Source organism: Heteronotia binoei, chromosome 2 (genome assembly GCF_032191835.1).
Source record: "Heteronotia binoei isolate CCM8104 ecotype False Entrance Well chromosome 2, APGP_CSIRO_Hbin_v1, whole genome shotgun sequence".
NCBI classification, from domain to species: domain Eukaryota; kingdom Metazoa; phylum Chordata; class Lepidosauria; order Squamata; family Gekkonidae; genus Heteronotia; species Heteronotia binoei.
The window spans coordinates 36,000,513-36,284,125 of record NC_083224.1 but is presented as its reverse complement, the minus strand read 5'-3'; the positions used below and the strand labels follow the sequence as shown (position 1 = coordinate 36,284,125).

At 43.8% G+C, this 283,613-nt stretch overlaps 2 protein-coding genes across 3 annotated transcripts; both read right to left on the bottom strand.

Moving 5' to 3' along the window:
* Positions 1-45,772: 45,772 nt before the first annotated feature.
* ATP9A (ATPase phospholipid transporting 9A (putative)) lies at positions 45,773-187,454 on the bottom strand. The gene is made up of 28 exons (XM_060230781.1): positions 187,338-187,454; positions 145,903-146,047; positions 141,589-141,702; positions 134,181-134,289; positions 131,062-131,120; positions 124,739-124,790; positions 121,550-121,644; positions 120,996-121,076; positions 118,983-119,058; positions 115,131-115,207; positions 111,185-111,345; positions 108,624-108,766; positions 107,959-108,071; positions 105,157-105,369; positions 97,576-97,737; positions 86,601-86,693; positions 84,627-84,710; positions 82,604-82,774; positions 78,829-78,927; positions 73,717-73,806; positions 73,455-73,599; positions 69,619-69,683; positions 66,413-66,568; positions 63,923-63,987; positions 61,902-62,010; positions 61,733-61,790; positions 51,573-51,776; positions 45,773-47,332 (listed from the first exon to the last, which is right to left on the bottom strand). The coding sequence occupies exons 1-28, from the start codon at positions 187,403-187,405 to the stop codon at positions 47,196-47,198; spliced, it is 3,144 nt and encodes a 1,047-aa protein (XP_060086764.1). The 5' UTR covers positions 187,406-187,454; the 3' UTR covers positions 45,773-47,195.
* A 14,788-nt stretch (positions 187,455-202,242) lies between these two features.
* SALL4 (spalt like transcription factor 4) lies at positions 202,243-236,862 on the bottom strand. Of its 2 annotated transcripts, none has more exons than XM_060230778.1 (4): positions 236,565-236,862; positions 209,464-211,977; positions 206,095-206,396; positions 202,243-204,746 (listed from the first exon to the last, which is right to left on the bottom strand). In XM_060230778.1, the coding sequence occupies exons 1-4, from the start codon at positions 236,635-236,637 to the stop codon at positions 204,312-204,314; spliced, it is 3,324 nt and encodes a 1,107-aa protein (XP_060086761.1). In that variant the 5' UTR covers positions 236,638-236,862; the 3' UTR covers positions 202,243-204,311. The 2 variants fall into 2 exon arrangements, with proteins under 2 accessions (XP_060086761.1, XP_060086763.1); XM_060230780.1 differs by lacking the exon at positions 236,565-236,862 and adding an exon at positions 235,697-235,733.
* Positions 236,863-283,613: the final 46,751 nt, after the last annotated feature.

Genomic DNA, 283,613 nt, shown 5'->3' with positions numbered 1-283,613 from the left:
GGCGGTGGCTGTGCGTGCTGGGCGGCGCGGGTTCCCCGAGAGGGAAAGGCCACTTCCTTCCCTGCGCCGAGTGTTTATAGTCGTTGAATGCTATAAAATAACGGGATTCCCTCACTGTTTCCTCCTGTTTATGCCCAGCGCCATGGAAACCCTTGGAGCGGCTCCCGGGCCCGAGCGGAGGGCTTTCCTGCAAACTTCCACTCGCACCAAGCCATGACGTCGCCCCGCGCCGCAGCCAACAGGCGGCCCGAAGGCGGCGGCGGCGGCTCTCCCTGCTCGAACTCGCTCGCTCGCTCTGCACCGCAGCACAAGCGCCGGATTGTTCAGCCGCAACCCCCGAGCCCCGGCCGCGGGGGGGGGGGCGGTTTGGAGTCGACTCCCCCCCCCCCCTTTGCTCAGAAGCCCCGCTTTGATTCCCATGGAAGGAAATCCCAGCAGCGCTCTGCAGCCAGAACCGTTGCAGATTGTACCGCAGGCTTGCTGGCTGGCTTTCAAGGACGAGCGGGGATGCATTCTGGGGGGCGGCGGCCAACCCCGCCTGGGCTGAAGTCGGCCCTGACAAGGTCCGGGGGGGGGGGGGCGCGACCCTGGGCTTGTTGACTCCGCAGTAAGGCCAGCTAAGCGATGGGTCTCCTCGGCCCCAGGGGAACGCGCAGGCGGCCCCGAGTCCATAGAGCAGGTGCTGGATAACAATAACAATAATATTAGCAATAGCAATTATTGTCATCAGTATTAATATTCAGCCCCCGAAAAGGGCAGGGCTTCAACCAAGTGTTTGCTTTCTGGCCGCTCTGCTGCGAATGCAGTTATCCCCATGTTTCTTCATTGAAAGATTTACGCCACACATTTCTCTACACTGGGAACTCCAAGCGGCTCACAGCATTGTTCTTCCCCCACCCCCGCCTTGCAACACAACAGCCTTGTGAGGTAGAGCAGGCTGAGAAAGAGACCACAGGCTTCTATTGCGGAGTGGGGCTTCGAGCCCTGCGCCAGTCCTGCCCCCGTCGTGCTGATTTGAAGGAGGGCAGGAAATTGACTGGGACCCCTTGGCCGAACTTCTTGGGGCAGGGGAGGTGGAGGGCAGAAGGCACAGCTGGTCTGCTCTCCTTGCAAGAGTGCAGCTTATCTCTGTCGGTGGTGGTGGGAAGCGCTTATCAGTCACAGCTGATTTATGGCAACCTGGTCTGGTTTTCGAGGCAAGAGCCTCTGCCGCTGCCGCTGCCGCTTCGGCTGCATGCCCCTGGAATTCCTTGGAGGTCGCCCTTTCAAACACTAGCCAGGAGTGTCCTTACTTAGCTTCCAAGATCTGATGAGATTGGGCTGGCCTGGGTTATCATGAATGTAGAACTCACGGTTCACTTTAGACGCGTGCTGACTCTGAAAGCCAAACTTCCCAGAGCCAAATTGTTACGAACTCCTATTAGCCTAACCTACCTCGCAGGGTTGTTGTGAAGATAAAATATGAAGGGGGGGGGTCACGTTCAGCACCATGAGCTCCTCCAAGAAAGGGTGGGATAGTTCAGAACAGGGGCGGCCAAACTTGCTTAATTTAAGAGCCACATAGAACAGACATCAGATGTTTGAGAGCCGCAAGACATGAATGTCAGATGTTTGAGGAATAGAAGGCTGAAGAGAAGAAGAAGAAGATATTGGATTTATATCCCGCCCTCCACTCCGAAGAGTCTCAGAGCGGCTCACAATCTCCTTTACCTTCCTCCCCCACAACAGACACCCTGTGAGGTGGGTGGGGCTGGAGAGGGCTCTCACAGCAGCTGCCCTTTCAAGGACAGCCTCTGCCAGAGCTATGGCTGACCCAAGGCCATGCTAGCAGGTGCAAGTGGAGGAGTGGGGAATCAAACCCGGTTCTCCCAGATAAGAGTCCGCACACTTAACCACTACACCAAACCGGAAGGAAAGAAAGAAAATAGATGGAGGGAGATGGAAAGAAAGCAACTTCAACTTTAAATGCCTTCTCCGAGCCACCAGCTGGCTGGGTGGTGGGGGCTTTCAGAGCCACGCAATATGTGTGAAAGAGCCACATGTGGCTCCGGAGCCACAGTTTGCCCACCCTTGGTTCAGAACAAGGGACAGTTTGCAAAGGGGCGACGGAGCATGCGCGTCTGGATGATTATGGAACAGTTCAGCAGATAGAATTTCGGCAGTTTTGCAATCCCGAGTTTAGGGGGGAGTGATCAAGAACATGCAGGCCTGCAGTGATTCCCCACGGAGGCACGCATTTGGAGCGAACGGATTTACCGTGTGAACAGGATTGCCAAAGGCCGGACACACCAGGCATTGGAAGGCTCACTTTCTCCAGCCCTGATATTTTTTTGTGCGGGGCTTTCGGGGCTCATGGAAAGGACGAGCCTCCTGAACTGGTGGCCAGAGGTGATTGTGGGCAGCGGCAGCGGTAGGTGACTCACCTCGCGCTTCCCCCGAGAAAAGCCAGGCTGCTGGCTGCTGCTGGCACCCCGCCGGCCCTTTTCCATCCCGCCTCCTCCAGTCCCCAGTTCACCTCTCCGCAGTTTCTGCTGCTGCTGCTGGCTTTGTTGTTGTGGGGGTGGGGTGGGGGTTTGTGTAGTAGCAACTGGGAGGGAAACACAGGGCCCCCTCCTCGGCTGCGTCGCTTTTGGAAGGGGGGGGGGAGCAAATGCTCCGGTGCCCCAGGAGACCAACTTATGTAACGCAACCTCTGCTGAACTCCAAAGAGCTGAAACAGCTGGGGCCTGGGGGGGGGGGGAGGGGGGGGACTCGCTGCAGTAAAGTCAAGGAAATCGGCCCTTTGCCCAATTTGCTACTTTAGTCTCTGACCCCTGCTCAGCTTCTTAAGACCTGCATAGAGGGTGTGTGTGTGGAATCACTTAATTTATTCTGGTTTATTCTACTTGAATGGTAGCCGGCCTTTTTTTTGGTAGCAGGAACTCTTTTGCATATTAGGCCACACCCCCTGATGTAGCCAATCCTCCTGGAGCTTATAGTAGGCCCTGTACTAAGAGCCCTGTAAGCTCTTGGAAGATTGGATACATCAGGGGTGTGTGGCCTAATATGCAAAGAACTCCTGCTACAAAAAAAGCCCTGAATGGTAGTAGAAAAGAGCAAGAGTCCAGTAGTACTAGTACTTTAAAGACTCACTTCTTCGGATACAGTGGCGACTCATTAAAGTTCATCCCCTGCCACAAATGTTGTTAGTCTTGAAGATGCTACTGGACTCTTGCTCTTTTCTACTGCTGCAGACAAGCCCCTCTCGATCTATCTCACTTGAATTGTACTTTGTTAGGTAATGAGGTGGACGGATGCTCCCTAATGAAAAACTCAGAGGATAAATGGGAATTCTAACCTGTTAGTAATCTGTTAGTAATATTGTGATACAGAGCCCCATGGCACAGAGTGGTAAAGCTGCAGCACTGCAGTCCAAGCTCTCTGCTCACAACCTGAGTTCGATCCTGGCGGAAGCTGGCTTCAGGTAGCTGGCTTCAGGTCGACTCAGCCTTCCATCCTTCCGAGGTCAGTAAAATTAGTACTCAGCTTGCTGTGGGGGGGGGGTGGGTGGGTAGTGTAGATGACTGGGGAAGGCAATGGCAAACCACCCTGGAAAAAGTCTGCTGTGAAAACGTCATGATGCAATGCGACATCACCCCAGAATTGGAAATGACTGATCCTTGCACAGGGGACTACCTTTATCTTTTAAATATTGTGATATGTACATGTAGAAGGAGGTGATAAAATTCTGATGTATGACTGTAGCATCATCAGGTCACACGCAATGTTCCCTCTAAGCTATGGAGCCTTGTGAGCAAAAATTCTATGTTGTGAGCGACTGGCATTAAAGTTGTGAGCTACTGCATGAATTAGTTTGCTCCGGGGCCATTTTTTCCTGAGCTAAGACAAAAACCTGTGAGCCAGAGGCTAAAAAACCGTGAGCTAGCTCACACTAACTCAGCTTAGAGGGAATGCTGGTCACATGTGTGTGTGGGGTACTATTTTTAAAATGCACCTACATGTTAAAGAAAAATTCAATGGAATTTTTTCTAATGAAAATAGTGCATCAAGTTGGAGGATCCTAGGCCAGCCTGCTTCATGATGAGCAGCACTTTTTGTAATTTTTTTTCCATTTTCAAATATGTTTGTGCGTGTTTGTGTGTGTGTGCACCTAGAAGTCATGGTGAGCTCTGGTGACTGACCCCTACTGGGGGCCTGGAGAATATTCAGGAAGGTGGCTGAATAAAACCCGCCCCTGTCTCCCAACCACTGGTATTCCAAGGAGTTCTCCATCCATGTACTTGCCAAAGTTGACCCTGCTTAGCTTCCAAGATCTGATGCGATCAGACTTGCCTGGGTTATCCAGTGCAGGGCCCAAAGAACATTTTTGTTTGGAGAGGTTCCACCCGGGTTTTGGGTGAGGTGGCGGGCATCTATCCGCTAGATCAGTTAGCCTCCAGTACTGTACTATCCTATTGCGTTGAGTTGCTGTACTGCCTGGACCATCCTGTTGTACAGAATACTGTAATTAGTTTTTATTATGTTGTTGTTGTGATTTTATTATTTATGAAGTACTCTGCTCTGAGCCCCTATGGGGGAATGGGCAGAATATAAAACAACGACAACAATGAAGTATTCCAAATATAAATCTAACAGACTGCTGCCCCCGAGAGAACCTTGGGGGCTGTAGTTATTCCAGACTAATTTAAGCACTCTAATGTTTTTGATTTAGAGGCAATTAAAATTTGACCCCCATGTTACTGTGAGCATGGCATGGGACCTCACAATGGAGAAGCTGGGCATGTGCATGCAGCAGGGCTTCTGGTTGGGGTGTATTAAAATGATTGACACAAGTCAAGTCAAGGGAACAGCCTCTTGGTAGGGCATCCACAGCAGCAAGTGGGGGCAGGAACAGGGGAAAAAAACCTGAGTTTGCACCAGTGTTCTTGCTAAACTGAGTTAGTGTGAGCTAGATCACCATTTTTTAGCCTTTGGCTCATACATTTTTGTATTAGAAGAAGATGATGATATTGGATTTATATCCCGTCCTCCACTCTGAAGAATCTCAGAGGGGCTCACAATCTCCTTTACCTTCCTCCCCCACAACAGACACCCTGTGAGGTGTGTGGGGCTGGAGAGGGCTCTCACAGCAGCTGCCCTTTCAAGGACAACCTCTGCCAGGGCTATGGCTGACCCAAAGCCATGCTAGCAGGTGCAAGTGGAGGAGTGGGGAATCAAACCCGGTTTTCCCAGATAAGAGTCCGCACACTTAACCACTACACCAAACTGGCTCTCCGGAATTAGCTCCGGAAGGATTGTCCCAGAGCAAATTAATTCATGCAGGAGCTCACAACTTTACTGTCTGTAGCTCATGAAGTAGAATTTTTGCTCACAAGACTGCACAGCGTAGAGGATTGGTCTGTACCCCCTTCTACCTTCTCCCCCTTTCCTCTAGAGAGGTGCAAAATGGCAAACTGTCATCTCAACAGGTCTTGCACAGCCCAGAATGCCCCTTTCCCCTTCCTGTTCTTTTCCCAGCCCAGCCACACTGTGAAGGTATGGTGTGGCTGGGCTAGCAAAAGGGCTAGGGGGAGGGAGAACAGACTGTGGCTGCCCTGGACCATTTTGAAATCTAAGCTTAGCTCTCCCCTCTCCATAGTGGCTGTGGGTGGGACGTCCAGGTGGGACCTCTGCCTGCAGCCACCCCGCAGTTCCCCCGTTGTATCCAACCCAAGAGGGTTTATTTTTGATCTGGTGCAATGATGAAAGCCTCAGGAAGTCCTCAAAGATGCTCAGAATGAGCGTAACCTCATGCAGATGTTCCCTTTAAATGCAAGGGCCTTCTACTCTCCCCATGGAAGGTGGGGGAAATCCCTTTCTGGAAGTATAGTCCAAAATCCTTCCTACCCTGTTTATACCATATGCGAATGTTGCTTACGTGGGCTAGAATGTAGAAAAGAAATGTACACATTCTAGACAATGCACGTTTTACATAATAGTTTGGTTGAAGTCCAAGCCAGTTTGAGCATTGCACATGAAAACAACTTTGTTTTGAATAAAAACGGTGTAGAAATAAATCTGTTAGCGAGAGGCTCTAAATACAATAGGCACAATCCAGCCAAAAGTGAAGCACTTTTTAAGAACCCTTGACTTCAAGTGTGTGCTTAATTTTCTGTTATGGAAATCAAGGTGCATGAACAGCACTGAGCTTTCCGGGGACAGTACCCGAGGAGATCAAACTTCTTTGCAAAAACGTCTTGGGTTGGATCCAAGCATTTTTTTTCCCTTGGTGGAAAAGGGGAGAGGGGAGGTCCTCTTTGACCACCAAAAAGTCTGTGCTGAGGATCATGGGAACCACATGGACAAAAGCCATGAGGGGGCAGGGGCTGTAGTAGAGGAAGACTAAGATTGAACAAGAAAACTAGCCAGATCAAGCTCTTTGGATATATCTATCTCTTCTTTACACAGGCATTTATGTGTGGCTTGTGGAATCCTGGGTAACATTCCTCCATCCACATTAAAGGCATTTAAAAAAATATTCCCATTCACTTCAAAATAAGAGATGGGGAGACAGAATACAATACTCTTCAGCAGTGCTAGAACACAGAGACCTTCCAGTGAAGTGCCAGCCTGAGCCATTCGGTTCATGGTGCTACAATATTTATCCTCTGCCCTTTTGTAGGCAGAATAGAGATGTAATGGATTGGCCTCTAAAACTGAAATGTGTACAAACCAATATACAAACCATGGCACCAGTATTGTAATATTGCAACATGGCTTGCAAGGATAACGTTTGCCTTTAGAAATGCATGATAGCTTTTTTTTTTTAAATCACATTTAAGAAACTTAAAAAGTGTTATTCAACTAAATACAACATACAGATGTTGAAGCTGAGTACATTTTAGTCAGAAAATATAAAGGTTTGGAAATGTTTTCCTGTTGGCATTTTTATTGGGGGAGGGAAAGCAGCTCAGTGGTAGATTACTTGCTTGGCACACTGAAAGGTGCAGTCTCCAAAATCTACCCCCCCCCCAAAAAAAAATAGGTGGGAGGTGATTTGAAAGACCCATACCTGAGACCCAGAGAGCTGCCTTCATTCCTAGTTGACAATACTGACTTTGATAGAACAATGCATTGACTCATTGGCAGCTTCCCGTGATTACCCTTTGAAAAGCTTCAGGGTGTGTGTGTGTGTGTGTGTGTGTGAACAGGGTCTCCTCATTTTAGGTGACTGGTCCAAGGTCCCACTAGTAAATAGCATGGTTGCATGGGGATTTGAACCCTGGTCTCTGGGATCATAACCTGACACTGCATATGCTATAATACATAGGCCTAAAATATACGTATTTTTGCATCCAGCTGCCTTGAGACCATTGTGCTGGGAGCACACAGTGCAAATAGTTTAAAGTAAATCTAAGACAATGAATTCAAATTGGGAGAGAAGAGGAAACATGGTATGTATATTGTATGTGTGTGTGTGTGAGAGAGAATGACAGTAATTGACAGGTAGAGAAATTCCTCCCTGTGGCGAGGGTGGTGGTGGTGGTGGTGGTGGGGACATTTGTGTAAAATCAACAGAAAACCAGCAGGTGGGTTACCAGGGTGATGAGTGTGAAACTGACCAGCTGATGGATGATATTGACCAGAGGGGAATGGCTAGGACTAGTATAGTAACTTCTGGCTTATGCTCACAGGAAAAAGGGGTCGGGTACACCAACATGTTTCCTGGAGTGAATGGAGAATTTTTGGTCCAGGTGGAAAGATCTGCCCCCGCATTCCTGCCTTACAGCTGGGAGAATCCCTTTTCTGTGGTCAGGACACTCAGGTTGGCTTTTCCCAGCCAGGAGTGTTTTAAAAATACATTGTCTTTCTTTAAATAGCCCAAATTTCATCTGCTCCTGCTGGTTCACTTGAGAGAGTTTTCCTAAAATATCTCTTTTCCATCACCAATATATCTCCTCTCTCTCTCTCTCCCTTTTTTTCCAAGCTTGAAAAATGCTGAATCCTGCTACCCGAATCCAACTCTAAAGAAGAGGGTTGGCTCGAGAGACGGCCTTCGTAACGCTAGCATTCCCCAACCCGGCCCAGCATCTGACAGCTTTCCAAGAGCTTCTGGAGAAGTCCAGCAAGAGAAATATGTGTCTTCCTCGGGCGGCTGCTCTGCTGCTGAGTTAAACTTTCCTGATGGAACTTTCCCCCTCCCCACCGTTGTTGGCTTGGCTACAGAAGACCTGAGAGTGACCAGGCACTGGGACTCCGTTGAGCTATTACATAACCCCCAGGAACTCCAAAGAAGAAGCAGAGCGAGTTTCCTTAGAAACCAAGAGAGTTTTCTATATAGTTATAGATCTCGATTCCTTCTCGATGGAAGGCCAGATACCTCCCCCTCTTTTTCCCCTTTCTTTTTTTGGAAACATGAAAAAATGGATTTTATTTTTGTATCAGAGAACACAACGGCTATTTATTCCTTCAGATGTTCCCTCTTGTCCCCATGGCTCAGATATTGGACTGGTTGCTTTCCATCTGAACAGGCATCCCAGAGAGCAAACCTAGGTCAATCCAGGGAAGAAATTTCCCCTTTGTTCCCCCCTCCAGGTGTCCCTTTGGTGGAAGGAAGGGGCCATGCTATAGCACAAATCTTATCAGATCTCCAAAGCTAAGCAAGATCAGTGCTTGGATGGAAGACCACCAAGGAAGACTCTGCAAACCACCTCTGCTTCTCATTTGCCTTGAAAGCCCCTTGCTGGGGGTTGACATAAGTTGCCTATGATGGCAGTTATGTTTGTATCCCTTTGGAGGTTCAGGCCACTTACGAGTCCTCAGATAGGAAAGAAATTCAGCACTGAAGACTTCATTTCATACCAACATTAGTGCCATCAAATCACAACTGGCTTATAGTGACCCTGTAGGGTTTTCAAGGCAAGGGATGTTCAGAGGTGGTTTGCCATTGCTTGCCTCTGCATCACAACCCTGGTATTCCTTGGAGGTCTCCCATCCAAACACCAGCTAGGGCCAACCCTGCTTGGGTTCCAAGATCTGATGAGATCAGGCTAGCTTGGGCTATCCAGGTCAGGGCTACCAGCATTATACAGAAAGACAAGGACCAAGGGCACAATCCTTTAGAACAGGGGTGTCAAACATGTGGCCCGGGACCCGAATGAGGCCCCCAGAGGGCTCCTGTCAGGCCCCCGAGCAACTGGCTGTCATCAGCTTCCTTCTCCTCTCTTGCTTTCTTCTGCATCGCAGCTTGCTTTGCAAGGCTTGCTCAATTGCACAGGAGCTACAGAGCAAAGGCTCTATTTTCTCCATTGGCTGAGGCTCCTCCCTTGGGAAGGGAGGGAGAGCTTGCTTTGCCAGACTCTCACAATCACACAGCAGAGCTACTGAGCCAGGCCTCTCTTCAGTCTATTGGCTGAAACCCTCCCCCTTCTAGTCTCCTGGGGAAGGAAGGAAAGAGCCTGAGCTTCCTTTGCTCAGTTTCCTGGATCCCATGGGAGAGATACAAAGCAAGCATATTTAAGACAAATGAGTGCTATTTTAAGCATATTTTATTTTAAGGTGTTTTTTTTAAAAAAATATTTAATTTTGTTTGTGTCCTTTATAAAGTTTATCTCTCTGCTACCTGGCATTACATTTTATGACACAAATGGCCCGGCCTGACAAGGTCTCATTTATGTCAGATCTGGCCCTCATGAGAAAAGAGTTTGACACCCCTGCTTTAGAATGTTCTCCTTTATAAGCCCCACTGAAACAGGCTGGAACTACACAAGAGCAACCCCACCCAATTCAGTGCCCCGCAGGTAGCAATGTTTCTCAGCTGCAGAAAACCCCCAAAGAGGAATATTGTGTTGCTATTCCAAAAGATGCCATTATAAAGCAGAGGAAGTTTGGAATGCAATTGTAAATCAAAACAGAAGTCTAGTAGCACTTTAAAGGCTAGCAACATTTATTCCAGTATGCGCTTTTGTAAGACTTACTACAGTGAAAAAAAGAAACTCATTTACCTCATTACAGAAATTACAGAAAGAGAGAATCTCATAGGCCTCAACTCCTCCCTTTCCCCTCCCTCTTCTCTTCTGTAATTTTCTGTTTCTGTAATGAGGTAAAGGCATTTCTTTCTTCCCACTGGGTCTGAAGAGGTGATGTCTGTCTCACAATAGCTCACAGTTGAATAAATTTCATTAATATTTTAAGGCATCCTCTGGACTTCTGTTTTGTTTTACTATGCTAGAGTAACATGGCTATCACACTGGCATTGTAAACCAGCCCCCCCCCCCTTTGGCCATCAAGTGGTTCAACAATGTGATAGATGTCTAAATAAAGAACATTTATGCCCATCCTCTAGACCAGGGCTTTTTAATAGCAGGAACTTATTTGCCTATTAGGCCACACCCCCGATGTAGCCAATCCTCCTGGAGTCTACAGTGGGCCCTGTACTAAGAGCCCTGTAGGCTCTTAGAGGATTGGCTACATCAGGGAGGTGTGGCCTAATATGCAAATGAGTTCCTGCTACAAAAGAAGCCCTGCAGATGTATCTTTGCCATACTCATTTCCTTTCCTCACTGCAGCAAACCAACACTGTGTGGTGAGAAAGCTCAAGCCAAAGAGGCACCAACCAGTTTAGGTGTTCGGGGCAACCATCACTCATCTCTCTGATGACACATCGTCTGCACCAACACCCACATTCTTGCACACGGATTCATGACTCCATTCCTCTACATAAACCAGTACTCACCCAGTGTTTAATTCGTAAAAATAGAAGTGCCCAGATTCGGACCTGCCTTGAACGATCTTGCTCAATTATTACGGTATGTAGGGAAGTGAATCGAGGTGACCCTATTAAACAGCAATCTGAATGTTGCTTTGTACAGTTAAGAATCCTTACTATTGTGAAGGCTTTTCTTCAAGGTTTTACTGGCTAACTGGGGAAAATAATGCTGCAGTGTGTGAACAAAGGCAGGAAGAATGAAACTGTTAAGTGATATCTAAATGGTACTGAACTATGTCCATAAAGTAAGACCAAGAATTACACTCAGAATACAGATCGGGGGACAATTCAGTCCATTCTTGTATGCACTAGTCACAATTAGATATCTTAGAGCCAGTTTGGTGTAGAGGTTAAGTGTGCGGACTTTTATCTGGGAGAACCAGGTTTGATTCCCCACTCCTCCACTTGCACCTGCTAGCATGGCCTTGGGTCAGCCATAGCTATTGCAGGAGTTGTCTTTGAAAGGGCAGTTGCTGTGAGAACCCTCTCAGCCCCACCCACCTCACAGGGTTGTGAGGGGAGAAGATATAGGAGGTTGTAAGCCGCTCTGAGTCTCTGATTCAGAGAGAAGGGCGGGGTATAAATCTGCAATTCTTCTTATATGCACAGACAATTATTAGTAAAGGTAAAAAGGTATTCCCCTGTGCAAGCACCAGTCATTTCCAACTCTGGGATGACGTCGCATCACAACATTTTCATGGCAGAGTTTTTATGGGTGGTTTACCATTGTCTTCCCCAGTCCCTACACTTTACCCCCAGCAAGCTGGGTACTCATTTTACCAACCTCAGAAGGATAGAAGGCTGAGTCAACCTTGAGTCGGCTACCTGAACCTAGCTTCCGCAAGGATCAAACTCAGGTCGTAAGCAGAGCTTGGACTGCAGCCCACCACTCTGCGCCATGGAGCTCCTTGCTTTGGAGACAATTGGAGACAATTATTACGGCCCTTCTTTTGCATAGAACAATTTGGAACCTGCTGTTTTGAACTCTTTGACCTGACAGGGTAGAACACCTAAGCCTCCAATGGCCTAACTCAGGGAATGGACAACTTCTTAATCTTTAGATAGTGGGTTGGATCTGGCCCACATAGTTTTGTCTATGCAGGTCTCATGAAAAACTCATTCAACACAGTGGGTTGTATCCTGCCACTTTGTTTGGAGAAGCATGGAACATTCTTCCATCCAAGGAGCCTACCTGCAATTGGATCATTCATAGGAAGAGCCTCATTCTCTAGGGGAAACTTTCTTGGGATGGGAGAAAATTTCACACGTTACTAAGTAAAGATATAGGATACAAGCCAGCTGTATAAGCTAACCCACTTCAGGGGTGCTCAGACACCACGATAAGATTAGTTTCAGAGGATACCCATGTCTGTCTATGTGCATGCATAGATGAATACATGAAGACCGATTTCCCACTAGCCTTATGCCGCTCTCACTCTCCTCTTCTTTGCAGGGCTTCTATCCAACTTCACACTATCTGCCCTAGGGCTGCAACTCACTCTGCCTCTTTTGCATAGCAAACAAGATCCTCTAAAAACAAGTTTCTGTTTGCTGTGCAAAAAAAGGCAAAGTTGTGCCTGAGTTGTTCTGCTCAAGACTAGTTTCTGTCTGAGCTTTCTCAGTTCCACTCATGGTGTCTGTTGTGGGGAGGGGAAGGGGAAGGGGAAGGAGATTGTAAGCCACTCTGAGACTCCAAGTGAAGGGACTCTCCTCCTCCTCTTGCTGGGAGAACAGAGAAGCAACCTGTCAGATCTGATGCAGAATATTGTGTGTGTTCTTCTGCATGCCTAAGGCCTGTCCCAGCAGCCTGCTTCCAGACCTGGATCTAGCCCCGGAGCCACCAGTTGGCATACCTTACCAAATTCATTGTGGGAAAAACCGTGTCGCCGGATGCAAACAGCTGTTATAGGAAAGCACCGCACTGGCTCCGCATAGCTACCATTTTCCCCTTGTGCTCTCGAGAAGATCAGCCTTAAGGTTTCCTGAGGATGTGCTCCCAAGCCTCCGTGGCAGCTTTTGACGGCTTATCGTAACAGACAACTCTGTTTTTCATTTGCAAAAGCATTTCAGTCTCACAGCAACAATAAGTATTTTTTTTTTACAAAAGAGGCTCCCCCTTCCAAAATAAATAATCTGCACAGATGCTGCCGTTATATGCAACTGAGAAGAGATCGCAATCTGAAGTGCTGTGAGCAGACTATACCAAAGAAAGCATATGCAGTAAGCATAGTGCTGTTTCCTGGGTATCTTTTCAACTAGTACAAGATGGGTAGCTGCGGGGGTGGAATTCTAGCAGGAGCTGCTTTGCATATTAGGCCTCACACCCTGATGTAGCCAATCCCCCAAGAGCTTACAAAAAAGAGCCTTGTAAATTCTTGGAGGATTGGCTACATCAGGGGGTGTGGCCTAATATGCAAAGGAGCTCCTGCTAGAATTTCCCCGCTGGGTAGCTATGTTAGTCTGCCTGGAGCAGTAGAAAAGAGCATGAGTCCAGCAGCACCTTAAAGACTAACAAAAATTGTGGCAGGGCTTTTGTTGAGACACCGCTCACTGAAGAAGGGAGCAGGGAGCAGCAACTCACGAAAGCTCATCCCTTGCCACAAATTCCGGTAGTCTTTAACGTGCTACTAGACTCTTGCTCTTTTCTGCTGCTTCAGACAGATATCTGAAGAAGTGAGCAGTGACACATGGAAGTTCATCCTCTGCCATAAATTTTGTTAGTATTTAAGGTGCTACTTTGCTCTTTTCTACTCTTCACCTAGCAGTAATGGTTTCCTTCAGTGCAAGGAGCTTTCTCCTAATACAAGACACTCTTGCAATAGGGGAAGTTTCCTTGCATCAGAGGAAAGCAGCTTCACTAGTGTAATGGATCTCTGGGATCCTGCCCATAATTAGTAAAAGATACTTCATATAATAAACAAGATGGTACTTCACATAGATTTCATGATGTCTGGAAGTCCTTTGCATAGCTCTATTGAAACAGAGGTGCCACATGGATTTAGAAGGCCATTTTTAAAAAATGGGGAATAACTTCTCAACTGAGGCATGGCTATGCTGAACTATGTTGTAAATACATCCACACACTTTGAAATTAATCTATTACAACACAGCAAATTGACACTGAATACCCAAGTGCAGGGCACTTGCCCAGAGCATCTTTCTAGAGCCCATAGTATTTATTTCCACAACAGACCTTATTCCTAGTAAAACAATAACATTCCATATAATCAAAAGCCCCAAATGTCATGGTAAATTTTGGAGAAGGACTCAAAGGTACACCATGCTACCTGTTCCTCAATAGTATCCCTATAAAGCATTATGTCTTGCAAAGTCTTCCTGAAGTCCCAAGGTCCTTAGTGCCTCTCAAAAGCCATCCCAGAGGATACCAATCACCACAAGAAAGCCCCTGATCAAGATGAGACAATTTTCACCAGCCCTGTGTAATGGTACCACTACCAGGAGGAATGAATTTGTAACCTAGGTGTGAAAAGTAGCCATATCTTTGTCCCCCAGAGTCACAGCCAAACAGAGCAGTAATCTGAATCAGTCAATAGAAGCAGAATACTGGAAAAGATGGGTGGGGTGGAGATTGTCAGACAGAAGTTAGCTTCAGAATGCTAGTTTAACATGTACAAGAATGAAAGGTCTGAGGAGATAGTAGATCTTTGGGTCAAGTTCTCCTCTTAGGCTAATGGAAGTGTTACAAGATACCAGCAGGTCTCATGTGTCATGCAGTTGTGGTAGAATGCTGTGTTGTTATAGACCTATCTCGGAATAGGGTTTTCTGAGGCATACACACAGTTCGGTTAAAAATATTAATATTTACATCAAGTTGTGTGCGGTTAAACTTTGTTTTTGCTCACTTTTAAAAGCAAACCATCTCATTAATGTCAGGTTACCTCTGTCAATGATCCAGGCCCAAGTTCTGTCCCCTCAGACTGTGTTCTTTTTGATTTCCCACTGGGAATGCTGGTGCAGTGACATAGGTGGCAAAGGAGGTTGTGCCAGACACAGAAATCCTGTGGGATGGTACCTAGTTCCCAGGAAAGTTGGGTATCCAGAGGTTGGGTGAGAGAAATTATGAGAAATAAATCAGACAAGATAGTCAGTTTGGTGTAGTGGTTAAGTGTATGGACTCTTATCTGGGAGAACCGGGTTTGATTCCCCACTCCTCCACTTGCAGCTGCTGGAATGGCCTTGGGTCAGCCATAGCTCTTGCAGGAGTTGTCCTTCAAAGGGCAGCTGCTGTAAGAGCTCTCTCAGCCCCATCTACCTCACAGGGTGTCTGTTGTGGGGGGGGGGGGAGAGGTAAAGGAGATTGTGACCGCTCTGAGACTCTGAGATTCAGAGTATAGGGTGGGATATAAATCCAATATCATCATCATCATCACTCAAAAAAACATAGGCAGTTGTGAATATTTGAACTTAGAAGTCCTGAATCGATACAACATGATACAATTCAGTATCTCTAGATTAAGAACCTTGAACCAATAATACAGGACCAACAATTCAGTATCTCTAGGTTAATAACTTTGAACCACATTAAAAAAGGACCAAAAGTATTTCAGCATCCGAGGCCTTCCTCAGTGCACCCTATGATGTATAAACATGTGTTAGTGCCAAGGTTGGTTGATTATGAGGCCTGGAAATGAATAATGTATATAATTATTCCATAATTTATATATGAAAAATAGTTTAACCAGGGGTCATTTTGTAGAAAAAGAGGTACCAGAGCTCATTAGCGCAACTCATTTCCACAAGTCATTTGCATATGCTACATGACATCACTGGAAGGTGCACTAAATTTGATCAGCTTAGCATCTACCTTAAAGTGATTCTTGAATTATAATTGTCATAGGAAAATCTTACCCCCATCATACTTTTTAAATTACTTTCTCCTATGTGGCCACAATGGCATGATGAGGATTTCCATCTGTCTGCTTTATATGTTTTGGTTATTTCCCCATTTTTTGTGGGGTAGGGTTTGAACAATAGAGCCCAGAAGCGAGTACTGGGGGGGGGGAGGGTAAGAAAGAAAGAGCACAGTAAAATTTAGAGATTCTGGAGCTCTGCTCCTGTGAGCTCTTGCTCAAAATGAGGCCTGAGTTTAACTACATAAAACATTTTTGATTTTTTACTCACATTCCAAATACTCTGTGGGGCAAAAGAATTTGATTGGTAAAAAGTTTTCTTAAACGTTTAAGCATACACATCCAGGGAATGCAGATTCAAAAACTCCTTCTGTAAAAAAATGTATATGACAAAGCCATTGAAATGAGAAAAATTAAGTTCAATTAGTTAAGGACACAAGAAATGGCAATGAAATAAGATAAACCTTATAACATATATACCTGACCATGGTTATCAAAACCCTTGGAGCATACATATATGCACCAACCTTTCAAGGCTCTTAATCTACAGATACTGAATTGCATCACATTACATAGATTCAGGATTTCTAAGTTCAAATGTTCCCTACTTCAAGGGTGGAATGTCCTTGTGTTTTAAAAGTAGAGTTTTAGTTCATTTTGTATTAAATACATAGCTTTTGTCTAATTTATCTCAACCAGCCTTTAGGTACCCAACTTTGTTGTTTCTTTGGGTTGGGTCCCCCCCCCCTTCTATTTTAGATAGCTCCCAGGAAATCCATCACACCATGTTTTGAAGTTTTCAGTCATGTACACCAGTTCACCATGGTTCACTCCTACACCATTACTGTAATGTATGACAGGCCTGTATCACAATCTTGCCCTCAAATGACTGCCTGAAGTCAGCGATTCAGTTTGCTTAATTGTAGAACTTGTCCTGGTTTTTTGTTACTTATTTTCAGTGAACATTCTATATTGTCACTACAAATGCATTTCTCACATGTACCTTATGCATATTAAACACGTGTATTGGGACTATTATGAAATGTGCGATGCATCCTTTTAAAAGAAGACTTTTACTAGGTGAATAAGTGAGACAATTTTTTTTTCAAGGATGGAATATGTAGACAGTCTTTTGAGTCTTCCAAGCTCTTTTAAATCTTTATAAATCAAGGGTAAGGGGAGCTTCAAAGGTAGAATCCCACCCAGTCTTTTAATCCAGCAGCAGCCCTCTCTGCTCTCTTTTTTTTTCTAGGAGAGTTTCTCAAAAGAAAGTCCTGTCCCACCAAGCCATTGGGCAGCAGGACAAATATTAATTCGTTCTGAAGAGAGAGAATCCAGATAAGACTGTTTTAAGTCCTACAAATCCAACAAAATTTGCTGTGCCTGATGCAGGAGTGTTTTTAACTGAAATTCCAGATGTTTAGTTTGGCCATCAGGGCTATAGAAGTGGGAAATGGGTGTGTTTAACTCTTTCCTCACAGTCTCCCCAGATGAAAGTGTCCTCCTGGTAGGGGGAAGAAAAAAAAAAGACAGGCTATCTATACTGAGCTCCTCTTTTTCCCTGCTGGAGCTCAAAGCAGCTATGGTTGTGATTTTTGAATCAGGGATGGAGTTAACATGGGGAGAACAGTTAATCCCCTTCATCAGCACCAATCCATATCATACTTCCCTCCTCACACAGCTGTATATTTAGGCTCAGTGTTTGCCATTCCAATCACAAAATTCCATTTATTTTGGACCGCCTTTTGCATAAAGGTGCGGTTGTTCACATGGAATGAAGAATTGCTTTTTATCTTATCAGGCTGTCTTTTCATGGGACACCTAAGCCCTCCAGACTGGATCTACAGTTCAACCCAAATGGCTTATCTATGATAAATTTTCACGTTCAAGTTTGCAGACAGGCAGATAATATTTTTGAAACCCAAAGTTTTTCTTTTAAAGCCAACTTGTTTAGGAGGAAGGGGGAAAATCAGATTCACATATCAAGCCTAGAATTTTGTCATTAAAGCTAAACAAACAAACAAAAAAACCCTCTCTCTCCCTCAAACACTGAAATGTTTCTACTAATGCTAGCTTAGTGAAACAAAATGGTCAAATACAGGAAGTGCCAGGATGGGATTACATGAGCAAGGACATCATATTGGTATGGGGGTACAGGATTCTTAATTCGGAATGAAATCTATGGAAATGATCATCAGGTTCCAAGAAATGGCTGAGACCAGTTTTAATGCTAGGGCAAACTTTTGTACATGTTTAAAATCAGGCAAAATTTCAAAATTCAAACGTTAATTGTGAACATTTTTACATTGTGCTTTGGAAAGAAAAATCTAGGAGCTACTTTTAAACAACATTGTACAGCCAATGAAAATGTAGTCATTTAATTCCTTCCCCCTGTCTTTCTTCCCACTGAGGACTCAAAGAAGCTTACAGAGTTCTCCACTCCACGTCTTCATTTTATCCTCACAACAACCCTGTCAGGTAGGTTATGCTGAGAGACTGTGACTGGCCCAAGGTCACCCAGCAAGCTTCTGTGGCATGAGTAGAACCTGGATTTCCCAAATCCTGGTTCGTTCATTCATTCATTCATTCATCATTTTATTTATATTAAACCACTAGTCTGATGCTCTTAACCACGCTGACAAACTGCTTTATGCAATTTGAATTGCAACATGGACTGATATGTGGTTATTTTAGATGAATTTGAGTTAAATGGATCAAATGAACTGTTCGCAAGTTGAAATAAATGGGAGCCATGACAACTTGCTGACAATAGCAGACATTGTGTTGGAGGTCATTGGGTGGCTTTGGCTATGGTCAGGTCATAATGTTGTACCCATGTGGATGCCTCAATAACCAGTGTGAACTACTGGCAGGATTGGCCAGAGGCATGCATTGAATGTCCCACTGAGTAGCTTGAATAGCCCAATCTCATCAGTACTTAGAAGCTACTCAGAGTTTGTCATGATTGGTACTCGGATGGGAGACCACCAAGGAAGACAGGCGTTGCTATGCAGAGGTGGGCAATGGCACACCACCTCTGTTTGTGCCTTGCCTTAAACACCCTGTGGTCCTGGGATCACCATGAACCACTTGCAGCTTAACAGCATGTTATTAAGTCCCACTGTTTTCTGGGGAGACAATAGAGACATTCAGCCCACTTATCTGCACACTCCTTTTCTTGGGTGTGCGCCCATGACTGTAGTGTGAATTATATCGCACAACTGTGGAGCAGCTCTCAAAAATGTTTATCAGAGAACTCTGCTTGAGAAGAAGAGGAGGAGGAGGAAGAAGAGGAAGAGAAGAAGGAAAAGAGTTGGATTTATACCCCCACCCTTCACTTGGAGTGCCAGAGTGGCTTAAAATCTCCTTCACTTCCTCTCCCCATAACAGACACCCTGTGAGGTAGGTGGGGCCGAGAGAACTCTTTTGAGGACTGCTCTGAGAGAACCATGACTGGCCCAAGGTCACACAACTGGTTGCATGTGGAGAAGTGGGGAATCAAACCCAGTTCTGCTGGCTGCTCTTAATCACTACACCAAACTGGCTCTAAAGTATTTGACAAGAGTGCAACTTTGCTAAGTCCTAGCACAGGGGCTTTGTGACTCCCTTTGCATGCAGAAGGTCCCACTTTCTATCCCCAGCACCTTCATTTTAAAGAATCAGACAGGAGATAATGTGAGTGTGACAGACCTCAACTGGAGATTGTGGAGAGACACTGCCAGTCAGAGGAGACAATGCTAATCTTGATAGATCAGTCATCTGATTCAGTATAAGGCAGCTTCATGTGTGTTCATGTGTGTGGCCACCTTAAAGCAGTGCAAGGCCAAAGCCACTGGTTAAAATCAGGTTTTGAAACTCAGCCTAGAAACAAGATGAGTTAAGTTTAAGTTTATTGGATTTATATCCCGTCCTCCCCACTGGAGCAGGCTCAGGGCAGCTCACAACACATGAAAACAGAACAGTTCACATTACATTATTAAAACCATTAAAACAGTTTTAAACTCATTTAAAACTGCATGAGGTCCCCATGCAGAACAGCATAACTTGCTTCCAGTTGTCTTTTATCAGGGATCACTGCTTATTTTTTTTTAAAGTGTGCTGAAAAATGTGGCAGATAGTAGCAGAATCTTTATTAGTTTACCTTAAGTTATTCAGACTGTTCTTTATTTTATTTATATCCTACCTATCTCCCCCAAACAGCTTACATACTTCTCTCTTCTGTTTTATCCCCACAACAACCCTGTGAGGTAGGTTAGGCTAAGACCATGTGTCTGACCCAAGGTCACCCAATGAGCTTCCATGGCAAAGGGGGGATCTGAGTGTAGGTTTCCCAGATATTAGTCTGGCTCTTTAAACGCTACTCCACCCTAGGAATAAAACAGGTTAATCAGCTCCTTCTGATCTAGAACAAATCTGATTTAGCCTAAATTCCCATTGTAATCAGGGGTTTTTTTGTAGCAGGAACTCCTTTGCATATTAGGCCACACACCCCTGATGTAGCTAGTCCTCCTGGAGTTTACAGTTGGTCCCCTTCTAAAAGCCCTGTAAGCTCTTGGAGGATTGGCTACATCAGAGGAGTATGGCCTAATATGAAAAGAAGTTCCTGCTACCAAAAAAGCCCTGATTGTAATTAATGAAGTAATCAATAAATTGGGTGTAATTTTAGATGCATAATTATGTACTAAATACACAGGATGTAAAATAGGGCAATCATTACTGTCCCATCCAGCATCCCTTAGGTAAACTGTATTGCAGTCAACTTAATGTCTGGCTCAGTTTTCCTCTCAGTTGGTGAGTGCTTCTTCTTGCCTCCCCCCACCACCCCATGAAGAATCTGTCACTTTAAAGTCATGGCAAGAGGGGACAGGATCCAAACTTCACTCTGAGCATAATTTGCTATTCATTATGGCCACTGACCCCGCCTTGAAGCTCATGTTGAATTTCACACACTTAATGAACACGGTAAATTTTTTTTAAAAAGAAAAGTGACCTGTAAAATCTGATTTACACTGTTGTTAAAATACCTGGCACTTGAAAGAAAACATTCAATAGTAGGTATTTGTGAAGAGAGCTTGAAGAAATGTACCCCCGGTAACCAAGTCGTTAATTGGGCTGCAAATATATCCCTCCCCCCATCAATGCAAACATTCTTTCTGGCGCTGTATTTCTTTCAGCACTTCAAATTTAGTTGCTCTCCCTTTGGACGGCCAAGCGTGCTAAAGTTATTTAAGGACGGAAAAGCCTCCACAATGTAATTGTCGATACTCGGGATGCTAAGTTAACTTGACAAGTCGGCTCATGATGTAGTCCAGGTTCTATAATTAGTATGGTACTTGCCACTGTAATAAAAACTCTCGGCATTAGGTCAGTTCTTGTCTGGACTGTTTAAGAGTTACCTTGCAAGGCGCTTTGATTCAGGCATGTTCAGCTTTTTATTGGATGTTAACACCTGATATTTCCTCCTGGCTTTCGGTGTTACAGAAGGCTTTGTTCTGTCGCTCTCTTTGCAGCCAGATCAACGGGTGCTGCCCTGAAACCAAGAAAATAGGGGGGGAGGGGGGAATGAACATAAATCACTTAGTCAACTGCACAAAGGGCAAACACAGCTGGGTCAGTCCATGCTGTCCGATGCAAACAGCTGTGGCACACAATTTTTTTTTAAAAAAAACATACAAAGTCTTCATTGTTGCTCAGCAAGAAAAAATGCTCAGCACTCTCTCCCAACCGACTGTGATCCCTGATGGGGGGACCCAGTTTGGGGGTACAGGTCTGGTTCCCATGTAATTGTGGCCCCAAGTGCAGTACTCCAGGTGAGGTAGGAGTGAGACTGAGCCTGGGCCTCACATTTAAAGTTTGGATAAAGTTTGGTTTATGGTTAAGAATGGCAGACTCTAATCTGGAGAACTGGGTTTGATTCCCCACTCCTCCATATGAAGCCAGATGGATGGCCTTGGGCCAGTCACAATTCTCTCAGAGCTCTCTCAGCCCCACCCAGAGGTCATTTTGTTGCAGGAACTCCTTTGCATATTAGGCCACACACCCCTGATGTAGCCAATCCTCCAAGAGCTTACAAAAAAGAGCCCTGTAAGCTCTTGGAGGATTGACTGCAGCAAGGGTGTGTGGCCTAATATGCAAAGGAGCTCCTGCTACAAAATGACCCCTGGCCTTACCTACCTCACAGGGTGCCTGTTGTGGGGAGAGGAAGGGAAGGTGATTGTAAGCTGCTCTGAGACTCCTTTGTGTAGTGAAGGGTGGGGTATAAAACCAACTCTCCCCCTCCTCCTTAAATTTAGACAATTTACCTAGCATTTGACATATTTCACAACTTGCTTTTATGCACTTTGTGTGTTGTCATTTTTTTATTTTCATTGTGTCTAGGGACCTTCAAGCGGTACCTTTATACTTAAATGGTACTAAGTTGCCCAGGCCGCTCTAGACAGGTGAGAAGATCTGGCAGGACTTTTTCTTCAAAAGCAAATATTCTGTTCACACGTTGGCCAATCAGCTGAATCCAGAAATTCCACCAGCAGGAAGACAGCAACAGCATCCTCTCACCCATGCTCTCCAGTAGCTGACATAGAGGCAGCCTGCCTCAGGTTCTGGAGGGATCCATCATAGGTGGTAGCCTTTGATAGCACCATCCTCCATGAATTTGTTTACTCCCCCTTTCAGGTCTTCCAAGTTGGCAGCCATGACCACACCTTGTGGCAGCAAGTTCCAGAAGCTACTTATGTGCTGTGTGAAGTACAACCTTTTGTCTGTCCTGAATCTCCCACCTTTCAGCTTCAGTGGATAACCCCAGGTTATCTGTAATGCCCTCTACTTGGGGCTACCTTTGTGCCGGACCAGGAAGTTGCAGCTGGTGCAGAACGCATCAGCCAGACTACTGTTGGGGCTCCCGAAATGGGAGCACATACGGCCAGGGCTGCGTGGACTGCACTGGCTGCCAATTACATACCGAGTCCAGTACAAAGTGTTGGTTATTACCTTTAAAGCCTGATATGGCTGAGGACCAGCCTACCTAAGGGACCGTCTCTCCCCATATGAACCCCAGAGGGCCCTGAGGTCAGTGGGAAAAAATAAAATGGCGATCCCTGGGCCGAGAGAGGTCAAGCTCCAAAACACCAGAACTCGGGCCTTTTCAGCGGCGGCCCCTGCACTGTGGAATCAGCTTCCGGAGGAAGTGCGGGCCCTGAGGAACCTTGACCAGTTCCGCAGGGCCTGCAAGACCGTCCTTTTCAAACAAGCGTATATCGACATCGACTGCTGAACTGCTGTGAATAAAGGATCCGCCATCTACATTACTATCGAACCATTTAAACTGGCAGAATCAGCGTCACAGAACTAACCATTACTACTGCCAGATAAATTTAAATTAACTTAAATTATGTATTTTAATCTACTAACTGGTTTTTATATGTTTAATTTTTAATTGTTAAATTTACAGTTTTTATCTATTAATGTAAATGTATAAAATGCTGTTAGCCGCCCTGAGGCGCCTAGGCGGGGAGGGCGGGATACAAATAAAATCTATTATTATATTATTATTATTAGTATTTATGAGAGAGGAAGAAACCCTTTTTGAATAAGGTTGCCAGGCCTACCACAGTGGTGGGAGACCTGCTGCTGATAGCCTTTGCATCTGCTGCCACTCCAAGTGGTGGTGAGAGACAGAAAAAAACAGCATTGTCACGTGCACCATGATATCACTTTCAGGGAAAACAGATAATGTTATGTCAGTCTCAGAACTTCTAGAAACTCTACAGAGTTTTCAGTGATTCCTAGGTGACATCACTTCCAGTTTTTCCTGGAAGTGACCTCACAGCATATGCCATACCAGGGCCCCCCATTTCCACAGCTACAAAGCTCCTGCCTGTTGCCAGTCATGGCCTGGCAATCCCAATCCCAAAGGGTTTTTGTCCATGCAGGTCCTATAATCTTTTTGGTGGTCAGAGGGGATCCCTCTTTCTGGATGAAATCCAGTGTCACCGGCAAACTTTTATCCCAGATTTTCCCACCTTTGCTTTGTCCAAAGAGTAAAGTTCCAGAAGTTACTTATGGTAACTAGGCTGGGCTTCTGTTTTTCTGCACCCAGAGGGGCTGGGCTTCTGCACCTGGTTTAGAAGTAAATAATTTTGACAGGTGCAGGCTTCTCACACAAGGAAAAAAGAATGCTAAATCTGTGCAAAGCACTTTTCTATAGAAAGAAGAAGAAGAAGAGGAGGAGATTGGATTTATACCCTGCCCTTCACTACCCAAAGGAGTCTCAAAGCAGCTTACAAATCTTCTTTCCCTTCCCCCCCCCCCTACAAAAGACACTTCATGATTTAGGTGGGGCTTAGAGAGCTCTCCCAGAACTGCTCTTGAGCAGAACAGCTTTAAGAGAACTTGTGGCTGACCCAAGGTCGTACCAGCAGGTGCATGTGGAGAAGTGGGGACTCAAACCAGTTCTCCATACAAGAGTCCACCCACTTAACCACTACACTAAACTGATGCAGGCATTTACCCTTCTGCAATCTGTTCACCGTAGCCCTGAAGCCTAACCTTACTGAATTCTGTGACCTAACCCCAGCCCAATGGATAACACATTCTCCTATCTCTGATGACCCTTTTAAAGTTTTAAAATCCAAATCAAACAGAGGGGCAGCTGATTCATGTTCGCTGCATCAAGAATTCCATGGGTGTCCCTGTTTGTGGAGAGATCCAAAAGTGTTAGTCATCGACCAACAGTAGATGCAGAATGCAGGGTTTCTTTCAGCGCAGCGCGATCAGAAAGGAGGCGTTGTTGGAGAGAACAGGGACTGTAAGAAATGTGGCCTTTTCATCCCCAAACTTAATTTCAAGTTTACAGATGATGTCAAGAAATTGGGCTGTTGTAGGCATGGACTACATTGCTTTATTATGCACCAAACACTGGGACGATGGCGTTTTGGTGACATCATTCACATTGAGAAAAGGTGGCATATTTTTGGAATGACTTTAGCATGCGAGATACCAATAACTCATGAAAGATGAGCTTCATATTTTGGAATTTGGAAGAGATATCTATATGCTGTACGTAGGGATTGGGGAATGATATGGCATCCTTTTAATCAAATAAATTTAAGGCAAATTTCTTGAGTAGACATTTGCTTGAAGTCCAGGGAATACTACAGGGCCTGCTGAGTGGAATTGTGCTGACATTCAATAATTCACTTTGCTGCAGTCATCACTGCCTTTTCAAATGTATTTATTTCTTTTAAAAGAAAGTGTTAATGCTGAACAGATCAACCCGCCTTATGCCAAGACAGTCCGCTGGTCCACCTAAGCCAACAGCTGCTCTCCAAGATTACAAGCAAAGAACTTTCCCCAGTGCTACACCCAACAATTCATGATTGTATCTTTCACTTTGTATTAGATCCCCTGGTGAAGCAATTAGTGAAACTTGTAGGGATCTAGAAAATCTAATAAATCTAATAAAATTAAGCTTCATTAGACTTTGAGCTTGGCATGTAATACTGGCAGAGGGGGTGGGGGGGGGAGGAGTGCTGTCAAGCTGTAGCTGACTTATGGTGACCTCAAAGGGTTTTCAAAGCAAGAGACAAACTTACAGCTGGTTTGGTGTAGCGGTTAAGAGCTGCGGACTCTAACCTCGAGAACCAGGTTTGATTGCCCACTCCTCCACATGCAGCCAGGTCAGTCTTCGGGTCAGTCACACTTCTCTCAGAGTCAGCTTTGGGTCAGTCATGCTTCTCTCAGAGCTGTACTCTCAAGAGCAGTTCTGTCAGACCTCTCTCAGCCCCACCTACCTCATAGGGTGTCAGTTGTGGGGAAATGAAAGAAAGGAGATTTTAAGCTGCTCTGAGACTCCAAGTGAAGGGTGGGGTATAAATTCAACTCTCCTCCTCGCACTTTGTTCTTTTTCCCCCCTACCCACTGGCGCATCCTTATCTTCTTCTACTCAGAACACAAGTCATCAGAAGGTAACCCATGAAAACAAATCAGCAAGCGTTTCTTAAACTGAGAAATGACAAGACCTTCAGTTTAGATGAGCTCAGTGGAGAATTTTACGAGCAATGTGGATATTTCTTTCCACATTCAACCACCACCACCTCCCCCATCATCATGCTGAATCCAAAGCAGAACCATGCAGATTTCAGCTGCCTTAATTGATCCAGCCAGCTACTTGGTTCAATGCCACCCAGTTCCCTTCTTTACTACAGCTTCAGTTGCATATGAGGCTTATCCATGCAGGTCCCATGAGCACAAGCATTGCCTTCAGAGGGGTCAAAGGGGATCCCCCTCCCCAGAGCTTTTTTGTAGCAGGAACTTCTTTGCATAATTAGGCCACACACCCTTGATGTAGCCAATCCTCCAGCACCTTACAGGGCTCTTAGTACAGGGCCTACTGTAAGCTTCAGGAAGACTGGCTATATCAGGGGGTGTAGCCTAATATACAAATTAGTTCCTGCTATAAAAAAGCCCTGCCCGTCTTCTTTTTATAGTAGAAAACATATGATCCAACCCAAGTGAATAGTGAATAAGCTCTTCTCACTCAAAGTTCTGTTTTTCTCATCTCTGTGTTTTTTTTTCTAAAAATGGATAAAGATAACAAGCCAACATCATCAACAATCTCCAGAATAATCAACCTGAGACCACCCCACTCCATACCTGAGACTGCATTTTGCAATGTGGCCGGTGTAATTTTCCTTGTCCTTTCCAATTCATTCCTTAGCCTTCTCCAACACCACACAGTGGCAGACCTTAAAATATGTGGGATTAAAACTATGGAGTGTGAATGTTAAAATTATTAAGAGGTATTAACAGTGCAGTAATTTACCACCATGATTTGATCACAGAACATGCAGGGATCATCAGTTTAATAATTTGCCCAGCGTTTTCAAAACGACATGGCAGAAGTTTGTGGTGCCATCAGCTCATCTGTTCTCTTTGTGTAAAATACTGTGGATAATTCATTCTACTTCCCCTCACAGTAAATAAGTTTCTGGCCATATTTCACTCTTATATTTAAACTAAAAATGTGTTTCACATAGAAGGACAAATAAGAATGTCTCTCTGTTACCGTTGTATTTAATGCACTGAATTCTTCTGCACAGATTGTTCTGGTTACTACAGCTTTGAAAAGATCTGAACACGACACAATCATCTCCCTTATGTACAAGTATGCCATAAGCAAAGCTCAGAGAAAGAGCTTTTGGAAACTCTGGGATATTTGATATTTAGCTTAAACTTCCTTCCCTCACTTGTCTTTGGACATATAAATCTATCTTCCCCGCTGTTGTTCCTTAGCATATGGGAGCTCCACTTCCCTATACAGAACCCCCCCTCCCCCTCACTTCTCTAAACCCACAAGCTCCCATTGAGGACAAATACATAACAGCTCCCATTCACTGATATGATTTCCACAGCAGTTGTTGGATTGTAAGAACCTAAGAACATAAGAGAAGCCACATTGGATCAGGCCAATGGGCCATCCAGTTTGACACTGTGCCACAAAGTAGTCAAAATCAAGGTGTCATCAGGAGGTCCACCAGTCGGGCCAGAACTCCAGAAGCCCTCCCACTGTTTTCCCCAAGTACCAAAAATACCGAGCATCACTGCCCCAGACATAGTTTTCCATCCATACCTTATGGCTAATAGCCACTGATGGACCTCTGCTCCATATGTTTATGCAATTCCCTCCTAAAGCTGTCTGTGCTTCTAGTCATCACTGCTTCCTGAATTTCATGTGTTAATTACTCCTTGGGTGAAGAAGTATTCCTTTTATTTGTTCTAAACCTACAGTTCATTAATTTCATTGAGGGCCCATGAGTAATTGTATTGTAAGAAAGAAAGAACAGTATGTCTTTTTCTACTTTCTCTAACCCATGCATAATTTTGTAAACTTTTACTTTGTCAACCCTCAGTATTCATTCTCCAAGCTAAAGAGCTGTAACCTCTTTAGCCTTTATTTATAGCGAATGTGTTCCATTCCTCTTAATCATTTTAGTTGCCCTTTGCTTTTTTCTGTTTTTCTGTTCGCCAAGAAGTTCACCAAGAAGCTCCAGGCAGTTTAGATGGCTCCTCCGACTCCATTTTGCCTCCATAAAAACTCTGTGAGATAGATGAGACTGAAAGAGAGTGAATGGCCCAAGCTTACTCCATTGATTTTGACAGACATTCCATGAGAAGCCTCATGTTATCAAGTATCAAACACACCACCAAATACTCCAGGAGACCAATCCTTCTCCAGGAGACCAGTCCTGTACTCAGGTACATCCAGTGGGCCTTACTTGCGCTATCAGACATTAAACAACATCACCTGTGATTTATCCAGCAGTATTGCTGAATGACCCAGCCTAACCCAACTCTGTTACATCTCGGAAGCTAAGTAAGGCTGGCCTGGTGAGTACTTGGATGGGAGACCACCAAGGAAGTCCTGGGTTGCTTTGCAGAGGAAGACAATAGCAAACCACCTCTGTTTGTCTCTTGCCTTGAAACCCCTATGGGGTCACCATAAGCTGACTAGAGTTTGACAGCGCTTTGTACTGCCACTGCCAGTATTACATGCCAAGCTTGAAGTCTAATGAAACTTAGTTAATTCTCGGAGCACAAATTTCTTGGTCTGTTGAGCTTTGGCATTAAAAGATGAAGGTCTGGATCCTATGGCCACATTCTGCACATGCTTCACTCTGCCCACAGTGGTTTCCTCTGTCACTAGTACTTCTGTCTGAGCAAGATCAATGTTTTTCAGTAAGGCTTTGTACAAATGGAAGCAGTATACTGCAGGAGAGGAAGTCAGCCATGTTACCGCCAGAGCAAAGCATATGCAGAATGCAGCAATTGGGCCCAAGCCACAGCACTGTAAGTTTGGTGTGTGTGGCAATTTTGAATATCATGATTTTCAGTATAGGAATTTCATCTAAATTAGATCATTTTTGTTCTTGTTGAGCTGGAGTTAGACTATTGAGCAATGGATTATGCAAACCCACTGAGAAATGGATTATTCAGAAAGTTACTATGTGAAGATGTGAGGTTCCCATCATAAATAGCAACACTGGTTCAGATGGAGGTCACCCCTCTCAATCTCATTTATAGTCTTGGGGCTGCTATTTGCCCACAGGAAAAACATCTATACTATGGATCTACCCCTCTTTTGGTATCACCTTCCAATCCAACATCCTTCAGTTAATGGAAGAGCCAGAGGAAAGTGCTACCATTACTGAAATAGTTCCACTGGATTCATCCCCTGATCTTTGCTCCCCAGGTGCCACCCCCCAAATATCAACTCAGAGACAGCAACCCTATCCCCTCAAGAAAAATTCAGCCCCCCCCTCCCCATTGGAGTTTGGCGTCTACAGTGAATGATGTTGCACTGTCAGCTATAAAAGTTGCATTGTTTCAAAATAATCAAGCTAGTTTGAACTAAAGCACATATTAGCAGAAATGCGGAACGATAATGTCGTAAGCCCGTCTGATATTTTGTGGGAATCTCTCTCAGCTCAGTTATGGCATACAGATGAGGAAAACTGACCACAGGCAAAGTAACACATTATTGCCGCTCATGACTGCCGCTCTAAACAGTGGCACTGTGTCCAGTTTCCCCCACTTCTCTGGTAACCTATGGCAAGGTGCAGCTATTTTGTGATGTCCTCACATTACGGCTTGATGTGGTGAAAAAAAATGCACAGCATTTTTTATGATGCATAACACTTTTATGATGACATTACAATACAAGTGTAATATAGTAAACAAGGTAGGACCACAACACAAGGGCACCAGCTTTGGGGGCTTCCCAGCTAGTCCAATGGAATGGCTTCATGTGGTGCATAGAAGAGAATTGGAGAGAAATTTATAATGCATCAGCTAGTACAAATTTAAATACAGTGGATAACCACGCCTTGGAAGGGGGAAAAGAAAAAGAAAGGCACAGGAATTTCTTGGTAAAGCTTAAATCTGGAAACTGAACCCAACATGTGTGAGCTCCGAAAAGACTGCCAACTCCTGCAGTGTTTAAAAACTTCTTGTACAACTAAAGCCACATGAAGAATGAAATTAAACCCAATGGAAATCTGTGACATTTTTAGCATTAGGCAATGTTTGTGTGAAAAAAAGGGCAAATTTTCCCCCAGCCTCTCCAGAACTATTTCTAGCTTTTAATTATATTTCAGCATAATTCAGGACAGCTTTTTATAATGATGACCCACTACACAAAACTTATGTAACTATTTTTTTTTTTTAAAAATGGGAAATTAGGACCATTTGGAGGAAAAAGGCTTTGTTGTAATAACGGTCTGTGCTTTTTTGTCTCAGCGGGCTTAAGCGTCCTCTCATCTGCTCAGTGTCAATATTTGCAATAGATACAGGTAACACAGGAGGGGAAAGAGGCAATGAAAAACTAATTTTAGAAATGTTGCTTTTTCTGGAAACTGAAGAATTTTTTTTGAAGATTCTGAACCATCTGTTATGGGGAAAGGCAGTTGTGTGGCTACCTAGATGTAGATAAAAACAAAGAGATAGTGGGTGTAACATCACATCAAGTAAAACGCTGCAGCAACAAGTATGCTATACATAGAGTAACCACCAGTGTTCCATCTAAGCTGAGTTAGTGTAAGCTAGCTCACAGATTTTTAGCCTCCAGCTCAGAGATTTTTGTCTTAGCTCAGGAAGGATGACCCCAGAGCACAATAATTTATGCAGTAGCTCACAACTTTAATACCAATAGGTCACAAAGTAACATTTTTGCTCACAAGCCTCTGCAGCTTAAAGGGAACACTGGTAACCACCAGGGCTTTTTGTGTAGAAAAAGCCCAGCAGGAACTCATTTACATATTAGGCAACTTCCCCTGATGCCAAACCATCCAGAACTGTGTTCCTGTGTGTTCCTGCTCAAAAGAAGCCCTGGTAACCACTAGTCCAAATATTGGTTATACATACATTAACCACTAGAACAAATGTGCTTCAGCCCTGAGAACCTTCTTCAGTAATTTAAATAAAAGCAACGCACACAGAAAGTATAAAATACATGTTCCAGGCAAGGCAGGCAGTATATGATTCCTAAGAATAAAAAAAAAATTAGACATGTAAAGATATTATCAAAATAAAAAATACTAACTAGCCCCCCAAAAGATGTCCTTCCCCCCAAATATTAACAAAGAGTGGTTGCTACTTACAATGGAATAGTGTAGCTCCAAATAACAGCATCAAGACCCATATCTGTGAACACATCAGCTCTATCAGAACAACCTTTCAGCTTCTCTTGTGACTTTCACTCAAGGAGCAGAATTTCTGGGCAGCAAAACCAATTTTGGCTCTGCTGCACCAACTTTATAAACAGATATGGAAAAGAGACTTTCTGGATGTTCACTTTGGGAACTTTATCACCACATGGATTGAATGAAGATATTGAATGATTGTATATGTATTGAATTGATCCATTATGTGCCCTGTATGTTTCATTGATGACATTGTGTTTTTTCCCCTTCACTCCCCCTCCCTTCTAAAATTTTCAGCTGTTTTTCACATTTATCAGTGGAACTGCATCATCTTTCCTTCCCTCTAACACCTGTATTAGATCTCAGAGGACTTCCTCCTTATCTTCTTTTCACTTTTGGTTGACACTGTGAATATAGTAACAGCCAATAGTAGGGTTCCCAATCCTCAGGTAGGGGCAGGGGATCCCCGGTTTGGAGGCCCTCCACCTGCTTCAGCAAGTGGGGAGGGGAGGGAAATGTCTGCTGGGCACTCCATTATTCCCTATGGAGACCAATTCCCATAGCGTATAATGGTGAATTGATCTGCGGGTATCTGGGGCTCCGGAGGGGCTATTTTTTGAGGTAGAGGCACCAAATGTGCAGCATGGCATCTAGTGTCTCTCTTCAGAACACCCTCCAAGTTTCAAAAAGATTGGACCAGGGGGTCCAATTCTATGGGCCCCAAAAGAAGTCATCCCTATCCATTATTTCCAATGGAGGGAAGGTATTTAAATAGTGTGTGGTCCCTCTAAATATGTTGGCCAGAACTCCCTTTAGAGTTCAATTATGCTTGTCACACCCTTGCTCATGGCTCCACCCCCAAAGTCCCCAGATAGTTCTTAAATTGGACTTGGCAACCCTAGCCAATAGTAGGTTTGTATGTGGAAATGTTGATTAAAACATTTTTAGGATTACATTTGGCTTTTAGTGGGTGCATACTCAATAACATTATAGCCTATTTAGAGCTGGATACTGAGCCATCTCTTTCACAGAATGCTTATACGAAGTTATTATCTTTTATGGGTATGGGCTCTTCAGTATATATAGGCCTGAATGACAGCAAAACTTTATTATTTTGAGCTACACTATTCCATTGTCAGTAGTACTTCCACACACTGCCATGCACTTGCCACACAATATCTGGGAATGTACAAAGCCACATTCATGTGGATTTGAACAGTTGGCCTTTACCACCTTAAAACTGTTGGATTCGAGTCCAGTAGCACCTTAGAGACCAATGAGATTTTGGGAATATAAGTTTTTCACAGTCAAAGCTCCAGGGAGCTCATACTCCAAAAATTTCATTGGTCTCTCAAGTACTACTGGCCTCAAATCTAATCACTGCAGATCGGTATGGTTACCCTCTGAAACTATTACCACCCTAAATAAAGACTTTAAAAATAACCTGAACATTAAAAACTGAGATGGAGAGTAGCCCTTTAAGTTACCAGGGAAATTCCTGCTGCCCTGAAGAACCACTAGTGACTGGGCGCAAGTACAGCTGAGTGACCCCAGTTGTGTTGGCAGTGCTACAGTGACAACTGGCCAAGCCTGTACCTTCTGGTAACATCAGCGCTTCCAGGGCTGAGCTGCTTGGCTCAACTGGTGTGGACGTTCCTATATATTCATGTATAAAACAACTGAGTTGTTAGCCTCGATGTTTATTTTATTTCCTTTATTTCTAACCCTGCCCTCTTCCTCAGGGTGGCCGCAATGAGGCTCACCTTGTTCTCCACAACTCTGTTTTAACCTCACAACAACCACCTTGTGAGAGAGGTTAGGCTGAGAGTTTGTGACTGGCCCAAGCTTCCAGGGTAGAGTGGGGATTCAAACCTGGGACCCCTGGATCCTAGTCGGACACTCTAACCACTGTACCACATTGGGCTTTGTTTTCCTCTCATCTCCAATTTCCACGTACAGTAGTTTTAAAAGGAGACATGCATAGAAGTCTTAGAAGCAGCCATATATAGAAGCAGCGGTGGAGTATGTATAGCATTACTATCCAGCAGGGGCTTTTTTTTGTATAAAAAGCCCTGCAGGAACTTATTTGCAAATTAGGCCACACCCCCTGGTGTCACTATTGATCCACATAGGGTTTTTTGTAGAAAAAGCCCAGCAGGAGATCATTTGCATGTTAGGACACACCCCCTGATGCCAAGGCAAAAAAAGCCCTGCTATCCAGAGAAAAGTCATTTTGCATGGGATCTCACCCCATGCTGGGAAAAGGAGGCGGGAAGTTATCCTGAACAGGTCTGCTCAGAGTCTTACTGAAGTGTCTTTGATTAGGCTCAGGGCTTTTTTTTGTAGCAGGAACTCCTTTGCATATTAAGACAGACATCCCTCCCGATGTAGACAATCCTTCAAGAGTTTACAGGGCTCTTATTACAGGGGCAACTGTATGCTTTTGGAGGATTGGCTGTGTCCTATTATGGAGGTGTGGCCTCATATGCAAAAGAGTTCTTGCTACCAAAAAAGCCTTGATTAGGCTCTTTCTTGGAAAGTTTTTTTTTATTGCATTATCAGGCTTTTTTTCTGGAATAAAAATGATGCTTAATTTTGAGCAGAGTGCTTAAGGACTGCTCCTTTAAAATGGAAGACTTTTAAAATACACTTGCCTGCAAATCACTTCCTGAGCCCTATACATCTTCACCTAATACCTGGTAGGTATGTAAAATGATGTTGCTATGCAGTGAGGATAAGGCCTTTAGCATAATTTTAAAATGTTTGGCCTTCAGAAAAGCAGCTTTTTTTGGCTCAGATTTATCCAAATCCTCCCAAAGACTTTATTTTTCTGTTATGAAAATTGGTGCTATTATGCCAGTTCCATCCCTTTGGCCATAATCCCAGATTGATCTCAGAATCCCCAGTTAGGAGAGGAGTTTGACATTGGTTATTTATTGGCGAGTTAAAGGCGTTCTGTACATGGTCAGAGGCATACATTCTCCCACCTGAGCATGTTGCAACAAGGTGTGCAATCAAGGATTCAAAACACCTGCAAGGCAGAGTGCTCTCCCATGTGGGAGTGCTCCCCTAAGGTTAATTCCCTGCTGCAAGAAGGACAAAACAGGATAGAACAGAGAAGATGAAAAGAACTTCAGTCAGGAAGGGGTTAGCTGGCTCTGCTCCAGCTACCTTTCAGCTTCCTTCTCAGGCAACCCTGTGGCAAACCACTTAATACACTTTCTTGTAGATCTCCACAATGAAAAGGGAGTAAAGACTATGTTTTTTAAAAAACTTGGAAATTCAGGGAGAGTATATCTTTGTGGGAGCACTGACCCTCCCCGCCCCTCAATCTGCAGCTGCAGGTTTCCTGCCAGTGCTTACCTTTCAGGTCTTTTATGTACTTGGCTCTGGACACTGGAGGGAGCACCTTTTTCATACATAACACACCCTGAGTATCTAGCTCAGGTAACTTTCTAGTTCTGTCAGGATGGCAACCAGTGCAGCAAGGGCTCTGCCACTGGGGCCCCATTATAGACAACAGCTGAAGTGTGAGGGGTATGAACAGGTACATCTAGTTCAAATGCTTCCTCTGCCATGAGTGCACTAACCAGCCTAGAGCAAGCTATGCTCTCTCTCAGGATTTTGCTTGCAATATAGTAGTGCTAATACTGCTCTGCTTTACAGGGGTGTTCTAAGGATTTCTGAGATAATATGAAGCATTCTGAAGTGCTCTGTAAAAGTTTTATTAGATACTTACACAAGAGTATTGGAAGAAAAATGTTAAAAATGCATCACACCATAAATGCTCTAAAATTTCTGTCCATTGATGTTTATGTAAGTTGTATATATTTTAACTAGTTCATTTCTTATTTCCTGCAGCAGATAAACATATGACACTATTATATTGGTCTATCTTGCTTAACATTATTTACTCAGCATCTCCATTGTGAAGGTTACAAAGAAGATATTTTCTAAGGCTTGCAGTGAAAGACTTCCTTAACTGAAGAAGATGGGGAATTGAACCGATGACAGTCTGCATGCAAGGCCTATGCTCTGCTGCAGAGCCAGTCTGGCATCAGGGCTGGATCTAGGGGGGGGGCAGAGGGGGGTGCTTGCCCTGGGTGCCAAAGGACGGGGCCCCAAATTGGGTATGGAGTCCATTATATTTTATGGGACCATAAGATAGAATGGCCCATAAGGGGGCGCCATTTTTTAATTTTGCCCCCTCTCAAAAAACATGTACATCCGATCCTGGCATAGTGATTAGAATGTTGCATTAACATCTAGGAGACCCAGGTTCAAATCCTCATTCTGCCATGAAGCTTGCTGGGTAGGGTTGCCAGTCCCCCTGCCCAGCAGTAGGGAAAGGGAGGCCCCCCGGCCAACAACAGGTCAAGTTTGGGAACTCCTAGAGATTTGGGAGGGGAGCCTTGGGAAGACAGGGACCTCAGTGGGGTACAAGTCCACTCTCCAAAGCATCCATTTTTTTTCAAAGGAAACTTATCTTTATACTCTGGAGATGAGCTGTAATTTTAGGGGGTCACCACTGGTAGGACCTGGGGACTGGCATCCCATTTTCTGGTTGATCTTGTCTCAGTTATGCATTCAACGTTGACCTACCTCACAGGGTTGGAAGGATAAGCCACTCTGGGTTCCTTGGAAGAAGGGTAGGATGAAAAAAAAAAACCGCACTAGAAAATAGCTGTACTCCTGAATTCCTCTGGTATTTTTCAGCCCAGATAAATCAATGGGATACGCATTCTTCATAGAAATATACTGGGAGCGGCCCATATTTGATGCACTAGTGCAGAATTGAAAACAAGGCACAAATTGTGGTTGATATATTCTTCGTATTCAAAACTGGCTTCGTAGCAAGAGCACTGCTGATTCTGTTGTTACTGCTCAGGGTTCAAGAATTACATCCAGATTTAAAGGGATAAAAAAACTAGACTAGAGATAGTTTTAATAAATCCTAAGAACCGAAATTAAAAAGTTTATTTTCTTTTTTTTAAATGAAATCTTGGTTCTCTTCTGTTTCTTATTCATTTCCCATGGAAACAATTCTAGGCTACACTCCCCCATTCAAACATATTTCCCCCTCAGGTGTGTGAATCTCAGCATTAAAGATTAGCCATAAATACTGCAGCCAATGAGCCAGACTGAAATTACTGGGCCTATTATGTGTGCGCAGGGGTTTTTGGGCAGAAAAAGGCCTACAGGAACTCATTTGCATATTAGGCCACACCCCCTGATGGCACCATTGCTTCACAGAGGGCTTTTTTGTAGAAAAGGTCCAGCAGGAACTCATTTGAATATTAGGCCACACCCTCCTGATGCCAAGCTAGCCATAACTGCGTTCTTATGCATTTCTGCTAAAAAAAATGTCCTATCTGTGGGAAAGACGGATATCAGTTATGAGAAGCTACCTCAAGTTGAGACAGACCATCTTAGGCATATTTCTAGAAAACTGCTCTGATTGACAGCTGCCCTTCAGGCAAGGTCCCTGGGCCGAAAGAAGCCCGCTTGAAATCCACCAGAGAAAGGGCTTTCTCTGTTATGGCCCCTACATGATGGAATCAGCTGCCGGAGGAGGTGAGGGCCCTGCGGGACCTTGTTCAGTTCCGCAGGGCTTGTAAGACGACCCTCTTCCGGCTAGCCCATACCTAGCTTGAGAACCTAATGCAACTTGCCAGATTTCCTTTATATATACTTGAATATTTATTAATTTTTAGAGTTTTATCTGTTTTAATTGTCTATTCCCTCACATGTTTAAATATTGCTTATTGTTATGTGGGATCTATTGTTGGAAGCCGCCCTGAGCCATTCGTGGGAAGGGCGGGATATAAATTCTAAATAAATAAATAAATAAGGTGTTTTCCAGCTTTGTTACCAAAAGTTCTGTTAAATGGAAGCTGCTGAAAATGGAACCTGTGTTCTTGTGCATATTTTAAAAATCATCCCCTACCAATGAGCTATAGTTGCCCTTTAGGTCAAGGCAGCTGAGTACCTATATTTCTATTGCCTGGATAAAATCTTGGGACAGTTGGGTACTCTGGGACTAACTGGTTCTAGAAAACACAAGTCTGAAAGAGTCTCTGTCAATACTAAAGTTCCACCTAGTGGGCAAAACTTACAGGATGTATTTACACTACGGCAGTTTGGCAGGAGATGACACTCATGCAAAGAGCAGAAACACATAGACAAGGTGTAGTTATAATAGCGCATGACCCTCCTAAAGTTAGTTCACACTCAAAGAACTTTTTGTTGCCAGGAAGAGGAATAGTCATTGGCAGACTGGGCAGGGCAAGACAACCAAAGAATGAGCAGTGATTGCTGGAAGCTGGGGCGATTTGAACATTATGGGGAAGAAATCATGGGTCATTTTCCAACAGTGGAGTCAAGGATGCCACAGTCATGCCCAGTGCTCCAGAGACATGTATGAAGGAATCGACTTGCAAATGTTTGCTGCTTTCACGCTTGGAGGATTTAGGACTTTACATCTAAAATTGTGATATGTGAAGTGGAAGAAACTACACACAAAAACAACTAAGCATTGCATACAAAAAAGCAATTGGGCAATGAAAACACTATCATATTCAGATGATAACATACTTTTACAGAATGTTCGTTCTCACTAAATGTTTTTCTGTTTAAGCCATCAACTTGTACATGTCTACAGATGGATTTGGACTGCTTACAGGTAGCAGGAAAAAAGCATTTTGAGAACCACATCTGCAAATATCTACTGCTTATCATCTCTTCTTATTCCCTCCAACACTAGTTTGTGTTCTGTCCCTACCTCTATATTCGATTATGCAGCTTTCAAGTGCCAGTTTGGTGTAGTGGTTAAGTGTGTGGACTCTTATGTGGGAGAACCGGGTTTGATTCCCCACTCCTCCACTTGCACCTGCTGGAATGGCCTTGGGTTAGCCATAGCTCTGGCAGAGGTTGTCCTTGAAAGGGCAGCTGCTGTGAGAGCCCTCTCAGCCCCACCCACCTCACCGGGTGTCTGTTGTGGGGGGAGAAGATATAGGAGATTGTAAGCCGCTCTGAGTCTCTGATTCAGAGAGAAGGGCAGGGTATAAATCTGCTTCTTCTTCTTCAATGGTAGGAATAACATGAACATATGAAGCTCTCTTATACTGAATCAGACCCTTGGTCCATCAAAGTCAGTATTGTCTTCTCAGACTGGCAGCGGCTCTCCAGCGTCTCAAGCTGAGGTTTTTCACACCTATTTGCCTGGACCCTTTCTTGAAGATGCCAGGGATTGAACCTGGGACCTTCTGCTTCCCAAGCAGATGCTCCACCACTGAGCCACCATCCCTCCCCTAAAAGAGAATAGGGATATTGGACATATGAAGCTGCCTTATACTGAATCAAACATTCCCATGCCCATTATGGTAAGCCATTTCCTTAAATCCTTACTTGAGGCCCACTCACACTTGTCATGAAGCTGCCTTATACTGAGTCAGACTACTGGTCTACTCAAGCCAATGCTGACTACTCTGACTAGTAGTGGCTCCATCGTATGACCTGATTTTTTTAGCTAGATGGTTGAGATTGAATGTCGGACCTTCTGCATGCAAAGCAGATACTCTACTGTTGAGCCATAGCCCCCCTCCCCCACTTCTTCAACCACCATCTTGAGTCACCTTTGAGACATCTTGATTGGTTCAATCCCCAGTACCAACTTGCCACCATCTAAATTCCCTTCACTCCACCCTTTCTTTCATATGTAGTGGAGACAGCAAACTGTGGCTCTGTGACAGAACACATGATTAGCATGCAGAAGGTCCCAGGTTCAATCCCATGCATCTCCAAATGGGTGTGCATAACAGAACTCCTGAGCAAAAATATGCAGTTTTCAATTCTGTTTTTATTTTCATTTTAAATTTATAACCATTTTCAGCCAAAAATTGTTTCAGGATGTTTTGTCAGTTTCCCAAAATGGTTTTAGGAATCTGGGATTCTTAGAAAAATAAAATTACCTTCCCCGTTAATCCACGTTGTGTTTAGCCAGTTGAAAAGTATGGTGTCTGCAATGCACATGTTCATAAATGAGCTACTTTTTTGGGGGGGGGCAATAAAGTGGAGTCACTTTGCATGTGCTTCAGATGGGGAGGTCTGGAGAAGAGAGGACTACATTCTGTGCAGTTTGGGTAGCATTTGTATTCAATGACCAGGGGTGGAATTCTAGCAGCAGCTCCTTTGCATATTAGGCCACACCCCCCTGATGTAGCCAGTCCTCCAAGAACTTACAAGGCTCTTTTTTGTAAGTTCTTGGAGGACTGGTTACATCAGGGGGTGGGGCCTAATATGCAAAGGAGCTCCTGCTAGAATTCCACCCCTGTCAATGACTGCTGTGCAGGAGAGTCTTGATTTGGCTGTGTATGAAAAAGAAAGATGTTTGAAGTGCACATGCACAGAGAATGGTCCTGAAAATTCAGAACACAAAACGCGGCATGAACTTCTAACCTGAAATGGTAATGCCTTCGAAAGAAGCAATCATGGTACAAATCCCACCCCGAAGCCCAGAGCCAAAACTAGAAAAGGTTTTCTCTAGTTCCCAATTAAGGTAGTAGGTGATGTGTCCTGACTTCAGATAAGGGCAGGGCTTTTTTTTGTAGCAGGAACTCCTTTGCTTAGCCCACACTCCCCTAATGCTTTGCTTAGGCCACACTCCCCTAATGTAGCCAATCCTCCAAGAGCTTACAGCAGGCCCTGTAAGAAGAGCCCTGTAAGCTCTTGAAGGATTGGCTACACAAGAGGGGTGTGGACTAATATACAAAGGAGTTCCTGTTACAAAAAAAGCCCTGGGTAAAAGTGTTGGGAAAGGCTTTTCTTTGGCTGAGAGCCACTGTTAGCCAAACTAGACAAACTGACAGTTTGGCTTATATCTAGGTACAACAGCTAGAATTCTTTTATCAAATAGCAGTAGCAGCAATGCAGTGTTTTTGCTCTTGGGATGCAATTTTAATCAGCTAAAATACATTTTGATAGACAGTAGAGGTACATCGGATTAACCAGCACTTATTAAAAATGACACATCATAAGAGTCTTTTCACAAAGGGAATTACTTCTGGTGCCTGCTGCAGCACATGCGCATATAATGTTTTCTCAGAGTCAAATTAATAACTCATTAACTCATTTATACACTGCTTTTTTCCCCAGTGGGGACCGAAAGCAGTTTACATCCTTCTCCTCTCCTCCATTTCATCCTCACAACAACCCTGTGAGGTAGGTTAGGTTGGAGAGTATGACTAGCCCAAGGGCACCCAGCAAGCTAACATGGCAGAGTGGGGATTTGAACCTGGGTCTCTCAGATCCCAGCCTGATGCTCTAACTGCTACACCACACCAGCTCTCAAATAATCAGTTGGCTGATTAAAACTCACTTGATCAATCAGCACTATTTTAACTGTGCGGCCATCTTATCTTTAATGAAAAACAAGTCTACAATTTGACCAAGGACACATCAAGCCCACCAAGTCAAGAATTAGATATGAAGTTGCATAAAATTTATTTTAACTGATTTTGATACTATTCCCTTTGAAAACTTGTTACACATCTGCAACACAGAACTACACAGGACAAATTGTAATTTGCATTTATATTTCTCTTGCCATCAAGAATATGGACATCTCAATTAACAAGAGGACAGGTACAAAAACATCAGCATCACAAATAAATTTTTACCAGAAGATCCACTTTTTCTATACAGGTAAACATGTTTCTCTCGGACATACCCAGAGGCATAGAAATACAGATTTTTATTAGGTGATAGTAACTGATTTGGTCGTAGTCAACGAAAGCTGTGGAACATTCAAGAGCCAATTCTAACATTTAGAAAAAAGCACGGAAATTTGTCCAAGAACTGTTCCATTCAGAAGACCAAGAGCAGGGGTGGAGATTGCTCCCTGGACATGGAACAACTAACTTCAGGGATAAGGCAGCCCCCAATCCTTCTATCTACCCTCTTAGCTTTCCATACAACAGGAGATCTTTATATCCTAAGAAACACCATGCAATTCCTCTCCCTGTATCTTACCATCCTAGGAAAGGCTAGAATCCGGGCTTTTCAGTTTAGTAAAAAGATAGCAGGGATGGTAAGAGATTTATAAAATTTTGCATGCAGATGTATGAAGTGGGCAGTGAGAACTTTTCTACCTCTTCTGTAATATTAGAACTTAGGGGCACCCAATGAAGCTGATGTGCAACACATTCAGGGTAGACAAAAGGAAGTCCTTCTTGACTCAATGAGTCATTATATGAATTCACTAACAGCGGACACAGCAATGGCCACAACTGTAGCTTTAAAAGGGGATTAGCAGATTGATAAACCAAACTAGCCCAATCTTATCAGAGCTTGGAAGCTGAGCAGGGTCAGCCACAGTTAGTGCTTGGACGGGAGACCACCAAGGAGGATGAGGCAGAAGAAGGCAATGGCAAACCACCTCTGCTCCTCTTTTGCCTTGAAACTCCCAAAGTCCTGGGGTTGCCATGTGTTGATTGGGACTTGATGGCAAATAATGGCACAGATTCATGGAGAAGAGATCCCTCAATGACAAAAAAGCACCTCTATATTCAGAAACGTAAATCACTAAACACCAGCCTTGGAAGCCCTTCTGTGGACAGAAAGGTGTAATATAAACTGTGTAAAATAAATAAATAGAAGGCCCCATCAGATTAAAGTGTTGGCCTCTATGCCCTGTTTGCTGGCACTTCTGGGTAACTGGTTAGCCACTGTACGATGCAGTATGCTGGAGTACATGGACCACTGGTCTGATCCAGCAGGGCTCTAAAGTCCTAAATGCTGCTGCTCTGATAATTGAACTGCTGGCCAGGCCAATTCTATGCATTCATCTGCTTCTGCTGGGGCATCATGTTCAATGCTCCTAGTGTAATCATGGCTACCATTGTCCTAATTCTGCCCATATTTTCCGATGGTATTACTCATCCCCCCCCCTTTTTTTTGCACTGTATCTTAAGGAGATGTGGTAGTACAAAGTGCCCTCTGATGGTGACAGGAATAGAAGGGGAGAAGCCAGAGGCTTGGTGAAATCTAAAAGCTGTTGTTTTGAGGAATAAGAACCGAGAGATGCTCTGTCTGCATATGAAAACCCCCCAGTATTTACAAGAGGAGACCCTCTACATGATTCAGTATCAAAGCAATGGAAATTTCAGAAGATCCAGATTTCAAACAAACGATGGATGGAAGAGCCCAGATGGACGTATGCAATGATCTTCTAATTAGGATCTAGCGTACTCAAAATAGTATTTGCAACACCCTACACGAAGGGCAATGTGGTAAAAATTGAGGTAATTAGCAAAACAGCATTTCTTTATAGTCCCCTCTGTCTACCTAGTTCAATAACAGCATTGTTCTCTACCTTTGTGAAATTCAGCTATATCTTTCCAGAAGGCTATCAGAATATCCATTTTCTAACACTCAAACCACAATATCTTTCTGTGAAGATCTCTACCACCTCTTTACCTACTTTGCCTAATTGAGTTAAATGCATCAAGCACCTATTGAACAGTAACTGTAACACAGTTGGTTGTTACTTGACTGCCTGCACCAATTTTTGAATTTCAATGTTCTTAAAAAGCAAATAGATGCTAAGTACTCTTCTGTTTTGCTACTCAAGTGGGGAGAAGCCATTTTGCTTGATCTTTTAAGGAAAAAATAGCTCTTTCCAGGCTCCATGACTTCTCTGTTTCCATTTTTTTTTAATTGAAAGCAACAGTTGTTCCTGTGACCTCTTCCTTTCATGGGGACAAGAGAATGCAATACTTGGTTTGGATTCCATTGTCTGAAGAGGCTGCAAAAACATGTGAAAATATAAGCTTGTAAGAATGGCCCAAATAGCCCAGCATAATCCAGTCTCTTCAGATATCAAAAGCTAAGCAGTGGTCAACATTTAGATGAGAGACCATCAAGGAACTCCAGGGTTGCCACACAGAGGCAGGGACTGGCAAAGTCTGAATATCTCTTGCCTTGGAAACCCTACGGGGTTGCTATAAATCAGTTGAGACGAGGGCAAAATAACAAAAAGCGAAGAAGAAGACTGCAGATTTACACCCCACCCTTCTCTCTGAATATGAGTCTCAGAGCGGCTCACAATCGCCTTAATCTTCCTCCCCCACAACAGACACCCTGTGAGATGGGTGGGGCTGAAAGGACTCTCACAGCAGCTACCCTTTCAAGAACAACTCCTAGGAGAGCTATGGCTGACTCAAGGCCATTCCAGCAGCTGCAAGTGGAGGAGTGGGGAATCAAACCTGGTTCTCCCAGAAAAGAGTCTGCACACTTATCCACTACACCAAACTGGCTCTCTATTAGGGTTGCCTGCATAGTCCCACAGAGGGGAATGGAAACTGCACAAGAACTCAGTTTGAAAGAATGGGAAGGGGCTTCTACTGTAGCAGAACTTCAAGACAACATTTCTATTTAAGGAAAGAGCATTGAAAAAAATTAATATTATGTTCAAAAATTAATGCTGCTATCTTGAGCTGAATTACAACCCTCTAAGCCCATTAACTTCAATAGTCTTAGAAGGTGGTAATTCAGATAGGGATAAAACTGTTTTTGCTTGCTTTTTAAAAAGGAAATCACTGCAAAAGGTAAACAGCATTTTCCCCAAAGAAATCTTTGTAAAACAAAAGATGAACTACAGGTGATTTTGCAGTTTTTTCCCATTTCAAACAAAGCCGCTCAATTGTCTTCTGTTACACAAGGTTTAAAAGCACAGACGCTTGCTGGTGCAAACTGAAAAATGAAATGAGCGGGACCTCGTTTCAAACTGAGGTCTTGTGCAATTTCCATTCCCCTCTGTGGGACTACGCAGGCATCCCCAGCAGACTGCCAAGCCTTGAAAATTAAAAAAAAAAAGTTTAAAGAGGGCATTTCATCTTCCCCACCATGACTCATAATGTGGAAAAAAGAAACAAGAACATTTGTGCCTGCAAAAAATGTCGGGCCTTTTTCTTCTTTGCATGTGAAATTTTCGTCCCCAGAAAAGAATTTGACAGACACTGCAGCCATGCTCAAATGAAGAAGATCAGTAAGTGTTAACAGCCTGTTGTACAATGGCACTATTTGGGATTATTAAAAAGACAAACACACACCCATAAAATTAGCCTCAACAAGGAACACTTTACAGAACTACAGCCTTGTGCCAAGGCATTAGCTACAAAGAACACAGGTCCAAGATGGTCCATTCCATGTCTTATACAATGGTTGTTAATGGTCATTGTTGCTGCCACTAAATCAGAGTGCCGAATCAGCATTCCAATAAACATCACTGAACCTAATTGCCATTTTTATCAGCGTTGTTAATTTGGCAAACATTATTTAGTGTAAACTTTGTTAACTCCACAAGTCAACAGTGCTGTAGTGTCCATACCACTGATTCTACCATGTTTGAGCGCAGCTCCCACTTCATTCATTTGTGTGAGAAAGCTTCTCAATTGACTGCACCTAACAGCAAACCCATTTCCATGTCTTCTTATAGACACTCCAGAATAGGGGTGGCCAAATTTGAATAACCTAAGAGCCACATAGAACAAATGTCAGATGTTGAGAGCTGTGAGACATGAATGTCAGATGGTGGAAGAAAGGCAGGCAGGGAGGGAGGCAAATAGATGGGAGAGGGAAGAGGGAGAGGTGGAAAAAAGCAGCTTTAACTTTAAATGCATTCTCCAAGCCACTATCTAGCTTGGTAAAGTGATTTAAATTGACAAATGCCTTCTCCAAGCCAGATGACAGGGCTGGAGGGGGGATGGTGGTGGTGGCTTCAAGAGCCACACAATAAAGAGTCACATGTGACTCCCGAGTCACAGTTTGGCCACTCCTGCTCTAGAAAGTGTTATGTTTCTTGAGGCAACAAAAACAATTTGCAAAATAGTTCCAAGGAAGATATATCAGCTGAATATAGATTTGGAAAGAGAAACATTAATGGCAGACAAAGGCATATCCTCATACCCATCACAATAAGTTCCAATCAACTTGTGGTGTGCTGAAATTACACTAATTTGATTGTCCCTGGCATTGTCTTAAATGCACCCAAATGTTTTGGATTAAAACATATTATTCTGCCTCTGCAACATTTGCAGGAATTTGAATAATAAAAGTCACAGAATGTAAAGTAATGTCTTATGCCTTGAAGCCAGTGGAACTTTGAGAATAAAAGTTCTCTTCCAGTGCTTGAAAATAGATGTCTGCTGATACCACTTGCAAGGAAACATGATGTCACGGTGGCCAGCAACCCACCTTTTCTGCTTCAGTGAAGAACCATTTGTCCTTTTGACAGGTCCATATCATCTTTTGCCAGTGATATCCTCAGCCCTGATCTTCCTATCAAGGGAATGCATCAGAAATTCAACACTTTTACACATCTTGGTAGACTTCCATTTTTTCTTCCAGAGGACACTTTCTAAATAGTAGTCTGGAGATGCAGGTCAAACAAGCTCTATCCAAAGGTCCATTCCTTCTAAAGTCAGGTTTAGAGCAAGTTTCATTCTTTTGCATACGACAGCTGTCGTCGTTAGTTCTGACTCTGAGCAATGCAAATCTAGTATTACACTATACATTGTCCAATTTGTACATATTTTGGTTTGAGTGAGAAATTCAAGTGTTGGAATTTATTTCCATCTCCTTTCCGTTCACTCAGACCGAGCGCCGAACTGCGTGGTCAGAATTATTGTGTGGTTCAGCCCATTAGAGACTGGAGATCTGCAGGTGCTGACCCACCTTAACTTTGCTTCTGAAAGGCCAGATTATTAGGGAAACAGATTCTCAACCGAGCACACACTTCCAATGTGCAAAAATTTGCTTTAAACGAATAGAAAGCCCAATTCCCCACCTGCACTCGGAAACAGTACAGTTCAGTGATATTTATGAACATGCAGTTCAGCTCTAACAGGAAACAGATTTTTTTTAAAAAAAGCTCAGCAGTAAATAGCAAGAATCCCATGACCTTTCCCTTTCAAGTCTTTAATGATTCATAATGCGTCCGTTACTTTTCTGCAGAACATTTCTGATACTTTTTTTTTTTTTACAAAAGGACAATTAGCAGCAAGTTTCCTTCCAAAAGGTCTCAGAAGGTTAAAAGTAGTTCTAATACACAGCAATGTTATCCATACAAACAGCTAGCCCGGAGTCATCCCTCTGACCTGCCATTCAGGGCTGGCACCAGCCCCAAAGACTCCCTGGCATCTGGTGTCTTCCTGGCCGTAGCTCTCAAGTTTTTCCTTGATAGTGCATGTATGTGTGCTTGTGGCCAACTGCCTACAGAAGCAGTTAATTGAAGGAGAGGGGGAAAGTCAGCAAGCCAGAAAGCAGGAAGATACCCTGGATTAGCCTGATGCAACCTGACTGTTTGGGCAGAAGCATGCATCACCATGGCGAATATGTATTTGATGGTGAATGGTAACACAAAGGTGGATATTTGCAGGAAAGAATCAGGTGTTAACTTTCTCCCAACCCATCAGTTCTTTTTACTCACATCCCCCGCCCCCAGCCAAAACTCAGAGTTAGCTAGAAGAAATCCAGAAGAACAGTAGCAGAGAAGAGGGATTGTATGGGACAATAAAGTTTGCCCACCATCTATTCTCCCTGCAAGTGTGTTCTCCACCCTCAAATTTAGTCCTACATAGCCTACTATGCTTGCGATGCACCTTACTGTGCTGATGCTTTAGATGTCAGAACATTCATCTTCCCCCAAACACTGCTGTTAAATAAAACAGAGATTTCCCTTTACCAGTGTTATGGCGTCCCTTTAAAAATAATGCAGCAATACCACACGAGGAAAGAATCACGGTAGGCATTTTTTTGTTCAAGGGGATTAAAGCAAACCATGTCACAGTGAGATGTTCACCTCTGGTCTGGGACACAGTATGGCACAGTAAGTGCTGCCTACTTACTAGTAAGATGAGTTACTCATTTTAAAGGATTTCTCGAGATGTTCAAACACTTATATCTACCTGACCCCCAAAAGCAGTAAGATAAAACATCATGAGGAAACCAATATATATATATATATATATATATATATATGGATGACATTGTTTTCAAATAAATAGCTTCCTTCACAGGTTCCAAGTAAGCTGATTGCACAATGGATGCCACGTTCCTTGTAGTTATCCACCTTTGACTTCACTTAAAATCAATAGAAATGGACAGAACTTGACTGACCACACAGTGCCCCTGTAAGTTGGTTTGGCCGACTCCTAGCCAACTCGCTTAATTGCCAATTATTCAGTCTTTTCCTGCAAAGGTCACCAGCCAATGCACAATCCTTACACAACTGTCAGATGCAGCTGTTACTACGATGAACACACATTGATTTTTGTCTGTGAGCACTGTGCAAAATACAAGTCTTTGCTTCTTCGGTAGAAGCATCTATGATGTCAGCTTCGAATAGCTCGGAGGAGAGAACCTTCGCCTCAGGTACTTCAGGATGTAGAGAGGGAGACAACTGACCAGAGTGATGGCTGTTACCTTCCACAAGAACGAGAGGGTGGCGATGAAATAAACATCTGGAAGGAAGGGAAGAACAATGAAAATCAGCCAGGTAGTTGGAAGGGGAAATCAAGGACACAACATATGTACAGGGGAAACCAGTGGTGTCCACATACCACAGTGAACATGGCACTTACAGAAAAGTAGCCAGATGGGCCACCAAGGCCTAACTACACATTAGACTGCCACTGATAGACCTATCCTCCAGGAATATATCAATTCCTCATTTTAAATATGTCTGCTTGTGGCCATCATGACATCCTTCAATTTAATCACTTGTTACATAAAGAAGTGTTTCCTTTTGTCCATCCTGAACCTACTGTCCATCAACTTCATTGGATGTTCTTGACTGCTAGTATTAGGGAGAAGCAGAAAGAGTTCTTTTTGTTCCCTCTCTTTAGCCCATTGAGTAGAGGTCTGTCCTGGGTCCTCCTGAGCCAGATGTGCACTGGGACTTCCATACTGAAACAATTCTCAGGCACGTGGTAGCCCCACACAGGGACAGCCTTCTACTCGCAGGCCATTTTTCCTACCTGAAATGGCCCCAGGGAGTTGTTATTCATCCCACTGGGGAAATTCATTTATACCGATGAGCTACAGAATAGGGGCAAGCAGTGGTTTCCCCAGAGTCAATTTCATGTCAGGAAAATGGTGCTAGAGGTCTTACACCCCATCTCCCAGTAGGTCACAAAAATGGGCTGCTACAAAAGCATAATTAAGATTCAGTACGGAACTCCCTGGGCACATCTGGTTTGACAGGACCCAAGGCAGACCTGGAAACAACCATATGCACCTGCAGCTTAGCTTTGAAAAAATCCTGGGAAAATCCAGTTGCTGATCCCCCAGCATCTCACCAACCTTAAGAGTAGTAATGGATCTGAAAAATTACTCACAAGAGAGGGGATGTAGCTCAATGGATCAGCCTCTGCTCTGCATGCACAAAGTCCCAAGTTCAACCCTTGACATCTCCAGTCAAAAGGACCACATGGTAGGTGACATGGTAGATCTCACCCTGAGACCCTGGAGAGCCACTACCAGTCTGAGCTGACAATAAAAGGTAAAGGTAGTCCCTTGCGCAAGCACCAGTCGTTTCCAACTCTGGGGTGATGTTTTCATGGCAGACTTTTTTATGGGGTGGTTTGCCATTGCCTTCCCCAGTCATCTATACTTCCCCCCCAGCAAGCTGGGTACTCATTTTACCAACCTCAGATGGATGGAAGGATGACTCAACCTTGAGTTGGCTACCTGAACCCAGCTTTCGCCGGGATTGAACTCAGTTCATGAGCAGAGAGCTCGGACTGCAGTACTGCAGCTTTACCACTCTGCGCCATGGCACAATACTGCCCTTTAATAGACCAATGATTTGATTCAGTATAAGGCCGCTTCATGTGGGTTCATGTGTGTCCTAAGGAAAGCTATCCATAATTTGAAGTGGCACCAGAAGAATTATTGTTGTTTCCCCTTTTACAATATAAATAGTCTTCACCCACTTGGATACTTGAAGAAGCTCAACATTTGTTCTATGAATCACCAAGCTCCATGCAGGACATATTTGTGTTAGAGCTCAAACCAAAGCAGGAACACCCAAGTGGAAAGACAGCCTTCATAAAAATGTGGCGTTTGTGATGGAGAGACTAGCAAAATCTCCTTATAGTCAATTAGCAAAGCTTGGAAATGGCATTTTCTACTTCACTGGGTGGGGAGCTATATCCCCAAAAGGATGATCCTTCAAAAAGTACTGTTTCTCTTGTTGCAACAAGTTATGCAAAAGGCAGCCATAAAAAGGCAGCCATCACTGCAGCTGTCTATATAAAAGAAGGGGAGTCAGATAATTTTGAACAATTAATCACTGAAGATTCAAAAGACTTATTAGGGAAAAAATATAAATTTATAAATTGCTACTGCAATATGACAGAAACAGAGCAAGTAAAAATTGTATGATAAAATGAATGCAAAATTTTGGAGACAGTATATGTATGAACCAGTAGGAAAACATAAGAATGTAAGAGAAGCCACTTGGTTTTTTTGGCCACTGTGTGACACAGAGTGTTGGACTGGATAGGCCATTGGCCTGATCCAACATGGCTTCTCTTATGTTCTTATGATCAGGCCAATGGCCTATCCAGTCCAACACTCTGTGTCACACGGTGGCCAAAAAACTTATGGACTAAAATCATATTTACTGAATCGTAATTATTAAGGGAGAATTGGTATAAAGTGCTTTTAGATGGTATATCCAGGGCTTTTGAGCAGGAATGCAGAGGAACTCAGTTCCTGCTGGCATGGCATCAGGGTGATGGCCTAATATACAAATAAGTTCCTGCTGGGTCTTTTTCTACAAAAAAAGCCATGGATATATCATACCCAGAGACATTGCAAAAACTAATAAAGGATATAATGGGGAGGGCTGGAAATGTCAGAGCACAAACTCTGATGTCCTATCATATGCAAGAAAGCAAGAAAATATTGGCTAGAGATACATGAAGAAATGCAAAATGTACTAAAACTTAAGTTTGTGATGGATCCTAAATGTATGCTATTAAATATTCTACCAGGCAATATCACAAGAAGAGACAGTGAATTATTTAACTACATGGTGACAGTGACAAGGATAACATCTGTGGCAAAAAGGAAAGCAGAAAAATACCCAGAACGGAAGGAAGGGAAGAATAAATTAAACAAATACGTGACAATGGCAAAGTTAACATATACATAATCTCAGAATTTCAAGGAAAATGGAAGTATTTTTTAATTATATAGCTCAAAATCAGGATTAAATTGTTAAAAAAATGATTAAAAGATAAGAGTCAGGCAACATATGTTTGTAAAAATAAATTGGCAGATATGAAGTAATTTGGAAAAGATATCACATTTAAACAGAAGTGAAAACTTAAGAGTACATATAAATAAGTCTTGATTGACAAATGTATGAAATTGATTATTGAAGTTTATGTTTTGTGTATGTAGTTTATATAGTTGTAGAATATTATAGATGACTATGTTTATGCAAGATGACTGTCTATTTCATATGTATGATTGTAGTTGATCATTGTATTATTGTATATATTAATGTCTATTTTGCGGTTTGTAAATTAACAAAAAAAAATCCTTAAAGCAGCCATAAACAATTTAAAGTTATACTAGCTGTGTTTTTAGAGACCTGTTGGGAACATGCCTTTAGCCTCTGTGGAAGTTCCTCCCACCAATATCTCTGTGCCTAAGGCTGGTATATTAGCTATAGGCCTGTTCTAGGTCTAGGAAGATTTCTACTCAGTCAAGCAGCTTACTAGGTGTCCTTGGAACAGTCAGTCATGCTCAGCCTTAATCTACCTCCTAGGCCCTCTTTGTGAAGGTAAACTAAGAGAACCATGGAGAGTGCCATGAGCTCCTTGGAAGGAGGATGGAATAAAAATCTAAAAAAACAGTTAGACTTCTGAGTGGATCCTGATAAGAACAAAACATAAGAAGAGCCCTGCTGGATCAGACCAGTGGTCCATCTAGTCCAACATCCTGTCTCACACAATGGTTGACCAGTTTATCTGGATGGCCAACAACAGAGCACAAAGGCTGAGGCCTTCCTCTGATGTTGCCCCCTGGCTCAGGGGTTCAGAGGCTTAGTGCCTCTGAATGTGGAGGTTCCCCTCAGTCATCATGGCTAGTAGCTACTGATAGACCTATCCTCCATGAAGTAACCACTGTTAGACCTATCCTCATGATGACCCTACTTAGACTTGAATTTGTCTATAATATATATAAGGGCTGGTATAATTCTCTTCTACTCCTCTTTGCAAGTGGTCTTGGAAACAGCAGTAATTTCCAATGAGAGAAAGGATTTCTGTGAGTGAAACAGGACTTCCCCTCCTCCTATTGCATTTTAAAGTTTCTAAAAGGTTCATGAATTATATATAAAAAGAAAATTCCCCAACACTCCACCCCACATAAACAACATGCAGGAAGAGTTGGAGGTTTGCAGTGAGAGGAGGAAATACATGAGAACCAACCCCCACTTTCATTCATGGAAATCCTCTGCTGGATCCAAGCTATGGATATTTTTGTTCCTGAAATGGAAAATCCAAATGTTGACCCCACACACACTTGACTAAAAACATACTAGGAGAAATGGGTAACAGTTATTTGCCGACCTTTTAAAACCATGGTCAAAATCTGCTGTCTGAGACAATCGCCTCACTAGCTGCCTGACAGAGCTAGGCCCCGACTTGAGGAAAGTTTTGAGAAAAACAAAACAATGACTGTTACCAATAAATTCATGTAAGAAGACCAGTGAGGCGATGTAGCAGGAAAGACTGAGTAATTCTGCCACTATCATGAGCCAGTGCCACGTCTGGATTGTCAGTGCCACCATCAACAATTCCGTGAGGATCAAGGATGTGAAAGAAATGGCCACAATGTGGACAAACTCCGATTCAAACAGCAGCAGTGCTCCATACATAATGATGCTACCTGTAAGAGGAAGAGAAGGAAGGTTACAGATTTTGGCTGATTTATGGTGACCTCAAAGAATTTTCAGCAGCCCCGTGGCGCAGAGGGTTAAAGCTGCAGTACTGCAGTCCTAAACTCTGCTCACGACCTGAGTTCGATCCCCAGTGGAAGCTGGGTTTATCCTTCCGAGGTTGGTAAAATGAGTACCCAGCTTGCTGGGGAAGGCAATGGCAAACCACCTCGTAAAAAGTCTGCTGTGAAAACATTGTGAAAGCAACGTCACCCCAGAGTCGGAAATGACTGGTGCTCGCACAGGTGACCTTTCCTTTTCCCATAGAATTTTCAAGACATAGAGAGGTGGTTTGCCCTTGCCTGCATCTGCATAGCTACCCTGGACTTCCTTGGTGGTCTCCCACCCAAATACTAGCCTGGGCCAATCCTGCTTAGCTTTTGAGATCTGATGAGATCAGGCTAACCTGGGCCATCCAGTCAGGCAACAGACTTTACCTTAAAAAATCAAAATAGTATCTACAAATATACATGGAGAAGCTGCCATTCTTGAAACCTGGTTATCATAGCATGTTAAAGCCATAAATGTTATCACTCTAACAGCAGAGCAGCTGACTCCAGTATCCATCATGAAAGAAGCAAACAGGTAAGATGAGGGTTCTCTCCAGGTATGCATTAATGTGGCTTTGTAAATTAGCCAAACATCCCCTCCTGCATCAGGACCAGCACATTTCAGGAATCACAGCATGCTGCAGGCAGAGATAGTTAAAGGAGAGGGGAAAGGAGAGGGAGATGTGGAAATTGGTTTAAGAGCATACAGACCTCTTCAGAGAAAGACAGGAGGAGATGGTTGGTGAAGGAGGGGAAGTTTTAAATGGTTCATCTCCCCTTCCCCATAATTCCTCACAGGCCTGTAGCTTGCTACATTTTGAGATCTTGGATCATGTGAGGTCACAAAGAAAAATGAGTTTGTTTCAATTTGCAGTATGGACAAGAACTCTTGATCTGCCATAATGAGTTTAAGAACCCTTTCATAAATGGTGGAATTTCCTGCACAGAAGCATCTTCTGTGTCTGCAAAGGCAAGAGTCCTGCAAATAATTATGCATCCATATGCAATTCACTGTGGTAGTACATGTGGCAAGAAGTCACAATCAATAGCATGTTCCTGACATCTGATCATATAAAGGGATATACAGGCATCCTAACAGAGATACTATACAAGAGGGGAATACATTTTTGTTAAGTGAATGGAAACAGAATGAATGAGACCCAATAGTTTCATTATTTTTCCAATGTGAACTAATCCAATTCCCCCTCCCAAACAATAACAACTCTCATTCATTTTGATTTTTGCTTTGGATTGGCAAAGCAGTGAAGGCATTGTTGAATGGGATATGTGGGCGACTACAGCATGCAGGGTTCACAGAAAGTTTACTCGTCAGACTGTAAAGCTCTCCCACCCACTGCAAAGAAATGCTTGAACACTGGTTGGGGCTTTTGCTGAAATCAAGGGGAAGCCTATGGCATGTCACATTTGTAATTGCCTCAAAAATGGGTACCCATTGGCCTCTGTCTCTGAAATGTGGCAGATCCAATGCCTTGGAGGTATAGTAGAACATTATGCTCTTCAGATTAAAACCACAAAAGGTCTAGGCAGGAGAAGACTGGCTGGGTCTCCTGCTGCAATCAGTGGACAGCTTCAGCAAATGTACTAACAGCTAATGCAAAATAACACAAAATGTCCTGACCTGGATAGCCTAGACAAGCCCACTCTCAGCAGACCACCAGGGTCAGCCCTGGTCAGTACTTGGATGGGAGACCACCAGGAAGTCCAGGGTTGCTACATGGAGGCAAGCAAACCACCTCTGAACATCTCTTGACTTGAAAACCCTACAGAGTTGCCATAAGTAAGCTGCAACTTGATGGTGTTCTGCATCACCATCTCCCTGAATATATCCAATCCACACAGTTCTATATGGTAGTAGCAATGTATAGACAAGAATATCTGGTGTTCAAAGGCACAAGTGGCCAATTCACACCTCTATGTTGGCCAACACAATAGTAATTAAGCACTTGGGACAAGACATTCACAGATGTAACTTTCTTATCACCTGACATCAACACAATATTCTGCAACAGGAAGTTCACACACAAGACTGAGATCCCTCCAGTACTGGATAACCAAATGACTTGAGTAGTGTAAATCAATGCCCCCCCAACCTTTTTGGCATCAGGGACCAGTTTTGTGGAAGACAATTCTTCCATGGACTGGTGGGGGTGCTGGGGTTTTTGCTGCCCCAGGCTGCCCATGCCAACACCCTGTCCCTGCCCCCCATGGGGGTCTTTAAATTAGTAGGCAAAAGTCTCTGCCTCACTCCATGGCCCGGTTGCTAACAGGCCATGGCCCAATTCTGGTCCACAGCCCGGGGGTTGGGAACCCTGGTGTAAATGCACAGCGCTTAAGCAAAGAGTGGATGACTGCATTGGAGGTTCTGGAGAGCACCAAGGGTTTTCAAACCACTTTGAAAGGGACATGGGGTGCATCTAGTTCACTTTTAATTCTTTGTTCACAGACAGGACAACAGCAATCACAGACCCAGTGCAGAGTGTACTGCAAGAGTCATGTTTTAACCCAATAACAACTCATATGGATACATGATGCTGCCTTCTACTGAATCAGTCCATCAGGGTCAGCATTATCTATTTAGACTGACAGTGGTCTCAGGTCAAGGTCTTTCACATCACCTGTTACCTGATCCTTTTAAATGGAGATGGTGGGGATGAAACCTGGGACCTTCTACATGTCAAGCAGATGCTCTACCACTAAGCCATGGCCCCTTTCCGACAAGCTCAATAGTGGGGCCTGCCTGTGGCCTTCCCCCTCCATTCTTGAGCTGGAGCATCCAACATCTCTTTTCTGCTCACTCCCCAGAAATTTTTGTACACAGCACAACAAACCATGCCCTGCCCAAAACAGGCCTTCACAGAAACAAAGTGGGAAGAAGCACTGGGTATTCAAGCTTCTGGGTGAGGGAATAAGACAGTGGCAGTAATGAAAGTAAGGTGTGAGCAAGGAGATGGTACCTGAGCCCCAACACCCTGGAATTTGCTGCCCAAAGCCTGTGGCCTCATTACAGAGCCTACCATGCTCTGACACATGAAGTCAAGAGAGTTTGTACCCCACATTTCTTGTCTTCAAGGCGATTAACACAAATCCACTAGTATAAGAGTGGCCAAACTGTGGCTCAGGAGCCACATGTGGCTATTTCACGCATATTGCGTGGCTCTTGAAGCCCCCACTGCCCTGTTGGCTGGCTTGGAGAATGTATTTAAAGTTAAAGTTGCTGGCTTCTGGGTTACGTTGCCTTGAGCTCAGGGGTGTCCGCAGATCGTCCTCCTGCAGCACCTTTGAATCAGGCGGCTGGAGGGGGGCCACAGACGTGGCTCCCCCAAAGGAAGACCCTGGAGGGGTTTTCCTTCGACATAGGACTTTTGCAGGAAGTTAGGGGCACAGCAGCGGCTGCTCCTGTCCTTGCATGTCCCGAGGCTCCACTGCCATGATAGCTGACACAGCAAAAAAATGTGATAGCCCGACTGCTTTCTTTCGCTCTTTTCAATAAGCTTTTGATGTAACACTTCCCTACCCCATGCATGGCAATTCTACTTGGCAAGTAAGTGTGCTTTCAATACCACTAGCTAATGGATTGTTTTACATAACAATAAGTGGGCAGCTCAAAGGAAGGGAAAGAGATTGACTACACACCTACTTTTCCTGTGAATGAGGCCTTGAAAAGTTAAAGAGCAACTTTAAGTATCAGTAACAATTTGAACTGGACTGAATACATGACCTGGATTATAATTGGATATATGTTAAAGAGACTATTATTTGGCTGCAATATGGTCTGAACATAAACGAGATATATTTTAGAGAGATTTGTCCCTGTCGTCCAACTGCAACTGAAATGATAACATTTAAAATCACAGCTGGAGATTTGGAATGATGGACTAACTGGATCTTTAAGCTACTTATCAACTTGGATTAAGAGACTGAGTTTGCTGTCAGAGAAAAATGGCACTGCCAAGAGAAATGTTTTACAAAAAAGATATACTATGGAGTATTACTTATCTGAAACAGGATCTTGGTTCATTAACAGAGTTGATTAGAAAGCAAATGGGAGCTTTTATGCTGAAAACTAGTGAAATCTCAAATCTATATGAGCAGAGTGCTAAAGAAATTCTGGTAATGTCTGTGGAATTAGAAGGGGAAAGTGATCTGCTGTGAAATGAACAAAAGAAATCCAAAATGGAACCTTATGGCACAGTTAAAAAACAAGACCGGAAATTGAGACTGAGTGAAGTTCTGCTGAGAGGAACAAATGGCATAGAATTCTTTCCTCCGTTACCAAGAGGGATGACTGCATCGAGAAGAGTGAAGGTGTACCTCAGCCAACAAATTAAGATGTGGAAATTTTTCAGGAAGAAGGATTTTTGAACTCTCTCTCTTTGTGGATAGTTGGATATGAAACTCTCAATAAGAACTGACATGCAATTTTAAAAGGCAAAGTGTGATGTCTGGGTTATATCAAGTTGTTTTTTCTGGAGTAATATGGATATAAAAGCTAAAGGAATGAAAAGTTTTTAAATTTTAAGAAGACAGATAACGTAATTAACTTGCAAGTTGGTAGACTTTGCGGGTAGTTGGATATGGAACTCACAGTAAAAACTTGTATGTGATTTTAAAAGGCTAGGTGGAATTTCTGGGCTATATACTTAAGAAGGTAGATAACATAATTACTTTTCAATTTGGTTTGCATTTAATAGATAAAGGTATTTGTTTCTTATGCTCACTGTAATGAAGATATTGTCAAATTAATAAGCGTTTGCATTTTTAATATGGTTAAGGAGTAAAAATCAAGATGTAAAAACTTTCCTGAGAAGAAGGGTTTTTGAGTTGTGGTTTCCTCTGTAGGTAATTAAATATGGAATTGTTATTAAGAACTAATATGTGATTTTAAAAGGTCAAGGGAGATTCTAAGGATGGAAAGGTTTTGTTAAAATGTTAGATATATATACAGTTAATTTGGATCAATGGTTAAGAGGGCAGACAATATAATTATTTTTTTATCCGGCAGATCTGCTCTTAGTATGTTTGTTTGGAGAAATTGTTCATACTGAGACAGATAAATGATCATATTTTATTTTTAGCCTGTTAAGGATAAGGATATGGGCTCCATATGTTTATTCTAGGATGATATTATTAAATTAACAAGTCTGTTTATGCCTTCACGATATTTCATATGTTTACTCTAACGTTGATATTGCAAAATTAACAGGTTAGTCTGTGCTTCCAATATGGTTTAGTTTAGCCAGCCAGCTTTCTGTTGAGACTGCTCTGATTTTTTATACTTTTATGTGCTGAAGAAGAATTGTTTAGACTTGTATTTTAAGTAATAGTTTAGTAAAAAAGGTATAATGAAAGATAAAGATGGTAAAATATATGGGTGAATTTTATACTTGCGGGTAAAAAGTATTGGGTATTTCATCTGGAGGTAGAACTGTAACTGATATATTTGTATTTTTCTTTGTTTCTGTCTTTCCCATTTTGTATCTACCCTTCCCCCTCTATACTGTATCTATGCTCATGCTTCTTTTCTTTGTAGTTGAAATCAATAAAAAATTATAAAAATCTAAAGTTAAAGTTGCTTTCTTTTCACCTCTCCCATCCTCCCCCATCTTCCTTCCTTCGATGTTCATGTCTTGTGACTCTCAAACATCTGATGTTTATTCTATGTCACTCTTACATTAAGCAAATTTGGTTACCCCTGCACACATATAATACAAAGAGAGAGCCAGGATGGTGCAGTGGGTAAAGTGTTGGACTAGGATCTGGGAAATCCAGGTTCAAATCCCCACTCATGCTCATGGAAGCTCCCTGGGTGACCTGGGACCAGTCACACACTCTCAGCCTAACCTGCCTCACAGCGTTGCTGTGAGGATAAAACAAAGGAGAGGAGAATGATGTAAGCTGCTTTGGGTCTCCACTGGGGAGAAAAGCAAGAGAGAATTAATTAATTAATTAGAAAAGCCAATTGGAATTATTTCAAAATGGCTCAAAATGAATTCAACAGAAACAGCAGTCTTGCTGCCTGCCATAATCAGCTTTATCATGAAGAGAGAACCATTGCAATGAGAAAACGTTTCACTATATTTGCAAGAGCACAACAGCAGGTCCCCTTGGGACATGCTGAGAGAGGATTCACCTGCGGCTCTGTCTTAGTGAGGAAAATGGGAGCCAGTTTGGTGTAGTGGTTAGGTGTGCGGACTCTTATATGGGAGAACCAGGTTTGATTCCCCACTCTTCCACTTACAGCTACTGGAATGGCCTTGGGTCAGCCATAGCTCTCATAGGAGTTGTTCCTGAAAGGGCAGCTGCTGTGAGAGCCCTCTCAGCCCCACCCACCTCACAGGGTGTCTGTTGTGAGGGGGAGAAGATATAGGAGATTTGAGTTTCTGATTCAGAGAGAAGGGCGGGATATAAATCTGCCATCTTCTTCTTCAAGCCTCTTGTTTGGAATTGGGATGAAAGTAGCAGGAGCAGCTCTGTGAGCAGCTGAAAGCAATATATAGAGTGCTTTAGAATCCTGGAGCCCCCTTCATGTTCCTGATCTCTGTAACCCTTATGAAAATTTGGTAGGGTAAACCAGCTGACATATTGCATGCATGAGAGGAAGACAGGCTTGCTTGTGACTACACAGTGAGCCCATGGCTGAGGTGAGAGATGAATGGAGGGGCTTTTGAATTTTCTGTCATAAGTGCTGCTGCCACCACCACCACACTAGCTGTCAATATAGTCTCTTGATAACAGAGGCACTGAGGCACATCACATCCTGTTCTTGGCTGAACTCCTCGGTGTACCTGCTAGGAAACAAATCCCAGCAAAACCAGAAGGACTCCAGGTTTGTAAGCTGGGGAGAGAGGGAGAGAAGGAGAGCTACTTTCTGCTTCTGGCTGACCTGACAACAGCCACACAGATTCCCAGATACTCAGCTGCAGACATAACTCATATCGGCAGCATGAGTAATCTGTAGGGATGAGTAATCCACAGCCTTTGCATTTTTTTTTAAAGAACAATCCTACCAGTGACTCAAGATCCAGCCATAAAACACAGACCCAGAAGTAACCTTTCCACCATCTGGGTACTGCTCAGTTTTTGGCTGTCCCCCCACCCCGCCCACCCTGCTGATCTTGGGTGATAACTTCTAGCCAAATTGCATGGTGCGATCCATTGAGAGGTGAAGTCATCTGACCCGCAGAATGTAACAGGAGAACAGCCTTGGCCAGGAACTCTTTCCCACAATGTTCCCCTCTCTTTCACCCTGACTCTCCAGAAACTGCATGTTCTCCTATAAAAGCCTGGGGGGGGGGGGGCTGCTGTACTACAGCCCCCAAAAGAGCCACTGCTGTTGCAGGGTTTGCTTCTACAGCTCTATTCCCATTCTCCACCCCTTGAATACAACATTACAATATACTATATTCTATTCCCTGTCTGGCTTTCCCAATTTAAATGACTGAATTTATTATTGGAAAGGGTAGAGCCCAACCCTTGAGCATGTGACATCAGAAAATGGAGGACCAGCAGGGTGTGGAGTGGATCTATTAGAAGCCACCAGGGCCTTTTCTTTTTGAGCAGGAACACACAGAAATGCAGTTCCAGCTGGCCTGGTGTCAGGGATGTGGTCTAATATGCAAATGAGTTCCTGCTGGGCTTTTTTTACAAAAAAGTCTTGTGCAAAACAATGGTGACCTCGGGGTGTGTGGCCTAATATGTAAATGAGTTCCTGCTGGTCTTTTTCTACAAAAAAAGCCCTGGAAGCCACTATAGCCCTCCTTCTTCCAACCCCAAGCCCTTACTATCCAGTCATCCCTGCTCTTAGCTACAACCCCAAAGCCTGGTTGTTTGCTTTAAGCTCATATTGAAATGGCTCTTTCCCAGACTCTGGCCTGAAGTATCATTGAGGTGCTGTCCCTCAGTGGCAGAGCACCTGCTTAGCATGCAGGAGGTCCCAAGTTCAATCACCAGCATCTCCAGTTGCAATGACTCGATAATAGGTGATGTGAAAGATTTCTGCTTCAGACCCTGGAGAGTTGCTGCCAGCCTGAGTAGACAATACTGACTGATGAACCAAGGATCTGATTTAGTATAAGGCAGCTTCATCACCCTTGCTTCTCCCAAGAGTAAAAATTCATGGACTGTAGCCACAACCATGTTGGAGTTAGGTTGGAGTAAAAGAGAAAGGCAGACTTTTTTTTTTTTTTTAAATAACACTTACAGCCCTGACCTGGACAGCCTAGGCAAGCCTGATCTTGTCAGATCTCAGAAGCTAAGCAGGGTCAACTCTGGCCAGTAGCTGGATGGGAGAGCTCCTTGAAATGCCAGAGCCAGGGGCAGGTTTTATTCAGCCACCTCTCTTAATATCCTCCATGTTCCCAGTAGGGGTCAGTCACCAGAGGTTGCCATGACTTCCAGGTGCATACACAAATACACCCACACTGACATAAAAATAACCCCCCCTCAAAACCCACGTACTTTTGTTATAAAAATATTTGTACTCCACATTTTCTCTGGGCTTAACAATAAAGTAAATAAAGCACCAGTGATTTCTAGAACTTAGCATTCTAACAATATGGCCCAAGCAACTTTCTGTTACCATGGCCAGCTTGCCAGAGGAGAAACAATGGTCAGGGTCCAGCCAGACCCTTCCCCCAAACTTGCCCAATTCCTCTCCGGCGGTGGTCTTAGCCACAGTACATCTATGACAGCTGGGCTGCGCTGGAGGGGGGAACCATCCATAGCCCTTCCCCCTTTGATGGGGGGAAGAGGAAAAGCTGGCAGGGGCTGCCACATGTGCCCACCTGCCACGCACAGGGCAAGGGCTGCCCCTTGTTTGAGCCTGGGGTTGGTCGGGCAGGTGGTGGCAGTGATTCTGAGGTCCCATTTTAGGCTTCTGCCCAGGGCCCCAGAATCACCCAGCTTTTGTTCATGCAGGTCCCTAAGATCTCCAGCATAGCCTTTTCCACCAAGAGAAAACCTGGCTGCATTTAAGCTATGCTTCTCTTTTGTGCTGTAGAACCATCATCACAGATGGCTACAGCACGCTATTGAAGTCTCCAGCCTGGCTGAGCTCAGTGTCCTCCAGCCATTGGTGTAGAATCTGTTTGTTTGGGTTTTTTTTTTCAATTTTAAATAAATTTATTAATATTAACAATAACAATCCAACACATACAACTATTACAATATCTATAACTTTAGCCATCCCATTATGATTACAATATTATGTAGAGAGACTTAATAGAATACAAAGTCTATATATTTTTCTGGCAGTTGATATGAAACATTTTGTTGTTCTTGTACAAACTTAAAGAAATGATACCATTTTTCCACAAACGTGTTATTGTCTTTTCCGCTTTCTAAAACTTCTGATTGCCGAATTGTGTTTGCTATCTTATCCATTGCTATTATGTCCCAGACCTTCAGGAACCATTGTCTTTTTGTAGGCATTACCTTTGACTTCCAGTGATGCGCTATTAAAATTTTAGCTGCTAATATAAGGAGAGACGTCAAGTCTGCTTTATGTCTTGGCATCTCTTCCTTTCTCCATAAATTTAATAGAATTGATTCTGGGGAGAAAGGAATCTTGTGATTAATAATTAATTCAATAGTTGGTATGATTTTACTCCAAAAATTTAAAACTGTTGGACATTCCCACCAACAGTGAATAAAGGAGCCTACCAAATCACATCCTTTCCAACAATTGGGATCTTTTAGTTTCTTGGCATGGAAAATCTGCTGAGGTGTCAGGTACCATCGTGAAGTTCAAAGAGTTCATTTCTCAGCATAACACCCCATTTGATTATACAGTATTAAGCAATTTAGAAGCAACTTGACAAACAGGTAAAGCTTCATACCTTGATAGATACTTATCAAAACCCATATCAAAAATGTTTTGTAGGATAACGGCCTCCCCTAAAAATGAAACAACAGGAAAATGTTTACGTAAGTCAAGTGTAGGTTATGCCAAAACAGCACATGCAGGAATCCAAAGGCAGGGGGAAACAAAAAGGAAATCTGTTGAACCTTCAGAAGATCTTTATAGAGCTCTGGATACAGCATGGCAACTTCTGATTTGACATCCTTGTCCAGGACCAGAGAGAACACCGGGAACATGGTGTAGATTGTAGAATACCTGAAGGCAGCAATAGGGAAAAGACTCGCTGATTTCTTCATTGTTTTAAGGGATTTCCTATTGCATGCTGGTCAAATAAATTTACTGCATGAGGAATGGTAAACTTGTGGAACAGATAACCCATTTTGCCACTTTCTATGCTTTCTGCTGAGAGGGAAGGCAGTATGGCATAGCTCAATCTTGTCTGCTCCGAGAAGCTAAGCAGAATCAGTCTTTGGAGATCACCCAAGAAGATTCTAGAGTGGCAAACCATATCTGCTTCTCACTTGCCTTGAAAGCCCTTTGCTGGGGTCTCCAAAGTTGCTGGGGTCTCCATAGTTGGTTGGAACTTGACAGCACATACATACATGCATACATACATTTCCTCCTTATGCTTCCTGCCAATTGAGTGGTAGAGTCTGGAGAACAGACTTCGTAAGTATATTCTGGAGTAAAAATAGCCTCTGGGATTCTAGCTCCAGGAGCTGGACACATAGATTTCAAATTAGTGAAGGACTCAAGTGAAGTGTTGGGTGTATAAGAGAACATAATAATAATTAGAATCCAACAACAAATGATTAAAAAACATTTTAATATGTGGTGTAGAGGCTAGAGTGTATGGGATCTGGGAGATCCAGGTTAAAATCTCCATTCTTCCCATGAATGGGTCATGTTGGGCTAGCCACACATACTTGTCCTAACTTACCTCACTTGGTTATTTTGAGAATAAAATGGTGAAGAGGAGCATGATTTAAGTGGCTTTGGATCCTCATTTGGAAGAAAGGTGGAAGATAAATGGAGTAACCAAATAAATAAGAAACGAGGTCTGTGGCTCAGATATTAGGTGCTGTACATCTAAAAATTATATAGAACAAAATTAGAGTCCAATGGCACCATAAAGACAAACAAGGTTTTATTCAGGGTGTGAGCTTCCATGTGCATGCACACTTCATCAGATGGGATGGAATGAGACTTGCCAGCTCGTATATATAAGGCCCAGGCTGAACCGCAAATTGGGATGCATATGAAAGCCCACACCCCCTGACTACAACTTCATTGGTTTTTAAGGTACCATTGGACTCCAACTTTGTTCTATTGCTTCAGACCAACGTGGCTATTCTCCTGGATCTACAAATTATATAGTTTTATATTTTGTACATTTTACATGCAACCAACAATTGTAAACTGTAAATGTAACAGACACATGCATTAGTGTGCATGTAACCCAACACAGGCATATTTTAAGAAACTGGAACTGGCTATGCTGTGCCACAGAATAAGATAGCTTTGCCACAGAGTAAGGCACAGAACTTATAACTGAAGTCCAGAATGGACAATACCACTTCAGACAACAGATGATGAATTCCGGCCCTTCTAGCCAAACCATTCTGCATGTGCAAACCAGGCCTTATGGTTTACAGAGCTCAACCTCAAACCCAGTTTACAATACCAGATGCAGCCCCAAACACACACACACACACACACACACACACACAAACCCTGCAAAGGAGATGTCTTCATTGCATTTTCTTCCACAAAAGAACCGCTTGCAAAAACTGTCCTCATTATTTTATTTTTTAAAATGTGTATGTGTGATTCTTCCAAAAGACATATTCCAAGCAAAACTAAACTGCTCCTGTCATTTAAATGAAACATATTTCAACCAGTCTAACAACAGCAGCCAAGATTTGGCTTAACGGGACCCACGTGCTTATCACTGTTGCTGGATAAAAGCAGGGGGGTTTTTTTTTGGGGGGGGGGGTGTCTTCATAGTCTCATCTTTCCTTTTGATAACCACAGCAACAGAAGATTGGACAACAGTTTGTGGCTTGTTTAGTGTCACACGTCGCTGTGAACACTTCCAAGCATCTGAAAAGTATCAAACGTTTTGAACTCTCTGAGCTTATATTTTGAGAAAGTGTTTGGTTCTTACCCAATAATGAGGAAACCCTGGTAGAGGGAAACAGAGGCAAAGTAGAACACTGAAGAGAAAACAGCCTGCAGGAAAAAAGGGAAGGGTTTTGGTTACCCCAGGTTCAAGGACAGTGATCCACCCTTAATGGCAGCAGGCACAGCAGCCTGCTGTTTGAATGCTTAGATATCTCACAGACATGAGGTAAAACAAGAATGGGTGAGGACCATGTTTCTTCCCCACCTCCAGCCTTCAGAGGGTTGAAGACAGTTTGAAAGAAGGATGGCTGCTTGCGGGATATCCCTGCATCTGACTTTAGCATCTGGTAGATGAGTTGGCTAGAAGCAACACTGGAGCTGTTGCTGCCTGTATATATACGACAATTTCTGTTCGGCTCTTGCTGCTGCTGTAAATGCAGAGGCATTTGTAGAGGTAACAGAGTAATCACCATTGGGCAATTCCCTGTTCCTTCCCCTTGCCCTTGCCCCTGACATGCTTTTTGCCTTTTTTAAAAAAATGATATAATGTTACAGTACTAATGTTACAAAATGCAGGGGAAGTGACCCTGGATGCAAGTGGGAAGGTGCAGAACTGAATATGTTCCCATAATGCACTTCTCTCAATCTACTTTAAGCACTGCCCTTCAAGAAAGCGCACCAAAGCAAGTCGGGAAAAACCCACAGCAGAGCTGGCAAAAATCCAGAAGGTGGGTGGAGGCACAGCAATGTTGCAGAGAAGCCCAGCTACAATCTGCTGCAGTTTGACTAGCAAGAGTTCCATGTGGAAGCAGCCAAATTCTCTCCAACCATTTCAGCTTTGAAAAACTAGTGGCCTGCTTCCACCCATGCAGGAGTCATACTGAACAGCTACATTCAAGTCCAGCAGCATCTTAGAGACCAGGGGTGGACAAACTTGCTTAATGTAAGAGCTGCAGAAAATAAATGTCATATGTTTGAGAGCTGTAAGACATGAACATCAGATGTTTGAGAACCACAAGACAGACGGACGGACGGACGGAAGGAAGGAAGGAAGGAAGGAAGGCAGGAAGGCAGAAAGGAAGGCAGGCAGGAAGGAAGGAAATAGATGGGGAGGAAGGGAGGGAGAAGTAGAAAGAAAGCAGCTTTAAATGCATTGTCCAAGCTGCCAGATGACTTGGCTTGGAGAAGTGATTTAAAGGAGAAATGTCTTCTCCAAGCTGGTCAACAGGGTAGTGGAGCTTTGAGAGCCACACAATATGTCTGAAAAAGCCACATGTGGCTCCTGAACCACAGTTTGGTCACTCCTGTTAGAGATCAACAAGATTTTTGGGGATAGATCAAGATGGGTAGTCGTGCTAATCTGTCTGAAGCAGTAGAAAATACTTTAAAGACTAAAAAAAATTGTGGCAGAGGATGAGCTTTTGGGAGTCACTGCTCACTTCTTCAGATACAGCTGATCTGAAGACGTGAGTAGTGACTCACTCATGCTCATTCCCTGCCAAAGATTTTGGGAGTATGAGCTTCCAAGAATCAAAACTCCTTTTGTCAGATACTTTGACTCTCAAAAGCTCATCCTCCGAAAATCTTGTTGGCATCTAAGAGGCTACCAGATTTGAATCAAGCTGTTGTTCTACAGCACACCAATGTGGCCTTTGAAAAATAACACGAGTTTGAACTGGAGATGGTGGGAGATGAAGGGAGGAGGGGCCCAGCTGCGTTCTTCTCTATCTGTTCCACCAAGTCTCCCTCTTCCTATTATTCCTATGCTTCAAATCCTCCCACACTTAGGAAGGGCAGCACTCTTGTTGAAACAGTGTTTAGTCCTTTCCACCATGCCATTTTTTCCCCTACTGAAATTGCCCCACCCCAAAGCTTTTTCTCCTGTGGGGGAGACAAATTGGGACTCAGGGCCAGTTTCAGGTTTTGGGAGGCCCTGGGCAAACAGCACCCGGGGTCTCCCTCCCCATGTGCCACTGGCATGTGCCAATCTTTTTGCATGTCCCTCTGTCTGCCCCTTGGTTTGCATGTCCCTCTGTCACTGACCAGCTTATTTGCTTGCTCTCCCACCACCTGTGCCTTTCACCCAGTGACACTGCACAGAATGTGTGGCCAGAATCACAGGTGATGGGAAGGCTTGCAAGCAAGCAAGCAGGTGAGTAGGAGATAGGCATGCAGGTGGGAGGGCGGTGGCATTGGGCCCTGGCAGCTGCTCCCCTTTGGGGTATGTTGGCACTGGCCCCGCCCATGCTAGAAGTTGTTACATGTGATCAGGCACTCCCTGACTGCTGACAAAACAGATCAAAGCTTGCAACACCCATCAAAATAAACCTTAGTTTTAGTGCCAAGAGAAACAAAAGTCTAACCTGGAATGTTTTGCAGAGAATGCATTCAGTCAATGTCAGTCTTGCGATATACAAGATGCAATGTGAAAATATTTTTCATTTCTGATTTTTCACTTCTCTGTGTTGATCCTCCTGTCTCTCTAAGTACAAAAGGCCAAGACCTGAGAGGAGATACAGATGGGATTGTTTACCTGCATGGTACTGATGCACAAGCTTCTGTGGATCACAAACTGGCTGAGAGCTGCCGATCTTTTGTAGCTGTTCCGCCCATGCACCATCAGTAACCGGCCCAGATGTTTGAACTGAGTGACAGAGAAGTCTGCAGCGAGAGAAGCCTGCTTACCTTCCTAGGGATATCAGAAGAAAGAAAAGCTCATCAGACCAAAAACGAGCAGCAAAGCCTCTTGTGTAATAGAAATAAAGGCGAGAAATGCTAGAAAATCACCACAACAAAGAGCCTTTCTAAGCAACATAATTAATGGGCCACATGATTCACGAAAGTTTGATAAATACCTTGCATTTGCTACATGCTTAGGAATGCACAGGGAGTTGTTACGAATTTGACATGCTATAATATCCTATAGTAGCATGCATTTATTTAGATACTGATGCCTCATTTTTCTCCCCCACAGGGACCCAAAGCGGTCGACATCATTTTCCCTCCTCCTTTTATCCCCACAACAGCCCTGTGAGGTAAGATTGGCTGAGAGTGCACGGCTGGCCCAAGGTCACCCAGCGAGCTTCCATGGCAGTGAAGATTCGAACCTGGGTCTCCTGGATCCTAGTCTGATGCTCTGAACACTACACCCCTCTGGTTCTCATTGGGCTTGGTGGGAAGCTTGTCCATGTAAAAACACTGGCCATAGCATCTCTCTTTGAACTTTATCATCAATGTTTGTGAAGCTGTAGCTTACTATGATGAACACACAGCCGTGTCTGGGGAGGAGGATTTCACCGTGCCCCTGCTCCCACTTCTTACTATGATCAAAGGTGGGGTCCTCCGCATGCAGAATGGAATGAGCAAGTCTCCCCTACTACGTGGAAAAACTCCACGCAAGTAGAAAACCAGCGCAGCAGAGCAGGCTGGGCTACAACACTTCCTGTTCCTGTGCAACCATCAAGGTCACCTGCTACCCACAGTAGGAAGTCCATTCCATCTTCTTGGAACTCTAGCAATTTGTTCTGCTGCACTTGGAAGCTGGCAAAATTTTCTTTAATGTATGGATGATCACTACAGGAGAGCCATTTTTTCCACAGGGAAGTTGCATAGCCCCAGGAAGTTATACCAAAATAATATGGCCAGCTGTGTATATTTAAATGCAAACTACTCTAAAAAGAAAAAAACAAACAAGATTCTTATGGAGCCTTAAAAACGATCATGTTTATATTATATTATTCTAGCTTGGGCCTAAGGAGGCCAAACTTAAAACAACTAGGGAGCTGGCCTTCTCTATAAAAGCGCCCCAATGGTGGAATCAGCTGCTGGAGGAGGTGCGGGCCCTATGGGATCTCAACCAGTTCCGTAGGGCCTGTAAAACTGCCCTCTTCCAAGAAGCCTTTAAGATGTAACCAGAATGAATATTATGCGGCCTGGATAAATAGAGACTGTAGCACCACTGTATTGTTTTAGCTTATTCTTAACATTAATTTATATTTTGTATTTATATTGTTGATTGATTTTATCTATTATTGTAATACCATGATACTGTATCATGCTCTGTAAGCCACCCTGAGCCTGCCTTGGTGGGGAGGGCGGGGTCTAAATAAAAACTTATTATTATTATTATTATTATTAGCTTGTGCCAGAATAATGCCTCAACAATACCCACATGTAGGCTTATGAAAACCATGGCTTCAGGAGGATAGACATGTCAGTCTGCAGTTGAAGAACTAGATTTGAATCCAATAGCACCTTAAAGAACAACTAGATTTCCAAGGTATGAGCTTTTGAGAGTCAAGGGTAGGGACCAGTTTGGTGAGAGTCGGTTTGGTGTAGTGGTTAAGTGTGCAGACTCTTATCTGGGAGAACTGGGTTTGATTCCCCACTCCTCCACATGCAACTGCTGGAGTGACCAGGGGTCTGTCATGACTCTCTCTGAGCTGTTCTGCTCAAGAGCAGTTCTTTCAGAGCTCTCTCAGCCCCACCTACCTCACAGGGTGCCTGTTGTGGGGAGGGGAAGGGAAAGGAGATTGTAAACTGCTCTGAGACTCCTTCGGGTAGTGAAGGGCAGGGTACAAATCCAATGTCTTCTTCTTGTTCTTCTCTGGAAAGCCTATAGCCTGAAAACCTAGTTGGTCTTTAAGGTGCTACTGGACTCAAATTTTGCTTATAAAAACCTTCTGGTCTTTAATGCAATTCAAGAATCCTGATTTATTTTCACTGCAACAGACTTAATATGGCTATGTATTTGGAAATGAATGTTCCTCATGTCTGAGAGTCAGGATACACGTGTGGTTCTGTCTGTCTATTCCTCTGAAGGTTCCCTCCCTGTCTACACAGAAAGTGGGAATGGCTTGGAGCAACTAGTTCTCCCGCCCCCAACTGCTGAGGAGGCTGAGCTGAGTCAGAGCTTATGTTGGAAGGAAAGAATCCAGCATGACTCAGCTGGGACTTTCTCTTTCTTGGGGTTGCAGGGGGAAAGGCAAAGACTTCAGTCCTGATCAAGGAAGCCTTCAAGCCCTGCATAAGCAGAATTGGACTACTTCCGCCACAGTAACTATGATATCCAGAAGAAGACACAGCAATGTTTGAGACAGCAAATCATCAATAGGGTTAAAACTAGGGGTACCATATTTAGAAAAACAAAAACATCTAATTAATTACCAATTAATTAGATTTCTGCCTTGCCCTCCTCTGCACACAGTAACAACAAATTATAAAAACATCTATAATTATTCAAAAATTAAAAATAATAATACACTAATCATAATAGACAGATGGTGCTTATGGTGCCATTTCATCAGAGAAAGGAATAACAATCAGCACTGGGGAGAGGCCAAAACGGGAAACAGAAGGGAGGCCCACCAAGGAAGTGATCATTCTCCTCAGTCAGGAGTCTTGACCACAGGCCTGGTGGGTGAGCTCTGTTTTACAGGCCCCACAGATCTCACAGGGCCCGGATCCCAGCTGACACAGGGCTCCACCAGAGCAACTACTTCAAACAAGTGATCACTATGATAAATCTAATTTTAAATGCCCCTACTATTTAAGCTGTGATAATTGCTACTCACTAGGAATATTCCTAACCTAACAACCCCAAAAGAGGACATTTTCATCAGTTTTTTTTTAAAAGAGCCCAAAAGAGGATGGATGCCAAAAAAAAGAGGACATGTCCTCTACAAACAGGACTTCTTGTAACCCTAGTTAAAACTCAAAGCTGGCGCTCAACAGACTCACCTTTCCTTCCACTCCAACGCCACAATCAGCTTCCTGAATCATACTGACATCATTTCCACCGTCACCTGCAGGAAACAGAAAAAGGCCACAGAGAGCTGAAGAACCAGCAAACGGCTTAACAACCCTCATGTTCTGCATCTGGATTGCATATGTTCCAAAGTAAACACTTCCATATGAATGCACCCTTGCACTACAGGTGGGATTCATCCCCAGCACCTGCGTTTGCTCTCTGTGACCATGCAAAACTTTGACACCATACTTTCGTAAAACACAGGAGACAGTTGGTGCAGCAGAAGCATTCATTTTAATTCACTCTGAGACCCCTGCACATTTTGTATTGGCTTCATCAGGGGAATCTATAAAATATTGTCATCTCAATGGCTTCACCAGTCAGGCCTATCTGTACCACAGAGTGCAATACATGTTTGCTTTGGTCAACTTTTGTTTTAAGGATGGAACTGAGAGACTGCTTGGCAAATGAAACAGAAGTTATTCATGCTTATGTGCTTCTTCTAGCTACCATGTAAAATGAGAAATTGCCCATGCCCCTCGTGGGGAGATGCATGAGTTACAAATGCGTGCAAGAGGAAGACACACAAATTCATGTATGACCTGGAAGATACATGTGGCAAAAAAAAAAATCCAGTCACACAAAGATCTGTTTTCTGCTGTTTTTCATACTACCAATTTGCCAGCCACAGTCTGTCCTGCTCGCCAAGACTAAGTCTATATTTAACTGCAGCAGTGCAGGTAAACTTCAACAGAAGGAGACACAAGTTCACTTGGGATTTTGTATTTGTTTCATGGTTTGCCACGTGGCATTTTTCCATCTCCACAGCAATCAGTTCCAGAGCTTAATTATATATGCAACAAAATAAAAGACACAAAACCAAAAGTCAAATGTGAATCTGCAATTTTGTTCTTGGACACTGCACACATCACTTCCATGATTGCTTCCTGGGGAAAATGTTTCAGGGCTTCTTCATACACATTTAATTCCTCCTTGACATTCTTTAGCTACTCTCTCTTGCTCACAATCCAAGTGAAGTCAGAGTAAGAGGGGCTAAATATTAAACTGATAAGTACCTGGAATATTCGCACTTTGAAAGCAAAGGGAGGACCATAATGCTTGTTAGTGACTACCAAGTAAGGAACATGATTAGGAGGGAAAAAAATGTAATCTTGCTATCTACTGTTGCAGGAATTTTAAAGTTTGGAATTTGATGCACATGTCAGATTCATATCCCATGGTACCTACGTCTTCCACTGGTGAAAATCCATTAAAAATAATGATATTCCCTAACTATGGAAGCGGGAGGGCCTTCTCAAAGACATGGGGCCTTTGGTCCATCATGGTCAGCCTTGTCAACTCTGACTGCCAGCAGCTCACCAGAATCTCTGGTAAGGGACTTTCATATCATCTACTATCCCATTCAGTCAGCTATGCTTGCCTTCTGTAACACATTACCTACAGCACAGATGAAATAGTGTTTAAATGGAATTCCCTCAGAACAATGTTTTTGCGATTCCTCCTTGTCAATGGTGGATTCTTTGCCACATGTCTTTTTTAAATATTGTTCTAAACACACTGCTGTCAGAGAAATTTCTTGCGAAAAAGTCGTTAAAATATTCAGAAACGTTTGACACCCATAAACTAAGACTGTTTCTGAGTGGCTTCTGTAAAGTTTGTACAACTTATGTGACTCACATTTTCTTTGCTGTTATTTTTAATTCCTAAGTGCTTTCCTTGGTGTATGACTTATGGGCTGTTAAGCCTGAATAAAGACAAAGCCTACCCAATTCCTTTTAATTGGAGATTAGGGGTGTGCAGAAAAAAATCATTTCCCCCCCAGATTCAGGTCTACTGGGCTAAAAAAGAAAAAAAGGTATTTCCCAATATTCCCAAATTCCAGTATTGGTATGGTGTTGAGATTCGGGTAAATATTTGGAAAATCTGAATCTATTTGGCCCCATTATATCCTATGGGAACCATTTTCATAGGGTATAATGGAGAATCAATCTGGGACTGGGGGGCTGTTTTTTCAGGTAGAGACACCAGATTTACAGCATAGTGCTGGTGCCTCTTCTTAAGCCCCCCCCCCCAGTTTTAAAAAGATTGGGCCAGAGGGGTCAATTCCATGGGCCCCTTGAAGAAGCTGCCCCCCCCCTCCATTGCTTTCAAGGCTGCAGACTCTTTAAAAGTCTTCTGAGTTCACTCACCAAATGCACTGCTGACACTGTAGTGGCACAGACCAGCTTGGAGAAGGCATTTAAAGAGGTCTCTTTAAATGCCTTCTCCAAGCCGGCCTGTGCTGCCACGACATGACTCAGAAGTGAACTCAGAAGACATTTGAAGAGACCACAGTCTCTTTAAATGCCTTCTCCAAGCTCTGCCTGAATTCCAAATATTGGCTTTTATTCAGGCTCAGCTCTATTGGTAGCCAAATCAGATTAGAGAATCTGTATTTGGCTGAATAAATATCTGAAAAGTACTGATAAATGACATACAACTTCTCAGTTTTCTACTCCCTGAAACTGGAACCCCAGCCCAATCTGATGAGTGAAAATCCAGTGAAAAGCAACAGTGTTCTTAAGGTTGTGTATGTCTGTGAGGAAGGGCTAAGAATGTTAAAGAATCAGGGAAATCAGTTTCTTTTTCTCATTTTTACATGTAGACAAACTGTGAAGATTTCCTAGATTGTCTGGAAATGTACTAAAAACTTAGGCATGTGGTATAAAGAAGCAGAGATTTAACACAGGGCTGGCAACAGAGATTCACGAACTCAGAATGCCCTTGGTAGCCAGTCCAAATTTGTGCTTGGCAGAGGCTAGCCTTTGACATGGACCTCTGGAGGCACTTGAAGCACCCATGAGGCTCAGATCCCAGTTGTGGAGTTGGGCAGCAGACTTGGCCTCTTTGCCTTAGCTTTAAGGATAATTTGGCTCTCTGATGGTAAACCTGCAGTCTGCCCTGGGGACTTCAGCCCAAAGAATCAAAACCTGTCTTTCTCAGATATGCTAGAGAGTGTAATGGAATACTGCAAGAAGGAGAACATTGAGAACTGCTTTTTATTATGTAGGTAGGTATTGTGTAGCCAGGGTGGAAGGCAGAATAGTATATCCCAATCAGTGTTTCATCTAAGCTAATAGAACAAAGTAGGAGTCCAGTAGCACCTTTAAGACCAACAAAGTTTTATTCAGAATGTAAGATTTGTGTGCATGTACACTTCTTCAGATGAGGCCTCTAAGCTGAGTTAGTGTAAGCTAGTTCACAGATTTTTACCCTCCAGCTCACGCATTAGCTCAGGAAGGATGACCTTAGAGCATACTAATTTATGCAGTAGCTCACAACTTTAATGCCAGTAACTCACAAAGTAGAATTTTTGCTCACAAAACTCTGCAGCTTAGAGAGAACATTGATCCCAATCTCATCAAATCTCAGAAGCTATGCAAGTTTGGTACTGGGATGGAAGACCCCCAAGAAAGGCTCTGAAGAGAAAGGCAATGACAAACCACCCCTGCTTCTCAACTGCCTTGAAAGCCCCTTACTGGGGCTTGCTATAATTCGGCACTTATCTATTGGTGCGACCAAGATCCAAAGAGGCCTGTCTGTGAAGAGCTTCTATACTCTCAGGGAAGAAGGGTTGGCCAATCCTTCCATCTGATGGTAGCCCCTCACACCTCCCTAGAGGACTCCGAACCCATATGGGGCTTTTGTGGAAGAAAGGCTCCCAGTGATGTGAAAAGTCTCATGCATGTGGTACTTGGAATCACAGCTTGTATTTCAAATGTTAAAAAGGGGGATGGAGGTGGAGAATACAACCAATGCTTCCTACCTACTGCACAGGTCAGCTTCCCAGTTCTCTCTTGGAGCAAGCGCACAATCTGAGCCTTCTGTGTTGGTGCACACCTGCAGCAGACCACTGCCGGACACTGGCACGCCAGTTCCATAAATTCATACTCATAGTATTTCAGGCAGACCTGTTTCATGGAACAAATAGGCATGGTTATGAGGCATGTGGACTGTCTATGACCCTCTCCACCCTTTCTTGGGGATGCCAGGAGACTCTTGCAACAGCTGCCGGGACCTCCTCTCACCTCCAATGAATCGCCTGAGATCACAAGGGCACAGTCATGCTTACGGCGGAAGGCATTCAGTTCCAAGTGAGCTTCTCCACGGTTGGTCACCTAGCAAAGAGCAAAGAGGACACATCATAAAATCTTGGGAGGCAGGGAAAGGGGCAATCAGAACAAAAAAACCAAAATATAGACCAAAATATATGAACTTGAAGACTAATGTCAAGAATGTGTTTCTTGCCGTGGGTTTTATGTTATTTGGTTGTAATGGCTTCGCATTGACTTCACATCATATATATTATGCGTTCCCATAGCATTGCAGGGAGATTGTTTAACAGTGCACAGAGGCTTCATAAGAGAGGCACTGCATCTCTTCTTTCTGACCTTGAAGACTAGACACTTATCAGGGCTGTGGGAGAAACAGTTCTAGGTTTTGTTTTCAGTGGAAAGATAACTAGCAGCTAGGTGTGTGTGTGTGTGTGTGTGTGTGTGTTATAGGAATATGTTTCAAATGCTTTTTACACTTCATCATGTGTGCCTAGAATTGCTTACATATAATAATGGCCATGCATAGCATATATGTACCTGACCCCACCTTAGCTGGACAGTTCTAACAAAGCATCTTTTGCTGTGAACATGTATCTCCTTCAATAAACTCCTTATTTGAGTTACATCAAAGAGGCTGAGTTGATGAGAACTTCACAGAAGCTGACAACTAATGGCCAACTAGATGAGACTTTTTTAAAAACGAGTTTGGCATGTGTTCCCCTGAGCCAGTTCTCATGCTGTCAGTCACACATCAGGGAGCTGTGAACTCATCTCCCAAGTGTATGGGTTCTGGATTGGTATCAGGGTTTGAGCATTGGTCAAGGAGTTTCAACCTCCTCTCTATACTGTTTCCTTAACCCAAAATGACCCAGATAACAGAGTGAAGCCACTTTTTTTTCACACACTACAGTGTTGATTAGAATCTGGGCTTTGAACTCTTGGAAAAAATAGTACCCAGTAGAATGAGATGTGGCTGATAGTACACAAATTGGGCCACAAGGACCACCAGACCTGACTATAAAGAATCTAGTTCTCAATCAAGTTCTACTGAAAAGTGCAACTGCACTGGGGGAAAAAGAGGAACAATCAGGTTCATAACAGATCCATCAGCCACAATTATATTGCAGCGTAGCACAGACCAGGATTTATGACTAGTGTGGGAAAATACTTGCAAATACTTATCTGTGCTACTACCAGTATCAGTTCTGTGGCACACGAACAGCCAGTTTTCACCAAAGAAACAAATTAGGATGAAATGTCAAAAGTGCTCCAATTCATAGCTTTCCTCAGAACTATAGTTCCCTAGTTTCTGTGGGAAGCAGGAATGGAAAATAAGCTGGTATAAGACTCTAGCTCTGAGACGTCATGTCTTTATGTTTTTTAGCCAGGCTAGGAATCCTTAACTGAGCCACTGTAGTGTGCTGACTAGATGCCTGAGTGGGAATTTGAACCTAGGTTTCTACAGTCCACAGTGAAGTTTTCTTGGGACCGTTTCTCCCAGCCTGATATGATGCACAGGTTGTTGTTGTTGTTCAGTCGCACAGTCGAGTCTGAATATTTGCGACCCCATGGACAAAGTCATGCCAGGCCCTCCTGTCTTCCACCATCCTCCGAAGTCTGCTCAAATTCGTGTTAGTTACATCAATAACACTGTCCAGCCATCTCATCTTTTGCCGTCCCCTTCTTCTTTTGCCTTCTGTCTTTCTCAGCATCAGGATCTTCTCCAGTGAGTGCTCCCTTCTCATTTGATGGCCAAAGTATTTGAGCTTCAGCTTCAGCATCTGACCTTCCAGGGAACAGTCAGGGTTCATTTCCCTTAGGACTGACTGATTTGATCTTCTTGCACTCCAAGGGACTCTCAAGATTCTTCTCCAGCACCACATCTCAAAAGCATCTATTCTTCTGCGCTTGGCCTTCCTTATGGTCCAGCTCTCACAGCCATACATTACTACTGGGAATACCATCACTTTGACTATACGGACTTTTGACTATCTGGACTTTAGTTGGCAGGCTGATGTCTCTACTTTTTATTATACTGCCCATGTTCACCATAGCTGTCCTCCCAAGGCGCAAACGTCTTTTAATTTCATGGCTACAGTCACCATCTGCAGTGATCTTGGATCCCAGAAATGTGAAGTCTGTCACTACTTCCATGTCTTCCCTTTCTATTTGCCAAGGTGTGATGGGGCCGGATGCCATGATCTTAGTTTTTTTGATGTTGAGTTTCAAGCCTACTTTTGTGCTCTCCTCTTTCACCCTCAACAAGAAGTTCTTTAGGTCCTCTTCACTTTCTGCCATTAGAATGGTATCATCTGCATATCTGAGGTTGTTGTTTTTCCCAGCAATTTTAATTCCGGTTTCTGCTTCATCCAGGCCAGCATTCCGCATGATGTACTCTGCATATAAATTAAATAAGCATGGTGACAATATACATCCTTGTTGAACTCTTTTTCATATTCTAATCCAATCAGTTGTTCCATATCCCTGTTCTGACAGTTGCTTCTTGACCCTTATACAGGTTTCTCAGGAGACATATGAGGTGGTCTGGTACGCCCATCTCTTTAAGGACTTGCCACAGTTTGTTGTGATCTACACATTCAAAGGCTTTAGCGTAGTCAATGAAACAGAAATAGACGTTTTTCTGATGCTCCCATGCTTTCTCCATAATCCAGCGAATGTTGGCAATTTGGTCTCTAGTTCCTCTACCTCTCTGAAACCCAGCTTGAACTTCTGGCAGTTCCTGATCGACATACTGCTGAAGCCTAGCTTGTAGGATCTTTAACATGACCTTGCTGGCATGTAAAATGAGTGCAATGGTGCGATAGTTTGAACATTCTTTGGCTTTACCCTTCTTTGGGATTGGGATATAAACTGATCTTTTCCAATCCTGTGGCCACTGTTGTGTTTTCCAAATTTGTTGACATAATGTGTGCATCACTTTAACAGCATCATCTTTTAGGACTTTGAATTGCTCAACTGGGATACTGTCATCTCCACTCGCTTTGTTGTTAGTAATGCTTTCTAAGGTGCATTTGACCACACTCAAGGAAGTCTGGCTCGAGGTCAGTGATTTCACTGTCATGGTTGTCAAGGACATTGAAATCCTTCTTGTATAATTCTTCTGTGTATTCTTGCCACCTCCTCCTAATCTCTTCTGCTTCTGTTAGGTCCCTACTATTTTTTGTCCTTTATCATGGCCATCTTTGCACAAAACGTTCCCTTGATTTCTCCAATTTTCTTGAATAGATCTCTTGTCCTTCCCATTGTTATTTTCCTCTATTGCTTTGCATTGCTCCTTCAGGAAGGCCTCCTTATCTCTCCTTGCTGTTCTCTGGAAATCTGCATTCAGTTGGGTGAATTTTTCCTTTTCACCTTTGCCTTTTGCTTTCCTTCTTTCCTCAGCTATTTGTAAAGCCTCATCAGACAGCCACTTTGCTTTATTGCATTTATTTTTCTTTGGGATGGTGCTGATTGATGCCTTCTGTACAATGTCACGAACCTCCATCTCAATTGCACAGGTATTTGAGAATAAAAGGGGGTGGGGAGCATATCATCCTCAGCTCTTTGGAGGAATGGATATAAATGTAATACTTCAAAATAGAAAGATTCACTGCATAATACAGATTGATATTATTGGCTTCTCCCAACCCTGTGGGATAGGTTAGGCTGACAGTGCACAACTGGCCCAAGGTCACTCAGCAAGCTTCTATGGCAGAGTCAGGATTTGAATCTGGGTCCTCCAGATACTAATCTGATACTCTAACCATTATACCACACAAGCTCTCCATATTTCTGCCTGTCTTTTGCCTGAACACCCTGTCACCATGAGTCAATTGTGACTTGATGGCACTTTCTTATTCTTTTCCACCAACGAAGAGTGGCTTGTGACATTCTTCCTAAATCAATTTTATCCTCTCAGCAACTCTGCAAGATAGGTTCGGCTTAGAGCATGTCCCTGGCCCAATATAACCAAGCAAGCTTTCATGACAGAGTGGGGATCCGAACTTGGGTCTCCCAGGTCCTACTCTGACACAAGCCCTGTTCACATGTTACATGTAATGGTATGCATGTGTGTACATTTGTAAGGAACAGCCAACAAGTGGTCACTTGATAAATGAAACTGGGGACCAATATCTGGTTAAACATGGGGCTTGAATCGCTCCTTCAGCTGTGAAAGGATTAAACACAACACAACGATTACTCAACAACACATGTATAACCCCCCCCCCCTCCAAGTGTACACTGTACATGGATTATATGCCTGCTCACTATGGCTGCAAGCTGCAGTTTGGGAAATTCCTGGATATTTGGGTGGTAGAGCCTGGTAAAGGTGGATTTGGAGAGGGGAGGAATCTCAGCAGGGTATGATGCCATACAGTCCACTGTCCAAAGCTACCATTTTCTCCAGCAAAACCAATCTCTGGAGATCAGCTGTAATTCGAGAAGATCTCCAGGCCCTACCTGGAATTTGGCTACCCTACATTCATTCTAACTTGTGAGCAGAGCATTCTTTCTGGGAGTGCCAAGTGTTCTCTAGAAAGAGGTTCCTGGTCCCCTCCCAAAACAACAATACCCAGCAGTGTCTTTCCAAACCAAAGGGCAGGGAAGAGAGAAGCCATGACATTTAAACTGCTTTAAGCAGAGTTTTAGAAAACAATCAGAGAAGCGGAATAGGACAAGGCCCTGGCCCACAGATGCAGCCTTTTGCGCTCATGTTTATCACATTTGTTAGCAAAGAGTTTGTTCTGCGTTTTGCCATCTTTAAGAAGATGCTTCAGACATGATTGCAAGTGATTGTGCCTGCAGGAAAGAAGTCCACTGATGCCAAGAAACTTGGAAGGAAAGAAGGGCTATGTTTTCAGAGTGTCTCTTTCCCTCTACATATTTCCAAGTTCTGCGCACTCATCAGATGGCCATAAGTGTGGTGGAAATGCAAGAGCTGATCTGAGAAAGATGAGGTTTGTGCAGTATACTGCAATCTGATTCTAACTGTACATTGAAGCTGGTGTCAAGTTATCCCCCTTGATTCATAAGGCAGCTTCCAGGACAAGTGCTAAGTAAACTAGTTTTGTTCATATTACTCACCAATCTAAATATATGAATGTCCTGGGTCCTGGTGACCAGATGTGCATTCTTCGCCGTACATGTGGCTGTTTCCAATTTATCCCCTGTGAGCATCCATACCTACAAGAGAACCATATTTAAAATGTCTCAGCCTCAAGAACAGCAATCAGAAACCATTTGGCTAAATGAAAAACAAAATGGCAAACTTGCACTCAAAATATACACCCAGATCCTGCAAGGTGTGCTGTCTTCCAAACCTATAAAAGCATGTCAAGCCATAAAGGATGGATCCAGTACTGTTGAGGCACACTAGTGGGGTAGTGGATTTTCCTTGCCTCCTAGCAGCTGCCTGAAAGCACTGAAAAGGTGTAGCCAGGTAAGGGGAACTGCCTTGGAGAAAAAGCTCTGCAGGGTGGACCACTGCAATGAGAATGGGGAAAGTGTGTGCAACCCCTTCTTGCCCCTTTCACCAGTGATACTTCCACTAGACCAAGCAGGGCCATTTCACCCGGTTTCTTATCCTCACTGGAAATGTCAGGGTTTCGTGGCTTTTATGTCCCATTAAATTTCCTCAGTCCAGCACTCCGACTGCCACTGCTACAGTGACTAAGAACAGGCAGAGAACAGATGTAGCCAAGCTGTTCTGAGTAAAACGAACAGGGCCTTGAGGGCAGTTCTGAACTGGATCCTAAATTTCTAGCTATTACAAAGCTAGGCACACAGAGTCTATATAATCTCATGCTTTCTAAAAGGCTAATTTAAACTGGCAAACAACAAGCATTAAAACTTGCCTTCCCTACCATATCACAGCCAAAACCAGCTCAAATAAAATAATTTTCAAACTCTGGGCTTGGTATGGGAATCAAGAACTTCAACACACGATTCCTTTATATGATGCACCATCTGGTGGCCATTTCAAGACAGGGATCCAAAACCTCATGTTTGTAAACTGGATCATACAAAAGGCCTCAGACCAGCTGAAGGGAACAATTTTTGTCCCATTTGCATTCAGTTAATGCACACTAACTTGATAAAAGGCTTGGAACACCATCAAGTTTGGTTGGCAAGGCTAAAGAGAGGACGACTCATTTACAGCTGACCCATTTACTCTTAACGAGGTATAATTTTCTAATGCTGCCCTTTGTAAAAAGCTTCCTGCATGCTGTTAGCTAGCACCAGTTTAGCACAGCTGTCTCTGCAATGTGCTGGGTCATTTTTTTTTACATGTGAGACACTGTCTACTGCCAACTGGAGTAGTGCAATCAAAAAGTGTATTACTTCTTGCTGTGGATTGGTTCTGAGTTAATACATTACCTTTCTTTTCACTGAATGTAAAAAAATCCCTGTAAAAATCTTTGCAAAATTGTTCACCAAGGTCGGATGTATGCAAACAACTCTGCAATATGCAAACTGGAAGCCAGTAACACCCTGTTTGGTGTAGTGAAGTGGGCGGACTCTTATCTAGCAGGACTGAGTTTGATTCCCCACTCCTCCACTTGCACCTGCTGGAATGGCCTTGGGTCAGCCAGAGCTCTCACAGAATTGTCCTTGAAAGCGCAGCTTCTGGGAGAACTCTCTCAGCCCCACCCACTTCACAGGGTATCTGTTGTGGGGGGAGAAGATATAGGAGATTGTAAGCCGCTCTGAGTCTCTGATTCAGGAAGAAGGGCAGGGTATAAGTCTTCTTCTTTGGACATTTTCAGGGAACTGTTTCTATGTATTAAATTTAATAGTTATTTACTTACTTCATTTACACCCCATCTTTCCCACCCTGGGGGGGGGGGCCCAAACAGTTCCCATCCTCCTCTCCTCCATTTTATCCTCAGAACACCTCTGCAAGGTAGAGTAGACTGCAAGTGTGAACCTGACTCAAGATCATACAGTGAACTTCCACAGCAAAGTGGGAAATCTGAACCCAGGACTCCAAGATCCTAGTTTGACACGCTAACGACTGTACACACATTCTCTGTTGTGAACATAGCACTTTTTGACAGCCTTGAAACTACAACATTTTAATAGCTGGGGAAGAAATACAGTTCTTCTATGCTACTATGTCATATGAGACTGGTGTGTTGCTCACGGTCTTTCAAATGTCCCAGCATGTATTGGATAGTTCCTGTAACAAGATCAACAACATCCTTTTCCCATTGGCTCTCTCAATCATGCTACATTGTGACAATTCAACAGTATTTTTCTTAGCATGGACCTAATGAGTTCTCACAAAACTAAGAAGACAGGAAATCTGCTCTGAAAAAAAATGAACCTAGTGTCTTGGGAAAAGCACTACATATGTAAGAGGAGGAGATTGGATTGATACCTTCCCACTTCACTTGGAGTCTCAGAATGGCTTACAATCTCCTTTCCCTTTCTCTACCCACGATAGACACTCTGTGAGGAAGATGGGGCTGAGAGAGCTCTCTAAGATCTGACCCAAGGTCACACCAGCAGCTGCCTGTGGAGGAAAGGGGAATCAAACCCGGCTCTCCCAGATTAGAGTCCATGCTCTTAACCACGACACCAAACTCACTTAAAGTGGTCAAAAGCAGGGCTTTTTTTGTAGCAGGAGCTCCTTTGCCTATTAGACTACACCTCTCCCCCGATATAGCCAATCCTCCTGGAGCTTACAAGGCTCTTAGTACAGGGCCTATTGTAAGCTCCAGGAGGATTGGCTACATCGGGGTGTGTGGCCTAATATGCAAAGGAGTTCCTGCTACAAAAAGCCCTGGTCAAAAGGATTTTGAGGAATTAGATCTATGTAATGAATATCATGCTAAAACCAGTTATCTGTCGATTCGAAGCTTCAGGTGGGTAGCTGTGTTGGTCTGCAGCAGAAGAACAAGTTTTGAGTCCAGTAGCACTTTAGAGATTTTCGGGGTATGAGCTTTCATCTTGCCAAAGCTTACAGCCTGGAACTCTTGTCAGTCTTAAGGTGCTACTGGACTTGAATCTTCCTCTTCTTGTGAATCCAAACTGTGCCTAAGGATGTGGAATCCTCCTTTTTCCTTCCTAGAATTTCTTCAGCACTGTCTCCAGAGGGGGATTTATTTATTTTTATTTTATTTTATTTCTATCCCGCCCTCCCTGCCAAGGCAGGCTCAGGGTGGCTCACAACATAAAATCATAATAACAATTAAAACAATTATATTATAAAATCACAAATTCTACAGTTTAAAACAATTCAAATAGGTTTGGTGCTAATCTCATCAGATGTTGCATATTTCCGGTGGCAACGGCATTTCTCGAGGTTCCTACGATGTAGACTGCACGTCAATTAAAAGCCAGCCGGAAGAGTGCAGTCTTGCAGGCCTTGCAGAAATGAGCAAGATCCCGCAAAGCCCTCACTTCCTCTGGCAGTTGGTTCCACCGGTGGGGGGCTGCAACCGAGAAGGCCTTCTCTCTGGTGGTCTTTAGTTTGGCCTCCTTCGTCCCAGGGATTACCAATAGATTTTGCGATCCAGATCGAAGTACCTTCTGGGGAACATGTGGGGAGAGACGGTCCCTAAGGTTGGCAGGTCCTAGGCCATATAGGGCTTTAAAGGTAATAACCAGCACCTTGTAACGAATTCGATACACTATTGGCAGCCAGTGCAGTTCCCGCAGCCCCGGTTGTATGTGCTCCCACCTGTGAATACTCAAGCAACCTGGCTGCCGCGTTCTGCACTAGCTGTAGTTTCCGGGTTCGGCACAGGGGCAGCCCCAAGTAGAGGGCATTACAGTAATCTAACCCCGAGGTAATCGTAGCATGGACCGTATCGAAAGCAGGATGGGAACTGTTCTGTTCCTTGTTTTGCCACACCTTGATGCCAGCATTCCTCAGTGTCTCCAGTGTAGGCCTGACATCCGTCTGCAGCTGATCCTCTACTCCAGTCAGACACAGCAGCTCCATCTCCATCTCTAGGCTCTCTATCACGGTTGCTACCTTCAGGGACCGGTCGTGGACACTGAGCTTGGCCTGGATGTAACGTGCCTGAGAGGCCACAAGAAAGAGATATCCATTCGCTAGCTCAAAAACCACTCTCACGTGGGTGCAAAGTACATACAAGAAAAAGCAGGCATGATTCCAATGGCCAACTGCTACAGTTAGGGGTGGAATTCTAGCAGGAGCTCCTTTGCATATTAGGCCACACACCCCTGATGTAGCCAAACCTCCAAGAGCTTACAAGGCTCTTTTTTTTTTTTTGTAAACTCTTGGAGGATTGGCTACATCAGGGGTGTGTGGCCTAATATCCAAAACAGCTCCTGCGAGAATTCCACCCCTGGCTACACTGATTGGCCAACGCAAAACAAAGAAGACAGAGAGAGAATGCTCAAAGTTGGGCCTTATTCCCCATTCTGTTGCCATTATATTTGTATGTAGTAACCAAAAGAGTAACGTGGAAAAGTGAAGCAGGAACAAAGCCCAAAGGCATCCACGAAAAACCAGCCTCAATTATGAAAAAATTAACAAATTTATGCAAGTTACTTCCTACATAAGCAGACGATACTTCTTATAAATACAAATACAATATAGCCCGAACCCAAAGTCCTTTCATTCAATGCCAAAGTTCATTTCTTTGTGATGGAAGTCCGGGGAAGACCTTAAGCTGTGAAGTAGGAGTGCGATGCTTAGACAGTCCTTTTCAGCAAAGACAGGTGTAAAGACGATAAGCAGTACAGCAGCGCAATATCGCAACAGGGAAGCGCATATTCAAGAATTATTCAAGATTGGTGAAGGTTTGTATGTTTGCTTATATGTTTAATCCAATTCTGTTTTTAGCTTGCTGGTGGTTTCTTGACATTCTCTTTTGTGCAGCTTGTTAAAGCCTCATGTGAAACAGGGCAATATGCGCTTCCCTGTTGCGATATTGCGCTGTGCTGCTTATCGTCTTTACAACTGTCTTTGCTGAAAAGGACTGTCCAAGCATTGGACTCCTACTTCACGGCTTGTTTAAGGTCTTCCCTGGACTTCCATCACAAAGAAATGAACTTTGGCATTGAATGAAAGGACTTTGGGTTTGGGCTATATTGTATTTGTATTTATAAGAAGTATCGTCTGCTTATGTAGGAAGTAACTTGTATAAATTTGTTAATTTTTTCATAATTGAGGCTGGTTTTTCATGGATGCCTTCGGGCTTTGTTCCTGCTTCATTATATTTGTATGTGGCAGAGACACACACACAAGAAATCCTCCACCAACATGCTTCTAGTGCCGGTAAGAAAAGAAGCACAGCAGGAAACACATTTGTGGAGCAGCCCATGTGGCTTTTTTAAAACATTCTCTCCTTCCTCCTGAATCCAGCTGTGTGGGGAGAAGCCGTGGCTCAGTGGTAAGAGCCTCTGTTTGGCATGCAGAAGTCCCCACTCATCTCCTGTAGCCATGTCTAATTTAGCCACTTTGTCCCTAGGACTAAATTGTCAATAGATAAGCTGTATAGTCGTTGCGCTAAGTAATGGGCCTCTTAGATGTGGCACGATAGCTATGCATGTCCCCATCTTTAATTTGTACATGGACTTCTGCACATCTGGACAGATAAATATCACCACTGTAACTATCCCTGAAAGTCTCTATTCCTCACCACTATTTTCCTAGTCTCTTGATTGTGTGGTTGCATATGTGTGACTGTATTCCTACATATTTTTCTAAGTAAACATTTTAAACTATTTAAAATCTGGAGTCTTCTTTCAGGTATTGGACCTCCGTATTATTGGTGAGAGAACCCTGCTCCAAAATAGCTCTACCTAAGTCTACCTCTTGCTAATTCCCCCAGCAAAAAGAGGAGACCCCAAGCAATTCTGGTAACAGATTGAGCATTGGATCAAATATACTCTATAGCCCTTACCTCAAAGTCTTGATACTGTTCTTCGGTCAGGGATTTCTTGGCTACTACAAGGACCCTGAGCCCTTCTCTTGCCATGTTGCCACACTGCCAAGGGACAAAAGATATTGCAAACAAGGTCAGGTGCTTTTTAGCAAGCTCCCCCAAAGTCATATTTATAATCAAGAATAATTAAAAGAAAGAGGGAAACTTATTAGAACAGAAAGGGAACACATGCTTTCTGAAGCTTTCAGATAAAGCACATGGCGCAGGAAGAGGAGGCAATTTACATTTCAAGATTTTGCTGTTGTACTGAACCGACTGCCCCAATATTGTTTTTATACTCATGCAAACATGATTTGTCAGAGATAAGAGGCAGATGTCACAAGCAATAGACCCAATGGTCACTTTCCACAGGAAGAGTTGCTAGGTTCTACATAGCATGTGAGCCAGTTCTCACATTATGGCTTCCACAAGGGAGGTCATAAATGTGTCATCTTGTGACACAGTGGTGGTTACCGCTGTGATGAGGGCTACCAGACATTACAGCTTCCGTGTGGAGTTACCAACATGCAGAAATGCATCCACCAGCTTCCCATGGGACCGCAGCATTTGATCCCAAAAGAGAAGGATAAAGAAGTACTTTTCTCCCTTTCTCACAATACTAGAAGTTGTGGGCACTCAATGGAATTAAGGATTGGTAGGCTTAAAACAGATAAAAAAAAGTACTTCATCCAAATCAACATGTGAATTCACTGCCGCAGGGAATGGAGGTGGCATAGACAGCTTCAAAAGGGAATTGAATAAACATATAGAGCAAAGGTGGCCAACGGTAGCTCTCCAGATATTTTTTGCCTACAACTCCCATCAGCCCCAGCCATTGGCCATGCTGGCTGGGGCTGATGGGAGTTGTAGACAAAAAAATCTGGAGAGCTACCATTGGCCACCCCTGATATAGAGTAGAGATCCATCAGTGGATATGAGCCAATAGATACAGATGGAACACTCTGTCTGGGGCAATGATGCTCCATATTCTTGGTGCTTAGGGAGCAACAGTGGGATGGCTTCTAGAGTTCTTGCCCCACTGGTGAACCTCCTGACAACTCTGGGTTTGGGCTATTGTGTGACACAATGAGTGTTGGACTGGATGGGCCACTGGCCTGATCCAGCATGGCTTCTCTTATATTCTTATGTGACACAGAGTGTTGGACTGGATGGGCCACTGGCCTGATCCAGCATGGCTTCTCTTATGTTCATAAAGTCAAATGATGAAATAAACAAAGCATGCCTGATGTACCAAAATTCAGTGGGTCTACCCAAATTATACCTGCAGAACATCTTGATATCTATGAGCTCCAATTCTGATGCAGAAACTTGCAGGCAATAGCATTCCCAGAACAAAAAAAAACAATATGCAAGTCTTAAGACTCTTCACTTCTTAAGTCTAAAGTCTTTATTTATGCTCTTTATAGTCTGCTTTTGTACAGGGACTCAAGGTGGATTATATGCAGTGAGTGAGTATAATCAACAAAATGGGACTTTCAATAACCATTGCGTTAGGATTGTAGACGTCTGGAAGCACCAGAAAGAACTGAAGCGAAGTATTAACATAAGTGTACAGAGATTATCTAATAGGATCCTACTATAATAAGCTGTACAAAGCAGTTTAGACCACAGACCCAGTCATTTATCCAGTTTGTGAACCGATCTGTACAGTACAAAAAGCAACATCCAGATGTTCCACAAATGGCTGTACATAAGAATACCATTGTTTTAAAAATACGTTTATATTCAGCAGTTCCTCGGAAAGCTAAAAGTCCTTACAAGGGCAGGCTCAGTGGCCTTCCACCTAGGCACAACGGGCCACACTTGCTTCATTTCAACAATGCTACACTGATAGCCACTCCTAGACTATTCCATAGACTGAAGACACTTGGATAGCCACTCACTGGCCTAATGCAGATTTCATAATGAATAATCTATTGGACCATGCCTTACCTCTTCTTCCAGCCAGTCATTGTATTGAACAATGCCAGCCATCACCACATCAGCCCCTTTCATGTAGAAAGTTATCTCTCCTGTGGACTCATCCTGAAAAAGGCAGAGGGACGAGACAAAAATATAAATGTTCCTTAAGTTACCTATTTGTACACAGATTGGTAGCGTGATCTGTCACAACAGTGCTGAAAACATGAACGGCACTCTGGGAAACACCCTCATTTGGCCTGAAGGCCTAGTTCTCACAAACCACAGATAAGGTGGTAAGGCTGCTTCTGGACTACTCCACTTCAGGCTGTAGGTGAGGTACTTTAACTTGTTTCTCCAGGCAAAAGCTCTCCCTCCACAAAGAGAACAAGATGGTAGGGAGAAGAGTCGTAGACTCCCCCGTGTCCTGAGATGGCATTTTCATATACGGCAGGAAGAGTTTTGTATGGAGAAGCACTGATTTGTACAAAGCTTTGTCCAAAGTGGTGCCATCAAGGAACAGGTTCACCAGTTTGCCTGCTGTTTGCCAGGCCTGCGTCACAACTACATGTGATGTTTTCTAAAGCCCAAGGCTAACGTCAGATTTCCATCAGTCCGCATGGGAAACAGTCCCTCCTTTTCCTCATTCCAGGCATTTTTATGACCTGCAGAGAGCATTACACTTCCTCATACTTAACCCTTAAAAAGCTATGCATGTATGTGGTGTTGGATCCAGTGATTCTCTGTTAAGCAAGAAATCTCAGGAGAAAAGAACACCTGGGGAAGGTTCCTTCAGTGAGAGGAATCCAGTCAGTAGCTCAAATGTTCAGAACTGTTTTAAAACATTGCCCTTGATTTCAGATCACATTATGAAGAGGCTGAAATCCCAAGCTAAATAGTACCACAGACACAACTGGGTGTTAGAGGTCAGCCGAGGCAGTCACCACAGGCAGTGAGGAGGGGGTAAAGAGCTGCTGTCTCTGCCTCCCGTTCTACCTTCTGCCTCTATTCAGGAGGCAGGGAGAGAAGGACTTTACCTTCTTCTCCATGTCTCCCAGCCCTTTCTAAAAACAAAGAGGCAGTGCACATATGGCTTGTAGGACTTCCTGAAATCTCGTGAGGTCTTTTCCTGTTGCAAGACCTTGGCTATCATTCTGATGTCCTGTATAGGGCCTATGTAGCCTGCTGCAGTGTTTTAGAGATAGCTGGGAAGAGACAACGAGAAAGATTAACTGCTTTAGTTATCAGGGAGAAGCAAGAGCAGCCTCGGGTAGCAAGCTGCTTTAACCTGGCAGGAAGAGCTGTAGTAATGTCTTTCTGAGTGATGCTTGTCCAAGTGTTCGGGAATTCTGAAGAGGAAACATCACCTCTGGGGGTGGGGGTGGGGTAACCAAATACGCTTTTGCAGATTCAGTGCCAATGATCGCCTCTTTCATTACCCCAGTGTGAATTTTGGTGGAATTTCATTTTTAAAAGTCCCGATAAATACTAGAAATGAAACCTCAAGATTTCAGAAAGTCTAAGGTCCCCAATCTTTTTGCACTTACAGACACCCTTGAGATTTTAACACAGGATAGTGGGCGCAGCTGCAAAATGGCTGTCACAGGAAGTGGAGTTGGCCACAAAATGGCTGCCATAGCTCATCCTCCCCTCTCTTAAGGAAGCATAAACTATTTCTCAAACCCAGTCAGCCCCCCTTCCCCAAGATAAGAACATAAGATGAGCCCTGCTGGATCAGACCAATGGTTCATCTAGTCCAGCATTCTGTCTCATAGTGGCCAACCAATTCCTCTGCAAGATCAACAACAAGACATTGAAGTCGAGGCCTTCCCTTGAGGATGCCTCCTGGCTTAGTAGCTCTGAATGTGGGGATTCCCCTCAAACACTACGGCTAATAGACACTGATAGATCTATCCTCCAGGAATCTAGTTAACATCCTTTTAAAGCTGTTTATTCCTGTGGCCATCACTACATCCTCTAGTAGTGAATTCCACATTTTAATCACTCTCTGTGTACAGTAAATAGTATTTCCTTTTAGTCCCTCCTAAACCTACTGCCCTTCAGCTACATTGGATGCCCTGGAGTTCTTCCGTTTTGAAAGAGGGAGAAAAATTTTGCTTTGTCAACTCTCACCACCTCAAGCATAATTTTGCAAACCTCTATCACACACACACCCTTAATTGTTTCTTTTCTAAACTGAAAAGTCTCAGACTCTTCACCCTTTCCTCATAGGGAAGGTGCTCTAGCATTCTAATACAAGGGTCATACAAGCAGGTAGTAGGCCTCAGACTTCCAAAGATCCTGTCCGCATCCTCAGACTGAATAAATGGAAAAGTATCCCAAACAATTGGGCAAATTGGAACTCTGGTACCCTCTGACCCATCAACCATAGCAACACCAGACCTATCCTGACAGATCGCCAAGTACCCTGGGTAATTAAGAGAGGTTAATCCCTCCTCTAGCCAAGTCTCAGTGATACCTGCCAGGTCAGCTGTCTCCTCTAGGATTAAATGGCTGCTCTTCTTCCTGTGACTCACCTGGCACTGAGCGGCAGGACTTTATGAGTTGTTGATATGATCATCAACATCATTTTGTCTGAAAGAAGAACCAGAAGAAGCAACAAGCATGCTGTTATCTGCTGTCACTTTCCCTTATTTGACCTATTCTTCTCCTAGGTAATTAGAGTTAAGTTTGCTTTGCCATTGAAAACAATGAGCTTATGTATCCATAGCTCTGCACTGGATTATGACCAAAGACTTTGGTGCCCACTGCATAAACCAGGGGTGTCAAACATGTGGCTCAGGGGCTGAATCAGACCTCCAGAGGGTTCCTATCAGGCCCCCGAGCAACTGGCTGTTGTCTGCTTCCCTCTCCCTCTCTCTTGCTTCCTTCTGCATCACAGCTTGCATTGCCAGGCTTGCTCAATCATGCAGGAGCTGCAGAGCAAAGTCTCTATTTTCTTCATTGGCTGAGGTTCCTCCCTTGAAGAGGAAGGAGGAAGGGAGAGTTTGCTTTGTCAATCTCTCTCAATCGCACAGCAGAGCTACTGAGCCAAGCCTCTCTTCCTTCTATTGGCTGAAGCTCCTCTCCCTCCTGGTCCTCTGGGGAAGGAAGGAAAGAGCCAGAGCTTCCTTTGCCCAGTTCCCTGGATCCCATGAGAGAAATACAAAGAATGCACCTTTAAGACAAATGAGTGCTAACATTTTAAGTTTAAAAAAAAAAAAAATCTTTGTGTTTGTCTATGTCCTTTATAAAGTTTATATGTTTGCTACCTTATCTTAAACAGGTACACACATGGCCGGGCCTGACTATCTCAGATTCAGCCTTCATAACAAATGAGTTCGACACCCCTGGCATAAACATTGAAAGTCTTTAACTATATGCTGTACTTCCTCCTCAGGAACAGTGCTGGGTGAAGTGGAGAGGCATCTTTTGAAGTTCTGCTCTTCCTACATGTGTTTGGGCCTGATTTGGATGAGGGCCACAAAGAGACTTTGCTTAGACCTTACTCTCCCCCAACCTGTGCCATTTTCTCATTCTGAAATGGCCCTCAGGAGAGCTATTTATCCCGTTATGGAAATGTAATAAGTAGATCAGTAGTACATGTGGCTTCTGGTGGGGCAAACAACACCCCCTGGTTCTGTTACAGGTCAAGAAAACAGGATGGGAGGGAAGGTCTAAGCCCTGGGAAGCTCAGAACTTCAGAACTTGTCTCTGTACCTAGCTTGGAGATGTATCTGCTGTAACAGGAAGCTAGGTCCCAGGTGACAGCAGTGCATAACCTATTTCTGCAAAGAGGTTTCTTGAAGGTCTATGATGGTATACAGACTAGCAACAGAGGCTGGAAAACAAACACACATTCTTAAAATAAAAAAAGACCTCTGGCATCAGTTAAGGTAGATGTTTGCGTATTAAATGATTTAAACAGTTAAGAAGTGTTTAACAGCTTTTCAGTAGGAAACTGAACAGCGGCTCCTCTTCCTGTGGTATAGAGCTAAGCTTTAAGATAGTTTAGATCTTTTGTCCAATATAAATACCATATCAACTATCTCTTTGCATTAGTCATTTCCCCTCAACAAGTTCAGTAGGAGGTTAGCACATTCCCATGTTATGGTAAGATTACTACTATAAATCTGCAGAAGGATTTGCCACTTGCATTGTTTCTCAACCACCACTTTTTCCACCATGGTCTGATTTTGGCCAGAGTTCAAAGGCCTTTCGCTCATGCCTTCTACACATGACAATAGCGCTCTCTGAATTGCAAAGAAAATAATTGCAGAGAAAATGGAAATTTTTGTGGTTGAGCAGATAGCTCCTTACTAAGGGCAGACAACAGCAACAGTTTGGCCCTCTGACTACAACAGGACTTCTTAGAATTAGAGAAGGAGTTAAGGAATCTTTAGAATTCGAGGGGATTTTTTAGGAAGTTGCAGGGGTGGAATTCTAGCAGGAGCTCGTTTGCATATTAGGCCACACACCCCTGATGTAGCCAATCCTCCAAGAGCTTACAAGGCTCCTTTTTTGTAAGTTCTTGGAGGATTGGCTACATCAGAGGGTGTGGCCTAATATGCAAAGGAGCTCCTACTAGAATTCCACCCCTGGGAAGCTGATATTGCAAAACCAAAAAGGGAGACAAAAGTCTTGCACTTATTTCTCTAAATCTTTTTAAACTAAATCTTGGGGGAAAGCCGACAGGAGATGAAATGTCTCTGGTTTGGGAGGACTCATCTCAAAGAGATGAAGGGTTAGCCATTACTTTTCTGCTGGGTAATGGATCAGAGTTGTCCACCGAGATGGTGACAAACAGAATGGACTGCCTGCCAGAGTCTCGAGGCGGCAGGAGGAAGATGGCGGGCCTAGCTTGCCTGGGAAGTTACAGATGTTTGTACACAAATGCTAGAAGTGTTCAAAGTAAAATTGGTGAGTTGGAATGTTTAGTGTTGGGAAAAACATAGACATTGTGGGAATTTCAGAAACTTGGTGGAATGAGGAGAATCAGTGGGACACGGTGATTCCTGGATATAAGTTATATCAGAAGGATAGGGAGGGAAGGGTTGGAGGTGGGGTGGCTCTGTATGTCAGAGAGGGCATACAGTCCAGTAAGACTGAGGTCAGAGAATTAGATTCCCTTCTATAAATGCTTTGGGTTGAAATAGAGGGCCCAAAAGGAAATTTAACTATGGGAGTTTGTTATCGCCCACCAAATCAAAAGATAGAGGTTGATTATAATATGATGGAAGGCTTAAAGATAGTGGCTAGACGTAAAAACTGTGTCATCATAGGTGATTTTAACTACCTGCAGATTGATTGGGTCAATATGTGTTCTGGTCGAGAGAAAGAGATTGAGTTTCTAGATGCTCTTAATGACTGTGCTATGGAGCAGATGGTCTCTGAACCTACCAGGGGTGGGGTGATCCTGGATTTGGTCCTAAGTAATGCCCAAGACTTGGTGAGAGATGTAAAAGTGATCGCACCGCTTGGGAGCAGTGACCATAACGTTATTGATTTCACCGTTTGTATAAATAGAGAGTTGCCCCAAAAGACCAGCACAACCACGTTTAACTTTAAAAGGGGTAAATTCTCTGAGATGAGGAGGCATGTGAAGAGGAAACTGAAAGGAAAGGTAAATACAGTCAAAACCCTTGGGGAAGCTTGGAGGCTATTTAAAACTACAATCCTAGACACTCAGATAAAATATATGCCACAAGTTAGGAAAGGCACAAACAGGTATAAGAAAAGGCCTGCATGGTTAACAAACAAAGCGATGGAAGCTGTAAAAGGTAAGAAGGACTCCTTTAAGCGGTTGAAAGCTAGTCCAAATAAGATTAATAAAAGGGAACACAGGATGTAGCAAATCAAATGCAAGACTGTGGTCAGGCAGGCAAAAAGGGACTATGAGGAGCATATTGCCAAAAACATAAAGACCAACAATAAAAATTTCTTCAAATATATTAGAAGCAGGAAACTAGCCAGGGAGGCAGTGGGGCCCTTGGATGTCCAAGGGGTCAAAGGATTACTGAAGGAGGATAGGGAAATGGCTGAGAAGCTGAGTGCATTTTTTGCCTCCGTCTTCACTGTGGAAGATGAGAAGTGTTTGTCTGCTCCAGAACCACTTATTTTGGAAGGGGTGTTGAAAGACCTGAGTCAGATTGAGGTGACAAGAGAGGAGGTCCTACAACTGATAGACGAATTAAAAACTAATAAGGTCCAGATGGCATACATCCAAGAGTTCTGAAAGAACTCCAAGTTGAACTTGTGGATCTTCTGACAAAAATATGTAATCTTTCATTGAAATCTGCCTCTGTTCCTGAGGACTGGAAGGTAGCAAATGTCACCCCTATTTTTAAAAAGGGTTCTAGAGGAGATCCAGGAAACTACAGGCCAGTCAGTCTGACTTCAATACTGGGAAAGTTGGTAGAAACCATTATCAAGGACAGAATGAGTAGGCACATTGATGAACACGAGTTATTGAGGAAGACTCAGCATGGGTTCTGTAAGGGAAGATCTTGCCTCACTAACCTGTTACATTTCTTTGAGGGGATGAACAAACATGTGGACAAAGGAGACGCGATAGATATTGTTCACCTTGAATTCCAGAAAGCTTTTGATAAAGTTCTTCATCAAAAGCTCCTTAGTAAGCTCGAGAGTCATGGAGTAAAAGGACAGGTCCTCTTGTGGATCAAAAACTGGCTAATTAATAGGAAGCAGAGAGTGAGTATAAATGGGCAGTCTTCGCAGTGGAGGACGGTAAGCAGTGGAGTGCCGCAGGGCTCTGTACTGGGTCCCATGCTCTTTAACTTGTTCATTAATGATTTGGAGTTGAGAGTGAGCAGTGAAGTGGCCAAGTTTGCAGATGACACTAAATTGTTCAGAGTGGTGAGAACCAGAGAGGATTGTGAGGAACTTCAAAGGGATCTGTTGAGGCTGGGTGAGTGGGCGTCAACGTGGCAGATGAGGTTCAATGTGGCCAAGTGCAAAGTAATGCACATTGGGGCCAAGAATCCCAGCTACAAATACAAGTTGATGGGGTGTGAACTGGCAGAGACTGACCAAGAGAGAGATCTTGGGGTAGTGGTAGATAACTCACTGAAAATGTCAAGACAGTGTGCGATTGCAATAAAAAAGGCCAACGCCATGCTGGGAATTATTAGGAAGGGAATTGAAAACAAATCAGCCAGTATCATAATGCCCCTGTATAAATCGATGGTGCGGTCTCATTTGGAATACTGCGTGCAATTCTGGTCACCGCACCTCAAAAAGGATATTATAGCATTGGAAAAAGTGCAGAAAAGGGCAACTAGAATGATTAAAAGTTTGGAACACTTTCCCTGATCCAACATGGCTTCTCTTATGTTCTTCCTGAATGTAACCAAAGTCTAGAGCCGAACCTGAAAAATGAAAAATCACATGACTTGCTCTGCTCCATGGGGTCCCCAAGTCTCCTGGAATTCCATATCCCTAGCCCCCTCCACGGGCTCTTAGATGCATACAGCTTGTGAATCCCATCCCTTAGGGCTTCTCCATAATGCATGAAATGGAATGTTTCTCTATCATCCTGCACTCACATCCAGAAGATGCATTGCCCACCCAAAACACATCGGGAGGATGTGTATCTCCACTGCTCATGGGAACTGTTCTGTCTTCTACAAAGGTATGGAGCTTCTCGTTGCTAGGAAATATTCAAAAAGGAAATGTTCCTATGTCCTGCACGTCTACATACCCAGAGTAACAACTGATCTTCTCCTTTCACAACTATGATGCAGCCTGCTGAAATTCTCCCAGACACGTAACACCCCCCCCCACCAAAAAAAAGAAAGAAAAGCCTTCCCAGCTCAACAGATCCAGCAACATTCTGGTCCTCTCTCTGTATTAACTAGCAGGAAGCTCCTGAAATCCACAAATATCCAATTGTATAAGCAACTTCACTCTGGAAATTCTGGTACCCAGGTGGCCACGTCTGTGGTGAGATACAGAGCCTGACATTTTAGAACAGATTCACCAGTGTATACAGGCCACAAATCTATAACAGAAGGAGAAAGTTAGGGGCTGATGTAGATGATGCAGCCCCATGGCTGGTTGAAGGAGACTCACAGCTCAGAGAAAACGGTTTGCATTTGGCAACTAAGGCAGCTGGGTCCATCCTCCTGAATCCACCAGGGGCTTTGCAAAATAGCTTGGTGACAGTCATGGCAACTGAAAGGGTTGCCAGGTGCCGCAAACAACATTCATTAGCGGGATGTAAAATTGGCCACCTGACCCTGGAATTCTTCTAGCTGGAGATAAAAGTAGCCAGGCAGAACAGTCTGTTGAGAACTGCTTCTGAAATAATGTTAACGAGACCTAGTGGTGATAGCCAAGTCTCTGATCCAAAGCTGGATACTGCTTGGAATTCATTCTCTCTCAGTCTCCCATATTAGCTTACCATTCATTCATTCATTCATACATTCATTCACTCACCACTTATAACCTGATCCAAAGCTGGATACTGCCTGGAATTCATTCTCTCTCTGTCTCCCATATTAGCTTACCGTTCGTTCGTTCGTTCGTTCATTCATTCATTCATTCATTCATTCATTCATTCATTCATTCACCACTTATAACCTGATCCAAAGCTGGATACTACCTGGAATTCATTCTCGCTCAGTCTCCCATATTAGCTTACCATTCATTCATTCATTCATTCACCACTTATAACCTGCCCTTCCCTTAATGGGCTCAGGACTGGTAACAACAATCAATAAATAGCCTGCTTCAGCAGGAAGGGCGGGATATAAACGGAACTATTTTTTAAAAAAAATACAGAGTTAAATTAATTCATATAGTAAAACAACCAAACATTCTAAAAACCAAATGCAGATTCTGCAGATGGCAATCTCAAATTATATCCACTCCTCCCATGCATTCCCCAGGTGGTATAAGACCAGATGACGTAGTCCTAAGGTAGTGGGTCAACTTTACAGAATGATTTCAGGAGGGCCGCTGAAGCAGGGAGGCCACAGGTTAATAAAAATGTCCACTGCCTCAGTTGAAAGCCTGGTGGAACAGCTCTGTCTTACAGGCACTGCAGAACTGCAACAGTCTCTGCAGGGCCCTAATCTCCACTGGGAGCTTGTTCCACCAGGAAGGGGCCAGGACAGAGAATGCTCTGGCCCGGATTGAGGCTAAGTGGACTTCTTTTGGACCAAGGATTACCAGCATATGTTGATCCATGGAGCGTAAAGCTCTGGGGGGGGGGGTATACCACTCCAATTATCTTCAGAGGCCTTGTTTCAGGTGCCCCCCCAACCAATGCTAGACAGGTGGTATCATTATAAAGGCCTTTTTGGTCATGGGGCCAGAACTCTGGAACTCCCCTCAGCCTGGGAAATTAGTCTGTTTTTTTGCAATGTTTTGATGTCTGCTGCCTAGTGTAACCTATTGGGATGGAAAGGTAGCACTGAAATGTTTTGAATAAATGAAATATGTAAGAAAAGGATTATAATGCTGACCCAAATTGGCACGGTTATTGTAAAGCTCAAAACCAGTGGTCTTCAGTCCATGGGCTGAGACTTGCAAGACCCTAAAGAGCAAGCATTTTTTTTCCTTGCTGCCTTCCAGAAGGACCTGCCCAAATACCAAGGGTTCTACCACATTTCTCAACTCTCGTTGCATAACTGCAGAGAAGACTGGCAGGCCAGCAAGGTGAGGACACTCAGAGATGGACAAGATTCCACCAGAGCTCTCACTACATCTGCATCTCTGGGTACTTGTGTTTCATGCCCCCAGCCCTTTCTGCTCATAGCCCTTGCTTTGTCACCTGGCTCCTCTTCTTCTTGTTATGAGATACTGCCATGACTTTCTGTCACCTGAAAGCAGCTCAGTGGGTTGGGTCTGGAAACGCTGGATGCCACTGCGCAAATGGCGTCATTCATGAAGTTAGATTCAGAGGGTCGCTGAGTTGATCTTCAGTAGAACAGCTAGATTTGGGTCCAGCAGCACCTTAGGGACCAAAAAGGGGTTTTTGGGGTGGGTGGGTGGAATGAGCTCCTTTTGACCCTGTAATGAATCTGGTGAAGAGAGCTCTCAAAAACCTATACCCCCAAAATGTTGTTGGTCTCCAAGGTGCTACTGAACTTGAGTCTGGGTCAGGGGTGGCCAAACTGTGGCTTAGGAGCCACATGTGGCTCTTTCACACATATTGTGTGGCTCTGGAAGCCTTCATTGTTTTGTCAGCCAGCTTGGGGAAGGCATTTGTCTTTTTAAAACACTTCTCCAAGCCAAGCCAGCCGGTGGCTCGGTAGAATGCATTTAAAGTCAAAGTTGCTTTCTTTCCACTTCTCCCTCCCCCGATCTATTTTCCTTCCTTCCTTCCCTCCCTCCCCCAAACATCTGACATTCATGTCTTGCAGCTCTCAAAAATCTGATGTTTATTCTAAGTGGCTTTAGGTTAAGCAAGTTTGGCCACCCCTGGTCTAGGTGTATTCTTTATAATACAAATGCTGAGATTTCTTATTCTAAAACAAAAAGTAAACTAGGGTTGTACCAAATAATCAGACTGCCACACAAATCAACTTGTGTGCAATTGCAATTTTTTTTTTAAAAAAGCACTGCACCTCATCATCTGAAATCAGATTATTACATTCACCCAAGTCCAAAATTATGTTCTATTGTATACATGAGTGGTCCTTCTTTCGCTATCAAGATGAAACATCTGTCAATTCATTCTTTTCATTGTATTTGAACATTACAAAAACAATACCCAAAGCCATTGTGTTTCATTGATTGGTTACAAACTGCTGAAAATACAAAAGCCACAATATTCCCACAATTCTTTGTATACAGTTGCTAACGAGAACCTTTCTCTGGGGTTGCAGTTTATAGGGCACAAACACGAGCGGCTAAACAGTGCTGACCGTGGTTCCATAGTTTTATTGGCTGAAAGATCTCAGTAAAAACTGGCCCTAAATCTAGAGACCGCTTGTCATATTTGCATTTTAAGACTGTTATTGTGAAGCTGAATGCAACTCACCCGGACAATGATCCCCATACGTTTACTTTCGTAGGTGAATGGGAAGATCTGCAGAATGGTGTAATTTAAGATGTGGCCACCAGGCGTCCTCAGCTGCACAGAAGACTGATCTCTGCCGACGAGAGTCAAGCCAACGCTCTCTGTCCACTGTACCAGGGCCACCTAAACAGAAGAGAGGTCACAGGTCAGATAGACTGCTGAGCTCTGAAGTTCAAAGGTCATGCAAATGAAACAGGAGGGAAGGGGGGGAGAGGCAGAGGCAGAGAACAAAGTTGCTCAGTTCTTAATGGAACATTTTTTTACCCAGCAGATTTCATCTCCTGCAGCCCTGCTGCTGTCAGAAGTGTGTTTACCCCTTCACTGCCAGCATTTCACCCAAGGTGCTTTGGTGTTAAATCTGGATTTTGTTGCTGCTGGTAGCTCCGAGCATTGAATTCACAGTGCAAACAACTTGAATTTTTTTTTTCTACAACTCAATATGATTCTGAGTTGGAATATTCTTACAGAAACAGAATATGCTTTAGTGCTTCCTTATATATTGCAAAGGTGTATGGGATAAGGTGACCAGCATGGCTTGTGTTAAGGGCATTTACTGGGGAAAGATCACATAGTGGTCAGCAAGACAACACGTGTGTCTATGTACATGCATGTTGGCTCATTTTGTAGCTCGTGGGCACGAAGTGGTGGTGGGCTCCATGTAGCCCCATTTGCCTCTAAAAAACATGAGCAAGCCCTTCTGCATACAAAAAAGGAGGTTACATTTCTAGAGTTGCCGAGTCCACACTGGGAAATTCCTGGAGATGTGAGTGTGAAACCTGGGGAGGGACCTCTGCAAGGTATAATGCCAGGGAGTCCACCTTCCAAGGCTATAATCCAGTCATAATTCTGGAGGATCTCCAGGCTCCACCTGAAAGTTGGCAACCCTAATACATCTGTCCCACAAAGCAGACATTAAACTGATACTGCACATGAAGCCAGCTTGTTGCTGGATTTGGACATGTCTTCATCCCAGTCTCTTCCCTTCCTATACAACAAAGAAATCTTAATTTAAATCCAGCTCCACTTACTTGGAGTGCACAAATGCAAACTCCAAGGTTAACTCAAGTTGCTTCCTTTCTTTCCCACAAACTAGGATTCTGGACTTGGATTCAGCCACATTCTAGAATCCTAGTTTGCTGGGAGAAAGCCAATGCTGGTGAACACTGGTGAACACTGAAATTAGGGGTGTCTACAAAACAATACTTCCCTCCCCACTGTTTTTTGTTTGGGTATACTGAACCCAAACAACATTGTAATTTCCTAATATTCCTGAATACCAATATTGGTATGGTATTGGAATTTGGGAGATAATCAGGACTGCCAATTTTTTCGGCTCCTTGGATACCTTCTTCAGGTAGCAGTTCATACATTGCTTGGAGAAGGTGTTTAAAAGAACCCTGTACTAACAGCCCTGTAAGCTCTTGGAGGATTGGCTACATCAGGGGTGTGTGGCCTAATATGCAAAGGAGTTCCTGCTACAGAAAAAGCCCTGTCCCTGGGTAATGCTAAAGAGCCAGACCATCATAAGATTTCTTGGCTAGCCTGGAATCAAGATACGTTCATCTGCACTGTTGGCTTAATGTTGGATTAACATGATGACTGTCTGCAGCCAGAGGTTTGGATCCTGTTAAGAGTTTCTGCAGACGAAAGGGCTTCTACCTATGAAGCCTTGCCCCTCCCGCTGCATCCCCCTCCCAAATGAGGTATTTCAAGCTGCCAGTAGGAGGTAAGAACTGAGAAAGTCTCACTTTGTGGGCAGAAATGTTCTGCCTGTGGACACATTCAACAGGATCCATTTCAGCAAGTTTTCTACACACATCTGTAGCCAGCCTCCGAACATATGAAAGTAGCGGAACAAGGTTTCTGTGGTGGAACTTGTAAGCCTGAGCACATTCCTGTAGCTCTAGCACAGGCTAGCAACACCTTGATTTCCACCCCAACTACATAACAAAAAAGAAAATCTGTCGATCACACCATGAGTGTGCAAGAGAATATAGTACATTTGTGCTTTAAAACTGAAGTTAATGCCAAGGTATTGTAATACATCTCTGAGCAGTTCCTGGTGACAGCAGATGTCTGAATCTTCCTGCCTTCCTGCCTTATGGGCTATAGAAAACTACCATTGACACTGCTCCAGGAATCCCAACCAAGTGTTAAATATTAACTCCAAACATCATCAAAAGGACAGCCAATCAGCAGCTTTTCTACCACAGACATGCAACATGAAGCAAGGCCCCTTAGTGATGTTTCCGGTCCATTGATAATAATTAATTATCTCTAATTCTGAGGGGTGTTAGCGGCTTCCTGCCAAAACAGCACAGCTTGAACTATGCTATATTGTTCAGCCCTGGACTCACAGAGGAAGTAAAGTAGCTGAAATGGAAAGTGTGAGGAGGGAAATGGAACAGTAGTGATTTACTATCAAATAGCTGAATTTAAAAGGTATGAACATAATAGTTGTGCAGGAATGCAGTTTGTAGGTTCCTTATTGCCTCCCAGCCTCTATGTGGTGGTGGTGGTGGTGGTGGAAAACATTGGCACATTGCAGCAGACTTAGGGAGACTAGGGATGGGGAAAAGGAAAGGTCCCCTGTGCAAGCACCAGTTGCTTCCGACTCTGGGGTTACATTGCTTTCACGTTTTCACCACAGACTTTTTACGGGGTGGTTTGCCATTGCCTTCCCCAGTCATCTACGCTTTGGGAATGAACCACAAAAATGCCGTTTGCTTGGGTTTGTGAATCATGGGCAAACCAGGAACCCCACAAACCCATTCAGCTTGCATATGAACAGAGCCGGCCCTAGGCAGCCTGGCACCCTAGGCAAGGCTAACTTCTGGTGCCCCCCCCCCAAAAAAATACATTTCTCAAATGTATTTTATGTCTATTTTACTCTATGTTTTATGGTTTTAATGTTGTACTATTACGTTCAATCATGCACATGCATGTCTGTGTGAGCTGCCCTGAGCCCGCCTCGGTGGGGAGGGCGGGATAAAAGTGGAATTAAATAAATAAATAATGTCACTGAGTCACATGGGGAGCACCCAATTCGTGACCCCCAGAAGGCCGGTGCCCTAGGCAGTCACCTAGTCTGCCTAGTGGCAGGGCCAGTCCTGCATATGAACCAAATCAGGGTTGTGAGGTTCATGCCTAAAACAGTTGAGCCACAGGGGCAGCCCGCTTCTGTGGCTCCGTAGTTTCGGACTCTAAACAGCCACGGAAGCAAGCTGTCCCCATAGCTCATCTGTGAGCCCCAGCGGGCTCAGCTGTTTAAAATGGAAACAGTTGAGATGGGGGGGGGCAGCATGCTCCCACAGCTCAGCTATTTAAGCAGGTTTTCTTGGATAGCCAGCTGCAGCCAGGAAGCCACTTACACTAAACAGCTGAGTGGCAGGGAGCTGTTTTTCATGAAGAGCTCTTCACAGTCACAATTGCATGAAAATTCATGGAAGTTTGTGGCGGTTCTTCCATTCATAAACTGGCCAACAGCCATACTGAACTTCAGTTCATCAGTCAGTTCTTGCCCATCCCTAATGGTAGGATTTCCAAGGCAAGAGACGTTCAGAGGTGGTTTGCCATTGCCTGCCTACTGATCCAGACTTCCCGGGTAGTCTCTCATCCAAGTATTAATAGGGCTGGTCCTGTTTAGCTTCTGAAATCTGAGGAGATCAGGCTAGCTGGGCCTTCCAACGTAGGACCAACCTCCACAGCAACATCAAAGTCTAGGAGGCCAGCATGATAGAGAGCCAGTTTGGTGTAGTGGTTAAGTGTGTGGACTCTTATCTGGGAGAACCAGGTTTGATTCCCCACTCCTCCACTTGCAGCTGCTGGAATGGCTTTGGGTCAGCCATAGCTCTCATAGAGTTGTCCTTGAAAGGGCAGCTCCCGTGAGAGCTCTCTCAGCCTCACCCACCTCACAGGGTGTCTGTTGTGAGGGAGGAAGAACAAGATTGTGAGACTCTGATTCAGAGAGAAGGGTGGGGTATAAATCTACAGTCTTCTTCTTCTAGAGTGGTTACAGCGTTGGATTAGGATCTGGGAGACCCAGGTTCGAATCCCCACTCCACCATGGAAGCTTGCTGGGTGACCTTGGGCCAGACACACACTCTCAGCCTGACGTACTTAACAGGGTTGTTGTAAGGATAAAATAGAAAAATCAGGGAATGTTGTAAGCCACACTTTGGGTGACCACATGAAATAAATAAAAACAATTTTTTTAAAAAAAAAACTGTATGGGAAGCAAATACAATGGAGCCCATGAAATGCACTACAAAACAATAAGGGAATGTAGTGCAAGAGAGATCATTGGAAAAGGATGGGATATAGCAGCTCACCCCATTAAAGATCTCTTACAGGGGAGGGCCCTTCATAAGAGAAAACTAATGGTCCACCCTGCCTTCATGCAGGATTAAAGAGCCTAAGTTTTCTCTTATTTCACTATTGTTCCACACAATAAAGAGATCCTAGTCTTTTGCTGTGATGGTTCAATCTAGCCAAAGCCATCTAAAAGTAAGGCGAGAGGTGAAAGCAGAAAATTCAGGGAGTAAATTGTTATATCACTATAAAACGACAGCAGCTACTTAAAAAAAAAAATCAAAACAGGGCTTTAGTGGCATGGGGGGTGTGTGTGGAAGCCCAGGGGGCTGGGGCACAGAACGTGGTGGCGATGTGGGTGAGACTTTCAAAAATCCACCCTTTCCCAGCCACATGGTTTGCAAAAGCCACTTTGTGATTTTTCCAAAAACGATATATTAAAACAGGCTAGGAAAGATCAGAGCAAAGAAGGGGATAACTTGGCAAGTGGATGATTAGGGCACAACATCATGTGGATACCCCACTCCAGTTTGTATACCAAAACAGAGCAAAACCTCTATGTTGGAGCATCCATACAAGAATGTATACATTGTCCCTATTGAGGCATTTAGGACCCTGTTTACTAAGAAAATGGTGCAAGAGGAAACAGTGAACCCCCTCCCTCATCTCACTCTATGGTCCCTATTGATTCAACCCATGCACAACTGTGACAGCCAGCGTGGTTAGGTTCAAATCCTCACTCCACCTCAAAACCCACTGGGTGACCTCGGATCAGTCTCTGTTACAGGGTTGTTGTTTGGGGGAACAAAACAGGATATGAGCCATGGATGTCACTTTGGCCTGCTTAAAGAAAGGGTGGGATAAAAATGCATAGATATTTAAGGAAGTATAGAGAGAAGAATAGAGCCTATATAAATCCTTGCTGGTCTATCCAATCGACCTGTAGGACTGAACACAGATGTTAGAGGAGGAGTGAGAGAGAGCCACAACTGACACTCTGACCTCCTTGGAATAAAGGTGAGGTTAAAAGGTGAGATTTAGGGTGACCAACTGTGGATTGAGAAATTCCTGGAGATTTGGGGCAGAGCCTTAGGAGGGGAGGATTTAAGGAGGGGAAGGCCTTCAACGGGGTATAATGCCATAAACTCCACCCTCCAAGGCAACCATTTTCTCCAGGGGAACTGATGTGTTGTCTGGAGTTCAGATATAAATCCAGAAGATCTCCAGGCCTCACCTGGAAATTGGCAATCTAGTTGAGAGAGAGAGGTTTGGTAAACAAACTATAAGGAAAATGCCAGTATCCCCCTCCTTACAAGGAGGACTTCCCCTCAGGGAAGAGAAGAACACAGAACAGTGCCCCAAACCACAGTAGCAGAAGCATCACCAACTGTTTCAGTCAACTTCCTCATTTACCTGCATAAAAGTTTACCCTTTCAGCTCACTAAATTGCATCAAGCTACTGGCAGAACAGCTATTATTGGTAAAGCTCTGGTATTGGAGCAAGTCAAAGAGATCCCTGTTTATGTTTAGCTGCAGCTCCGAAGCCTCAAGTCGGTCACACAGACATGAGGAATGCGGCCTGTGAGCCATTGATCAGGACATTCTTTCACATCCGGCAAAGCGGTGAAGTGTTGTCAGGGTTAAAGGCCAGGCTGCCGACAGTCCTCTCCGGCTGTTTATCTCTGATCGGATCCTACCTATTACATTTCCCTTCTCGGTTACTGTATGGCCTCAGCCTGACAGGACCAGGGAGCCCCCTAAAGGCTGTAACTGATCTCTCAATAAAGATGCTTTTCAAGGAGTCCCTGCCCAGGAATGCGCACAGGAAACAAATTTAGGAAATCCTGCTTTGTGTTTCAGGAAATGAATCCTGTACCAACTGGTAAAAATTACCCTTGTTGCTCAGAAGTGGAAGGGGGGGAAACCTCCACAAAACATCCCAACCACAAGGTTTTGTTCTGGTTTTGACACAAGCTGACCTTCCTGCTTTAATAATATTTTATTGCTATAGGATTTCAAAGGTAGAGATCTGGAAGGAACTTTGAAAGAGTTGCCCACAGGGAATGGCCGCTGAGCACCATCTTTCTTCTGTGAAGGTTTTTCAACTGACATTCTGCTCTAATTTAACAGTCATCTGCAGTAAGGATGCACACAAACATCTCATGTGCACAGAGAAAGCCTGGCGTACTCTGTGCTCCTCCTCCCCCAATCAGTTTTTTAATACTCTTGGTTCAGCATTTGATTGGGAATGATTTTAGCACATTCTTCTTTTTTTTAAGTGCCCTGACTCTTACAGATGATGGGGCTTTAAATTTAGATGGATCTTTTCCATGAATGCCACTTCTATTTTTAGGGTTGCTGGGAAATACCTAGAGATTTTGGGGGTGGAGCCTAGAAATAGCAGGGTTTGGGGAGAGGAGGGACCTCAGTGGGGGTGTAAAAGCCAGAGAATCCACCCTCCGAAGCAGCCATTATCGCCAGGGGAACTGATTTCTGTTGTCTGGAGATCAGTGGTAAATTGAGGAGATCTGCAAGCCCCACCCCCTGGCAACCAACAGGGGTGGGTGGGTGGGACTTACCACCATCAAACTGAGGACTAGGCCTCTGTTGCCAGTGATGTGGTGACTTCACTTCCTGTGCCTACTGGAAGTGATGTTACCATGTGGCTGGTGACATGGTGACACCCAGGTATTTGGGCAGAAACTTTATGGGAGAAGCTGTTTTTGCCATAGAGCTTTTGCCCAAATAACACAGAGCCCTAGAGCACCAGGATAATATCACTTCTGGGTGCACACTGGAAGTGATATTGCCATGTCACTGGAGACAGAGACCTAGTCCTCAGTTTGCTGCTGTTTTCCCCTGTCAGCTGGCTGATTGGCCACTAGGGTCTGGAAATGCTGCTCACCTCAAGGTAGGCAGCTCTAACAAATCTCCCCATATATGATGCTGACAGGAATTCAATAATGGGGTGGGGGCAACAGTGGGTGGGCTTCTAGTGTCCTGGCCTCACTGATGGACCTCCTGATGGCACCTGGTTTTTTTAGCCACTGTGTGACACAGAGTGTTGGACTGGATGGGCCACTGGCTTGATCCAACATGGCTTCTCTTATGTTCTAATGAGCTGTGCACATTGATTTCTTTTAACAGATTTAGATTCCCCCCACTGTACTATTAAAAAAAATTACACAATCAAAATCAAGAAACCCAACCATGTTAGCTCAAGTTTTTTACCTCATCAGGACTGGAAGCTTGGTAGACCCTGCACGAATCTTCGTAGTGCCTCTCCGCTTCAGCTTGATCCGTCACACCATTGGATTCATAGACAGGAGTCACATTGTGGCAGAGAGCTATTGCTTTTACCGCCTCGTGGACCCGACTGCTCAAGGTTTTCCGGACTTTGGTAGCCAAGGCAGGGCCTTTGGAAGCAGGTGGCTCCTGGGACTGCTAAGAAAAAGGACAAAGCCCAGATTGTGTCAACTGGAAGGAAAGTCCCACAGGTAGATGCCTGCCTCGCCCCTGCTGGGAGGCTGTTCCACAGCAGTAAGGCACCAAAAGAAAAGGCCCAGGCAGTAATGGATTTTTTATTGGAAGCAAGAAGACTGCAAGGGGGAGTGCATTCATATAGCATTTCATAGTATTCACGCGCCATTTTCAAACAAAAATGGGTCCGAGCTTTGTCAGTTTTGCTAATGGATTTAATCCTTCTGGGGGGAGAAACACAGCCATAAGTTTGCCTTAAACTGACCAAACTTTGTAAAAGAAACTCCCAATTTTGAATCTAGCAGCTGTGGAATTCAGGAATAGCCTTATCCTTGCAAGTTAAATTTTATTCCCCTTTAGAGATGGATAACTGATGCAGAGAGACGGTGGGTTGGATCCAGCAGTCAATTTCCACTAAGAGAAGTTGGGTTTTTTGGGGTTTTTTGCTGAATCCCTCTTTCTGCTGCAGATTCACTCTTCAGGCTGATCCGGAAAAGGGGGGGGGGGATTCCCTGTTCTCACAGAAGCAGCATTTCACAAAGCCTTTTGGGCTGCAGCAAAATAGAGGGAACATGAGAAAGTCCCATTCTGCTAACGGAACTCTCTCGCACTGGAACCAAATTGGTGATAAGATCCCAGTAACTCAAGTCTGTTTAGAGCTGAGTAGAGATATTTTAATTCAGATTCCAGTTAAATTTTAATCTCTATTCAAAGACAGTCCATTAGATGATGCAGGCATCCTTAGTGCAAAGAGAATATTCATGGATCTTCTACATGCTTATGAAACTTTCACTTTCTCACTCTAACAGGGCATCAAGACTTCATAGCTGTTTAGAAAAACTGTGAAGAGAAAATAAAACTTTATAAAAATGCTAAACTGTGTCTTTTGTGGAACTAACTTAGCTAAGCAAAAAAACCTGAACGAACAAACAAATTTATGCATTCATTAACAGGATCACTGAAAACAGATGGGCTGACAGAGGCAGAAAGCAGATCATTTAATTTTTAATACTATTTTTAGACTCCACATCAGACCTTTCAGGTAATTTTACAATTACTAAATTATGCCAGTCACAAGGGGAACATATAGGCATCCCGTTTCCTGCTCTGTTAACCTCTTGTGTCAAGAGGACAAAAGTTTCACTTCCAGGTCAAAGGGCATAGCATGGTAACAATAATTAGAGCAATGAATCAGAACTACAGTTTAAATGAATCATGGCTAGCAAATGCTTCCAATTACCAAAGAATCTAACCTTTTAATTATATTTAAACATATACTTCCCAGGGAGCTCCCTTTGACCACTGTTCAGTGCTACTAAATGAAAACTGTATCAGTTAAATTTTAATAAAGATCTGTACCAAAACCCAAGATAGCCTCATTGATCGCTACAGAAGAACTGACAGTGAACAAGACATGAAAACAGACTTGCAATGAAGGTGTAAGTCATAACTTTCTCAGAGAGTGAAAAAGTATTGAATGTACTTCCCCTTCTCCATATTCTCTCCATCCCACATTACTCAGGAGTGCAAACCCTTTTCAGACACTATGACCATTTGTCCCAGGAGCCCACAAATGGGAACATGTGCTATCCATAATCATCAGATTGGGCAGCTGAATTTTAGTGACTCCTCCACTGTACAAATGAAGCTGCCTTAGACTTAATCAGACTATTGGTTCATCGCAGTCATTACTGTTTACTCAGATTATCAGCGGGTCTCCAAGGTCTCAGGGTGAGGTCTTTCACATCACTTCTTTCCTGATCCTCTTAACTGGAGATACCAGGGACAGAACCTGGGACCTTCTGCAAACTAAGGAGATGCTCTAGCACTGAGCAATGACCCCTCCCCTGTTTGATTGTTGCTACATGGAAGACATAGGAGGGAAAAATCTCAGTCCTTGCTATAATACAAGTGTGTTTTCCCCCATATGTGAATATATCCACATAGTGAGCTATGTTTACTGTATTAGTTACATTTTTGTATACAATATGCTTTTTATGAAGTAACAACTCCCTATTGTACATTTCCTGTCCCAAACCTCCAACCTATGAGCTTGGATCTATTGACCAATCAACATAGCCTCATAAGCTGCTGGAAACTCCGTTCAGTTTCAAAAACTAAACATTGTGCCCCATAGAATAAGATTTTGGGCTGGAGAAAACACACATAGATAAAATTTGAAGGTCAATTAAGCTTATATAAGTATCTTCCCAGTTTTTTGGCACCAGAAGAAGAAGAAGAGGACTGCAGATTTATACCTTGCCCTTCTCTCTGAATCAGAGACTCAGAGTGGTTTACAATCTCCTATATCTTCTCCCCCCACAACACCCTGTGAGGTGGGTGGGGCTGAGAGGGCTCTCACAGCAGCTGCCCTTTCAAGGACAACTCCTGCAAGAGCTAACCCAAGGCCATTCCAGCAACTGTAAGTGGAGGAATGGGGAATCAAACCCGGTTCTCCCAGATAAGAGTTCACACACTTAACCACTACACCAAACTGGTTCTCTGGAACATGAAGTCCATCATGTAACTTTACAACAATGTTGCTTTGCTTACCTGAGTGTATATACTGAATATGTGGCTCTGAACTTCATCCATGGAGTCCAGTCCATAAGCCACAGTTCCAAGGTGTAGGCGTTTGAAAACCATCTCATTTTGTGTTAGAGTCCCTTGAACAGGAACAAAATTCTAAGTCAAGTATAGTCAAATCAGGGCTTCTCATAATTATCCCTGCTCTTTTATCCACAGTGAAGAAAAGGGGTACAATATATCTGCCATATTTCCCCCCTGGATCAGCTGAGATAGCTTAATAAAATGAAAAGACTGACTAAATTACTAGAGTAACCTGTAGGAAGACAATGAGTTGGATCCCATGGGAAAAGCTCTCCAATCCCCCAGGATGGGGACAGTGGCAATTTGAGCTTTAGTGTGAGAGAGGACTGGGGAGGCAGGCAAGTCATACTTCCTTGCATGGAATTTAGATGGGATCCAACCCCACTGAGACCAGTTGCATCTTGATATGTATCAAATTCCAACTTTCTGACTGAAGAGGAAATTCCGTAATGTTGGCAGTATGCTTTGAATTCAAGTTGGCTTGCTGTGCAAAGGGAGGAAGGTGGGAATGTAAACCCATCAATCAAAAGGTTTGTGCCTATCATGAATTACGAGCAAACTTCTCTTACTTGTACATCAGAACACAACTCCTTCACCTGCAAAGATACCTGTTTTATCTGTAAGCAAATAGGATATTCTTCCTAGTTGTTCTGGGATGGTACTGGATCGAACCACAGTGCCAGGAATTTTGGAATCCCTCCGGATCATCCAGCTGTAGACTATTTTCCCCATGTCAAGGTTCACCCGTAAACTATAAAGGGGGAGGGGGAGAAAGCAAGGAAAATAATCAAGTCTTTATATCTTAAGTATATTTCTATATGCCAGCACTAAATGAGATACAAGAAGCTGTGTGGGAAATACTATGCAATGTTATATTAAATATTAAAGTACAGTTAGCTATTAAATATTCGATCACTCACCAAAGTTTGCTCAGAGGTATGGGTTGGTTTGTCACCAGTACGCTGATGACACCCAGCTCTATCTACTGATGGACGGCCGGCCTGGCGCTACAAGCCATGGCCTGATGGCTTAGACTGAGTAGATTGAAGCTCAGTCCAGCGAAGACAGAGGTCCTTTGCCTGAATCGCAGCAGTCTGGGTAGGGAAATTCCCACTGACAATGGCGCACAAGGTCAAAAGCTTGGGGGTGCTACTGGAGCCTGCCTTGACAATGGAGGCCCAGATAGCAGCCAGTGCTATAGCCGCTTTTTTCCATCTTAGGCGAGCAAGGCAGTTGGTCCCCTTCCTAGAGTGCAGCGACCTGGCAACAGTGATCCATGCAATGGTCACCTTGAGGCTGGACTACTGTAATGCCCTCTACATGGGGCTGCGCTTGTGCCGAACCCGGAAGCTGCAGCTAGTGCAGAACGTGGCTGCCAGACTGTTATTGGGGCTCCCCAGATGGGAGCACATTCAGCTGGGACTGCAGGAACTGCACTGGCTACCAATAGTATACTGGATTCGTTACAAGGTGCTGGTTATCACCTTTAAAGCCCTATATAGCCTAGAACCTGCCTACCTTAGGGACTGTCTCTCCCCACATGTTCCCCACAGGGTACTCAAATTGGGATCACAAAATCTACTAGTAATCCCCGGGCCAAAGGAGGCCAAATTAAAAACCACCAGAGACAGGGCCTTCTTGATTGCAGCCCCCTGCTGGTGGAATCAACTGCCAGAGGAAGTAAGGGCCTTGCGGAACCTTGCGCAGTTCCGCAGGGCCTGCAAGACTGTTCTCTTCCGGCTGGCATTTAACTGACACAGCGCCTGTATTTCAGGGAAGTGGAAGAAATGCCGTCGCCACTGATATAGCACCAAACTAATATTCTGTTCTTAACTGTTTTAACTATTGAATATTTTGTTTTATTGTTGAATGTGTAATTTTAATATTAATTTTAACTGTCTGTTGGGATTTTATGCTGTGAGCAGCCCTGAGCCTGCTTCGGCAAGGAGGGCGGGATATAAATCAAATAAATAAATAAACATGTAGGCAACAAAAAGTAAAATAAGAATTTAAAACACAGTCATTAATAACTTCTTGCTCTCTGAAAACCTGGATGAATATGAAAACTCACTTGCTCCCCAGAAATCACTGAAGAGGCAGGTTGAGGGATGAACTTAAAAGGAACCAAGTAAAAAACAAATTCCCACGGTGCCCAATTTGTGTGGAAAGCTGCTCAGCTTTCTGTGGGCAAAGAAGTTCAACCACAAAGAAAAAAATCCACACACACTGTATTGTGTCAGACATTGTACCATCTCAGAGGAACTGAATATTTCAACTAATGCTCTACATAAAGTCAGGAGCAGCTCAGGATTTCATAGTCTCCATGACAACTGTGGGCCTGTCTCAGGTAATAAAAGGCCACGCACATGGTGCAGAGCTAGTTTTTTGTGTTTTATTCTGAGCAGGAAGAAGGTGATCTAAAAGAGGGGGAACTGAAGATGGTCCCTTTGTTATGGGGAGTTCACTACTTGCTGGGGTAAGACTCATTGCTACCAAGACTCCTCAAGGGTGGGAGATCAGTTTAAAAAGGTAGCCTAATGGATCTGATAGGTATTCAGATGGTACTGAGAGATTTTTCTGCTGATATGGCTGTCTTCTGGTGTCTTTTGCCAGCTGGTAAACCCTTTTTGTTTCATCTGGTGTACTCTCAATGATATTGCCTTTCCTTCTAGTGCTGTGTGTTTATGTGTTTTTCTTAATTTTATAATTTTAACTGTATTTTTAATTGTTTAAATGTTTTAATGATTGCTGTTTGGGTAGAAAGGCAGCATAAAGTGGTTTTAAATAAATAAAGTACTCTTTGTATGTACACAATTAGGTAAGAAAAGACACTGTAGGTGAGTTTCATACATACCAAGAGTATTTTATGTGTGGGGGATCATGCAGACCTTTAAAAAGGTACCCAACCATCTGAAATGATACAACCCAGCAACTAATGCATCACCTGAGATTTCTGTTCACTTATTTCATTTGTCATTAAGAAATCTGGAGCAAAGCTACAATCCATGACTGGACTCAGGATGAGGGTCTGGAATCTAGCTCCTGTTTATTGTATGTTCACGTTTGTCATTCCCCTCTCCATACCTCTGTAGACATATCTTAACTGAGATTAACATATCTTAATGTTACTGCTTTAAAAAGAAAAAAAAGTACCTCAGACACCTCATACCTGATTGGAATGATATTTGAGAAAAGAAGAAGAAATCTGAGGATCTGAAGATACCAGCGGCCAGCGAAGTGTTGAAGAGCTACCATGACAAGAGAAACCACTACTAAAGCGCCAAAGAGAATCTTGGTGAGGCAGTTCACTTCCAGGTCAAAGAGGCCAATCTAGAAGGACAAAAGAAATGGTGGAGATTTGAGTCCAGTAGCACCTTAAAGAGCAACAAGTTTTCTAAGGGTATAAGTTTTCAAAAGTTCCCTTCATCAGATACGAAGACTGATTGTAACATGTCATAATTGTTGCTGCTCCATAGCCACAGAACCCAACTAGTGTATAGAAAAAGAGAAAAAATTACTCTTCACTCACCTCGAGTGAGAGTCTGACAGAGTAGATGAAACATGTAAAGGAGTAACTGCTACATACTAAATTATTGTGACCAGGGCCTTCTTTTCACCAAGGTGGCAAACTTGTGTCTCCGGTCCATCTGGACTGTATCATTTCAGTGTGGAGGTGGGCTTACAGAATGTAATGGATCTCTTCATGAAAAAAAAATTCTTACACAATTAGAAAATGAAAATACCAAGAAAAAGGCTGGGCTAGATCCTTGTTGAAAGACATGGGGTGGTGGTGTATGGATTAGCATTTGATCATGTGAGGGGGCCCCCACATTCCGAGTTAGTACTGTCCAGACACACATACTTTCTTACTGTCTCAGAGAGAACTATGCTTAATTGTCCCAAGCGTTCCAAGGTATGATCTAGGGTGGCCATAATGTCTGAAGGCCAGCCAGGGACACCTTGGGGAGGGGGAAGGTAGGGGTGCGCGCGCGAAGCGCGTGCGCCGCCGGAAACAGGAAGTGACGTCACTTCCGGTGACGTCATGCCACCGCCGGGAAAAGGAAGTGGCATCACTTCCTGTGACATCATTCTCCCCCGCGCCACCTGCCGGAAACAGGAAGTGACATCACTTCCTGTGACATCATTTCCCCCCCTGCGCCACCTGCCGGAAGCAGGAAGTGACATCACTTCCTGTGACATCACTTCCCCCAAATGACATCATTTCCCCCAAATGCCACTGCCGGAAACAGGAAGTGACTTCACAGCACTTCCTGTGACGTCCCTAAAAATCCCCCAAATATCACCGCCGGAAACAATTTTGCTCTCAAATCCTGTATATACTTCATCAGTATATGGGATAAGGCACTTTCTCAACTGTGCTGCATAATGCAGCCTATTTATTTTGTCCTGTTTGCTCTGTTGGCTCTATCTGCGCCACCTTCATCACTTTCGGGGTGTGGATCCACCAGTGGGGTGGGCTCCCGACTCCCTCCGCCGGCTGTTTCTGATAGCCCTGCGCCCCTCTTTCATTTGATATGTGTCCCGTGCGGGTGCCACCCTCCCGCCGGGAGATGCCGCAAAATGAGCCCCCTTGAGGCTTATGGCGGCAGGGCTCGGGGGAAGCGAGCTAGACTGCTGTTCTTTTGAGGGGTCATAGAGTGTTTCGAGCCCATCCCTGTGGCATCGGTCCCATCGTTGTGGGACCCAGGGGGCCGGCGCAGCAGCACGCCGAAGCAGCCTGTCACTAATAACACAGGTCGAGATGCAGGACAGGAACCCGGAAGTGACCGACAGGCTGCTTCAGCGTGCCGCTGCGCCGGCCCCCTGGGCCCCACAACGATGGGACCGATGCCACAGGGACGGGCTCGAAACACTCTATGACCCCTCAAAAGAACAGCAGTCTAGCTCGCTTCCCCCAAGCCCTGCCGCCATAAGCCTCAAGGGGGCTCATTTTGCGGCATCTCCCGGCGGGAGGGTGGCATCCGCACGGGACACATATCAAATGAAAGAGGGGGCGCAGGGCTATCAGAAACAGCCGGCGGAGGGAGTCGGGAGCCCACCCCACTGGGGGATCCACACCCCGAAAGTGATGAAGGTGGCGCAGATAGAGCCAACAGAGCAAACAGGACAAAATAAATAGGCTGCATTATGCAGCACAGTTGAGAAAGTGCCTTATCCCATATACTGATGAAGTAAATACAGGATTTGAGAACAAAATTGCACTGCAGGCAAACACTGCCCATAACTCCTATCTGGCCTTTGCTGAAAGGATTTGGGTGGTATGTCTGAAAGCACCAGAAGACACAAACACAAAGCTCCCTTACACTGAATCAGTGCTTGGGTCCACCAAAGTCAGTATTGTCTACTCCAGGGGTGGCCAGAGTTGCTTAACAAAAGAGCAACACAGAATAAAGGTCAGATGTTTGAGAGCCGCAAGACATGAACATCGGATATTTGAGAGCCACGGAAGGAAGGAAGGAAGGAAGGAAGGAAGGAAGGAAGGAAGGAAGGAAGGAAGGAAGGAAGGAAGGAAGGAAGGAAGGAAGGAAGGAAGAAAGGAAGGAAGGAAGGATCCTGGGGATAGCTTCTCCAGGAGAAGCACTCCCAGCCAAGTCAGTGTGCAGCAAGGAGTGATCTCCTTCCTTGCCACAAGCAGATCCTGGGGCCAGTTTTTCTTTAAGCACAATTTAAACCATGCTGCAAGGAGAAGCCCCAGAGTCAGGGCGGGTTTTTTTAAAACTACAGATATTTTTCTTCTTGGGTCTATTGGACCCAGAAAAAATTGGGATTTCTGAAGAATCCAGGATCCAAATACCATACCGATACTGGGATCTGGGATTTTTCAGAAATACTATGATCCTTTAGTGTGGTGCTTTGCGGAGACAGTGTGAGAAGGGAAAGGCAGGACAAAGAATTTCTTTGGACCCCCAAATGTTGTTTTACACTGGGTTTTTTTAAATGCCCTGTCTTATTTTTATGGTTTGTTTCACTATCAGTTGTCCTATGTTGCTTATACTTATTTCAATGTATTGTTTCTGCACTGTGATCCACTGTGAGCAGATCTCTGTAGGGACAGTGCAGAAATCCCCTAAATCAGGGCTGTCAAACTCCTGGCCCTCCCAAGGCTTCAATCAGGCCCACAGTAATTTTCTCTCCCCCCCCCCTTCCTGTCCTCATCCTTCAAAGCTCTGAGGCTGCTGACCAGGTTCTTAGCTCTTTCTGCCTTGTCTTTGCCTGCTTCAGCTGGAAGTTCTTCTGGATCTGCAAAGCTGCAAAGAAAATACAGAATGGATTTTCCATTAAGGTCTCTGCCCCCCAGATACACTGGTCTGTCTGGGCCCAGAGACCTTAATGGAAAACCCATTCCATGTTTTCCTTGCAACTTTGTCTGTGCTGCAGTGTATTTCAATGGAGTGGATATCAAGCATTTACACCTTTGCAGTGTTTATGGCCAGCTGATGTTCCTTGCAAATAAAGGGCTGTTGCTTTGAGCCAGCTTGTCTCCGCTGAATGGACCTGAAAACCGGTGCCTAATGAGTACTCTAACCTGGGAACCCATAGCCAAAGGGGGATATTACACTGGAGAGCCATTGTCCATCTGAGTAGAGCCAGGGCAGGAAGAAAATTGCAATGCCCAGCCATTTTGTGTTTTCCTAGGCTCAGAGCATTTTATATTTTTAGTTTCTGCTATGATCCTTGTGCTTTTTCTTGATGTTTTATTTTTAAAATTGCATTGCCAAATCCCACTATTCCCCCCACCTTTCCATTCTAAACAGAATATCGTGAGAGTTTTAAGCATATTTGTATTTTAAGTTAAAAAATAATATCGTCAATTGTGTTTATCTGTGTCCTTTATAAAGTTTATATCTCTGCTCCTTGGCATTACATTTTATGACATGCATGGCTCAGTCCCACAAAGTCCCATTTGTGTCAAATCCAGCCCTCATAACAAATGATTTCGACACACCTGCCCTAAATAAATAATGGAGCTTTCAAGATATCAGCAAGGATCCCAAACTGGCTGGAACTCCTTATCAAATGAAAAATGCAGTCACAACTCTGGATGCAGTACAGCATGACTGTAAAAATGGCCTGTGCAGAACCTCATTCCTTACCTTACTCCGTGGATTTGATGTGTTCATGACACTGCGCAGTTCTCGGCCTGTATATAGAACAACGCCCACAATAGTTCCTGAGACAAAATGAAAAGACGAAGTTTAAAGACAGAAACGTTGTTATAAAAGAGAGGGTTGTTTTAAAAAACAAAACAAAAACCTAATGCATGGAAATCATTTTGATTATTTGTAGCACAGACCCGTGGGAAGTTTGACTCAGAAAGAAAACTGGTATGCCCACATGTGGGTTTAGGAAATCGATTCTGCTTTCCACTTGATACACCCAAGGTGCTTTTTTAGTACACACGATTTATACCCACAGAAACCATCAACGCTCATATTGATATGCAACAGAATATGCTGTCAAGTACTAACACCACAGCAACATAAATTACAGCTGAGTCCTAACCTGGATAGCCCAGGCAAGCCTGATTTCATCAGATCTCGGAAGCTAAGCAGGGTCAACTGTGGTTAGTACTTGGATGGGAGACTGTCCTTGAAATACTCTGCTGGGATAGGTTTATTCAGCCACTTCTCTGAATATCTTCCAGGCCCCCAGTAAGGGTCAGTTACCAGAGGCTGACATGACTTCCAGGTGCAAACACACACAAATATATAAAAAACCCAAAATAAATAAATAAATTACAGCTAAAGCCTTATTGCTGAGGCTCATTATTGCTGCCTAGCAATAACATGAAATACAAGACAACTGTTCAGTTTGGATGAAATAACAAACCATAGTTTACTGTGTGAATAAGCTTGAGTGACCTAGGCTTATGCACTCCCTCCTCTTCTCTTCCCTCATATACAGCCAGCCAATGAAATAATTCTGTTTTCAGAATACTGGTGTTTTCCAGACAGTAAATTATGATTTGTGCTGACCCTGAAAACCAGGTTTGCCAATGGAAACTTGTTGCCAGTTTAGAACTGCTAGCTAAAAAACACGTCCAGTGTCCACCAGTTCAAACACAAACTGTGGTTTGCCATTAAAGTAGAAACCATTTATTAGGCAGTTGCACATATATAGAGAGGGGACCCAGCCTTATTCATGCAGAGGCAAATTCACAGTCTGCAGTTACATCTGAAGTGAGCCAATATATGATCTTCACCCTTGAAGCAAAAACTTTGACTGAGATGGATCAGGGGAGGGACGGTGGCTCAGTGGTAGAGCATCTGCTTGGTAAGCAGAAGGTCCCAGGTTCAATCCCCAGCATCTCCAAAAAAGGGTCCAGGCAAAAAGGTGTGAAAAAACTCAGCTTGAGACCCTGGAGAGCCACTGCCAGTCTGAGTAGACAATACTGACTTTGATGGACCGGCGGTCTGATTCAGTATAAGGCAGCTTCATACGTTCACCTAACAGTGTTTTAAATTACTTGCAAGGCAAAACATGAACTATAAATCGGGATGACTAATCTTTTTCCCAAGTCTGATGCAAATTAAAAGGATGCAATACCGCCTCAGACCATTGGTTTACTAAGGTCAGTATTTTCTATTCTGACCATTAGCAGCTCTCCAGGGTCTTTGATAGAGGGGTCCTTCATGTCACCTGCTACTGGACCCTTTTAACTGGAGATGACAGGGACTGAAACTGGGACCTTCTGTATGTCAAGCAGATGCTCCACTACAAAGCCACAGTCACTCCTACATACAGAGACCAGAAGGCCTTGGTGTTCTTCTCATCCAATGGACCAGGGAGCAGACAGATGAAATAATCTGAGGTGCACTTTTTGTTTTGTGCACACAGGAACTTTAAAGTGACTCGTGCTTCAGGGAAGGATATGAAGCCTTTATGACCTGCAAACAACTGGTCCATGGCCTGCGGATCCTCCCGTTCCTGTGCAAGAGTGCCACAAAACCCCATTGCTTGTATCACAATGGGCATTTAGGCCACAGTTTGGCTATCCAGGAAAGATGGGTGCCACGACACAGGGGACCATTGACTGATCATGGGCCTAAGTTAGCTAGCAAGCTAGGTTAGCAGTCTCTCTTTGACTACAAGCAGCATCCTTAAGACTCACTTAAGACTGAAGTCTCTGGTAACTATGGTGACTATTGAAACCTGCGTGTAAAGGAGGGTGGGGGTAGAATCTTGCTCACTAGAACAGCTGCCTTTACTCATGAATGCATGCTGATCAGCAGCAAGACTAAATTATTAGGATCTATGTAGATGAATTTCTTTCCTCTTCCCATTTTTACAACCACCTCAGGTTGTGGGGGGGTGGGAAGGAAAATAAGGTATTAAGACACTTGCATGACTAGTGGCATTTCACCAAGTCCACAGGAAAATTATTTCTAAATGTTACATATTGTTAAACATTTGTGTTATGATACCCTCTAGAGGTTCCCAGAAGTCATGACTGTACTATAGCACTCACAGCTACGTATCTGCTATCCTGGAGCACTTTTCAAAGTCTATGCAGCAAGTAGTCCAATTTAAACATTAAAATAATACAGAGAAATGGCTCTGATTAACAAGCAGAGCCACAATACCTAACTGAGATTCAGTAGCACAAAGGCAGTAGATGGTTCAATATGTTAACTGCATTTTTATATACCTAGCTCAATTTCTGGTTAGCGTACCACAGCTCAAAGTCTAACGTCCAATGCTTCCTTGGATTAATTAAAGATAGATAGATAGATAGATAGATAGATAGATAGATAGATAGATAGATAGATAGATAGATAGATAGATAGATAGATGATAGATAGATAGATAGATAGATGATAGATAGATGATAGATAGATAGATTGATAGATAGATAGATAGATACTTACATACATACATACATACATTTTATTTTTATCCCGCCCTCCCCGACCAAGCGGCTCAGGGCGGCTAACAGCATAAAATTCGATACATACATTGTATAATAAATAACATTTAAAAACAGTTAATTAAATCCATAAAATTCTAAAAACATCAATACATTTAGTGCTACCTTGGATTTTCTCCACCCCCAACCACTCCTTCCACCTAAACACATAAGTGGCCACCACTGTACCATAGGATTGCTGGTTTCACACAGTAAGTGATATCATGCCAGCAATACCTGGGCGACACTTTGGTATTTGGGCAAAAACTCTATGGTAGAAGCTGGTTTTACCACAGAATTTTTGCCCAGACACCAGAGTGTCTCCTGGATGTCACTGGCATGATGATGTTACTTCCTGTGTGACTCTGATGACAAGGCCTAGGCCTTTCTCTTTCTCTTCGTAAGTTCCCCACATTCCCTGCCAGTTGTCAGGAGGGACCTGGCAACACTGGGACAGCAAGACCACAGGAAGCATCTATCTGGTGTATCTTCTAATTCTCCCACAGAAAGAGGGAAGGGAAGGAAATCAAGTTTACACAAAAAGCAGACAGATACACTGATTGCATGGATAAAAAAAAAAATCTTTCTTTAAGAAGTACTTATTAGGGACCTTGTCCACTTTCCCCTAATTTCTATATGATACATGTGGTGTTACTTTTACAAGATGTCTTTCTATGGAACTATAAATGGGGTGGTGATGGTGAAATGACTTGGAGATCTTTTATCCCACTTCCATCTATAATCCGTTGATACCCTTTCTGTTACAGATTTAAAACATCAATATTGAGAGCAATTAAGTGCTGTTCTGGCAGGGGATGCTTTGCCCAAAGGTTATTAGAATTCCAAGGCCTTCTCATCTATAAATGTCCAAGGGGGTAATTAGATGTCAACTCAAACTCCCCTGTGGTGTTAGGACAAGTGGGAAACTTCATTCCAACCACTAATTTTCATTGACAAGAGATGATTATTTCAATTACAAAGAGATTTTTTAAAAATTGCTAACATACTCCCTCAGAAACACATACATTTTAGGCCTTACCTGAAGCAATCACTGTGCTGGCCCACAGGGTATTTTCGATACTTAAGCTCTCATTCACTGCAGGGTCGCTGTCTTCCTAAAAGACGGATTTATTTATTTTTTTAAAAAGGGAACACTCATGAGTGCCTTGTACAAACATTTCAACAAATACAGAGTCTCTCATGGGTGGGTTTGAGGCCTGGGAATCAAAGTCTTCTCAAAGTGACAAGCTTCTGACAGCCAAGAACTTCCAGTCAGCTTCATTTACAGAAGCACAGGAGTCAAAGTGACATGAAATTTCCACAAATATCTTAGTATTCGAATTTGAAGTGGATGAGCCCCAATATTTTATGAGACAACTGTCTGAACACTTGGGTTCAAATGCACTGTTGAAAGATTCAGGACAGAAAATTTCAAGGGCTTCTCTCTCTATCAATTCTCATTATGAAACTTTCAGAGGGTGCATTGTTTGGAGATTCTGAAAGGGACTGGGCCCATATGGAATTGATGGGTACTTTCTCAGAGCATAAAGCCATGTTCCTTGCTTGAAAAAAGACAGAGCATAAAAGAAACCTATTTTGTGGCAAACTGAATGAAAGAGAACAAATCAAAATATTGATATGCTGGACATTCATTCCCCATGACCACAATAAGCTATGCTCAAACAGATTACAAAAAGGGGACCATGATACACACAGTTTGTACAAGTGTGATAAGCCATCCCATCAGATTGAGTAGGAGAAGCAAGCTCTAGGCAGATCCTGTAAATGGTGACCAGTGTTCCCTCTAAGCTGAGTTAGTGTGAGCTAGCTCAGGTTTTTTAGCTTCTGACTCACACATTTTTGTCGTAGCTCAGGACAAATTGCCCCAGAGCAAACTATTTATTATTTATTTATTTATTACGTTCAATTTATATCCTGCTGTCTCCGCAAGCGGACTCAGGGCGGCTCACAACATTATACAATACAATCAGTCCAATAAAACATATAAAACCATAAAACCATAATTTACTTATTTCAGTTTTAAAACCATTCTATGGCGCTTCTTCAGTACAGTATAAGCGGTATTGAATTCTCGACTGTGATCACCAGCATTCTATATGATGTCCGGTGGTAGCCCTTTTTCAATTAAACAGCAAAAGCCTGCTTAAACAATTCGGTCTTACAGGCCCTGCGGAATGCAGACAAATCCCGCAGGGCCCTTATGGCTTCTGGAAGGGTGTTCCAAAGTTCTGGACAAACTAGTTGTGAGCTACTGCATAAACTAATTTATGCAGTAGCTCACAACTTTAATGCCAGTAGCTCATGAAGCAGAATTTTTGCTCACAAGGCTCCACAGCTTAGAGGGAGTGTTGATGGTGACATAGACAAATTGTGACCCACTTAACAAGAGATATTCTAGAAAAGAAGTCCCCAACACGGTGGCTGAGTTAGGGCATGGCACCTGCCAACGCATTTCCTAATGTCTGCCCAGTGTTTTGAGAAAGTGGGTGGGGCCAGTTGGAATTCTGCCCAGTGGGGCTTTTGATTGTTCATTTGAGGTCTGATCAGCTGTGCAGGTTAAAATAACATTTCAGCAACAGTATACTGCCACTACAGTATTGTTTTTGTTCTCAGTCTGACTCCTTTTTCCCAGTGTATTTTAAAAATTTACATCTCTTATTCCCAGCACTAGAGCTTCTTCTCTGTGTGCTTGGCTTCATCTCCCATTTATTGCTCATTGCCCTGCTTCAAAATTCTCAAGGTGCCCACAGGCTCCAAAAGATTCAGGTCCCCACTGGACCAGTCATCCTTAGCTTGAAAAGGATGTTGAGAGGATAAAATGAGGAACAGAGAATATTGGATTGCTTTGTGGAAGAAGAGGAGTATAAAAATGACTAGAAAGAATATGAAGGCACTTGTCCTGGGAAATGTTTGAGACCTCCTGGAAATATGACCATCATATTTCTTGAAAGAAGTAGCCTTCCAAGCTCAACACTCTCTTAGAAACGTACTAGACACCACTGTGCAACTTACTGAACAACCAATCGCTTACTCTAGTAAATGTCCCAACGAAGTTGTGGATGTCAATATTAGGCTCCTCTGCATACACATAGGATCGGATTTGAAGAAGATCCTATAGATAGGGTTTTAAACACAATGTTATTAAGATCTTTGCAAGATCCTGTTCTAATTTACTTCCACCCCCCAAAAATTAAATGATACATGGTAAAAAAAAATTATAAGGAATCATATTCTGATTCTGTTTCTTTTAATGGAGTAGATACAGAAAAGATTCCAAATGAATGGTACTATCATCCAATTCAATCCAGTCCTGAAGTTTGGAAGACCAAACAGTGCTTAAATTTTCTTCAGTGGGACTGGCAGTATCCATTCCCCTCCCATGGAAATTTTGTTACTAGGGGATCACAGGCCCTCAGGAACAGCACAGGGAAGGGCAAAGTATATGTGTATGGGATCACCCTTTTAAGAATTAAGGGCACTTGAGTTTCTATTGGAACTGCAAAACTGTGTATAGGCCACAACTTTTTTATTTTTGATTATATTTTTTAAGGGAAACAAAAAATATCAGAAAGCTTTTACACATACTGAAGCGGTGGGTAATCTCTGAGTGCAGCTGACAGGCAGACGCAGCTTCCAGTCTGTTTCACCATCCAGCTGATCCGTTCGCAGAAAGCAGGACCCTGGGGATTTAAAATCTGTGTTAATCAGGATTTGGGGAGGCGGCTGCATTACACCCCAAAGGCACCTACTAAAGACAGACTTTTGATATGTTGTGCAAATGGTTCATTGTACCTGCTCACTTGTGCTTATCTGAACAAATCAACACGAAGATTCTACCCATCATGGCACCAATGATAAGCATATAACCACATGGGGGTCAATTCCAGAAATGTGTACTACTGAATTATTTCTTCTGGAAGAAGTTTGCATATTTCTAAATTCTTTCTTTTGGAAGAAGTTTGAATACATGGCACTGGATCCTACCATCTACAAGCACAAGAAATTCCAAAGGCAGTTCTTCCCTGCTTTTCCTTTCCTCTTGCAGCCCACTGGGACCCCTGAAAAAATGATGCTGAGGATCAGGGAATCTTCATGTCATACATTGTGTGTGTGTGGCAGTAAGGAGAAAGATGCTGGGTGAAACTGTCCCCTTCAGTTCTGCGCTCTTCAAAGGAAATACTCCTTCACACAGAGAGTGATCAACTTGTGGAATTCACTGTCAGAGGATGTAGTGATGGCCATAGGCATAGACAGCTTTAAAAGGACAAGACTAACAAAATCTGTGGCAGGGTATGAGCTTTCACAAGTCACTGCTCTCTTCTTCAGATACTTTGAAGAAGTGAACAGTGATTCATGAAACCTCATACCCTCCCATACATTTTGTTAGTCTTGAAGGTGCTACTGGACTCTTGCTCTTTTCTACTGCTACAAACAGACTAACATGGCTACCCATCTTGATTTAGCTTTAAAAGGGGTTAGACAGATTCATGGATGACAGGTTAATCAGTAGCTACTAGCCATGGTGACTAAAGGGGACCTCCACGATCAGAGGTAGTAAATCCCTGAATACCAGTGCTAGGAGGCAACATCAGGGGAAGGCCTCAGCTTCTAGGTCTTGTTGTTGGAGCCAGCATGATGCAGTAGTTAAGAATGGAGAACCAGATCTTGATTCCCCACTCCTCCACATGAAGCCAGCTGTGTGACCTTAGGTCAGTCACAGTCCTCTCAGAGCTCTCTTAGCACCTCACAGGATGTTTGTGGTAGGGAGAGAAAGGTAATTTTAAGCCACTTAGGGACTCCTTCAGGTAGAAAAAAGCAAGGTATAAAGACAAACCCCAACCAACAATTTTCTCTTTACCAATTCAAAACTCACAAGGGAAATCGGTTATGTTAGAACACAGGTTAGGGAAATGTGTTGCATGAGATTTCAACAGTCAAATGAGAGTCTGGGGGTTATTTTGAAAAAAGTTCCCAGGATTTTTTCCTGCAGTTTTTGCGCTCACATCAAGCTTTCCCCATCAATAAGATTTAAGTCTGGCCATTCATTTTCTGTGAAATAAATGCAAATGTTCCATCACAGTTCTGAATTTGTTCATTTTCAAGGAACAGTGCAACACTAAGTTTTAAAAAGAGTGATGTGCAGCATTCTACAATTATGTCATGTAAAGCCCAGAATTCTGTATGCCGTATTCCATAATGCAAAAATCTCATTCTTCATTTTTTAAAAGAAAGTTTCTAGTCTGTATGGTTTGAAAGCTAAGCATCATGACAAGATTTGTGCTATTGACTATGTAAAAAATGGATACAGAGAGGGCATTCTCCATCTATTAATTATGGCCAGCCGCACAAACACAGGAAGCTACCTTATACTAAATTAGACCGCTGTTCTACCAAAGTTAGCACTGCCTACTCTAGGGGTGTCAGATCCAACATAAATGAGACCTTGTTGGGCTGGGCCATGTGTGTAATAAATGCAATGCCAGGTAGCAGAGATATAAACTTTATAAAGGACACAAAAAAACACAACGATTTTTTAAAAGCTTAAAATAAAATATGCTTTAAACATGAGGAACTCATTGGTCTTAAGGGTGCTTTCTTTGTATCTCAGCCAATGGAGAAAATAGAGGCTTTGCTCTGTAGCTCCTGTGCAATTGAGCAAGCCTGGCAAAGCAAGCTATGATGCAGAAGGAATCAAGAGAGTGGGAGAAGGAAGCAGATGACAGCCAGTTGCTCGGGGCCTGATAGGAGCCCTCCAGCGGCCTGATTCGGCACCCCTGGCCTACTCAGACTGGCAGTGGCTTTCCAGGGTCTCAGGCGGAGGCCCTTCATATCACCTAGTGCCAGATCCTTTTAATTGGAGATGCTGGGGATTGAACCTGGGACCTTCTGCATGCCAAGCACATGCTCTATTGCTGGCCCACAGCCTCTCTCCATTCACAGTGATTTCCTTCAACATTAAGCAGAAGCAAAATTGTTCTGAGCATATCTGACCAACCCAGGGTGCCCTGGGGGTCTCCCAAGAGCAGGGGCTGTATCGTTTGGTTTATCATCAGTCTTCTTTTGTTTGTCTTGGCCATAAGCCTCACAACTCATTTATTTCAGCATTGGGGACAGCTCCATGTGTGCTTCCCAATTGCACTTTCGATTTGGGTCATCTTCTCTCTATGACCCACAACCCGTTTGACGGCGGCCACCAAGACTGTAATATGACTGCACTTGAATAAACAGTGCCATGAGCAGCTGTTTGCTTGATAAATATTATCACACTCAGGCAGGGTCCCGCAGTCTGGACACAATGGGGGTATTTTTGCATATATTTTAAAGACATCCTTGCTTTTCCTAGTAGTTGTACATACGGCTAGGTACATAAACACACTGTGGAATTCCAAAAAATCAAGGCTAGTTTTAAAAGCTTTTTTTTCTAGTTTTAAAAGCTTTTGTGGCTTCTGAATAATTGCAGAGATATGCAAAACAGGTCAGATAGGTTCAGCAACAGCCCATAGCAACAAGACAGAGACGGACACTGTATGTCCTTTTTTCTTTCTGGGCATAAAGAAACACAACCTAGAATAAACGATCTCTGTGTTTTTATGGGAACAAACAAGGATATCCAAGCCATCAAAAAGAGGGTGGGTGGGTGTTAGAACTGGTTGGATCACCCAGACAAAATTTTTGTGTTTACTTGGGTTACATTTTCCAGCTGATTATTTTTGTCCTTAATAATCAGGTAAAAGGTTTTAACGGTTATTTTCACAATCGGTTCCAGATGTTTACCATTCTTTTCTGATGTCCTCAGGAAGATCATGTCTGCGGGGACCCGCTGGTTCTGCATTACAAACAGAGAGGTGGTTATGGAGCCTTCAGTTCACCATCCCAGTTGGCAGTGAGATATGAAGTTTTTATTTTTAAATTTCACAATATAAGAATATGACCTACTGCAACTTCCCCCTTCAACCTCCCCCCAACTCCTCCCTGTTGTGTGGATTAAGACATATACTAATTCTGGCAGGGATGGGGGCGGGGAAATAAAGAATTAAGCTGGAAATCCGAAGATGAATGGAAGGAGTCAGGGCTTTTTTTGTAGCAGGAACTCCTTTGCATATTAGGCCATACCCTCCTGATGTAGCCAGTCCTCCAAGAGCTTACAGTAGGCCCTGTACTAAGAGCCCTGTAAGCTTCAGGGGGATTGGCTACATCAGGGGTGTGTGGTCTGATATGCAAAGGAGCTCCAGCTACAAAAAAAAAGGCCCTTGTTAACCTCATCTTCCTTGGTGATCTACCCTCCAAGTACTGACCATGGCCAACCCTGCTTAGAAGAAGATTGAAGAAGATATTGGATTTATATCCCACTCTGTACTCTGAATCTTAGAGTCTCTGGGTGGTCACAATTTCCTTTACCTTCCCCCCACAACAGACACCCTGTGAGAAAGCTCTGACAGCAGCTGCCCTTTCAAGGACAATTCCTGCGAGAGCTATGGCTAACCCAAGGCCATTCCAGCAGCTGCAAGTGGAGGAGTGGGGAATCAAATTCAGTTCTCCCAGATAAGAGTTCATGCACTTAACCACTACACCTAACTGGCTCTCTATCATGCTGGCCACCTAGACTTTGATGTTGCTGTGGAGGTTGGTCCTAAGTTGGAAGGCCTGATCTCCTCAGATTTCAGAAGCTAAACAGGATCAGCCCTATAAATACTTGGCTCTCCAGTAGCTTCCAAGCTTGAGCTACTGTGGGCTATTCAGGCTGCTACAATCCATCTTTAAACCAGAGAAGTTCATTTCCTTTGTGTGTTAAAAGAAAAGGCCCCAGAAACAGCCTCAATCATGCAAAGAATCAATATGATGTCACTGGCTGTTCCCCTTCAATCAGAGGGTTTCCTACTTTCAATACAGGGGAACATCTCCATGTGAAACCAGCTTAAGTCCCAACAAAACCAGTGGAAACAAGTTACCTATGTTCAATGTAGGCACCTCTGCTTTTCAGCTGGACTGAACTCAAACTGACATTAGTTGAACAGGCATGTATAAATTCAGTATTCAGGGCTACCAATCTCTAGATAGTGACTAGACATCTCTTGGAATTACAACTGATCTCCAGACTACAGAGATTGGTTCCCCTGGAGAAAACAGTCACTTTGCAAGGTGCACTCTATGGCATAATATCCTGCCCAGGTCGCTCGCCTCCTCAAACCCCAACCTGCCTAGGCTCTAAAGGTAAAGGTAGTCCCCTGTGCAAGTACCAGTCATTTCCAACTCTGGGGTGACATCACATCACAATGTTTTCATGGCAAACTTTTTACAGGGTGGTTTGCCATTGCCTTCCCCTCAGCAAGGTGGGTACTAATTTACCGACCTTGGAAGGATGGAAGGCTGAATCATCCTTGAGCCGGCTACCTGAACCCAGCTTCTGCTGGGATCGAACTAAGGTCATGAGCAGAGAGCTTGGACTGCAGTACTGCAGCTTTATCACTCTGCGCCATGGGGCTGCTATACCTAGGCTCTACCCCCCCACCCCCCCAAAAATAAAAAATCTCCAGGTGCTTTCCAGTCCAGAGCTGGCAACCCTAACTGTGGAGCTGAGAGAGAGAGAGAGAGAGAAGGTTCTCCTATTATTCAAAATAAGCTCCTGTTTTCACACTTTTTTGTCCTACACAGTATGAATTCTCCTTATAATTTCCTATCCTGACTTTTTGAAATTGTAGCCCCTGCCTGCAGTTACTATGGAATTATGTAGCTACATATTGATTTTCAAACACTTTAAACAGATGATTAGACAAAATGTACACTATACTTTTTCAGGAGGTAATAATCACGAACATCCTCCGCATTGCTGGCAATCTTCTTTTGTGTTCTTTCCACAGTACATTAGTTTAGCCAAAGCAGCACATTCCTACACCTCATTTTCCTATTGGTCTACTCTAGCTATTCATTTTCCTGATTGCCACGGCTTTTTTTGTAGAAAAAGCCCAGCAGGAACTTATTTTCATATTAGGTTACACTCCCTGACATCACCATTGTTTCACTGTCGCTAGTAACTGACACACGATACTCACTGCTGTAAACACACAGGTTAATAGCATGTCAACACTATTGAAGGTTAAGAACATAAGAACATAAGAGAAGCCATGTTGGATCAGGCCAATGGCCCATCCAGTCCAACACTCTGTGTCACACAGTGGCCAATATATGTTGAAAGCCACCAACATTCTATGTGACTTTAGAATGCAACAGCTCTACCACAAACAGTCATAGATCCACTAGATCCAACTTCAGTAGCACCTTAAGGACCAACATGCAGAGCCAGCCCAGCCACTAGGCAAACTAGGCGATTGTCGAGGGTGCTGGCCTTCTGGGGTCACCAAACAGGGCACCTCCCATGTGATTCGGTGACATTATTAGTGTGGGGGGAGGCACCAGAAGTGAGCCTTGCCTAGGGTGCCAGACAGTCTAGGGTCAGCCCTGCCAACACGTTTTTCAGGGTATAAACTTTCAAGAGTCAAAGCTCCCCTTGTCAAAGCTTTAACCCTTGAAAGGTCATACCCCGAAAATCTTTTGGGTCTAAGGTGCTACTGGACTTGAATCTAGCTCTTCTACTGTGGACCAATACAGCTACCATCTGAAACCATAGGCATTGATCCCTTCCCTATCTTTTATCCTGCCAACAGTGTATTCAGATGTGATAGTTAATTTTAAACCAGGGATGGCCAAACTGTAGCTCAAGAGCTACATGTGGCTCTTTCACACATATTGTGTTGCTCTCAGAGCCCCTGCAACCCATCAGCCAGCTTGGAGAAGGCATTTATCTCTTTAAATCACTTCTTCAAACCAAGCCAGCTGGCAGCTTGAAGAATGCATTTAAAGTTCAAATGGCTACTGCCTTTCTCTCCCCCCCCCCACCCCCATCTATTTGTATTCCTTCCTTCCGGCTGTCAAACATCTGATGTTCGTGTCCCTTCTCTTCTCTACCCTTTCTTTCCCTTGCCTTATCAGTGCCTTCCCCTTCTGTTTCTCTCTTCCCATCCCATCATTAATTGAAATTTTTTTTTAAATGTCTATGAAATATTTCAATTTACTTGGTTTTATAATTAGAAATGAAATTGAAATGTATACTATTTTATACTGTGCCCAAGCTGAATTGTTTACCTTCGGGTTTTTTAATGCAACTTATTATTTTTCTTTCTTTTTTGGATGGGTCTCTGACCATATTAAACCTGAAGTGAAGAAGTGATGTTCATATCTTGTAGCTCTCAAACATGATGTGGCTCTTACATTAAGCAAGTTTGGCCACCCCTGTTTTAAACAATTTTGAGGTTAAAAACGTTCCTCCTGGCCAGCCTCTAATAAAATATATATTTTTAAATTTTATATATATAAGCATACATCTTCTCAGATCTCAAGAGTTGTTAAATGATCATATTGTCCATGTTTTCAATTTCAAGGAAATATTCTAACACGTATACAATCTGACACCCTGGGGATCCGTTTTTGTTGATTATTTCTCAAAATTTGGTTAAAACCCCCTTGATAGAAAATGTTGCTTGTGTCATCTTTTTCTGTGACTTAATTTAAGATATTTAATCACCAATTAGGACCTTGATTATTAAAAATTATTCTTAGCATTGTCACATGTTATCCACTAACCATTTCCATTTTAACAGCTTCTACTTCAAAATCATAAACCAGTGCTGTAAGTGAGGATTAGCAAGTTTAATCCATCATTTTTCCTCTGTATATTTAATAAATCACCTATTAACAAGACAATTCTGAATCCTCAATTTATCTGCAACAAATGCTGCAGTTTGCTTGGGCATCTTAGAATGCTGGACCCAGTTACGTTAGAAGGCTGGATCCAGGTTCAAATCTCCACTCTATCATGGTGGCTCACTGAATAACCCTGGATCAATTACTATCTCAGCCTGACAAACCTTACAAAGTGGTGGTTGTGAGGATAAAATGTAGGAAAAGAGAATGTTGTAAGCATCTTGGGATCCCCACCGGGAGAAGAAACATGGGGTATAAGTGAAGCAGATAAATAAATGCTGCAATACTGATCCTCTTTGAAGTACTTACACAACATTCATATTATGGGGGGAAAGGTTAAAGTGAATCATCTGAGTCCCACCAAACCGCTCCCCCTTTGTGGTTGCCTAAGAACAGTAGCTAAAGAAAACGCTGGAAAAGGTAAGGGCCAGGCCCCACTGCTCTCCTCAATTTGAAACCTAGTCAATTCCATTCTTAATTGAACACTACTAGTACAATATTAAAAACATAAGATCTGGCACAGCCAAGATCCCTATTTTCCCTGCACTTGTCAAGATTTCTATAATCCCTGAGAAATTTCAAATGGATGATCTAAATAAAACACACAAATGTTGATAATTTGTATAATTTATTCTGACCGTATCATTTGGCTCAGTTTGCCAAAACCTTTGGCATAGAGTCTGTGTGTGTAGGTTTGTTTAGTGGATGGGTGCTGAAGAATCACAAGCTTGGATATACACAGATTCCTCTCTGTCATTGAATCTGGGCCAACAAACTTGACATTTGTGTGATGTGAGTGGTGCCAAAGTGGTGACAGATCACAAGAAAAAGCTCACTTAAAATGAACATATGCCTCCCCTTCAACTTCCAATACATACTGCCTGCACTTTTAGAGACAAAGTACACATGGCAACATCTTTGTGCCCACCACAGGGATGCCACTGAAACTTTAGGCAATATGCCAGGCTAAGAGAACAAGACTATGGTTAATCTTTTCAAAATGGCAGCAGTGTCCCCATAGCAGACATGAGGACACCATCAGGTTTAATTTGGTCATTAGGACACCAATTTAGGGAAAAACACCTTAAGAGTGATTGGCACCTGTGGGATAAAGTGAGGAAAGATCTCCCTCACCTGTTGGGCTGCTGTCATACACACATGTATCAGAGCTACATTTTTAGCCATGCATTTGGGGGATTAATCTAAAGAAAATTGCAAGTTTTTAGTGCATTGCTTGCAGCTGCAAACACAGAGGTGTTTGAATTGGCCACAGAGTGTTCACACAGGAGTTTCTGTGAACTTTCTCCCACCAGTCCTCATTTCCCCCATTCTGCCACTGGATGGTTTTTGAGGGCTTTTAAAATAATCGGGAACAGTTGCACTCTTATAGCTCTGTAGCAATTCCTGATTTTTTTTTAAAGCGCTCTATTGGTATAGAAGGGAAAATGGCAGCATGCTGGTCAATGCAAAATGGTGCTGATGTGGGTGGGGCCTTCAAAAATGCAAATTCTCCAATTCTCTTTTCCTCCATTTGCGTAATTTAAAAATGCAAATTCTCCTGTCCTAATGGTATGCTATCATTCTTTCCAAAAAGATTGTAGAAAAACAGACTTGAGGAAGAAGAAGAAGAAGAAGAAGAAGAAGAAGAAGAAGAAGAAGAAGAAGAAGAAGAAGAAGAAGAAGAAGAAGAAGAAGATAGAAGAAGATATTGGATTTATATCCCACACTCCACTCCGAAGAGTCTCAGAGCGGCTCACAATCTCCTTTACCTTCCTTCCCCACAACAGACACCCTGTGAGGTGGGTGGGGCTGGAGAGGGCTCTCACAGCAGCTGCCCTTTCAAGGACAACCTCTGCCAGAGCTATGGCTGACCCAAGGCCATTCCAGCAGGTGCAAGTGGAGGAGTGGGGAATCAAACCCGGTTCTCCCAGATAAGAGTCCACACACTTAACCACTACACCAAACTGGATGAATGTCAAGAACAGTGAATTGCAAGATTAGTGGACAACATCAGGTAAATTGTCCCCCAAACGGCCTTTGAGCTTGGAAGCAATAACAGAGGAAAAACATGTATGTAGACAGAGCTGAAGATATTCAGACAATAATCAGCTGATGTAAAGATGAATAGCAAAGCTGTCAATTCTAAGAGCATTCACACATATCAAATAATTATTAAACTTTTTATATTATTGGTTGTTTATTCAGAGTGCGGGGGGACAAATTGGTACATCAGAGAGTGTTTCAGAAAGGCAAAGCACATTTTACTTTCACTGAAGGACAATGCTGACTGGCTCCTGTTTTGGCAAGAAGCATAAACACATTTGCAAATCCAGACATACCTTTTCCACAATGATAAGGTCTCCCACTTGAATACTTGAACTCTTCACCTTGACTGTGCCTATAGAAGAGATTAGATATGATTAATTAAAGCCTTTTCTCCCTCTTCCACACAACACACACACTTTGGCAGCATGTTTTGAATCAAGTTTTTTACATTTGATCACACTTCAGGTTCCATTCAAACATCTGAACTGTGGGTTGTACAACCAATTCAGCTTAGATGTGAGTAACAAAAAACGGTTTGGACATAAATTCTGGTTTTTCTGTTCCTTGCCCTTTCACTGCTTATGACATTCTCCTCACGCTGCTGCCTTTGTATCTAGGTGGTTACCAAGAGGCTGCTACTCTTTTTTCCTGCTGGAAAAATATCCCAGCATTTGAGCAAAAGGGTTATCGTGACATCTGAATGTGTTCTTACCTAAACAGCAGTCTATGTAAACACAGTGAGACTCCACTGGCCCACTCACCTCTCTGAACTCTCCAGAGCTCTTCAGCTTTGCCGTTCTACCTGCCAAATACTATGTAAGTGGCAAGGGAACACCCTCACAGACTGTGCGTGACAGAGCCATCTGCAGCTTGTCATGTCTTGTCTACTCTCCACCAACTTTACTGTTTCTTCTTTTATGTCAGCAACAAGGCTTGACACTTTGGTGGCTCAAGGGATAGGCCTACCTGGGTTGGATCCAGACTAAAGTGGTAATTTTTGCCAATGTCCTGTCATTGCTACAGATTCCCCCTTGTAATTCCTCAGGGCCCCCTATTCCTAGGTTTGCCATGCCTCCTGCTATAGCTTACATCACTGCATCACTTCCAGATACAACCCAGAAGTGACAAAGAGTAGCTCTAGGGATTGTTAAAAATTCTATGGCAAAACAATATAGTTCCTGGTGACTCCTAGAGATACCCTTTGCCATTTCCAGGTTGTTTCCCAGCAGTGATGTATTGATGCCAGCAATGTTATGTTCATCTCCTCTTGTCCCCATCCCTGGCCCTCCTGTCAGCAGTAGTTTGGTGCAGTGGTTAATAGCATGAACTCTAATCTGGGGGAACTGGGTTTGATTCCTCACTCCTCCACATGTAGCTGCTGGGTGACCTTGGGCAAGTCACAGTTCTCTCAGAGCTGTTCTCTCAGAGCTCTTTCAGCCCAACCTACCTCACAGGCAGTGTTCCCTCTAGGCTGAGTTAGTGTGAGCTAGCTCACAATGTTTTAGCCTCCAGCTCACACATTTTTGTCTCAGCTCAGGAAAAATGGCTCTAGAGCAAACTAATTTTTGCAGTAGCTCACAACATTAATACCAGTAGCTCACAAAGTAGAATTTTTGCTCACAAGACTCCACAGCTTAGAGGGAACATTGCTCACAGGGTGTCTGCTGTAGGGAGGGCAAGGGAAAGGAGATTGTAAGCTGCTTCAAGACTCTTAAGTGAACAGTGAGGTATAAATCCTATCTCTTTTTTCTCTTCTCCTTCTACCTGTCCAGTAGGAGCAACATTTTGTGGAGATCAGTGGACCACAGTGGAAGGATGGAGGCTAGAAAGTTCATTCCACTGGAATTATTTAGCCTGATTCAATCCACTGTCTGTACTATCTCAAAAGGATGCAGTAGAACACAGCATCAGACCCTACCAGTAATCCCATTCACTTTTAGATACTCTCATATCAAACTATGCTTTGCCATGCGTGCTTCAACAATTAACAATGGAGGTCATTCTATGCTTGGGGCAGTTTACTGCTTTGGTGACAACACTGCACATTGAATAACTTGCCTCATTCCTGCCACTCATAGAGATACCACACAGATTTCCATTCATGTTGCTTCAAATGGTAAAAATAAATCACAGGACATATTTGCAATGACACTCTAACAAGTGCTCTCATAACTACTGACAAACTTGCAGAAGAAAAAAGATGATGATATTGGATTTATACCCTGCCCTTCACTCAGAGTCTCAGAATGGCTCACAATCTCCCTCCCCCACAACAGACTCCCTGTGAGATAGGTGGGGCTAAGAGAGCTCTCACACAGAAACTGCCTTTTCAAGGACAGCTCTGCGAGAGCCATGGCTGACCCAAGGCCATTCCAGCAACTGCAAGTGGAGGAGTGGGGAATCAAACCTGGTTCTCCCAAATAAGAGTCTGTGACTTAACCACTACGCCAAACTGGCAGAGCATCAGAACATTGGTTCTAAGTCAAAGAGTCTTTTCAAGTCTTTCCACATACGCACTTACCTTCCATGCCCACTCCATGCAATTAGCAACAACTGCATTAGACACCAGTTTCAGTGATTTCCTAAGATTTAAGTGTGGTTGCCTTGCATCTGAGCAGAGGGAATCTCCAAAGACCGACTGTAAATGTGCTGTTTGTCATGCAATTCTTCAAAATGTGGCCCTTGAACCCAGCTCTCCTGCATGTCAGGCAGACTCCCAAGGAGTAGGGGCCCGTGGGAGAATCAAATTTCCAATCTAATCTGGTTTCAACCCAATTAATTCAGTCTGGCACCTCTTACATCCCCGTGTGCCAAATGGCCTGGCAATTAGGGTTACCAACTCTGGGTTGGGAAATTACGGGAGGGGAAGCCTGGGGAGAATGGGGTTTGGGGAGAGACCTCAATAGGGTTAACACCATGCTGTTGACCCTCCTTTGGGCCACGTTCTCCAAGGGGGCTGATCTCTGTAGTCTGGGGATCAGCTATAATTCATGCAGCTTTCCAGCTCCCATAGGTTGGCAACCCTATGACACCACCCCAACTCAAGAATTCCTTCACATGCTTATTTAGACTTTCTCAAAAGACAAACATAGTAGGATGGAACTATTTCAAATCATTCATGCATCACATTTCTACTACATTTCACCGATGAATTTCAGCTATGGGAAGGCAAAGAAGCCATGTGCTCTTCTGCTAATGTTCCACCTGGACCAGGAGCAACAGAAAGCGCCACCAAGCCATGCACTCGTGTACAAAGCAACACACACATTCCCGCTGCCACCTAACCCTCCTTCCTAAAATTTGCTTCTCCAGCTGTCAGTAACAGTCTGATTGAACTGCAACTCCTGCTGCTCTGGCGGTCAGCTGCAGGGCACAGCAAGCAGATGTTGAAAGTCGGAGCCAAACAGCTGACCTCTTGCTGTGAGTTTGCTGTAGATCTGGGAGTTTACTTCCTTATCGCGCATGTAGCATCGTATCTCTTCTACTGCCTCGCGGATGATGGTCACGGCGAGCACAAAACCCTAAAAAGAGCAAGAGGAATAGTCAAAAAAAGCAGATCAGGATCGCATAATACTACTCTGCATAAGGAAAGGTGCAAATCTCACTTCCCAATCTCTAGGTAATGCTTCCCATTTCAGCTGCTACTGTATGTGTGTACCTAGTGCACTAGTTACCACTAAACCTCTATCTTACATAAAAAAATTAGAATCTAGTATTATTTCCCCCTGAATCTTTTATTTCATTCATTCAACAAAAACAATGGACATTTCCCTTATGGCAGCAAAAACATGCCTCATTACTTTTAAATTGTTATTTATTATTACCATTTGTATCTCATCCATCCTCCAGGGAACTCAGAGCAACTCACATTGCCCCCTCTCACCCCCATCTTCTGCATTCCCATCCTGTACTCCAAAATCTGGCCTGTCATTCGAGCTGATGTTTTCTGTCTTGTGTTGGGGTTCAAGACTCTGTTACGATGTGATTTCCTTAGTTTGGAAACTAATGTTTTCCATTTGACGGTAGGGTTGCAAAGTCCAATTCAAGAAATATCTGGGGACTTTGGGGATGGAGCCAGGAGACTTTGCGGTGGAGCCAGGAACAAGGGTGTGACAAGCATAATTGAACTCCAAAGGGAGTTCTGGCCATCACATTTAAAGGGACCACACACCTTTTAAATGCCTTCCTTCCATAGGAAATAATGAAGGATGAGGCACCTCCTTTTGGGGCTCATAGAACTGGACTCCCTGGTCCAATTTTTTTGAAACGTGGGGGGTATTTTGGGGAGAGGCACTGGATACTATACTGAAACTTTGGTGCATCTACCCCAAAAAACAGCCCCCGTAGAGCCCCAGATACCTGTGGATCAATTCTCCATTATTTCCTATGGGAGTAAGTATTTTGGGGAGAGGCACTGGATACTATACTGAAACTTTGGTGCAACTACCCCAAAAAACAGCCCCCGTAGAGCCCCAGATACCTGTGGATCAATTCTCCATTATTTCCTATGGGAGTAAGTTTCCATAGGGAATAACAGAGTTCCCAGCAGACATTTCCCTCCCCTCCCCCCACTTTCTGATGACCCTGAGGTGGGGGGAGGGCCTCCAAACTGGGGGATCCCCTGCCACCACCTGGGGACTGGCAGCCCTATTTGACTGTCTCAACTCACTTAAAAACTTTAGTCCTTATTACAATATACCCGTGCTTTCATTTTAGGATGTGTCCACAACTTAATTTCAAAGTGTCCTCCATCTACTTTATATCCAGTCTAAAAGAAAAATATCAACATGCTATACTGATTGTAAGGTGTTTCAGATTTATAAGCAGCAGTACACCACAATTGCATTTCCTGGATCAAGTTAGGGTTGCCAAGCCATGCTTGGAAAATACCTGGAGAGTCAGGGGGTAGTAGGGTTGCCAATCCCCAGGTGGGGGCAGAGGATCCCCCAGTTTGGAGGCCCTCCCCCCACTTCAGGGCCATCAGAAAGCGGGGGCAGGGAAATGTCTGCAAGATTATGCATGGGATGGAGAAAGTAGAGAAAGAAGTACAGTATTTTTTGCACCATAAGACTCACTTTCCCCCCCAAAAAAAGTGGAGGGAAAAGTGTGTGCGTCTTAAGGAGCGAATACTGCAAAAAATTCCTCTAAATTCCTCTAAATTCACACAAACAGCTCTAAAAACTAGGTGCGTCTTATGCTCAGGTGCGTCTTATGGAGCGAAAAATACGGTACTTTTCTCCCTTTCTCACAATACAAGAACTCGTGGGCATTCGATGAAATTGCTGAGCAGTCGGGTTAGAACAGATAAAAGGAAGTACTTCTTCACCCAAAGGGTGATTAACATGTGGAATTCACTGCCACAGGAGGTGGTGGCGGCCACAAGCATAGCCAGCTTTAAGAGGGGATCAGATAAAAATATGGAGCAGAGGTCCATCAGTGGCTATTAGCCACAGTATATATATATGTGTGTGTGTATATGTATGTATGTATATGTGTGTGCAGGTGTGTGTGTATATATGTATGTACACACACATATATTGGCCACTGTGTGACACAGAGTGTTGGACTGGATGGGCCAGTCCTGATCCAACATGGCTTCTTTTATGTTCTTATGCTGGGTACTCCATTATTACCTATGGAAACCGATTCTCATAGGGTATAATGGAGAATTGATCCACAGGTATCTGGGGCTCTGGGGCTGTTTTTTGAGGTAAAGGCACCAAATTTTCAGTATAGCATCCAGTGCCTCTTCCCAAAATACCCCCCAAGTTTCAAAAATATTGGACCAGGGGGTTCAATTCTACCAGCGGGTCCAAAAGAAGGTGTCCCATCCTTCATTATTTCCATGGAAAGAAGGTATTTAAAAAGGTGTGCCGCCCCTTTAAATGTGATGGCCAGAACTCCCTTTGGAGTTCAATTATGCTTGTCACACCCTTGCTCCTGGCTCCACACCAGTGTCTCCTGGCTTCACCCCCAAATTCCCAGATATTTCTTGAATTGGTCTTGGCAACCCTAGGGGTTAGAGCCTGGGGAGGACAAAGTTTGGGGAATTACAGCTCCTCTCCAGTCCACAGAGATCAGTTCCCCTGGGGAAAATCAGTACTTTGGAGGGTGGACTCTATGGTACTGTACTCCACTGGGGTCCCTGAACTCCCCTTAAATCTTCAGGAGTTTTCCATCCTGGATCTAGAACACTACCTCCCTATCCTTTGTTGGTGGTCGGGGGCACCTGGCAACCCTATTAAGTACATACAAAACCTGTAGATCTCCTTTTAAAAATGACTTTCACAGCCTTTATAGTGCAAAGGGAAAGAATTCATTACTTAAATGCTATAAACAAACCCCAAAGGAAGTTATAGCCCACCCCACCCTGCTCATTTCAAGGCATTTTCAGTTGTATGCACATAACACTCATTCAAAATCATATTGGTTACTTGCCCTTCAGGCTAGGAACCGCTTTACAAAGAGATGCAAATGTTGCACAGGAATATGTTCAACCCACAAAAAAGTTTGGAAGTCATTAGTACACAAAAGGAAGCAAAGTTTCTCAATCCAAAGGGACCAGAGATGTTCCCATTGCTCATTTAAGGGCACTGAAGTATCATCTGCTTATGTGACAAGCAAAAAAAAAAAGACTAAAAGTCTTTTTTAAGCTTTGCAGTTGGGGATTTCAGAAAATCTTTGCTGCATTTTGAACTGCTCCTTAAAAAGCAATTATTACACATTTGTTCCAAGAGGAATCGGAAAAACCTGGCTCATCACCACTATAGCTTTGTAGCTCCTTCCTAATCTTAGTTCTCGACCTGTCCCTAAACATTTTTCCTCTGTCCTCAAGATGGAGTGATGAGGGCTGTTGTGTAACAGTTTTGTGGACTGATTTAAACTGCTATCCTCTGAGTTAGCTGTTATGTCCAAATCTGAAATTGTATCTATATTAATGTCAAAAAGGGCTTTTTTTGTAGAAAAAGCCCAGCAGGAACTCATTTGCATAATAGACCACATCCCCTGGTGTCACCATTGTTTTACACAGGGCTTTTTTGGTAGAAAAGGCCCAGCAGGAACTCATTTGCCTATTAGGCCACACCCCCTGACACCAAGCCAGCCGGAACTGCATTCCTGTGTGTTCCTGCTAAAAAGAAAAAGCCCTGGTGTCAAATGACACAGACATTGTTACCTGTCCTTTTGTATGGTGCCCAATTATAAACTTTATCATTTTCATAATCTTTTTTATCTCTCTGAAATTTCTTATATTTAATATCCCTCAATTCTGTGAGTTGTTTCTGGATCTCCTTGTCCTATTGATTCATTTTGGCTGAAAATTTCTCCATATTAAGAGAGGTCTGAATGTTATCTTTCAGTTGTTTAGTGTCCTTTTCCAATTTAGAGCTTTCAGTCAAAGCTGTCTCTATTAATAAAATCATCAAATCCATTGAACACTTGTTTAAAATTGCAAGCCATCTTGCTCTAAACTTATCACCATGAGGGAACATTCCAGGCTTTTTAAAAATTCTAAATCCCCTGGATATGCTTTTATTTTTACAATAATCTCTTCAGGCACCAGCATGAGCTTCCATTCTCATTTCCCTCAGCATTGCCCTTTTCCATTTTTACCACTCATTATTATCTTTTGCAACTTTATTAGTTCCAAAAAAAATCTACTGATTCAATCAGTGGCAATATATTCATCAGAATAACTATGAACATTAAAGTTCTTATGTGTCATGTTATCTCAATAAAGCCCCAAACAATGCTAAACCAAACAAACCACTCTATGACAATTAAAAATGTGAGAAATACATAGAAAACGAAATACAATTGTTAAATAGGAATATCAATCTGTCAAGACCAAAAGGATAATATATATAAAACCAACAAGCCAAACACATTTTGGCTTAATGTGCCTTCTTCAGTGGCCTGTAGCCATAATACAAGAGCACACACTAACAGACCTTTTAAACATATCAACATCTATAAAGGGCGAAAGGCTGGTTTATAATCTTCCAAATAGAGGCTGACTTCTCATAAGAAGACCTATTGTATGTACTTGAGTCAACTCTCAAAAAGTGCAGTTTCTCTCAACAACTGTTTTGCCTTTAGCCCAGTGTTTAGCATCTCTGAGTGTGCTCCAATGTGAAAAGAGTGGGGAACAGCTGATAGTCACCACTATAGCCAGCATGCAAAAATTAAGTCAGAGGCATTTGTGGGATCAGTATTTCAAATCATTCCCCCCCCCCCCCGTAAAAGCCCCAATGCATTCCCATCTGCCAAGCCACCGTAGCTCAAATTGTCATTCTATATTGAAAACAGGCATGCTTGCAGGCAGTAATGAACAAAGGCCTTTTATGTACAACTCCAGGCAGCTCGCATGATGAATTTGAATGGTTCACGTGACCTGGAGAAATCACAATGGCCTGAGAGGGTTGGGTGTGTTGCCTGTAAAAACTAGTCTGAAATATGCACACTCTTTCTGCAGCTGCAAGCAAGTGCCTGGATGTTAATTTCATGTTGCATAGAATGCAGCCTACAAAGGTTTTGTTTGTTTGTTTGTTTTTAAAGTTATAGCTCTTATGCCTGCAATGATAGGCTAGAACGTCCTCGGCCAATCCCTAGTGAAATCTTAGAGGCATTTCCTTCATTAGAAAAGGAAAAGGGATGCCTCTGAACTAGAGTTGCCAAGTCCCCCACGGTGTCTGGCATACCATAGTTTTCCTCCCAAACCGCTAGAGCATCCAGGAAAACTACAGAGTTTTCCTGGAAGTTTCTAGAGTGGCCAGCATGCGACGTCACCAGTGCAACGATGTTACTTACAAGTGACTTCATCACACTGGCGACGTCAGGAGGGGATCCCCCTGCCAGCCCACTGCGGGCCGAAGTGGGAGAACCCCTGCCCCACCTGGGAGCTTGGCAGCCCTGCTCTGAAATCATAGTTCCCTGTAAACACAGGCAGGGAGCTCTAATCCACATGAACCTAGAATCCTATTATTATGCAATAGGACACAGTGGTACCTTGTGTTGATACAGTGATGGCATTCAACATACAGCTAGTGAATCAAGTGTGGAGTAACCTGCCCACCAGCCGAAGTTGTCTTCAGAGGCCCTGCTAGGCCTTCCTCTCTTGAGATTTCGGGAGTGGAGCCTGAGGAGCATGGGGTTTGGGGAGGGGAGGAACTTCAGGGGGGGTATTGCCATAGACCCTACCATCCAAAGTAGCCATGTTCTCCAGGTGAACTGATTTCTGTCACCTTATTTTCACAGATCTTTTTGACAATTCTGCTTGTTCCCTTCCCACCTTTTGGAGTTGTTTATCTCTCCATCTGCCTTCCATGAATGTGCACATTTATTTGGTTTTATTTTCTGCTTTCTACAGTAATAATTTTGTTAAATGCACAGCATTTTAAAAGAAATTTTTAAAAATACTTTTCAATCTAGTTACTTTTAGGTTGTTGTTGTGGGGGGTGTTTTAAGTGTTTTATTGGCGTATATTGTCTTGTAACACACCCCTAGAAGTTATCTGGCAAACAACTGGGCAAGAAATGTTTCAGGTAAATGAACTATATTAATTTGCTTTCTGATTACAAAACCTTGTTAGGTATGACATGGGCAGGACAAGGGGTGGAATTCTAGCAGGAGCTCCTTCGCATACCTGATGTAGCCAATTCTCCAAGAATTTATGAAAAAGAGCCTTGTAAGCTCTTGAAGGATTGGCTGCATCAGGGGTATGTGGCCTAATATGCAAAGGAGCTCCTGCTAGAATTCCATCCCTGGACAGGACTGTGATGATGCGATGCCCATTGCAGTGACTGACATGCCTGTCCATCTGTCTGAGAAATTCCTTCTTCACCCTCCTACCCCAGACCACTTCTATTGAATCTTTCCATTCCTGTTTGATTTTGCTAATAAAAACTGAGTTTCCTGCGCTGTTATTAATTATGGGAAAAGACAGGTTTCAAGAGGACACATCTTTTTTTCCTACTTTAAAATGGCTAAAAGCAGTTTGGGCAGCTGAGTTATAATTAGTAAAACCAAGCAGGACATGAAGTGCTAAACTCCATTTTCAGGAGCAAGCATGGTACGGCGGTTAAAGGCAGTGGATTCTAATCTGGAGAACCAGGTTTAGTTCCCCACTCCTCCTCCACCTGAAGCCTGCCGGATGACCTTGGGCCAGTCACTGTTCTCTCAGAACTCTCTGAGCCCCTCCTACCTCACAAGGTGCCTGTTGTGGAGAGGGGAAAGGGAAGGCCATTGTAAGCCTCTTTGAGACTCCTTAAGCTAGAGAAAAGTGGGTTATAAAAACCAACTCTTCTCCTTCCTCTTTCCTTGATCCATGAATAATATCTGTTAACTTCCTTGCATGATTTTTGGTCTTTTGGTAAAATTTGAACCCAGGCCTCCAAGATACATGCACTGGATTACATAGGCTCAATGGATGGAGAATTATTATTTTTTACAGGAATTACTGCCACAATGTTCACATGATTATCAATTTTTCCTGAAGTTAGCCTCAAGAAATTTCCTTCAACTGTACTTTAAGAGTAACTAAGCTATGGAATAAATTACCTTTTGGATCAAGTATCCCTGTTCATTCTTTGCATGGCTCAAGGTCCTGTTTCTGAATGGCAAACCTTTATTAAATCAATTTAAGAAGTCAGACCAAGCATCTACAATTCCCAGACTCGTGATGGGCAGACTTCATAAAATAAGCTAACAAAAACCATTTTAGGTTACAGCATTCCCCCGGATCTTGGAGATAAGGTAACAAAAGACATCTTGTACTCAAACACTGGAACGTTTCTTGAATAAATAAACCCAATATTACCTACCAGTGGAACCCAATACGTGTACAGGGCACCAAGCCTCATTTCAGGAACAAATTGAGAACAGGCCAGAAATAAGAAGTAGAGGTTGAAAAAGTATTTAAATTGGTTGAACAGCACCTTTAAAAAAAGGAAGAGAGAGGCAGAGTGAATGGGTGAAAGACAGAATTCAAAAGACAAAAGCCATGTGGCACCTTTTCTAGGATCAAAACAATGCAACACATCAGACTCAATTAAATAAAAGAAACAAGGGGAGGGGAGGGAAGATAAAGATTCAACTTTGAAGTAATATGTTTGCATCCTGTATTCAATGTCAGGCAGTCTTAGAGATGCTTGCACCTCAAGTTGTCAGGTTTCCCCCTGGCTACCTGCAGGAGATAGGGGGAGTAGGGTTGCCAGATCCAGATAGGGAAACTTTTGGAGGTTTGGGGATGGAGCCTGGGGAGGACAGAGATCTCAGTGGTATACGACAATACAGTCCACTCTCCAAAGCATCGATTTTCTCCAGGGGACCTGATCTCTTGTAATCTGGAAAAGAGCTGTAATTCCAGGGGATTCCCAGGTCCCACCTGGAGGATGGCATCCCTACACACTAGATAATTTATATTTAACATGGTAGACAATGGAAATATAAGGATTCTAGAAGGATCCTTATAAGGTGAGAAGGATCCTTATAAGGTGAGACAAGCCAATTTGGCTCTTATAAGAGCTGTTATAAGCTCTTAAAAGGTGAAATGTCAATTTAGATGAGCCACAATGCAAAAAAAAAAAAAATTCAGCTGCAGAAACAGGGATGGGTAATTGTCACCAATTACATTACAGAACCCCATTTTGTCCTTCCATTAATGTTGCCAGGTGTGGACTGGGAAATTCCTGGAGATTTAGTAGGTGGAGCCTGGGGAGGGAAAGCACCTCATTGGTGTATAACGTCATAGAGTCCACCTTCCAAAGGAGCCATTTTCTCCAGGGCAATTGATCTCTACAACCTGGATGCCAGTTATAATTCCAGGAGATCTCACGCCACTACCTGGAGACTAGCAACACTAGCTTCCATGCTTTATAAGAAGTTTTACATATAGGTTTGCCAGCCCCCAGGTGGGACCTGGAGATCTCCCACTTTTACAATTGATCTCCAGCTGGCAGAAATCAGCTCCCCTGGAGAAAATGGCTGCTTTGAAGGGTGGACTCTATGGCATTGCACCATGCTGAAGCCCCTCCCCAAATCCCACCCTCTCCCAGCTCCATCCCCAAAGTCTCCAAGTATTTTCCGAAACAGACCTTGCAACCCTATTTACTTCACATGCAGAGCCAACTGCATTCCTTCTAAGTTAAACATGAGTTTATATGCAAACTGGGAGGGGCAAGTTTATACAAGCAAACACTGTAGGCTTTCTCAGGCAACAGTATTAAATGGATGCATGGTATTGCCTGAAAAAACAGAAGCAGACACACACCCATAAACACAGATGGAGGCAGGGATGCAGAATAGGGTAACAGAAATCGATACCATAAGATCTAACCCCTCCCCTCCAAGAAACTGGAAGCGGTTGCACCTTTTGAAAACCTGTTCATCAGTTTGCGTTTTTAAACAAGCCATGAAAACTTAGGGACCAGTGACATGTAATAACAGGAAACAAAGAAAACACACTTTTTGTATTACAGTTTTAAAAGAAAAGATTACTCTTTTACTATTTATTTATATTTTTATTCTTATTTTGCGAATGTATAGTCCGCCTTTCCCAAAATGGGCTCAGGGTGGATTACAACACAGTAAAACAGTTAAAACTGCACAATAAAACAGTTAAAAATTAGTTAAAACCATTAAATCAAAATGAAATAAGGCAGTTAGCGGTATAAACATCATTCACAGATTGAGACACAGGATGCAGTCAATGCAGGGAGGCAGATTAGATGGTGTGAGGACGCCTGCCCGCCTCAGCCAAAAGCCTGGCAGAATAGCTCCATTTTGCAGGCCCTCCGGAATGGTAATAGATCCAGTAGGGCCTGGATCTCCTTGGGGAGCTGATTCCACCAGGTTGGGGCCAGGACTGAAAAGGCTCTGGTCGAGGCGAGCTGGACGTCCTTTGGGCCAGGGTTAGTCAGAACTAAAGCTAGTTCTGTATAATTTCTCTCCATTGTAACGCTGTGGATTTTTAAAAAAGAGCAAGTAGTTGGGAAAATGGGGTGCAGAACTTGGATGGAGGCTGTGAGGCTTGAGGTTCATATTCTCCGTAAGTGGGAGCAATTTTAACTAGGGGTGCCAATCCCCAGGTGGGGGCAGGGGATCCCCCGGTTTGGAGGCCCTCCCCCTGCTTCAGGGTCATCAGAAAGCGGGGGGAGGGGAGGGAAATGTCTGCTGGGAACTCTATTATTCCCTATGGAGATTTATTCCCATAGAAAATCATGGTGAATTAATCCGCGGGTATCTGGGGCTCTGGGGGGGCTGTTTTTTGGGGTAGAGGCACCAAATTTTCAGTACAGCATCTAGTGCCTCCCCCTAAAATACCCCCCAAGTTTCAAAAAGATTGGACCAGGGGGAGGGCTTTTTCCAGCGCCGCTTAAAGAGGCTGTGGTCCGTCCCCTCCTAAAAAAACCATCTTTAGACCCGGCCCAATTGGCACATTATAGGCCGGTCTCAAATTTGCCTTTTCTAGGCAAACTTATTGAGAGGGCAGTGGCGAGGCAGCTACAGACTTTCCTGGAGGACGCTTCCATCCTTGACCCACTCCAGTCCAGCTTCCGCCCAGGTCATGGGACGGAGACGGTGTTGGTTGCCCTAGTGGATGACCTTCAACGGCATCTGGATCGGGGTGGCTCGGCAGTGCTGATGCTGTTGGACCTATCGGCGGCGTTCGATACGGTCGACCATCGGTTACTGACTTGCCGCCTCGCCGACGCGGGGATTCAGGGGCTGGCCTTGCAGTGGCTTTCCTCTTTCCTTGAAGGTCGGGGACAAAGGGTCGCGATTGGGGGGGAGCTATCCCGGAGGCACACACTTAATTGTGGAGTGCCCCAGGGAGCGGTTCTCTCCCCGATGTTATTTAACATCTATATGCGACCTCTTGCCCAGATTGCCCGAAGGTATGGGCTGGGGTGTCACCAGTATGCTGATGACACCCAGCTCTATCTACTTATGGACGACCGACCTGTCTCCGCCCCAGAAAATCTAGATCGGGCATTGCAGGCCGTGGCTGAGTGGCTCAGACTGAGTGGACTGAGACTGAATCCTGCGAAGACAGAGGTACTCTGTTTGGGCCGTCGTGGACCGGAGGGGGAAATCCCCCTGCCGACTTTTGACGGTGCGCCGCTGATGGCGGCGGACAGGGTCAAGAGCCTGGGGGTGCTGTTGGAGCCATCCCTAAAGATGGAGGCTCAGATAGCAACCACTGCCAAGTCCGCGTTCTTTCATCTTAGACGGGCAAGGCAGTTGGCCCCCTTCCTGGACCGCGACAACCTAGCAACAGTGATCCATGCTATGGTCACCTTGAGATTGGATTACTGCAATGCCCTCTACATGGGGCTGCCCCTGTGTCGGACCCGGAAATTGCAGCTGGTGCAGAATGCCGCGGCCCGGCTGTTATTGGGCCTCCCAAGGTGGGGGCACATCCGGCCGGGCCTTTGGGCTCTGCACTGGCTTCCAATAACATACCGAGTCCGGTACAAGGTGCTGGTCATTACCTTTAAAGCCCTATATGGCCTGGGACCTGCCTACCTGAAGGACCGTCTCTCCCCACACGTTCCCCAGAGAGTACTGAGGTCTGGGACTCAAAACCTTCTCACCATCCCCGGTGAGTCCGTCTCAAGACAACCAGAGACAGGGCCTTTTCTACAGTGGCCCCCACATGGTGGAACCAGCTGCCGGAAGAGGAGAGGGCCCTGCGGGATCTTACTCAGTTCCGCAGGGCCTGTAAGACAACCCTCTTCCGGTTAGCTTATGCCGACTAGATAAATGTAGCTTATCAGATTTTAGTGAAATATACTGGATAGTTTTAATGTTAAGATTTTAAGGTTTTTAGGTTTTTTAAATGTTTTGACTTTTAAATGTATTAACTTTGTACCTTGTTTATTGTTTTGTCGTTGTTGTGAGCCGCCCTGAGCCACTTTGTGGGAAGGGCGGGATATAAATTATAGAATAAATAAAAATAAAAATAAATAAATAAATAAATAAATAAATTGGACTTGGCAACCCTAATTATAACCCCCCCAGCCCATTTATCCTCAGCTGTAGCTCCTTTCCTTTGCATGATGAGAATTGATGCATAGTGTTTAACAGGAGAGCAAAGAAAATGGGTTCGCCAAGAGGTTTCCAAGATGACGTACCCCTGGTAAAAAAGTAAAGAAGTTGTATTTTTGGTTGTTGATCACATTGCGTGGGTATCGCTGCTCTCTCTTCTCCGGGTGGCCAAGCCAAACGGTTCGAGGCCTTGGGTCTCCTCTTCCACAACATCTTAAGCACTCGCAACATCTGTAGAAATGCCAGAGTTTTTAAATGTTTTATTAAAGCATTGAACAGCTTCATTTCCCCCCCTGCCCATCTAAGGTTTTTATCCTTTCATATGAAGCAAGAGGAAGTTTTCCATTTGACCACAGCTCAATACCGAAAACTTGAAACACAAACCACAAAAACAATGACTTGATCTGCCACACACTTTCATTATTTAAATGGCCTACTGTTCAAGAAACAAGGAAGTATTACACAGTATCTTCTGGAAGGCATTCCTCACATACTGGCATTGCCAAACCAGGAAGAGGGTGGAAAATATCAAGCCTCATACAAATTATGAGCTATTTACAAGCTTTTGTTAAATGAGTAACTTTTTTTTTAAGGCAAAGCATGCTTCCAGTCCAGACAGAAGTCTGACAACAAGATTAGGAGCTATAAAACCACAAATAACTAACACTAACACCCCTCTAAGTTGCAGTCTTGTGAGCGAAAATTCTACTTTGTGAGCTACTGGCATTAAAGTTGTGAACTACTACATAAATCAGTGTGCTCTGGGGTCATCCTTCCTGAGCTAAGACAAAAATGTGTGAGCTAGAGGCTAAAAATCTGTGAGCTAGCTCACGCTAACTCAGCTTAGAGGGAACACTGATCCCCACTAGTGTTGGCCAGTGCCAGGTTTGGAAATACCTGGAGATTTGAGGGGTGGAGCCTGAGGAGGGCGTGGTTTGGGAAGGGGAGAGACTTCCTTCCAAAGAGGCAGTTTTCTTCAGGTGAACAGATCTCTGTAGCCTCGAGATCAGTTGTAATAGCAGATCTCCACCCACCGCCTGGAGGTTGGTAACATTAAACGCCACCCATTTTTCAACCCTCCAATGGCTAGCCTCCAATGAGTAAATTTCAGTAAAATGTTTTTTTAAAATATATTTATTTACATTATGCCTTTCCTCTTGTCTACTAACTAGGGGGGTCCAAAATGGCTCACACCATTCTCCTCTCCTCTGTTTTATCCTCACAACAACCCTGAGAGGTGGGTGAGGCTGAGAGCAGATGACTGTCTGGCTCAAGGTCACCCAACAAGTTTCCAGGGCAGGGTGGGGATTCAAACATGGGCCTCCCAAATCCTAGTCTGACAGTATAAACACAACAGCACATTATACCATTAAAAGACCATACAAGGTCCACATCTATCTAATCCACAAGATTTGTATGCTGCCTTTCCACCCAATTGGGGTAAAGAAAGTATACAACCACCAGTCTGCATATGAAAGAAACAACATGAAACCTAGGATGAGATGCCTATACCTTTTGCTGTACAGCAAAGAGAATTTTGACAAACACAGCTCCTCCCATTTCTGTAGCACTGAGTCATGTCTAGTTGCACACGCCAGAATTCCTTCTCTTACACATCTTTTAAAGGAACTGAAGCCTGTCACCATTCGCACCTGGCTACCTTTAATGAACATTATGCATCTACCTTAAATGAACATTATGCATTATGCCAACTCCCAGGTGGGGCAGGGGATCCCCCAGTTTGCAGGAAAATGTCTGCTGGGCACTCCATTATTCCCTACGGAGATCAATTCCTATAGGGTATAATGGAAAATTGATCCACAGATATCTGGGGCTCTGAGGGGGGCTGGGGTTTTTTTAGATAGAGGCAACAAATTTGTATCATACCATGATGCCTCTCCTCAAAACACTCTCAAAGTTTCAAAAGGATTGGGCCAGGGGGTCCAATTCTATGAGCCCCAAAAGAAGGTGTCCCTATCCTTCATTATTTATAACAGAGGGAAGGTGTTTAAAAGGTGTGCGGTCTCTTTAAATGTGATAGCCAGAACTCCCTTTGGAGTTCAACTGTGCTTGTCACAACCTGGCTCCACCCCAAGGTCTTCTGGCTCCACCCCCAAAATCCCCAAATATATCTTGAATTGAATCTGGTAATCCTATATGTATCACATACATCTGCATGTGTCAGTGCACCACTCCCTTCCAGTTCTCAATAGATTTGTGATGAGACCCAGATGTCTGTGGTATTCCCTCCTAAGCCTACAAACAGTGCCAGGCATTCTCCGTGATGCCGAGTTCCCTGACCCCCACAGCCCTGGTTCTCAGGTAGGAAGGCCTGATTCAAAAGAAAGAACCAGAGCATCTATCTTTCCTTAATTTCCCTCACACACTTGAAAACATAACCTTTAATGAACTCTGCCCTACACATACATCTTATAGTTGTGAAGTTCAGGTTGGGAAATTCCTGGAGATTTTAGAGTAGGGTTGCCAACCTCCTGGGATTACAACTGATCTCCAGGCAATAGAGATCAGTTCACCTTAAGAAAATGGCCTCTTTGGAAGGCAGAGGGCATTTTCGCACAGGGCTTACCCCGCAGCGACATCCCTCTTCACCGCGCAGTGTCTGCGCGGATTTCGCACCAACTGCTCCGCAGAACCTGGAAGAGCTGCAAAGTCCCGCGGCTTTTGCGTTGCAAATGTAAACCGCCAAAACCCAGTTTATATTTGCAACGCAAAAGCCGCAGGGCTTTGCGACTCTTCCGGGTTCTGCGGAGCAGTTGGTGCGAAATCCACGCAGACGCTGCACGGTGAAGAGGGCCGTCGCTCCGGGGTAAGCCCTGTGCAAAAACGCCCAGACTCCGTGGCATTATAACCCACTGAACTCCCTCCACTTCTCAAACACTGCCTTCTCCAGGCTCCACCCCCAAAATCTCCAGGTATTTTCCAAACCTGGAGCTGGCAATCCTATTTGGGATTGATGTTGGGGGAGGGAACTAAGCCGAAATGTAATGCCATGTAGTCCACCCTCAAAGGCTGCCATTTTCTCATAGTGAGCATATCTCTGTAGTCTGGAGATCAGTTGTAATTCCAGGCCCCACCTGGAGGCTGGCAACCTTCTTTTAATGGCACAGAAGGTCCCAATTTGGATTTGGGCTACAGCGCTAAGGAAAAGTGGGCGGCAAGAGGCTGTTCCCATGCCATTTACCTGACATCAAGCATGCCCTCCAAAATTTGCCCCAATGGGGCAAACATATAGACAGCCGACTTGGTCAATTTGTAGGTTTCCCACAAATGGGGTAAATAGCACCAAAGGAAGGTCCTTTGAACACAGAGAACTGGTACAGGGGAACAATGCAACCCCTTGTCCCACTGTGGCCTGGCCACAATCTGAAAGGTTAAATGTGCAGGAATTTATGGACCAAAAAGCTGTGCTGGATCTTCTATTGATTCAGCTGATTTGGATAGGGTTGCCAGGTCCTACCTGGCCACTGGGAGAGGGTAGGGGGCATAGGATTGCCAGCTCCAGGTTGGAAAACTCCTCAAAATCTGGGGTGCAGGCTGGACCTCAGTGGGATACAATGTCATAGAGTCTACCCTCCAAAGCATCCGTTTTCTCCAGGGGATCCCCAGGTCACAGCTAGTTTGGCCAATAAGTCCTAAGAAACTTGTTTTTAAAGATTTCATATATTCGTTTTCTGAAGACATTTAACGCTTCATCTAGTTTTCACTTGCACAGCCTGAACAGAGTTTGATTTATTTAAAACATCTTTATGCCATCTTTCCAGCCAATTTTGGGCCCCTAGGTGGCAAACAAAGACATTAAAACCAGCTTGAAAAACACAGCTATAAAAATAGTTAAAAGGCACAATTAAACAAAATTCACAAACAGGAAAGTAAGGTCAGTGCAGGAACAGCAAGCAAAACAGAAGCGACTTCACCTGCCAGAAGAAGCCAATGATAGGGGGACAGATGAATCTCCCTGGCAAGAGAAATTCCACATTTTGGGTGCCATGACAAAAAAGGCCCTTTCTAGGGTTGCTACCTATCTAGTCACACAGATGAGGGGGCACCTGAAGTTGACCATGACAATTGGATAGGTTCCTATCAGAGCAGCTGGTCAATACCAGCTCCATGACTTGGGTCCAGAAATAGTTTGTGGGCTAGTATTGGTTGAGCAAGTGGTATGACAAGGTCCTTAAAATACACTTCAGACAGCACTCCATACCATTTGTAGCTTTTGGATACTCTTCAAGTATGGAAATATCTTTTTTTACTCAGGAAAAGCCACAGCTGTATCACTAGCCAAAGTTGGTGAAAGATGCTTCTGAGTACCACCACCAGTGTTCCCTCTAAGCTGAGTTAGCATGAGCTAGCTCACAGATTTTTAGCCTCCGGCTCACACATTTTTTGTCTTAGCTCAATAATTTATGCAGTAGCTCACAAAGTAGAATTTTTGCTCACAAGACTCTGCAGCTTAAGGGAACACTGACCACCACCACCTGTTTATCTGGGCCTCCTAATGGATTAGCCAGTGGCAGCAGTGGACAGGAACTTTGGCTGATGATCCAGCTGCAGCCATTACTGGGCATGAGAGATTCTGCTGCTAGTCCTGACTTGGATAGCCCAGGCAAGCCCAATCTCATTAGATCTTGGAAGCTAAGCAGGGTCAACTCTTGCAAGTACTTGGGTGGGAGACCTCTTTGAAATACCAGCAGTGGGGAGGACAGCAGCAGGTTTTATTCAGCCCCCTCCGTGAATATCCTCCATGCCCCCAGTAGGGGTCATTCACCTGTGGTTGCCATGACTTCCAGGTGCCCACACACACTCTCTCTCACACACAACAAATACAAAGAAGAAGAAGAAGCATTTGGATACTTTTAAAGAGGAGGAGGAGGAGGAGGAGGAGGAGGAGGAGAAGGAGAAGGAGAAGGAGAAGGAGAAGAAGAAGATTCTGCTGCTGTGGTGCATGCCCTGGTAACATCTAAATTGTTACTCGCACTCTTCTCATCATGAAAAAACAACAGTTGCTCTCTGGCATCTAACAATGAAGCCTATTATTACAAGCATTTAATAAAATTATCATGTGTCACTTTTCTAGCTTTGTTATTTCAAGTTGCTCACATTCAAATGCACAACAAATATAAAAAGACTAATTAGAAAAACATAAATAGCAGCAAAGTTGCCAACCTTCAAATGGAACCCTGGAGATCTCCCAGAATGCCATCTGGTCTCCAGAGATCAGTTCCCCTGGAGTAAACAGCTGCATTGGAAGATGGACTCCAAAGGGACTAAGTAAATGTGTATAAGTGTAAACATGTTATATGATAGATCAAATGGCCAAAATAAAGAGTGAACAGTCCCTGCCCCCAAATCTCCAGGAATTTCCCAACCCAGAGTCAGCAGCCCTAATTACCAGGGCCACTTGAAAGTTCTAGCTCAAATATATTAATGCAGTCTGGAAGACTGCCCTCATAGGAAGCGTAAGACCCCGGCTGGATCAGATCATCTAGTCCAGCAGCCTCCAGTTTTCCACTGTGTCCAAAAGACACCCCAGAAGGGCCCATCAACAGAGCAACAGTGGCCAAAGAGCCCTGCTGCTGCCACCTCCTAGCAGCTGATCATCAAACTCATACTGCTTCTAACCACGGAGGTCCCATTCAGCCACTTAAAGGACCCATCCTCTGTTATTCTGTCTAATCTCCTTCTCATAAGTAAAACAGTCTGTCCCCTTTCTGCTGTCCCAGAAAAAGAAATCTTGATAATGCGCTAGAGTTATCAATATCAGGTGGGCAGGACTGCTGAGAGCCACCAGGGGCCCCCAAAGATTCCATCTGCCCCCCTCCCATATGACCCTGACCCCAGCCAAATATCGTAACAAAACAAACCACTTGGCTGCCTGTTACCACACACATCTACTATAATGAAAGGATCTGCATGTCCATCTGTCTGTCCATTTGTGGTGGGCATAACTCATCAGAAAATAAAACTAGGAATCTCAAAACTGGCCACCAGTTTCAGGATGATCATGAGAGCCTCAGGGCCAAAACTGAAAGGAACTGGAAGATCTTGGCCCAGGTTATCGCCAGACCTCCCACATGACATTTGCAATGGAAGCTAAAGTTGTGTAGTGGTTAAAGCATCAGACAAGGATCTGAGCGACTCAGGTTCAAATGCCTACTCATGCCATGGAAGCTTGCTGGGTGACTTTGGCCCTATCGCATACTCTCTCAAGCCTACTTTGCAGGGTTGTGGTGATGATAAAACAGAAAAGAGGAAAAAGATGTAAAAGCTGCTCTGGAGGGGGAGGCAAATCTTGATAGGACGAGAGCAAAACAAAGGAGGAGATTGGACTACTGTAACTCACTCTATGCTGGCTTGTCCTTGAAACTGATTTGGAAACTGCAGCGGGTGCAGAATGTGGCAGCTCGCCTGCTGACTGCATCACCTGTACAGGTGAGCATATGGCCAGCACTCCGCGGCCTGCACTGGCTGCCTATAGAGTACCAGGTCCAATTCAAGGTGTTAGGTTTTACTTTCAAAGCCTTGCGTGACCTGGGACCAACATACCTATGGGACCGTCTCTTCCCATATATGCCCCAGAGGTCACTTTGTTTGGCCTCCCAAGATCTTTTGACAGTCCCCGGCCCAAGAGATGCCTGTCTTGCCTTTACCAGGGCCAGGACCTTTTCAGTCCTGGACCTGACCTGGTGGAATCAGCTCCCTATGGAGATTCGGGCTCTACCTGGCTTGTTAGTCTTTCACAGGGCCTGTAAAACGGAGCTGTTCTGCCAGGTTTTTGGATGAGGTGGTGGGCATCTAACTATTAGATCGGTTGGCCTCCCCCTACTGTACTATGGTACTATTTTTCTGTGCTATTCTGTAGTACCATTCTGCCATTCTGTAGTAACATTCTGCCATACTATTCTGTTATGTCATCTTGCTGGACCATCCTGTTGCACTTTACTAAATGTTGTAATTGGTTTTTTATTATGATGTTACTGTAACTTTACTGTGATTTTATTACTATTATTATGTACTCCGCTCTGAGCCCCCAAACGGGGGAATGGACGGAATATAAATAAACTCATAATAATAAAATGAAAAAGTGTGGAAAAGTTAGAGAAACGTAGGAAAAGGAAAGGAATTGCTACCACACAGAGACAGCTCTGCCTCTTTGATATGCTGTGTCTTGGCTTTGCAGAAGCCTCTTTAGATGCTTTAGAAAAATGATCTGGAAAGGCTTTTAATGAATAATAAAGATATCAATGGGACTCCTCTCAAGCAGCTTAGCATGGCTGTAAATAACTCACAGTCACTGTTTGGTTGGCTTCTGTTGTTAAATACTGATCTCTATCCAGTCCAGGAACAGGAGAATGAAGTTGTACTTTGTCACTGTGGTGCTACAGATAAGGATGACACAGCCCACTTGGAGCACAGCCTTCAGTCAACACCACCCCACAACACCCTTAGAGTACCAATCATTTGATGAGTGACAGCTAACCTCTTCTGTAATGGTTTGATTCTACAAAGGTTCATTTGTGGAGCAACAAAGAAAAACTCTTCCTGATTAAGTTTAATTGCATCTTCCCCAGTATTTGGACATTCAAACAAAGACAGATTTAGACATTCAGTCCTCGATGGTGTTTTGCAATCTCTTGCCAATCTTATTTGTACCAGAAGTAAAAAACAAACAAAATTTGGACTACAATCTTGCGTGCATTGCATGGAAATAAATTCCACTGCACTCAACGGAACTCACTTGTGAGAAAACATTTTATTTACAAAATGTATACCTTGCCTTTCTACCCTTATCAGTGCCTCCAAGGCTGCCACAGTTGCCAGGCTCCAAGTAGGAGGCTGTCTCAGAATTACAACTGGTCTCCAGATGACATTGATCAGATCCCTTGGATAAAATGGCTGGACTCTATGGATAAGGTGGACTCTATGGCATTGTACCCCACTGCGCTCCCTCCCCTCCACAAACCCTCCCTTCTTCAGGCTCTATTCCCAAATCTTCAGGAATTTGCCAATCTGGAGTTGGCAAACCTGAAGGCGGCCAGCAGTTTAAAAACCACATCCAATAAACACATCTTTAAAAAACAATAAAACAAAACAAAACACAGGCTAAAATGCACATATGAAAACGTCAAAACAAGTATTAAAACTTAGGGCAGAAAAGAGTGGAGGGAACACTAGACAAAACAAAACAAATCTTCGCCCACGGATGGAAGACAGCAACTTAAGAAGAGAGATTAATCTCTTTGGAGAGAGAAGCTGCCTGGGTTGTAGCCCAACCTAATCTCAGAAGGCAGGGACACCTGGAGCAGGGCATCAAAAGATGACTGCTAGGAGCCCTGACCTGGATTGCCCAGGGAAGCCCAAACTCCTCAGATCTCAGTTAACTCTGCAAGTACTTGGATGGGAGACCTCCTTGGAATATCAGCAGTCAGGAGGCAAGGGCAGGCTTTATTCTGCCACCTCTCTGAATATCCTCTCAGCCACCAGAGATGTCATGACTTCCAGGTGCACACAGTCACACACACACACACACACAAATACAAAACTACCAAAACAAAAGACTGCAGTGCTTGGGTAGGTTCAAAAGAGAGCGTGAGGTGGTCCTTCAGATATGCTGGCCCCAAGCCATACGGGCTTTCAAAGGTCAGCACCAACACTTTGAACTGTGCCCAGAAACAAATTGGCTTGAATCCTGTGGTAATAGACAATAGAAAGCAATTCTGTTAACACATGAAGCTGCCTTCTGCTAACTGGGTTCGCTTGTTACAGTGAACAAATGTACACAAAGGATCTGTTTGTAAGAAAGAAGGAACATGCAGTCATTTTAAACACTAAACTGGGGACTGATACCTGATGACAGAAAACCTCTTGGTGGGTGCCATGCTGGGGAGCTCTGCTCTAAAGCATTATGCAGCACACAGGCCACCATTTAATAGAATCATTCAGTAGGAAGGGACCGCCAGGGTCACCCTCATACAATACAGGGAATTCACAAATACCTCCCCAACACACACACCCAGTGGCCCCTGCTGCATGCCCAGATGATGGCAAAAATCTCCAGGATCTCTTGCCAACTGCTGACTGACCCTGAAGTGGCAATCAGCATTTCCCTGGCTGTGTAAGAAAGGGCCATGAGAACTAAGCACTGATGCCTCCATCTCATGATCTGCCTAAATGCACAGAGTCAGCACTGCTGTCAGATGGCCATCTAGCCTCTGCTTAAAAGGTTCACATTTCACACCCTGCCACTGCTTGCTGGGGCATATTTTGGATTGGTCCAAAGAAAAATCCAAAAAAGAAAGCCACATAAACACCATCATGTATTAATTTATTTATTTTAGGAGGTTTTTATGCCAGCTCCCCAGAGTTCTGCTTGAGGACCAACCATTTATTTATTTACCTACCTACTGCAAGGCCTCTTTCAACTCTGCCGTTTTATGATTATAGGGCAATGGTGTTTTCCTAACCCTTTTTTTTAAAACAAACATGGTAACTTCTTGATTTTTTAATCAGTATAGGGCAAGTTTTTACATAGTAAATGAAAGACTTGACCCTTCCGTACAAGTTGATGGGGTGTGAACTGGCAGAGACTGACCAAGAGAGAGATCTTGGGGTCATGATAGATAACTCACTGAAAGTGTCAAGACAGTGTGCGTTTGCAATAAAAAAGGCCAACGCCATGCTGGGAATTATTAGGAAGGGAATTGAAAACAAATCAGCCAGTATCATAATGCCCCTGTATAAATCGATGGTGCGGTCTCATTTGGAGTACTGTGTGCAGTTCTGGTCGCCGCACCTCAAAAAGGATATTATAGCATTAGAGAAGGTGCAGAGAAGGGCAACTAGAATGATTAAAGGGCTGGAGCACTTTCCCTATGAAGAAAGGTTGAAACGCTTGGGACTCTTTAGCTTGGAGAAACGTCGACTGCGGGGTGACATGATAGAGGTTTACAAGATAATGCATGGAATGGAGAAAGTAGAGAAAGAAGTACTTTTCTCCCTTTCTCACAATACAAGAACTCGTGGGCATTCGATGAAATTGCTGAGCAGACAGGTTAAAACGGATAAAAGGAAGTACTTCTTCACCCAAAGGGTGATTAACATGTGGAATTCACTGCCATAGGAGGTGGTGGCGGCCACAAGTATAGCCACCTTCAAGAGGGGTTTAGATAAAAATATGGAGCACAGGTCCATCAGTGGCTATTAGCCACAGTGTATGTGTGTATATAACATTTTTTGCCACTGTGTGACACAGAGGGTTGGACTTGATGGGCCGTTGGCCTGATCCAACATGGCTTCTCTTATGTTCTTATGTTCTTGTGACTATTCAGGGAGGGTTCAAGCAGGGGTTGTTGGAAAGAGGAGGATGTTACAAGTGCTAGGTTCGAGTCCAGCCGCACTTTAGAGACAAAACATTTTTTTCAGGACATAAGCTTTTTGAGAGTCAAAACTTCCTTCAATCTCTCTTTGGCTCTTGAAAGATTATAACTCAAAAATTTTATTGGTGCTACTGGACTCAAATCTAGCTCTTCTACAGCAGCTGCCCTCATGATGATGTTTTATTTATTTATTTGATTCACTTATATTCCGCCTTTTCCCAGATGGGCTCAGGATGGATCACGTACAGATAAAAACCAGTCACATATAATAAAACCAATAAAAGCCCACCTGCCTCATTGTTACACATGTATCCTTGTTTTCTTTATATGAACGTTGAGGCTGTTCAGACGCTGGATGCTAATCAAGCATGCAGCACAACTAGACTTGTGGCACTGAAATAGGAGCAGTAATCCCCAAAATCACAGCTGTTTTGAAAAGCCCTTAGAGAGATTTCTGTTGAGCAGCACTGCAAGCTTGGAATCCATCCCAAACTGAACTATTAGGGTCAGGACCTCGGTAAAAATAGCATTTCACCTGTCTTGACTTTCAGCAAATACTTCCTACTGAAATACTACAGTGCTGAGAGATTTGACATAAAAACCATATTGCCGGCATTCTCCTAGGACTGCCAGAAAAGTACTTCTTCTGAAAGTTAATATTTCTGTTGCCTGTGGTGTTTTCTGATTTAAGCTAAAGTAACATTGCAGCCAACAGGATTTTCTGTGACTGCTTGCCTCCCCCCCCCCCCCCCACCCTGCTGCTGACCCCTCTTTTTGGCCTTCTGAAGGCATTTCCTAAATGGATAAGATTACTCCTATGCCCATTTGCAGGCAGTGGGGTGGAAAGTGAGATATTTGATATTCTTTTTGAAAAAAATAAAACTAGCTTCCTTCCTCATTGTTGCCGTTCCCCAAAGAGTATCCTGTTTTGCAGTCTACAAAATAGGGATGATTCTACCTGTTGAAAGAGGCAAGCCCCTCCTGAAATGGGAGTTTTTTTGTTTCTAATCAACATGTTATTTGCTCACTCACAAACAATGCATCACTGCTTAAGACAGGCGGGTGATTACTTTACCTATAAGAACTGCATCTGATTTCTTCCAGACTTGTACCTCTTGATAGTAACCCATGTTTCAAAATGTCAGCAGAAACCATGGATACTTTAACTTTTTAGTCTTCAAACACTTGCAAATAATAATCTGAGGTCCTATAGATGCTGATTAAATCATAGTGTTTCGTTTTTTAAAAAGTAATGAAAATGGCTTGCAAATGGCACAATAAATTGCAACTGGACTAAATTAGGGTATGAGTGCATGCTTGTATGATGTGCCTCCTCCCTCTCCCCTTCTTTTTTGACTGAAAATTCTGACTGAAATAGGATTGCCAAATCCAATTCAATAAATACTTTGGGGGTGGAGCCAGGAGCAAGGGTGTGACTAGTCTTGGTCCACTGGAGCACAACTGGAATAGCGGGAGGTCACCAGGTCCCACCTGGAGGTGGGCAACAACTGCATCTACAGGTGCTTTCTTTGTTGCGGCTCTCGTTTTGTGGACTGGCCTGCCTGAGGTAGAGGGGAAAACTCCTGCTCTCCTGGCTCTCCTCAAACTGTGCAAGACTGAAGTATTCAAGAGGGCTTTTCTGCACAGGTAACAGAGTTGTACTGCCCAAAATGGTTCACACATTCACTTCGATAAATTATTGGGACTGTGGTCTATACTGCTGTGTATAGCTTATATACAGCCCCGTGGGGCAGAGTGGTAAAGCTGCAGTACTGCAGTCTGAACTCTCTGCTCACAACCTGAGTTCGATCCCGGAGGAAGTTGGGTTCAGGTAGCCAGCTCAGGTTGACTCAGCCTTCCATCCTTCCGAGGTCAGCAAAATGAGTACTCAGCTTGCTGGGGGCGGGGGGAAGTGTAGATGATTGGAGAAGACAATGACAAACCACCCCATAAAAAGTCTGCTGTGAAAACGTTGTGAAAGCAAAGCCACCCCAGAGTCGGAAATGACTGATGCTTGCACAGGGGACCTTTTTTTAATATAGCTTATAAGTAGAATCCTACTATGTAACTTTTGTACCATTTAAAGTGTCACGGGAATATTTATGCTATGCTTCAGATCTTTCTAGTTGCTTCCAGACTTCTGCAATCCTAACACATGGGTTATTGAATGCCCTGTTTCGTTGCGCTTTGGGTACTCGGCCTTTAGGCCCTGTGAGAAAAGTAGACTATAAATAATGTAAATAAATATGCCCAAAGCCACTTTGAACACAAGAAAAACATAGGTTAGGAATAATTTTTTAGCATTTGTATAACACTCTCAGTGTTCAAAGCATACCCCATAGATTATGGTATAATATCCTTACAGCCTTCCAATAAAATGGGTCAGTGTTAGGGAGGGAGGGAGGCTTTGTATTTCCAGATTAAAGAGAACAGGGGCAAAGCATATGAATATGTGCACACTTAAATTCCCACAGACTGTTCCAAAAACAAGCTATCCAGAACCAGGAAGAGGGTTCAGCTGCAATAAAAAGAGCAAAACCTGAAGCACAAGTATGTCATGGAACTTAAAGTAACCAGTCAGCTTTGGGTGACTGAGCAACAAGTCAGCAAACAAACAAAAAAGGAAGGGCTTATCTATGTGATTGATGAATGGATGCCACCACACACACATTTTAGTATTTGCAGGACGGTTCCTCAAGTCCCCATTCAGAAAAATAAAAAGACAATATTAAACCTCAAGCCCTGCTGAAGTCTTGCACAGTCATTCTACTGCTGGAGAAGGAAGTATGTGCACTACATCAAATAAAAGACATCTTAAAATAAAATGAACAAAATCTTATTGTGTGTGTAATGCTAATCATTATCATCCAACTTTCCTTATTTATTGGGGATAACTTCTGTTTTCTGGTCTTTGCCCCCGCCCACCAAAAAACAAACAAACCCCACTGTCCCTATTTTGACTTGGCAAGATGGCCGGGGGTGAGTGCTTTGAAAAAAAAATGTGAATGCATAATAGTGATCAATAATTATCCAGGTAGTAAATCCTGCTGAATGACTTTAAAGTATTGCTCTTCGCTAATAAGTACATCAAGATCCACTGTGAGATTGAACACTCCATGATCTATTCTCAAGTTTCTAAAAAGGGAACTGTTTCAGTTATTTGTTAACATAGCCTGCTGTAGAAGCCAGCAAAAACAGGTACATGTTAAATAAATAGTCTCCTGAGGATGGGAAAGGGCAGTTTGGAGCATTATGTTGGAGAGAGGAGCTAACCGGGGCTCAAGAAGCAATTCTTAATATGCAAGTATGGGAATTACAAATACACGTGGCAGATCTACAAGGAATTATGAGGGGCATCATTTTCCCTTCCTTTGCTATTTCTTTGTTCCCTTCCCTCTATAGTTTTGCCCAAAATACCAGAGTGTCACCACCTACATCCTCAGTGTAATGACAGCACTTCTGCCTGACATCATCATGTTGGGGACATCATGCCTGATGACATCACCCAGCCCTCCCTCCACTCCCAAAGAGCTCCCTCCCTTTCCCTGCCAGTGCCAGGAAAGGACTTTGCAACTTTATACCAGGTAGCGCTCATATACCAGGTAGAGCTCTCCCCTTTTCCTGCTTCCTTCTCTCCTTTCCACCCACCATCCAACCTACCTTTATCTACCCCTCCTCTTCAGTTTTCTCTCATTCCCTCCCCTTGTAGCCTCTTTATATGATTACCAATCCTCAGTTGGGGGAAGGGATCCCCCAGTTTGGAGTCCCTCCTCCCCCCACTTTGGGGTTATCAGAAAGCAGGGGGAGGGGAATGTCTGCTGAGCACTCCATTATTACCTATGGAGACCAGTCTCCCTAGGGTATAATGGAGAATTGATCTGTGGTTATCTGAGGCTCTGGAGGGGCTGTTTTTTTAGTTAGATATACCAAATTTTCAACATAGCATCTTGTGCCTCTCCTCAAAAGGCCCTCTAAGTTCCAAAAAGATTGGACTAATAATAATAAATTTATTCTTATATCCCAGCCTCCCCAGCCAAAGCGAGGTCCAATTCCATGAGCCCCCAAAGAAAATGCCCCCATCCTCCATTATTTACAATGGAAGGAAGGCATTGAAAAAGAGTGTGGTCCCTTTGAATGTGATGCGCAGAACTCCTTTAGAAGTTCAATCATGCTTGTCACAACCTTGCTCCTGGCTTCACCCCAAAGTCTCCTGAGTCAGACCTGGCAGCCCTAAGCCTCTAGCCATGAAACAGTGGCACCTACTGGGCCCAGTTGCAGGGTAAGTGACAGATATTCCAAATACTAATCAGAGCAAACCCTACTTAGCTTCTGAGATGTGAGAAAATGGGGCTATCCTAGGCTATCTAGGTCAAGGCTTTCGAAATGCTTATTACAATGAAAAACCCACTGCATGAACTTGAGCCGGTCATTCTGATTAACCCATCTTGTAGGGATGTTGTGAAAGTAAAATGTTGGGGGGAGGGGAGAAACAATGTCCTCTGAGCTCTTACAAGGAAGGGATGGATAAAAATATGACAGGCAGAACAATTAAGCAATCAAACCAGAATATATAAGACACAGCAATATAGTCATTCTGCAAATTTGCAAAGTCCAACTCAAGAAGCATCAGGGAACTTCGGGGGTGGAGCCAGTAGACTTTGGGAGTGGAGCCAGGAGCAATGGTGTGACAAGCATAATTGAACTCCGAGGGAATTCTGGCCATCACATTAAAGGGACCATGCTCCTTTTAAATGCCTTCCCTCCATTTGGAATAATGAAGGATAGGGGCACCTTCTTTGGGGGCTCATAGAATTGGACCCCTTAGTCTAATCTTTTTTGAAACCGGGGGAATTTTTTGAGGAGAGGCACCAGATGCTATGCTGAAAATCTGGTGCCTCTACCTAAAAAAACAGCCCCTCCCAGAGCCCCAGATACCCACAGATCAACTTCCATTATACCTTATTCACAGGGAATAATGGAGTGTCCGCAGACATCCCCCCCCCCGGCTTTCTGATGACCCTGAAACAGGGGGAGGACCTCCAAACCAGGGGATTCCCTGCCCCCACCTGGGGATCAGAAGTCCTATCATTCAGTTACATAATTTTTTTTAAAAAATGGGGCCTTTCAACATGTGCTTTTGAGGGCTTCAGCAACAGGATGCTGAAGTTGCACCACTTGGCCACAAATTTGGAAAATGAGAAGAATTTCTTCTCCACTCTGCAATTTCCTGAAGCCTTTGCTAACCACCCAATGTCAGTATCTCACCTGGCATGAAGAAAGAATGCTGAATGCACACTTAGATGCTAGGCAGAACTTCTTGCCCAACTGGTTTCTTTTTTAAAAATGACGCATGCAAGAATTATGACTCGAGCTTCTGTACAGAATAACTTCCGCCTTCTGCCAACAGGCCTGGGAGAACATGCCCTTTCCCTTTACTAAAGGCCTAATGCATGGAAATGAGCAGCTGAAGTTTTTCATGGCATGGAGGTAAATAACATCACCTGGTGAATAAGAATCTGTTACAAGGACAAGCCATTATTCTCCAGACTTTTTGGCAACCCAATTCGGCCTTTGCACATGGTTGCCAATTATTTGCTGAGTTTTTATGCTGTACATGGAATTGCTTGGTTTTTTTCCCAATGAAAGCAGAAGTCTTCCTTTCTTCAGAAGGACTTTAAGCATTAAAACCTGTCATTCTAGTTAGGATTAGTAATGTGTTCTATCCTGCACAGCTATACTGCTCTGAAACCTTGTCTTCAGTTCTTAAAGTCCTGAAGGTTAAACAGTACATTACAGGTAGCTGTGTGTTTTGATGCAAAACCTGAATTTTGGAAAAGAGGTCACTGTTAGGACAGAATATGGAGAAGCAGAATGGTTTCTTATTGGCAAACAGGTAGACAAGGATGTATTTTATCTCCCAGTCTGTCCAATCAGTATGCAGAACATATCATAAGGAAAACTGATTTAGTTTTTGAGGAAGGTGGAATGAAAATCAGTGGAAGGAATATTAACAATCTGAGATATATTCACTGCATTATTGGGAGAAAATAGTGAAGACATAAAATGACCACTGATCAAAGCAAGTTAAATGACCACTGATCAAAGCAGGTTAAAGCAAGAAGTGCCAAAGCAGGATTTCAACTGAGCATCAAGAAGACAGGACAGGGTATAAATCCAAACCTCCTCTTCCTCCTCCTCTTTTGCCAGCCATTTGTCTGCTCAGAAATGCCTTTCCATGGAAACTGTTACAGACCATCTCCTCTACCCTCACCCAAGATGCAAAAGCCCAGCTGGCTGCAGGAGACAAGAGTAATGGAACACTCTGTTTCCCAGAATGCTCTGCTGGCTGCTCAAAGTCACCATGCATGTGCAAATTGCTGTCAAATCACAGCTGATTTATACCTACCCCATAGGGTTTTCAAGGCAACAGACAATCCAGGGGTGGTTTGCCACTGCCTTTCTCTGCACAGTAACCCTGAGCTTCCTTCATGGCCTCCCATCCAGGTACTAACCAGGGTTGACCCTGCTTGGCTTCTGAGACCCGACAAGACTGGGCTAGCCTGGGCCATCCACATCAGGACTCAAAGTCGCCATACTTACAATCAGTATTCCCTCTAAGCTGTGGAGTCTTGTGAGCAAAAATTCTACTTTGTGAGCTACTGGCATTAAAGTTGTGAGCTACTGCATAAATTAGTTTGTTCTGGGGCCATTTTTCCTGAGCGAAGTCAAAAATGTGTGAGCTGGAGGCTAAAAAACTGCGAGCTAACTCACACTAACTCAGCTTAGAGGGAACACTGCTTACAACAAAGTGTCTTTATAGACAGGCTCCAGTCTGAAGGTGTTGAATTTTATCAGCAAATCTGATTCACATTCATTTGGACTGAATTGGGCATTTCCCCACTTCTTTTGTTAAACAGGGTGGCTAATAGGCCCTGTAATTTTAACAGAAGTGTAATATACGGAAATGAAAAGCTGAAGCTTTTCATTGACAGGGTGGTAATTAACACCCTCATGTAAATAAACATCTTATAAAGGGATGGGACTTTTTTTTTCTTGGCAACTCTACTGAATTAGTTGAGATAGGATGGTACTAGTATCTCCAATGATTGCTATTGTGGGTGGGTCCTCCTTTTCTTACTGTGATGTATTTAAGGTGTCACTGAACTATGGCTATTCTCTGTGTTTCATTGGGTTGTAGTCCCACGGTTTACCACATCCACTCCCCTCCTTGAACTATGATTGCCAACAGCCTAAAGAAAAAGCATCCTGTCCCTTTAACAGAATGTTCCTGGGATATTGTTTAGCATGCGATGTTATTCACCTCCATGCCACAGAAGGCTTCAGCTGCCCATTTCCACACATTAAGCTTCTGTTAAAGGGGCAGCAGGCTGTTTTTCTTCAGACCCCTCAGCAGCTCATCCTGAACTCAAGAGCACATAACTGACAAACTCTTGTTCACAAAAGGTTATCACCAATTGTTTTCCTACAACACAGGGCTGTTCTATAGGAACTGTACTCTAGTACTAATAAAATCAGTGCTACGGCCAGATCTGTTTCACCTGTTCACTGCTGAGACACCATTTCACACATTGCATGACAGCCAACATAACATTTCCACCAAGAGTACAGTCAACAGGAAGCCACTCCCAATTCTGTATGTAAACATCTATGATTCATATAGAACAAAGTTTGAGTCCAGTGGCACTATTAGGACCAATAAAGTTAAATTCTGGGTATAAGCTTTTGTCAGTATTTGAAGAAGTGCGCATGCATGTGAAAGTTTATATCCTGACAGTCTTATCATAAAGGTGCCACTGGACTTAAACTTTGTTCTAATTCATCAGACCAACATAGCTACCCACCTAGAGTTGCCAGGTGCAACTCAAGAAATATCTGGGGACTTTGGGGGTGGAGTCAGGAGCAAGGGTGTGACAAGCACAATTGAACTCCAAAGAGAGTTTTGGCAAGCACCTTTTAAATGCCTTTCCTCCAGGGGATCCTCTGTCCCTAACTGGGGATTGGCAACCCTACCTGAATCTATGATACAACACATTCTCTGTTTCCAGATTATATCATTAGACAGTTATACAGTGACAAAAATCTTAAGTGTACTCCTATCAAACAAAACTTATGAAATGACCTCTAGGTCTGAGCTGGAAAACACATTTTCCTGGTTGCAGAGCTGCTGCTATATTACAGCACTGGAGTAGACTGGTTCTAGTTACCTTTTACTTTTGAATAGGAAACAATGTACAAAAGCCAACTGCACAATTCAGGAATGTTAAGTAGTAACTGTTTAAGCCACACATTTCATTTTTGTGGATACAATATGTCCACCCACTTTGATAAATCAGTGACGGAACTAGCTGCAGAAGCATCAAATACCCCTTTGCTTTAGGGAGATTATAAATAGGCACCAGAAGAACATAATGGATTTGTGCATTCACATTGTTCATTCAAATAGGAATGGGAGCACAGAGTATTCCAGTAGCAGCCACACTCTTATTTTAAGACCAAGTGACTCAGTAGTTGGTTTACAGACAACTGGTTCCTAGCAGGGTCCAAATTGTGAGCTATGTTAAAGGTCCAACAAGACTGGTTTTCTCCTTTTGTTTAACTCACTCCTTTTGTTCAACAACTGATCTCTCCTTTGTTTTGAAATTTGAATAGAACTTTGCATTCAGGGTTGCCAACTCTGGGTCGGGAAATACGTGGAGACGGGGGGCGGAGTCCAAGGAGGGCAAGGGTCAGGGAGGAGGCAGACTTCCATAGGATATAATGTATTGAGCTCACCTTTCAACTGATCACTGTCACCTGGAGAGCAGTTGAAATTCCTGCACATTTCCAGTTACCACCCAGTGATTGGCAACCCACCTGAATTATGTTTCCAGCCAAAATGTTTTCCCCAGTTTCTTGGATCTTTACACAGTCAAAGCTGTCTCCTGCGTATAATCCCTGGTCCAATCTTTTTGAAACTTGGGGGGTATTTGGGGGAGAGGCACTAGATGCTATACTGAAAATTTGGTGCCTCTACCCCCCAAACAGCCCCCCCAGAGCCCCAGATACCCATGGATCAATTCTCCATGATTTTCTATGGGAATAAATCTCCATAGGGAATAATAGAGTTCCCAGAAGACATTTCCCTCCCCTCCCCCCGCTTTCTGACGACCCTGAAGCGGGGGAGGGGCCTCCAAACCGGGGGATCCCCTGCCCCCACCTGGGGATTGGCAACCCTAATCTTAGGCAGGGGTCGCTTTGAAGAAAAATAGGTGGTGGAGCTCATCCAGGGATTGTTATGCAGCTGTACCTACTCTTCAATGGACAAGGTGGGGAGAAGGAGGGGGAACCCTCAGAAAGGTTCAGGAGCTGTGCTCCTGTGAGCTCCCGCTGAATCTGAGGCCTGATCCTGGGTAAAAAAGCAAAGGGAACTTGCAGACAACTTCTAGCTACTTTAAATTGCTATTAAGAATGTTACTGCAGTTTGCAGTCCTGCTTTGACTTCAAAATCACAGTTTTGTTTTACTGAAGAATATCAGAAGAACCCTTCTGTATTAGAGTTGCCAGGCACTGAGGCAGATGCAGGAGGTTGGGTTGCCAAATCCAGGTTGAAAAATTCCTGGAGTTTTAGGGATGGAGCCTGGGGGAGACAGGGCTGATGCTATGTTCCAATGCCATAGAGTCCACCTTCCAAAGCATCCATTTTCTCCAGGGGAACTGATACCTGTTGTCCCGAGATGAATTGTAATTCCAGGGGCTCCCCATGTCCTGCCTGGAGGCTGGCATCCCTACCTGCTTATCCAGGAGATTTTTTTGGGGAAACTAAAATATATGCAATACTTTCTTATCAAATTTACTTTCCAATCAAACCTAAACTCATTTTGCTACTTTAGCAACATACAATGCACTATGTGTAACTTAGTAAAATTGTATTAATTGGCTTATTTATAGGATTTAAAGGTATGGGTACCTTAGTTTTATACAAGCAAAATTGAAAACAATATGAAAGTGCAAACATACCCAAACTGCTGCATCCTATGCTACTTTAACTCATTTCAAATGAAGGAGTAAATCTTTATCTTAGAAGGCATTTTACTCATTTCAAATGGGGAAAAAAGTTCTTTCAGTGTTCCCACAAATTTCCCATTTTTCCAATGGAAAAACTGAAATCAAAGTCCTCAAACTCTTTCATGCTAGCCATTCTGAATTAATAAAACCTGTTTAATCATTTAATGTTTTCCCAAAATGACAGACAGACAGATGGATAGTTTTTTTTCAGTGTCCTCTCAGATTTCCTGATTTTCCCCTGGACTTCTGTTTGTCTTGATTAGAGGCTTTCCTGATAAGAGCTCCCATTTTTTTTTTTAAAGGCAAAATGCGGTTTCCTGCCTAATCCCTAAAGAAATGAATAGATGTGGCACAGCAACAAAGAGTATCTGGAACATTGCAGCCAAAATATTCAAAGCTTTGGATATATCCCACAGTTATGAAATCAAGCTTTAACAAATGATCCATGGGAGGAGAAACGACACTCCTAGAAGTGCGTTCACGCTTAACAGATTTTTCTCCTCCTTGGGGCAATACTTTTTGCTGCTTGCTTGCTGTATTTTATGTCATGCTAAGTTAAAAAGAAGTAACTGGGAGGGATTTGTTTCATTTTGCTTGACTGTGATATAGAGATGCTAGTCTCCAGGTGGGGATCCCTTGCCATCTCCAGACTAGAGATCAGTTCCCCCTGGAGAAAATGAATGCTTTGGAGGTTGGATTCTGCAGCATTATACCCCAATTCAGGTCCCTGTCCTCTCAAGGCTCCATCCCCAGATCTCCAGGAGTTTCCCAACCTGGATCTGGCAACTGCATGCCTCCCTCCCATACCCCACTAGTGGCCAGGGGGGCTGGCAGCCCTACTGTGATATTAATATTATCTTAGAAGGAAAATGTATTTTGACAGCATATGCCAGCTTTGCTCCCAACTCCCCTTGGTCCTGTTTTTCACAGCAGCAAGATGCAGAAACTCAGCAAATAAAGTTTTTCTGAGCAAGGAACTAAAGCCAGAAGAAAAGCTGGGCCTTCTTGATTTCTAAATATTAGGCTGCTTTGAGGACCAGGAAAGCAGCCAGTCAAATTAACTGGCAACACTAAGATCCAATTCTTGAATAGTTTATCTAGGAGAACTTTGCAAATAAAGGGGCAATTTCTTGGGGAAGAACTACATTACAAATACACATTGGTTTTATACGTATCCATCTTTCATAGCTTGCCATGAAGAATCAAGGGACTTGCAAGTTTGTAAAGGCGTTGGAAATTCTCTGCTAGAGATTCATAGCCATTCCTTATAAAACTAAACCAGTCTGGATTTCCTGGGGAGATGGAATATTTCTGTGAACACACCACACCCTTTTCATTTGAACTCTGGCTTCAGGCACATTCTCAGTATTCTTACTGAGAGACCAGATGTACTCATGTACTTCTTTCTACGTGCAGAATGTCCCAGTTTCGGTCCCCAGCATCTCCAATGAAAATTATCAGGTAAGAGGTGATATGTAAGACTTCCACCTGAGAAGAGTTGGCAGTCAGAATAGACAATATTGATATTGATAGACAAATACTCTGGCTCAATATAAGGCAGGTTTATGTGTGGATATTCCCACCCTTGGCCCTGCAGCTCCTGCTGCTATTTATTGAAACAATGGGGACAAAACTGGGGTGGGGGGGTGGGGAGCTGGCATCATGGAACTGCCATTATGTCCCTTCCAGTGCAACCCCAGAAGTGATGTCACTGCATTGGCTCAATCCAGGCTTTGCCCAAAATTCTATGGTAAAATTGTAGATTTTCCAGTGAATCCTACAACATTGCTTCCAGATTTGTGTTGGAAGAGATATCACAGCTTTGGCCAGCATGGATTCGTGCTGGGACACCCAGGTTTAAATTGCCACATGCCATGGAAGCTTGCTGGGTAACATTGGACCAGTCACACTCTCTCAGCCTAGCCTACCTTACAAGGTTGTTGAGAGGATAAAATGGAGGGGAGGAGAATGATGTAAGCCACTTTAGGCTCCCATTGAGGAGAAAGGCAAGGTACAAAAGAATTAAAGAAAGAATGCTCTTGATAGGACTCCACCCTCTTGCATCTCCTGGTGGACAGAAAGCACTGAGTTGACAGGACTGTCTCAGGGCCTTTGACTGGTACTAGATCTTTGCACATCCACACAGTGGGGAAGGGATAATTTTGCAGGCTATGCTCTCTGCACAGCATGCTTTCCCACTGCCTTTCTCACTAAATTTGCCCCATAAAAAGCATGAGCACTTGTGCTGGATTGGCCCAATATTTCATCTAGGTCTAGCATCCTGCTCCATACAGTAAGCAACCAGATGGCCCTGAAAACCATAGAACCATAGGGCTGGAAGGGACCTCCAGGGTCATCTAATCCAACCCCCTGCACAGTTGCAGGAAACTCACAAACACCTCCCCCTAAATTCACAGAATCCGCATCACTGTCAGGTGGCCATCTAGCCTCTGTTTTAAAACCTCCAAGGAAGGAGAGCCCACCACCTCCCAAGGAAGCCTGTTCCATTGAGGAACCGCTCTTTCAGGAAGTTCTTCCTAATGTTGAGCCAGAAACTCTTTTAATTTAATTTCAACCCATTGGTTCTGGTCCTACCTTCTGGGGCAACAGAAAACAATTCTGCACCATCCTCCATATGACAGCCCTTCAATTACTTGAAGATGGTGATGATATCATCTCTCAGCCGCCTCTTCTCCAGGCTAAATCGTTTAAACAGTTTAAATTGTTTATTTTAATGTTTAATTTAACTGTTTTTATTGTTATTCTATTATGTTTGTGAGCCACCCTGAGCCTGCTTCAAAGGGGAGGGCGGGATATAAATAAACTAAACTAAACTAAACATGCCGAGATCCTTCAACCTTTCTTCATAGGACTTTGGTCTCCAGACCCTTCACCATCTTTGTCGCCCTCCTCTGGACCCATTCCAGCTTGTCTATATCCTTCTTAAAAGCAGTGCCTAGAGACCAGTTCCTCTCCCTGAAGCTGGCCACCAGCACTGTGGTTCACAGGTTTGCTTACATGATCCATGCACTACATTTCCATTTATCTTAGGGAAGTTTCCATCCAAATACTTAATATCTATAAGAGAACAAGCAAGCTACCATTTTAGAAGTGATAGGAGGAGATAAAATCGGCAGATAGTGGTATTTCCTTGTTTGCAGAATTACTCCACATCCTACTGGTAGGAGCAAAGTGACAGTGCTCATCTCTTGCCATAAGTGTGTGAAGTACCATCAAGTTGCAGCCAATTTATGGTGACCCCATAGGATTTTCAAGGCAAGCAATTAAGCAGAAGTGGTTTGCAGTTGCCTCTCTTTGCAAAGTCTTCTTTGTTCCTCTCCCATCCAAGTAATGACCCCACTTGGCTTCCAAGCCATTACTATACCGTTCCACATTCCCATTTCTTGTAATACCAGGAGATATTAGTAGGTCAATGCTTAGGGAAAGCTAATTCAAAAGGAAATACTACTTTACACAGAGAGTGATTAAAATGTGGAATTCATTGCCAGAGGATGTAGGGGTAGCCACAAGAATAAACAGCTTTAAAAGGGATTAGACAGATTCATGGAGGATAGGTCTGTTGACGGCTACTAGCCATGGCGACTGAGGGGAATCTCCACATTCAGAGGCACTAAGTCTCTGAATCCCAGAGCCAAGAGGCAGCATCGGGGAAAGACCTTGGCTTCTATGCCCTGTTGTTGGTCCTCCAGAGGAACTGCTGTGAGACAGGATGCTGGACTAGATGGATGACTGGTCTTAGCACCAAATTGTTTTAAATGGCTATATTATTGGATATTGTATTATTTTAAAATGTATAACTAATATTATTGTGATTTTATTCTCCGTGAGCCACCCTGAGCCTGCTCCGGTGGGGAGGATGGGATATAAATCTAATAAATCAAATCAAATCCAACAAGGCTTTTCTTATTTTCTTATTCCACAACAAATTACCCTTCTCTCTATTGGCACCCTTCTCTCTATTGGTACCCAGTTTAAAGACTGTGTTAAGATTAGGAAAGTGAATGACGTTATAGGATGAATACAGATGATTTTTTTTTTAAAAAGGATTTTTAAATGTAAGTTTCAGTGTTATTTGTTGGAATATGCAATGTCCAGTATACAAAAACAGAAGCTCCTACCATGGTGGTGGTGGGGAATAGAGATGTGTAACTATGTACTTCCCTCTGCTAAATGTCTTTTCCTTGTTTGTTCAGAAAATGCAGTTCTCAAGTTGTTTCAGGCTTCTTCTCAGAGTTCTTTCTCTCTCCTGTCTTCTGACTAGTATGTTGTTATGATGCTAGGTATCTCTCTTTTCCCAGGCAACTATGTTAGTCCCTAAAATAAATTGCTTTGTTTTCCTTTAATTGGCTCCACTTCTCTGTGCCACTCTGTTAGGAGCCCCGTACTGCAGTACTGCAGTCCGAGCTCTCTGCTCACGATCTGAGTTCGATCCCAGTGGAAGCTGGGTTCAGGTAGCCGGCTTAAGGTTGACTCAGCCTTCCATCCTTCCGAAGTTGGTAAAACAAGTAGCCAGCTTGCTGGGAGGAAAGTGTAGATGACTGGGGAAGGCAATGGCAAACCACCCCGTAAAAAGTCTGCTGTGAAAATGTCATGATGCAACGTCAAGCCAGAGTCGGAAATGACTGGTGCTTGCACAGGGTGCCTTTACCTTTACTGCTGACAATATTAAAAGTATCTTTTAAAAAACCGGCCTTGTTAAAAAGAAAGTTAAAGTCTGCAGAGTCATGCCTTTCTGAGTGGAGCTGGAAGGGTATAATTCCACTTCATTGCATTGTTTGCATAAGCATCTTCATGGAGTTGCCCATCACGGGGCTTTAGGGTGGGGACATGAGATGCATAACATAAGACGCTTTTCCAACTGCCTTTGTATTCTGTTTTAGGAACTAGTTGCTAATGGATTTTTACTGTCATTTCAGGCACACCCGTTTTAGTAACTGGCTCTTAGTGGAATTTATTTATTTGTTCATACAAACTCACTTGGGTCAGGTTAGCAAAGTGTGGTTCAGTCGCTTTTGAGGGAAACTGCTTTTTACTGTTTTCAATCCCTCCGCTGCTCTTATGAATCACTGTGGTGTGTTGTTAAAAACGGGGCTCTTTAGCTTGGAGAAACGTCTACTGCGGGGTGACATGATAGAGGTTTACAAGATTATGCATGGGATGGAGAAAGTAGAGAAAGAAGTACTTTTCTCCCTTTCTCACAATACAAGAACTCTTGGGCATTCGATGAAATTGCTGAGCAGTCAGGTTAAAATGGATAAAAGGAAGTACTTCGTCACCCAAAGGGTGATTAACATGTGGAATTCACTGCCACGGGAGGTGGTGGCGGCTACAAGCATAGCCAGCTTCAAGAGGGGGTTAGATAAAAATATGGGACAGAGGTCCATCAGTGGCTATTAGCCACAGTGTGTATATCTATATAATTTTTTTTTTGCCACTGTGTGACACAGAGTGTTGGACTGGATGGGCCATTGGCCTGATCCAACATGGCTTCTCTTATGTTCATAGCGCTTCCCACAATGCTGCTTCCCCCTGCCCTTTTTTGCCATGCAATCTTCCTCCAACCTTTTTCTAACATTCTAAGGTGAGCTCTATAGCTATAGTTGAATCAATGTGTCACAATGGCGCTACTATAGCACTTCATCATATAGTGCTCACTTCAGCTATAGCGCTCACCTTAGCTGTAATTTACCTTCAGCTCACTTTAGCTATAGCACTCACCTTCAGCACTTCAGCTATAGCGCTCACCTTAGAACATTTTTAAAAGTCTGAGGAAGTTCACATGGCGAAAAGGGGTGGGAAAGAAGTGGCACTGTTTGAAATTATTGTAGTGCTTCTGGGATGGCTCATTAATGGAAGTAAATTCATTGTATTAAACCCCTGTCCCTTTATCACTTTACTCAAAATTGAGCAAACAATGGATAACATCTGGTTTTGAACAGTAATGTGAAAGGGGGATAGGGTATCTCAAAGAATTCCTGGACACTATGGCAAAATCAGAGCTTCTGGAAGTTCCTCAAGCTACTCTATGACACAGCAGCATAGCCAACACTGTCACAGCTCAGAGGTATGGCAGGCAACTAATTTCAAAGGGTATCCATGTTGGTCTGCAATAGAACAGTGAGATTTGAATCTATTACCACCCTGGTAGAGATCAACATGATTTTCTAGACTGTGAGCTTTCGGGTCAAAACTCCCTTCATCAAGGAACTGGGCTCCCAGCAAAAGGCCTCCCACATAGCCCAGCAGTCTTTCATTCTCATGACAATGGAGGCTGTGAAATGGATGAAGGAGGAGAAAGGAAGATAGTGCCTCACCCATCCCTGAAAGGAAAAGGTGAGGGCCAGAAGTCTAGGCAAAGATAGGAAGCCCCCACCTCCTTTGTAAGACACTCCTATGTAAGGTGGCCAACACTGTAGGGGGAGACTTCACAGCTCCCACCACAGCACAACTGGCTGACTTGGGTCCAGCGTGCGAAGAGAGAAGGCCCAAATCCTTCATGTTTCCTGCTGCAGTGGCATCAGGACAACAAAAGCTCATGCTGGAGTTAAAAAGTTCCTCCCCTTCTTTAAGTGAGCCGGTGAGTGCTTTTGCAGAGCACTGCCCTTGTAAGTCATGCCCAAAGTGCACTTCTCTTTGGCTAAGAAGTTGGGGGTTTCCTTACCATTCAAATTAATGACTGCATGATGCACCCATCCAACATATCCATCAGCTCATCTCCTTTTATGATTAAAAGTATTATGTCTCTAGAACGGTGGCCAGCTGAACAATATCACCCTCATCCATTTTCAGTAGCTCCACCTTATCTGCCCTTTCAATTTGTTTCTGTGTTCCAGAGTGCAAGGCCCAAATGACTAACCCATTTCCCAGTCATGATTTAGCATTGTCATCTGATTGCTTTATTTCTATGGTGTTTTACGGGATGCTAGGCCCTGGCAGGACAACCCGAAGTTGTCTCCAGCAGTATCCAAATGGGCACTTCCGCATAGCAGACTCTCAAGGCACTTTGCTCCAGTTCATCTCTTGCTGAGACAAGGCATGTCTGCACATGGCTGTCTTTGGGAACCAAATGTCCAGCGCACCCAGTCCTACCACTTCCAACTCCTTGTGTTATTAGTCTGCCAGGGCTGACATCCTGACACCCTCGCTACTGCTAAGGCCAATCATTGGTCTATCATACAGCAGCTCTCCAGGGTCTCAGGCAGAGGCCTTTCATATCACTTACAGAGAGCCAGCATGGTACTAAGTGTTGGGCTAGTTTCCGGGAGGCCTGGGTTCAAATCCCCATTTGTGCCAAAGAAGCTCGCTGGTTGATCTTGGACCAGTCATACTGTCTCAAACTGAGCTATCTCACAGGGTTGTTGTGAGGATAAAATTGGGAAGAGCAGAACAGTGTGAGCCACCTTGGGGAGTAAGGTGGGGGTACAAATAAATTTAATAAATAAATACTACTTGGTCCAGTCTGGTACAGTAGTTGTGCATGGATTCTTATCTGGGAGAACCGGGTTTGATTCCCCACTCCTCCACTTGCAGTTGTTAGAATGGCCTTGGGTCAACCATAGCTCTCACAGAGCTATCCTTAAAAGGGCAGCTTCTGTGAGAACTCTCTCAGCCCCACCTACTTCACAGGGTGTCTGCTGTGGGGGAGGAAAGTAAAGGAGATTGTAAGCTGCTCTGAGACTCTGAGGTTCAGAGTGAAGGCAAGGGTATAAATCTAATATCATCATCATCTTCTTAACTGGAGATGCCAAGGATTGAACCTGGGACCTTCTTTCTCCAAAGCAGATGCTCTATCACAGAGCCGTAGCCCGCTACAGAAAATCCCAGAGTAAGATACCCAACTAGGCCTGGTTAATTGATTCTGGAAGCTTCTTTCAAGGCTTGGTCCCAGTTCCAGGTTAAGCTATCCAAAGCTGCCCCATGCTGCCAGAAGGATGCCATTCCAATGGCCTAAAGGCTAGGGTTTGCCATTCCATTTTGTGAAAGATATTAAAAACATTGTGGGAGCATTTAGCAGGACTCTAGCAACAGCATTTCTATCAGCTCCGGAGGTAAGGGAAAGCAGCTGAAAGGGAAAGCAACTGAAAATGGATGCAAGTTTGAAATAATGCATTTGCAACTAGATGAGGATGAGGGGCTCCAATAAGGTGGCCCCGCACCCCCAAATCCCAGTCATGTCCCTATTCATCTCCTGCCAATTCACTTCTTCTCATTATATGAGTCAGAATCATTTCCAGATCACTGTATGAAGAGATGAAACTGCCTTATACTGAATCCAGCCACTGGTCCATCAAGATCTGTATTGACTACTCAGTTGGGTGTCAAGTCTCCAGTGTCACAGGCTGAGGTCTTTTCATATCATCTATTACCTGATCCTTTTCAATGGTGATGCCGGGTATTGAACCTGGACCCTTCTGCATGCCAAGCAAGAAGCTCTACCACTAAGCCACAGCCATTCTATGTGCTTCTATGGAACTGTGAAGTTCATAGGATTCCTAGCCCAGGACTGGCAACTGGGGGGAACTTTGGAGGAAGTGGGGACATAAAAACCACCAATGGCACAACATCACTTCAAGTGCAAACCTGGAAGTGATATCATCACATAGGGTAATACTGTTTGACTCACTCAATGCTACTCAGGGCAGAAGCCTCCAGTTTCCTTATAGTTTTGCATAACGTTAACAACAACAACAACAACACATTTCTCCTCCTCTCTGCAACAACAACAAAAGAATCAGGTTCCACTGGGGTCAAGTCTGTTCAGGGCTGTCTCACCCTCCAGGGTTGCTTTAACTGGGCAAGTGTCCAAGGATAAAGCCTCAGAACAGAGCAAGAGGTTTCTCTTCACCCAATTTCCACCTTCTCCTCTGCCAATTACCTATTCCAATCCACCAGTGAATAGCTCTTCTTCCCTGGCTGCTCCTGGGCATACTTCCCTCCCATATTTTTGTATTTTTGTGTGAGAGTGTGCACACACACCTGGAAGTCATGGTGACCTCAGGTGACTGACCCCTGCTGGAGGCCTGGAGGATATTCAGGGAGGTAGCTGAATAAAGCCTGCCCTTGTCCTCCCAACTGCTGGTATTCCAAGAAGGTCTCCCATCCAAGAACTTGCCAGAATCAGCCCTGCTTAGCTTCTGATGAAATCAGGCTTGCCTGGCCTATTCAGGTCAGGGCAGCACTACCTGGGTTCAGCCAACCCTTCTCCCCCAACCCAGCCTTGAGAAGTGACAAGCCCCTGGATCCTTGCCTTGGATTGGTGAGCTCAGTGGCTCTTCCCCCTTGACTTCTTTAAAGAACTGGCAGTCCCATCTGACTTTCTCTAAGAAGGCCACTGCTGCCTGCTCTCTCTGTCCGTTTGTAAGAGCTCACCTGAGTCTTGGTGCCAGGGTCATCTCTGGTAGGAACACGCTAAATGAACGTGCTGCTGAGAGCCAGCTGGGCTCTTTCAAGATGGTTGATTCCTGAGTAGACTCCAGCACAGCCACGCCCTGCTGTGGCCAGTCAGACGACTTCCCCAGCTGTGGCATAGTATGCCTTTGGTGGGGTTTGCAGTCCCCTGGAGTAAGTGCGGGGACAGGGGTATCAACCCTAGGTCAAGAAGTTAAATAGACAAGGATTTCCCTCCCATAGTACAAAGAAAATTTGGCAAAACTGTTTCACAGTAGGGAGACTTTAACATTTTATACTTTCCTTTTCCATCTCTGAAATAGCCTCTCTCTCAGGTCAAGAGGAAATCCAAGAAAAAAATGAGGACATACAAGAAAAGACATATTTTTATTTTTGAAGTGAAAAGAATCCCACAAGCAACCTTATATAGATTCAGACCATTGGCCCATGTAGCACGTAACAATCTGCTTCAGTATCTGTGTAGCACATCAGCTAAATAAGACTGAGTCCTAAATGAACTTTTCATTTGCACGAACTTATTAGAAGGCTCACTCCCTCAACTCCAATAAGGAGTTGTTAATAAATGCCAGGCCTAGCTGAGTTGTAATTTCTGACATAAGCCAGGGACTGCCAAAAAAAAAAAAAGGGGGGGGGGAGGTGTCCAGGATCTGGAAAATCACAAAACCAGAATACATGGCTCTTGGTTCCTTTCTGGCTTGGAATTCACACAGGCTGAATACTGATCTACCTCACAATGCTGTTGTAATGCTACTTAAGAAAATGTGTGCAAGGTAATTGGAACATTTTAAACAATTCATACATGCCCACTTTTATTATTGTATTTGGCAATGGTACTCTTGGATCACATTATTTTACCCAGGGAGTAATTTTTCTCCATATGTCTTTCTCCTTTGGGAAAACTATAGCTGGCATTGATTGCCTGTTTTTTTTACATTGGGTTCTAGAGACAGATTGAACATTCTATTATTTACCAGTCGCTTACCTCACTAGTGGGCACCCTGTTTGACTTGCTGGTGGAAATCTTGGTCTTTGGTGCTAGAGATACCCAGATAGATAGTTCTGTGCAATTTTAAAATTCATGCCAATAACACCTTAACTGAGCTGGCTCAGGATTTCATAACTCCACTGGCTCCTATAGTTCCGTCTCAAGTTGTGATGAGCCATATGCATAACAAAGGACATAGCTTAGATTTAACATTTTGCACTAAATCTTGGGAGAATGCCTCATTTGGGGCTGGAGGTGCAGCCTGTGCCACAGCCCACAGGCCAATCTGGGGGTGACCAAACTCCAGCTTGAGAAGCACATGTGGCTTTTTCATATATGTTGTGTGGCTCTCAAAACCCCCACTGTCCTATTGGCCAGCTTGAAGAAGGCATTTCTCTCTTTAAATCACTTCTCCAAGCCAAGCCAAGCCAGTTGGTGGCTTGGAGAATGCATTTAAAGTTAAAGTTTCTTTCTTTCTACCTTTCCCTCACTTCTTCCTCCACATCTATTTTCCTTCCTTCCTCTCACTTCTTCCTCCTCATCTATTTTCCTCCCTCCCTCCCTTCCTTCCTTCCATCCTTCCTTCCTGCAGCTCTCAAACATCTGACACACATGTCTTGTGGCTCTCAAACATCTGACATTTATTCTATGTGGCTCCTATGTTAAGCAAGTTTGGTCACCACAGTGTTCCCTCTAAGCTGTTAGTGTGAGGTAGCTCACAGATTTTTAGCCTCCAGCTCACACATTTTTGTCTTAGCTCAGGAAGGATAACCCCAGAGCACGTTAATTTATGCAGTAGCTCACAACTTTAATGTCAGTAGCACAAAAAGTAGAATTTTTGCTCACAAGACTCTGCAGCTTAGAGGGAACATTGGCCACCACTGGTCCGATCACTGGAAAAAAAAACAATGGAGCACCAATACTGTGCAGGAATGAGGGGACAATTAAAATAGTCTACCTGCAGAGATAGGTAGGTTTTATAGGAACCCATGGAGGATGTTAAGATCTCACCAGACCAAGGCATCAACAGGCTCTGTTGATGCCATAGTGGGAATCTGGAATGAGAAGCTCCTGCAAACTTTCAACACAGTTGCCCCCTTTTGTTCTCTCCCACCATCAAGTCACAATCTGGCAACTTTGTTTGGCGTGGAGCTAGATGACTTGAAGAAGACTGGGAGACATCTAGAGCAGCTTTGGCAGAAATGCCTTACTGAATCTGGCAAGAGTGTGCTACAGACCTCCCTGGTAAAACTACGAGGTGGCAGTGAGAGCGGCAAAGAAATCGTTCTCCTCTGCTCCCACTATATCAGCTAATTTGTGGCCAGCTGAGTATCTTAAGATTTGTTGACTCCAAAGTTTGAGGCTTTAAATTCCCCAGAACTAATGACTGATTATGCCACTTTTGCAAAGTTCCCCCCCTTAGGACAATCCCTCATACATACCCTTATTTGAATACTGACTGAGACATAGCTGAGACACCAGGACTGCAGTGACACACACTAAATAATGCACTTTCAATCCACTTTCCAACTGGATTTTACTGTGTGAACTGACAAAATCCAGCTGGAAAGTACACTGAAAGTGGATTGAAAGTGCATTATTTAGTGTGTGATTGTAGCCTAGAAATTCACAGCTAGATCCCTTTGAACTTTGACTCTTAAAAGGTTATACCCCCAAAACCTTGTTGGTCTCTAAGGTGCTACTGGATTTGAATCTAGCTGTTCTAATGCACACCAACATGGCTACTTTCACGGAAATTCACAGTACACCATCTGGTCTATTTATGGATCATTTTGATCCTGTTACCACAGTGGAGGCTGACAGGACCCTGGGATGTGTGAAGCCCACAACTTGTACACTGGATTCATATCCATTCAGGCTGCTGAAAGAATGTAAGGATCATATCAATGAGTCCCTAAAGCTCATACCATTCAACATCCTGGCTCTTCTGAAGATGCCACCCTGCAAGTGGATAAGATTGGCAACTCTGTCATGTCTCCTACCTTGTGAAATGACCTACCTGAAGAGCCCAGGGAGGCAGCACATTCCGCAGAATGTACAAAACAGAAATGCCCATGGAACCATGGTATAATGGAACAGCTCACGAGGTTACTTTTATAAGAGAAGGGATTGTATTTTGCTGCATTGAGCCCTACCTTTGTAACCCACTATCCGCAATAGGGTATGTAATGCCTTACATAAGTTTTTTGTGTTAGTTGGTGTTTATTTGCATTGTTTTCCAAGGTTGTTTTCATCCCAAAGATTTGCAATGTTTCAGCCACTGGACTGGAGTGAGGTTTAGGGGTCCCCCCCCCATGTACCCATATGACATCTTCCTCTTTGTACACATACTGCTAACAGCACACACGCACGCGTGCGCACACACAATCTGCTTTATATTAAATTTGTAAAAATCACCCCCCCCCCCCCCCCGATGTTCTCAGCACTAGCAGATTCTTGTATTTGAAGGGGAAACAGCAAAATCAGCTAAGTGCTAGTCAGTTACTCTATTCATTTGTTGATGACTGCAAGGGGCCCCGGTCCTCAGCAGAAATTAACATAACAGAAGAGTATCACCTGCCTTTTAGACAGAGGGGAGGGGATCTTTGTAGAAGGATTCTTATTTTTTTTTTTAAGTTGTCAAGGTATTGCACTGTTCCTAACCAGTATTACCAGCACTGGTATCTGAATAATAATAATAATAATAATAATAATAATAATAATAATAATGATGATGATGATGATGATGATGATGATGATGATGATGATGATGATGATGATGATGATGATGATGATGATGATGATGATGATGATGATGATGATGATGATGATGATAATATTTTATTTGTATCCCGCCCTCCCCGCCTAGGCAGGCTCAGGGCGGCTAACAGCATTTCATAAAACATACAATGATAAATATAAACTTTAAATTTAACAAATATAAAACTTTAAGTCTGAAGCAGTGTGCATGCGAACAAAAGTTTATACCCAGAAAAAAAAATACTTTGTTCGTCTTAAAGGTGCCACTGGACTCAGACTTTGTTCTACAGCACTACTCATGGTTTAGGAAAGGAAAGGTCTCCTGTGCAAGCACCAGTTGTTTCCGACTCTGGCGTGACGTTGCTTTCACGTTTTCACGGCAGACTTTTTACGAGGTGGCTTGCCATTGCCTTCCCCAGACATCTGCACTTTCCCCCCAGCAAGCTGGGTACTCATTTTACCGACCTCGGATGGATGGAAGGCTGAGTCAACCTCAAGCCGGCTACCTGAAAACCCAGCTCCCGCCAGGAATTGAACTCAGGTCGTGAGCAGAGCTCAGGACTGCAGTACTGCAGCTTTGACACCTTGTGCCACAGGGCTCTTATTCATGGTTTAGAAACAAACATAAACCAAATAAGAATAGAATTGCCTTTTAGGGAGGGGGGATCATCTTCAGATATGTGGAGGGTTTTTAAAAATTTTGTTAAAGCATCCTGTTATTCCTATTCGCTGTTGCTCATGCTGGCGATTTTTTAAAAAAATAATAGAAGAGACTCATGCATAGCTCTTTTAGGGAGGGAGGAAGGGGCTATTGTAGGTGTCTACAAATATGTGGACTTAAAAAAAAAAAGGTATTGTGTTATTTCTATATAGCCTACCCATGCTTCTCAAAATTAAAAAAAAATTAAAACAGGGTAAGTGATTAATCCTGAGGTCAACATGAAGAATATAGCAGGAGATGGGTTTCAATATCCATAAGGTATGAAAGGGAAATCATGGCTAAAAATGGAGAGAAAAGGGATTACTCTAGGCTAGGGGTGATCACATTGTGTGGCTCTTGAAGCCGACACTGACTCTTCAGCCAGCCTGGAGAAGGCATTTCTCTATTTTAAATCACTTCTCCAAGCCAAGCCAGCTGACGGCTTGGAGAATGCATTTAATAATATAATAATAATAATAATAATAAACTTTTATTTATAGAGCCAGTTTGGTGTAGTGGTTAAGTGTGCGGACTCTTATCTGGGAGAACCGGGTTTGATTCCCCACTCCTCCACTTGCACCTGCTAGCATGGCCTTGGGTCAGCCATAGCTCTGGCAGAGGTTGTCCTTGAAAGGGCAGCTGCTGTGAGAGCCCTCTCCAGCCCCACCCACCTCACAGGGTGTCTGTTGTGGGGGGGGGGAAGGTAAAGGAGATTGTGAGCCGCTCTGAGACTCTTCGGCGTGGAGGGCGGGATATAAATCCAATATTTTCTTATATCCCACCCTCCCCGCCAGAGTAGGCTCAGGGCGGCTCACAGGACATGGTGCATACCATGATTTCAATAAAATACAATTAATACAATAAAATACAGTTAAAATGCAGTTAGATAAATAAATTTAAAGTTAAAGTTGCTTTCTCCCTCCCTCCTCCCATCTGTTTGCTTGCCTGCCTCCCTTTTCCTTCAAAAATCTGATGCTCGTGTCTTGCGGCTGTCAAACATCTGACATTTATTCTTTGTGGCTCTTATGTTAAGCAAGTTTGGCCACCCCTGCTCTAAGCTGTATGGAATTTTCCTTGCAATGCAATTTCGCACAGAATCACATCATTCAACAGATACTCATGGGGAAATTATCCTGATGTTAGAAGCAGCCCAGGTCATCATTTCAGTCCTACTAACATTTTTTATTCAATGTCTCATGCTTTCTGAGTGAATTGTTTTCCTCTGTTTTAAGTTCAGTATTGAGTCTCAGCAAGAAAGGTAGGCTGTATAACAGGGGTGGCCAAACTTGCCTAAAAGAGCCATACAGAAAAAACATCAGATGTTAAAGACCCACAAGACATGAATGTCAGATGTTTGAAAGCTGCAAGGAAGGCAGTCAGACTGGCAAATAGATTGGGGGGATAGAAAGGTGGAAAGAAAGCAACTTGGAATGCATTCTCCAAGCTGCCAGCTGGCTTGGTTTGGAGAAGTGATTTAAAGAGACAAATGCCTTCTCCAAGCCAGCTGATGGGGCAGTGGGGGCTTCGAGAGCCACACAGCATGTATGAAAGAGCCACATGTGGCTCCTGAGCCACAGTTTGGCCAGCCCTGCTATATATCAAGTAAATAAAACAATTGTAGGACCTGTCAAAAATACCATGTATTAAGTGTGGAGCCGTTGTTATGCAACGTAGGTCTTCTAGTATTAGGAGAGGATGGACTTGGGGGAGGCCAGTCTATCCACATTACTGGAAAGGTTCTTGGGCTGCAATTCAAAAAATACTTTGTTGGGAGAAAGCCCGACTGAATAAAATGGGACCTATTTTTGAGTAGACCTGCTTAAGCGTGCTGGCTTGGGGCATGCATTCAGACTTTCATATTGAATGCAGAGGGGCGGGGGGGAGCCATGTCACATTGACACCAGCCTTGGAAATCATAACAAGCCTGAGGTTTTGAACTCCAGCTTGCCAAAAATAAACTCTTAAAAGACTAGAAATGAGTGTAGTTAAAGAGGAGAGAAAGCCACTATGGAATGCGCTGCTGCTGCAACCAGCCTAACAACTTAGTTCTGTGCTGTCAACCACTCCGGATAGTTATAGGAATGCCACTTCTGTGACCCAGTTGAGCAAAGTGACTCTCTTGTCTCTAATAGAGCTCTGGAGCGAAGGTTAGAGCAGAGTAATTGCTGCAAGCATGACTAACAAGGCAAGCCATGTAACAGTGTCAACAAAACTCCACTCGTAATTGTAGAATGCCTTAAAAAGAAAGCAAGAACAGCCAAGGAATGTGAATCGGTTTAGAGACAGTATTCCTCATCTTATGGATTGTGCTGACATATTATGTAATCAGCCTTGAATTGCAATGAGAATCGTGGATGAGAAATAAATACATACATATTCCACACCCATGAAGTTGTGTTCACAATTGTCTTGAAGTTGGGGCCACCATAATGATGACAGCCAGAGTTTTACATCTTCTAAGGGCTGTTTAGGACTCTCATGAGGGACAGGATTTGATGCTGTTTGAGCTGCCCAACAAGTCTATACAACTTGTATGGTAACACCTGGCCCCACTAATTGCATACGCTGGCCAGCCAGGAAGCTCCTATGTCTGCAGGTTTGCAGAACTACAAAAACAGAACTACAACACTTGTCAGGGATGCTCTAGGCCAGGGATGTTGAACATGTGGCCCGGAGGCCGAATCAGACTTTCAGAGGGTTCCTATCAAGCCCCCGAACAACTGGCTGTCATCTGCTCCTTCTTCCTCTCTCTTGCTTCCTTCTACATCACAGCTTGCTTTGCAAGGCTTGCACAGGAGCTACAGAGCAAAACCTTTATTTTCTCCATTGGCTGAGGCGCTTCCCTTGGGGAGGAAGGCAGAGCTTGCTTTGCCAGCCTCTCTCAATTGCAAACTAGAGCTACTGAGCCAAGCCTCTCTTCCTTCTGTTGACTGAGGCTCCTCCCCCTCCTGGTCCCCTGGGGAAGGAAGGAAAGAGCCAGAGCTTCCTTTGCTCAGTTCCCTGGATCCCGTGGAAGAAATACAAAGAAAGCACATTTAAAACCAAGTGCTACTGTTTTAAGCATATTTTAAGGGTTTTTTTTTTTAAAAAAATCTTTAATTGTGTTTGTCTGTGTCCTTTATAAAGTTTATATCTCTGCTACCTAATCTTAAATAGGTTCACACATGGCCCAGCCTGACATGGCCCAGCACAAAAAGGTCTCATTTATGTCAGATTCGGCCCTCATAACAAATGAGTTCAACGCCCCTGCTGTAGGCTGATCTTGCATTGGGCTGGGGGTTGGACTAGATGGCCTGTATGGCCCCTTTCAGCTCTGTGATTCTTTGATTCTTTAAGACTGTTAAGCTCTCTGCAGGCTATGGATATTGGTGGGTCAGATGAACAGGTGAAGCTGTCCTACACTGAGTTAGACCATCAGTCCATCTAGTCGATGACTGTCTGCTCTGACAGGCAGATGTTGAGGATTGAACCTAGGACCTTCAGTATGCAAAAAGAGATGCCCTACCACTGAGCTACAACCCCACCCAAATGAGCATACAAACATGTGAAGCTGCAGTATGTTGAGTCAGTCCACCGGTCTTTCAATGTCAGTACTGAACAATGGCTCTGCAGTCTCTCTGCTGTTTCACATCACTTACTACCCAAACCTTTCGGTTGGAGATGGCTGGGATTGAACCTTTGACCTGCATGCAAAGCAGATGTTGTGCTACTGAGCCATAGTCCCTCCCAAAGTTGTTGTATAGGCCTGCTCTAACAAACATCACATCGTATTGAGCCATCTCACCCAGCACTGTCCACTTTAAGGTCTCCGGCAGAGCTCTTTCAGTCCAGCTGCCAGGGAAGCGAAGAAGAGCTCAACCTGCTCTCAAAATTGCTCTAAAACTAGACTATTTCTCTCCCTTTCTGAAAACAAATGTGGCTATCATCTTACAATTTGCCCCTCAACAAACAGTTGCTTTATGCATGCGTTATTCATTTAGCATCTCCACCAATAAAACCAATACTGAATCCATGGCTTGGGTCCCAGAAACCTAAAGGAAATCATTAAGCTTCTGGCAGCCTGACCTGAAAACAGCCTGTACAAGCCATATAGCAAAATGCTGAAAACATGGCAGCGCAAATGCTCATAAAGGGATGTGTGATTTCTGCATTAGGGCCTGTAACCAATAGTTGGGTTCAACAGCCACTGCTAGTGACGTTCGTAGTAAGCTGGGGCCGTTTGTAGTAAGCTGGCTTTTAAACTGCACAAAGCCAAACGCAGCTCAGCAGGAGGATGAGAAGATCATTATGCCTACTGCCTTCTCCAGGCTGATACAGAGGCAGCAAAGCATCTGGCAAGACACCATATCTATTGAGATAATTAGTTTGGCATAGTAGGTTACAAGCTGAAGGGCTGCCTCCTCTCACACACAATTGTGTTCAAGGAGTAAGTTTTCGTGCGCATGAACTCTTTGCTTACTCCCAGGGTCGACCCTGCCACTAGGCAAACTAGGTGGTTGTCTAGGGTGCTGGCCTTCTGGGGGTGCTAAATTGGGTGCCCCCCACGTGACTCAATGACCTGAGCTATCCAGGTCTCTGAACAGTTTCAAGTTCTGTGATTTTCATTTTTCCCACAATTCATTTGTTTTTGAAAATTGGTTATCAGTGCAGGGAGGTGTGTGCCAGATAGTCCTAATTTGGCTACTATTTCTACCCTTTCATCTTTCTTTCTTTTCTTTTTTGCTGACTTATGGCGACTCTTGTGGGATTTTCAAGGCAAGAGACATTCAGAGGTGGCCCTACATCCCCACCCTGGTATTTCTTGATGGTTTCCTTTCCGAATACTGACCAAGGCTGACCCTACTTAGCATCTGAGACCTGACAAGATCAGGCTTCCCCCACTCCCTTTAATATTTCTTGGGCACAAAGAATATGAGATTTGACCCTGGAGGTCCCTTCCAACTCTATGATTCTATAGATGCATAGATCCCAGCAACCTGTCCAGTCAAAATTAAGCCCTACGTTGTCTTAAAAAAAAAAATGACAGGCCAAATTCCATTAGGATACTTTTAACACATATAATGCAAACTAGCCACCATATATTTAAGGTTGTTTGGGGTTTTTTTGCTACAGTGCGTGATGGAGCATTTCCAAGACAAAATCCACAGGCATGGGAAGGGTTAAGGCCTTTTCCTGACCAGGAATCCTCCCATCTTTTGCTTTGGCAAACAAACTCACTTCACAAGGCAACATAAAGAAAGGTGTGCCTCGTAGGAGATACAATGTGTATTGCATTCATTACTCCTTACGTACGGCTTCTACCCACGTGAGACGGAAACAAACAGGAATCTCTGGGCACCTTAGAGAATAACAGCCATTTTGACAGATTACTGTTTTATTGCTTTCACGTGCTCATGCTGCCTAGATCAAAGGTTTGCTCAATTTGTTAATTTTACTATTCTGTCATTGGATCTTAAATTTGTACCATTTTGCATTCTATACCACAGCCTACCAGCTATATATAGCCTTGCTCACTGTACCTGATTCCTTGTCTGATGAAGTGTGCTTGGAGCACACAAAAGCTTACGTTCTGAATAAAACTTTGTTGGTCTTAAAGGTACACTTGACTCCTACTTTGTTCTACTGCTTCAGACCAACACGGCTGCCCACTTGGGTCCAGCCAGCATAAGTATTTATGGACTACAGCCCACTACTTCAGAGGCACTGAGTGGACCATTTTATGCACAAGGTATGAAAGACAAAACAAACCATGGGGTCAAGAAGCCACAGAATGCAAATTGCAACCATGCAAAATACAGATCTAATCAACTAAAACACGCAGACCAATCACTAGCTACACAACTGTGTGAGAAAAGTTGCATCAAGTCCCAGCTCACTCATGGCAACCTCGAAGGGTTTTCAAGGCAAAAAACGAAACAGCTGCCATCACCTGCTTCTGTGTAGCTATGCTGGACATTCCAGATGGCCTCCCATCCACATATTAACCTCTCTGGGCTTAGCTTCCAGCATCTGACTAGTGCTAACCTGGGCCATTAGCTGCTTATTTGTGCTGAATCAGAATTATTAAGGTGCCAGAATAGGCAGGGTCGCAGCTGTACTACATCAGGGGGGCAAGCGCAAGAGGCTGCCCAAAGGCTCCGGAAATCGTCGGGCTGCAGAAGCCACTGACCTTTCAGACATCTGGCTTTATTAGACATGTTAAAGGGGGTGGCCAAATCTCCAGGTCGGGGCCTGGCACCTCTAGGGACGGGGCTTGCTAGGCCATGGCCTTCCAGAGAGGGGTTGTCTTGTCTCTGCACTGCCCCTCCATTAGGCCCTGACAAATGTCCAATTCAGATGCAACGGCAAAAAGCCCAGGCGTGCCTTCTGGATCTGCTTCCCAGATGGGCACCGCGATTGCTTCACCATCCAAGGGCATCGATGGAGGAAACAGGCTGTTTCCAGCCTAGCTGAGGAGGGCAGGTTCTTGCTCTCCCTGCCGGGTGCCTGCTCGAATCGGTTCCCGCAGAGGCTGCTGCTGCTGCTCCCGGGAAGGCGAGGGCTCCCCGCCCTGTCCTTCCCCCCCTTCCTGGGCGATCCCCCTCAGCCTGGCTTTCCTTTCCCCCAGACTGGAACAGCGGCAGCCCTCCCGGGTGCCTGGGCTGGGCGGGCCCCTGAACAATGGCGTCAGGAGGAGCAACCTGTCAGCTTCCCCCGCCCCGCCCGAGCAGCCTTGGCCAAGGAAGGGGGCCAGCCAGGCGCCCGCCCTCACACCCCGACTGGAGCCGAGGGATCCCTTGCCCAACGCCGATCCCCCCCCCTTACCCCAGCCCCAAGCCCCGCGGGGAAGAAGGGGACGTCGCCATAGCCGCTTCCTCCTCCACCCCCCCCCCCCCGGCTGAGCAGCCCCAGACTGAAAAGCAGCAGCAAGGCAGACAGGGTCAGCGCGCGAAGGGTCCCACGCGGGAGGGGGCGCTGTTGGGGGGGGGCTTTGGGGGATGGAGCAAGCTGGCCGCCTCTCTCCCTCCCTCCCTCCTTCCTGGCCCCGCCGCCCTTGCTTGCCGATGGCCCGGCCGGGCTCAGCTTTCCAGCCGGGGCGAGGGGAAGAGGCCAGGGGCGCGCACGCAGCCGGCCAGCCAGAGCCCCGGGAGGGAGGGAGGGAGAGACGCAGGCGAGGAGGAGGAGGAAGGACCGGGGGGGGCGGCTTACCCGCCGCGGTGCTTGCTGTCCATGCGCTTCTTCTGCCTGACCGGCTGCAGGGGGATGTTGTCGCTCATGGCCGGCAGAGCCAGGCTGGGCGCAGCCGCGGGCGGGGAGGAGCGCCGGGGATGGGTTCGGCTTCTGCTCAGCTCGGCCTCGCCTGCACCGCCGCCGCCGCCGCCGCCGCCGTGCTCTGACAGCGGCGCTCGCGCCCGACGACCGGGCGGGCTGGACGGCGGCGCGCGCAGGTAACGTGGACGCTTACGCGCCCCCTCCCCCGCGAGTCTTCTCGCGCTCTCCCCCTCCCCTCGCCCACCGTTGGGTGGCGTTGCTGCCCCCCCTCACCCTTAGGCGACGCTGCCCCTCCCGGCTCCCCCTCCTCCCCCGTCGTGCATGCCAACTCCCGGGCGATGCCTTCTCTCGCCGCACCCTCTTGCTGCTGCCCGGACACGTTTCTCTTCCGAAGCCCTTTAGCTTTCAGAGCCACGCTGAGTCTAGACTACATCCCTTCTCTCCCCCCCCCCCCCCGCTTCGATCCAATTCGACTCATCTGTCCTATCATGCCCTCCCTTATCTACTTTGGCCATTCTTTAAACACCCACCCTCGCCCTGTATGGAACCCAGCGCACGCAGCATCTGACTCTTCTGCTCCATTTTGTTCTGGCAACAACCCCGTGAGGCAGGTTAGGCTGAGAAGGGCCTGGGGGTGAGTGAACAGGCACATGAAAACATTTAGCTGCCTTATATCCTCTGCCCACATGGGCAGCAGCTATCCATAAGAACATAGCATAAGACAAGCCATGTTGGATCTGGCCAATGGCGCATCCAGTGCAACACTCTGTGTCATGCAATGGCAACCCCCCCCCCCCCAGGTGCCATCAGGTCCATCAGTGGAGCCAAGACGCTAGAAGCCTTTCCATTCCCCACCCCCCTTCCCAGCTCCAAGAATACAGAGCATCACTGCCCCAGACAGAGAGTTCCAACAATACATTGTGGCTAAGAGCCACTGATGGACCTCTGCTCCATATATGTTTATCCAATCCCCTCTTGAAGCTGTCTAGCATCCCAACTTTCCTGTCACATCTGATCCTTTTAGCTGGATGTGCTGGGAATTGTCACTGGGACTTTCTGCATGCAAAGCAGGTGATCTTCTAGTGACCCACAGTCCCTGCCCTAGTAGGACTGGGGAGTGGAAACTGGGTTTCTGAGGCCCTAGTCAAACTAAGATACCAACTTGCATTGTCTCCCAGACTTCGTTTCAGCGGCCAAATCTCAGCCCTGGGACCAGGCTGTAGGATCCTACAGTGCAACAACTAACCACTTGCTAGATCCTCTGGAGTGTCCCTCATTTTTGAGGAACACCGTTCTTTGCCAAAGACACACCTGATGCTCAACTACAGTAAGATTGACAGTGGCAGACCAGCCACTTATCAGAGAGGAGTAATAGCTGGTTGGCCACTGGCCTGGAGGCTGCTGGTAGTCAGGAACAAACAGGGCGGAGCTCCAAAGCCAGTTTGGTGTAGTGGGAGAACCGGGTTCTGCACTCCTGCACATGCAACTGCTGGAGTGACCTTGGGTCAGTCAAACTCTCTCAGAGCTGTTCTGCTCAAAGAGCAGGTCTTGGGAGAACCCTCTCAGCTCCACCTACCTCACAGGGTGACTTGTGGGAAGGGGAAGGGAGAGGAGATTGTAAACCACTCTGAGATGTCTTTGAGTAGTGAAGGGTGGGGGATAAATCCAATCTCTTCCTTTTCTCTGCCAGGTCTGAGATGCCCCTGTGGCATTATCTCTCTCCCCCCCACACCCCGCCTCACAGGGTTGTTGTTCAAATAAAATGTAAGCATGTGTGCCCTGAACTCCTTGAAAGGACAGTGGGATAAAAATTTATTAGTTGGCTACTTCTCTCATTTTCTGCTCATTGGATGGCTCCTAAATTTCTTTTGCTGCCTTCAGTTTTCCTTAAGTATGAGATACAAAGTTTTTGCAATGGTCAAGTTTTCCTTAAGTATGAGATACAAAGCTGCTAAACTGATTTTTTCCCCCTGATTAATATTTGTTTGGCTCCCATAATGTAGACAGTGAGGCTTTTATCAGGCCCATTTGTCTATGGCCTGCCCTGCTGTGTGCTTAATGTAATACATTAGTCTACAGTTGCCAGCTTCCCAGTGGAACCTGGAGATCTTCCAGAATTACAGTACATCTCCAGGTGACAGAGATCAGTTGCCCTGGAGAAAATGGCTGCTTTGGAGGGTAGACTGTATGATATTATATATTATATCCAAGACCCTCCCCAAACCTAAGGTCCTTTCCCTCTCTACCCACAAATCCAGGAATTTCCCACCCAAGGCAGGTGACCCTAATTCAGCCCTGTCCTTAATTCTGTATCCTCCACTTTCTTTTATAGTCCCAGATGCGTGCGGATAAGATAAATACACCATTCTTGAGTTGCTATGAAGAAGGGAGAAGACCCATGAGGTGAGGTAAAGCAGTTTTCTCACTGAGACCATACAGCTTCAAGAAGAATTCGGGGCTGGGGTGATGAAGAGAGGGAAAAATTACCAAGATAAATACAAGCACCTGGTTTCTGGTGTCAATTACAGCAATCCAATCCCATAGGCAAACTCTGACACATGACCCCATTTAACACAGTCACACCCACTCAGAGCAGGAATTGAAGAGACCTTCCTACTTTCCCTGAGATCAAAGAATATTACTGGTGAAGGTTTTTTGGCCTGGTTGGGGCAAAGGACATAATCAAAGGGCAGCCACTGTGCAATCTAGCAGAGCTGCAGTGCAATAGAGTTAGGTCACTTAAATCTTATTGAAGTCAACAAGATTTCATTATTATTGTATGGCACCCATTAGCTAGCAGCTGGGAGTAGGTTGCCAACACCCCCCTACACACACACACACACAAGTGGAGTTTGGAGATCTCCCAAAATTACAGCTGATTTCTAGACTACACAGATCAGTTCCCCTGGAGGAAATGGTTGTTTTGGAAGGGGGCCTCTATGGCATTGTACTCCACTGAGGTCCCTCCTGTCTCCCAAACCCATCCTCCCCACCCCAACCTCCTGGAATTTCCCAGCCTTAAACTAGCAACCCTAGGTCATGGTGAAGTCTGTCCTGTGCAACATTTTCTTTCTCAGAATAAGGAATTAAAGGCTTTTAAAAATAAGCTTTTGAAGACAAGCTTTATAATAATAATATAATAATAATAAATTTTATTTATATCCCGCCCTCCCCGCCTAGGCAGGCTCAGGGCGGCTAACAACATATTCATACAAAAGTTATACAATAATTTTAAAATCAGCATTATCTTAAAAACCATTCTAAATTACATTCGACATAATTTAACAGTAACAGTGGTGTTCCTGGTGCTATTCTGTCTGTTTGCATGATGGTGAAGATCACTGAGACAAAAGTCACTTTGGCAGATCCATCAGTTCGGCGATCCTTAATCAGCAGTCTGCAAAGGCCAACCTAAAAAGGATGGTCTTGCAGGCCCTGCGGAATTGGTCAAGACTCCGCAGGGCCCGCACCTCTTCCGGGAGCTGGTTCCACAGGCATGGAGCTGCAATGGAGAAGGCCCATGTGCGGGTGTTCTGCAATTTCACCTCCTTTGGCCCAGGGATAGTCAGCTTGTTCTTTCCTGCTGACCTCAGTGCTCTCTGGGGCTCGTATGGGGAAAGACGGTCCCTCAGGTAGGCAGGTCCTCGACCATATAGGGCTTTAAAGGTAATAACCAGCACTTTGTAGCGAACCCGGTATGTAACTGGCAGCCAGTGCAGTTCGCGCAGCCCTGGCTGTATATGCTCCCACTTCGGGAGTCCTAGTAACAGCCTAGCCACCACGTTCTGCACCAGCTGCAGCTTCCGGGTTCGACACAAAGGCAGACCCATGTAGAGGGCATTACAGTAGTCCAATCTTGAGGTGATCGTCGCATGAATCACTGTTGCTGCCCTTTAGTCCCTAAGAATGTTTTATAACAACTATGCCTGTAATAACCTCTGCATTTATTAATATTAAAACATGGCACATCTCACTTTTCTGCAAAGTGTACACTCTTTTCTATGGGGTTTTTCATAATTATACAAGATAGTGGCTTGGTTCAGAAATCACCCCAAAACCCCTATGGATTTGTTTATTTAAAGACTTACATCCTACTTTTCTCCACATTGGAACCCAAAGTGGCTCACAAAATTGCTTTCCTTGCCTTCATTTTAACTTCCCAACAAACCTGATAAGCCTGAGATTGAGTGCCTGGCTCAAGGTCACCTAGCGAGCTCCCATGGCAAATCTGGGGTTAGAACATAGGTCTTAGTTCAGCACTTGAATCACCACACCATGCTGGCTCTGTATCACTTTACAATATTGTCTCAGTTCAGGTGTAATGGAAACTCTGGTTTGTTTGAACAAATGATTAATTTCTGAAATCAGGATTTGCCTAACTGATGATGATTCGATTCCTGGTTTGCTTGCACAAATGCTAGCTTTAGAACAAAGTAGAAGTCCAGTAGCACCTTTAAGAGCAACAAAGTTTTATTCAGAATGTGAGCTTTCAGATGCATGTATACTTCATCAGGCAACGGAATGGAGTACAGTGAGCAGAGCTACTTATAGCTGGTGGGCACTTTTGCTCTTCCCCTCTCTCCCACTGTGAAGTCTCCCTGCTGGCCCAGCTGCAGGCTCTGTTGTGCAGCCCCTTTAAATGGGGCTGTGCAAGGGAGCCCAACATAGCTGAGACAGTGGAGAGACGTCTCCCCACCAGCTAAGCTTCAGGCTCTCCTGTGCAGTCCTGTTTAAAGTGGCTGTGCAAGGGAGCCCAATACATTTGATCCTGCAAGAAGAAGTCTCCTTGCCAACCAGCTTCGGACTGTGGTCCCTTTCAATGGGATTTTGCAGTGCCATGAACCAGTTATGTGCATAAACTGGCCTCCTGTTTCAGTTCATGGTTTGGAGAGCCAGTTTGGTGTAGTGGTTAAGTGTGAGGATTCTTATCTGGGAGAACCAGGTTTGATTCCCCACTCCTCCACTTACAGCTGCTGGAATGGCCTTGGGTTAGCCATAGCTCTCACAGGAGTTGTCCTTGAAAGGGCAGCTGCTGTGAGAGCCCTCTCAGCCCCACCCACCTCACAGGGTGTCTGCTGTTGGGGGAGAAGATATAGGAAATTGTAAGCTGCTCTGAGACTCTGATTCAGAGAGAAGGGCGGGGTATAAATCTTCTTCCTCTTCTTCGGTTTGACCATAAACCAAACTGCATTTTCCCAGCGCACACACAAACATGACAAGGGGCATGGGAGAACCAGACCAGAATCAGATCCTTGCTTAGTTACAAAGCACACTAGTTAGTCTCAAGTACAAGTCATTCTGACTCAGTGTAACCTGTTTCACGGGCTTGTTGTGTTGTTTCTGCTCTGGGATATCTTGAAGGTTAAACTGGAAACAGAAAAACCTGTCAGAGGATAAGTAACCTTTAAAAAAAGAAAGAAAAGGAATGTGTGCCTTTGACATGCATGTCTAATAAATAGTTCCGTTTAACTGTGTCACTCACTCTCCAGGATAATTGGTTCCACACCATTCCAAGGGAGCCCTGGGGTTCTCTGTGATCAGCAGGGCTTTTTTTGAGCAGGAAGGCACAGGAACGCAGTTTCGGCTGGCTTAGTGTCAGGGGGTGTGGCCAAATATGCAAATGAATTCTTTCTGGGCCTTTTCTATTAAAAAGCCCTATGTGAAACAATGGTGGCATCAGAGGGTGTGGCCTAATATGCAAATGTGTTCCTGCTGGGCTTTTTCTACCAAAAAAGCCCTGGTGATCAGTAATGCCCAACACTTCTCTGAAAGAGCCCTTGCCCACGATGAAACAGGAGGCCAGTGGCACCATAAAGACTAACAAAATTTATTCTGGCATAGGCTTTTGTGAGTTGTCTGATAAAGTGAGCTTAGACTTCAGGGTGTTGTGTGTGTTTCTTAGCAGGTACGCAGTTCTGGCTGATTTGGCGTCAGGAGTGTAGCCTAATATACAAATGAGTTCCTACTGAACTAATGGTGATGTCAGGGGTGAACTAATGGTGATGTGAAATAATGGTGATGTCAGGGGTGTGGCCTAATATGTAAATGAACTGCTGGGCTTTTTCTACCAAAAAAAAAAGTCCTGTTAGTATTTAAGGTGTTCGTGGACTCCGGTTTAATTGGTTGATCAAAGACAGTCATAGTTACATGCAGGGCTTTTTTTTGTAGAAAAAGCCCAGCAGGAATCATTTGCATATTAGGCCACACCCCCTGATGCCAAGCCAGCCAGAACGGCATTCCTGCTCAAAAAAAGCACTGGTTACATGTAACAAACAACATTTCTCTGGAGCCATGTCAGGCAAGGAATACTGGGGGGGGGGGCATCGGCATCTGAAGACCCTTCTCCACATATGATGTTGTGGCAATTTGAAAAATTATTTCTATTCTGCCTTTCTCCCCAATGGAGACCCAAAACAGCTTACATCATTCTCTCCTCCATTTTATCCTCACAACAGCCCTGTGAGGTAGGTTAGGCTGAGAGTCCGTGACTGGCCTAAGGTCACCCAGTGAGCTTCCATGGCACAAGTGGGGATTTGAACCTGGGTCTCCCAGATCCTAGTCAAACCTCTACACCATATTGGGTCTGTGGGCCTATAACAGAACTCCCAGTGCTTGTATGATCCAAAGTTCTGGTAGAACAAAGTTTGAGTCCAGTGGCACCTTCAAGCCCAACAAAGTTTAATTCTGGGTGTAAACTTTTGTGTACAAGCACACTTCTTTAAAGTAGTTGTGGCAGTCACAAGGACTTTGTCATGGGTGAATTCTCCTGTGAGAGGCTAGGGAGAAATCTTTTCCACCATCTATTACATGACCCTTTTTTGAAACTAGAAATGCTAGGTAGTGGGCCTTGGAAGTTCTGAATGTAAAGCAGATCCTCCACCACTGGCCCAGAAGGCTTGGCCAGTCCTTGAACTGACTGACTACATAGTCCTGGACAAGATCCAAAGGATTCATAGTCCTGGACAAGATCCAAAGGATTCCTTCACAGAAAGGTGAATAAGATAAGGTTTCCCTGCAGGTAGAAGGTGTGAATACCAGGGAACTGCCTGGCCAGAGAGATCTTGAAGAATGATGGGGAGGGGAGCAAGTCTTAGTGACCGAGACTGCCAACAAATTCCAGTGTCGCTATGTAGAGGAAGGCAATGGCAAAGGCAAGCCATCTCTGTTGGTCTCTTGCTTCAAAAACCCTATGGAGTCGTCATGAGTCAGCTGAAACTTAATGGCACTTTACACACACACAGCTTGGGGCTGCCTGATCAGATGATGGTTGTCAGGGAGGGACTGTGGCTCAGTGGTAGAGCATCTGCTTGGGAAGCAGAAGGTCCCAGGTTCAATCCCCGGCATCTCCAAAAAAAGGGTCCAAGCAAAGAGGCGTGAAAAACCTCAGCTTGAGACCCTGGAGAGCCACTGCCAGTCTGAGAAGACAATACTGACTTTGATGGACCAAAAGGTCTGATTCAGTATAAGGCAGCTTCATATGTTCATATGTTCCATCACAAATAAGGCAATTTGAGTGTCACCAATGGACCTCCTACTGAGGATTATTACAGCATACCAGCCTGTGATGAGCTTGTGGGTAACCAGAAATGAGATTGTTGTTGAGGGCTACAACATTGGGACAGCATTTCAAGAGCAGTTTGCTGCTCAGACGTGATCTGGATCTCATTCATATTGCTTTTTCTAAAGAGGATGGAGGAGGAAAGGTGATACTTGGAGTAAGTAACCACAACCAGAAGCTTTGAGAGCAATCATAAGCAGGTCTACTCAGAAGCAGTGTTCCCTCTAAACTGAGTTAGTGTGAGCTAGCTCACAGTTTTTTAGCCTCTGGCTCATACATTTTTGTCTTAGCTCAGGAAAAATGGCCCCAGAGCAAACTAATTTATGCAGCAACTCACAACTTTAATGCCAGTAGCTCACGACGTGGAATTTTTGTTCACCTGACTCCACAGGTTAGAGGGAGTATTACTTAGAAGTTAGTCCCATTTTATTAAATGGGGCTTACTCCAAGGAAAAGTGAGGTTTTTTTTGGGGGGGGGGATTGCAGCCTGTCTCCCCCCTCCTTAAAGTAGTTCTCATTCTCTTTGCTCAAACAGGAGACAGGACCTAGAGCCAACAGCATTGTTGCCAACTGGGTGTTAATTTTCTACAGTGGGTGTCATTTTGGTTGGCCACTTACATTATTGCCCTGCCAAGTGACAAAAAGAATCTTACTGTTCCGCAGCTTCTGTGAATTCCTGATCAAGTGCAAAAATGCAATAAGATTTTCTGCATCGCTTAGCAAGATGATAAGTGACCAACTTTACTAAGGAACTGTACACATAGTGTATGAAGTTTAACAGCTGGAAAACACCCATCTGTGTTGTTCACCCTTCGTTTCTAAGGAATTAAAGACTTCCAGGTATGCATTTACTGCCCTTGCAGTAGACAGTTTTCATGAAAGGCATTCGATTCCTACTCAGTTTCTCAGAGTGATGAAAGGAATGCTTCCCCCTCATTTCTCTTTAATCAGCACATACAACCTATCCTGTTTGCTTCCGAAGGAGCAGAAATAAAAGAGCAGCTTCCAACAGACAAAAAATAGGTTTGCTCCAATAGATTAATAGACCCTCACCAAAGACACTGAAGATTTGTGCACAACAAAACAGTTTCTGCGACTGAAACGCAACAGTGATCTTGGATGCCAAGGCAGGAATTATTAGCAGTATTGCATTGTTCTGCTTGCCCTAAATCTGCATATGATACATTTATCTTTTCTCTGTTTTTCAGCCCCCACAAAGCTACTGCAATTAATGGGCCACTTAATCACTACCAGACGATTATAAGCTGTTAGCACCTGCACCTCAGATCTTCGAGGATGGCTTTGAATTTTCCCCCTTCTCCCCCCTTTTGACAAGCGGGTGACAGCGGATATCCTTTAAACATACATTTAATGAAGACCTTCATAAATCCATCAGCACTTGCTAAGGGAAGCGACAATAAAGCTCACACTGCCAGAGGCCATTTGGCATCTTCATAATGATGTGTCAGGGGTGTGATGCAGGCTTGGGAAAATATATGGCCATACAGAGTTTGGGGAGGGAGGATATAGTCAAGTTTGGGGTGCCATTACTTTTAACTATGGCCTGAACAAAATACAGCACCATTTTGTCTCTGTTCCAGCATTATACTAAGTTATATGAATTAAGTTGCTTCTATAAAATGGAGCTCTGTCAAAAAAGGGTAGAGACTATCCTAAAAGGTAATGGCTAGAAACAGAGACAGAGAGTGCTGAGAGCTAGACTCCCCCTACCCATTTTAATTACACCAGAAGTCATAACTACTATTTTAGACAGTCACTGCAATTCTAAGCAAACTTAAGAACATCAAAAGAGCCCTGTTGGTCAGACCAAAGGTCCACCTAGTCCATCATACTGTCTCAAACAGTGGCCAACCAGTTCCTGTGGACAGCCAGCAACAGGACATAGAGGCTGAGGCCTTTCCTGATGTTGCCTCCTGGCTCTTAGATTCAGAGGTTTAGTGCCTCTGAATGTGTTAGTTCCCCTCAGCCACCAGGCTGGTAGCCACTGACAGACTGATCCCTCCATGAATCTATCCAATCCTCTTTTTAAAGATGTCCATTCCTATAGCTATAACACCCCCTGGCAGTGAATTCTACATTTTAATCATGCCCTGTGTAAAGCAGTATCTCCTTTTGCCTGTCCTGAATCTACTGCTCATCAGCTTCACTGGATGCCCTCGAGTTCTAGTATTTTGGGAGGGAGAAAAATTTGTCAACTCTCTCTACCCATGCATAATTTTACAAAGCTCTATCACGCCTCATTCTAAAGTCCACAACTAGCGCTGTAAGTGCAGTGACTCAAAATCTGTTATTATGGTACAGTGGACAGAAGTGAAGCTGCAGGCAGAGGCTGACTGAAAGCTTGAGGGGAAGTCTCTGGCTCAGTGGCAGAGCTGCTGCTTGGCTTGCAGAAAGTCCCAGGTTCAATCCCTGGCATCTCCAGTTAAAAAGAATCAGGTGACAGAAAATTTGAAATGGCCTTTGCTTGAGAGCTGCTGCCAGTCTGAGTAGACAAGACTGACCTTGATGGACCAATGGTCTGATTTAGTCTAAGGCAGCTCCATGTGTTCATGTATACTAGGATCTGGGTTCAAATCCTTGCATGGTCCTCAATCACTGTTACCTTTTAGCCTAACCTTGGAAACCAAGCAGGGAGATTTCTGGGGGCCTGTGTCTGCCCACGTGCTTTGCTCATTTCATGACTAGCATGTTGGTAATATAGTATGTAATGCAACTGATGGAACTTCATGGCTCACATCAAGTATGATTAGGTGGTTTTAAGGACTTCAGGTTGCCCTACACACAAAGTGATGGTGGAGAGGGCTGTCAAGTTGCTGTTGACTTATGGTGACATGGTATAAGTTTCTAGATAAAAGATATTCAGAGTTGGTTTGCCATTGCCTGGCTCTGCCCAGGACTTCCATGGTGGCCTCCCATCCAAATACTAAACAGTTCTTGTAGCAGACATGTTGCAGTCTTTTTTTAAAAACCCCCCATCAAAATCACATTGTGACCAAGGTTTACACATTAAGCAGATGTGTGTAATAATTAATTTTCAGTGTACAAAACACTTCACGTTAGGGTTGCCAACTCTGGCTTGGGAAAATCCTGGAGATCTGGGGGTGATGCCGGGCGGGGGCAGATTTGCGGAGGGAGCTCAGTGGAGCTGCAACGTCACATGAACCCGTGAAACCACAAGAGTCCAGTAGCAGCTGAAGAAGAGAGCGGTGACTCGTGAAAGCTCATCCCCTGCCACAAATGTTACATCTTTAAGGTGCTACTAGACTCTTGGTCTTTTCTACTGCTATAAACAGACTAACATGGCTACTTAATTTACTACAGGGATGGCCAAACTGTGGTTCAGGAGCCACATGTGGCTCTTTCACACATATTGTGTGGCTCTCAAATCCCTACTGCCCCTGCAGCTGACTTGGAGAAGGCATTCATTGTTTTAAAGCTCTTCTCAAAGACAAGCCTGCCAGAGGCTTGGACAATGCATTTAAAGTTACTTTTTTCCACCTCCTCCCTCCCCTATTTGCCTTTTTTCCTTGTCTTGTGGCTTTCAAACATCTGAAATTCATGTCTTGCAGCTTTCAAACATCTGATGTTTATTCTATGTGGCTCTTACATTAAGCAAGTTTGGCTACCCGATTTACCACAAAACTGCCTTAGAGCTATGCAGCAGTAATAATCCAATTATGATTGCCTATGCTTCTACCATTGCATAAATTCTGAATCAAGTTTCCCTCCAGACTAGCTTTTCTTTTATGTACTAAAGTGTCCTCCCACACATAACTATAACTATATGGGTAAAACATTCTCATAATACAGCAGGTCATACATAGAGAGTTAAGACAGCTGTTCCAAGGTTCACTCTGTACATCCACATTCTAACTTTAGATTTGCAACTGGCTGCCGTTCTTTAATTTCCAATCACTGAGAGCTAAATGTCAAACTTCACATAAATCCCTCTACATAACTTATATTGTATTAATTTTGACAGGACAATCTGCTTTGCTGAGAAGGTGTGAGTTATTAAATCTTCCATTCCTGCCCAGGCTTTTTTTTTTTGCATTACTTTCCTCAGGTAAATATCTGTTTCTGGGAGTATTTTATTGTTGTAGTTAACATTTTGTAGGTAAATGCGTATGTATTTCAATGGATTTCTTTGTTATATTTAGTGCTATTTAACCTTTAGTCTTACCTGCGATCAGACGAGCTGTTTGATCTGATGTCATTGCTGTTGTCCTGCAGATTTAAAATGCAGGTTCAGACAGCAACATCTGCTTCCTGTCCCCCAGGTGTCGGCACCCCATTCTCATCCATCTTTGAGTTGGAGTTATTTGACACTGGGGACAGTCCAGTCTTTACTGATATTAGCGGTTTTGTAGAATGTAAATTCAGATTTGCATTAGAGCACGGACAGAGTGCCAAATAGAATTACACTAATCCTGATTATAGAACTCATTTGCACTAATCTGCCTTCACAGTTGTAACAAAATCATTACATTCAGAGTATTATATTTGCTGAACTTGCCTTAAAAATATATAGGGCCTTTACTATGATTTGGTTCCAAGGTCCTAACAATGGACAATAGGCTTCTATTAGAGTGCCTGCATATCATAAAGCACATTTCTCTAGCACTAGAGTGGGGAACTGTGGCTCTCCAGATGTTTTTTGCCTACAACTCCCATCAGCCCCAGCCAGCATGGCCAATGGCTGGGGCTGGTGGGAGTTGTAGGCAAAAAAACACCTGAAGAGCCACTGTTCCCCACCCCTGCTCTAGCAAGAGAACATTATCAAAGTTGTTAGCATCCTTTGATAAGGAAAGCTTTTCTCCCTGCCTCAAGGAAGAACCTCCTAGTCTGAAAGGAGTCATCTCGCCCACGCAGTAGAGATTGTATTTACTGACACATTCTCTGGAACAAAACCAGAAACCAGGAGGATGCTAGATGACAGGAAGACGGGCTATTGGGAGTAGAGAACAAAGAAATCCTCAAGGAATTACCTCACCTTGGTAGAGACGGGTTTCTTTAAGCCAATGAGATACCACAAAAGGCTAAGAGTGAGGATTTGTAACTAATCGAGACCTGCTTTATCAGAAATTGTATAAATATGCTATGTTTTGTAAAGATGGGTTTGAGGAAAAACGCAGGACGAGTTTTTCCTCCTGCCACTGGTGGTACTAAAGGAATCTCTGGATCAATTCACTTGGAACTCTGGCTGTTGAGTCTCTTCAATTGGGCTAGAGGGACTCAACATTTGGCACAAATGGCGTGTGCAACAGTTTCACCCTGCATTTCTGGATCTCTGATCAAGCCATTGTTCTCACAAGCCATTTGGGACATCTGAATATTCTGTTCTGGACTACTGCATGCATTCTTTACTACAGTTCAACAACTAAGCACACCTCTATTGTAGGGGCTGTGGCTCAGTGGAAGAGCATCTGCCTGGTATGCAGAAGGTCCCAGGTTCAATCAATAAGGTTTCCAGTTAAAGGGATCTGGTAGCAAGTGATGTGAAAGATCTCCACCCAAGTCCTTGGAGAGAAGCTGCCAGTCTAAGTAGACAATGAGGATCCTGATAGGACCAAAAGGTCTGATGCAGTACAGGAAGCATCATGTTCAAACATGGAATGAGAAAACAGGAGTATATTTTTGAACTTAACGACTCAGAACACATTGTGTAGCCATGAGAGTGTCCTTCATAAGTTATGGTGAAAGAACAAATGGCTTTGTTAGGAAGCTGGGATGCAGCTGAAAATGAGAAATTTTAGAAGCAGGAAATGTCTGGGAGCAAATTGTGAGATGCCATATTAGTTTGGTCACTAAAAAGACAGCTGTAAAACCCTGTGTTAAGGATGGGAAAGACAGAAGCGTGCACTTTCTAAAGGTCTAGATCTCACATCAAGCAGAATAACAAGCCATCAACAGTCATATTGGGCTCATGCAAAATTCAGAACAACCCAAATCCTTTTATTAGGGCCAATCAAAACGACACAAAACTCTTCCATTGAGCTTAGGTCCTTCAAAAATTCAGAGAAATGGAGTAGGGGGGGAGTTGATTTTTCAACATCTTAAGACCCTGCATTGTCAGCAATAATACAGTAATATATTAGATACTGCCAGGCTCACAGTTTAATTGCCGTGGCTCTTGCAGCAAACAATGGAGGGTCATGTCATACATTCATGTCAGGTAGCCCAGCAAGGTCCAAATGTCACTCAGTTCACCCATTAACTGTACAGGTCCTTCAAAAAAAAAAATCCAAACCAAGATCAAGGAGCAAAGAAAACACAATAGTGACAGACAGTGCTGTCAAGGCACAGACAATTTAGCACGGGTGCCTAACATGTGGCCCAGGAGACTGCAACTGGCCCATCCAGGGGTCTTATCCAGCCCATGAGCAAATGGTACAAGAGAGGAAAGGCAGGAGGCTGCTCAAAGGGGAGCGAGCAGGCACACACGGTGAGGTGTTGGGGTCAAAGCTGTCGAGAAACGAAAGGAAATGACTAGGGGGCAGGTATGGTATTCCCTGGAGGAAAAAACTTATCTTGCATAAGATTAAATACATTTATTGGGGGTTTTGTGGATTCCCCAGTAAACCGATTGCTTTCACTCCTAAGAATCAATTGTTTTTGTTTGTATTTTGAGTGGGAAAAATTATTAATTGGATTTGCCTGTTTCATTTATAAAGTTTGTATCTCCAGTAGCTGGCATCTCATTTTGTGGCAGGCCTGGCTTGGCTCGACAAAGTAACTTTTATGTCAGATCTAGCCCTCATGACAAACGAGTTTGACACCTCTGGCTTATGGCAACCCTGTAGGGTTTTCATGGCAAGAGATGGTCAGAAGTGGTTTGCGATGCAAGCAGACTTGGTGAAGACATTTATTTAGTTCAGCAAAGCCACAGTAATGGTTATTGGTCCTCCTCCTTTATTTTAGCTGCTTGTGTTTCTATTGAACTATTTTATAATTGTATAATTATTGCATTATTTTATGTTGTTGTTTTTAATTACTCTAATGTTTTGTGTGTGCTGTCTTGGGGATCTTGATCAAGTGGGAAAGTGGTATATACCTTCCGAGCTCAGCTAACCTGGGCCATCAAATTCAGGGCACAGTACATAACAGGAGGTGAAAAACTCAGTTCTTCTTGGTGCAAAATTTGAATAGCCCACATGCAGAGTTTGTAAGCCATGCCTACTAGGGTATAAAACCTAGTCCTCATCACAGGGTACTCACTATGCTGAAAGTTAAATAACAAAAAAAGGAAGCTTGGATGCAGCGTGTGAAAAAGTCATCCCAGATTTATTCTTGCATCAACAGAAATGCATCAGTAGATATTTGTAAAAAAAAAAAAAGGAAGAAAAACTACGCAGAATTTCATTAAAAGTCCATACATTCACAATGCAGAAGAGACACAATGTTTGGGATGCAACTTTGGCATATTCCATTGTAACAAGATCCATTTTACAGTGTAAACAGGTTGTGTTCTTACTTACAAAGTCTAGTAGGAAAGGCACACCTTGGCAAAAAAATAAAACAAAAACCAAAACTGATCCTAAGCAAGAAGAGAGATTCCTCTCCCCCCCCTCACCCCTGAAAATACACAGAAAGCAATTCAGGTGCAACCACATTACAATTGCAACATCTTAAATTAAATTCGCACTCTGGGCCTTCCACGTGAGCAAAGCTGGACTGATGCCTGAGGTGGGGTGGGAAAAGCCACATTTCTGTTCAAGTCCTTTAGCTGAGTTTTCCAATGTAGCTTAACATCAACACACAGAGGGCACCTGCAAACCCAATGAGAATAACTGAGGGTTGGGTGAGGGGGTAAAAGAAAGACAAACAAAAAAAGCCACAACACAAGTTTACAACAGCTGCAGACCACTGCCACCAGTACATCACGTTTTGGTTCAAAATAGTGCATGGGAGCCTCTGCTTGGATCTCAAGTTCAATACAGTGGTTATTTTTTTAAAACAGAAAAATAGATACTTAGCACTACAAAAAAAAAAAGAACAACAAAAATCATGAGGTAGATAACTTAGAATCCAGAGGGCCATCCCAATAACCTTCATACAATACAATTACAGACGCCATCAGGGTTTTATGTCAATGCAAACACACACAAAATATCAAGAGAAAAAAAATACTTAGGGACCTGGGGAAGTGTTCCTGTACAAGCCATGTTGAAAAACTGCACAGGACAGCACAGAGTTTATGCAAGAAGAGTCTTCTTGTAGACTGCGTCCTAGATGCCCCAAATAGAAATGTCGTCAAGAGAAGAACACGCCACCCACCAAAGCATATGAAACCTAAGCGCATACTTCATTTTTAAATACAGATTTAGACAAAGATTCATCTCCACTTAAAAAAAAAAGCCTACAAAGATGCATGAATGAGGAAGGGTTTCCTCTTGCCAAGGGAACCACAACACAAGTCACCTGAGATTCCTAGCAGAACATTCAAAACCTAACCTTTGAAAGACCAGATTCCCTTTCAACAGTATATACACAACGTTTCTAATCCATTGCTTGTTCTGGTTTTCCGGTGCAAGCTCTCTCCCAGCACATCTTCTCTACCTATGTGAGGGGGGGAAAAAGCAACAACAACGAAAGACCCTGCACCAAGTCAGAATTTTGGCACTATCATTCAAGCCACATGTGCGTGTCCAAGTAGTATTTAAATAAGCAGCAGTCATTAATACAGGATATTTGAGATGTCACAAGAGAGCCAGTTTTAAAAGCATACATTTGTCTTTGAACAGCAGTCTTCTGCAATAAATGGAACCGGCACGTATGACAAGTAATATTACATTCAAAAACCACCACAAGGGAGGGGGGGAGGTACTATTCAAAAAGGATGGTGTTCTAGAATATTTACCCGCATAATTAAATTTCCGTGTATCATATGTGAATTACAGGACCTCCAAAGCCCCTGGTTTTACTTGATGACCAATAGATTGGATTCTACTCCACTCAAGAGTAACCCATGGTTTCTACCTAAGCAACCACAGCAACGGAGGAGGTAAATGTTATCACCTTTGGAATTTCATGTTGTAAAACTTGTAAGGCTTTACACATTAAAGTCACAAGTGTAAAAACTACTTTGCAAGACCCGCATCTTTCCAATACAGAAAAGAATTCTAAACTGGTTTCACCTTTTTTTTGCGCAAAACAATGACATGATTGTACTCTGGGCAACTCTTGACAAAGACAACCACAGAATCATTTGCACATTGATAGGAAAATAAGGATACTTGAGGTGTAATCTCTTAAAAATATATAGATTTATATATACTTGTACAGTTATATCTTTTTGTAAATCCATTTTGCCTCCTATCTGTTATCTGGTTTTAATTGACAGCGATTTTGTTCTCCTCCATAAAATGAGGAAATTGGTGTTTTGGCACACTGCCTGCAGCCGCACTGTTAGGCTTCTCCATCTCTGAGCCAATGGCAGACTGAGAAACATCTATCTTGGAGACTGTGGCAGAATTCATGGCAATATTGATTGTTGGACCTCCTCCAATTGTAGTTGGAAGAGGAGGTATTCCGCCACTCTGAATCACAGAGATCTCATTGGTCTTCATGGCTAAGCCGTTGCTCAGTACTGCTGCATACTGGTTCCATGCTGCAGGATCAAGGTTGACCGACTGGGGCACAACATCCTTAGGAAAGATCTCTGATGCCTTCTTTGGGTCACTGCCGAGCAAAGCCATGGGATTATCAATGGAAAGTCTTCTTCCACGCCTGGCTGAGTTGTTCCACATATGAGTTCCAACGTGGACCTTATGGACATTAAGGATAAGAAAAAAAATTAACTTTCCACTTGTACTGATTTTGCAAGACATGGACAAAAACACCAAAGTATTTGAAAGAACAAAAAACTCCAGTTTGTTTCTGTACAAGGATAAGCCTGGGTTATTCTTGGACTTGGGTGCTGATTTAAGAAGCCTTCACAAACAGGCTGAGTTTAGCCTGATGTTCAAATGTGGGTGGATTGACAAATTAGCTTTTATTTCTTGGCCACAAGCCAAGACTAAGCCATGGTTTAGAATCCCAATTCGAAATACCGGGATCTGGCCATGGCAACAAAATGGGTCTAGAGTCTATCTCTGTACCTAATGGGAGAAGGTGGTGAGCACAAGCACAAACAAGGCCTGTTCTAATCACAAACAGGCTCTAATTAATTTACGATGGATTAATATAACCTAGCCTCCATCTTGCAGCTTACCCTACAGGACTGTTATAAAAACAATAACTTCTTGAATGCTACCTTGTGGTCCTTGGGATACAGATGTGATCAGTTATGAAGACAACTGATGAGGTAAACAATTGCCTCCCCCCCCCCAAGATCTCGGGCACCCAGAAGGGTACACTGAAGACTGGGGCTATACAGATGGGCAACTACTGCAAACCATTTTCTGGGGAGGGGTCTGCCTTCATCTGTGGTAGTCATTGCTCACACCCACTAAAAAGAAACAAGGACATCAAACATTTTTCCTTGTTAAGTTAGGCCTCCACTGCTCCCAGTTTTGGGGAATTTGTGATGGTTTTCTACAATATTTCAGAACATTCATCAGAGTGATACAGCCTCAAGATTTCTCTGCACTTGGGTTTAATATCTGACAACCTGAAACCCTACCAAAAATAAGTATATTTCAACAAGTCTCAGGTAATTTAGGTTCTGAGGTAAAACTTCCATCATGCAACATCTAAATGGCAAAACTGGGGGAACGGATCTTACAAATTATCACTTTTTGTGGTATAATGGATATTTATATACTTCATTAATACCCCACCTTTCTCTCTGATGGGGACCAAGGGTGGCTTACACAAATCTCCTCTGGGAGGCAGCTTCAACTGAGAGTATGTGACTGGCCCAAGGTCACCCAGCAAGCTTCCATGGTCAGAGTGGGGAGTCTAACCTGATTCTCTCTGACCCTAGTTTGATACCCAAACCACTACAGTGCACTGCCTCTCACCACATTCCATGTAACAATGATGGGACAAAAATGCACCACTTATAAATAAATCCACTTAATTCATTTCCAGTGATAGAAGAGGGAAAAAGAAGGGAGACAAACATCTCAAACCATATACCTAAATACCCATTAAAGCCTTTTACTTGCTCACCTTCAAGTTCCCTTTCGTGGTGAAAGCTCTTCCACAGATGGAGCATGCAAATGGCTTTTCACCTGTATGAGTCCGTTCGTGAATCTGAAGAGCACTTGCTGAAGAAAAATTCTTGCCACAAGTAGTGCAGATATGCTGTTTAGCAGTACGGCGAGGGGTTGGCACCAGAAGAGGAGGGACACCAGGAGACAATGTAGGGGGGCCAATAAAATGGCTTCCACCGATAGGGCGATCAAGGGGAATTTCCATTTTGATGAGAGCTGGTGGCGCTCGGATAAAAGCCGCATGGACACTGTTTCGGCCTGAGGAATGAGAACAGGAAAATGCTATGGATCAGCACACAGCTGGAAGCTTTGTGGGCAAAAAGGCTCTCCAGTTCTCCTATGGTGGAAATGCCCCAATATCAAACTCTTTTGGTTGGCTGTTTCAAAGGCAATTTTCCAAATTACTAAAATTGATCTCCCCTTTTCCCTGAAGTCATTTATATCTGATATCAGGAATGATATTCAAATCCCTAAAAAGATAAGAAATTTTATTTTCAAATTATTAGCAATGGGTTGTTTGACAATCGTTGCTTTCTAGTCAGACCCAGCTGGACCATCCTTAGATAAACATAAGAACAAACTGGAGAGCCAGTTTGGTGTAGTGGTTAAGTGTGTGGACTCTTATCTGGGAGAACCGGGTTTGATTCCCCACTCCTCCACTTGCAACTGCTGGAATGGCCTTGGGTCAGCCATAGCTCTGGCAGAAGTTGTCCTTGAAAGGGCAGCTGCTGTGAGAGCCCTCTCCAGCCCCACCCACCTCACAGGGTGTTTGTTGTGGGGGAGGAAGGTAAAGGAGATTGTGAGCCGCTCTGAGACTCTTCGGAGTGGAGGGTGGGATATAAATCCAATATCTTCTAATCTTCTTCTTCTAAAAAGAAGCCATGTTGGATCAGGCCAATGGCCCATCCATTCCAACACTCTGTGTCACACAGTGGCCAATATATATGTGTGTGTGTATACACACACACATATATATGTATACACACATACTGTGGCTAATAGCCACTGATGGACCTCTGTTCCATATTTTTATCCAATCCCCTCTTAAAGCTGGCTATGCTTCTAGCCGCCACCACCTCCTGTGGCAGTGAATTACACATGTTAATCACCCTTTGGGTGGCATAGATGGCATGAGAGACTGTGGGAGATCTGTATTTTGGAAAAAATTGTACATAATCCCTCTTTTTTGTAGCTCACAACATAGTATGTAATGGAGCATCTATGAAGATGCCTAGAATCCTGTTTTTGACTAGTTGGAAGCCTGAGGCATCCTAGCACAAAAGGCTGCAGACTAGTTTTCTCTTTGACTATATATATATTTTGTGTATGTGTGTGTGAAGTGGGTATACTTTCCAACATTTTGGAGGGATTGAAATGTGTTTATAAGTGTGCACCCCACTTAAGGTGATCCCTAATACTTAATATTTTGGCTCCTATTACTGATAACGTTAAAGTTGTTCCATTATATAGTCATAATTCAACTTCTACCCTTTACATTTCTTGTATATCCTTGATTGTCACATGTTGTAGGTTGATTTCTGTGTTTTTGTTTACTTTCACAAAATTTAAATAAACAAATTAAAAAAGAAAATTCAGGCAAAAGCTGTGCTGGACCATGTAGCTAACTGCTCTAATTCATTGTAGTTTTAAAAGCTGTACAGTTCTTTTAATATGCATTTTTAGCGTCTTTGGATCTGCTTGGCGCTTGTATTTTTAAATTCTGCATAGTCTTTTGTATTTTTCCCTCTTTTGACTTCTGTTATTTTTTATGTTACAATTGCAACAGCCTTTGGTTATCAATAAACCAACCTGGAATTGTATTTCTGCAAGAACCCTCATATTGATTTTCAATTGTAATATACAGCTATGTGTATAAAGTTTGTGCCTCCCCACAGGTTGCAATTAATATACTGCTGCCTGCCACCAGATTTCCACCCCCCCCTACACACAAACAATTAGTTCCCTCTTAATAGATCTCCATGTCACCCAAGTAAAACTGCTTGGCAGTAAGTTCATTTACACCCGCCTTTCTCCCCAATGGGGACCCAAAGCAGATGACATCATTCCCTTCCTCTCCATTTTATCCTCACAACAACTCCGTGAGGTACCTTAGGCTGAGTGTGTGTGAATGGCCCAGAGTTATCCAGCACACTTCCATGGCAGAGAAGAGACTCAAACCCAGGACCAGCTTCAACAGATGCAAAACAAATTACAGCATACCAAATTCTCCACACCAAGCTGTGGTGACTGCTGCTAAATTACATGGCTTCAGAATGGATTAGAAAAGTTAGCCCCTGGCCTGGATAGCCAAGCAAGTCCAATCCTGTCAGGTTTTGGAAGCTAAGCAGAGCTGACTTTGGCAAATACTTGAATGGGAGACCTTGGAAGACCAGAAGTGGGAGGCAGGAGGCAGGCTGTATTGAGTCACTTATCTAAATGTCTTCCATGCCCCAGTAGGGGGGTCACCAGATTCCACCATGACTTCCAGGCTTGCACACGCCCACAGTCACAAAATACAAAAAATATCCCCCCAAAAGAATGGATTTGAAAAGTTTATGGAGGATAGGCCTATATGTGCAGATTAGAATTGGCAGCAAAAAATGGAACCTCCATATCTAGAAGCAGTATACAGCTGAATGTCAGATGGGGGGGGGGGAGAGGCAGGGAAGAGGAGTTGCCTACATTGCCACAGTCTGAACAGAATACTGGACTGAGTAACGTAAGCTTTTTAACTGCCCTTTAGAATCCAGTGTTCTGTTTGCAGCCCACCAAGAGTGCCTAAATGTGATGCTTGCATCATATTCCTATTGAAGAAGAAGAATTGCAGATTTATACCCCGCCCTTCTCTCTGAATCAGAGAGGCCTACAATCTCCTATATCTTCTCCCCCCACAACAGACACCCTGTGAGGTGGGTGGGGCGGAGAGGGCTCTCACAGCAGCTGCCCTTTCAAGGACAACTCCTGTGATAGCTATGGCTAACCCAAGGTCATTCCAGCAGCTGCAAGTGGAGGAGTGGGGAATCAAACCCGGTTCTCCCAGATAAGAGTCCACGCACTTAACCACTACACCAAACTGGCTCTCTGGCTTTATTGTGCTGCAGGACATTGGGTATGAATATTTCCTGCATTGTGCAGGGGGTTGGACTAGATGACCCTGGAGGTTCCTTCCAACACTATGATTCTATGATTGTGGGTTTTGCCCAACCATCTAAAGGCTGCACAGCATCAACACAAGCTTTTAACCAGTCAATATACTCACTACCAAGCTACATATTTCTATTAGGATCTATAACAACTAGGGCTCTTATGACTTTAAGGAACTCACCATACTCTCCATTTTGGAAGTGTAGGCCAGGCTCTTCTTTAATAACCTTTCGACCAATATTGCCATACGTTAGATCCAAAGCACTATCTCTTTCTACAGGATGGATTTCAGGACCGTCAGACTTGCTTCCTGAAACGCCGTTTTCTGGGATGTTAAAACCCGGAGACTTGGATCTGGTGCTCTCTGCTTGACTGTTGGCTGGAGATAATGCCAGGAATGAAGCTGATTCAGAAGCAACGGGGCTCCGGCTGCCATTTTGATAGTCTGGGTCACCCACTACCGAGGAAGAATCATTAGTTGTGCCATCACTCTCCGCTGAGCCGTTGTCACTGGACTTCAGGCTGCTTTGACGCTGTAAGGTCAGGGCTGAGTTGACAATCTTCATCTGGTTTTCCAGCACTGAGAGGCTTGAAAAAACCGAGCTGGAAGGATCAGGATGGGTATCGCAAGGAGTGGGTGGCTTAGAAGAGTGGCTTGGACCATCCCGCGATTCCAGGTCTCCTGTTGTCTCCATGCTTTCTACATTCTCATCTGTACAGCATGGCTCTCCATTCTTCTCAGCTGCAGCACCTTCCACGTCAATACTGTCACATGTGTTTTCTGGGACTGGCGTGTTAGGAATTTGTCCCCCCATGTGCATACGGATATGCTGCTGCAGCACCACCGCATTTGTAAACTTCTTCTGGCAGATGGGGCAGGAGTGCTGCATCTTCAACGGAGTGTTTGCTCGGTGGACGCCATAATGCGTCTTGAGGTTGCCTTTGGTAGAGAACGCACGGCCGCAGATCTTGCACTTAAAGGGCCTCTCACCAGTGTGGGTCCGGTAATGCATTTTGAGGGAGCTCTGGCAGCTGAGGACTCGGTGGCATATCAGGCACTCATTGGGGTCGGCCGTGGACTTGTCAATGTTCTCCACCAGCTGCTGCAGTTTGGTTGTTTCTGAACCTTGTTCGCCAGCTCTGCCCGGTTGGAAGGCACTCGTGCTGCAGCCGGCTTGTGGGGAACTCTGGCTCGGTTCCATTCCTGACTCCTGACTGGCCGTCCCTGATGAAGAACCACCTTCGCTTTCTGGAGAAGGCCTAGGCTGCATGTGTACATCACTCGCAAGCATGCCTGCGAGAGAATCCTTGATGTTTGGTAGATGAGGAGGCAAGCCAATACCTATGGAAGCAGGCAGGGAGGTCAAAATAGGCTTGGTATCCACAATCAAGTTTGACTCATCCAGTGGGACAGACATCCCGTAGGGTATGCCACTGCTGGTGGGCACATTGTCTAGGTGTTCAGGAACTGGATAGGGATTCATCTTGATGTGAGGGTACTTGTCTTTATGCCGCTGGAAATGCACTTTCAGGTTCCCTTTGGTTGTAAAGCGGTTGCCACAAATGTTACACTTGTACGGCCTTTCGCCAGTGTGGGACCGCAGATGGATCTGCAGGGCACTGTCATTGCCGAAGACCTTGCCGCAAAATTTGCACTTGTGTTTGAAGAAGGCTTCTTCCGTATTCAGTTTGTTTTCAGACGCATTTGCTGCCGGCAGCTTCCCTTTCCCTTTCTTTGCGGTGTCAACCACTGGGGAAACAGCAGGAAGCGGGTTTTGGAAGATGACCGGGCTGGACGATTGAGGTAGCAAAGGGCTTGGGAAGCGGGACATGGAGCTTGGCAGGCCCCGGTTTGCCTCAGGCTTCAAGGAAATGGAAGGCGCAAGACCAGCAGCCATGGAGATGGCTGCTGGAATGCCAACGTTCGAGTGAGGTAGTTTGCCTTGTTTCAAGGATTCCAGTGATAGGCTTTGGTTCCCAGCTTTCTGTCCAATTAAAGCAACAGCAGCCGAGAGTTGCTGGGACATGTGAGCACCCAAAGCTTTGAGAGGGTCTGCAGCAGCAGCTATGGAAGGGTGAAGAATGTGGGGAGCCATCATGGCTATCTGGATGCGGATTTGCTCTGTTAGTTGGATCTGCTGGAGCTGCTGTTGCTGGAGGCACACAAGTTGCTCGAGGATCATTGGGATAGCGTGGAGGCTGGCTGCTGATGGAGAAAGACTCTCAGAGGTACACTGGTTGACGGCCACTTTAGTGCCACGGATAGTTTGCAAAGTTACATTAGTGTTGGGTACTTTAGGTTTGGGTAAGTAGCTTAAACCATGAGCCGCAGGGGCAACAGAGGGCTCCGTTTTTAGGTACATCCCTCCCACTGGCTCGGCGCCAGCTTTCTCTCCTCTCTCTTCCACAGAACCAGAGCAGCTTTTGGCATGACTGTCCTTGATGGTCCTGTCCATCCGATTGTTCGGGAAACGCTCTGAGGAGCTGTTGGGGAAGTCCTCCAAGGGCATCGCTCCCTCCCCTTCATTCATGATTAGGACAGGCGGCGTTTTAGTGCAATTTTTCTTATGCGCAAGGAATTCGGAGAGGTTGAAGAACTCCGCACAGCATTTCTCACACACATTGGTTTCATCTGTTCGGCACCTTTTGGAACTCATTTCACCTTCTCGGTCACCTGGGTCGTCTTGTAGACTCCCTACGAGAGGTATTAAAGAGAGAGATACTTTCTCAGAGCAAGTTCGAATTATGGTCAGGATAAAAAATTCTCAGTTGGAAGAAACAGTAGGCTGAGAATGCACTAAACTACCAAATAAAATCCAGAGTATACGTGGTCCAATATAGAAGACTTCTATTTTCAAAACCCAGCTTTCATTTTTGCTATAGGCTCAGAAAGTTTTATGTTTTACACCTAGGGGAAAAAACCTCATCTTCTATATAATGTTCAGAGAAGTGTATGAAGTGTTATTTCTATGCCTAATTCAAAGATTTGCAATGGACAGGTTACCTGATCCAAATGCAATAACAACAACATAAAAATAAAAATTACATTTCTTTTGGTAGCCATGAACAAGAAAACACATGAATTTACTGCAAGTCAGGGAGGCTACTGAAACCTACAACTAGGGTTGCCAACCTCCAGGTGGTGGCTGGAAATCTCCTGGGATTACAACTGATCTCCAGATGACAGATCTGTTCACCTGGAGAAAATGGTCTCTTTGAAAAGTTGACTCTATGGCAGGGATGGCCAATGGTAACTCTCCATATTTTTTTTTTGCCTACAACTCCTATCAGCCCCAGCCATTGGCCATGCTGGCTGGGGCTGATGGGAGTTGTAGGCAAAATACCTGGAGAGCTACCGTTGGCCATCCCTGCTCTATGACATCATGCCCCACTGAAGTTCCTCTCCTCCTCTCCCTTTGATTTCATTCCCAAAATCTCCAGGTACTTCCCAACCTGGAGCTAGAAACCCTACCCATAGCCTTCATACTTTCAGAGAAATTAGTCATGCTGCACTAAGACATCAGGGTGCTCTCCAGTTTGACTCAAGAAATGAGCAAGAGTCCAGAAAGAAAGCTCATACTCTTGCACAAATTTTGTTAGTCTTTAAGGTGCTACTGGACTCTTGCTCTTTTCCAGTTTGACTGGATTCCCTTGACTTTGACTGGTGCCATTATGTGGAACTTGCTACCAAGTTCTATACTCAAGAGAAGGTGCAAGAGAGACTGTTGTTCTCATTTTGAAATCATGCCACTTAGAGGAACTTTTAAGAACTTGGAAGAACTTTCAGTCTTGCCTCCAGGTTGAAAAATTCCTGGAGAGTTTTATCTGTGGAGCCTGGTAAAGTAGGATTTTGGATGGGGAAGATCTCAGGGGGTTATAATGCCATAAAATCCACCCTCCAAAGCAGGTATGTTTTCTCAAGGACATCTGATCTCTGTAGTCTGGAGCCTAGTTGTAATTTTGGGACATCTCTAGGCCCCACCTGCAGGATGGCACTTAATCATGCCAAAGCTACTCAAATAGGGATTTGTACAAGCTCAGATAATGTCTTCTACTATGGTATATTGGACAGCTGCAAGGGAAGGTGCCCAGACAGCAATATAAAATATCAGAGCCACAGGAGAAAAATACGTATCTTTTCCTGATTTCCCACCCGAAAAATCCCACAAAATTGAAGGAAAAATGCATACGCACATCCACATTTTTCCTTCAATTTTCCTTCAGTTTTCCTTAACAACTTTGAAATTATTTTCCTAAATATAAAATGCATCAAGTACAACTTAGCAAATAAGATGCACCACATACAATTTGCACTAGTTGGCATGCTTATGAAAAGTATAAATAGCTTCATTTTCTACAAGCATAGTTGTCTAGTCAACACTAAAATGAGAGCTGTAAATGGCTGTACCGTGCCATCTTAGCACATGCATTTGAAAAAAACAAAACAAGCAAAGCTGGAAACAGACAAAAGAAAGTATATTATTTGGACAAACAGTCTCATGGAGTCACAGCAAGACTACCAGCATATTTGGATACGGAGAAAAGTTACAACACTGAGCTATTCAACAGTCTATTTATACGCAAGGCAGCATATTGGGAACAAAATCAGCCACTGATGAGTTCCTTTAACATTAAAAAAATATGAGGAACCATTATTTTGTAATGCTGATTGTTTAGCATTTAAACAAATCCTATTCTCTTATGGCGCATCTTGAGTGAGTTAAACATTGTCTCAAAAAGCATTAAACTAATTCATAAGAAAAATACTTTTGCAGTGACCCCCAAATCTCTTATTCCCTGCCCCCCATTTTCCCACAGGGAACAAAAATTAAAAGACATCTAAAACACAAAGAATCCCCCAAACATTTTGTTTTCTTCAGACCTTTGCATCTCTGTGCTCAAATGTACAATAGTACAGCCAGTGTTGTTGTGCCGCAATGAACAGTAAACTCAGGATGGCTGTGTGAAAATGGACACATTACCTATTAGCTACCTATTAGCTCTCCTCTGATACCTGAAGGGATACCAATGTGGCAGATGCTCTGGACTGCTGCAGTCATTAGCTTGGATCAATGAACGCCTTGAAACACCAGGTGATGCAACGTTATGATGCCTTCAGCCAAGCAAGCCCATTGGCCCATCACCGCTTAATAATACCCATTAGTAACACAGGTTCCTGCTGAGGTTCACTTATTTACAGCCAGGGCTTTTTTTAAAAAAGAAAAGGCCCAGCAGGAACTCATTTGCATATTAGGCTATGCCCCCTGACACCGAGCCAGCTGGAACTGCATTCCTGCTTTAAAAAAAAGGGTCTGTTTACAGCACTTATAGTTTCTTTTTCACAAAAAAAAGACTCAAGGGCGTGGACAGTGATTAGTTTCCTGTGTCAATGGACTTTCTCAGGAGAAAAAGATCTCAGCAGTGTTATGGGGTGGTGACAAACTCTGCTTTCTCAGCTGCAATGTGATGTTCAATATATTTTGAAGAGAAAGGGTGGAAAGTGTGATGGATTTATACACTTCACTTCAGTTTGTTAAACTGGCATATTAGGGCAAGCAGGTCTATATCATCCTGAAACACGATTTTGTTACGTTGAGAGAAAACTGGCTTTATCTTTGGAACTTGCTTATTCAGGGGGCATTTTTGCAAGTTGGTTCTGTAGATTCAGGTGGGGTTGCCAGTTGCCCACTGACGCTAGGAGAGCTCCTACCCACTACTGCTCAGTCGGGTGATAGGAGAAAAATGGTGGGTGAAATGGGGGCAAACGATCATTGTCCCAGTATGATGCCACTTCTGATGTGACCTAGAAGTGACATCATTACTGTAGCAACCGCCTGAAACTCCATAGTTAGCCGAGCTTTTTTTTGTAGCTGAAACTCCTTTGCATATTAGGTCACACACCCCTGATGCAGCCAATCCTCCAAGAGCTTACAGGGCTCTTAATACAGGACCTACTGTAAGCTCTCGGAGGATTGGCTACATCAGGGGTGTGTGGCCTAATAAGCAAAGGAGTTCCTGATACAAAAAAAGCCTTGATAGTTGGGCAAGAGAGTTTTGGGTGAATACTTCTACATCACACTAAGGATGCGAATACCCCCCCACACCCAGTAAGTCCCTGTCTTTCTTATCTCCTGTCCTAGTTCAGGAAGAAATCCTCAATTCAGGATGTAGCTGCTGGGGGTGGGAAGAACCACACACATAAGAACATTAGTTTTTTTTAAAATGTGGTAATTGTAATGTTATTACAAAATAAACTGAGTTTGGCACAAACATACATGAACACTTTAATTATTAAAATGTTTCTATTCTGTCTTTCTTCACATGGGCAAAATCCAGAAGACAGGACACCCAACAAAAACTCTCCTGATATAAAAACTTGCCAGTCAATAATCCTCTCACCATAAAACCACAGCTACAATTAAAAGCTGACTTAAATAAAATAATTCTGAACAGCCAAAGAGAAATAAGAAGAGGGCACTGCTCGAACCTCTGCTGGCAGTCTGCCCCACACTCACTACTGAAAAAGCTCTGGAACACTTGAAAATACTTCCTGTGCACGAATCCAGCCACACCTATGCTGTTTGCAGCTCTATTAAAAGGTAGCTGGCCAGTTTACATTCCCTAACCATTGCATCAGAGGAATACAGTTCTTTCCTACAGCAAACTCTTTATCTTCAGCAGGACTGAATGGTAATGGCTCAATTACATGCGACACTAGGACCTGCAGACAAAACTTCCAGTATTTTTAATTTAATTTTCAGGTATGTGGGGGTACGATTACAAATCTGGACAGGACCAAACTGTAACTGGAGGAGGAAACTGAGTCTGCCCCCCGCCCCATTTTCCTGATCTAAAATGCTCCCATAGCAGCTCCCTGGAGTCATTTCTGTATCAGGAAAATTGTCAGTGGGTAGGGAAGTCTTAACCGCCAATCTACCACTCAGGCAGCAGTCCTGATCTGAAAGCAAACTAGCACCAGCCCTTAGGTGAACTTTTAAGATTCCTACCCAACAGAGTAGCAAGTCACTTGTGCTTCCACTTATTATTTCTCTGCACTATCTAAAGTAGCTCCAATACCATATGATAATTAAAGCTAAGACTCACAGGACAACACAGGTGGGAAAATGTAGTTGTATTCAGGGCTTTTCTTGAGCAGGAATGCACAGGAATGCAGTTCCGGATGGCTTGGTATCGGGTTGTGGCCTAATATGCAAATGAGTTCCTTCTGAGCTTTTTCTGGGAAAAAAGCCCTGTGTGAAAAATGGTGCCATCAGGGGGTGTGGTCTAATAAACAAATGAGTCCCTGCTGGGCTTTTGCTACCAAAAAAGCCCTGGTTGTATTTCATGAAATGCTATTTAGGAGAAGAAAAGTTTGAGTTCAGTGGCACCTTTAAGACCAACAAAGTTCTATTACATCCAGAATAAAACTTAGTTGGTCTTAAAGGTGCCAATGAACTAAAACTTAAGCTTTGCTGCTTCAGAACAACACCGCTACCCACCTGATGCTATTGTAGCAGCTATTATCTACATCCTGCCATGGCAGAGGTGTGCTGCATCTCCACACTGGACACAGCAAAGGTGGACATTCACTCGCTCATGCCATACCATAAAGAAGGATATTTTATTACTGAAATGACAGGCAGATTGCTAAAATAAAAGTGACTTTTTTCTGGATTGATTTTCGTATTAATACTCCCCCATGTGGTAGCAGTTCATATTGTCACCACACAATGAAAGCTTCCCCCCCCCCATCAAGTCACAGCTGTTTTATGGTGACCCTGTTGGTTTTTCAAGGTAATTCCAAATTGGTTTGCCATTGCCTGCCTCCACACCCCAACCCTGTTTAGCTTCTGATATCAGGCTAGACTGGGCTATCCAGGTCCACATATGGCAAGCTTATAAATGTGTTAAAAACATACTATCACCCCAGAGGAAAGAATTTCAGAGCATGAAAGTTATGACATAAATATACAGAAATTCTGTGAATGTTTCAAACCCAAGACAATTTTTCTGGGCCCAGTATGAAGTTCCATGAAGCTCCACCTCATTCCATACTAATCTCATGAAAAGAAAGTCTTACACTCATAGAAGCAGTCCACAGCATGGGAGTGGGGAAGTATACATTCACTTCTCCCCTGGTGCCTAGGCTCCATTTTTTATCCCATTTAACAACTAAATAAAACCAACAGACCTTAAGCTTAGTCCCCAAGCTGTAACATAAGCCTCTGCAAAGAGGATTTTGCCATTTCATGCAGTAAAATCCAGTCTCGAAGTGAATGGAAAGTCTATTTTTCAGAGCTGCCAGATCTGGGTTGGGGAATACCTGGAGATCTTGGAGGTGGAGCTTTGGGAGGGTGGGAATTTGAGGAGGGGAGGGACCTCAGGATGGTACAATGCCATACAGTCTACTCTCCAAAGCAACCATCTGCTCCAGAGGAACTTATTGTCTGGAGATCAATTGCAATAGCAGGAGATCTCTGGGTACCATCCTGAAAGTTGGCAAACCTAGTTATTTGTGTGTGTGGAGCTGCAAATTTATGTTCCTAGGATTCCAAAGGGTCTGAAAAGCCACTGCCCATCAGCTGAGGGCTTTTTCTCCACTTGCCCCAACCAGCACACAAATATGGATGAACTTTGATCATTTCTGATGACAACATTGTACACAGATGCAAAACATTTCCCAGGAGGCATTTCCACTGTAGTTTCAGCAGAACTCCCTTTTAGAGATGAACTCTTATTCTGGTCACCTCATTTCTATTAACTTGCACATATGAATAAGACACCAGAGAGCTAGTGGCAGCTGGCCTCAACCTGTGGCCAGATGGTTTGTATTAAAGCAAGAATCAAGAAGAGCTTTGGGACACAAAGACACTTCTCTTCAGCACAATACCATTCTGAGATAGTTGCCAACTCTAGGTTGAAAAATTCCTGGAGATTTGGGGGTGGAGCCCAGGGGTTTAATGCCATAGAGCAGGGGTGGCCAACAGTAGCTCTCCAGATGTTTTTTGCCTACAACTCCCATCAGCACCAGCCATTGGCCATGCTGGCTGAGGCTGATGGGAGTTGTAGGCAAAAAACATCTGGAGAGCTACCGTTGGCCACCCCTGCCATAGAGTCCAAAATAAGCCAGTTTTTTTCCAGGGGAACTGGAGATCAGTTGCAATTCAGGGAGATCTGAAGGGCTCATCAGCAGGTCAACAACTCTATTGTCTGATCAACTCTCAACTTCATTGGACATTCAATGAAATTGCTGAGTAGTCGGGTTAGAGCTGATAAAAGGAAGTACTTCTTCAAAGGGTGATTAACACATGGAATTCACTGCCACAGGAGGTGGTGGCGGCTACAAGCATACACAAGAGGGGACTGAATAAGCATATAGAGCAGAGGTCCATCAGTGGCTATTAGCCACAGCGTATTGTTGGAACTCTGTCTGGGGCAGTGATGCTCTGTCTTCTTGCTGCTTTTGGGGGGAAGCACAGTGGGAGGGCTTATAGCCCCACTGATGGACCTCCTGATATCAGTTTTGGCCACTGTGTGATACAGAGTGTTGGACTGGATAGGTCATTGGCCTGATCCAACATGGATTCTCTTATGTTCTTATGTTCCACCACTGATTTCTTCCCATTTTTCCCCTTACCTCCCTGTCTCCACTGCCCTTCTCTCATATTAAGAACTTTTGTGTTGAAATTTTCCTGCATCCTAAATTGGAGGAAACAGAAGAAGATATTGGATTTATATCCCACCCTCCACTCCGAAGAGTCTCAGAGTGGCTCACAATCTCCTTTACCTTCCTCCCCCACAACAGACACGCTGCAGGGTGGGTGGGGCTGAGAGGGCTCTCACAGCAGCTGCCCTTTCAAGGACAACCTCTGCCAGAGCTATGGCTGACCCAAGGCCATTCCAGCAGCTGCAAGTGGAGGATTGGGGAATCAAACCCGGTTCTCCCAGATAAGTGTCCGCACGCTTAACCACTACACCAAACTGGAAGGGATTTTTTGGGGCTGCGGTATTTTCTGTAGCCTTGGGAAATGGCACCTGGCAACATATATGTAGTCAGAGATCAATCTACCAGCTTTTAAGATAACCCAAGCCCTGACTAAATGTGATAAACTTTTGCCTATTGAAAAACAGGTATTCATTCACACAACTAACTAGGGTTGTCAGCCTCCAGGTGGGGCCTAGATTTCTCTCAGACTTACAACTGATCTCCAGATGACAAGAGATCAGTTCCCCTGGAGAAAACTGTGGTGAACTCTATACTATAGCACTGTATCAGGCTGAGGTCACATCCTCTACCCTTTCCAGGCTCCACTGCCAAATCTCCAGATTTCCTAATGTGGAAATGGCAACCCTATTTGCCATTTTTTAAAAAATGAAATGCTATTTTCAATATTGAAGGGAGGGGAGTCAGCTTTCTCGACAATTGCAGGTAGTGAAGACACAAACAGTTCTACACACTCACAATTCATGGCAACCACTGAATGATTCATTTATGCCAATAAAACTTTTACAGAGGATGAAGAGGCAAGTGTCATAGTTCTGCAAAAGCCACCCCCGCCTCCCTCACCATCAAAAAAGCAGTTGCTAGCCCTGACCTGGATAATCAAGGCAAGCCCGATCATGTCAGATCTTGAAAACAAAGCAGGGTTAACTGTGATTAGTGCTTGGATGGGAGACTTCCTTGAAATACCCAATTGAGAGACAGGGGCAGGCTCTATTTAGTCACCTCTCTGAATATCATCCAGGCCCCTGGTAGGAGTCAGTCACCAGAGGTAGACAGGATTTCCAGGTGCAAACACATATACGCACACACACAACAGTATACAAAATACCATTTTTTAAAAAAGGCAGATGCTAAATGCCAAAAGAACTCGCAACCCATATAGCTTCCCATGTAGGAGTGATTTTGAAAATATGTTATATATGCTATAAAATGGAATAATATCTGCCATCTCTATGAGATAACATCTTATGATGTGAGACAGCCAGGCTGGGCAATATGTGATGATATAGAAAATTTTCTGAGTGCTGTTGAGTGTCTGTTTACAAAATGTTTTTATTGTATTTTATTGTTTTATCATATGTCGTACTCCACCCTGAGCCCTACAGGGAATGGGTGAAATAGAAATACACTTAAATAAATAAATGCTCTCAAATTAGAGCCCAGCTACCCGCCCCCCAGAGGAACATCACACAGGTTCTTGGCCCAGTCTGCCATTTCACCTACCTAAAGTTTTGTCTTCTCAAAAAAGTAACTCAAAATTATTATTTTTTAATGTCACCACACCAGATACAACGAAAATGTGTGCACAACTATTAACAATGACAATTATACAGAACTTAGGAGCAGTACACACAGGAAGACAAAGAAACCACACGAACATCAGTAAGTAAATAACTGGGTGGGGGACTCAGCATCAGAGAAGTTATTTTAAGCAGGCTGCTTTGCCAACCCCTTTCCTTGAAATCCTAGACACAGATTCTCTAGTCTTACACTAGTGGAGTAATTCTGCACTGAACTGCATCATTACTTGGAAATTTCTGGAATTGACTGCACCCTTCTATTTATTAAAGGTTTTAATAAAGAAATACACCTTGTGCCTCAAGGCAGCTTACAATTTCATTTAAAAAAAAACTGACACAAAACACAGCAAAATCCTACACGATAGTACCTTAACCACCAACAAGATTTTCTGGGTAGAAGCTTTCAAGAGTCAAAGTCCATTATGGCTCCAGACAACTTAAATTCCAATTTTAAAAAAGTACCAAAAAATGCCTGCAGTTCAACCACCCTCCCCCTTTAAAATTCCTCAGACATAAATGGCTTTACAGTGCCCTGTAAACGCTTGTAGAGACCATGCCTCCTTTGGAGAATTTGAGCCACAATGCAGACACCCCTACAGGAATGGACTCCAGTAGATGCCAGGTGAACTATCTTAAGCAAGGTAACAACTTGCAAGGTAGTAACTCTAAGATTGCACTTGCAAGCATAGACAGCTTCAAGAGGGTATTGGATAAACATATGGAGCAGAGGTCCATCAGTGCTTATTAGCCACAGAGTATTGCTGGAACTCTCTGTCTGGGGCAAGTGATGCTCTGTATTCTTGGTCCTTGCGGGGGGCACAGTGGAAGGGCTTATAGTGTCCTGGCCCCACTGATGGACTTCCTGATGGCACCTGTTTTGGCCACTGTGTGACACAGAGTGTTTGACTGGATGGGCCATTGGTCTGATCCAACATGTCTTCTCTTATGTTCTTATAATGTATGGGAAGAAATGGGCCAGAGAATTGCTGAATGCAGCATATTTATTGGGTATGTGTTAACAATCAGGGCTTTTTTCATAGCACGAACTCCTTTGCATATTAGGCTACACACCCCTGATGTAGCCAATCCTCCTGGAGCTTACAGTAGGCCCTGTACTAAGAGCCCTGTAAGCTCTTGGAGGGTTGTGGTGTGTGATCTAATATACGTCAGGGGTGTGTGGCCTAATATGCTAAGGAGTTCCTGCAATGAAAAAAGCTTGGTAACAATCATCTAGACTTGTATAGTTCTTGAAAACATTTATTGATGTAAAGCTATGTTAGTTAGCATTACTGTCCCCATATTGCAAACAGAGAATGACAGATAGCAGCTTATTCAGTGACACAGCAAAGCTATGATTTGAGCCGGTTACGTTCTGGCTCACAGTTTAGGTCTCTCAGTCTAAACAGTGCAGTGCTATATAACAGAAGATCTGATTTGTCAGGTTGCTGTACAGATGCTCTTACCTGGCCAAAAGCCAAAGTTGTAATTCATACATGAAAGACACCAGTATTGCTTTGATACCCCCCCCCCCACTTTACTACAACATCCCCCCACTTCAGAAGAGGCAAGCTGGGCTTCACAGTAAATGGAGCAGGTTGCCACTTTAGCCATGAGAAATCCTCTGGTGAAGATGTTAAAGGAAGCTCCAGCTACACGGAAGACGATGATCTTAAGTGACTTACACAGGAATGTTTTCATTATGGGGGGAAGGGGTTTCAGGAAAAGGTAGTTCATGCATGGATGGCTCCCTATATACCCGCTGCACAGACACCAGAATAACAGAAGAGTCAGTTAAGTAGCCGCCTCCAGCCATAAGATCAGATGAGTTCTGCCAGATATCTGCAGCTCTGGGAAATATGGACTTGCAAAGATGAGACCAGCAGCCGTACAGGATAATGCTCCCTAATCAAATGTTGGAGCAGTCCAGAAGAATAACTCCAATTCAAACACCTCAGGAAAGCTACGGTAATTTATTTATTATTTACCTTCGATTTATATCCCGCCCGTCCCAAAAGCGAACTCAGGGTGGCTAACAGTCATAGTAAAACCAACAATCTCAGTTACAAGTTTAAAATAATAAAACATAAACAAAGCTTACAAAATGCTAATCAGGAAAGTGAGTAAAGATTTAAATTTCTACAGATTTGGAAGCCATGGGAACCATGAAAATGTTGAAAACAATTGAAATATATGCAATACTTTATTATCAAGCCTATCTTGCTAAGACAATTTGAAAAGCATCATTTATAACTTATGAAAAAGAAAAATGCTCAGGCATATTTATGTAACATAACAGCATAAAATTCTTAGCTTTCTATAAACAAATTTGCAGATATTCAAAAGAGTTTGCAAACTGTTCACCATATATGACTTTGCACATGCATGCAAACATGAATATCTTTTTTTCAACAGCCAAAAGTTTAGCACATTTGATCAGGGCATAACAATCCTAAAAAATTGGAAGATGTTCTCAGTGGTGATCTCAGAAATCAGAAGTGAAATGGGGGGGGGGGGGAGGGGGAAGAGTTGAAAAAGACGACAACTTCTACAGTAAATAAAAGCCGTGTTATTTGGTCAGGAAAAATGTCTCAAATCACAACTGGACTAGCGAAGTATTTAGACGCTTTATAATAGCAAACTATTAAAAGAGTTTATGATCATCATGCATGCTAGCTGCAGACAAAAACAGTCACATTTAAGCAGCAACAACTATATCCTTGAAAATATAGTATATCTTTAAAGAACATAAAAGAGCTAGGGTGTGTTCACGCTACACTAAATAATGCATTTTGCAACTGGATTTTTGCTATTCTGACACAGTAAAAATCCAGTTGCAAAACGCATTATTTAGCGTACTGTGAACACATACCCCTAATGTGGTATAAAGTGTTATTCCAGCATACTGAGGGTGCAGCTTTAATAACAGCCTGACATACTCCGTGTGCACTGAAGTTAACAAAGCATCCCATACAAGATGCAAACAGAGAAGTCTCATGTCCACAACAAGCACTGTGTGAGGTAGGTGGGCTGAGAGTTTCGAGAGAACTGTAACTAGCCCAAAGTCATCCAAGTGGGGGGGGGGGGAGTGTCACTGCCCTTGGCTCATTTTCTGACAGTGGCACAGATACTCCATGTATAGAGGATCCACGTAGAATAAACACTACATGGAAACTTCTGGCAGCAGTTTCCAAACTAGGATCCATTGAAGCCAATGGAGTTAGAAAAGTCTAACTCTGCTTAGGGTGGCAGAATTGTAGAGACCCATTTTCCTTAGGGCTGCCTCCAACAGAGCACCGCATCATACTCTACTAGTTTTAGCATGGTTATAGATGATAACCTTCGTCTGCTGCTTCAGGAATTTTGGCCAACGATGGCCTGTCAACTCTTTCGTAAGATAAGTAGCCACATTGACCAAGACAAAATATATCTTCTTGCACATTCACGCTTCAGCTCAAAGGCTCGCGTTCCCATCTGTACTACATTTTTTTGTAGCTGTTGATCTGGTAAATAACTAAACATGCATACACTGTATCTCTCAAGTTTCCCTCCCCCCTCTTTTGAAGGTTAACAAGTGGGTGGCTGGGAGTAAGAGTTCTATCAATATTTCCTTCATACGCCTTAAACCATTTGTGCGTTTTACCACAGTGCTTACCAAAGTCATGTTAAGATGAGAAAATAAGTCAAAAGTATCCATAATGTATAACCTGGCCCATCAGTTTAGCCTGAAGAAACTAGCCTAGTACAGCAACATGGAGGGAGACTGACATCATATCCCTGCCAAGTTCCTTTCCCAAGAACCTCCCCCAAATCTCCAGGAATTTCACAAGCCAGAGTTGGCAGCCATAGCACAGGTCATGTACGTTTTCCAGTTTATGTGTATCAGACTTAGTATTCCTTCTTTCTAAGCTGAGTGTGAGCTAGTTGAGTTTTTTAGCTCACACATTTTTGTCTTAGCTCAGGAAAAATCACCCCAGAGCAAACAAATTTATGCAGCAGTTCACAACTTTAATGCTAGTAGCTCATGAGGTAGAAGTTTTGCTCACAAGACTCCTCAGCTTAGAGGGAGCAGAGGTGATGCAGAGATAATGCATTTGCTTATCCCCTTCCCCCTAATAACAACGGAGGAAGGGCTGCCGTCCTATAGCAATGGGCTGGTTTGCCACTTCTGGATGTCTCTTGCCTTAAAAACCCTTCTACATTCAGCTGCAACTTGATGGCACTTTCCACTGCCAGCACACACGGACTCATCTTCTCTGTATCTGGGGCAGGAACTCATCTTCTCTGTATCCTTTAAATCCTCTGCAACCCACCCATCCAATGCACACTGACAGCACTATCATAAAATCCCAATTAAGACAAATAGCAAGTTCAGCTTTCTGTCATGAGACCACAGCCATCGACTATAAAAACTCTCAAACATCAAGCTGGAGTAATCTTATGTGAATTTTGAAGTAGCCAAATCTACCTCTCCAACAGTTTTCCTGCACGCCGTTGCTTATTTTGGCAAGCTGCAAATTCCTACAAGACATCAACCTTTCCCCCAGTGTTCTTAGACAAAGAAAGTAAGGAATGTATATTAGGATCAAAGCTGAAAGCTACATCACTGACCACTCCACGTTCACTGGAAGACCTGTATAGTACCTGTGCTGTGACTGCCAGCTCTGGCTGGTGAAATTCCTCAAGATTTGGAGGAGGTGCTTGAGGAGGGAACTCAACAGGGACACTCCCCCAGCCTCTATGGCATACGATAAGAGTCTGCGCACCAAAGCTGCCATTTCCTCCAGGGAAACTGATCTCTATAGTCTGGAGATAAGCTGTAACTGGGAGAGAGCCAAACTTTGCCTTGATACAAAAATACAAAATATTGTGCAAAAACAAACACTCTTGATGGGTGTATACAAAATTCTATTGTCATGAAATGAACAGCCTACAACAGTGGGCATGCATTCATACAGTATAAATAGACAACAAACAAAAGTCTCAAAACAATATTCCAAGGAGGACCCCACACAGTCTCTGAGTTTTCCAAACTGAGTACTAAGACTCAATAATAAAGTTCCACTGGAGTCCCTCCATTGCTTGTTGACTTCTGAAGGAAAAATTCTAGCCTTCACGCAAACCCCGGCTTTGATTGAGTTCCGCTGCTCCTGCAGCTTCCTCATAAGTCAACTGAAACCTCCAGCCAAGTTCTCTCTCAAACGCCCATTTTGGTATCTTAATTTGCCCCAAAACTATAAGCTCAGTGTTAACCAGTTACTGTATGTTACATTGGGAAGAGAGGAAATAGCACAGAGGTGTTTTGCAAGTGGGTCGCACAAAACTACAGCAAGTTCAGAAGTGAGCCCCGCCACTTTATAAAATCTGATAATGACTGATCTTGGAAATAGAGCAGTGTGCCACAAAGCATGCATCTTACAAAAAGGCACCTACCGAGCAAACTGGTCCCAATGACTTCCACTAGTTTCCAGCAAATGAAAGATGAAGCACCAGTTATGGAACCAAACCAAAGAGTCTCTCTTTAGGTGGGTGTCTAAGACTATTAGTTCTAATTGTGTATCTTATGAGGACTCAGAGGGAAGGGAAGAATGAATTCATGTAGGGAGGGAGAGGGGGAGCAGCCTATCACTAGAATTTAGTTAGAGCCAGGGACTCAATCCTAGAGTGTTCTTGATTCTGAGACTTAACCTTGACACACAAGCAAGGAAGATGTCTATAAACAAGCAAGAAACACAAAGGCAGTATGGTGCAGTGGTTAAAGTGCTGGAAACCCAGGTATGAATCATGCCATCAAAGCTTGCTAGGTGACCCAGGGCCAGTCACACATTCTCAGCCTATTCCACCTTCCAGGTGTTGTAAGGATAAAATGAAAAGGATAAGAGAATGATGTAAGCTGCTTTGGGTCCCCATTGGGGTGAAAGGCAGGATATAAAAGTGAAACAAATCAAAAACAAGATCAGGTAATATTTTGGTTGGTCCTAATAAAAAGTTAACACAAAACAGTGTGCAACCTCCAAATGGATCAGACTAAATGGAAACAGGGAAGGAAGAAACTGTTGGAGACCCTAATTTTGTCTCAATTAGTAGAACACTCTGCAGTTTGGTGTAGTGGATAAGTGTGTGGACTCTTATCTGGGATAACCAGGTTTGATTCCCCACTCCTCCACTTACAGCTGCTGGAATGGCCTTGGGTTAGCCATAGGAGTTGTCCTTGAAAGGGCAGCTTCCGGGAAAGACCTCTAAGGCCCACCTACCTCACAGGGTGTCTGTTGTGGGGGGAAGAGATAACGAGATTGTAAACCGCTCTGAGACTCCAATTCAGAGAGAAGGGTGGAATATAAATCTGTGGTCTTCTTCATTTCCAGATAGGCTAGGTGCCTCTGGGTGGCTGGCATCAGTCTTCCAGGAAGAAGAAATGGCAGCCTCCAGTTGAAAATACAGAAACCAATAGCTGATCGCTTCTTTTAAATTTTGCAATAGCTGATCAGTAAAATTATTGGTATCAAGAGAACAAACTTCCAGGTCAGAGTTGGTGACTTCTCAGAAGATTGAAGACACTACAGAAGTTCACAGACTTTTTATAACAAGGACCTTATAACCAGAGAGTGGGATCATGTTTTGCATGGGCATCATTCAGACTCGAAAGTGACTTCTTCCAGAACGACCATGTGCACGTAGTGGTGGTGGGAGATGACTCCTTCCAGAACTACTGTGCATACATTGTGGTCTAATTTCAATATTCCCTTCTAAAGAAAAAGGCAGCCCCACCAAATCCCATACACCATGTCACCAATGCATCTATTGATAGGCAGAGTTAGAGCCTTTGCCAATAGAAAGTGCTGTCAAGTTGCAGTGACTTATGCCAACCTTATAGGGTTTTCAAGGCAAGAGAAGTTTAGAGGTGATTCGCCACTGCTTGACTCTGTGTAGTACCCGGGTCTTCCTTGTTGGTGTCCCATCCAAACACTCATGGACATAGTTTCGAAGACCAGAGGAGACTGGGCTAGTCTGGGCTACCCCCAGGTCAGGCAACTAGCAACTAGCCACCTTAAAATAAATCCAAACACAAGTGCTCTAAGACATAAGAGAAGCCATGTTGGATCAGGCCAATAGCCCATCAAGTCCAACACTCTGTATCACACAGTGGCCAAATTTTTATTTATTTATTTATATATATATATATATATATATATATATATATATATATATATATATATATATATATATATATATATATATATATATATATATATATATATATATATATATGTGTGTGTGTGTGTGTGTGTGTGTGTATAATATATCAGTGGCTAATAGCCACTGATGGACCTCTGTTCCATATTTTTATCTAATCCCCTCTTGAAGCTGGCTGTGCTTGTAGCCGCCACCACCTCCTGTGGCAGTGAATTCCACATGTTAAACACCCTTTGGGTGAAGAAGTACCTCCTTTTATCCATTCTAACCCGACTGCTCAGCAATTTCATTGAATGCCCACAAGTTCTTGTATTGTGAGAAAGGGAGAAAAGTACTTCTTTCTCTACCTTCTCCATCGCATGCATAATCTTGTAAACCTCTATCATGTCACCCCGCAGTCGACGTTTCTCCAAGCTAAAGAGCCCCAAGTATTTTAACCTTTCTTCATAGGGAAAGTGTTCCAAACCTGTAATCATTCTAGTTGCCCTTTTCTGCATTTTTTCCAATGCTATAATATCCTTTTTGAGGTGCGGTGACCAGAATTGCACACAGTACTCCAAATGAGACCGCACCATCGATTTATACAGGGGCATTATGATACTGGCTGATTTGTTTTAAGTTCCCTTCCTAATAATACCCAGCATGGCGTTGGCCTTTTTTATTGCAATCGCACACTGTCTTGACATTTTCAGTGAGTTATCTACCATGACCCCAAGATCTCTCTCTTCGTCAGTCTCTGCCAGTTCACACTCCATCAACTTGTATTTGCAGCTGGGATTCTTGGCCCCAATGTGCATTACTTTGCACTTGGCCACATTGAACCTCATCTGCCACGTTGAAGCCCACTCACCCAGCCTCAACAGATCCCTTTGGAGTTCCTCACAATCCTCTCTGGTTCTTACCACCCTGAACAATTTAGTGTCATCCACAAACTTGGCCACTTCACTGCTTACTCTCAACTCCAAATCATTTATGAACAAGTTAAAGAGCATGGGACCCAGTACAGAGCCCTGCGGCACTCCACTGCTTACCGTCCTCCACTGCGAAGACTGCCCATTTATACTCACTCTCTGCTCCCTATTAATTAGCCAGTTTTTGATCCACAAGAGGACCTGTCCTTTTACTCCATGACTCTTGAGCTTACTAAGGAGCCTTTGATGAGGAACTTTATCAAAAGCTTTCTGGAAGTCAAGGTAAACAATATCTATCGGGTCTCCTTTGTCCACATGTTTATTCACCCCCTCAAAGAAATGTAACAGGTTAGTGAGGCAAGATCTTCCCTTACAGAACCCATGCTGAGTCTTCCTCAATAACTTGTGTTCATCAATGCGCCTACTCATTCTGTCCTTGTTAATGGTTTCTACCAACTTTCCTGGTATTGAAGTCAGACTGACTGGCCTGTAGTTTCTCAGATCTCCTCTGGAACCTTTTTTAAAGATGGGGGTGACATTTGCTACCTTCCAGTCCTCAGGAACGGAGGCAGATTTCAATTAAAGATTACATATTTTTGTCAGGAGATCCACAAGTTCAATTTTGAGTTCTTTCAGAACTCTTGGATGTATGCCATCCGGACCTGGTGACTTATTAGTTTTTAATTTGTCCATCAGTTGTAGGACCTCCTCTCTTGTCACCTCAATCTGGCTCAGGTCTTTCAACACCCCTTCCAATATAAGTGGTTCCGGAGCAGGCAAACACTTCTCATCTTTCATAGTGAAGACGGAGGCAAAAAATTCATTTAGCTTCTCAGCCATTTCCCTATCCTCCTTCAGTAATCCTTTGACCCCTTGGTCATCCATGGGCTCCACTGCCTCCCTGGCTGGTTTCCTGCTTCTAATATATTTTAAGAAATTTTTAGACAGCAACAGTGCAAGAAGCTTCCGCAATCATATCTAACTGTGCTGTAACTGACCCCATTTTACAGTCAGCGCACAGATCGAGAAAGTGGGATGGAGCAGCCCCACATCCAGCTAGAGATCCTGTACAAATGAAGCTGCTTCATACCAAGTTACACCATTGGTCTATCAGGCTTAGTACTGTCTATTCAGACTGGCAGTGGGTCTCTAGGTGAGGTCTTTATTCAATTGCCTCCAAACCATGCCTAAATGAGCAAGTTTGGGCCCACAGATTCATGGTTCAGTTTCATCACCATGACAGAGATTTCCAAACAGGTCACCTCATTTTTTTTTTCCAAAAGGGATGATCCTGACACAGTGAACACTTTAAATCTCATTTAGTTCAACAGGATATATTGAAACCCCACTGAAGTAAACCAAATTCTGCTGGGTGGTGCCTATTCTCCCCCCCCCCGCACACCTTGTCTGAAGTATATAAGTCAGCCCCACATAAACTCATCATGCTCATTAGAAGCGTCAGCACTGTTCAAAAGTCCTGAATGGCTTCTAATTTTTAGGCCTCCATTTGATACTAAAATGTTCCCCCCCTCAGCCATTTAGATCAAAACCTCAGCATTTCTCCTTCATTAGGCAAAAATGGCCGCACAAAACCAAAAAGCATTCCAATCACTCCACAAAAGACCCAGATGAACTTCTTGCAACTGTTTTGAATAATGGTTAGATTGGGTTAGATATTTCACTGTGTATCGCTTTACACATGAAAAAAAATATATGATCTTTTTGGTTAAACATTTCCAGTTTCCAACCATGACTGTAGATAATACCACTAAATAGCCCCAGAGTTGGATCAATACCAATTAGTTACACATGTAGGCCAGGAAACACCTTTGGATCAAATCAGATGCATGAGGCTTTTGATTTTCAAATCAATGATTAGTGAAGACACAATTCAGGCTTCCAGAACGGTCTGTGACTAGCACACACCACATGTGAAAGGAATTATACCATCACCCTTTAAGTGTACTAAGAGGAAAGACAAAATAACTTTTTGCTTAGCATTGCAGGCTTACTTGAAATTTCACAGAATTCAACAAGCCTTTATTCCTCAGTTAAGAGTTTTAAATTCTGTCTTTCTTACAATGAACTCTTTGAAACTATTTTAGAAGTGCTTTAGAAATATGGTGGATAATGTTAACACCATTTTAAAAAGTCTCATAGTTTTCTACCAAGGCTCAAAACCAAAAGCTTTAGTTAACATCCATTTCAACCAGCAGCCAAACAGAGGAGGACAGTATACTACTAAAAACAGCCATCTCCAAAGAACTGCAAGAGTAATTTTTCTGACTCGGGAGTGATAAATTCTTCATACTTTCTATTTTCTACATGAACTGCACAACATTAAACAAAAGACAGAGTCACGTAAAGTATTATTTTGTACACAAGACAGCCAATCCCAACCCAGCGCAGCTTAATGGCTCCAAAAGAGCAGCTGTGCTACACTGAAGCAGAAAAAACTGAACAAGAATCTTATGACCTCTTAAAGAAGACAACATTTTTATCTACACATTCGTTTGTGGGTTCTGATCTACAAAAACAGATTTTTTTAAAAAGCTAAATCTTTAAACTTCTAGACTCCTGCTTATTAATAATGCCTCCCCAAACTATGCAAAAGATACTAGAAGATCCCATAAAAAGAATTCTTTTTTGCAATCCAACATGAGTCTAATTTAAGAAGCCAAAAGGACAGATCCAAACACACAAGCTGTGTTTTATTAAGACCCGCCAAACTGACACAAAACAGTGCACAAGCCAGAACTCCTCATCAAGCTAGGCATTTACAGGTGGAGAGGGAAGAAGCAAATGCATTTATTCAAACACACACACACACCCAGTTCTGCATTCAAGATCCAGCTTGATGAAGAATTCTGTAAAACTCAAACACTTGCCCACAGTTTTGTGTCATTTTGTCTGGTCTTTAAAACTTTTATTTTGGACCACCTTGAATCTAAAAAGAAGTGGCAGAGATGCAGATTAGCTACTGAATTAATAATCCCATTACTGATCACATCCTCTAGCTTCATGAGTAAACAGGAGGAGCAGAGACACTCACATATTATGAATGCCCACTTACAGTTGCAAGAGTCTATACCCTAGAAGAGAGTGGGGAGAAGAGCAGGAGGGGAGAGAGCCCCCTGGCTTCTACCTTACTCCAGGACCCATTTCTTCTTCCACGCTCAATTACCTCCACCAGCGAGTCCCTTGCCTATCAACAAGGCAGCCGCAGACCACACTGAACACTAGTCCAGTGTTTAAGACCAGGCTAAACAGTGCAAAACCCCGCTGCCAAGGTCAATTGCATGAGAGTCCTAATTGTAAGCTTGACATCAACTTACCACCCACCGCAGGCAGGAGGAGGCAGAGGTTAAAGCAGCAGCTCTGTCAAAACGTCACCCGCTGCCTGGCTGAGCAGACAAGGCCCGGTCCCTACAGGCAATATAGTGTTTCACTGGCATAGAGCGAGAGCGCGCAAGGGGGGAGGAAGAGAGGAACACATCCCACCCTCCTCAAATGGTTCATCCTATTGCCAGTTACTCTGAACACAGGTGGGATCAGTGCTGGCTTCAGATTTAAGGTCAGTGCCAAATTTGTTCTAGTGTTTGCAGGAACTCTGAACTTTTCTTCTTTGGTACCAGATCTACAGCCTCAACCTATTTCTAGAAGAGCAAGACTGGAGTCCAGCAGCACCTTAAGGAGAAGGCCCAACAAGATTTCTAGCGCACAAGGTTTTGAGAATCAAAGTTACCTTTGTCAGATACCATGTGGCTCTAGAGCTGATACACCCTTGAAATCTTCTTGGTCCTTAAAGTGTTCCTGGACTCGCTTTTCTTTTGCAGACCAACACAGCTGCCCACCTGAAAAAATTTCTAAACAGTTCTCTGAAAACAAAAATTGATTTTACTTATTTTTGTCACCCCCACAAGCTGATTCTCTTTAAAACAGCAATTCTGGGGAGAGCGAAATTTCCCAATGTTGAAGTCATGTTAGACCATTATGCCTAGCCTAACCATTACGCTATTTATCGCCAACACCTTATAAGTTTTCTGTTACTCTAATTCTCAAGTTGAAGCTGTAGCTACAGGCTTAAGGGGAAAAAATTGCAGGCTTTTCAAGTTTTAAAACTGCCTTTTGGAGGGGAAAAAAGAAGAATGTAGGTTAATGGCTATTACACAAGTACAATGGGCAGTTAAATCCTTTGCAGTGGAAAATGCTAATTTTCAGTATGCAATTATTGTTCTCAAGAGAGCACCTGCTATTTTTTAATCTGTTAATTAATCACTCAGTCAGAAGCAACATTTCCCCCCCTCCAAAAAACCCCCCCACCTCCACATGATATTGTGTTCTTGGGGGAGGGGGCAATTCACAGGTGGCTTTGCAAATTTTAATTTTGCATGTAAGTTTCCTTCCCTAAAGCCAAGAGATAAAATGCCTTCTTGGCATGCATAGTTAAGTCTATACAATAACAGATGTGGGGTGGCTTCTTAAAGACCAGCACTGATCAAGAGTTCAAAAGTTTACACACCATTTTCTTACAACTAACCCAATTAAAACAAAAATGGTGGCTTTAGGTTTTGGGTATTTTGCTTTGGGCCAAGGCTTGCAACTTGCTTTACAGTCATGAACAATAAACACATTACTCTTTCATGTGCCATAAGATTCCACGCATACACATATGCAAATTCTCATGGTACTTTTCTCATTAAAAGCCATCAACTTGATATCTGAAAATGCATCACTAGAGAATATAATCTCTAGAGTCTAACTGAAACAGTGAACAAAGAGTGAGGAAACTTGATTTGAGATTCACCCACCCTTATGATTTGTATCATAAAGCAGAAGATAAAGTTTCTGCTACGGGTTTGAATTTTTGTGCCCAATCAGATCTCAGAGCTCATCTGGGTGGTTTTCAGCAAGGTACTCCCTACCTTCCTACCTGACAGGGCTGTTGTGAAGATAACTGTACAAAACAAGATACAATGCTAGACAGAATAAAGAGTCTGATAGTGCCTTGTAAGAAAGAGCCTTTATTGGGTACTCAGTGCTGTATCTGATGAAATTGGCACCTGCTTTTAAGGAACTTACTGTGCAACCCTATGTAAGGTTACTCCACTCTAGTTTCATGAATTTCAGTGCATTTGGAGTAACTTTGCATAGAACTGTGCCGTAAACAGCTCTTCTTTATTTTGTGCTATAAACACAATAATTTAGTGGTTTACCCAAGGCAAGAAGTCAGACGTTTCTCATCTAGGCACTGAACAGACTCAAAAGCTTAAACATTATGCTCTCCCGCTCTTCTAAAGTTTAGTCACAGAGCCATGAGCTCCCATCCCGACAGAGTTTAAGAGTCCACGTCCATTTAACCCAGCTCTGCGACACCAGGAAGAACAAGACCTAAACCATGAAAGGGTTCGATCTCCAAAGACAACGGGTAGGAAATGCCTTTTTCTTCCACTCGGCAGCTCAATGCAGTGTCCTCCGAGTGGCGCCAGAGAGCAACCGAAATGTTCCTTTCTACTCGCGAAAAAAAGTTGCCTTCCAAACAATTGACTAGGATTGAAGAGCGTCATGTTGTTACCGGGTGATAAGAAGCTGGAACAGAATAAACCGGAGGGGTGGGGGGAGGATCGTCCGTCTTTTACTTTACTGGTAATTAAAAGAGCTCCCCACCACTGAAAGAGAAGTGGGAGAGGGAAAGCAGTTGTTCTGCTGCAAATCAGCGTGTGAAAAACGTGAAATTGACGCATTAAGCAATATATCTGGAAACGAGGTGGCTCCGGCAGGACTTCGAGCGCACGTAGGCACCCATCGAAGCACTTCGCCTATTTTCTTTCCCCCTCCTCCCCTCCCGAGCACGGAAACTCCGGCGAAGTTATTAACCCTTTTGTTTCAAGACAGCCCCCAGGAGGTGGCTCGCTTGCTTTCCAAGCAGCGGGCGAAGATTTACATGTGGAAACATCACCCCCCCACCGACCCCCCCTCCTCCCCATGCGCCATCCTAACCATATGCACAAAGGGAAAACAGTCATGCATTAAACATGGGATTTATGGCCCTCTGGCCAGATTGCCGTTTTCTTAAATCACCATTAACCGGACTCAACAATTGCACTTTCGGACTCAAAAGAAAAGGGAAGCGAGCGAGGGGGAGGGGGAAGCCTACAAACCTCCCGCGGGTTTGCAAAAGAGAAGCACCCCCACCCACTCCCTAATGTACATTGTTACCGTCCATTTTCATCTATTGTGGTGATGGGGAGAGGATTTTGGAAAGCTGAATCTTAAAAGTTCAACCTAACTTAAAAATAAAAAACCCCTTGTTTTATTATTCTATCCCATTTTCCAAGCACTCATCATTGGGAAGAAGCAAAGTGCACTTAAAAGTATCTGCAAAAAAAGTTATCTGCCAAGCGTCACTGACGCCCTCAAGGAATACCCAAACGGCTTTCCCCGATCGCTGATCGAATTAATAATGAAATCCCAATTTCCCGTTTTACTCAGCCAATCGATCACTTCCCCTCCCCGTAACTGCATCAGTTAAGGATCGCATGGACTAAATAGCCAAAGCTCCAAGCTTTTTAAAAACCTTCTCTCTCCCCCACCCGGGATTTACTCCGAACCACCCTTTGAAAATCAACTAAAATCTGAAATTTAAGCACAGACTACAATCCAGTTTTCCGATTTCCCCCCTCCCCGACGCAACGCATCGCATTCAATGCATCACTTCCCCCCTCCAAAAACCAGGCATTTAAAAGTCTCCGAGTTAACCTTCTAGCGAGTTCTGCAATAGCAACGGCTCATCCACCCCCCATCATCATAGCTAGTAAAATTCTACGAAGAAAAGCCCGAAATTTCTCGCTTCTATAGAAAGAGGGGGGGGGAGCAAACCCCCCCCCCCCAAAAAAAGAGCCATGCAGCAGCAGCTGGAAAGAGAGAAAAGCCAGCGGCGTGTTTGGGAAATATTTTAAGGCGATCGCCTCTCCCCTCCCCACCCCCCAGCACACCATATTAGCTCACCGGAGTTATTTTAGGAAGTCGGAAATCAAAGATGGCTGGAGGTCAAGCCACAAAAGGTCCCGGGTTGGTTGCCATCTCTCGTGCTCCCTCGCCAGAAAAGAGAGCCCCAAGTTTGAAGGTACTTTTTGGGGGACCAAAACAGCGAGGACCCCCCCCCTTTGCAAATAAAGGGAGGAGACCCCCACCCCCACCCAGGCACCCTCCTTACATTACAAAAGGTGACTCGCGGTGTTTCTTTCGCCTGCCTCCCCAAAGATTTCCCCCAGCGAGGAAAAAAAGTTCGGGGAGTTTGCCCTCCTTTGGAATCGCGGGAGAAATTGACCCACCGCAAAGGATGCTAAAAGAGATCGCGGAGCCGCGTATAATACGAAAAGTTTTTTTCCCCCCACCGGGTGGGGAGAACGAAAAGGGGACAGAAGACAAGATAGGTAAAGAGAGTGGAGTTAAAAAAAAAGTTTTTAAATTGTTTAAAAATTAGAAAGGGGGGGGGGGGCTCCCTTTTATTAAAAAAAAAAAGTGATCAAAATCCGGATCCAGTACGGATTGGCTATAGACGGAAAGGGGGGGAAGGAAGAACCCTTGAAAATTAAAATGATAATAATACGCACATTTTCTGCTCCGCTCCGGGGGGGGGGGAGAACCACAAGAAAGCGCTTAGGGGAATGAAAAAGTGGTCCAGGTCCCGAAGAGATCCCTTTGGTCAAAGATCGCAAAAAAGGGAGCCCCAACGCGCTAAGGAAGTGGGTGGGAGAAAGAACCCACTCGCACACACAAAAAACAACTAAGCCCCCCCCCCCCCGGTTGATTTCTTTTGCCCATCAATTAAAGTTGGTAAATTGACCCGGGGGCTCCCTCGGCCGTGCTTTACCATTTGCTACATCCGGGGGCGGCTGCTCGTCTGAATGGATGTGCTGCGGCTTCGCCTGCTTGCGCCTCGACATGGTGCACCCGCATCGGGAGCGAAATAGTAGCAATTATTTTCTGCTTCTTCACAACAAATTCCTAGAGTTGGGAAATTACTCCCGGGACTGGAATGCGCATGTCAGAGTAATTATGATTATCAATAATGCATTGCGATTTATCATGGGTCCCTGACAGCTGATTGGCTTGAGGCCAAGAGCTCACAGATTATTCAAATAAGGTCCATTGATCAGGGAGCAGAAGGGCACGCTGGGCATTGTAGTCTCCTCTTGGACCGGGCTGCTGGGCGCTCGTCCATGTGATCGAAGCCTGGACAATTGCAATGTAAACTCACACGCAAGGGAGTGAAACTCGAGATTGGCTACTGCCTGATTGGATTATATTTCCCTTAAAACAAGCGGGTGGAGTGGGGGAGGGAAGTCAAGCAAAAATATCCTGGATCCATCTTTGAAAGTAAACAAGCAACCGGGCAGCCTGGGCTATCAGGAGAGAACAATACTTCTGTTATCTCTTACCTGATAATATATTTGAGGGGGAAAATTGTCTCCTGCCTTTTAAAAGCAATTAACTTGTGTAAAAGGCAGTTCTGGAAAAGAGTGTAAAACTGGAAGAAACTTAATTCTTCCATTTGCAATCAAACAAATACCTTTCCTCAGCCCAATTCTGTGCATTTTTACTCAAAAGAAAGACCCATTGGGTTCAATAGCAATTATTCCTATAGGACTGCAGCTATATTTAGTGTCCTTTGCTTGGATTGAGGCTAGCTTTTGCACAGGGAGTGAAATTCTTTTTTAAAAAATTAACAGCATATTTAATCAGCCACAGATCAGTGTATCTATATAGACTGTAATGTTCTAGTTTAGGGGGCCATTTATATCTAAGTTTTTGAGTGCCAAAGATTCTTCATGTTCCTATTTGTGTTTTATTTTACTTTATTCATTTGTACTCCACCTTTGTCCCCAATGGGGTCCCAAAGCAGCTTATATTCTCCTTGCCTCTGTTTTATCCTTACAACAGCCCTATCAGGTAGGTTAGGCTGAGAGCGTGTGTCACCCAGCAAGCTTCTATGGCACATTTGAACCTGGGTCTCCCAGATAATGATCCAGCACTCTTAATCACTAGACCACAGCAATTCTCAATCCAAGTAATATCCCAGCAGTCCTTACAAACAGCCCTTTAAGGTAGGTCCTTAAAATTATTACTTTCACACTGAAAACATGGGAGATAGTGAGAGAAGTGGCTAAACCTAAAACCACCTGAAGAGTTCCGAGCGTTGGGCCTGAAGGGGCTTTGTGAATCACACTATAGCATATCTTGTTTCTTTAATGAATTTCTGAGTCCAGAGACACCTTTAAGACCAATAAATTTTTATTCTTTGTATAAGCTTCCATGTGTATGCACACAAAAGCTTATACCCAGAATAAAACTGTTGATCTTAAAGGTGTCACTAAACTCAAACTTTGTTCTGCCAATTCTAACCAACCCACCTGAACTGATCTGTAATGAATGAATGCTTGCTCCTTTCTGGATACATATGCCTTAGGTTATGTGTTTGTTCTTTAGCAGGGCCTCTGTGCCTTTATCAGTTTTATTGCAGAGACAAAGAGGTTCATCTTTTTTTCCTCCTTTTGGCACCACTGGAGAAAACTTCTCCCCCACAGTGCAACTGTTAGAGAGGCACAGGAGTTGTGTCAGTGATAACCCAACAAGTTCCACTTTGAACATAATGCGGTACAAAGTTTGATAAGCAAATTAATATGCTGCCTTTTATGTTTGAGAGAATAAAGCAGTTGGTATTGGGGTATGAGTTCAAATGCTTCTTCTGCCATGGACTAGGCATTCTGTTGCACAAGACATTGTCTATTATCTACTCTGTTAAATAGATATTTATACCCTGCTTTCCTCATCAATGGGGACTTAAAGCAGTAGATGACCTCATTCTCCTATATTCCATTTTATCTTCACAACAATATCTGTGAGGTAGATTAGGCTGGGAGAACATGACTGGCCCAAGGTCACCCAGCAAACTTCCATGGCAGAGGGGGAATTTGAACCTGGGTCTCCCAGGTCTTACTCTGATACATAAACCACTGCACCATATTGGAGTGGGAAAAGCAATAAAGTACTCTTTTTAAAAATGAAACGTTATAGGCGCATGTACATTTCACTTATAGAGAATCATGCCAATAAAGGATTTATCTTGCAAAGCTCAAAAAGTGGTTTCTGGGTTTAAATCTCCAGCAAGTTATTTACACACACCCCCAGTTGATTCACACTTCATTTGTACACTTGGGTATACAAACTACCCAACATTTCAGTGGAAAATCTTATGCAGAGCGGCACCAGTTGGAAATAAAGGGTGACACAAATGCATTTTAAAGGGGTGACATTTCGTTATAATAAACATCGAAATCAAGAAAGGATTGACCCATTGATGGTGGGGAAAGACAGTTAGTACATTTGCTATTTAAACTCTTACATACTTAGGCTCGTGATCTATTATGCTGGCTAGATTATACATAAACCAATTACTCCACAATGTTCTAACAGATTATTTTAAAATGACTTAATCATACTCGGTTCTTCTTAATGAATGCATTCCACATACATTTTGCCCTGATACTTTAAAAACTATAATACTTTTTTTAAAAAAATGTTAAATGCTTCTCAGGAATGAGTATACTTTCCCCTCCCAATAAGGCTCAGATAAAGTGAGTGATTTAAGAGTTATAACATAGGCATGCAGTCTTGGAAATTGGTTTAGCTGGGGTTAGCAATACCACACAAGATGGCAGCAGGAAAGTGGACTCAAATTGGCAGCTTCAGTGAGTTTGGTATCATAAATCTGTTTGAAACCATAAAAGATCTGAGATAATAAGCATGTCCAAACTCATAAACTACACCTTTTTATGTTTTTAAAGAAGAAAACACACCATTCCCCCTTTGCACTGATATAATCAAGACAGACAGTCTTGCAAAAAGTGTTTCTGTGAGTGACGGCATTAGATCTGTACAAAACAGAAATGTTCTACAGAGCATTCATATAGAGGGATTAGAACTGGAGTACAATGCAATAGCTCCGGAGGTGGCTTTTATAAGTCCATTGCACATAGGGTTGCCAAGTCCAATTCAAGAAATATCTGGGGACTTTGGGGATGGAGCCAGGAGAGTTTGGGGGTGGAGCCAGGAGACATTAGGGGTGGAGCCAAGATCAAGGCTGTGACAAGCATAATTGAACTCCAAAGAGAGTTCTGGCCATCATATTTAAAGGGACGGCACACCTTTCAATTCCTTCCTTCCATAGGAAATAATGAAGTATAGGAGCACTTTCTTTTGGGGCTCATAGAATTGGACCCCCTGATCCAATCTTTTTGAAACTTGGGGGGTATTTTGGGAAGAGGCACTAAATGCTATACTGAAAATTTGGTGCCTCTACCCCAAAAAACAGCCCCTCCGGAGCCCCAGATACCCACAGATCAATTCTACATGATTTTCTATGGGAATAAATCTCCATAGGGAATAATAGAGTTCCCAGCAGACATTTCCCTCCCCTCCCCCCGCTTTCTGACGACCTTGAAGCGGGGGGAGGGTCTCCAAACTGGGGGATCCCCTGCCCCCACCTGGGGATTGGCAACCCTAATTGCACAGTTTATTGTATTGTATCATTTTCCTCTGACTGCCTTGTCTTCTGTCTCTGTAACCCCCTTCCTGTATGTCATCCCTTACACAGTTTTTTTTTTAGTTCCTGTCTAATTTCACAATCCATATGCTATTTGCATTGTCTGTGGATGTCTTAGGCTGTTGGCCTGAATTGCTTTTCAAAAAATATTTTGTAGTCCTCCACAAATCTCAGTCAGAAAGGGGAGCTACAGATGAAGTCAATAAATGATAAATGAACAAATGAGAGTTCTCACAAACAGAGCTTTGTGCAAAATCATACAGAATGTGGCTGGTTTGGCTGAGGTAGCTTAAGAGCCAGTGTGGTGTGGTGGTTAAAGTGTCAAACTGGAATCTGGGAAATCCAGATTTGAGTCTCCAGTCACGCCATGGAAACTTGCTGGGTGACCTTGGGCCAGTCACACACTCTCATTCTAACCAACCTCACAGGGTTGTTGTGTAGGTAAAATGGAGGAGAGAAGAATAATGTTAGCCACTTTGGGTTCTTATGGGGGAGAAAGAGGGATATCGATAAAGTCGCTAGCTAAATAAAGAATTCTGCAAAATGTTGCAGTTCTTAAGCCCTGTTAAAATCACAATATGAAGATGCACACTGTGCTTTTGATTTATTTAAGGGTTCCTTTTGAAAATCACCTTTCTTGATCTTATAAATTTCCACATATGTTGAAGTCTCTCAGAAAATGCTAGCTCTTTATGATATTGGATTGTAAGGTTGCCAATTCTGGTTTGGTAAATTCCTGGAGATTTTGGGGGTGGAGTCTGAGGAGGTGAGGCTTAAGGAGGGGAGGGGCTTTAGTGGGATATAATATTGACAAGGAGTCCACCCTCCAAAGCAGCCATTTTCTCCATAAAGTGGTTCCAGAACTCTGTTCCACGGCATTCCCCCAGCCCTGCCCAGACCCCACCTGCAGAACGACAACCCTAGGTGGTTGCTTATAATGAGGTTTTCAACAGAAGTCTTTGGGGCAGAAACACTAACTTTCAGCTACAGATTTCAGCATGGTGTGCTTTCTTTTATGGCAGTGGGGAACTAAGAATGCCAGTGTGATAGGAAGAGTAAGAAAAAAAAAAAAGGGGGCAGCTTTTTCCCGATGCATCAAGCATACAAATCCATTTGAAAGTGTGCTAGTCAAATATCAGCCATTTTCGCACACAGCTCACCTCATGGATTTTGGAATTTGCCACCTATTCATTTTCTGCTTTAGAAATATCAGTTAGATGTTTGCTGAGCAATTACTTTAGCCATTGTGCATTCAAACCACTTACTGTCAGGGAAACGTTGATGGTCAGAGATTCTTGGAAGGCTGCAGCAGAAGGGTGAAAACACATAAAGATGACCATTTTCACACACAGCTTACCTCGCAGTCACAATCCTGTTCCCTCCGCAGCGTCTGGTCGGATTTCCCACCATCTGCGCCGAAGCTACAGGAAGTGCCGCAGCTTTTGCATAGCAAACGTAAACCGCTAAAACCCAGTTTACGTTTGCTACGCAAAATCCGCGGCACTTCCTGTAACTCCAGCGCAGATGGTGAGAAATCCGACAGACGCTGCGGAGGGAACAGTATTGTGACTGCGAGGTAAGCTGTGTGCGAAAACGGTCGTCTTTATGTGTTTTCACCCTTCTGCTGCAGCCTTCCAAGAATCTCTGACCGTCAACGTTTCCCTGACAGTAAGTGGTTTGAATGCACAACGGCTAAAGTAATTGCTCAGCAAAGATCTAACTGATATTTCTAAAGCAGAAAACGAATAGGTGGCAAATTCCAAAATCCATGTTATACCTATTATGCAGATCAACCAAAATAACACGACACTTTGTAATTCTACTTACGTGATACCATGCTCTGCATTGTTGAACATGACATGTTGAATGCTTAAACTTTGTTTCATGCTTCTGTAATTGTAGTCCTATTTCATTGCTTATCAGATGATCCATTTTACTGATTGCATTGATTTACATGATGTAACCTGCCTTTGAGCCCCATTGATAAAGGTTGACTGTAAATAATGTCAATAATAAATCATGCAAGCCTCTAAGGTCTCCAGATCTCTTCATCAGATTGGATTTTTTTTTTAAAAAGGTCCCAGTGGATGAATCATTCTTCAGAATGCAGATGCTTGTGCAATGCATTGTGCCATTTTTATTTGTCTTTGTTTTCTTTACTTCATTTATCACCAGCCTTTCTCAATGAGACTCAAGGCAGATTACAATACCTATGAAAATCCAGGAAAAAAAAGAAGAAAAGTCCAGTAGCACCTTAAAGACAAACATGATTTGTGGCAGGGGATGAGGTTTCCTGAGTCTGTGCTCATTTCTTCAAGGACGAAGTATACAGTAGAAGTATACAATAGAAGTATCTGAAGAAGGGAGCAGTGACTCACAAAAGCTTATCCCCTGCCACAAATTTTGTCATTCTTTAACGTGCTACTGGACTCTTGCTCTTTTCTGCTGCTACAAACAGATGAGCATGACTACCCATCTTGATCTGTAAAAAACCAATCATGCAATATAAGGCATCCACTCAACAAGGCAAAAGTCAGGAGAGGGCGGGATATAAATCTGATAAATAAAAAGATAAATAAGTAATTAGGTTTAGAGAAATTAGGAAACCATGCAACCAAATACTGTCTGAGGCTTGACATAGCATAAACAATGCAGAACGTGGATGACAAGGGTAGAAGACGGTGCAGTGAAAACAAGGCGGCGCATACAGTAAACACTGCAGTGGACTGCAGTCCTCTTCAGCTATGAAGGTGGCTCATGGAGTCCTTCCATAATACTAGTTCTAATCCTTTTATGCAACTATTCCCCTGAACATTTCTGTTATGCACAGTCTGCAAGATGGTAGACGGATGGGGGCCTAAAAGGTATCACATGGATTTTGTTTCTGGGATTCTGCAACTGGTGATTTGAAGCCACATTCCTCCAAAAATAATAATAATCTGGTTTCTCTGAAGGGACCTTGGGATGAAAACACCAGTTGTACAAATCCTGGGAGTAGAAAACCTTGCTGATTATTGTTATAAAGTTTCGCTAGTGCTTCTCCCGTGGCTTGTTTCTCAACTACCTTTTATGACCTACTACCACAGTGTCATGGCACCACTGGTGTGTAATTGGAAAACAGCTAAAACTCTGGAAATGGATGGCACAGGCTAGTCTGATCTTGTCAGATCTCACAAGCTAAATGGTTTGTATATGGATTGTATATATTGTTTGTATATGGATAGGAAACCACCAGGGAAATTCAAGGATGCTATGCAGAAAAAACCCACAGCAAGAGTCCCCATCCTTTTCAAACCTGCGGGCACCTTTGGAATTCTGATACATTGTGCCAGGCATAGCTTCAAAATGGCTGCCACAGGAGGTGCAGCCAGCCACAAAATGGCTGCTACAGATTACCTTCAGTCACACAGTGAAGATCTTTGTCCTGTGGTGGCAGCTGCTGCTAGGGTTGCCAAGTCCAATTCAAGAAATATCTGGGGACTTTGGGGGTGGAGCCAGGAGACATCAGGGCGGAACCAGGAGCAAGGGTGTGACAAGCATAATTGAACTCCAAGGGAGTTCTGGCCATCACATTTAAAGGGACTGCACACCTTTTTAAATGTCTTCCTTCCATAGGAAATAATGAAGGATAGGGGCACCTTCTTTTGGGGCTCATAGAATTGGACCCCATGGTCCAATCGTTTTGAAACTTGGTGGATACTTTGGAGAGAGTCACTAGATACTATACTGAAAATTTGGTGCCTCTATCTCAAAAAACAGTGCCCCTAGAGCCCTCAAAACCTCCAGATCAATTCCCCATTATACCCTATGAGAATTGATCTCCACATAGAGAATAATGAAGTACTCAGCAGACTCCCCCCCCCCCCCCCGCCATTTCTGGCAACACTGAAGGGGGATCGGCCTCTCTACTCTATTTTTCAAAGTAACACAGACACCCCATCCCAAGAGGAAGTGTTTTCATCAGTGACTGAAGCCTCCAGAGGTAGAAATGCACATGGTCCTCTGGGGGCGGAGCTCCCCCCCCCTCCGCCGGCCAGACTCTCCGAGGAGACGCCTGTAGCAGCCGGAGAGGATGCAAGGACTACGAGTCGCAGCATGCACCTCGTGAAGGGAGGCTGCGCCGTTTCCCCCCCCCCCCTACCACTTCCACGTTCTTGGAGATCGGGGGGAAAGGCTCCTAATCCAGGGGTCCCCCGGCAGGGCGGGGGGGTTGGGAACCCTAGCTGCTGCCTAAGTAACATAGTTAGAAGTCAGCACTGCCAATCAAATCTCCAGTGCCCAAACAGAAGCAAAAGACCCACCTAGCCCTGCCCACATTCTAAAAGCACTTGGCAGATACCAGAAGAGGTGTTGGCAGGTGCCATGGTTCCCCACTCCTCCAAACACACCGGCTGATGTGATCTTGAGTCAGTCAGAAGCTCTTGCAGAGCTGTTCCACTTCTTGAAAGAGCTCTCTCAGCTCCACCTACCTCACAGGTCATCTGTTGTAAAGAGGGGAAGGGAAAGGAGATTGTAAGCTGCTCTGAAACTCTTTCAGGTAGTGAAGGGTGGGGTATAGATCCAATCTCCTCTTCTTTGGGCACCATATTGTTTTTAGGAGGTCACCACCACCACCAGTCAGTTGTGACTTGACAGCACTTTCCACCACCTTAGGGCACAGGAAGGTGGAGTAGGGAATATGGCCGGTCCACACCCTTTTCTCCCTTTCCTGCTGCTGGGAAAAGGAGGGCCCTGAGTCTTCTCTCCCAGCTCAAGTTTAAGCCTTGCAACCCCAGCAGGAGAATTTTGACTATTGTTGGGGTCAGGGTAATCTACAGATTGAGAATCCCTGGTGCACCTGAGAACAGGTGTGGTGTAGTGGATTTAAGTGTTGGACTAGGACCCTGAGCAACCCAAGTTTGAATCCCCACCTCTACCATAGAAGCTCATTGTGTGCCTTTGGGCTCTTTACAAACTTTCAGCCCTGTTAGGCTTGCCAATCTCCATGTGGTCAATACAATAAAGAAATTCCAACTGTGTAGTAGTATAATAAAATGGGTTTTTTTTTATCACTTTCATGTACGATATCATAATTACTACAGGGAACAGGGGGTGGCTGAAGATCTCCCAGAATTACAAGTGATCTCCAGAGATCAGCTGGTCTAAAGAAAATTGCTGCTTTGGATGGTAAACTCTATGGAAGAAGAAGAAGAGGAGAAGGTGATTGGATTTATACCCCACCTTCACTATCCAGAGCGCTTTACAATCTCCTTTCCTTTCTCTTCCCCACAACAGACAACATGTGAAGTAAGTGGAGCTGAGAGCTCTGACAGAAATTGCTCTTGAGAGGAACAACTCTGTGACAACATGTGATTAACTCAAGGTTACATCAGCAGGTGCATGTGAAGAAGTGGGGAATCAAACCCGATTCTCCCAGATAAGAGTCCAAGCACTTAACTACTACACCATATTGGTGAGAGAGAGGAGGAGGGGAGAATGATGATCGAAGCCTCTTTGAGTCCCACGTGTGGTAAGAAAAGCATAACAGAAATAAATAAATGCATCAAATGCATTCTCAGAAATAAATAAAAGCATCAAACAAATGCAAATACATTTTCTGTGTGGTGAGATGGTATTGCATGTTGCAGCTGCCATGGAGGTCAATGATGACCTGTAAGCTGCTTCTGGAGGTCTCCAGGTGAAAAACACAAGCCTGGCGACACTGTTATCTATTTAAATAGCATTATCAGTTTGCATGATAAAGCACAGAGTAAACATAGGCAGAGAGTTTTATATATATTTACAGTTGTGAATAGGAGAAAATATCCACATACTCTCAAAATACATTCCCACCCAAACTGACAGAGCACACTTTTAAGATGAACAAAAGAACCTCTGCAAATTCCAAAAATAAAAGTCATGGAATACCTTTATTTGGACCAACCAAAATAACTCAAAAAAGTGTGTATTATGTTAAAAAGTGTCATCTAAGATAAATCAATCAATCTAGAGGCGCCAATGGCTCCACTCAGGATCTCAATTCTAGGCAATGCTTCATAGTGCTAAGAGCACCTCCAGAGATGGGCAGCATTACATGCACATTTTGGAGATCTCAGCGTAGGGTCATAGGTCACCCAGCCTGCTCTGAAGCATGGAATCAGCCAGTGTTGACATTAGGAAGTATAATGGTCTATGTGGTCTAATCCTCACCACTTGTGTTCTGGGACTCAGTGAATGATTGCTAACTGTCCACTCACAAATACACACATGCTTAGAGATAGAACAGAATCCCCACAAAGTCTAATGTAGTATTTAAGGTGTTGGACTGAGATCTGGGAGAGTCAGGTTCAAATCCCCACTCTGCTAAGGAGGCTTGGGCCAGCCACTCTTTCTAAACCCAACCTACTTCACAGGGATGTTGTGAGGACAAAATGGAGGAGAGGAGAATAACATAGTAAACCACTTTGGGCCCCCATGGAGGAGAAAAGAGGGATAGAAATAAAAACAGCTTGATGGAAATTAGCTGAAATGGCACTCCATGCAAAGGAATAGCCTTCTCACCTCTTATTTATATTCACCTCTTAGGTTGCCAGGAGTTCACCAAGAGACTCTGCCTCTCACTGTTAGCAGCAGCATTTCATAAACATTTGTGTGGTGGAAAATGCAACTACCACCTTTCCAGCAAACTCTTTAGGTCACCGGCACTGTTTTGGGGGAGTAGCTGTCAACTGTGTTGTGAGTCATGACAAACAAAGGCAAATGAATGGCACCAAATACTGCTGTATGTCATTCAGGACAGTTGTTGCATCTGCTCTGTTCACACATTTCTTGTGTGTGTGTGTGTGTGTGAAGTGCTGTCAAGTTGCAGCCAACTTTTGGTGACCTCAGCAAGGGGCTTTGAAGACATGAGAAGCATTGGTAGTTTGCCACTGCCTTCCTCTGTTTCTTTGTATAACACTTTTGCCATCTACCCCACAAACGAAGAATGGATGTGGATTTTATGAAAGTCACATGACATCATCTGAGACTTCCCTCTGTTCTTCCCTCTAGGCAGGAAGTAACGATCTATGGTGGATTAGGCTGTCAAAGGAGGGAATGGAATGGGATCTTAATTTAATAATATTTTAATAAGCAAACAGATGAGAGGTAGAGGATCTTTTAAATGAGAAGTCTGTATTCCTTCTCCCTTTTTGCCTTATCTCCAGAGAATCTTAGCACTGAAGATAATGCATGCCTCCATGTTATTTGTGTTGAATATTTATTCCTTGTTGGGAACTAATTTTGGCTGAAAAGCAAGATACACAATCAATAATTTTTTTTTTTGTCCTGTCATTTAATCTTTAGGGGAGGACAATTCCTCCATAGCACGGGCATAAGTATGACCACCCTGCTACGATGGACAGAAGAGCAGCAGCAAACAAAGAAGTTGGCAGTCCTGTTGTGAATACAACAAAGGTTGTAGAGATGAACTAAGGATGCTCAAATGAAGGATGAGAGCTGGGGTGGTACAGTGGTTAGGGTCAGGGGTGGAATTCTAGCAGAAGCTGCTTTGCATATTAGGCCACACACCCCTGATGTCGCCAATCCTCCAAGAGCTTACAAAGCTCTTTTTTGTGAGCTCTTGGAGGATTGGCTACATCAAGGGGGTGTGACCTAATATGCAAAGGAGCTTCTGCTAGAATTCCACCCCTGGTTAGGGTGTTGGTCTAGGGCCTGGGAGGTCCAGGTTGGAAGCTTGTTGGGCAATCTTGGGCCAGTCACACACTTTCTGTCTAACCTAGCTCACAGACTTAATATGAGGATAAAATGGAGGATTGGAGAAAGCCGTGAGCTGCTTTGGGTGTCCACTGAGGAGAAAAGTGGGGCATAAATAAATAAAAAATATTTTCCCCAGTTTTATTTGAAGTTTAAACATGGTACAGCTATGATGTAAACATATTTGCAAATAAGAGAGAACAGTACATACGAGGAATGTTGTAGCATTTTACAATACACACAATTCTGTACGCTATCAGATATTGCGTGAAGTAATGTCATAAGCAAGATATGAGGTTTATCTACAACATATACAAGTCAAAGGCTTGAATAATTTTCTGTATAATAAGAACACTAAATATAAAGTATAAAGAATGATGCTATGTTATTCAGTGTTGTAGAGTATTTCATTGTCCCACAGTAGGGAGAGTTATCTGGTGTAGTGTATGAGTAATATAAGGATCTTAGATGTGGATTAAAAATAAAGTAATTTGAGATTACATGGATCATGAGGAAGATAATAAATAAATATTTTTCATCAGATACATGCACCAGGATGTGCTCGGAAAGGAGAAGAGGGTCAAACTCACCCCTATGAATATAGGTGTTTGAATCAGAAAAAATAGAATGAGAAAAACAGATTTGTTTCTGAAGATTCTGAATTCAAGATTGAGGTCATCCACCCCACCCCCCAGCTCCCTTGTCCCTTCTTTGCATATCCCATTTTCCCCCTGTACACAAGAGATCATGGGTTGGATCCAACCAGCTTTTTCATTCAGTCTTTCTCAGTTCCCCTACTTACCACAACCCCCGTCCCATACAGCTCCTTTAATGCAGGGCTCATGATCCCTAGCATAGACTTTGGATATTCAAAGGTACCCCTTTGGTCTTCATCATGGGGCCTTTTAGGGTTGCCAGTTCCCTGCTGGGAATGAACGCAGGTTGGGGGCAGGGAACCCCCTGGCTTGGAGGCCCTACTCCTGCTTCAGGGTTAGCAGAAGGGGGGGAAATGTCCACTGGGCATTCCATTATACCCTATGGAGACTGATCCCCATAGAGTATAATGGAGAATCGATTTGTGGGTATCTGTGCGGGGGTGGTGGATTTTTTGAGGTAGCCAAATTTTCAGAATAGCACCTGGTGCCTTTTTTCCAAACTCCACCCTAAATTTCAAAAAGATTGGACCAGGGGGTTCAATTCTATGAGCCCCCAAAGAAGGTGCCCCTATCTTCCATTATTTCCAGTGGAGGGAAGGCATTGAAAAGGAGTGTGGTCCCTTTAAATGCAATGGCCAGAACTCCCTCTAGAGTTCAATCATGCTTGTCACACACTTGCTTCTGGCTCCACCTTAAAATCTCCAGATATTTCCTGGGTTGAACCTGGCAACACTACTGGTCCACCAGTAGCCCCTTGGTATCCACCAGGGCAAGGGACTTCTTGGTAGCTGCCCCTGTCCACTAGAGCCAGCTCCTCAAGGACATTCATGCCCTGTGGGATCTATTAGGGTTGCTCTCTCTCTCTCTCTCGGCTTGGCTTCGCGAACGAAGATTTAAGAAGGGTGCAATAGTCCACGTTTGCTGCAGGCTCGCTGGTGGCTGACAAGACCAATGTGGGACAGGCAGGTCCGGCCACAGCGGCTGCAGGGAAAAGTCTGATTTAGGGTTGGTCCTGTAGCAGTGCGATTCTTCCTCAATCTCCTTTTGTCCTCAAGACCAGCTATGCGTGTGTTCTCAAAGGAAGAGACAGCCTGGTGGATGGTGTGCCTCCATGCTTTGCGATCTGAGGCTAGGTCAGACCACTGGTGATGGTTGATGTGACAGGTGCTAAGGGATTTCTTCAAGGAGTCCTTGTACCTCTTCTTTGGTGCCCCTCTGTTTCGATGGCCGGTGGAGAGTTCGCCATACAGGGCAATCTTGGGAAGGCGGTGGTTTTCCATCCTAGAAATATGCCCTGCCCAGCGCAGCTGCGTCTTCAACAGCAGTGCCTCGATGCTGGTAACCTCTGCCTGCTTGAGGACTTCAGTGTTGGTGTTGTTATTTTTCGACCGCAAGTAAGGATGCCCGTTGACCGCGGCTAGCCAACTGGGGTGGGGGAGACGAGCTTTGTTTAGGCCACCTTTTCTAGGCCCCTCTCCGTGTGGAGCAAGCAGTGCTGTCCCTAGATAAGGCTGCTTGGTCGTTCAGGGTGCTGCCGAAAGATGCTTTCGTCTCCGGGTTAGCATCAGGCGACCAATATCCTGAACCGCCTACATGCAGGATCGGGACTGCGGCTTCCAGTGGCACCTTCCACCTGCCGTTTCGCCCCTTGCATATCGCTGCAGGACTTGATGCGTTGTGAGTTGTGTGTGTGGATATGCCCTTCAGGCCTGCGCAGAGGAATTTTTTAGGTGAAGCGCAGTGTGCGCGGTACTGGCTCCACCCTTTCACCTGGGGGTCATCTGCCATGGCCCAGTAAGCCGGGACGCCGGCAGTGAGTCCTCCAGGTGGTAGGTGTTACATTAACGAGCTCTATCTGCCCGGGTTTGATGTTAGAGTTTTCCTTCTCTTAGGCTGACGAGGTTGGTGGGCCCAGCCTGCCCATCCGGTTATACCGCCGGACAATTCGGTCGCACCATGACGTAGCAAACTCTGTGAAAACGGGGGGGACCAGCGAGAAGGTGTTGCTACGGATGCAGTAATGCAGGAGAGGCCATTGCAGTGACCATCTGCCAGGCATAGCCAGACAGTGACCACGCGGCGTTCACTACACCGGGAGAGGAGAGGCTATGTATTGCGCATGCACTTTCCCTGGGGGGGTAGGATTCCCAGAGGGAGCCCACCCCCCACCACCCCCCATTAGGGTTGCATGGGGTACACAAAGCTGCCTTGTTTTATGCGGCATTTAATTAACCAAGAGAATGGGTGAATTGGCTATCTGTTCAGATTTGTTCCAGAGCTGAGAACAAGTTGAATTTTGATTAGAATTGGTTTTATTGTGCTTATTTGTATTTATAGGTCTTATTATCTATTTTAAGTTTTAATTTTATGTTGTGCATGCTATGAACTGCCGTGAGACCTCTGTTGAGATGTTGCTGCTTGTAAATCAAATAAATAAATAGGGATCCAACCTATCATTTTCCTTAAAGTTGGTGGATTTCCATTTCATGAGACTAAAACTAGTGCCTCTGGTAAATCTGGTCCCTGAATGCTGAAACTGGGTTAACATTTAAAGGGCTGTTTTTGATACAATAGAGTTTGTTGTCTAGAATTTGCTGAATGGAAGATAATCCTTCCCTGTGATAGATATCCCAGGATACGCTGCTATGGGTTTCTTTTGCTTTCTCTCTTTTACTTTGACATGGTGATCTCTTATATAATTTCACAATCCCGCATATTGTCTTGAATGCAGTTTGTTCTTACTGGAAGAAAGCAACAAAAAATGTATTGGGAACTGAACCAAGGTCTGAAAAAAAGAGAAATCTGGGAAGCCCAAGTTAGTATCAAAGACGGATTAGGAAGCCTATAGAATCCGTAATATTTTGAAAGGCACATTAACTGGCTCCACTGCCTGAAAGAATGACAAGTATGTGGGATCGGCAGGTAAACAAACAACCGGCTGGGATGTTTGTGAAAATGCCCAAGCCGTTTCATCTCATCCAAAGTAAACATTATCAGATCTATTTTTTCACAGTATGAAGCAACAGCCTCTGGGATCAGTGGAGGAGGGGAACTGGCCCCATCCCTAAAGTTTAGACAATCACTTTTAAAAAAACATACATTAGCTTGATCTTCTAACTTGTGCAATGTAGTTTTATCACCAGGTCAGCATGTACACGCGAAGAAGAATGGGGGAAAGGCCCACACTCCTTCCCTCCCACTGCTGCATGTATTTATTCTTTGAGTACATTTTTATTTCCCCTTCCTCCGCTAATGAGTTCAGGGTGTCCTGCAGGACTCTCCTCCATCTTATGTTCACAACAACCCTGTAAAGTAGGTTAAGCTGAGAAAAAGAGTGGCTGACCACAGGTCACCCTGCGAGCTTCACAGCAAAGTAGGGATCTGAACCTGAGTGCCTCTATTCAAATCCCCACCTATTACACCATGCTGGTAGGATAACACTGGATGTGTGATGATCTGGCATGGCACATCCAGAGATCTACCTGTGAGTTCTTTGCACCCAGTTTTTGTGAGGGTCACATGTGAAGACAGAAACTATGCACCCAACTATATTGCAGGGTACGTAAATGCAGGAACTTCATAGCGCAAGCCTATGCAGAAGTCCTCCAGTCTACACCCATGTGTAATTGCAGGGTGCGCCCTAACTCTGCATAGGATTGCATTGTGAGATTTACTGCTGTATCCCCCTCCCCGCTCCTCCCCTCTCTATGCAGCAGCACTGTTGTCCTTGTTCGAGTAATGTGGTTGAGTCTATTACATATATACTCTTACACTGTGAATATTATCAAGAAGAAAGACTCCAGATACTTACCCCATTACTCTGCAGATTTAGGCTATTTCAATATTACAGGGGTGGCCAACGGTAGCTCTCCAGATGTTTTTTGCCTATAACTCCCATCAGCCCCAGCCAGCATGGCCGATGGCTAGGGCTGATGGGAGTTGTAGACAAAAAACATCTGGAGAACTACCGTTGGCCACCCCTGCAGTATTATATTGACTTCAACCCTGAAATTCTTTGGATATACCTTTTAGAAGGCAGTCATAAAAGTGTACCTTATGTGGTAGCAAAATTTTGTGTATTAGCTCTCAGAAAGCAAAATTGTCTGATTAAAGAAAAATGTTAAATGCTGAAATATGAATTTCCTTTTATTTGTGATCCTACATTTATGTATTGATTTTAAAAACTGTCTTTTTATCTGTTTTTAACCTTGCTGGTGTTTTGACCGTAATGAACCTGATTTGATTTGTGTGTGTTGGATGCGCGCCAAAGGGATACAAATACCCTATGAGCTTGGACACTATCTGGATGGGAGGGTTTCTAAGTCTTGGATAGGAAATTTCTGGAGATCTGGAAGGGGTGTGTGTAGAACCTGAGGAGGTCAGGGACCTCAGTGGACTATTATGCCATAGAGTCCACCCTCCAAAGCAGCCATCTTCTCCATGGGAACTGATCTATGTAGCCTGGATATCAGTTGTAATTTCAAGAGATCTACCTGGAGGCTGGCAACCCCACCGGGCGACCTTTGGACAGCTTACATACTTTACAACTGACGTACAGCCATGAAGTTTAAAATGAGATAACTTTTTATAGACCTCCTTGAGCTCCCTTTGAGGAAAGGCAAGATTTAAATGTGTAAAAACTGTTTATGTGAATTCGATCCCATCTCTTTTCATTCAGGGTTTCTTAAGATCCAGCCATACCTTTGAGTTCTGGGAAGCTTTATTCTCTTGTGACAATATATTACATAAACCAGCACCCTAAGTGAATAGAGAAGGAAAATGACCCCAAGAGCCCTTGAAGATATCATCAGGATTGTTCTTTTGTTTACCCAATGCAATATTATACAGAATGAGAAACAAATTCTGGGTGACTTTATTTTCTTTCCATCTTAGCAAAAATAGTATTTCTTTAAAGGTCAATTTTATCTCTATTGTTTGGGGCTAGTGTCAAGTCAGACTTTTAAAAAGTCGGTTTCACTTGAATTGAGTGCCTGTGGATGTGGGGAGTGAGAGGGATCTTCCAACAAATTTGCTTGGCTTGTTGGCAAAAATTCAAAATAGAGTTTACTGAATAGATTGTTCCCCTACCCCTCACCAGTGTGACCAATAAAGATACTGCTAGGTTTGTGTACTTTGGGGGGGGGGGCGGGAATCAAAATATTTAGTTTAGCAAATTAATAATTATTTATTCAGCAACTGCTAGGATTCTTTTTGTTATGTATGTTGAATTGTATCAAGAATCTGGGTATTCCTACTTAGCTTATTGGAGCCTGAAGAACGGAGCTTGGGGAACTTGAAACAATGGGCCGCAGGATTCTGATACCTGCTGCCCTGCACCAATCATAGGGCCTTGGCCAGTTTGAATGGGCCAATAACCTGCTAGTGCGGGAATCCAGAGTTGTATATAGTTATGGCCCCGTCGGCCGGTTGACCAGTCTCGTTAGTGCAGCCATCTACCATGCTGCCTTTAATAAAGAGCTGTTATCACTGTTACCTTGTCTCCTTGATGCTTTGAACCCACTATATTATACTTTTCCAGGTCCAAAAGTTGCAACGTAACAAGAATTCTTCCATGACAATTCTACTCATATGGAAGACTGGGTTAGAATGCCAACATGGAGGTGATTCCTTCCTTGACTGCCACCACAAGAGATGGGCAAGCAAGGCTAAAATTCAGAGTGATATTGTGTACAAGACATGTCCTGAATGTGACACCACCCAAATGGTGACCCAGATTTGCAGCCTGAGGGGAAAGTTTTCAGCTGCATCCTTTGGGACAGGGGAGAGGAAGTCTTGCTTTGGCCGCAGATTGTCTGGTTCAGGTTGGGAAATACCTGGAGATTGGAATCTGAGGAGGGAAGGAACTTCAGTGGAGTGTAACGCCATAGAGTCCATCTTCCAAAGTGGCCATTTTGTCCAGGAGAACTGATCAGTAGTAATCCCAGGACATGTCCTGTAGCCACCTGGAGGTTGGCAAACCTACATTGGAGAAGCAACCTTTGTAAAAATATGCTCTCCCAATTACAACTTACCATCACATCAAGTGTCAAAACAGACAGAACAAACTCAATACGAGGTCTAGAGACCTTATATTACTACAGCTTGCAAAATCCAAACTGGAATTCTTGTTATAAGAAAACCTATGAAAAGCTGCAGGCTTCAAACTTCTTGCACCCTGCTTGCAAAATCCTTAAAAAGAAGCAGCAGCAAAAGTCAGAATTCCCATCTAATTTGATTTCCTGCTATTAGAAGGGGGGAAGCTGTAGGCCTCAGACTTCTGACACATCCCTTTCAATCATTTGCTTCTTATTGTTACCTGCATTTCAATGTAACCTGACCTCCCAAAACAGACTGGCTTTCTGAATGAATTTATTTGTTTTAAATCATTCTTTGCTGGAATTACAACTGGAAGGCATCGACCCAAGTATCTTTCCTTGTGACCCAGGAGAAAAACAGAAAAGAAAAAGGGATTTGCAGCAGTAATTTGAGGCAGCCATTATGAATAACAAACTGATATAGATATCATATACTCCCATTGTTTAAACCTTCCTTTTATGTATGCTTGAAAGCCCATGGGCTGATGATAACACTTCACAAGAGCTGATTAGTTATTATACTCAATGGTCACATGGCAGATTAAGTATGATATGGTAGGTATACCAGCTTCCAGGTGGGACCTGGGGTTCCCCCAGAATTATAGCTCATCTCCAGACTACAGAAATCAGTTCCTCTGGAGAAAGTGGCTGCTTTGGAGGGTGAACTCTGTGGATTGTTCCCCACTGAGATCCCAGTCCCCCCCCCCCAAGCTCCATCACCAAATCTCCAGGAGTTTTCCAACCTAGATCTGGCCACCCTACCCTACACATCCCCTGCCATATGTCAAGGAGGGATCTGTCAACCTTAGATGCAGGGGTACATCTAGACTGGCTGTACCAAATTTACAGAGCAATCCTAAACAGGTCTATCCTGAATTCTACTAAATTATATCCCAGGTAGGCTTCTCAAATCCCCCGCCTAGCCAGGGGACCCCCGATTTGGAGCCTTCTCCCCCCACTCACCAAAAATCTGGAAAGCGGGGAGGAATGGCAGCCCTTCCCACCCAGCCCCGATCCCAGCAGCCTTTCCTTGCCCTTCCCTTCCCACCCAGCCCTGATCGCAGCAGCCTTTCTTCAATTTTCCCAGGCTGCTTCCCGCCCCCAATCAGCTGGCTGGTGGGGGGGGGAGGGAGCCCTGCCCGCAAAGGACCATGTGCCTTTGCACCTCTGGAGGCTTGACTTGAAAGGCTTCAATTTAGGATGGTGTGTCTGTGTTTCTGTGAAGAAGCTGGCAGCAAATGGTGAGTAGAGAGGGCGATCCGCTGCTTCAGACTCGCCAGAAAGGAGGAGGGAGAGAGAGGGAAACGTCTTCATTATTCCCTATGTGATCAATTCTCATAGGGTATAATGGGGAATTGTTCTGGAGGTTTCGGGGGCTCTGGGAGAGCTGTTTTTTGAGGTAGAGGCACAAAATTTTCAATATAGTATCTAGTGCCTCTCCCCAAAGTACCTCCCAAGTTTCAAAATGTTTGGACCAGGGGGTCCAATTCTATGAGCCCCAAAAGAAGGTGCCCCTGTCCATTATTTTTTATGGAAGGAAGACATTTAAAAAGGTGTGCTGTCCCTTTAAATGTGATGGCCAGAACTCTTTTGGAGTTCAGTTATGCTTGTCACACCCTTGTTCCTGGCTCCGTCCCCAAAGTCCCCAGATATTTCTTGAATTGGACTTGGCAACCCTAATCCCAGGGGTGGCCAAAGTGTGGCTCAGGAGCCACATGTGGCTCTTTCACGCATATTGTGTGGCTCTCGAAGCCCCCACTGCCCCATCAGTCAATTTGGAGAAGCCATTTCTATCTTTAAATCACTCCTGCAAGCCAAGCCAGGCAGTGGCTCGGAGCATGCATTTAAAGTTCCTTTCTTTCCAACTCTCCCTCCCTCCCCCATCTATTCACCTCCCTCCCTCCCTCCCTTCCAGCTCTCAAACATCGATGGGGCTTACTCCCAGGAAAGTGCTCCTAGGATTGCACTGTTAGTTGCCAACTTCTTGGGAAAACAAAAAAATGTATTGTCCTTTCATAGAGCCTTAATAGGATGCTATTTACCTGGTGATATGTCTTACCTCCAGGTCATGAAAAGCTTTTGCTGCCTGTTTCCACACATTAAGCCTCAATTAAAGGGGCAGGGCATTTTTCTTCAGGCATGTTTGACAACCCTAACTATACAACTGTGAAGTGCTCTTGTTTGCTTATGATCACCTTCAGGGTTTATCTGATGGGCTCAATCCAAAGGCTAAGGATATACATGTGAATAGAGGTTTATCACAAACTCATCCATTAAAGCCATTATTATAACATATGCACAATGTATACTGCCCCTCGCCTAGACAAATAGCAGGTACAGTGAGCACAAGGAAGGAACAGGTAGAAATTAACACTGAGTGCATTTATATGGGGCACATAAATTCACTACAGCAGCAGTAACTAAGGATGGGCACAAATTAGGAAAATCCAGTTTGGTTCAGTTCATGGTTCATGGACTGCCCAGTTTGCAAACCATGAATCGTCACAAAATTTTAAGAGTTTGGCTCATGAGATTTGTGAATTGGTAGAAACCCTCCACAGACATAATAGAGACTCACAGGGGATCTCCAGGTGACTCCTCTCTACTCACTCTCCAAGTTTGGTGAGGATTGGATTTACAGGGTCCAAGTTATGCCCCCCCCCCAAAGAGAGTGCCCCCAGAAAAGTGCTTTCTGGGGAAATGACAGGCACAATTCTGGAGGTTCAGGAGTGTATAAAACAGGCCCTGTGTGAGCTAGAGATACCAAATTTGCAGGAGGTCTCTGGCTGATTCTCCTCCACTGGCCCTTCAGATATGGTATCCAAGCTAGAGACACCAAGGTCACAGGGGATCTCCCACAGATAATCCTTTACATGCCCTTCAAGTTCCACCTTTCCCATTGCTTTGAAGTTTGGTAAACGTTTCGATTGAGCAGACAGTCTGTCCGGAAATGTATCCATTCACGAACAGCCATGAACCGCTTGAAAGTCTGTGGACAGCTTGTACCAGCTGACCCGCCACTAATTTCAGTTTGCGAACCACAAACTGGCCAAAATTCATCTCGAGCTTTAGTCTATGAACCAGTTTGTGTCCATCCCTAGCAGTAACAAGCGGAGGGGAAATAGTTGAGGACAGAGTCTGTGCAAACCTGTTCTCACTCTGCTTGTTGCTGCTGTTGCTGACCCCACCCTTGCTCCTCCCTTTTTATTCTCTCATTTGTGCACAACCGCAGCCTGATGTTGAGAGTAAAGGTGATGAATGATCATAGGGGTCCACTTGGGCCAAGAAGAGGTGATCAATAAAGGTGCATTATGACTTGGATGTGAAAGGAAGATTGCCCTCTAAAAAGCCAGAAGGTGACGGTTGGCAGTGAGGTGCCCTGTTTTATTGTGAAAGCAAAATGCAGCTCTGCCCTCCCCCATAGAGATTGTGGGTGGAGCCAGGGCCGGCCCTAGGCTGTCTGGCACCCTAGGCAAAACTAACTTCTTGTGCCATTCCCTGCACTGATAATGTCACTGACATCACATGGAGAGCGCCCAATTCAGCATCCTTGGAAAACCAGCACCCCAGACAATCACCTAGTTTGCCTACTGGCAGGGGTAGCCCTGAGTGGAGTATCCCTGTGGATTTTCCCTTCCACAGTTTAAAGGAGGAAGCATTGAGCTTTGAATGACCACAGTGTCACGTGGACATTCTCTTTAAATGTACATATGAAGCTGCCTTATACTGAATCAGACCCTTGGTCCATCAAAGTCAGTATTGTCTTCTCAGACTGGCAGCGGCTCTCCAGGGTCTCAAGCTGAGGTTTTTCACACCTATTTGCCTGGACCCTTTTTTGGAGATGCCGGGGATTGAACCTGGGACCTTCTGCTTCCCAAGTAGATGCTCTGCCACTGAGCCACCATCCCTCCCCTTGTAGGAACTTCCTGCTCTCCATGTGCAGGAAAATCTCTGAATGGAAGCAGTCTCCCTCTTTTGCTTTCAGGCAAAAGGGCTGATGGGTGCACAGTGGGTACAAGGCAAAAGGCAGGGCTTTTTGAGGTGAGGGGTTTGTGGGGGAGAAATTAAATTAACATGGAGAACCCTTGTACTGCAATAAGAACTGCTGCTCTAGAGCAATGGCCTTCAACTTTTTTGGTTTTGTGACCCACAAATACAAATTTATTTCAGGCTGGTCCAAGCTGTTTTGGCATTCTATGACCATCTGGATCAGCATTCCATTTCCTGCAGTGGCAAAACAGACATTTCTGAGAAACCAATAAACATCACACAAAGGGTGCAGTTGCTTCCATTATGAACTGCAAACTAGTGGCATTCCAACACACACAGCTTTTGCATATGAAGGTTGCACCACCCTTTGACCACCCTCTTCTTCTCCATTTCTCCCTTTAACACCCCCTCCGCCAAGATTCTAAGAAACTCACTATAGTAGCCATCAGGACACATTTTACTTGATCAACATGTATTTGCAGTGAATGGAAAAAATGCCAGCTAATGTATGAAAGATACTGTTTCCAGGCAGGGCATTTGCCTAGGGCATTAGGAGGGGGTGGTGTGCAGAATTGGGCTCTCCCCCTCCCAGTACCCCAGACAAATGCCTAATTTGCTGCTGTCCCCGGTGCGCTGAAGGGAGCAATGCCAGCCTTCCCTTACCTCAATCAATCAATCAATCAATCAATCAATCAATCACCTTTTATTTATATCCCGCCCTCCCCGCTGAAGCGGGCTCAGGGCGGCTAACAACAAAATTCAATAAACATTGTACAAACAACATTTTAAACTACAATTAATTAAAATCTATTAAAATTTTAAAACAGTAAAATTAGTATTTTGTGCTATTACCTAGATGGCGAATTTACTTAGCAGTTCTAATCAGTGAAGGCCATTTGGAACAAGATGGTCTTGCAGGCCCTGCGGAATTGTTCAAAGTCCCGCAGGGCCCGCATTTCTTCTGGAAGTTGGTTCCATACCTGCTTCAATGCAGGCATCTCCGTAAAGCGTTGTCTTAAGACAGTGCAGGATGCAATGAAGCTTTGCTCCCCACTTGGAGCGTGGCACAATAACACAATTTGAGAGGCAGGGGGAGGGAGGGGGCATGGAGTAGGTAGGCGGGCAGAGGGGAGGGCCAGTGGAGGGGGTGCAGCGGGGCAGCTTTGCCTGGGGTGTGGGGCACCCTAGGGCCAGCCCTGTTTTTAGGGTCAGATCTTGGTTTCCAAATCACAAAAGCGAGCAGCAGAAAGGATGGAGGTGACCATTAGGGTGGCATTGCAACCCACTGCTCGATCCTGAAGCAAAGGCTGAGAAACACTGCTCTGAAGCATTTGCTGGTGCCATGATATTCTTGCCGTCACCTTGTGTTGCCAATAGCACACGACCAACTTAATAGCATTATTCATTATGATGTCATGCTGGCAGTGTGGTGAACACAGTGCCCACATCATAGCTCGTGTGCCAGCCTGTAGGCATTGTCTCGAAGTTCAATGTTTGTATTACTCAGAATCACCAGAAAACTGGACAAGATTAGTAATCACCTTGAGTATACCATAGACAGACCAGAGGAGGGGGGAAATTGCAGTTTCCTGTATTTACTAAGCTTTCTTCATTCCCCATTTTTGTACAGCTTGGCAATGATCTATTGATTTTTGTAGGGTTTCTTTTTACAATTACAAAAAGAAAAAACTAAATTACTCATTGCAGAAGTGGGGAGGGGAGTTTTCATTGTGCCTCTTTTTGAAGAGAAACAACCTTTTTGTGTGTGTGTCGGTTGAAGAAGTACAAATGTATTTTTTAAAAGAAAGTAAAGAAAAATAATAATAAGAAGAAAATGGGATGATACAGGAATCGATAGAGATAATTCAGGGAGAAACAATGTTTTGTATGGTTTCCTTTTAAAAGAGAAAAACAAGTAATTTTTCATGTACTAAACACATTTGGACACTTTCTAGCTTGGTTATCTTTTCAGGTAGGAGTTTGACCCCAAGTAGTGTATGTATTTTAAACAGCTGAGAAACCATATTCTAAAAAGCATTTGTAGAGTACAGAGATTGCCAGCCTTTCAGTGAGAATTTGCATTGTGGCATCTGCTCTTTCCCAATTGCTCTTGCAACTAGTACAGCCCAGGGAACAGACAGGAAAAATCTGCTGGGAAGATTCATGTACAGTCTCCACTGAAATGAACAAAGATGTACAAAAAGCTCCCTGTTAATTCCAGTGGGTTTGGTTGAAACCCAAACCCACCACTGCACAAGGATCTTCACTGTGTGACTGAAGTAAAGTTGTGGCAATCATTTTGTGGCTGGCTCCGCTTCTTGCAGCAGCCATTTTGTGGCAGCCATTTTGTCATGGCACCCACCATGCTGGGTCAGGATTCCAACTGTGCCCACAGACTCAAAAAGGTTGAGGGCCCCTGTGCTATTGTTTGTAGCATTTTAGCTGAGAATATATTCAGTGGGATTCTTGCAGCCAGATTGTAATGGTTTTATCCTGCCCCAGTCTCTCCCATTTTATCATTTATTTTGATTTATTTTATATTTCTAAAACGTATTTTCTATTTTTTTAAAGTTTGGAACTACCTTGAATTTAGAGTGGTATGCAAATATACATTGAATAAATAAAACAATCCACATCTACAGAAAATAGACCTCATATGAACAAGCTAAACTGTGTCCTATGATAATTCTACCAGCTGAGAAGGATTTTGTTTCAAATGGCAGATTGTAGGTCCCACTTGCCTTTTCACACAACACAACAGGCAATCAATCAATCAATCAATCAATTTTTATTGCATTAGCAACAAAATGCCCTAGCACCTAACAAATAGACTTAAAACGAGAAAAAAAAATCTCAATACAACTTTCAATACAACAATAAAATTATATAAATCATGATAAAATTTACGCTAAATTATCAATAATAAATTATAAGGGTTTAAAATTTATCCAATAACATCCCAAGAAAACAAATAACCCAAGTGGTAAAAAAGGAGACACAACAGGCTAAGATACTTTCTCATGAACAGATCCAACTTTTCTCATTATATCTGTTCAGACATTGTAGGGAACATCTTATAGAACTTAGTTCCTCTGCTATGAGGACATCATGTGACTGCAGCCAAACCCAGAAGTGAAGTGCTAACTCCCTGAGATTTTATGTGAACCAATGCGGTACATTGCTTAGAGTGCCTGACTAGGATCTGAGAGACCCAGGTTCAAATCTCCACTTTGTCATTAGAGCCTGATGGAATACCTTGAGCCAATCAGTCTGTTTCACCCTGACATACCTCACAGGGTTGTTGTCCAGGATAAATGGAGAAGGGGAAAATGATGTTGTAAGCTACTTGGGGATAAATAAGATGTATAAATATATCCAGGCCTTGAATTCAGCAGGAGCTCACAGGAGCACAGTTCCTGAACCTTTCTGAGGGTTCTCCCTCTTTCTCCCACCTACCTATGTTCTCCATTAAATAGTAGGTGCAGCTGCATAACTATCCCTGGATGAGCTCCACTACCTATTTTTCTACAAAATTACCCCTGAATATATCTAATATAAATAATGCATGGCATAGTTTGGCCTAGGGTTGCCAGGTTCCCCAGGCCACTGGTGGAGAATGGGGGACATAGGGATACCAGCTTCAGTTCCTGGACATTTGGGGTTGGAACCTGGGGAGCTTCCATTTGCTCCAGGGGAACAGATCTCTATACTCTCAAGATGAGCTGTAATTCTGGGGCCTCTCTTGGCCCCACCTGAAGGCTGGCATCCCTAGATTTTTGTATAAAGTAACTTATTTTCTGCAAAAGGTCCCAGTTTTTTGCAGGATGTAATCCAAGGAAAGAGTTTTCCAGGAGACTCATACTTTCTAGAGCCCCTTGCATGAGCCCTATAAGGATTCAGGAAGGCTTTTGTCAGAGGGCTGCAATAATCGGTTCCGTGTTTTCACATCATCACTTGGTTTAACAGAGGTCCTCTTTTTTAGAGGACATGTCCTCTCATATTTTGGTGCCCACCTTCTTTTTGGCTTTCTTTTAAAAAGAAATGAAAATGTCCTTTTTTGGGGTTGGAAGATTAAGCATATTCCTAAAAAGGTAAAGGTAGTCCCCTGTGCAAGCACCAGTCGTTTCCAACTCTGGGGTGACATCACACCACAACGTTTTCATGGCAGAGGTTTTTTTACGGGGTGGTTTGCCATTGCCTTTCCCAGTCATCTACACTTCCTACCCAGCAAGCTGGGTACTCATTTTACCAACCTTAGAAGGATGAAAGGCTGAGTCAACCTCGAACTGGCTACCTGAAGAAGAAGAAGAAGAAGATATTGGATTTATATCCCGCTCTCCACTCCGAAGAGTCTCAGAGCGGCTCACAATCTCCTTTACCTTCCTCCCCCACAACAGACACCCTGTGAGGTGGGTGGGGCTGGAGAGGGCTCTCACAGCAGCTGCCCTTTCAAGGACAACCTCTGCCAGAGCTATGGCTGACCCAAGGCCATTTCAGCAGGTGCAAGTGGAGGAGTGGGGAATCAAACCCGGTTCTCCCAGATAAGAGTCTGCACACTTAACCACTACACCAAACTGGCTCTGAACCCAACTACCACCGGGATTGAACTCAGATTGTGAGTAGAGAGTTTGGACTGCAGTACTGCAGCTTTACCACTCTGCACCATGGGGCTCCTTTTAGAATATTCCTAGTGAGTAGCAATTATAAAAGCTTAAATAGTAGAGGTATTTCAAATGAGATTTGCCATAGTGATCACTTGTTTGAAGTAGTCAGTCGGGCAATACGCCCTCTTTTTTGCTTTTCAAAATAGGGTAACCCTAATAATCGCACATGGTATTCCCAGTAGTAATGTATGACTGTGAGAGCTGGACCATAAGGAAGGCTGAGCACAGAAGAATAGATGCTTTTGAGATATCGTGCTGGAGAAGACTCTTGAGAGTCCCTTGGACTGCAAGAAGATCCAATCAGTCAGTCCTAAGGGAAATCAACCCAGACTGTTCCCTGGAAGGTCAGATGAGAAGCTGAAGCTCAAATACTTTGGCCACCAAATGAGAAAGGAGCACTCCCTGGAGAAGATCCTGATGCTGTGAAAGACAGAAGGCAAAAGAAGAAGGGGATGGCAAAAGATGAGATGGCTGGACAGCGTTACTGATGTAACAAACACGAATTTGAGCAGGCTTTGGAGGATGGTGGAAGACAGGAGGGCCTGGCATGACTTTGTCCATGGGGTCGCAAAGAGTCGGACTTGACTGTGCAACTGAACAACAACAAAATATTCGCACAACACCTCGCCCTGAGAGAATGAAAGCACCTAAGTGGCCCCTCTGCCTCCTCACTGTACGCAGACTTTTGCATCCTGATTTTGCAAGACCGGCTCCGCCACAGAGTGTTTTGTCTGGGCTGATTATGAAGTCATGCCGAAAGTTCAGTTCGATGACTTGGAATTTTTGTGAACATTAACTCTTAATACCAGTTGAGCCATCAACAGCAATCAGTCCGGTGACTAACCTGAGTACGTTGATCATTCATTTATTATTTCTGGGCTCTGATCCCTGTTCAAACAGAGTACAAAACTTTACCTAAATTGCATGACCTTATATGGTAACCCTCATTCATATTTTCAACCTGCGTGGGTTTGCCACAGTATGGGTGTCAGATTCCTTGTACTGTTTGCTTAAAACAACCACTACCACCAGATTTGTTAAGTTTTCAATAGGAAAAAGAGCAGCTAAAATAATTAGATTTTAAGAGGAATCATATAGATCACACTAGCACAGATTAATAAGACTAACAACAAAATAAACCATCGGTCTCCTTTTAATCCATCCAGTTGTTAGCAATTGGTTAACTCTGAACTGGTGCAATCTTGTTCTCTCGCAGAGCACAGAGCATGAATAAGGAGAGAGGGCAAGAGATAGATACAGGCTGAAAAGCAAAGGACAGATAAAAAGAAGGGGAAAGGAGAGAGAGCAATAGTTTGAATCTCCCCTGATCACCAAGGGTGGTGCATGAAATGCCATTATTGATCCTGTTCAGATATAATAACCACACTTATCATGAGCTCCCCCAAACTGTACCCCAGAACACTTGGGAATGTTTGTTCATTGACTTTACATGCGACTGCAAATTGGGCTGAAGGTAGGGATGCACCAGGTGGGACTGGGGATCCCCTGGAATTACAGTTAATCTCCAGATTAAAGATATCAGTTCTCCTGGAGAAAATGGATGCTTTGCAGGGTGGCATTGTACTCCACTGAAGTCCCTATCCTCCCCAGGCTCTATCTCAAAATTTCTCAGTAGGAGCAAGGCTAAGTGGGGGCAGGGTGAACCAGCAGTGAGTCTATGAAGCAGTGAGAAAGGAAGAGAGCCCAATCCCTCCATTTGTTTTACATTCATTTCAGAAGGTGTTTACATAGTAAAGAGTAAACTAGAACCTTTTCTTTCCTGTGTTAGTCTGAAGAAGTTGGTGGAAATACAGCAGATGGTTACATTTAGCAACTCCTGTGAGTAAATTGCCCCAGTGAGATCATAAACATGGGTGTTTGCAAACTGAATTTGTTTTGGCTGCTTTGTGAGTATATGTGGGTGTGTTCACTTTCAGTTATTGGAGGTGCAGCCAGCTGCTGCTGCGGGACAAGGAAATGAAGATTATATTCAGGGGAACTGCACTGCTATATTTTTTTTAATTTATTTTAGGGAATGGGAAAGTCCCCTGGCTCCACCCCCAAAGTCCCCAGATATTTTCTGTGTTGGACCTGGCAGCCCTAATATCTGTTGAGGCACAAACTGCTGTGTTGAACTCTGGAGGAACTATTCATGGTTACTGAAATGTTTTAGATGCTAATTTGTAATTTTAGAGTGCTGTGGTTTTAATTGAACAAAGCAGTAGACAAGTGCACCTTTAAGACCAACTAAGTTTTATTCAGAATGTAAGCTTTCGTATGCTCTTAAGCAGCCTTCATCAGTCTGATGAAGTCTGCTTAAGAGCATACGAAAGCTTACATTCTGAATAAAACTTAGTTGGTCTTAAATGTGCACTTGTCTCCTGCTTTGTGGTTTTAATTGTTATAGATATCTGATAGAACCTGCCCTGAGCCTGCTTGCAGGAAGGGTGGGATAGAAATTAAATAAAACAAATAAGTAAATATTTTCAAAATCTTATTTTTTCCAGTTCCTAGCATTTTAAAATATCTTTGCCCACAAGTTCCCCTACAAGGAGGACAGAGCCATTCTACAAACTAATTTCCCCCATGTATTGTAAAATATGTAGTTATTTTGTCAGTGATTTAGGATTGCTCTTAATTGCACGAGTACCAGTGGTTCTGATCTACCTACAGTTGGTGGTGATTATTGTTCCCTCTAAGCTGCAGAGTCTTGTGAGCAAAAATTCAACTTTGTTAGCTACTGGCATTAAAGTTGTGAGCTACTGCATAAATTGGTTTTCTCTGGGGCCATTTTTCCTGAGCTAAGACAAAAATGTGTGATCTGGAGGCTAAAGAACTGTGAGCTAGCTCAAACTAACTCAGCTTAGAGGAATCACTGCTTACAAGTAAGAGTGCATAGGACTAGGGTTGCCAAGTCCAATTCACGAAATATCTGGGGACTTTGGGGGTGGAGCCAGGAGACATTGGGGGTGGAGCCAAGATCAAGGCTGTGACAAGCATAATTGAACGCCAAAGGGAGTTCTGGCCATCACATTTAAAGGGACGGCACACCTTTTCAATGCCTTCCTTCCGTAGGAAATAATGAAAGATAAGGACACCTTCTTTTGGGGCTCATAGAATTGGACCCCCTGGTCCAATATTTTTGAAACTTGGTGGGTATTTTGGGGAGAGACACTAGATGCTATACTGAAAATTTGATGTCTCTACCCCAAAAAACAGCCCCCCCAGAGCCCCAGATACCCACGGATCAATTCTCCATGATTTTCTATGGGAATAAATCTCCATAGGGAATAACAGAGTTCCCAGCAGACATTTCCCTCCCCTCCCCCCGCTTTCTGACAACCCTGAAGCGGGGGGAGGGCCTCCAAACTGGGGGATCCCCTGCTCCCACCTGGGGATTGGCAACCCTACTTAGGACTGCAAATTCAGTCTCAACTAACTCCTGATTCACATGCGATAGGGAGGCCAACATTTACAGAAAGAGTTTGCAAGAGCAAATTTAAAAACATGCAGAAAAAGTACATAAATCTTAGAAGAGGAAGTGAAGTAATGGCTGACCGTATAGTTAAAAATGCATTTTATTCTAACACCTAAGGACGATGGTATTTCAACATGATGTATTGATCCCAAGAAAATGACAGATTCTTTGGTGAGCAGAGAGATGTTTCAGCAAAACTGAGTTTAACTAAATGGGCAGATTGGGGCTGGGCCTCCCACCATTGCAGAGCCTTGCCAAATTGCCTTTGATTTATTGGACTTATGAGTTTAAAAAGCATGTAAAGTTATTTTCACATGATTTTCTTGTGGCGGGGGGAGAGCCTATATAAATAATAATGGTGAAGGGCTTTTTTGTTCTTCAAGGCTGCTTCGAGGTGATTTCATCAGAAATTTTGATTTCTAAGATTTTGAGCTCCTTCAGATGGGCCTAAATGACAAGAGGCTTAGGACAGGAGGCAAAAAACCAGAAGGGCTTTGGCCCTCCTGCCTGCTCAGGGAAGATCATCCCATCTCTGTATTTGGACAAGAAACTCAGCTGGGGTAGTGACATTTTGGAAGACTCATAATCAGAAAACAAACAAACAGAAATTCCATAAGTGATAAAAGGGGTTTCAATTGCCTTCAAATGGATAACAGGAAAGGAACCCAATAGGGAGGGCCTTCTACAATTCTGGGGCTGTTGAAGAAAAGGCCCTGCTGTTGGGGAGGCTGATGCTGCCTTCATGTAAAAGGCTTAGGATCCACATGTCTGCAAGGTCTCCAGATATGCTTCAATGTAGCAGCTTTGTTCACTTGCACAGTCTTCCAAAAGTACTTTCTTGCAAATGGAGAAGATCAACAGCTGCCTGTGCCCAAGGTGCCTTCTGTTGTGCCTCTTACTTGGTGGAAAAGCCTACCAGAAGAACTCAGGAAGCTTTGATCTCACACACTTTGATCAATCTATAGAAGGTGTAAAATGGCACTGAATTTCAGGAAGGCGGTTTTATAAAGGCTTTAATGTCTAGGAGAAATGTTAGTGTTTTTACTGCATTGCTTATTGTAGATGTTGTTCTTGTATTGCAGTTTTTTCTAATTTTTGTCATCTTGCTTCACTGCACTGCTGTGTATCCTACTTTTTTTGCATGGTTTTCTAATTCTGTAATCCAGTTTCACACCCATGATCCAGTTTCAAGCCTATGAGTTTAGAAGGGTATGACTCTTTTAGGATTGCACTGTGCTTTGCATGTACTGTGCTTTGCATGCTTTTATTGCATTATACAATTATGGTCTCATAGAGAAAGAAAGAAAGAAAGAAAGAAAGAAAGAAAGAAAGAAAGAAAGAAAGAAAGAAAGAAAGAAAGAAAGAAAGAAAGAAAGAAAGAAAGAAGAATTAGGACCTCATTTGGTAGATCATAGAGGTCAGAGAAGTTCACATGAGAAAGATGGACAGGAAGGAAGGAAGGAAGGAAGGAAGGAAGGAAGGAAGGAAGGAAGGAAGGAAGGAAGGAAGGAAGGTGGGTAGGTAGGTGGATGAATCAGGACCTCATTTGCTAGATCATAAAGGTCAAAGAAGTTCATATTGGGGAGGCCCTACCAAAGGAATCTGGCTAATTAGGCATGTAACAGAAAGTACAAAAAAGTTATGAAGAAAGTAAAGAAGGGCAAAAGGGTGATGATGGTGAAGATAATAAAGGAAAAAATTGTGGAGAACCCACCCCCCACTGAAAATGGCCAATCTTCCACGCTACTCACATCAAAGGAGGAGAATTTTTTGTTTGCTCACAAGTGCCAGTCACAGGGTTTTGTTTTGTTTTGTTGTCTAGGTGCAGGGGCTTCAGGGGGTGCCAGAATTTTTTCCCCACTGCCATTATATTATGGATTTATACTAGGGTTGTCAGACCCTCCTCGTGGAGGCAAGAGTCCCCTACTGCCAAGCCCTGCCCAATAGCTGCCAATCAGCTGGCTGGCAGGGGAACTTACTTGGAGAAAGAAAAATCTCAGGCTTTTCCCCAGCATTGTCCAGGAGATGCACACAAGTCCCACAAGGATTGGTATTGGGGCCGGCACTATTTCATTTATTTATAAATGATCTGGAACGAGGGGTGAGTAGTGATACCAAATTATTCAGGATGGTGAAAACTGATGCTGACTGCACAGAGCTCCAAGAGGACTTCCACAAACTGGGTGAGTGGGTGACAATATATTGATAAGTGTAAGGTGATGGATATTGAGACAAAAAAAATCTCAACTTCAAGTATAGGCTAATGAAGTCTGAACTTGCTGAGACTGAGTGGGGAAAGGACTAATCCTCTGACCCCCAAGCTAGGAGGCAACATCAGGGGAAGACCTCAGCCTCTGTGTCTTGTTGTTGGCCATCCAGAGGAATTGGATTCTGGACTAGAGGGACTAATGGTCTTATCCAGCAGGGCTTTTCTTATGTTCTTAAGTGATGTCATAACACCAGTGATGTCCAGGTATGGTGGAAGCAAGTTTTACATAGAACTTTGCCCAAATACCAGAGCATTGCCTGGATGTCATTGGTGTGATGATGTCACTTCCTGTGTGACTCCAGTGACAAGACCTGGGCCTTTCTCTTTCTTCAGGTAAGTCTTCCCCTCTATCCCCCACCAGTTGCCAGTGTGACCTGACAACCCTAGTCCAGACACTGAAAATTGTTCCGGTAAAGAAGCACTAGTTGTGCAGGCCAAACCATTTGAGACAATGCCTGATGACTGAAAGAAAATGAACCATATTATAAAAACCTAAGGCCATATGTGCAGGACAGATTCCCTCCCTGCCTCCTTTTAAAATGCGCACCCAGAGGGCAGTGACTGCTCTGTATGTGAACTTTCTTCAAGAAAAGTAAAATACTTTGCTTATATGGAATTTTCATAAACATTTCTTGGAATGTATAAGGGGGTGCATGACAAAGGATGTGCATTAGGAGTAAACTAAACAGGATGGTATAAACAGAAGAATAGCTTGTAATAGGAGAATAAATTATCTGGCCTCGGAGCTTCTAGAAATTACTATTTAGCTTTCAGAGATACAGCCTGGCAGGCACTTTGAGAGCCAGTGTGGTCCATCCTCAAGATTCATTTGTTTCAAAAAGTTAGCAGCTGCCACCTCCTTTGAGGGAGGCAAGGAAACTTATGAGAAAGACTGAAACAACCCAGGCTTCTCTGGTTTCTCCAATCACTTATTCCCTCTGGACTCCTTCTGCAGAGAGGTCACAGCAAATAACATCCTTCTACAAATAGCATCCTTTGGACTCTTAGGTAGTTTTGGCAACCGCTCACTATGGCATCTACGTAGTAATCTTTGGTCAGAAGTGTGGGCCCAAATCCAGGTTGGGGGGAGGGCATGTATTCTTCAGATTAGGGTACCTAAACTACAGCCATCAACACTGGAACCTGCAGCAGGCAGATGTTAGTGCTCTTTTAAGGAAGGAAAATGTAGGTGGCTCAAGTTTCTTGTATTATCAGTGATCCCCAATGTGTTGCTCACAGGCACCCTGTCACCTGCCAACATGTTTCTTGGTGTGCATTGCCTTCTTCCTGAAAGGAAAGAACCCATTCTGGCTTTCTGCTTCCTCACTGGAACAGGAGGTGCTTCAGAAGAGCCCTTTGTGTCTACTGAGAGCACACATTTGGAAACAGCTGGTTCCATCATAGGAGGATTTTGTGAATGAAGAGAGAGGCTGGATTGGATTTACACCCCACTCTTCACTCAGAGCGGCTTACACTCTCCTTCCCCTTCTTTTCTCCATAACAGACCCTCTGTAAGGTAGGTGGGGCTGAGAGAGTTCTGACAGAATTGCTCTTGAGCAGAACAATTGAGAGAGTTATGACTGACCCAAGGTCACCCAGCAATTGCATGTGGAGTAGTTCGGAATCAAACCTGGTTAAGTCCATGCCCTTAACCACTACACCAATCTGACTCTTAACCACTATATCAAACTGGCACTTAGCCACTCCACCAAAATGGTTGTGCCCCCTTGGTAGTCATTTTGTGATTCCCACTATCTGTTCTCAAAAAGGGCTTAGCAAAGTTGAGGGCCGTGGATGTGTCTAAACAAGTGTTGACCAGTCTCTACACTTCATGTTACTTGCTAATCACATGGACCAATTTTGCAGAATTTGTCCTTTTTCATGTCTTAATAAAGTTCTGATGCCTGTCCACGGTGAATTCCAAATAACTCTCTGAGCTAGGTCTGGGTTTCTAGCCAGGAAGTTTTTAACTGAATCCCTGGAGTCCATGAATAGTCATTTATTTATTATTTATTACTTCACATTTCTATCCTGCCTTTCCCAGATGGACTCAGGGCAGGTCATATCTAGAATAAAACAAGTTACATAATTTCTAAAACAGCTAACATCAAACCAAACAAGCCAATTGACTAATTAAAATTCAGATCGTGACCAGTTCAAAATTGTGGCCCCTAGCTGAACCATAGATGATCATAATCATAAGCAGTCACTTGGAGAAGGGCTCTGTGGTCGAGTATTTGCTTGGTATGCAGAAGGTGGCAGAGTCAATCCCTGGCATCTCCAAATTAAAGAATTAGGTAGTAGGTGATGTGACAGAACTCCACCCAAAACCCCAGAGACCCCAATGCCAGTCTATGTAGACAATACTGACTATAATGGACCAATGATCTGATTGAGTATAAGATACTTTCATGTGTTGGGATGGACCCTGTGGATGTGTGAGTGATCACAATGTTGACTCTTTCCCTACTTTTCCCCATCCCTCATTAGCCCTCTATAACCCTGAAAAAGCATCATCAAGAGTCATGGGACACCCATGACAAAAAAACACAAGGCAAGGGAGGTGCAGCAAGGAAAGGGAATTTAGCAATATTGCCCCCCACATCCACACACATTGCTCTTCTATCAACCGAAAGCTTGGCAGAACCAATGTGAAAGAGCGAGAACAAGGTAGGGACAATTACTTAGCACCTCTTTCACTGCAGTCAGAATCATAGAGTTGGAAGGGCCCTTCAAGGTCATCTAGTCCAATCCCCTGCACAATGCAGGGAATTTACAAATACCTCCCCTCCCACACCCCCAGTGACAGCTGCTCTGTTTCCAGAAAAAGCCCTCCAGGATCCCTGGACAAACTGACCTGGAGAAAAATTGCTGCCAGACCTCATGTGACTTTTTTCTCCATAAGGGTCCCATCCTCTCTGGCAATGCTTTGGGGGAGTCAAAGAGGGCTTCTGCAGGAAGGGGGGACCAGGCAAAGATTCACAACCATGAGCTCCTTCCATGAAGAAGAAGAAGACATTGGATTTATATTCTGTCCTCCACTCAGAGCAGCTCACAATCTCCTTTATCTTCCTCCCCCACAACAGACACCCTGTGAGATGGGTGGGGCTGAGAGGGCTCTCACAGCAGCTGCCCCTTCAAGGACAACCTCTGCCAGAGCTATGGCTGACCCAAGGCCATTTAGCAGGTGCAAGTGGAGGAGTGGGGAATCAAACCTGGTTCTCCCAGATAAGAGTCCACACACTTACCCAATACACCAAACTCTATGAGTGCAACCATAGAATGATCCAGTCCTATGGCATTCAAAAATTACTTACGTTGTTTGTATTTTTGTAAGTGTGGTCTTTGGATATGCAAAGTTGCTGCCTCCTTTATGTGCAGCATTACGGGCTGAATACTACTTTATATAATGCCATCAATATGCATGACACTTTATAGACTACAAGAAGATGAGTCCCCACCCTGAAGAACTTATAGTCTCCTATTTGAAGCAAGGCAGACATCAAAGAGAGGAGAGATGAAGATAAGAATAAAGAGAGGAAGAATATGCATTCCTTTCAATTGCATAAACTTAGGTTGCATCCATACATTGTTGAAAATAGTGCTTATCGTTGTGCTTCAGCACTCATTTACAAATGGATTTTCTAATAGCAAATGTCCAATGTTATGTGGATGCAGCCTCAGGCTTCATTTCAGTGAAAGATGGAAAGTAAGGGTTTAAGAACATAAGAACACAAGAGAAGCCATGTTGGATCAGGCCAAAGGCCCATCCAGTCCAACACTATGTGTCACACAGTGACCAAAAAACCCTGTTACCACCAGGAGATCCATCAGTGGGACCAGGACACTAGAAGCCCTCCCACTGTTGCCCTCCCCCACAAGTACCAAGAATACAGAGCATCATTGTCCCAGACAGAGAGTTCCATCTATACCCTGTGGCTAATAGCTATTGATGAACTTCTGCTCCATATGTTTATCCAACGCCCTCTTGAAGCTATCCCTGTTTGTAGCTGCCACCACCTCCTGTGCCAATGTGCCAGTGACTTCTTGGAAAGGTATGTTCTGAAGAGGATATGAGAGTGGTGTTATCATGCAGGTGTTCTAGGATGCAGCTTCAGATACAAGAAGAGCAAAAGGCAGAACCATTCAAGCGAGCAAGAGACCTTAGGATGGTTGAACACTGTGGAAGTGGAGAAGCAAAGGTCATGGAAAAGGGTGTATTGGGATATGATAATGGGGACAGAAGAGCTACAAAGGACTTTGAACTTGAGGAGTTCATGTTGGATGTAGAAGCAGACAGGAAGACAGTGTAGGGATGTAGAGAGGGGTGTCTTATAGTTAGGATCATGAGAAAGATGAACAATTTTGGTGGTAGAGTGTTGGACACAGGCGATAGAGCTGACATTGACAATGGAATGCCAGAGAGGAGGGGATTGCAGTAATTAAAGTGAAAGATTACCATCAGGTGAAATAGTTTTTCATGATATGGCAGAAACTATTGCTATAGTATTGTAAATCAGTGATGTTCAACCTTTTTAGAGCCACTAACCTGCAAGAATATGTACAAGAAGTAATGTGACAGTCATGTGGCATGAAGAGAGGACACCCAAATTATAACCTTGTCGATGTTTGGCCTTGGACCAGGTCCATGAGCAGTGGACCAAAAGAGCTGAGAACAGGTCAACACAAGCCACACACCAGGAGTTGTACCATAGAAAGGAACAAGCCAAGAGTCAGAGACATGGAGGAAAGTCTCCCCACCAGGTGAGTCACCTCACTTTAGTTTTCTTCTCAGAATGCATACAGAGAAAGATGAGAGGCATGGCACCTTTGTTCTCTATGTAAGAGGTCCTTCAAAAAGACAGCAAAAAAATGGCAGCTCTGTAAGGGCTCAGCTCAGAACCTATCAGAAGGAGTTGTATGATTTGCCTAAGGGTGCAGACCTAGGGGATGAAGACCACAAGTGTAAAGAGAATTGTAAAGGAACCTGATAATTGGCTGGATGTTTGGAACAAAGAGAGAAAAGTCAAAGATGAAGAAGATCTTCATGCTTGTTCTAAAGGATGTATGGTTGGATTCCCAGCACTGCTTCAGCAAATGCTGGGATATTTGATGAGTCGTGGCTGAGGAGGCTGGAGTTTGGGAAGGATTTGATGTCACTTCTAGGTGATGCTCTTTATTCTTAGTCTTTGTGGTCTTAGTCTTTGTGGTCTTTACCATAGAGACTAGGGGAAATTCCTAAATCATCACTATGTGGAGGCCTTTTTTTCTCCTGCTCCTAAATCCCTCTGGATTGAAAAATTGGGACTGTGGGCAGGTAATTCACTGCCCCAGGCACATATATGAGAGAGGCCTACTGGAAGGCAGTGTTGTCACTAGTTATCGAGAGTCCAGTAGAACCAAGGACTTGGGAGGAAAGTGAGTCTTGAACATATTGACTTTAAGATGGCTGTGAGATTCCAGACAGAAATGGCAGACAAGCAACTGGAGCTGTGAGATTGGATGGGGGAGAAAGATGGGTGGTGCAGAGGTGAACCTGAAAGTCATGAGATTTGGTGAGAACACCCAAGGACAGTGCACAAAGAAAGAATAAACAAAGGATTACACTGCAGTCTTGTGGAAGCATCCTAATTTCCACATGCAAAAGCATAAGAGACTTCAATCTTAGTTTTTGGTGCCTCATTCAAAAACTGAAGTAACATCCCACTCCCCTTGTTAACAGCTAAGTTATCCCTTTTCAAAGAAGTTATCCATGGTAACTTCAGAAGATGAATCAACAAAGAACAATATGAATACCTTAAGGGGGAGGGGGTTTCCTTTAATGGACCCAGTGCTGTGTTTTCTGTCTGTGGCTAGGTGTTAAATTAATTATTGCTGTGGGAATGTTGACCAAAGGAAGGAGAAACAACAGCTGTGGAAACCATTCTCAATCTAATAACACTGCAGTGGCATCTCCAATTAAAGTCCGTGAGGCCTGCCCACCTCAGGAGCAGAGTTAATTTCCATTTTAAGTGTAAATACGAGTATCTCTTCAGTTCTGCCTGTTTTAACTAGTATCCACTGACACCCCTCCCCTCAAATACTTTTGTAATATTTGGTTTTGGTTTCCATAGCTGATGAATTTCTTTATACACTTCAACAAGATCACTCAAGACAGCGTGTTTCAAAAAATGAATTCATGGCCTTTGAGCCATACAGCTGATCTCCGGAGCCTGATATCGGATACGACTGTTTTGTTACTCCACTCACTTGATAAGAGCTCCAGAAATGAATGATTGAGAAACAATTTGTTGGTTCTGCTGAGGAATTGAGAACAAAGAAGGCTGAGCATGGGAGACAGAAATTCCCAGGGCTGCTTTACAAGCTGTTTTGTTTTACTCTAAAATAAAGGGGTCAGATAGAGGTCCCTTTTGAGCAGCTTTCTGCTTTTATGCAGCAATTATGTTTACATGGATGTTTCTCACAGTAAACACATATGGTTTGAAGGGCAGACTCCTGTCCCTGAATATTTCTGTACCAGAGAGTCCTCATAGGCCATGGCTCCCCTGCTCGTGTCCAATGTGTTGTTGTCACATACGCTCTCCAGGAGATATTGATGTTAACACTGGTATAGGCACAGTAAATACAATTAGCATGTAAAATAGGAAGTGGCTCTTTGGTTGTACATTTACTTACTTGCCTGGAAACAAAAGATAAAGCCATTTATTTTCCTTTCAGGAAGTATTTTTGGAAGAAATCTATCTGGCATAATTTTTTAAAATATTCAGTGCAAATGCAGTATCCCATGTTTCCATGTAAGGCTGTTTTTACAAAGGATACCCATTTTTTATATTTCCTGCATTTGTATTGCAATGAGAGAGCGCTTTTATTTGCATTCAATTTAAAGACAGCATGTTTTCTTTTTTCTTTTTCTTTTTTTGAGCTTAAATAAGCAATATTCATATAGTGTTTAAACTATTTTAGTTCATATGTAAGGCAAACAATCAGTTTGGATTCTGAAAACTTTAAAAAGGAACATGATTTCCCCACAGTCTTATCCAGGAGACTGGTCACAGGCATTGTGGGCAATGCTCCCTCTAAGCTGTGGAGTCTTGTGAGCAAAAATTCTACTGAGTGAACAATTTGGCTACTGCGTAAATTAGTTTGCTCTGGGGCCATCCTTCCTGAGCTAAGACAAAAATGTCTGGAGACTAAAAAACTGTGAGCTATCTCAGCTTATTTATTTAATTGGATTTATATCCCACCCTCCCTGCCGAAGCAGGCTCAGGGCAGTTCACAACACATGGCATACAATAAAACATTTATATTAAAAACAGTTTAGGAAAAATTTGGTGCTAGTTTCAGTACAGATTAAGATGGTGTTCAATGATCTTAAGCATCCACTAGATCTAACATCTCGGTAATGGGGGTCAGCATCTCAGTTAAATGCTAACTGAAACAGTGCCGTCCTACAGCCCTTGCAGAATGAGCAAGGTCTCGCAAGGCTCTGACCTCCTCAGGCAGTGGGTTCCACCAGTGAGGGGTGGCAGTTGAGAAGGCTCTTTCTTGTGTTTTTTTCAGTCTTGTCTCCCTCAGCCCCGGGATCGATAACAGGTTCTGTGTTCCTGATCTACGTACCTTCTGGGGAACATGTGGAGAGAGACTAGGGTTGTCAATCCCCGGGTGGGGGCAGGGGATCCCCCAGTTTGGAGGCCCTCCCCCTGATTCAGGGTCATCAGAAAGTGGGGGGGAGGGAAATGCCTGCTGGGCACTCCATTATTCCCTTTGGAAACCAATTCCCATAGAGTATAATGGAGACCAGGGGGTCCAATTCTATGTGCCCCAAAAGAAGGTGCCCCTATTCTTCATTATTTCCAATGGAAGGAAAGCATTTAAAAGGTGTGCGGTCCCTTTCAATGTGATGGGCAGAACTCCCTTTGGAGTTCAATTATGCTTGCCACAACCTTGCTCCAGGCTCCACCCCAAAGTCTCCTGGCTCCACCCCCAAAGTCCCCAGATATTTCTGAAATTATTTGGCAACCCTAAGAGAAACAGTCCCTAAGGTAAACAGGTCCTCGCCCCTATAGGGCTTTAAAGGTAATAATCAGCACCTTAGAGCAGGGGTGTCAAACATTCAGTTCAGGGGCCGAATCAGGCCCCCGGAGGATTCCTATCTGGCCCCTGAGCAACTGGCTGTTATCTGCTTCCTTCTTCATATATCTCGCTTCCTTCTGCATAACAGCTTGCTTTGCAAGGCTTGCTCAATTGCACAGAAGCTACAGAGCAAAACCTCTATTTTCTCCATTGGCTGAGGCTCCTTCCTTGGGGAGAAGGGGGGAGGGAGAGCTTTCTTTGCTAGACTCTCTCAATCACATAGCAGAGCTACTGAGCCAAGCCTCTCTGCTACCTAATCTTAAATAGGTACACACGTGTGGCCTGGCCCAACATAACTTGGCCCAACCCACCATGACATGGCCCAACAAGGTCTCATTTATGTCAGATCCAGCCCTCATAACAAATGAGTTTGACACCCCTGCCTTAGAGGAAACATTTCCTCTAAGCTCCCTTTGGCAGCTTAGAGGAAACATTGATTGTGAGGATGTGGAATTCTGTTGATTAAAAGATCTCCCTGCCAGTAAAGTTACTTAGGAGTAAAATTGTAATTGAGGAGGGCTTCAGCCTCACTTAAAATGGAGCCCTTTTCAGACAGCCAAGCTGATGTATTCCTTCCTTCCTTGGAATGGAAGGCAGACTGGTATTCTGTACCCAAATAACATAATATTTATTTAGACATTTATACCTTGCTTTTCTCCCCAGTGGCAACACAAAGCAGTTTACAACTTCATACTCCCCTCCTCTGTTTTACTCCCGCAACAATAGTTCTGTGACATGGATTATACTGAGCAGTTACACCCAGGATCTCCCCCCAGCAGGAACGCACAGGAACGCAGTTCCGGCTGGCTTGGCAGCAGGCGGGGTGGTGGGGTGGCCTAATATGCAAATGAGTTCATGCTGGGCTTTTTCTACAAAAAGCCCTGTGTGAAACAATGCTGACATCAAGGGGGTGTGGCTTAATATGCAATGAGTTTCTGCTGAGCTTTATCTAAAAAAAAAAAAAAGCCCTGGTAACACCCATAGCAAAGTGAGGATTCAAACTTGGATCTCCCAAATCCTAGTCAGACACTGACTAGAATACAGATGTAGGTAGGGCTAAAGCTGAAAAAAGCAGTAGTTTGCCCAAGTCCACCAGATGAATGGTTGGGATGCGAAATGAACCAGTGGCATTATCAAGATCACATTTTTAATGCTTCTATTACATAGCAACAGGATGAATGCTATGCCAGCTTGATGAAGTAGTGAACTGAAAATTGTCATAAGAGGACCTCTACCATGCCTAAAAAGAATACACTGTCTTCTAATCAGGGGCATTTAGTGATGGTAGAAAAGGAGCTATAAGGTAAGAACTGCTTACGGATGCATGAGAAAACACTGTTTAAAAGTCACTGTGATGGAGGGATCACAAGGGGATGTGAAAGAGGTGAAATTTATTTGGTATAACCTATAGAGAGATTTTATTGCCGAACCAACCATGTTATAAATCAGTCCCTCTGTAAATGCAGTAAAACAATTGTTTAGTCTACATGATTCATACCCCAAGCCTCAGGATTCCGTGTTTTGATCTTATTGCCGCAATAAACTGTCTAGACAGCAATTAACAATCTGCTTTTTCCCCTTCAGATGTTTGGAGCGTCTTTGCAGCGAGCATAGAAATAGCAGACACTTCTCCCACTCTTCCCCCCCCAGTCCCATTCATGCCCACTGATTTTCAGGTTGACTGTTTGGAACAGAAAAGTACTTTCGGGGAGTCTTCTTTGTGTGGAATTCTGCAGAGGGGAAAGGCAGTTATTGCTTTGCACTCTATATTATCCTGCTTTATACCACATTGGCATGCCTAACTTGGCACTGTCTTCTCTGAATGACAGCCGTTCTCCAAAGTATCTCTCCAAGAAAGATCTTTTCTAGTACCTGCGACCCTTTACCTGGAGATGCACCTGGGATCTCCTACATGCAAAACACATGCTCTGCTACGTGCTACCAAGCCACAGATCATCCCCTTTCAGTCACCTGGTGGAGCCAAATATTGTTCAAAGGGCTGTGGTGTAGTTGCATGGTAAATATGCATGCTAAATGTGCATCTGTGTGCGGGCCATAATAGCAAAAGTGCCGCACTTATAATGTGCTTCTTCCCACTGCTAATCTTGCCTCAGAGCAGTGGTAGCCAGTTTTTTAAAATGGGGCTCTGTGTCTGAATATGTGTGCAAATGCTCAATGATGCAAATGGAAATACTGAATGCCACACGTATGTGACTTTGTAGACACAGTTGTCTTTGTTTGCTCGTGGCTGTCATTCTTTCAGTGACATGTGCACATTCATGTACCTTGATGAGGCAGAACAGGCATAAGGGGTAAAGCATAACCATAATCTATCTGTACTGACAAATAGGATGAGAATTGGAACAGTGACATAGATAGCCACACACAGAATCAGCAATTGCGTGTCGGGTGTTCTTATAACCTTCCCTCATCCAAAGGGTGAAGCTGCCTATTTTCATATTTCCCATTTCATTCCAAATGAAATGAATGAGATTCTACCCCTCTGTTCGCCACCCACTCAGGGAAAAAAATGAAAATAACATTGGGCCTTGGAAAGCAGTACCAGAACACAGGGGTGGAGTTTGTGCTGCTGATATGCTGGTCTCTCCATGGTGTGAGGTGCAGCGCTCAGCAGGAAAGTTAGAGGGTGAAAGGATAGATTATTGATAATGATAGCAGGGCGGCTCAGTCCAGAGGCTTCACATTGCCTACCAATTGCAGGGGCTCATGTAGTCTACCCTTATTTGCTTTTATACCTCAAGAGGGCCTTGGGGTTTAAAACCTCATAGATCCAGGGACCCCATGCTCAAGGCTATGCATTTCTTTAGTTCAAGCACTGGCATCTTTGGCAGACATAGTGCTCATCAAGGCTTTTAGTGTAGAAAAAGGCCAGCCGGAACTCATTTGCATATTAGGCCATACCCTCTGATCTTACCATTGTTTTGCACAGGGCTTTTCTGTAGAAAAAGCCCAGCAGGAGCTCATTTGCATAGTATGCCACACCCCTTGAAGCCAAGCCAGCCGGAACTGCGTTCGTGTACATTCTTGCTCAAAGAAATCCCTTGTGCTCATTATATAGAATTTATAATGATGAAGGACCAATACCAATTAGCATGGTGCATCTCTTCCCACTGATATAAAACGATGGCTGACAAAATGGATCTGACATTCAGGAAGGGTAAGGATTCATTTCATCTACACACAGTCTGAGGACTGAAAATGCTTAATCTCTGGACACCCATTTATACATTTATTTCATTGATGCCTCAGCTTTCTCCATAGTGGCTTACATCATTCCCCATTTTATCTTCACAACAATCCTGTGAGGTAGGTTAGGCAGAGAGAGTGTCACTGGCCCAGGGTCATCCAGCAAATGTCCATGGGACAAGTGGGGATTAGAACCTGGGTCTCCCAGGTACTAGTCTGACACTGTTAACCACTACACTACACTGGGCCTCAAATCTTCAATGGGATCCTCTTCTTGCCCTGCTGGACAGCTCCCCAGTTTTTGTACAGTTTAGAAACATAGAGCCGTAAGGGAACTCAGGGGCCATCTAGTCTGACCCCCCGCACAATGCAGAAAATTCACAACTAGTTTCCCCCGCCCCACCGCTCCCCCAGTGACCCCTGCTCTATGCACAGAGGACAGCAAACATCCTCCTGCTTTTAATTATTTGCTGTGTGTATTCTGCAGGAAGGCTGGCTTGAAACATATATCTAACACAAGGCCAGGCATGAAAAGAAAACATATCCCATTATCACCTGTAATGAATTTCTTCCTCTTGCTTCCCGTGGGATTCTGCTTTCAAGTGCAGTCCCTTTACACAGGAGGGCTATACAAGCGCCTAAAGCAAAAACCTTGTGAAATTATTGGAAAATAGGTTCAGGAGAGACAAAAGGAAATACTCCTTTACTCAACTATACTTGAACTGTGGCATTCACTGCCAGTTGAGGTAGTAGTGATGGCCAGGAGCACAGACAGCTTTAAAGGGGGTTCAATCCATGGAGGAGAAGCCCATCCCTAGCTATTAGCCAAGGTGACTGAATACCAGTGATGGAAGGCAGCAACATAGAAGGGCCTCAGCCTCTATGCCAAGCAGGGCAACTGGTTGGCTGTTGTGTGTGCTGGATTAGATAGACCGCTGGTCTCATCCAGCAGGCTATTCTTATGTTCTTACGATAGACTAGCAAATTTTTCTAGTCAGAGGACTCTGCACAGATGTTTTACATGTACCGTCAAGAACACTTACTTGGTTCAGACATAATATGAAACATTAGTTTCTTTTAACTACTTTATGCCATCATTTTAACAATGAATACTTTACAAAACTAAGATGTGGGGTGGTTTGGGGACAATTCTATTCTGGTTTGACAAATTCAGTTTCACCACTTTTGATCTTTCCTCCATTTTTTTCTCAGAGAAACATCTTGTATCCTGACTGGCATTGAGGTACATAGAAATAAGCCAGAATGAAGTACAGTATCAGTTTGTATACCACAGAAAATTATAGGTATGACTGACTGTGGTTTGTAAACCAGTTTCAAACCATGGTTTCATATCCTGGTTTACCATACTCTAACTGAAGCTAGTGGAGTGGCCCATATTGGAATGATCACATTAATCATAGATTAAACTGTGGTTTAGAGTGGTGTCTGAACCAAGCTGCTGTGTATTTGTGTCATATGGGACTGTCTAGGCAAGAAGAATGCATTCAGACAACACTACTCTAACAATTTATTCTATACATCTTTCCTAACCGTGGCAGACCCACAGAGATTTGTATTCCCATTCAAACACAGTAGTGGGCTCAAGGGAATCTCAAAAGTTATTTTTGTTTTTTGTCTGAAACGTTCAGGAGGAAAGCCAAAATCTTTCAAGCATTCTTTGTGGATGTTTCCAAAGCACAACATTTAACTTGAAGGTTGGAAAATGTGATTTCCAAAAGGTTGGAAATGTGATGTGGCCAACCTTGTGTATCTTTGTCTGTCTGTTTACAAAATGAATCTGTGTAATTCTTTACATGTGTTGCCCCTCTCCTTCCTTTTAAAACAGATATCTTTGCTCCCAAGGGGAGTGGGGAAATCAATTCAGGCAACAGAGATATTACGAAAGGCAGAGCTGGCCTTAGCCTGTCTGGCACCTAGGCAAGGTGAACTTCTGGTGCCACCCCCCCTACCCTGATAACATCACTAAGTCACATGCGGGTTGCCCAGTTCGGTGCCTAGTTTGCCTAGTGGCAGGGCCAGCCCTGACAAAAGGGATAGCCATCTCCAGGGGGTGCTCTGGTTATGGAGCACACTGGCTCAGGCATAACATTCCAAACAAAATGTCTTGTATACCTATGGCATCTAACAGGAGTGGCCAGCGGTAGCTCTCCAGATGTTTTTTGCCTACAACTCCCATCAGCCCCAGCCAGCATGGCCAATGGCTGGGGCTGATGGAAGTTATAGGCAAAAAACATCTGGAGAGCTACCTTTGGCCACCCCTGGCATATAAAATGCAGCACGGTGTAGTAGTTAAAGTGATGGACTAGGATCTGGGTAAACCCAAGTTCAAATGCCCACACTCCCACGGAAGATTGCTGGGTAACCTTGGGCCAGTCTCAGCACAACCTACCTCACAGGGTTGTTGTGAGGATAAAGTGCAGGAGAAGAGAATGAGGTAAGCTCCTTTGGGCCCCATTGGGAGAGAAGGGTGGGATATAAATTAAGTAAAATCCTCAACAGAGATGTAACTTTGAAGGGTGGGATCTCTGTTTACCATTGGCCCTGAGCTCACAATGCCTCCATGGGTTTAGTCACTGTGTCAGTCACCATCTAATGTTCTTTTGGTCTTTGCTGTAAGGTACCATTATTGGTATAATCTGGGAGTATTTTAACCAATATGTGGAAATGAATGAAGGGGCACTTGATGGCTGCTCCACAGCTGTTTTCTTCTAAAATGTGGCAACAGGGTTTTTTTTTAAAATGTACTAGCACATTATCCCGTGTCATTATTCATGTACAAGAATAGTGCTAGATGATTAAATATGAATAGCAATAGTTCTAGAATTTAATAACTTAAAATCAAAGTTCCAAATGAGAGAAGGGCAGGAGGAGAAAAAGGATCTTTCAAAAGCTGAACAGTTCTTAGGCTTCAAAGTGCTCATATCCTTCTAGATGAGATCTTTATTAATTAAAAGGAAAATAAGCAAATGCCAGAATTGTAAATATGTTTTGAAATTTCTTTCTTTAAATTGCAGCCGTCAAACAAGGATTCTAATAAACTCGATTCAGGTGAGCCCTGATGAATAGACTG

What these genes read in the sequence shown, in the direction of transcription:
- ATP9A (XM_060230781.1), bottom strand. Translation starts at nt 187,405, where the DNA reads ATGAGCGACAACATCCCCCTGCAGCCGGTCAGGCAGAAGAAGCGCATG. An exon ending in GAGGACATCAGAAAAGAATG is followed by an intron (nt 121,645 to 124,738) that starts GTAAACATCTGG and finishes TTAAATCCCCAG; the next exon opens with GGTCCTGCTTTCTGCGAACG. An exon ending in TGTGCATCAGTACCATGCAG is followed by an intron (nt 63,988 to 66,412) that starts GTAAACAATCCC and finishes TTTTTCCTGCAG; the next exon opens with GCTGTTTTCTCTTCAGTGTT.
- SALL4 (XM_060230778.1), bottom strand. Translation starts at nt 236,637, where the DNA reads ATGTCGAGGCGCAAGCAGGCGAAGCCGCAGCACATCCATTCAGACGAG. An exon ending in GCCCCCGGATGTAGCAAATG is followed by an intron (nt 211,978 to 236,564) that starts GTAAAGCACGGC and finishes TACCTCTCGTAG; the next exon opens with GGAGTCTACAAGACGACCCA. An exon ending in CTTCCAAAATGGAGAGTATG is followed by an intron (nt 206,397 to 209,463) that starts GTGAGTTCCTTA and finishes CTCATTCCTCAG; the next exon opens with GCCGAAACAGTGTCCATGCG.